We start from the raw sequence: 288,358 nt of genomic DNA, 5'->3' as shown, positions 1-288,358 counted from the left end.
TTTTATGCGAATATATCTGCTGAATATAACTCAGCAGAAGCAACAGGAAAAGCATCCGGCCAGTAAAACACATTCAGCTCCAGTCGGCTGCCCCGATCCACCCCGCAAGGGATTACGGAGTCATTAAATGACGAATTTGGAACAATAACATTTGCTTGTCTAGGTGGGTTTCAGTGTCTTTCAATTAAATACAAAAGCAATCCTCAACTTATGACCTTAACTGAGCTCAACATTTCTGTTGTTAAGTGAGACCTTTGTCACACTGGATTATATTTCCTGCTGCTGTTAAGCAAATCACTGCCATTGTCTAGTGCAGTGTTTCCCAACCTTGGCAACTTGAAGATATCTGGACTTCAACTCCCAGAATTCCCCAGCCAGCAAATGCTGGCTGGGGAATTCTGGGAGTTGAAGTCCAGATATCTTCAAGTTGCCAAGGTTGGGAAACACTGGTCCAGCGGGCAACCCAGTCGTTAAGGTGAATATGGCTTTCCCGTGGACTTTTGCTCATCCGAAGGTCACAAAAAGGATGACGGAATGCTACGACCATCGTAACTATGAATCCGTTGCCCTGGATCCGATTTTTGATAACGTGACCATGAGGAGTGATGTGATGGCCGTGATTGTGAAAAACTGACATAAGCAACTTTTTTTTAGGGACTGTGAATGGTCACTAAGTGACCGGTTATAAGACAAGGATTCTGTGTTAGAGGTTGTTTTTTTACAAAAAACATAAGAACTCCTGGAAGATGGCCGGCTCCTAGAAAAGGGTGTTTCAAACTCTTGTCAAGTTTAAGACAGGCAGACTTCAACTCCCAGAATTCCCTTCTTCCTCCTCCTCCTCTTTCCCGCTCCCCTCTTCTTTTTCCCTCACTAAACTTCTCCTCTCTACCCCTCCTCTCCTCCGTCGCCTCTTCTTTCTCTTCCCTCCTTCCCCTTCCTTCTCTTCCTCTCCTCCCCCACTTCCTCTCCCCTCCCTCTCCTCTTCCTCTCCTTCTCTTCTTCCTCTTCCATCTCCCATCCTCCTCTTCCTCTTCTCCCCATTCTCTCATTCTCTCCTCATCCTCTTCTTTCTCTTTCATCTCCTCTCCTCCTTTGTTTTTTTCTTCCTCTTCCCTCCATCTCCTCCCTCTTCTCCTCCCCTCTTCTTCTTCTCTCCTTCCCCCTCTTTCTCTTCCTGTCTTCCCCTACCTCCTCTTCTCCCCAAGCCCCCTCTCCTTCTCTTCTTTCCCCTCCACTTCCCTCCTCCTCTCCTCCTCCTCCTCTTCTATTTCCCCTCCTTCTCCTCTTATCTTCCTCTTCTCTCCATCCCTCACCTCTTCTTGCCCCTCCCCTCCTCTCATCTTTTCCGCTCACTATTCTTCTCCTTACCTTTCTTTCTCTTCCTCTCCTCCCCTCCTCTTCCTCCTCCTCCACTTCCTCTCCTTCCCTCTTCCTCTCCTTCTTCCTCTTCCATCTCCCATCCTCCTCTTCCTCTTCTCCCCATTCTCTTATTTTCTCCTCTTCCTTCTCTTCCATCCCTTCCACCTTTGTCCTTTTCTCTTCCCTCTATCCCTCTCCTCTTCCTGTCCTCCCCTCCTCCTTTCCTCTTCCTCCCACTCTTCTCTTTCTCTTCCTCCCCCTCCCCTCCTTCTCTTCTCTTCTTCCTCTTCCATCTCCCAACATCCTCTCCTCCTCCTCTCCTCCTCTTCCTTTTTCTTTCCTTTTTCCTCCATCCCCTTCTTCTCCTTCTTCTCTCCTCTCTTCCCTCTCTCTCCCTCCTCCTCTACCTGTATTCTTCCTTCTATCTAACCCCTCCTCTTCCTCCTCCCCCTCCTCCTTCCCACCCCCCCACCCCCTCCCAGAATTCCAGCTTCCAGGATTCCACGTCTAGCTGGAAAAGAACTCTGGAAATTGGAGTCCATGCACTTTAAAACTCGCAGCCTCTGAAAAATACTGTATTTTTTTTAAAAAAAATAGCGAACAAATGCAAACCATAGAAAAATTAAAAAACATTTTTTTAGCCAGGATGGATAAACGGATTCCGTGCTCCAGAATCCTTCAGGAGTTGGGCGGCATACAAATTTAATTAATAAATCATAAATAAATAAAGAGAAAGCTGGGAAGAGGCGTTTGAACTGGCTGTAGCCATCGGGAAACGGGACGAATGGCAGGAATCCCCCCCCCAATTCTAATTCCCCGCCCACAAGCTGTTTATCTTGGGCTGGACCTCAAAAGCTGGGACTCCTGTTTGCAATTTGAACTTTTTTCTATAATATGAATTGTCAGGCTGCTCCCCTTGTCCCGTTCACCTTTCATGCAACCCGGGAACCGATCGTCGACTGCCTCTTGGAAGGTTTTGGGGTTCATCCAATTGCCCAGCTGACCCTTGACCCCCGGGGCTGTGACGGGAATTGTGTCCCTCTGGTTCTCCGTCACGATAACCGTCCGGCTCTCCACCCTGGCAACATCCTTCGGGTCGGTTTTCGCTAGCCAGCTGCGGAAGGAAGGAAATCGAAGGATCGTGGGGGGATTTCACGGAGGGGTTTTTTTGGAAACGCGTCTAAGTACGGCAATCCAGATGTGCAGGACACCCTGACTCCCATCGTCCCCAGGAACTGGCCTTACCACTGCCACTACAGTTGGACGGACTTACCAGTTCTCATATTTCGTCAACGGTTTGATGACGCCTTCCGACTCTAGGAAGTTCAAGATTTTGGTGTTCTCTTTCTCCGTCCCGTCGCAAATGTGGAGGCTGTCCGGCTGGCAGAGTCGTACCCCTTGCTCAACAAACTCTTGAGCCCGTCCCGAGAGTTTGGCCAAGTCGCCGTGAAGCACCCGGGGCGCATGGGCCCAACGCACCGGCACCGCGGACCATCTCCGAAGCAAGAAGGCTCCGCGGCTAGAAAAAGAGGATTCGAATCCGATGAACAAAAGTCGGAAGGGACCTTGTAGGTCATCTAGTCCAACCCCACCCACCCCTCCAAGCAGGAGACGCCTACACTGGTTTTTGACAAACCGGGGTCCGATCTTTTTTTTTTTAATTAATTTTTGTTGATTATAAAAAATGAAAAACAAACAAGCATAACACATAGAACATAACAAAACACTGAGCATTTCCAAAGTGTGAACTGTAGGTGGTACACCTCGCAAAGGTAAAAACTTAATGCTGTGACTATAAAAAGTGATTTTCACGGATATATCAAGTTATTAATTTATTTTATTTTTATTTATTCTTTGTCCAATATACAATACATATGAAAGAGAATAGACATTAAATAATATATATAATGATAGAAAGTAAGAAAGAAGAGAAGTAGGAGGAAAGGAGAGAAAATGTATGATATATGAGATAAGGAAAGAAGATTGGACAGGGGATGATAGGCACATCAGTGCACTTATGTACGCCCCTTACTGGCCTCTTAGGAACCTGGAGAGGTCAATCGTGGAGAATCTTAGGGAGAAATGTTGGGGGCTGGGGGCTGACACCACTGAATCTGGCAATGAGTTCCACGCTTCGATAACTCGATTGTTAAAAGTCATATTTTTTACAGTCAAGTTTGGAGCAGTTGATGTTAATATATTGTAATTTATCACGAAATAGGGATAACATATATAAGTTAAGATTGACACAATTTTCATTTTCATTCTTATTTTGCTTATATTTGAAACTTATATAGTCAAATTTAAACGCCATGGAATTGTAATGATACCATCCGAAGATCTCTTATTGAAAGCCGCCAGGGATGAAACTCCCAGAACTTCCGAAAGAGAGTTAGTTAGAAGAAAGAGGCCACAAACCATCATCACACCCCCACACCCCCATAACTACAGGCAGTCCTCAGTTTTCAACACTATGTTTAGGTGGCTGGGGGAAAAAAGGACTTATGACCGTTTTTCACACATTACAAATGGGATCCCCAACAGACAACGGAGTTGAAGTCCAAATATCTTCAAGTTGCCAAAGTTGGGAAACACTGCTCTAGAGAACCCATTCTGTAAACTTCTGACAAGCCAACTTTAGGAGTTAACCCAGATTCACTTAACAACCATGCGGCTAGCTTCACGATGGCAGGGGTTCACTTACAACCATGGCAAGAAAGGTCATAAAATGGGGCAAAACTGCCTGGAACAAATATTTCAGTCAGTGCGAGGAAGTTTGGGTTCAATTGTGGTCATAAGTTGTAATAAGTCTGTGTGTGTGTGTTTGTGTGAAGACAAAATGGACAGACAGTCCTCGACTTTACCACGATCTGTTTAGTGACCGTTTGAAGTCACAACAGTGTTTGAAAAAAAAAAGAATTAGGGTGGCAGTCTCGCCGCGGTCCCGTGATGAAAACTCAGATTTGCTCAGCAACTGGCATGTACTTATTACTGTTGTGGTGTCCAGTGTATGTGTGTGTATGTGTGTGTGTGAGAGAGACAGAGAGAGAGAGAGGTTAATCCCCCTAACCAGCAACATCAACAAGGAAGCCAGGTTCCATTTCACAGCTGTGCAACACACTTAACAACCCTGGTGAGAAATGTGGTACACAACGGGCCACAAGATTCAACATAACCGCCATTTCACTTAGCAAGGGGAATTTGCAGCCCAAGGGCAGTCACAAATCGAGGACGATTATCTGATGAACCAAACAGCCATAATAGCGTACTACAACTCTCAAAAGTCCAAGCTCCTGAGCCGAGATTTCAGCAACGTTGTGTAAATTTTGCACAGACATTTGTGTGTGTGTGAACTTTGTACGTGCTCAGAGAGTGAGGCAACCTCTCTGAAACAGTTGTGTGTACAAATCCAGGCCGGGGGCTGCAAAAAGCCAGGTAGAAAGGAGGATTTAAAAAATAAATAAATCACAGCATGCTGAGATAAACAGCCTTTGATTCCATTTTAAATCCTGTTTAAATAAATTAACCCGGTTGAGGCAAAGACAGCCAGTGAATGTCGGCGCAGGGGAGAGCAGCCATATTTGCAAATACATTATTTAAAAACACTGTATGTGGACGCAAGGTATGAACACGGCCTTTTAATGGTCTAATTGGGCCGTCAAAGCAATATTCTTTCCTCAGAAAAACACACCATTTCAGCGTTCAGCTGTGAATTTTGGGAGTCACGTCTTAAAACACACTGGCTGGGGGATTCTGGGGATTGAAATTCATGGATCATAAAGCATGGGGAATTCTGGGAGTTGAAGGCCCTGCATTTTAAAGCATTCTGGCAGGGGAATTCTGGGAGTTGAAGTCCAAATACCTTCAAGTTGGCAAGGTTGGGAAACACTGCCTTAAAGCGTACTTGCTGGGGGATTCTGGGAGTTGAGGTCCATGCTTCTTAAACCATGCTGGCTGGGGAATTCTGGGAGTTAAAGTCTACGGATCTTAAAGCATGGGGATTTCTGGGAGTGGAAGTCCACGTATCTTAAAACACGCTCGCTGGGGGATTCTGGGAATTGAAATTCATGGATCTTAAAGCATGGGGAACTCTGGGAGTTGAAGGCCCTGCATCTTAAAGCATGCCGGCAGGGGAATTCTGGGAGTTGAAGTCCTGGAGAATCCTGGGAATTGTCCATGCATTTTAGAGCAAGTCCATCTATCTTAAAATTTCCCACAGTTGAAAATCCCCGCTTGGTTGATTGCATTGACAAGCGTTCGGTTTGCCAATCCAAGCGAGACGGCTCCCAAACCCCACTCTTCAAAACTGATTTTTCCACCTGCAAAATTGCCCGACTGAGCATTGCCGCGTTCTGCACACGCTCTATAAATGCACAGGCATGTTTAAGCATTGGCCCGCGTAGCCCTCACCTCCGGGCTGCGTCTCAACGCGATGGTGGTGGTGGGAGAATTAAACCTGAGAAAACTGGAGGTTGGAACTAGCTAAAAGTATCGCCCTAATTAAATGCGCCCAATCCAGAGATTTAATCTGTCTCTGGGGAGGCTTTAAGGAAGAAGAGAAAGTTGGCGATAAAAGTTTGGCAGATTTTTTTTCACCCACAACCCACAATTCTCACACAGTGGGAGGTGTGTAGGGAAGAGGGAGGAATCACCAACAGGTACCATGCGCCGTATAAAGTTTTTCACTCAGGTCTTTCGGCTGTTAAAACGGATGCTTGGCTGCATAGCTAGAGGTATAACAAGCAGGAAGAGGGAGATTATGATCCCGCTATATAGAGTGCTGGTGAGACCCCATTTGGAATACTGTGTTCAGTTCTGGAGACCTCACCTACAAAAAGATATTGACAAAATTGAATGGGTCCAAAGACGGGCTACAAGAATGGTGGAAGGTCTTAAGCATAAAACGTATCAGGAAAGAGTTAATGAACTCAATCTGTATAGTCTGGAGGACAGAAGGAAAAGGGGGGACATGATCGAAACATTTAAATATGTTAAAGGGTTAAATAAGGTCCAGGAGGGAAGTGTTTTTAATAGGGAAGTGAACACAAGAACAAGGGGACACAATCTGAAGTTAGTTGGCGGAAAGATCAAAAGCAACATGAGAAAATATTATTTTACTGAAAGAGTAGTAGATCCTTGGAACAAACTTCCAGCAGACGTGGTTGGTCAATCCACAGGAACTGAATGTAAACATGCCTGGGATAAACATATATCCATCCTAACATAAAATACAGGAAATAGTATAAGGGCAGACTAGATGGACCATGAGGTCTTTTTATGCCGTCAGTCTTCTATGTTTCTATGTTTCTATATATATTTTCTCCCCCCCCCACTGCCCTAAATAACTATCTTGGATTTGAAAATGAGGTGCATAAATCAATCCAATTAATAAATAAATAATAAATACATTATGCACGCCAGTGCAAACATACGCAGCCAAACTTGCTGCGCTGGCGGGCTCGTTCCCAGGAGGGCGTGCAATTCCCACACCCCGCTTCTCAAGGCTTGCTCACAAATCCGGGGTGCTTTCCTAGGTCGTCCTCGACGTACGACCACCATTTCGCCTCAGATATTCAGTTGCTGAGGGAAACCATGACACGAATTTTGCTCCCCCCAACGTACGTCCCAGTTTTCGTCCCTCCAGTTCTGAAGTGAAGCGCTTCCGTCGTTAACCCGGCCGTGAAATGAATCGGCCTTTCCTCACACCTCAGCTTTGCTCATCGTGAAAAAAGGGATCGCGTGACCACCGTTACATATGAGTCGGTTGCCAAGGGTCCGAATTTGGATCAGGTGACCGACCCCCACATGGGTATCCAGTGTGAAAAGCAAGTCACAAGTCAAGGGTTTTTTCCCCCCAGTCATGGTGTAATTTTGAATGGTCACTAACAGAACCGTATAAGTTGAGGACTACCTGTTTTTTTTAATTTTAATTTTTAATCTTATTTTCTGTTGTTCAGCTCTAGAACAACTCTGGATATTTTGAGACCCACCAGGGGGGCTGCAAGCTTCCTCCCTTCGGACCAGGGGTGGGTTCGGAGTGGTTTGGGCGCACCAGTAGCGACCCACTGGTGATGTCATGATGATGTCACCAACCAGGTTTGCTCAGTATCGGTCTGTGGGTGCCACCATCTTTATGGTGAGGGATGGCATACAAATCTAATAAATATTATTATTAATAATATTATTAATATTAATAATAATATTAATAATACAGTGTTCCCTCGATTTTCGCGGGTTCAAACTTCGCGAAAAGTCTATACCACGGTTTTTCAAAAATATTAATTAAAAAATACTTCACGGTTTCCCCCCCTAAACCACGGTTTTTCCCACCTGATGTCATATGTCATCGCCAAACTTTCGTCTGCCTTTAATAAATATTTTTCTAAATAAACTTTAATAAATAAGCATGGTGAGCAATAATCTAAATGGTTGCGAAAGGAATGGGAAATTGTAATTTAGGGGTTTAAAGTGTTAAGGGAAGGCTTGTGATACTGTTCATAGCCAAAAATAGTGTATTTACTTCCGCATCTCTACTTTGCGGAAATTCGACTTTTGCGGGCAGGCTCGGAACGCATCCCCCGTGAAAGTCGAGGGAACACTGTAATATAAATATAATAATAATATTAATAATATTAATATTAATAATAATATTAATATTTCAATTTTTTCCAATTTTTCTCTGCATTTTTTTTGCATTTTTCCCCCCAATTTTTTTTTTCTGAGCATGCGCAGAAACTGAGTTCTGTCGCCATCTTGGTTTTGCCTATTTTCCCCCTGACTTTTTTTTGCCACTGCATACAGCGTGGGAGGAAGCAAACGAGCAGCAAGGTAAGCAGGACCCACCCCTGCTCGGACACACGTGTGAACTCAAGTGTGCAAAAGCCCACACTGTTGTTAAACCCCAGTTGCTCAATTGAACCCCACACATTCCTCGACTTACAACCGGTTTTTTTAGTGACCATTAGAAGTTACAACGGCTCCTGAAAAACCCAACTTATGACCATTTGTCGCACTTATGACCGTTGCAGCGTTTCCCACCCTGGTCATGTGATCAAAATTCAGCCGCTTGGCTGCTGATTCCTATTTTCAATGGTCTCAGCGTCCTGGTGTCACGTTGAGTCTCCTTTTTGACTCATCAATGAGGGAAGCCAGATTCGGTTAACGACCAAGGGACACACTTAAGACATGCAGCGATTGACTTAATAACAGTGGCAGGAAAGGCTGCAAAAATGTGGTAAAAGCCCCTTTTACGACTATCTCGCTTTTAACAAGAAATTCCAGGCTTGGTTGTGATCGCCTTTTCATGAGCAAAGTCACTGGGGAAATCCTGATTTGCTTATCAACTGTGTCACTCACTGAACCACTGCTCACAAAGATCAGAAGCAACATGAGAAAATATTATTTCACTGAAAGAGTAGTGGATCCTTGGAACAAACTTCCAGCAGATAAATCCACAGTAACTGAATTTAAACATGCCTGGGATAAACATAGATCCATTGTAAGATAAAATACAGGAAATAGTATAAGGGCAGACTAGATGGACCATGAGGTCTTTTTCTGCCGTCAGACTTCTATGTTTCTATGTTTCTATGGTTCACTCAAAAACGGTGGTAGGAAAGGCTGCAAAACCTCACTTCCTGCAATGCCACACGAATCTTGGGCACCACCATTCTGGCCGTAGCATTTGGCGAGGGGCCAAGAAAACAGAGTCTAGAGCAAGGGGCAAACAGTACAGGGTGGACTTTCATCTCGGGCAAAACTTCTCTGTAAAAGCAAATCGCGATTTACACACACACACACACACATACATACACACAGGGAACCTGGCTGATTCTTGAGATCCAGGAACCTGTTGGTCCCGGTTTAACCGGAATTCCCAGGCACCCCCCTTGCCTTGGCACAATACCCCCCCCTTCCTCCATTTCTGACAGGTTGCCACTTTATGAAAAAGGAAGCTGGGATCTTGCCAATGTTGGCAATCACATATAATGCTGAAGGGAGGGTGGAGATCCATTCAGCCATCATTATAGTTGTGGCGGTGGTTATTATTATTATTATCTCTTTTTTCATTAAACATGAAACTCAGTCAACTGAAAATTTTAAAAAGTGTCACAAATATCTTTTGTGTATTATTATTATTATTAGAAACATAGAAGACTGACGGCAGAAAAAGACCTCATGGTCCATCTAGTCTGCCCTTATACTATTTCCTGTATTTTATCTTAGGATGGATCTATGTTTATCCCAGGCATGTTTAAATTCAATTCCTGTGGATTTACCAACCATGTCTGCTGGAAGTTTGTTCCAAGCATCTACTACTCTTTCAGTAAAATAATATTTTCTCATGTTGCTTTTGATCTTTCCCCCCAACTAACTTCAGATTGTGTCCCCTTGTTCTTGTGTTCACTTTTCTATTAAAAACACTTCCCTCCTGGACCTACTACTACTTGCAGCAGACGTGGTTGATAAATCCACAGTAACTGAATTTAAACATGCCTGGGATAAACATATATCCATTGTAAGATAAAATACAGGAAATAGTATAAGGGCAGACTAGATGGACCATGAGGTCTTTTTCTGCCGTCAGTCTTCTATGTTTCTATGTTTCTATTATTTCATTGAATATGAAACTCAGTCAACTGAACGTTTTAAAAAGTGTCACAAATTCCTTTTGTGCATTATTAGTATTATTATTATTATTATTATTATTATTATTATTATTATTTCATTGAACGTGAAACTCAGTCAACTGAATATTTTAAAAAGTGTCACAAATACCTTTTGTGCATCATTATTATTTTATTCACAAAACCCAGTAATACACAGCAAATGAGATTGATATGCTGGGTTTCGTCTCACAATATCACAAGACGAACACCTCCCAAGCGTCTAGGGCTGTGTGATGTATTTTCATATGATGCGCGCAGATCCAAGTACGGTGGCATTTTGCAACTGGCAGATCGTGATTTTTGTCAATGTTTATTGTTTTCAAATTCTGGTTGAGGTCTTTTGGCACAGCACCCAGTGTGCTGATTACTACTGGGACCACCTATACTGTTTTATGCCAGAGTCGTCGTAGTTCGATTTTAAGATCATGACATCTGCTATGTCTTTCTTCTTGTTTTTTATCAATTCAACTGTCACCTGGAATGGCAACATCAATGATCTACACTTTTTTTCTTTTCCACAATCATGAGGTCTGGTGTATTGTGTTTCAAATTATTATTATTATTATTATTATCATCATCATCATCATCATCATCATCATTATCATCACTATTTAGCAAGAGGATACACACAGAGGGCCAAAACGTAAGGCCAACAATCAAATCTCAAAATTTAACCTGGGGAAATTGAGAAATTGTGGGAAATTGGTTTGAACATTTTGTCCCGCTTTGACTTTTCTCGCTGCTTTTACTCAGCCTCCTCCATCCTTGTCAGGAGGTGGGAAAAGGGAATCACATGATCCTGGAATGATGTAACTCTCGTAAGAATGAGTCATTTGTCAATATCCAGATGGATGGATGGAAGGAAGGAAGGAAGGAAGGAAGGATTTTGATCATGGGAAGAGTGAAAAAACATTCATAAGTCACTTTTTTCAACACCGTTGCAACTTTGAATGGTCGCTAAACGAACCGTTGTAAACCGAGAACCGCTTGTAGATTTTGTCTGAGCGGCAGTTAGGCCACTTACAGGCAGCCCTCAATTTACAGCTGTTAGTTTGGCAACCATTCAAAGTTGCAACGGCACGGGAAGGAGCGACTTACGACGGTTTTCCACACTTAACAACCGTTGCAATATTCCCTCGTGGTTGTATGGTGAAAAACCTGAGCCAATTTAGGAGGGGTGGACTTCACCTCCCAGAACTCCTTTCTCCAGCAATTTGAGTAGCGTTCTGGACCAACTCCCAGAATTCCCTAGTCCTGCATGGAGGTTGGAAATCTGAGTCACTTTAAAAGGGACTTCAACTCCCAGAATTCCCAGCCAGGTACTGACTGGAGTATCCTGGGAATTGGAAGGCCACCCCTCTTAAAGCGACTCATATTTCTAATCTCCCCTTTTAAGCTCATCTTTCCTTTAAAAGTTGGTCCCCTTGAGAAATACTGAATTAGCAACTGGAAAGGACACCACCAGGAAATCCTATGGCTGTACATTATGCTCGAAGGCCGAAACATATGGCAGAAGACTGATGCACATCAATGGCCAATAGATGATGATGATGATTTTCTATTCATTAAACTTGAAACTCAGTCAACTGAATACCTTTTAAAAAGAGTCACAAATACCACTGACTGGTGCTAATGTTTGATATGGGTTGCTTCCAGAGTCCAAGGTATCAACCAAATATCTTTTTAAAATAATAATAATAATAATAATAATAATAATAATATTAATATGATGACTCTGGCATGAGCCAGTACAGGTGGTCCCAGTAATAATTGGCACATGGGAAGCTAATAATAATAATAATAATTTATTAGATTTGTATGCCCCCCCTCTCCAAAAGACCTCACCTGGCATTCGAAAACAATAAACATTGACAAAATCACGATCTGTCACTTGCAAAAGGCCCCCATACTTGGATCTGCGCGCACCGTATGAAAATACATCACAGTCCTAGACGCTTGGGAAGTCTCCAACTTGTGATATTGCGATAAGAAACCCAGCATATCTATCTCGTTTGCTGTGTGTTGCTGTTTTTGGCGAATAAAATCATCATCATTGATTAAGATGACAAATCTGTCCAAGCAGGACACCCCAAAAGCAATATTTCCTTTTCACATTTTGTTCGGGGATTAGGATAACCCACTAAATTTAAGCCTTAGCAGGGAGAAAGTCCAATTTGCAGGGCATTAACCCCGCCACTTTTCTTCTTCAACCCATTTTACAGCCTGGGAAACTGAGGCTCGATAGATAGATAGATAGATAGATAGATAGATAGATAGATAGATAGATAGATAGGTAGGTAGGTAGGTAGGTAGGTAGGTAGATTTCTGACAGTCTCAAAATGGGTGAAGAGTATGGTCGGGCAGTAGGGAAAGCAAGTAAGATGCTTGGCTGCATAGCTAGAGGTACAACAAGCAGGAAGAGGGAGATTGTGATCCCCTTATATAGAGCGCTGGTAAGACCACATTTGGAATAATACTGTGTTCAGTTCTGGAGACCTCACCTACAAAAAGATATTGACAAAATTGAACGCATCCAAAGACGGGCTACAAGAATGGTGGAAGGTCTTAAGCATAAAACGTATCAGGAAAGACTGAATGAACTCAATCTGTATAGTCTGGAAGACAGAAGGAAAAGGGGGGACATGATCGAAACATTTAAATATGTTAAAGGGTTAAATAGGGTTCAGGAGGGAAGTGTTTTTAATAGGAAAGTGAACACAAGAACAAGGGGACACAATCTGGAGTTGGTTGGGGGAAAGATCAAAAGCAACGTGAGAAAATATTATTTTACTGAAAGAGTAGTAGATCCTTGGAACAAACTTCCAGCAGACGTGGTTGGTAAATCCATAGTAACTGAATTTAAACATGCCTGGGATAAACATACTGTATATCCATTGTAAGATAAAATACAGGAAATAGTATAAGGCCAGACTAGATGGACCATGAGGTCTTTTTCTGCCGTCAGTCTTCTATGTTTCTAGATGATAGGTAGATAGACAGACAGACAGACACACACACAAATACTAACACCCTTCCTGTTCTCTGTTGCTCAACCTGGTTGGCTCTGGATATATATATGTGTTTCCCCCACCCCGTCCTTTTCTTTTAAAACAAATAGTTTTCCAAAGGTTGCACAACAATCTGCTTTTACTAGGAATTTCGTAGCCAAGTGTACTTCAGCTGCAGATGGCAATGTCCAAATTGTGTCATCGCACAGTGCATCTTGTGCGCAAACACTACACAGAGGGGTCGAGGTTGGCGGGGGGGGGTGTGTACAGGCCAAGGCTAGGTTTTAGGCACAAGCCTAAAGTCATCATTTCCAGGGTGCAATTTTCATGAAGTGGCAGGAAGGGAGGGAGGCCTTTCTGGGTTTGTCTCTCCCTCCCTCCCTCCCTCTTTCTCTCTCTCTCTCTGTTTCTGTGTTTGCATGCGTGGGTGTAAATGGAGAAGAAGGAAGTCAAAGTATCTTCCGGGATGGTTTTTTTGTATCCAAATTGGAGACATTGCAAAAGAAATTAAAAAGAAAGGAAAAAAAAGGAGGAAAGCTAACATGACTTTAGGAATGGATTTGTGGGTGAAAGGTTACGAATGAAGCGAGAGGGGGGCTAGTCCCTTGTGAGGAGAGGATGATGACGTGGTGGAGAAGAAAACCGTTGTAACCAACCCAGCGGGCATTTCCAAAGAAATTTTTTTTTAAAAAAAAGAACCCAACCAGACAGATGTTCAGGCAAAGAGAACCAGAGCAATCTAGTTTATCACTTAGGAGGGGGGGGGGGAGGAAGAGGAGAGCTGGGCAAGTGAGAAGTGAGGGTGGGGGTGAGGAAGAGGATGCTCCCCTGCCCTGAAATGAGGCTGGAGGCAAAGCAGGGAGGAAGAGAGCTTGCAGAAGTTCTGGATCCTGCTGGACATCCTGTTGCGCCCATTTCACAGGCAGCCAACTTGAGGCTGCAATAAAGAGAAGGGAGGGAGAGAGGGAGGGAGGGAGGAAGAGAGAGGGACCAAGGGGAAGGGAGGGAGGGAGAAGGGAGAAAAAGAGGGAGAGAGGGAAGGAAGCAAGGAATGGGAGGGAAAGAGGGAAAAGGGATGGAGAAGAAGGGAAGAGAAGGAAGGAGGAAGGAAGGGGATGAAAGAAGGAAAAGAAGGAGGGAGCGAGGAAAACAGAGCGGGAGGGAAGGTAGCAAGGACAGAAAAGAGGGAGGGAGGAACAGGAAGAGTAGAAGGAAAGGACAGGTGGAAAAAAGGAAAAAAGGGAGGGAGGGAAGAAAGGAAAGGGAATGAAAGAGGAAAAGAGTGAAGGAGAAAAAGAGAAGAAGGGAAAGAAGGAAGGAAAAGAGAGAAGGAAGAAAAAGAGGGAAGGAAGGAGTGGGATGAACGAAGGAAAAGAAGGAGAGAAAGAGAGAAACCGTGGGAGGGAAGGTAGGAATAGAGGGGCAGAAGGAAGGGAGGAAGGAAGGAAAAGAGAGAAGGAAGAAAAAGAGGGAGGGAAGAAAGGAAGGAGGGGGATGAAAGAAGGAAAAGAAGGAGAGAAAGAGAGAAACCATGGGAGGGAAGGTAGGAATAGAGGGGGAGAAGGAAGGAAGGAAAAGAGAGAAGCATGGAAAGGGGAGGGAGAAAAACAGAGAGGAGGGAAGGAAGGAAGGAAAAGAGGTAGAAGGAAAGAGGGAGGAAGGAGGGAGGAAGAGAAGGGGTGAAGGAGGGAAAATGGGGGAGGGAGGGAGATAGAGCACTGGAGGGAAGAAAAGAAAAGAGGGAGAGAAGAAGGGAGGGACGAAAGAAGGAAGAGAGGAAAGGAAGGAGGAAGAGAAGGTGAAGGAAAAAAGGGAGAGAAGAAGGGAGGGAGGAAGAGAAGGGGGGAAGGAGGGAAAAGAGGGAGGGAGACAGAGAGCTGGTGGGAAGGAAGAAATAGAGGGAGAGAAGAAGGGAGGGAGGAAGGAAAATAGAGAAGGGAGAAAGGAAGGAGGGAAGGAAAGAAGGAGGGAAGGAAGGAAAAGAGGGAGAGAAGAAGGGACTGAGGGATGAGAGAAGGGAGAAAGGAAAGAAGGGGTGAAGGAAGGAAAAGAGGGGAAGGCATTCACAGCACTCAACACCCCCCTCCCATCCGAACCGGGCAGAGCTCCACTTAGCCCTGCCCAGAGGACGGGAGGGGGGTGTCAAGGGGGAGATGGGCGAAGTGGGGGAGGCCCCCCAAGGCCGCTTAGCTCACCCCACCATCCGCGTGTAGGGCGCCGGCATGGTTCCCAACCTCCGTTCGGCAGCAGCAGCAGCCCGCGGGGGTTCCGGGGCTCCGGGTTAAGAAGGGCGAGGGAGGCGCGGAGGCAGCCCGGGCGAAGGAGCCCGCCTCGCCCGTCTCATAGGCTGTCCCGGCCAGGCCCCTTGCCCGCCCCGTCGGCCGCGTCGGCACTTGGGCAAAACCCCGCCCGGCTCGGCCTCCGCCGCCTCTGCCTAGATCCGGCATTGGGGACCTCTGGCCACGTGCAGAGCGCCCCGGGAGCCTCGCCTTTCCCCAGCCGCCGCCCCGTCTCCGCGCCCGCCATAGGGCTCGGGCTTTCCACGCTTCGCTTAGCGACCGCGGGAAGCACACACCGCCGCTGGAGGAAAAAGGGTTTTTTCCACACTTAGGACCTACTGTTGAGACATACTTATACGGCTGACCCTTATTTAGGATAGGACATATTTGGCATCATTTTTCCCACACTTATGACTGACCCAACTTACAACCACTCATTCCATGACTGTTCAAAGTGTTTTTAAAAAGTGACGACAATCTCACTTGGCAATGGCTATTTATTTGGGGGCTCAATTGTTGTCGTAAGTCGAGGACTGCCTATAATTCCCATTGGACTGGAAAGTTGGGGGACACCCGATGATTCATTTCACGACTCCATCGAAGTGCCAGTCCAGATGGTCATGAGTGGAGAAATCTTGGCGATACGCACCCAAATAAATATTCAAATTCAGAAAATTTGCTCAAGAAGATCAGGTCAAAGATTTCCCCTCTGTGGTCTGCCTGAATAGAAATATAGAAAATTGACGGCAGTAAAAGACCTGGTCCATCTAGTCTGCCCTTATTCTATTTCCTGTATTTTGTCTTAGGATGGATATATGTTTATCCCAGGCATGTTTAAATCCAGTGACTGTGTATTTACCAACCATGTCTGCTGGAAGTTTGTTACAAGCATCTACTACTCTTTCAGTAAAATAATATTTTCTCATGTTACTTCTGATCTTTCCCCCAACTCACCTCAGATTGTGCCCCCTTGTTCTTATGTTCACTTTCCTATTGAAAACACTTCCCTCCTGAACCTTATTTAACCGTTTAACGTATTTAAATGTTTCGATCATGTCCCCCCTTTCCCTTCTGTCTTCCAGACTGAGTTCATGAAGTCTTTCCTGATACGTTTTATGCTTCAGACCTTCCACCATTCTTGTAGCCCATCTTTGGACCCCTTCAATTTTGTCAATATCTTTTTATAGGTGAGGTCTCCAGAAATGAACACGGTATTCCAAATGGGGTCTCACCAGCGCTCTATACAGCGGGATTACCAGGTTCGCCTGGTGCACCAGTTGCAGCCCTATTTGGACAGGGAGTCATTGCTCACAGTCGCTCATGCTCTCATCACCTCAAGGTTCGATTACTGCAACGCTCTCTACATGGGGCTACCTTTGAAAAGTGTTCGGAAACTTCAGATCGTGCAGAACGCGGTCGCGAGAGCCATCGTGGGGCTTTCCAGATTCGCCCACGTTTCTACAACACTCCATGGCCTGCACTGCTGCCGATCAGTTTCCGGTCACAATTCAAAGTGTTGGTTATGACCTTTAAAGCCCTATATGGCATTGGACCAGAATACCTCTGTAACTGCCTGCTACCGCACGAATCTCAGCGACCGATAAGGTCCCACAGGGTTGGCCTTCTCCAGGTCCTGTCGACTAAACAATGTCGTTTGGCGGGCCCCAGGGGAAGAGCCTTCTCTGTGGCGGCCCCGGCCCTCTGGAATCAACTCCCCCCCAGAGATTACAACTGCCCCCACCCTCCTTGTCTTTCGTAAACTACTCAAGGCCAGGCATGGGGGAGTTGAGATACCTTTCCCCCAGACTCTTTATATTTTATGTTTGGTATGTATGTGTTGTTTGGTTTTTAAATATTTTTTAATATTAGATTTGTTTCGCTATAATATTGTTTTTTATTATTGTTGTGAGCTGCCCCGAGTCTTCGGAGAGGGGCGGCATACAAATCTAATAATTTATTATTATTATTATTATTATTATTATTATTATTATTATTATTATCATCATCATCATCATCATCATCATCATCATCACAGTCTCCCTCTTCCTGCTTGTTATACCTCTAACTATGCAGCCAATAAGATGACAAAAGGGGCGAGCAACCCTCCCGTTTCTTCTACGAGGATAGACTGGTGATAGACTGTTCCTGTCCATGGAAGCTCTATGGAGGCTAAGCACCGACGTGCAGAAATGCATTTTCACGCTAAATCTTTTTTTGGAAATGATTTCCAAAGTCACTTAAGGCAAGATTCCGAGGAAAGATTGTTTTTTTTTAAAACTGCAATACGAAAACCTGTCCCTGTCCCATTGACCAGGTTCTCCATGACAAAATAAGAGGAGAGAGAGAGATAACTGTGATCCCCTTTGATCTCCTGGTTCAACAATCCCAAAGTACAGCAAACAAGCGTCTTCCGAACGAGGAGATTCGGCATTTCCAAACAAGCTCGGTCCAGAAAACACAGTCAGAGGCCCCGGATGGCCGACGTGACGGAAATGGGCAAAGTCTACATTTCTGGCCCTGTTTGTGGAACTTTGCAAAACAGGCAGAGGCCTGAAGCTCAGGGGTAAATCCCAGGGTGTTTACTTGCAAAACGTCCTTGGGTTGACCACCGCGAAATGGCTGATTAAGTTACAGGGGTGAGCAAAATTGGGAGCCTCCCCAAATTGGTTTGCTTGAGAAGGGCAGCGATTGTTGGGGGGAAAAAACCCCAATCCAATAAAATAAAATAAAAAATAAAATAAAATAAAAACATTGCGAAGAGAGGCAACTGGACTTTCTGGGGGGGTTTTGAAGATTTTTTTTTTGGAAGATGGAACTGGAAAAGGTGCAAAAAAGGGCAACAAGAATGATCAAGGAAATGGAGCCCCTCCCTTATGAAACCAGGTTGCAACGCCTTGGTCTCTTCAGCCTTGAAAGACGGCGTTGAAGGGGTGACTTGGTTGAAGTGTATAAAATCATGCACGGGATAGAAAAGGTGGATAGAGAAAAAATATTTTCTCTATCACACAATACTAGGACGAGGGGGCCCTCCCTAAAGCTCATAGGTAAGAAGGTGAGGACAAATCAAGGGAAATATTTCTTCACCCAGAGGGTCCTTGGTTGATGGAATTCCCTTCCAGAAGAGGTTGTGACAGCTGTCAGCCGGGATAGCTTCAAGGCAGGATTAGACAGATTCATGGATGCCAAATATATCATAGGTGGTTATTGAAACGGATGTCCATGTGCCGCCTCTATGTTGGTTGAGGCAGGCAGGGTTCCCTTAGGTCCCATTTGTTGGGGGTCAAGGGAAAGGGAGGGTTTTGCCTTCTCTTTCTGCTCAAGATCCCCATGGACAATTGGGTGGCCACTGTGTGACACACAATGCTGGACGATGGGCTTTGGCCTGATTCAGCAGGACTCTTCTTATGTTCTTATGTTGAAGATGTGGGTATCTACATCAGTGATGGCGAACCTTTTTTCCCTCAAGTGCCAAAAGAGCATTCGTGCACACTTTTGTGCATGTGTGAGTGCCCATAGACATAATTCAATGCCTGGGGAGGGCGAAAACAGCTTCCCCCACCCCCGGGGGCCCTCTGGAGGCCGGAAACAGCCTGTCTCCCAACTTCTGGTGGGCCCAGTAGGCTCATGTTTTGCCCTCTCCAGGCTCCAAAGCTTCTCTGGAGCCGGCAAAGGGTATAAACGCCCTCCCCCATCCCCCCAGAGGCTCTCTTGAAGCCAAAAACGCCCTCACAGGGCATCTGTGTGAGCCAAAATAATCTGGCCAGCATATACATGCACGTTGCAGCTGAGCTAGGGCTTGTGTGCCGGCAGATATGGCTCCCTGTGCCACCTGTGGCACCCATGCCATAGGTTCAGCATCACTGCCCTACACTTACCTGCATCCCAAACAGAGATGCGTGGGGACTCCTGCTATGGGCAGGGCAGGGTGGGCAGGGCCAGGCAGGAGTGAAATTTGGAGGGTCTCCAAAGAATCTTAGCTAGAGGTTCTTCCCAAACCTGCAGCAGCCAAACCCTAGTTGAGGTCCCCTGTATACGCAGTGCAAAGCGGTGAGCTATCTGCAGATCTGTAAGTTGGGGGAACAAAATAGCCACTTCATAACCACGTGGCGCAACTGAGGAGAATAAACCCATCAAGGACTCGATTCAACAGTCCATTCTGCGTTTAAAAGACAAAGCCCGCTTTTTTGAGGATAGCAAAGTCCACATTCTGGACAGATAGGAGCGCTGGTTTGAAAGAGGGGTCAAAGAGGCCAGCTACGTCAACATTGAACCCCTCTCTTTTAGCAGAGAGGGAAGGAATACAACCTCATCTACCTCCAGTCTCCAACACAGTCCTTTCAACAGTTCCAAGAAGGCTCCACACCCACTCGCACCACTCAGGTGGCCTCCAGGTGACCTCAACGACCTGCTAAAAGGATGCAAATGACCAGCTGCCTGCAAAGAGTAGAAATCTTTCCGTTCTTCAACACCCACTCAGAGCTGGAGAAGCTTCTTGGATGAGAAGCGAAACATCTTCAAAGAAAAATCAAAAGATCCAGTTGTCTCTTGTCAAAGGCACCTTTGGGACATCGGGAAGAGAAGCCCCAGGAAAACCTATGACGTCATGGCAAACCTATGGCACATGTGCTACAGGTGGCATGGGGAGCCATATCGGAGGGCACGCAAGATTTTCCCATGTTTCAGTTCCATGTACATGTGCTGGTCAGCTGATTTTCGGCCTTGGGAAAGGCCGTTTTTGTCTTCCGGATGCTTCCCTGAAGCTTCCCTGGAGCAGCCTGATGTAAAAACATTCCCTAATGGACAAACCGGAAATTTAGACAAACACACTTCCGTTTTGCCCATGGTGCTGTTTTTTGCACTCTTGAGGGTTCAGCGAAGCTTCCCTGAACCCTCAAAAGTACAAAAAACAGCACAACGGCAATCCGGAAGTACGTTGTCCTGAACTTCCAGTTTGCCCGTTTTGGCATTTTTTTTCACGTACCAGGCTTCAGAAAGGTCTGTGCACATGCGGGGAGTTGGGCGCAGCGCAGGTGGATGTGTGTTGGGGGACGGAAGGGGTTTGGGCACATGTATGTGTGTTAGCACATCCACACCCAGCGATTGACTATGAGCCGGAACGTTAAATTGCACTCGCCGCTGCGGCTTGTAAGTTCTTTTGCGACCAGCGCGATTTTGCTGCTGCCCCTGTGGAGATAGCAAAATTGCGCCCTTGTTTCGGCGAGGTTAGACCCGCGGCTCCGTGTGCAATTTTACTACCTCCACAGGGGCAGCAGCAAAATCGCACTGGTCCAACAAGAACTTACGAGCCGCGGCAGTGAGTACAATTTAGCGTTCTGGCTCATAGGCCACCACTGACCACACCCCTCCCTTTCGCCAAAGGTTCGCCATCACTGACCTATGAGAATTTGGCATGGTCCCAATCTCACATGGCGTAAAGGAAAGGAAAACTTTTTTCTCCTTTCCTCATGAGGGTTAGCAACTGGTACGCTAGTTGCGGAGCTATCTGTACAGGGACTCACTGCTCACAGTCACTCATGCCCTCATCACCTCGAGGTTCGACTACTGCAATGCTCTCTACATGGGGCTACCTTTGAAGAATGTTCGGAAACTACAGATCGTGCAGAATGCGGCTGCGAGAGCAATCATGGGCTTCCCTAAGTATGCCCATGTCACACCAACACTCCGCAGTCTACATTGGTTGCCGATCAGTTTCCGGTCACAATTCAAAGTGTTGGTTATGACCTATAAAGCCCTAAATGGCATCGGACCAGAATATCCCCGAGACCGCCTTCTGGTGCACGAATCCCAGTGACCGGTTAGGTCCCACAGAGTTGGCCTTCTCTGGGTCCCGTCGACTAAACAATGTCAGCTGGTGGCACCCAGGGGAAGAGCCTTCTCTGTGGTGGCCCCAACCCTCTGGAACCAGCTCCCCTCGGAGATTAGGATAGCCCCCACCCTCCTTGTCTTTTGTAAACTCCTTAAAACCCACCTCTGCCATCAGGCATGGGGGAACTGAGATATCTTCCCCAGGCCTATATAGTTTATGTATGGTATGTTGTGTGTATATTTTTTTAAATTATGGGTTTTTAGTTTTTTAAATATTAGATTTGTATTGTACATTGTTTTCTACTATTGTTATGAGCTGCCCCGAGTCTACGGAGAGGGGCGGCATATAAATTTAATAAATAAATAAATAAATAAATAATAATAATAATAATAATAATAATAATAATAATAATAATAACTTTAGCAAGGTTAAAAATTGTCGGACTTCAATTCCCACAATTGCATTGGCTATCTTTTTTTAATTTTTAACCAGTGTTGGGTGTCCTTCAGCTATGTGGGTCATCTCTTAGAACATACACGCCTACAGAAATCTATTTTTATTGTTTATTTTTTCCTATTATCTAGAATTGTCTATTTTTTTTTAGCTTCGCCGTTTGGATACTCGACAATCTTTTGCAATTTTGTTCCCAAGCTATTCCATGTCCTTTTGAACAAGGGGCGGGAAGGGGAAATAAAGATGTGTGTAAAAAGAAATGAAGAAAGGGCTTGATTGCCCGTAGATTCACACAAAAACAACGATAAGGGGAACACTAAAGTGATTTAGATAAAAGGAACATCTGAACCGGTGCAGAATCCTGGGCCTAGAAAGCCTAGAACTAAGACGCCTTAAACAAGATCTAAGTATTGCCCACAAGATCATATGCTGCAACGTCCTCCCTGTCGGCGACTACTTCAGCTTCAACCACAACAACACAAGAGCACACAACTGATTTAAACTTAATATTAACCGCTCCAAACTTGACTGTAAAAAATATGACTTCAGTAACCGAGTTGTCGAAGCGTGGAACTCATTACCGGACTCCATAGTGTCATCCCCAAACCCCCAGCACTTTACTCTTAGATTATCTACGGTTAACCTATCCAGATTCCTAAGAGGTCAGTAAGGGGCGAGTACAAGTGCACTAGAGTGCCTTCCGTCCCCTGTCCCATTGCTCTCCTATATCTCCTATACTTTTCTTCTATTCCTATATCTCTTCTTCTATTCTTTCATTGATATGTTCTATTCCTATACCTTCTTTTCTATTATTTCTTAGATATATTCTACTATGAGTATCTCCTCTATAACCTTCATCATGTATTTTACTATGTGTATATAGATATATACCCACTAAAACCCTCATTGTGTATTGGACAAAATAAATAAATAAATAAAAAGTAAATTTTGTCCCATTTTACGACTTTCCTGTGGCAACAGTCATGTGTATGAAAAACAGTCATAAGTCTCCTTTTTCCAGTCCCATTCATAGTTCCCTCTAAGCTGAGCAGTGAGCAATTGCTCACTTAAAAATCATCATCAACTCAGAGTTTTCCAAACCTGCCCAGAAGCCGAGAGGGAAATTTTATTATTATTTCTGTGTCGCCCAGTCCCGAAGGGACTATCGCTCAGACACTATACTTTTCCGCCCACCCCAAAAAAATTTTAGAGAGAACACTGGTCCCATTGTAACTAAATGAAAGTCACTAAACGAATCGCTGTAAATCAAAGACTACTCCTGTAACTTACTACCATCTAAAGTACCATGTAAATGTAGATTGTGTGTAGTGCAGCTTCCGGCCACAAGGTGGCAATGTTATCCTGCAGAACTAAACAAGTTCACCAAGGATGTTAATGTTTTTAAAGCTGTGTTCTTAAGGCGTTGCTATTTTTGTGCAGGACTACAGTGGCCATGCTGTCTGTGCATTATGGCATCTGTAGTCCAACCCATCTACAAAGCAACCAATTGGAGAAGGCTCAGTTAACCTCAGTCGGAGTCTTCTTTTTGCTCGTCTTCATGGGGAAAGCCACATCCATCCTTCTCAAAATACCCATGTGAGGCTGGAGGATTCTGGGAGTCAAAGTCTTCTACGTTCCCAGGTTTGGAGAGTCCTGATCTAGACAAGGGGATAGAACGGGAAACTCATCAAATTCTGTAAGGTGGGAGGATGGGGAATTATTATTATTATTATTCATTGGATTTGAAAGCCGCCCCTCTCCGTAGACAACAATGATAAAAACAGCATGTAACACTCCAAATTAATAAAACAATTAAAAACCCTTATTATAAAACCCAACATACACACAAACATACCATGCATAACTTGTAATGGCCTAGGGGGAAGGAATATCTCAACTCCCCCATGCCTGGCGGCATAAGAGGAGTCTTGAGTAGTTTACGAAAGACAGGGAGGGTGGGGGCAATTCTAACTTCCGGGGGGAGTTGGTTCCAGAGGGCCGGGGCCGCCACAGAGAAGGCTCTTCCCCTGGGGCCCGCCAAATGACATTGTTTAGTTAGTCGATGGGACCCGGAGAAGGCCAACTCTGTGCCGCACGAATCTCAGCGACTGGTTAGGTCCCACAGAGTTGGCCTTCTCCGGGTCCCGTCGACGAAACAATGTCTGGCGGGACCCAGGGGAAGAGCCTTCTCTGTGGCAGCCCCGGCCCTCTGGAATCAACTCCCCCCGGAGATTAGGATTGCCCCCACCCTCCTTGCCTTTTGCAACTCCTTAAAACCCACCTCTGTTGTCAGGCATGGGGGAATTGATTCCCCTGGACTGTTCCATTTTATGCATTGTTTGTATGAGATGTATGATTGTTCTTATATTAATGGGTTTTAAATTGCTTTATCTATTGGATTTGTACTGTTTTTATTGCTGTGAGCCGCCCCGAGTCTTTGGAGTGGGGCTGCATACAAATCTAATTATTATTATTATTATTATTATTATTATTATTATTATTATTAATAATAATAACAACAACAACAACAACAACAACAACATTACAACCTCGCCTGCTCTTTGAGTGTTTAGTTTAATGAAGAGAGAAGGACCTGGGGTGACATGATAGCATCATTCTAACATTTGAGGGGCTGCGCCAAAAGAATAGGGGGTCCAATTATTCCTCAATGCAGGACAAGAAGCAATGGAGGGAAACCGATCAAAGAAGGGAAGCAACCTGGAATTAAGGAGAAACTTCCTAACAGAGCGGAAAAATTCACCAGTGGAACAGCTCACCACCAGAAGTTGTGGGGTTATCCATCACAGGAGGTTTTTAAGAAGAGATTGGACAAACATTTGTCTGAAATGATCTGGGGTCACCTGCTTAAAAACATAGAAACATAGAAGAGTCTTCGGAGAGGGGCGACATACAAATCTAATAAATTATTATTATTATTATTAAGATTGACGGCAGAAAAAGACCTCCTGGTCCATCTAGTCTGCCCTTATACTATTTCCTGTATTTTGTCTTAGGATGGATCTATGTTTATCCCAAGCATGTTTAAATTCAGATACTGTGGGTTGACCAACTACGTCTGCTGGAAGTTTGTTCCAAGCATCGACTACTCTTTCAGTCAAGTAATATTTTCTCATGTTGCTTTTGATCTTTCCCCCAACTAAGCTCAGATTGTGTCCCCTTGTTCTTGGATTCACTTTCCTATTAAAAACACTTCCCTCCTGAACCTTATTTAACCCTTTAACATATTTAAATGTTTCGATCATGTCCCCCCTTTTCCTTCTGTCCTCCAGACTATACAGATGGAGTTCATGAAGTCTTTCCTGATACGTTTTATGCTTAAGACCTTCCACCATTCTTGTAGCCCGTCTTTGGACCCCTTCAATTTTATCAATATCTGCTTGAGCAGGGGGTCAGACTAGAAGACCTCCAAGCTCCCTTGCAACTTAATGATTCTGTGTTTTAAAGTTGCTGAGGTGGCTAAACACCCCCCCCCCCCCATGCCGGCTGGGGAATTCTGGGAGTTGAAGTCCAGCAGTCTGAAAGTTGCTGAGTGAGAAAAACCCACCAACCGAAGGCATACAGCCGTTTCTTCTCAGTTTCTCTGTTCTCCGGAGTTTGACCCTCCATTTTCTCTTATTTTCTTTGTATGGCTGAGCTCTCCATGTGTTGTGGTTAGCTCTGGCCCTGCTCCTGCCCCAAGGACTGTGGATGTGGGGGAGACATCCACATGCTGCAGGCCTGTTTTGCCCCTGGTGGAATCTGCTGATGAAGGCTCCTCTGACCAAGAAGACATGAGTGACAGGGAGGAGGAGAGTGGGGCAGACAGCTCAGAAGGAGATCAACTATCTAGCTCCTCCTTGGATTCAGAACAAGAGTTAATGATACAGCCACACATGCGGAGAGCGATGCATAGGCAGCAACAACTGAGAGATTATTATCAAAGAAAATGAGGCCACCTGTGGTTGGGTGGGGTTGTGGTCATTAGGGAGGCTGCTATAAATAGCAGCCTGTGGGTTTGGCCATTGTGGAGGATTATCTGATCGTTGTGTTTTGTGCCTGCTTTACTGACTTTGACCTTTTGTGTGCTGATTTTCCCCTGCTTTGAAACTAAACCAGAGCAAAGTGTGTTTCACTTTATGAAAGAAGAAGGACTGTGAATTGCCTCACAGCTGCAAGCTAAGTATCACAGAACTGATAAGGGACTTGTATCAATTACCAATTTGTTTGGAGACGAGTGCTCTTTGCTATACAAAAAGAGGGCTTAGTTTAAGTGAATTTTCATTATAAAGACCATTGTTTTGAATTTTCAAATGTGTGTGTGTCTGAAATTTGTACCTGTGAATTTTCGGGAGGAGTCTACCAGAGAGCCCAACAGAACACCATGAAGACATTGATTTAATTCAGCATTGGAGAGAGAGAGAGAGAAAAAGTTTTCCTGAAAAAAGCATTTGATTCACCAACACACGCAGACATAAGTTTCTTAGTTCAGAAGTTCTGGCTTCCCTCTTGCTTCGAATCCTTGAAGTCATCCAGCCCAACCCGCAGATGATACAGAGAGAAAGTAGCTTGAGTCACCTTCTGAACACATCAGCATGTTCAGAAAGCGTGTTTTGTCTCAATGTCACCGGGCACCATTTGAATTCTCCGTTATAACCCCCAAATCCCACCTGTGTCTTTGCACAATTGTTATTATGATTTTTTTTTTAAAAAAAATCTCCCGAAGAACATGACTTTACCCAACCAGGTGCAAATTTGCCAGGCAGCATTTTTTTTTAAAATTGATTTTTTAAAAATTACGTGGATTTACCACCCTGGAGTCTGGAATACTGGAGAAAGAAGGAGAAAGAAATATTTGATTAGAGGAGAAACCGAGAAGGGCAGGGACCCTTGAGGTCATCCAGCCCAACCCCTGCACAGAGCAGAAATCTAAATGAAAGTATCCGAGAACGGAAGGCCGCCTGGCTTCTCTTTGGACACCACCAAACTTCCTCCTTCAATCTCAGTGTCATTTGCCTTCAAACTGCCTTCACTTTTTCAATTTATTTCTCTAACGTGCCGTGGAATGGGTTTTCCTATTGTTTAATTCTTTTGTTTTGTTTTCATATAGTCTGAAAAACTGGAGTGATAGAAGATTTGATCGGTTTCCCAAACTTGGCAATTTTTAAAAGGGTTGGATTCCAACTCCCAGAATTCCCCAGCCAGCCTATACTGTCCGGGGCAGGGGTAGGCAAAGTTGGCTCTTCTATGACTTGTGGACTTCAACTCCCAGAGTTCCTGAGCCAATCATGCTAGCTCAGGAACTCTTGGAGTTGAAGTACACATGTCATAGAAGAGCCAGCTTTGTTTACTCCTGCTCTAGGGGATTCTGGGAGTTGAAGTCCACTCGTCTTAAAAGTGTCCAAGGTTGAAAGCAAGGGTGGGATTCAAAAACGTTAGCACCCAGTTCTCTGGCTGGTTGCTGGGTGGGCGTGGCCATGTTGGGTGTGGCCATGCCCACCCAACATGGTCACCTGCTCGATATCCTGCACTATGGCTAGAGGGGCCATTTTAATTTTTTTATTTTTTTATTTATTCTTTGTCCAATATACAATACATATGGAAGAGAATAGACATTGAGTAGTATATATAAAGATATAAAGTAAAAAAGAAGAGAAGTAGATGGGAGGGAGAGAATATATATGATACTGTATATGAGAAAAGGAAAGATAATTGGACAGGGGACGATAGGCACACCAGTGCACTTATGTACGCCCCTTACTGGCCTCTTAGGAACCTGGAGAGGTCAATCATGGAGAGTCTAAGGGAGAAATGTTGGGGGTTAGGGGTTGACACTATTGAGTACAGTAATGAGTTCCACGCTTCAACAACTCGATTGTTAAAGTCATATTTTTTACAGTCAAGTTTGGAGCGGTTAATATTAAGTTTGAATCTGTTGCGTGCTCTTGTGTTGTTGCCGTTGAAGCTGAAGTAGTCGTTGACCGGAAGGACGTTGCAGCATATGATCTTGTGGGCAATACTTAAATCGTGTTTTAGGCACCGCAGTTCTAAGCTTTCAAGGCCCAGGATAGTTAATTTTCGTAGGATATTCTGTTTCGAGTGGAGGAGTGAAGGGCTCTTCTGGTGAAATATCTTTGGACGTTTTCGAGAGTGTTGATGTCAGAGATGTGGTGTGGGTTCCAGACAGATGAAAATGACCTCCTCCGGGCTCTGGAGGGCGGATTCAAACATTTTAGCAACTGGTTCTCTTCCTGGTTGCTGTGTGTATGTGGTCATGGTGGGTGCGGCCTACTTGGCCTCCTGCACCCTGGTGGAGAGGTGGATTTTATTCTTATCCAAGCTCCGGAGGCTTTCCTCGAATCTCCGAGAGGGCAAAAACGGCCTCCCTTGGGCTCCGGAGGCAGGAAACAAGCCCATGTCCAGACTTCCAGAATTTTGGGGAGGGCAAAAACATCCTCTCCCAGGTTCCGTGCGCCCTCCAGAGGCAGAGTTCTGGAACTTCTGGGAGGGTAAAAAGGACCTCTCCCAGGCTCCATTGGCCCTCCGGAGAATGGAGACGGGCTTGTTTCCGGACTTCCGGAGCTTCTGAGAGGCCCATTTTTTACCCTCCCAGAGCCTCTGCCCAGACCCTGCATTTAACCGGCATCCAAAAGGGGCCACGTGGAGACTCCTGCGAGGGGCAAGGCGGGCAGGGCCAGCCTGTCCTTGCAAATACCAGTTCGGTGAACCAGATATAAAATAAGCCTTTGGTTCACCTGAATTGGTCTGAACTGGTAGAATCCCTCCCCTGGTTATAAAAGAGGAGGCTACCTTACAATTTTCTACAATTTTGTTTCTGTGCTTCATGAATTTGTATCCATTGGCTTCTTGTTTATTTATTTATTATATATTTATTTATTTATTAGATTTTTATGCTGACCTTCTCCTGAGACTCAGGGTGGCTTACAATATTTGAGGTGCTTTAGAGAATATATGGACCCTCTCTTCTTTGGGGTGGCCCCCTCAAATTTTGGAATACTTTTATGATGTCATCACTCCAGTGATAGTGGGCAATAGGGTTGATATTCCTGGAGGGGTCTGTAATTTGGTAAATGATTTAGCTTTACTAGATAAATGGTCAAAGCAATGGAAACTGCAGTTTAATGTTTCCAAATGTAAAATAATGCACTTGGGAAAAGGAACCCTAAATCTGAGTATTGCATTGGCAGTTCTGTGTTAGCAAAAACTTCAGAAGAGAAGGATTTAGGGGTAGTGATTTCTGACAGTCTCAAAATGGGTGAGCAGTGTGGTCGGGCGATAGGAAAAGCAAGTAGGATGCTTGGCTGCGTAGCTAGAGGTTTAACAAGCAGGAAGAAGGAGATTGTGATTATGCTATATAGACCCCATTTGGAATACTGTGTTCACTTCAGTTCTGGAAACGGGCTACAAGAATGGTGGAAGGTCTCAAGCATAAAACGTATCAGGAAAGACTTCATGAACTCCATCTGTATAATCTGGAGGACAGAAGGGAAAGGGGGGATATCATCAAAACATTTAAATATGTTCAAGGGTTAAATAAGGTTCAGGAGGGGTTTTTAATAGGAAAGTGAACCCAAGAACAAGGGGACACAATCTGAGGTTAGTTGGGGGAAAGATCAAAAGCAACATGAGAAAATATTATTTTACTGAAAGAGTAGTAGATCCTTGGAACAAACTTCCAGCAGATTTGGTTGGTAAATCCACAATAACTGAATTTAAACATGCCTGGGATAAACATATATCCATTGTAAGATAAAATACAGGAAATAGTATAAGGGCAGACTAGATGGATCATGAGGCCTTTTTCTGCCATCAATCTTCTATGTTTCTATGTTTCTATGGCATGGGTACCACAGGTGGCTCACAGAGCCCTATCTGCTGGCACACAAGTTGTTGCCCTAGCTCAGCTCCAACGTGCATTTGTGTGCCAGCCATCTGATTTTTGGCTCTCACAGAAGCCCTGGGATGGTGGTTTTGGCTTCCAGAGAGCCTCCGAGGGGATGGGGCAGGGCGTTTTTACCCCAGCTCCAGGGAAAACATTGGAGGGCAAAACACGACCCTGCTGGGCCCACCAGAAGTTGGGAACCAACCATTTCCAGCCTCCAGAGGGCTTCCAGGGCACGGGGGAAGCTGTTTTCGCCCTCTGCAGGCATGTGCGATAGTGCGCACCCATGATCTTTCGGCACCTGAGGAAAAAAAAGTTCACCATCACTGCCTCTGTCCTTCTCTTTATTAGACTGGACATACACATTTCCTGTTTTCCATCCAGGTACTGAAGAAAAACAACACAGGCACAGACAGAGGGCATTGACCTCAGCCTTAAGGCCACCCGTTCGAATCCTCCTCAGCAAACGTCCCCCCCCCCCCCCCCCGGCTGCAGCCCTTGAACGGATTCCCATTCGGCTTTCTCCTCTGCGATGGCAAGTTCCTCATTTCGGCTTGCTGAGTTGTGCAAGCCTCTGGTTTCTTCTCTTATCCGGTGAGGTCAACCGAGTCTCTGGAGGAGACATCACGAGGGGGTCAGCTGAGCTGACTGGACACCCTCACCCCCCACCTCCTGAAACCCAGCTGCCTCCTTCTGCAAAAAAACAAAAAAACCACAAAAAACCCAGATGGTGAACCACAGATTTCTGGAAAGTGCCTACGGCTGGCAAACAGCATTATCTATCTATCTATCTATCTATCTATCTATCTATCTATCTATCTATCTATCTATCTATCTATCTATCTATCTATCTATCATCTATCTAACATCTATCTATCTATCTATCTATCTATCATCTATCTATCTATCTATCTATCTATCTATCTATCTATCTAGCATCTATCTATCTATCTATCTATCTATCTATCTATCTATCATCTATCTATCATCTATCTATCATCTATCTATCTATCTATCTATCATCTATCTATCTATCTATCTATCTATCTATCTATCTATCTATCTATCTATCTATCTATCTATCTATCTATCTCACAGATAGGCAAAGTTGGCTCTTCTATGACATGTGGACTTCAATTCCCAGAATACCTCAGCCAATCATGCTAATTCATGAATTCTGGGAGTTGAAGTTCACATGTCATAGAAGAGCCAACTTTGCCTACTTCTGATCTATCCTATTCTGCCTGCCTGTCTATGTATCTATGTATCTATCTATCTATGTATCTATCTATGTATCTATGTATCTATGTATCTATCTATCTATCTATCTATCTATCTATCTATCTATCTATCTATCTATCTATCTATCTATCTATCTATCTATCTATCTATCTATCTATCTATCTAACATCTATCTATCTATCTAACATCTATCTATCTATCTATCTATCATCTATCTATCTATCTATCTATCTATCTATCTATCTATTTATCTATCTATCTATCTATCTATCTAGCATCTATCTATCTATCTATCATCTATCTATCTATCTATCTATCTATCTATCTATCTATCTATCATCTATCTATCTATCTATCTATCTATCTATCTATCTATCTATCTAGCATCTATCTATCTATCTATCTATCTATCTATCATCTATCTATCTATCTATCTATCTATCTATCTATCTATCTATCTATCTAGCATCTATCTATCTATCTATCTATCTATCATCTATCTATCATCTATCTATCATCTATCTATCTATCTATCATCTATCTATCTATCTATCTATCTATCTATCTATCTATCTATCTATCTATCTATCTATCTCACAGATAGGCAAAGTTGGCTCTTCTATGACATGTGGACTTCAATTCCCAGAATACCTCAGCCAATCATGCTAATTCATGAATTCTGGGAGTTGAAGTTCACATGTCATAGAAGAGCCAACTTTGCCTACTTCTGATCTATCCTATTCTGCCTGCCTGTCTATGTATCTATGTATCTATCTATGTATCTATCTATGTATCTATCTATGTATCTATCTATGTATCTATCTATGTATCTATCTATGTATCTATCTATGTATCTATGTATCTATCTATCTATCTATCTATCTATCTATCTATCTATCTATCTATCTATCTATCTATCTATCTAACATCTATCTATCTATCTAACATCTATCTATCTATCTATCTATCTATCATCTATCTATCTATCTATCTATCTATCTATCTATCTATCTATCTATCTAGCATCTATCTATCTATCTATCTATCATCTATCTATCTATCTATCTATCTATCTATCTATCTATCTATCTATCTATCTAGCATCTATCTATCTATCTATCTATCTATCATCTATCTATCTATCTATCTATCATCTATCTATCTATCTATCTATCTATCTATCTATCTATCTATCATCTATCTGATTTATTTGATTTATAGGCCACCCTTCTTCTCACAGACTCAGGGCGACTTACAAGAATAAAATATAGGCAAAGATAAAAATAGTATAATGCAGTTAAAAAGTTAAGAGAAATAAAAATAAGACCCCATATAAAAACAATAAGTCATTTCTCATTCATACTTCTGGCCAGAGCGGAAACTATCACTCACGGCCCTAGGCCTGACAGCATAAATGTGTTTTTAACACCTTTTGGAAGGCGAGGATAGTCGGGGTGGTATGAAACTCTAGGGTGAGTGGGTTCCAGAAGACCGGGGCAACAACAGAGAAGGCTCTTCCCCATGGACCTGCGAGTCAGCATTGTTTGGTTGACAGGATGCAAAGAAGGCCGACTTTCTGCAACCTAACTGGTCGCTGGGACATGAGGCAGAAGATGGTCCCATAAATTGCCCCTTTGATATATCAAAGGTATATTACAGGCAGACTTACAGGCAGACTGCCCAGGTTCAAACCCCGGTAAAGGGTATGACTAGCTGATGAGAGCTAAGTAGTTTGAAATAGATCTATACTAGTCTCCTTTTATTTTTATTATCAGCAAAATATATTACATATATAGGTATCCCAGCGACCAGTTAGGTCCCACAGAGTGGGCCTTCTGTGGGTCCCGTCAACTAAACAATGTCGGTTGGCGGGCCCCAGGGGGAGAGCCTTCTCTGTGGTGGCCCCGACTCTCTGGAATCAACTCCCCCCAGAGATTAGAACTGCCCCTACTCTCCCTGCCTTTCGTAAACTCCTTAAAACCCACCTTTGTCATCAGGCATGGGGGAACTGAATCACCTCCCCCGGGCATGTTCAATTTATGCATGGTATGTTTGTGTGTATGTTTGTTTAGAAATACTGTATGGGGTTTTTAAAATATTTAAAATATTTTAAATTATATTTAGATTTGTCATGAGTTGTTGTATCCTGCTGTGAGCCGCCCCGAGTCTGCGGAGAGGGGTGGCATACAAATCTAAATAATAAATAAATAAATAAATAAATAAATAAATAAATAAATAAATAAATAAATAAATATGTGTGTGTGTGTATGTATGTATATGTTTTCGTAGATTTTCACGGGTACAGGTATGAAGATCTTGGTATATTCAGGTTTCTTCCCGTGTAAGTTTCAGATAGATAGATAGATAGATAGATAGATAGATAGATAGATAGATAGATAGATAGATAGATAGATAGAGAGAGAGAGAGAGAGAGAGAGAGAGATAGAGATATAAAGATATAGAAATATATATAGATCTATCCTAATATATCTATCCCTATCTATATATGGATCTATCCTAGTCTCCCTTAATTTTCAAATTCAGCAAAAATGTTTTGGCTGATTTTGAAAAATAAGGGAGACTAGGATAGATCTATTTCGGCCTTATTTTGGCCTCATCAGCTAGCCATACCCTCACTGGGACTTGAACCTGCAACCTTTGCCTTGTAAGGCAGAGAATTAACCTCTAGGCTACAGTAATCCAATCCCTTCAGCTATATATATACACACATATATATACACACATACATATATACATACCTATACACACACACACACACACACTACTAGTACTACTACTAATAATAACAACAACAATAACAACAGAATCGGAAGGGACCTTGGAAGTCTTCTAGTCCAACCCTGTGCTTAGGTAGGAAACCCTACGCCAAGGACAGGCAAAGTTGGCTCGTCTATGGCTTCTGGACTTCAACTCCCAGAATTCCTGAACCAATCATGCTAGCTCAGGACTTCTGGGAGTTGACATCCACATGTCATAGAAGAGCCAACTTTGCTTATCCCTGCCCTGTATCAGTTCAGACAAATGGTTATCCAGCATCTTCTTTAAAATGTCCAGGGTTGGGGCATTCACAACTTCTGGAGGCAAGCTGTTCCATGGGTTAATTGTTCTAACTCTCAGCTTCCACCCATTGCTTCTTGTTCCACCTTCAGGTGCTTTGGGGAATAGCTTGACTCCTTCTTCTTTGTGGGAGCCCCCGAGATATTGGAACACTGCCATCATGTCTCCCCTGGTTCTTCTCCTCATTAAACTAGCCATGCCCAGTTCCTGCAACCGTTCTTCATATGTTTCAGCCTCCAGTCCACTAATCATCTTTGTTGCTCTTCTCTGGATTCTTTCTAGAGTCTCAACATCCTTTTTGCATCGTGGCGACCAAGACTGAATTCCCTATTCCAAGTGGGGCCTTATCAGGGCCTTATAAAGTGTATTGACACTTGACGTGACCTTGATTCCGTCCCTCTGTTAATGCAGCCTAGAACTGTGTTGGCTTTTTTGGCAGCTGTTGCACATGGCTGGCTCATATTTAAGTGGTTGTCCACTAGGACTCCAAGATCCCTATATACAGTATATATACTGCTCAAAAAAATAAAGGGAACCCTCAAAGAACACATCCTAGATCTGAATGAATGAAATATTCTCATTGAGTACTTTATTCTGTACAAAGTTGAATGTGCTGACAACAGAATGGAGTTGATTGTCAATCAGTGTTGCTTACTAAGTGGACAGTTTGATTTCACCGAAGTTTGATTTACATGGAGTTATATTGTGTTCCTTAAGTGCTCCCTTTATTATTTTTTTTGAGCAGTGTATTTGATGTAGCCCACTTGCCTACACTAAAAGGACTACTGTGGAGTCTGGAGTGGGGTGAACATTATTGTGTACATTATTGACGGAGCGTAACCTTGAGAGATGGGAGGAATAGTTATGGGATGGACCAGAACTTCTCCATCTTAGTAATGTTAAGGCAGGTGGACTTCAAGTTCCAGAATCCCTCAGCCAATATGGGAGAAAAGGCGGAGAGAAGCCTTCATGGGGCCTCTCTAGGAATCTCCTGGGAGGAAACAGGGCCAGAAAAGGCGGGTGAAGCCTCTGTGGGGCCTCTCTAGGAATCTCCTGGGAGGAAACAAGGCCGGAAAAGGTGGGGAGAAGCCTCTGTGGGGCCTCTCTAGGAATCTCCTGGGAGGAAACAGGGCCTCCACCCTCCCTGTGGTTTCCCCAATCACACACATTATTTGCTTTTACGTTGATTCCTATGGGGAAAATTGCTTCCTCTTATAAACTTTTCTACTTAAGAACCTGATCACAGAACGAATTAAGTTTGTAAGTAGAGGGACCACTGTACCTTCGATTTTTCTTGGCTAAGTGTAAAAAACCTTTCTATTCTCCGCATGAAATTTTATTTTGTCCGCAAGAGACCACGGTTTGAGCCTGTCCAGATCCATTTGGATCCTGCAATCTAGAGGTGAGTTTCTGCTGATTTGGACCGATTCTATGGAACTGGTAGCAGGAATTTTACCCCGTTCGCTGAATCGACAGTGCTAACTGGCTGGTTCTGTCGGTGGCCGCCATCTTGTTTATCGCTTCTGTGCATGCGCAGAAGCTGGGTATTTTTAGCACTATGCCTGTGTGCATGCCTGCACGAAGCGCATACACGCCTGTGCAGTGTGCGCCACAAACTGGCAACAAAGTAAGTCAGAAGCCACCCTTGCCGCAATCCATTTGGGTAGGTGAGAAACAGCACAACAGCAATTGTCCGCTTCTTCAAAAGACATTAATATTGAAGATTCAGGGCAGATGTTAGCAGTGATGGGAGCTCAATCATTTTATCAAGGGGCTGCCTCGAGTCTACGGAGAGGGGCGGCACACAAATCTAATTAATAATAATAATAATAATAATAATAATAATAATAATAGTAATAGTAATAATAATAATAATAATAATAATAATAATAATAATAATAATAATATATCTCAATTAACAAAGACAGATTTGTGGATAGCAATTCCAGGTTGGTCAATTACATTGCCATTTTTCCTCCCTGAACTTAAATTGACTTAAAAAACCCCAAATGCTTTCCCATTTTTAAGGGTTCCCGATTTCCCTTTTCGGCTTCCAAATGAATGTCTGGAACATTTTTTGGGGTGCTCAAGCATGCACGTTCCTCTCCTCCACTGCCCCCTCCATGACCCCCAAACCAACAGAGAGTTCCAGATGGTTCCTCTCTGCTTTAAAACTTGAGTTGCGACACAGGGACAGCCCATGTGTCCAAAGCCACTTTATGCTGAGTCAGGGAAGAAAACATTTGATGGGGTGCTGAGTCACTTTTCGGTCTGGATGCAACCTGTTTTTGGCACGTTGGTTCCTCTCTGGGAAGATTGAAACTGCTTTCTTCACTAAACAGGAATATATATATATATATATATTTGTTAGTGCCTGTGTCATGCTTCTCCGCCCGGGCACTAAAATAGAAACAACTGAGAACATTGGAAAAATAATAATAATAATTGAGATTATCTCACCCTTTTAATCATCTCTTAAGAGTGGGCACCCCACTATTTTTATATCTTTGTTAATCAATTTCAAGGATTGAAGTTGCTGAATGGACAATCCTGAGCTTTGCTGAACCGTAAAAGGAAAGAAACCCTCAATTTTTATTTCCTGCATCTCTTTAAAGGCCCCATTTGACTATTTTGGACTGGGAGTCATTGCTCACAGTCACTCATGCCCTCATCACCTTGAGGCTCGACTACTGTAACACTCTCTACATGGGGCTACCTTTGAAAAGTGTTCGGAAACTTCAGATCGTGCAGAATGCAGCTGCGAGAGCAATCATGGGCTTCTCTAAGTATGCCCATATTACTCCAACACTCCGCAGTCTGCATTGGTTGCCGATCAGTTTCCGGTCACAATTCAAAGTGTTGGTTATGACCTATAAAGCTCTTCATGGCACCGGACCAGAATATCTCCGGGACCGCCTTCTGCCGCACGAATCCCAGCGACCGGTTAGGTCCCACAGAGTGGGCCTTCTCCGGGTCCCGTCAACTAAACAATGTCGTCTGGCGGGACCCAGGGGAAGAGCCTTCTCTGTGGGGCCCCCGATCCTCTGGAACCAGCTCCCCCCTGAGATTAGGTTTGCCCCCACCCTCCCTGCCTTTCGTAAACTTCTTAAGACCCACCTCTGCCGTCAGGCATGGGGGAACTAAAGCACCTCCCCCTTGCCCATGTTGTTTTGTTGATTGATTGACTGTGTGCCTGTTTTTTATATATATTGGGATTGTTTTATGAAATTACTAATTTTAAATTGTAATTAGATTGGTGGGCATTGGATTTGTTATTAAGTACTGTTTTTTATTATTGTTGTGAGCCGCCCCGAGTTTGCGGAGAGGGGCGGCATATAAATCCAATAAATCTAATCTAATCTAATCTAATTTTATCTATTTGTAACCCACCCAAATTATTATTATGTAAACACAATATATTCAATTATCTTTCCTCTTTCTATTTTCCCCACCATGACAATTCTGAAAGATGGGTTGAGATGAGACTGAGGAAATGGTCCAAAGCCCCCCAGTTTTCATTCCTGAGGCGAGACTAGAACTCACTGTCTCCTGGTGATTGGTCCAAAGTCACCCAATCAACTTTCCCACCTAAGGCGGGACTAGAACTCTCCATCTCCTGGTGATTGGCCCAAAGTCATACTGCGGCTTTTCTGGCTAAGATGGATCTAGAACTCCCCATTGGGTAATTGGCCCAAAGTCACCCAACCAGGTTTCTTGCTTAAGGTGGGACTAGAATTCTCCATCTCCTGGTGATTGGCCCAAATGTAATTTAATTTATTATTAAATTTTATTTCATTTCAATTTAATTTATTAAATTTATAAGCCACCCAACTCTTTATGGATATTTCCTGGTGATTGGCTCAAACTCACCCAGTCAGTTTTCCTGCCTAAGGTGGGGCTAGAACTCACTGTCTCCCATTTTCTAGCCTAGTGCTTTAATCTCTACACAAAACTGCCTTTCCATTATTTGTCTGTCTGTCTCATCTCATCTATCTATCTATCCATCCATCCATCCATCCATCCATCCATCCATCCATCCATCCATCCATCTATCTATCTATCTATCTATCTATCTATCTGTCGGGCTCTCTGGTAGAATCCTCCCAAAAATTCACAGGTAAAAATTTCAGACACACACACGTTTGAAAATTCAAAACAATGCTCTTTATAATGAAAATTCACTTAAACCAAGCCCTCTTTTGGGATAGCAAAGAGCACTGGTCTCCAAACAAACTGGTATGTTGTACAAGTCCCTTATCAATTCTGTGATACTTAGCTTGCAGCTGTGAGGCAATTCACAGCCCTTCTTCTTTCACAAAGTGAAACACACTTTGCCCTGGTTTAGTTTCAAAGCGGGGAAAAATCAGCACACAAAAGGTCAAAGTCAGTAAAGCAGGCACAAAACACCATCAGATAATCCTCCACAATGGCCAAACCCACAGGCTGCTATTTATAGCAGCCTCACTAATGACCACAGCCGCACCCAACCACAGGTGGCCTCATTTTCTTTGATAATAATCTCTCAGTTGTTGCTGCCTATGCATCGCTCTCCGCATGCGTGGCTGTATCATTAACTCTTGTTCCGAATCCAAGGAGGAGCTAGATAATTGATCTCCTTCTGAGCTGTCTGCCACACTCTCCTCCTCCCTGTCACTCATGTCTTCTTGGTCAGAGGAGCCTTCATCAGCAGATTCCACCAGGGGCAAACCAGGCCTGCAGCATGTGGATGTCTCCCCCACATCCACAGTCCTTGGGGCAGGAGCTGGGCCAGAGCTAACCACAACACCATCTCTCTCTCTCTCTCTCTCTCTCTCTCTCTCTCTCTCCCTACCTACCTACCTACCTATCAATCTATCTATCAATCAATCAATCAATCTATCTATCTATCTGATTTCTGTGCCGCCCTTCTCCTGAGACTCACGAGACTCATTCTCTGTGAACAGTAGAAAACCAGAGCAAATGTGATATCATTTCTGGGGTTCAAAGTGGAAAACGGGGTGCATGTTTTCATTTTGCGTGTGTGTGTGTGTGTGTGGGTTCACCATGAGGTCAGATTTCTCAGCTGTGAGTCGCCTGCAGTTACCTTTCCAGCGGTAGCCCTTTTAGCCTTGAAATTGGCTTTTTCCAGAACTGATAAGACGGTGGAGGGGGGGAGGCATCCTTGGTGGGATCCAAGATCTTCAAACGTGATTCATAGCTTGCGTGGGCAAAATCTGCTGGAACCTGGTTGCTAAATCATCCAGTTTGCAAGAGTTCATAAAGTTTTTGACACCTCGGTCAGTTTGCTAACCTGCTGTAATACTAAATCCAAGGTGAAATTCAGGATGTTATGTTGTATTGTGTTGTGTTGTGTTGTGCTGTGCTGTGCTGTGCTGTACTGTGCTGTGCTGTGCTGTGCTATGCTATACTATACTATGTTCAGGGCTGGACTGCTAACCAGAATGCTAAATTGGGCTTGCCACCGTGGCTCATGAGGACTAGCGGGACAAGCACGATTTTGCTTCTGTACCTGTATAGGTAGCAAAATTGTGCATGGTGCACCCGTATTTTGGCATGCGCGGAAGCACAAAAAAACTCACCGAAACATGGGCGCACCTGCATCTCCATGCACAATTTTGCTACCTACACATGAGCTGAGGTGGCGCAGCAGGTAGAGTGCTGTATTGCAGGCTATTCTCCAAAGCACCTGAAGGCTGGACAAGAAGCAGTGGCTGGAAACTAAACAAGGAGAGAAGCAACCTGGAATTGAGAAAAAAAAATTCTGACAGTTAGAACAATTAGTCAGTGGAACTACTTGCCACCAGACATTGTGAAGGCTCCATCTCTGTAGGCTTTTAAGCAGATGTTGGATAACCATCTGTCTGAAGTAGTAAAGGGTTTCCTGCCTAAGCAGGGGATTGGACTAGAAGATCTCCAAGGTCCCTTCCAACTCTGTTATTATTATTGTTGTTGTTATTGTTCTATGTATCTATGTATGTATCTATGTATGTATCTATGTATGTATCTATGTATCTATGTATCTCTCTCTCTCTCTCTATCTATCTATCTATCTATCTATCTATCTATCTATCTATCTATCTATCTATCTATCTATCATCTATCTGATTTATATGCTTTCCCTCGCCGAGAACATAACCTCCAAAAGTTATGTTATGTTATGTTATGTTGTGTTGTGTTACTGTTATGTTACTGTTATGTTACATTAATAATATGTTAAGTTTATATTATGTTTATATTATGGTATGTTATGTTATATTAAATTTGTTATGTTTATGTTATGCTGTGCTTTGTTTTGTTATGTATGTTATGTTAATGTTATGTTAAGTTTATGTCATGTCATGTGAATATGAATGTGAATGTTATATGTTAATGTCATGTTAATATTAATGTTAATGTCGTGTTATATGTTAATGTCATGTCATGAGTGGTGGGCTGCTGCTGATTTGGACCGATTTGCCAAAAACAGTGGCAGAAATTTACCCCCATTCTCCGAACTGGCAGCGATGGCCGTCTGGCCACACTCTCAAGCTGGTCCTCCAGTCATGCAGCTTGAAAGAGGCTGGCAAAAAAACCCTGGACAACCTCCAGACATCTAGAAAACAGGTCAAGCTACTCCTGTAAGTAAAAATTATTTTTCTCAGACACCGATTGGCTAGCGGGAGGGTCAAGTCCCACCTTCTGCTCTTGATCTGGCCAATGGGGAAGGTTCCTTAGCCACTAGTCGGCAAAGGCTGGATAAACCAGTGAAGCGTTTCTCAACCTTAGCTCTTTTAAGACAGGTGGACTTCAACTCCCAGAATTCCCCAACTAGCCTTGCTGGCTGGGGAACTGTGGGAGTTGAAGTCCTTGCATCCTGTGGGAGTTGGGAATTTTCCCATCTTAAAGGGCCCAAGGATAAGAAACACCCCCACCGCCTAGCAGGCAGATGTGGGCACTCCATTCCTCAAGTGACATTTAACACCTTTAATTCCCTAGATGTCCAGCAGGGGGTGATGATATGCATTGTGTCTCCTTGCTGCCCTCTAGTGGCTATAGAGAATATCTCAGCCTCATTTTTGGCACTTTCAATTCAATCACTACTTTACCCATTTGGCTGGTGGAGGAGGGAGCAATTACTTTTTCTGTGTGGTTCCCCCCCCCTTGTTTTTAAAACTGCTTAATAAAAATATATATATATTTTAAAATTACTTTTTGAATCTCCCCGTATGTTTTACCATGCTAGACCACGCTTCATTTTTGCCTCCATCCGCCCACAGCTGTCCCATGTAGACATGCTCAGGAAGCAAAATCTCACAAGGGGACGTGCGAGAGAGAGAGAGAGATTTGGGGAAATTTTTGCTTCCTGCGCATGTGCAAAAGCCAAAAAAAAAAGGCAAAACATTGCTCCTGCACAACCCCTCGTGAGATTTTGCTTTCTGAGCATGCACAGAAACAAAAAAATCGCTGAAATCTTCTGTGTGGGCACGTTTTCTCGTGAAATTTCGCTTCCTGCTCATGCGCAGGAGCAAAAAAAAAATCACCGAAATCGTGCAGGCGTCTGTGTCCCCTCACAAGATTTTGTTTCCTGTGCATGAGCAGGAGCAAAATATTTGCCAAATCTCTCTCGCACACGTGTCTCTTTGGGAGATTTTGCTCCCTGTTCCCCTGCAGAAAATCGCCAAAATCTCACGCACCGTCCATTACCGTATGGGTAGCAACCCGCTGCTGTACCCCCCCACCCCACGCCTGCCTTTCACATGCCAAGACGGAGCGGAGGTGGAGCAACACCTGATAAAGGGCCATTAAAAATATCTGAGCCGGTTATAAGCCGATTAAAGCATAATTGTCACTTGGAGCAAAGGATCAGGGGTAGGGAAATAAAAAAAGGAGGGGGGGGGGTGAGAGGCGTCTCAACATGACCCCCACCCCATCCTTGACCAGATGGCCAGGAGTTGCAGTCCTGGCTCTCTGTCTCTTGGATCCTCCCCTCCTTCCCCGGGGACCTTACCCAAAATTAACACCTGGCCCTGCCAAGTGCCCAAATCCCTTCTGTCTTCTTGTCTAATCTGGGAGCAAGTGACACCTCTAATGAGCTTTGAACCCAAGCCGATTTACTCTCTGTTCTTTCTCTCCTACCGCCCCCGCCCCCCCCCATTTCTGATCCCTGTCGCAAACAAACAGGTAGATTAAGGGCAGGAGGGGAGAGGCTTTTAATGAGATCTGTGTGTCTGGGGGAAGGATGTGGGTTCGATTTCTCTTGCGGGACAGGCCAATGTCTCCAAAGGCAGCGGTGAAAGGCTCTCAGCGTTTGACCGCTTGTGCGCTATCGACAACACTGGTAGTCGGAGGGCCGGTTGTGAAGGGAGCATTTATTTATTTAATTTTTATTTTTTATTTATTTTGTCCAATACACAATGAGGGATTTAGTGGGTATATATATCTATATACACATAGTAAAATACATGATGAAGGTTATAGAGAAGATACTCATAGTAAAATATGTTGTGATTCAGCCTGAGGCTGCTCAGGGACCAGCTGTGTCTCTGCTGGCTCCATGCCCGGAGGAAGAGGACAGCGAAGAGGAGGGGGCTGAACAGTCGGACGGGGGAGAGGAAAGTCAGGAATGGGACGAAGGAGAACAGCATGAGAGCCCCGGGGTGGGGGGGGCTCTCCCCAGCCAGTAGCTTGGAGTCATTAGGTGATGACGCACAAGCCGTCATTGACATGCGACAGAGACGTTCAGATCAAAGAAAGGAGCAATTAAAGAAGTATTATCAGCACTGAATTAGGAACAGCTGGGCTTGGGTGTGGTCCTCCTTAGCAGGGTTTAAAAGGCAGGCAAGCCCTTGAAGCCATGTGGAGTGTTATCAATTGGAGTTACGGTGTCCTGCTTTGTTCTCGACGTCTCTGTTCCTGGCTTGTGGCCCAGCAGTTTGGAAGACCCGTGGGAGGTGTAGGTCTGCTATCTTCAGCCTCGTCTTGGCAGCAAGAAATCCTGTATTGGTGCATGGACTTTTGCCTTCGTGGATATATCTGAAGATACAGCGTTTTCCTGTTTGTAAGGACATTTTCTGTTACCTGTGTTTTTCTTGAATTTTATAAACTGCCTTTGCCTTTTACCGGTGTGTCCGGCTTCTCTTTTTGGGTTGGTCTTGGCTTCTGGAGTGACCCAGACAGAACAAAAATATATCTAAGAAAGAATAGAAGAGAAGATATAGTAATAGAACATATCCATGAAAGAATAGAAGAGATATAGGAATAGAAGAAAGGTATAGGAGATATAGGAGAGCAATAGGACAGGGGACGGAAGGCACTCTAGTGCACTTCTACTCGCCCCTTACTGACCTGTTAGGAATCTGGATAGGGCTGCTACAGGAGCGCCCCCAGAGCGCCGGTCCAGTAGTGGCCCACCGAATGCGCAATTCACGCACAACAGCTCAGTGTCGCTAGGCGCGTCACCCTCTTTCTTTTTTTGGCGGGCTTTTTAGCTCTCTGAGCAGGCCTAGAAGGAGAATTGCCCCTCCGTGCATGCGTGGGAGCAAAATTGCACCAGGGGAGAAATGTTGCGATGTGCCCGGTTGGTAAGTAAGAGGAACCTCCCCTGGAGCACGAGGCTCCGCCCACCCACCCGGACACCGCCTCTGTGCATGAGGGTAAAAGAACCTAAATGGCGGCATTCGGATGGGTGGGCGGAGCCTCGTGCTCCCTTCGCAACTGGCTCTCCGATGGCTGATAGGCACGAGCGAACCTGGAGCATTTCAACCCGGGGGTATTAATTTAAATAATAATAATAATAATAATAATAATAATAATAATAATAATAATAATAATTTATTAGATTTGTATGCCGTCCCTCTCCGAGGACTCGGAGCGGCTCACAACAGGACAATACACAATATACAAATCCAATGGTTAAAAAAATAGTTAAAAACCCTTATAAAAATAATCATACAACTCAAATAAACCATACATAAAATATAGTAGCTAAGGGGTATGACTGGCAAGGAGTGTGGGGGCAGTCCTGATCTCCGGGGGGAGTTGGTTCCAGGGGGCTGGGGCCGCCACAGATAAGGCTCTTCCCCTGGGGCCCGCCAGATGGCATTGCTTAGTCGATGGGATCCAGAGAAGGCCAACTCTGTGGGATTTAATCGGTCGCTGGGATTCGTGCGGCAGAAGGCGGTCCCAGAGGTATTCTGGTCCGATGCCATGTAGGGTTTTGTCGTTTGACCACCAGATCTGCGAAAAAGAGAGTTTGGGGGGGGATTTACGTGTGTCAAAATCAGGTCTCTCCATGGGTTTAGGATTGTGATGGTGAACGTATGGCATGTGTGCCGGAAGTGGCACGCGGAGAACTGTCTCCGGGCACGTTATTCATCCAGCTTCCGGCGTGTGTGTATGGAAGCACCAGAAACTGGAAGACCAGCTATGGGCTTGCTGGGAAGATGATCTTACAGTTTCTGGCGCACACATGCGCGCCAGCCAGTTGGTCTTTGCAGAGAAACCGGAAGACCAGGTGGCTGGCGCTCTTCCGGTTTTCAGCATGCATGCGCGCAGGTCCATTTCGGCATTCAGTGCCGAAAAGGTTCGCCAACAATTGGCCCAGGAGAAAGATCAGGCAAAGTTGGCTCTTCTATGACTTCTGGACTTCAACTCCCAGAATTCCTGAGCCAATCATGCTAGCTCGTGAATTCTGGGAGTTGAAGTCCACGGGTCATAGAAGAGCCAACTTTGCCTACCCCTGGCCTAGGATGATGGGAGGTGGTTGGCTGGGCAGGGAGAGGCCTGGGACCTAGAGTCCGTGCGGATGGTCCCGAAACAGTCTACAGACCGAAGGGCTGTTTAAAGTGAAACAATCATTAGGAAGTGAGCCATTTTCTGATGATCTTGTTGTCTTTGCCAATCTGTGCATGGCGCCATCTTTTCCCCCTAATTTTTGCCAATTTTTTTTTTGCTTTCTGAGCATGCACAGAGAGAAAATCATCCTCCTGTGCATGTATGGAAGCAAATATGCAGCACATCCGGTAGGAAGGTAAGCGGAACCTGCCCCTGTCTACTCCACAAACCCCACTTCCTTCTGATGATGTTCCCTAGTTTGGTAGTGAAATGTCTCCAAGCTCAGAGAGCACCAAGGATCCCACTGTCCTTTTCCTCCTCCTCCTCCTCCTCCTCCTCCTCCTCCTCCTCCTCCTCCTCCTCCTCCTCCTCCTCCTCCTCCTCCTCCTCCTCCTCCTCCCCCTCCTCATCTTCCTTCTTCAAAGGACACCTGAGAACCACATCTGGGGCTTGCAGATCTTGAAATGGCCATGAGAGGACAGTAGAGAGCATTTTTTCTGTCTTTTTCAAGACATCTAGTGTTTGTTCAAGAGCTTGCAGATCAAATGGGAAAATCCTAGGGCGGTGATGGCAAACTTGTTTTGGGACTGAGTGCTAAAACTGGAACACGCATATGGAGCCCCGGAAACACAAGGATCGGCGGGCTGGCGCATGCATGCCTGGTTTTTGGCCATTTGGTGATTTTTAGACTCTGATGATGTGAACAGGGGATAGTGAAAGCTTAGCAAAAAATGTTTTTAAAGTTCTGGAGATTGTGATTGGAGTTTTGGAGATTGTGTCATTATAATATACATATAAATAAAATATACGTATACATATACATAATATAGCATTATTGTGTCTCCTGCTTGAGCAGGGGGTTGGACTAGAAGACCTCCAAAGACCCTTCCAGCTCTATTCCTATTTGAGTTTTTTCCCCCTGATTTTTTTTAAAAAACTCTTTCTGCCAACAGGGAGGGTGTGATAGTAAGGTCCATTTGCACAAACACACACCCTCGCCTCGATTCCTCTACCACCTTCCAGCTTTCACTGGGTGGAGATATAGGATTGGTTGGCAATGATGTCAAAAGGAGGAAGGGAAATGGCTGGAAAAAAAAACTTTGACCCAAAGCTTTGCTCCTTGGGACTTACTTCTGAGTAAACACGGAGACCTTATAAAAATAAAATAATAAAAAGAAAAACCACAGGCAAATCGGTCTCCTCCTCGCCCTGAGAGATCCGAAGTCCTTTCCAAGTTCCCTTTAATTGCTTTCTTATCTCCTTCTCTCCCTCCACTCCTCTCTCTTTCTCAGTCTCCTCTCTTTTTCTCTCTCTCTCTCTCTGTTTTAATTTATTCCCGGACAGAGATTGGAAGTTCAATAAGGATTATTATTATTATTTATTAGGTTCTCCGAAGATTCAGGGCGGCTCACAACAGTAATAAAAACAATATAGCAGTGGAACAAATCTAATATTAAAAAGATATAAAACCCTATCATTATTTAAAAAAACCAAACAGCACATTCATACCAAACATTTATTTATTTATTTTAACATAAAACAAAGTATAAAAAAGCCTGGGGGAAAGGTGTCTCAACTCCCCCATGCCTGGCGGTATAAGTGAGTCTTGAGTAGTTTACTCAAGGGTGGGGGCAGTTCTAATCTCCGGGGGGAGTTGGTTCCAGAGGGCCGGGGCCGTCACAGAGAAGGCTCTTCCCCTGGGGCCTGCCAAATGACATTGTTTAGTTGACGGGACCCGGAGAAGGCCAACTCTGTGGGACCTTATCAGTCGCTGGAATTCGTGTGGTAGCAGGCGGTTCCGGAGGTACTCTGGTCCAATGCCATGTAGGGCTTGCGGTGATGGTGAGAGACTCAATCAAACAGAAACAGATATATAATTTACCCCGGAATGCATGCCCCTAGGAATAAAGATGAAAAAATACCCCTCCAAAATACAATATTTAATCACCCACATAATGACGGCAGCACGAATATCCTTTGCACAATTCTGGAAAAACAAAGAGATCCCGCCAGAAAATAACATCATAGATAAAAATTTATAGATGTGCTGGAATGGATAGGATGACCGTGGAGATTAAGGGAACTAGCAACTTAGAGTATTGTGAGGTCTGCAAAAATTGGTACGATTGGATGGGTAACCAAATTAAAGATATGGTATGCCCATGTTACACCAACACTCTGCAGTCTGCATTGGTTGCCAATCAATTTCCGGTCACAATTCAAAGTGTTGGTTATGCCCTATAAAGCCCTTCATGGCACCGGACCAGAATATCTCCGGGACCACCTTCTGTCGCACGAATCCCAGCGACCAGTTAGGTCCCACAGAGTTGGCCTTCTCCGGGTCCCATCAACTAAACAATGTCTGGTGGGACCCAGGGGAAGAGCCTTCTCTGTGGCGGCCCCGACCCTCTGGAACCAACTCCCCCCAGAGATCAGAATTGCCCCCACCCTCCTTGCCTTTCGTAAACTCCTTAAAATCCACCTCTGCCGTCAGGCATGGGGGAACTGAGATAACTTCCCCAGGCCTATACTGTTTATGTATGGTATGTTGTGTGCATGTTTTTTAAATTATGGGTTTTTAGCTTTCTAATTATTGAATTTCTATTATATATTGTTTTCTGTTGCTGTGAGCCGTCCCGAGTCTGCGAAGAGGGGCGGCATACAAATTTAACAAATATATAAATAAATAAAGACAGGAATAAAATGTGAAAACATGTATCAAAAGGAATATTGAAATGTGCGATATAATATATGTATCTATAAAGAGGTGGTATAAGAAATGTAACACATACAAGAAATCGGATTTAAATCATTGAAATGTTGTTGTTTTTCTTTTTAAAAATTTGGAAAACTCAATAAACATTATTTTTTTAAAAAAAAAACATAAGCAGAGCTGGAAGGGAGCTTCGAGGTCTTCTAGTCCAACCCTCTCTACCCAGGGTTGAAATTCCGTGGCAAGCTGCAGCCAGTAGGGGGCAATATGGCATCCTGGAAGTGAAAATACCAGCTGGCTGGTGGGCGCTCGTGCGCTAGAGTCTGTGTGAGATTCGGCTTTTGCGCGTGCACTGAAAGCAAAATTTTGTGTGAGGACGCACAAAATTTTGGCATGAGTGGAAGCAAAAATATCGGCGAAAATCACAAAATCTCACTCACACGCACGTCCTCACAGAAGATTTGGCTTCTTGTGCATGCGCATAAGCCGAATCAGATGCTGACATATGCGCGCCTTCCCACCAGATGAGTGCATGCCCACGCTGGTCACCAGGAATGTTCTGGTAACTCCAGTGACAGGAGCCCTTCACTGGTGAAATTCACAATTGCAGCTGGTATGGGGAAATACGGCATCCCGGTAGCAAAAATGGAGCTTCGCGCACATTTCCAGCTGACCAGTGTGCGTGCACGCTCGTCGGTGCAAGATTCGGGTACTGCGCATGTGCTGGAAGTGAATTCTCATGTGAGGATATGCGTGTGAGTGAGATTTTGGCGATTTTCACCCATTTTTTTTTGCTTCTGCACATGTGTGAAAGCAAAAATAGAGGCGAAAGTCACAAAAATTTCACTCATGTATGTCCTCACGCAAGATTTGGTTTCCGGTCCATGCGCAGAAGATGAATCTTGTACCGACACATACCTGCCCGCCTGGTGGATGTCCACACACCTGCGCCAGTCACCGGGAACATTCCGGTAACCCTGGCGACAGGGAGCCCTTCATTGGCGCAAAGGCTTCTGTGCATGAGCCAAAGGGTCATTTCCAGATGTTTTACACATCGTGATGGGCAAACGCGCACTTCTGTCATGATTCAACCTCTTCTTAAAACTTCGATTACTATAAAATCTGGGAAAAGTTCTATGAATGGTTGGAAACTAAAAATAATTGAGAAGTATTTTCTTTTACTTACTTTTTAAGAAATACATGATGATTTAATTTTAATCTAATAAAGACCCAGATGACGAAATAAGAACTGGTGGCAGCACTGGATAAGGAGTTAACACAGAGATGAAAGGATTAAATTAGATATTGAGTTAAGATCAGTGTTCCCTCTAATTTTTTTTTGGGGTGGGCGGAAAAGTATAGTGTCTGAGCGGCAGTCCCTTTGGGACTGGACGGCACAGAAATATTAAATAAATAAATAAATAAACAAATAAACAAATAAACAAACAAACAAACAAACAAACAAATAAAAAACCCACCCTGTTTTGCCTCAGATAATTTCAAAATAAAATATTGTACTGTGTGTCTATAACAGTGAGCTCATAATAAGGCAACTCTATCAATATCAAAATGCCACTTAAATAGTTGAGCTAGTTTCAAACTAGATTTTGATTTTCTTTCTCTCTTCCTTACTCCCATTCTTTTTCTTTCTCTTTTCCTTCCTCTCTTTTTTCTATCTGTTTCTCTCTCTTCCTCTCTTCATCTCTCTCTCCTTCTCTCTCACTCTTTCCCTCTCGGCTTCTGGGCAGGTTTGGAAAACTCTGAGTTGATGATGATTTTTAAGTGAGCGATTGCTCACTGCTCAGCTTAGAGGGAACTATGGTTAAGATGTTAAGATGTTTATGTTTTATTATAAATAGAAAAAGGGAATATAAGGGACTGGATTTCATAATATTGTTATCTGTAGATGACATATATCTCATGTATGGTTAATTTTCATTAACTTAGCAAAGAAGAGGATAAAAAGTACATATTGAAAGTATCATTAGCGTTTTTTTTTCTCTGAATGTTTAACATATCAAAGAAATATCATTAATTATTATTTTAAGCATTGATTCTGTGTTTTTTTATTGCTCATGTTGTTTTCTTTTATGTTGGAAGAAAAATGAAGAAAAATTTTATACCCAATATCTTCTTAAAACTTCCAGTGTTGGAGCCTTCATAACTTCTGGAGGCAAGCAGTTCCACTGGTCAATTGTCAGAAAATTTCTCCTTAATTCCAGGTTGCTTCTCTCCTTGATTAGTTTCAATCAGAATATAGTGGGAAAGGACCTTGGAGGAGACTTATAGCATTTTAGACAAGGGTCTGTCCAGTCTTTTCTTTAAAACCTCCAGTGATTGAAGCAACTTCTGGCAGCAAGGAGTTCCATTGGTTAATTGTTCTCACTGTCAGGATATTTCTTCATAGTTCTAGGTTGTTTGTCCCCTTGATTGGTTGTCACCTGTTGCTTCTTGTTCTATCTTCAGACGCTTTGGAGAATAGTTGGACCCCCAGCCATTTTGGGGAACAGCCCCCCAAATATTGGAAGGCTGCTGGACCAGCTATTCCACTGAACAATTGTTCATACTGTCAGGGAAATTTCTCCTTAATTCTAGGTCACTTCCCTCCTTGACTAAGCTGGGAAAATCCAGAAATTTTACGTAGGGTGGAAAAAGTAATAATAATTCTTTGGAGAGAGAATAAGAAAGAGAGAGGCTAAAATCTCACCTACTTTGGAGTCAGCCACCATTTGAGGCTTAAATCTGTGAAGGAGGAGGAGAAGAAGAGAAAGGAGGAGGAAGGAAGAGGAAGAACAAGAAGAGGAGGAAGGGGAAGAGGGAGAGAAGAAGGAGAAGGGAGTAGAAGAAGAGGAGGAGGAAGGAGAAGGAGAGGAGGAAGAGGAGAAGAAGAGGAGGAGGAAGGAGAAGGAGAAGAGGAAGAGGAGAAGGAGAGGAGGAGGGGAGGAAGGGAGCGAGGGACGGGAGGAGAAGAAGAAGGAGAAGAAAGAGGAAGAGGAAGAAGAAGGAGGAAGAGGAGGAGGAGGAGAAGAAGAAGAAGAAGAAGAAGAAGAAGAAGAAGAAGAAGAAGAAGAAGAAACAGTCGTTAGCTCTTTTGACAAAGTGTGTGCGAAGTGGATCCACACTTGTGTCAATTAGCAACCAAAAAGTGTTGCGTTCATACCATCCGCGGAAGCGCTAAGCAAACTGAGAAAATGTAACCCCGCTATGGAGAAGACAGCTGCCTGACTGATGAAATAATTAAACCAACCAACCAACAAATGTGAGCCTTTTTCCTGGCGACTCCTAAACCTTTAGCCTGCCTGCCTGGGGATGATGGAATTTGTAGTCCAATTCCTTTCTGGGGGCGCCTGTGACATCCATCCATACATCCCCAGCCTCTGTTTTTTTTAAAAAACAAAACCTGCGCGGTCGCTTTCTGGATAATTCCCCCTCTTTGCCTCTTTCTAGCTTTTCAATTCTCACGCGGTCCGGTCTGTTTCCAGCACTTCTCTGGATGGTGACGATGGATTGTGAGTGACAGCCGCCGACAGTCAGAAACATGTGAGCCATTCTCCGTCATGGCTTTCTGGATGGTTCTCTGAATCCGTCCCATTAAAACGACCGGTTAAGTGTGCCAGACAGATTCGGAGCCTCCGAGGGAGGGGGTCCCCAAGCAGCCATCCATCCCACCCCTGCCGGATTATCCCCCAACCAACCTTCCATCAGGAGAATCCAAGCTGGCAAAGGTCTTTGTTGCACCTTAAGAACCAACAATTGATGTTTTTAAAAGCACTTAAATATCCAAATGTATGATGTAGCTAGTCCTTGGCTTACGTCTCCATGCCTTGTTACTAACCAAGTCTACGGAGAAGGGTGGCATACAAATCTAATAAATAATAATCATAATAAATAATAATAAGACATTGCCTGATTTTGCCACCTCCCTTGCCATGGCTATTTAGCGAATCCCAGCCCCCCGGTCATTAAGTGAATCATGCTTCCCACCCCCAATTGGCTTTGCAGGTTCGACAGTCATGAAAGGGGATTGTGTGACACCATCATAAACAGCAGGCATTGGTCTGAATTTTTGGGGAGGCTGTGACTGTGAAAATTGGTCCTAAGACGTGTTTTTTTGGGGCTGTCCGTTGTAACTTCAAGCGGTCACTAAATGCATGGTTGTAAGCCTCTGTGTTTTGCCAGCCACAGTGACCAGAGAATCAGTTCAGGGGCATGGACAGCCATCCATTGCTTACAGTTTGGCAGGCAGGTAGGAAATTCCACTACCAGTTTGGCGAGTAAGTGGGAATTTCCGCTACCAGTTCAGTGAGCAAGTGAAAATTTCCGCTACCAGTTCAGACGAACCAACAGCAACCCAACCTCTGATTGTTCCCCTTCGGCACCAGCGGACTGGGTTTTGGCAGCCATGATTCTCAAACTTTGTGGGGGAGACATTGAGGATGGAGGAGGGGGCATGAAATATTAAGCCCCTCCCAGATCCCCCCCATTTTTCAACCCTGGTCAGTTCTGGTCACCACACTGGTCACCACACTTCAAAAAAGACATCGAAACTCTGGAGAAGGTGCAGAAAAGAGCAACCATAATGATCAGGGGACTAGAAACCAAGACTTACGAAGAGAGACTGCGGGAACTGGGCATGGATAGCCTAGAGAAAAGGAGGGCCAGAGCGGACATGATAGCAGTCTACAGGTATACGAGGGGATGTCACAGAGAGGAGGGGGTCACTTTATTCTCCAGGGCACCGGAGGGCCGGACAAGGAACAACCTGGAAATAAGGAAGAACTTCCTGATGGTCAGAACGATCAACCAGTGGAACAACCTACCAGCGGACATTGTGAACGCCAATACTCTGGACATTTTAAAGAGGAAATTGGACTGCCATTTGGCTGGGATGCTTTAGGATTCCTGCTCAGGCAGGGGGTTGGACTTGATGACCCGCATGGTCCCTTCCAACTCTAACAATAAATAAATAAATAAAATAAAATAAAATAAACCCCAATCAAGGCCCAAATGGAAGCCTTGCCCAAATTTGGACTGGATTCTGGTTCTCCCTTTGCAGGGTGGAAAGTTATTAAGCATGGCATTCAGTATCTCAATAGGCCCCTCAGATTTGGATTTTTTGAGGGGGGGGGAGTGTCACACAAGCAATGGTTGAAGTTCTTCGCTGCTCCAAGTTGGAGAATCCTTGTCTGTGGGAGCCCTGGGGGATGAGACGGCTCTGAGCTTGGTGGTTTTCTCTTGCAAACGTTTCATGACCAATCTAGGTAACGTCATGTCTTTGTTTATTGATGATGTTGCCTAGTTGGCTAATGAAACATTTGCAACGAAACCACCAAGCTAAGGGAGCAATAAGGACCCCACCGTCTTTTTTCCTTCCTTCCTTCCTTCCTTCCTTCCTTCCTTCCTTCCTTCCTTCCTTCCTTCCTTCCTTCCTTCCTTCCTTCTGTTGTGATTCCGTCTGAGGCCCCTCAGGGAACGGCTGATCCTCTGCCGGCTTCCTGCTCAGAGGGGGAGGATGAGGAACAGGAGGTTCAGGCAGACGGGGAGGAGGAATCTCAGGCTGAGGGAGAGGGAGGACAGCCAGAGTCCCCCGAGAGGGAGCTCTCCCCAGCAAGCAGCCTGGATTCCTTAGATGAAAATGCACAAGCAATAATCGATCTCCGGCAGAGAAGAGCAACACAACGAAGGGGACAATTAGCCAGGTACTTTCAGCACTAAAGAGGCAACAGCTGGGTTTGGGTGTGGTGCTCTCTGGAAAGGCTGAAAAGGCAGACCCACCCTTCCTGGCTTGTGGAGTATTATCTTTGGGAGTCCTGGGACCTGGCTATGATCTTTGGCGTCTTTGAATTCTGGTTTGTGACTTTGAATACTGAAACCTTGGGGGGAAAAGGTGTGGGTCTTATTCTCTACAGTGGTGGGTGTGCCAGCAAGAAGTCTGCTGTATTGTCTGGCCATCAGGACTCTGCTGTGAAGTCTCATAGCCTGCCTGTTGGGAAGAACAGGTTTTTCTCTGTGTTTATTTTTCAAACTATAAAGTGCTTTTGCTTTTACCAGCGTGTCTGGCTGCTTTTTCCAGTTGGTGTTGAAGTCTGGGGGCACCCAGACAGAACACCTTCCTTCCTTCCTTCCTAGATTCGCCCACGTTTCTGCAATACTCCGTGGCCTGCATTGGCTGCCGATCAGTTTCCGGTCACAATTCAAAGTGTTGGTCATGACCTTTAAAGCCCTACATGGCATTGGACCAGAGTACCCCCGAAACCGCCTTCTACCGCACGAATCCCAGTGATCGATAAGGTCCCACAGAGTTGGCCTTCTCCGGGTCCCGTCGAGTAAACAATGTCATTTGGCGGGCCCCAGGGGAAGAGCCTTTTCTGTGGCGGCACCGGCCCTCTGGAATCAACTCCCCCCGGAGATTAGAACTGCCCCCACCCTCCTTGTCTTTCGTAAGCTACTCAAGACCCACCTATACCACCAGGCATAGGGGAACTGAGACACCTTCTCCAGACTTTTATACTTTATGTTTGGTATGTATGTGTTGTTTGGTTTTAAATGATAGGGTTTTATATGTCTTTTTCTCTTTTAATATTAGATTTGTTCCACTGTAACATTGTTTTATTATTGTTGTGAGCTGCCCTGAGTCTTCGGAGAGGGGCAGCATACAAATCTAATAAATCATTATCATTATCGTTATCGTTATCATTATCATTATTATGTTAACCCACCTGAAAGTAATAGAAATACTTTCTATTACTTTCAGGTGGGTTAACATAATAATAATAATAATAATAATAATAATAATAATAATGTATTAAAAATATTAAATATTAAAAATCAATAAAAATATTTTGGGGAAAAAAGTTTAACCCCCCAGCCCCTCAAGTCCCACCACGGATCCAGGGGAAGAGAAACCCCTTCCACCACCACCACCACCGCTATATCTGCCCCAACGCTCCCAGTGCCAGATCCCATTAAAAACAAACAAACATGTCTTTCCCACCTTGTTAATCCGTCTGTTTATTTGCTAGGATCAAGGTTTTACCAACGCTCCCCAGCTTCAGCTGAGCCGGGAATCCATTAAACGCAGTCTTAGAAGTTCCAGATCTGGATTAAAGCGAGTCAGATATGGGTCATTGGGGTCGGGAGGCATGGGGGGGAGAGAAAGGGGGGGGGGGAAACGGGTAAGAAAGCCGGGCCAGTTAATTAAGCCGAGAATATACCTTAAAGTGATTAATCAAGCCGGGGTTTTATTTAATAAAGACATCTGGTTCACGGCTGTTTAATAAGAGCCAATTCGCAGCCGAACAGAACAGAATAAAATAGACTAGGTATATGAATTGGAATGGAATGGAATAGGAAATATGGAGATTAATATAGAATAAAATATATAAAAGGAATAGACTAGAACAGAACAGAATAGAATAGAATTATTTTATTGGCCAACTGTGATTGGACACACAAGGAATTTGTCATTGGTGCATATGCTCTCAACGTACATAAAAGAAAAAGATACATTTGTCAAGAATCATAGAAACATAGAAACATAGAAGTCTGACGGCAGAAAAAGACCTCATGGTCCATCTAGTCTGCCCTTATACTATTTCCTGTATTTTATCTTAGGATGGATATAGGTTTATCCCAGGCATGTTTCAATTCAGTTACTGTGGATTTATCAACCACGTCTGCTGGAAGTTTGTTCCAAGGATCTACTACTCTTTCAGTAAAATAATATTTTCTCACGTTGCTTTTGATCTTTCCCCCAACTAACTTCAGATTGTGTCCCCTTGTTCTTGTGTTCACTTTCCTATTAAAAACACTTCCCTCCTGGACCTTATTTAACCCTTTAACCTACTTTAACATATAATCATGTGGTACAACACTTAATGATTGTCATAGGGGTCAAATAAGCAATCAGGAAACAATCAATATGAATAAAAATTGTAAGGATGCAACCAACAAACTTAAAGTCATGCAGTCCTAAGTGGGAAGGAAAAGGTGATAGGGATGATGAGAAAAAACTAGTAGTAATAGTAGTGCAGACTTGGTAAATAGTTTGACAGTGTTGAGGGAATTATTTGTTTAGCAGAGTGATGGCGCTTTGGAAAAAAGTGTTTTTGCGTCTTGTTGTCTTGGTGTCAGTGCTCTGTAGTGACGTTTTGAGGATAGGAGTTGAAACAGTTTGTGTCCAGGATGCGAGGGGTCAATCAATATTTTCTCAGTCCTCTTTTTGACTCATGCAGTATACAAGTCCTCAGTGGAAGGCAGGTTGGCAGCAATTGTTTTTTTCTGCAGTTCTGATTCTCCTCTGAAGTCTGTGTCGGTCTTGTTGGGTTGCAGCACCAAACCAGACAGTTATAGAGGTGCAGATGACAGACTCAATGATTACTCTGCAGAACGCTGGCAAGTGATCATTTTAGACACGAGGGTTTTCCCATTTGGGATTTAATTATAGGGGTCAGCTCCCCCCCCCGGAGATCCGCACTGCCCCCACCCTCTTGGCCTTCCGAAAGAGTTTAAAAGAGGGGCAGCACAAGTCCACGGAGAGGGAAGGCATACAAGTCAAATAAATAAATAAGTAAGTAAGTAAGTAAGTAAGTAAGTAAGTAAGTAAGTAAGTAAGTAAGTAAGTAAGTAAGTAAGTAAGTAAATAAATAAATAAATAAATAAATAAATAAATAAATAAATAACATATCTTTGCCGCTAGGCCTTGGGACATTAGACCTTAAAGTACACATTAGACAAAGACCCTGCTGTATAGAGGCGTTGGTGAGACCACATTTGGTATCCTTTGTTGAATTCTGGAGGTCTCACCTACAAAAAGATATTGACAAAATTGAACGGGTCCAAAGATGGGCTACAAGAATGGTGGAAGGTCTTAAGCATAAAACGTATCAGGAAAGACTTCATGAACTCCATCTGTATAGTCTGGAGGACAGAAGGAAAAGGGGGGACATGATCAAAACATTTAAATATGTGAAAGGGTTAAATAAGGTTCAGGAGGGAAGTGTTTTTAATAGGAAAGTGAACACAAGAACAAGGGGGCACAATCTGAGGTTAGTTGGGGGAAAGATCAGAAGCCACGTGAGAAAATATTATTTTACTGAAAGAGTAGTATATCCTTGGAATAAACTTCCAGCAGACGTGGTGGGTAAATCCACAGTTAACTGAATTTAAACATGCCTGGGATAAAGACTAGATGGACTATGAGGTCTTTTTCTGTCATCAACCTTCTATGTTTCCCCCTGACCAACAAGTGTTGATAGTGTGATTATTGAACGAATGCAAATCAATGTTTTAAAGTTAGAACTTTTAAGAATTTTTTAAAGTATATTAATGGGAGAAACTGTATTGTTATGTTTTTGGTATGTGCTGTGAGCCGCCCCGAGTCCTCGGAGAGGGGCGCTGTACAAGTCCAAATAAATAAATAAATAAATAAATAGATAGATAGATAGATAAAGAAAGAAAGAAAGAAAGAAAGAAAGAAAGAAAGAAAGAAAGAAAGAAAGAAAGAAAATAATTAGCATTGGAAACAGGCAAGGCTCAGCTTGGGCATGGGATGGAGAGTTCGGAGTGTGTGTGTGTATTTGCTTGACCTGTTGAACAATCGGCTAGCATGGTTGTACTTCGGCCTGGTTCCTGAGTTTTATGGGACAGGGAAAGTGGGGGGAAATTGGATATAGTCCACCTCGGCTGATTTAATCCAACCCCACCCCACTGCAAATCCCACCCCCCTCTCCCATTGCTGGATTAAAGAGCAGCAGCACAGGCTGAAATTCAACAGGCTAAGCGTTGCACTTGCAACATTTTCTCTCTCTCTTGCTCACTAGCCAGGTCAAGCAAAGCTATTTTGTTTTTACAAAAATACAGGCAGTCCTCGTTTGACGACCGAAAGGCCCGTCGCTGAGCAAGACGGGCCGTTCACAGTCCCATTTTGCCCCTGTCACTAAATGAATCACCCACGGTTGTTAAGCTAGTCGAAGAGTCTGTCGGGAGCAGAGCAGCATATAAATCCAAATAATAAATAAAAACAACTGCCCCGAGTCTGGGGAGAAGGGCAGCATAGAATTCGAATAAATAAATAGAATAAATACATAAATTAATAATAATAAATAGTTGCACGGTCATTGAAACTAATCCAGCCACCACACAAACTTTGATTGCACAAAAGATTGCAAAAAAAACCAGAAAAGGGGTGGGTGGGTATCAAAGGATCCCTAAAATTTCGCAACCAGCGTAAGTACATGCCAGTTGCCCAGTGTCTGAATTACAATCAGGAGGAACATTACGGCGGTCGTAACATTTTAAAACTGGGTCCTAAGTCATATTTCTCCCCCCCCACTCCCCCCCAATTTGCTGGAAAGCTCTTTTAAAAAAAAACAAAAACCCTTGCATTTAACTCCGTCTCCATCCCAGAGCCACCTGCTACGTTTCGGCCTAACTTCCTGGGAACTCTGCTTAGCCAAGCAGCTAGTCCTCAAGAAAAAATTGTAGTTTGGGGAAAAGATAGAGCTGTTGGGGTTTTCCCCCCACCTGCAGAGTGGATTTTTCTTGCTTTTTCCCCCCCTCTCGTTCAGGGGGCTTAACAACACGGCCGGGTCAGGTGGGGGAGGTCACGCCCGGGTGGTGGTGGGAGCGAACGGTGGTGTGAGGGCTGATGACAGGCCGATGTCCAACTGAATAGGCGAAGAATCCCTTGTCAGGATGGGTTAGCAACGCTGAGCTGTCCCTTTGTGGCCGTGTGGGGCTGGGTATTAGCAGAGGGGCAGGCTGGCCTGGGCACCATGGCAACCCTCCGGACGGCCTGGGGTCCAAACCAGGGACATCGTTTCTGCCCCACAGAACCCATTTTTTTCCAGTCGGGGGTGTCGGCCTGCTCTGGCTTTTTTTTGCAAGGCAGCGGGTGCGAGTTCAGCTTCACCTCTCGGCACGCACCGGGATTCGAACCCATCTCTGCCCTGCACGCATGCTGCAAATGGGCTCTGGGTTTTCCTGTCATCTGGTCCTCACCGGGCACCGAATTGCCTGTCTCTGTTTTTTGACAGCGTTAAGAAATGTCTATCGTTTTGGTTTCTGCTCTTCTGGGCATGGACAGAGTGCTTTTTGGCCTACCCAAAGCAGCCTGTCTGATCATGGCTGATTTTGAGCATGTCTAAAGTGCCCCCTTTTTTTGGTTTTGTTTTTTTTGGGGGGGGCATGCAAAGAGTGCAGGAATTGGCTGTTCCTAAGATAGATAGATAACTTCTGAGCATGTCTAGACTGCCTTTTTCTTAACCTCAAACGATCTGGCTTCTGAGCCCACCCAAAGTGGTTTTTCCTTCTTCTTCCTCTTCCATTCATCCCGAAAGCTAATTCTGAGCATACACAGAGTGCCGTTCCCTGCAGGGGAATTTGGCTGTTGCTAAGACAGACTAATAATCTCTGAGCATGTTTCAAGTGCTTTTTTCCCCTCACGCTTAAGAACCCTAACTTCTGAACCTATCCAAAATGGTTATTTTTCCTTCCACTTCACTTTCAAAAAACCTTTTCACTCACTCTCTCTCAGCATATCTATCTATCTAATCCTATCTATCCCTCTATCTCCCTATCTCTCTATCTAATCCTATCTATATATCCATCCATCCATCCATCCATCCATCCATCCATCCAATCATGCATCCAATTATCCATCCATCCATCCATCCATCCATATACTGTGTATATACAGTATATATATATATATATATATGTATGTATCACATGTTTTTTGCTGAATTTGAAAATTAAGGGAGACTTGGATAGATCTATTTCGGCCTTATTTTGGCCTCATCAGCTAGCCATACCCTGACTGGGACTTGAACCTGCAACCTTTGCCTTGTAAGGCAGAGAATTAACCTTGTAAGGCAGAGAATTAATATATATATATATATGCCTTGGGTATGGCAAAAAGAACTCTGTGCATGCCCAGATATAATTAGCAACAGCCAATTATATATATACAAGGAGTCCTTGATTTATGACCCTGATTCAGGCCCAAATTTTGGTTGCTAAGTGAAACATTCGCGAAGCCTTGGGGTTTTTTTTTACGACTTTTCTCAGCGTATCACGGCAGCCATTACATTCAGTTACGCGGTCGTTAAGCGAATCCGGCTTCCTGAAGGGCTTTGCTTGTCGGAAGAATCCAAAAAAGAGGAATTTAGAATTCGACCCACCTGGGGACAAATCGACGGTCGTAAATGCGAGTCAGCAGCCGAGTGTTCCTAATATAGCTCCCAGGAACCACGGGAGGAGGCGATCAGGGCTGCCCCGTTGACGTCGCTAAATGAGCTGTCATGAAGTTGAGGACTGCCTGCGTTCGGCCGAGGCTGCAAAATGGGGTGGGGGTGGGGGTGTTAGTGTGTTTTGCCAGCCAACTCCCCCTAACTTTGTGCATGCTCAGAAATACAGCCGCACATACATCGCCCTGATGGCACGACCTCATTGATTCCAGGCGATGCCCCCTTGATTCCAAGCCAGAATTGGGGAGGCGGAGAGGAAATTCAAGGTGGGGGAGGGCTAATCCAAAGCGGGACGGGAGTGCTTCCATGCATTGGAAGAGGGGGCAGGTTTGGGGGTGAAGCATGTGATTCCGCCCCAAAAAAGAGGAACTGGGAGCAGGGAGCAAGTTTTAGTGAAAGGGGAATGAGAGGAAATCTCGGCCACGCCCCCTTCTCAATCCCGCCTTTCCCATTGGCTCGGCTGCTAATACATGCGGGTGAGGTCAGCCGGCCGGAGTTTAAAGGGAAGCCCGGGTGCTGCGCTGTGTTCTTTGGGATCCTAACACCTCCCCGAAGCGGCTGGCAGGATAAGGCGGAGCAGGTCCGGACCGGACGCTGTGCAAGAAACGTTAAGACCCATGGACGACCAAGCAAGCAGGTGGGGGCTCTTCCTTCTTCCCCCCCCCAAAAGACCTGGTGGTTTGCAAAGGATCGCCTTGCGTCCCCCCCTCTCCCCGAGGTTCCCTTTGCAAAGGTTCTCCCCGTCCTGTGGAATCTGGGTGTGTGTGTGGGGGGGGGTGGTGTTGCAAAGGATTGTCTTGCGTTTGCCCGGATTCCCTTTGCCAAGGATCGCGTTGCGTTTCCACAGATCTGGGTGGTGGTTGGGTTTTTGTTTTTTGTTTGCAAAGGATCCCCCTGCGTCTCCTCTGACTTGGGGCGGGGTGGGATTTAAAAAGGATCGCTTTGCGTTTGCCCGGGTCTGCCGGTTTTTGCAAAGGATACCCCTGCGTGCGTTTTCCCCGTATCTGGTGGGGGGATTTGAAAACGACCGCCTTGCGTTTCCCTGGATAATCTACGCCAAGGATCCCTTTGCGTTTCCCCGGATCTGGTGGATTTGCGAAGGATCGCCTTGTGTTTCCTCCCTTTGCCAAAGATCGCTTTGCGTTTCCCGAGTTATGGGCTTTGGGGGGGAGGTTTGCAAAGGATCCCCCTGCGTTTTCCCTGACTGCCTTCGCCAAGGATCGCTTTGAGTTTCTGTTGTTGTTATTATTGCTTGCAGAGGTTCCCACTGCGTTTGCCCCGGTCCCGAGTTGTTGTTATTGTTGGGGGTTGTTTTTGCAAAGGATCGCCTTGCGTTTTGCTGGCTTTCTGCTCTCTCCGGGGAGGAACTTTGCCTCCCTGTCCGCTTTCATTTCTTCTTTTCTCTCCGCGATCTCGGGCCGGAATCGCGGGTGAGGTCCGGAGAAAAAGCGGCTTTTTCCTGCGGAGGATGCGCGCAAGCTGCTGCCCGGCATCCAGAAGGGTGGAGGAGAGGAGAGAAGCACCTGTGAATTGCGGGGTTGAAATTGTGAGTGGGGGGATTGAGGTCCGGCCGAGGAGAAGACGAGTCGGTTTTGCCTGATTTTGGCCCAAATTTCTTCCTCGTTTTTTTTTAATTTCTCAATTTCTCAATTTCACAACTTGAAGAGAGGGAAAGACTTCAACTCCCAGAATTCCCCCATGCTGGCTGGCTGGGGGAGGAATTCTGGGATTTGAAGTCTTCCGCCTTTTAAAAAAAAATTGTGAAACTTTATTTCAGTATACAGTATTAGATGCTGAAGGAGTAGTAGTAGTGGTGGGGTTTCCTTCCTTTATCAGACCCCCTCCTCTTCAAGGATGCCAGTAAGACACCCAGGAATTTAGTCCCAGGGGACCCCATGAGGTCATCTAGTCCAGACCCCTACTCAAGCAGGAGAACTTATACAATCAGACCAGTTTCTTCTTTTTAAATAAATGGTCCACCCTTAACCTAGCCAGGAAAAAAGACTCCTAACTAAATCTGCACTTCTATTTCTACTAGTTTTTCTCATCATTTCCTATCACCCATTTCCTCCCACTTAGGACTGTATGACTGTAACTTGTTGCTTGTATCCTAATATTTTTTATTAATATTGCTTCTTCATTGCTTATTTGACCCCTATGACAATCATTCAGTCTTGTACCACATGATTCTTGACAAATGTCTCTTTTTCTTTTATGTACACTGAGAGCATCTGCACCAAGACAAATTCTTTGTGTGTCCAATCACACTTGGCCAATAAAAATTCTATTCTAGTCTTCGGAGAGGGGCGGCATACAAATCTAATAAATAATAATAATAATAATGAGAAATAATCCGTATTTTCTATTTCAGCTCAGCTAGGATAGGAAATTCTGGCTGGATTCCACACCACGAATCCCCAACGATTCAGGATGAAATGCTAAAATCCATTTTAACAAGCTTTCCAAAACCTTTTCCCCCCTGCAGGTAGCTTAATCTGACTTTGGGATAGGCATTGCTGGGCTGCAGAAGCTCGGCAGAGAGAGAGAGAGAGAGAGAGAGGTTGGGGAATTCGATTGCAGGGGTTCGGACTTTAATCTGAGTGATTAGATGTGAATAAAGTGCAAGGCAGTGATTTATTTAATTAATTAATTATTATTTTTTGCACTAGACTAAGGCAACGGGTTAGGAGCCTCCTTGCTGCATAGCCTTGTCAATCAGGACCGGTGAGGGTATGACACAAACTATGGTTTAAACCCAGATTGCAGGCACATCACCGCAAAAATTTCATGTGTTCATTTGGGTAGTGAAGTTGGGTGGCGTACACATTTAGTGAATGATTTCAAATAAAGGAAACTTCCAGTGGGTGACACTGAAATAAATTGTTGAGAGAGAAATATATATGACGGTCTTGGTATATTCGGGTTTCTTCCCGTGTAGGATTCAGAAATTTCTGGCGACGTTTCGACGAGGTCCCATTCGTCATCTTCAGGCTGGTGCTTCTGTCCTTGTTCTAGGGCGAACACACTACAGAATAAGGACAGAAGCACCAGCCTGAAGATGAGTGGGACCTCGTCAAAACGTCGCCAGAAATTTCTGAATCCTACACGGGAAGAAACCCGAATATACCAAGACCGTCATACTTGTACCCGTGAAAATCTACGAAAAAAGATATATATATATATATATATCTTTCTCAACAATTTATTTCTTGGAGTTTCCGTCCAAGAATATTATATTGTGAATATTATTTATTTATTTATTTATTTATTTATTTATTTATTTATTTATTTATTTATTTATTTATTTATTTATTTATTTATTTATTTATTTATTTATTTATTTATTTATTTATTTATTTATTTATTTATTTATTTATTTATTTATTTATTCGACTTCTTTGCCGCCCAATCCCGAAGGACTCAGGGTGGCTTACAAAAATAATATAAATACAAATACAAATAAATATAATATTAATATGATATAAATATTATAACAATATTTATTATGAGATGCAAAAAATTAATCCCCCCCAGGTTCTTGATTCACAAACAGCCACAAAATCTTTGTGTGAGTGAGACATTTCTTAATAGCAATAGCATTTAGACTTATTATTATTATTAATTATTATTATTATTATTTATTAGATTTGTATGCCACCCCTCTCCGCAGACTTGGGGCAGCTCACAACAGTGATAAAAACAACACATGGTAACAAATCTAATAATTAAAATCTAAAATAACAATTTAACATTAAAAAGTCTAAAAAGAAAAAAAAAAACCAATATATAAAATACATACACACAGTCATATCATGCACAAAACTACATAGGCAAGGGGGGGATATACAGCTTCATAGTGCTTTTATAGCCCTCTCCAAGCGGTTTACAGAATCAGCATATTTGCCCCCCAACAATATGAGTCCTCATTTGACCCACCTCGGAAGGATGGAAGGCTGAGTCAACCTTGAGCTGGTGGTGAGATTTGAACTGCTGAACTACCGCTAGAAGTAGCCTGCAGTGCTGCACTCTAACCACTGCACCACCCCGACTCCTAACTATGCAAGTTTCCTCCCCCACCACCCTCGGGTCTCCTTTTACGCCCTCTCGGCATGGTGCTTAAGTAAACCAAGTGCAGCTGCTAAGCTTAGTAACAAATCCAGCTTCTCCATTTGCCTTTTCTGATCAAAAGGAGGGACCTTGGGACACAGCGACGGTCATAAGTAGGAACCCAATTGGCCAAGCGTCTGAATTTGGATTGCATGATCCGTGAGGAGGCTACCAAGGGCGTAAAGGGTGAAGCATGGGTCGTCGGTCCCTGCGTTCAGGGAGCGTTGTGACTTTGAATGGCCACTCCACTGAGTTGTGGTGCATAAGCCGAGGACTAGCTATAATTTGGGGCAAAAGATGATTTATTTGCCGATTTATTTCCTGGCAAATGTTATCATAACATTCTCCGTACCAAATAATACAGGGAGGGGTGGTGTTGTTTCCCGTGGAAAACTTATACGCACAATATTATTCAGCGCCCTGAGCAAGTGGTCTATATACCGTATTTTTCAGACCCCGAGGCACTCTTTGACACACCCCCTCAAAAAAATTGGGTGGAAATATCTGTGCGTCTTGTAGACCAAATACTGCCCTGTTTTTGGCCTCTTGAAACACCCTCTCATATCCCATGCATCCCTTTTCCGCCCAAAACTGGCCCGTTTTGGGTGAAAATGGGATGTGTGAAGGGTTTTGGGAGGAGTACAGAGTGTTCCTGGGGGCCGAGGAGGGTAAAAATGGGATGCATGGGAGGGGTTTGGGAGGGCAAAAAGGGGATGCGTGAAGGGTTTTGGGAGGAGTACAGAGTGTTCCTGGGGGCCGGGGAGGGTAAAAATGGGATGCTTGGGAGGGGTTTGGGAGGGGCAAAAAGGGGATGCGTGAAGGGTTTTGGGAGGCCTACAGAGGGTTCCTGGGGGCTGGAGGGGAAAACGGGACATCTGGGAGGGGTTTGGGAGGGCAAAAACGGGACTCGCAGAGGGTTCAGGAGGCTGCAGAGGGCAAAAATGGGATGCATGAAGGGTTTTGGGAGGCCTACAGAGGGTTCCTGGGAGCTTGGGAAGGCAAAAACGGGATGTGTGGGAGGGGGTTTGCGAAGGCAAAAACGGGATGTGCTGAGAGTTAGGGAGGCCTTTTGAGTGCTCCTGGAGGCCAGAGAGGGCAAAAACAGGACACGCAAAGTGTTTTGGGAAGCCTGCAGAGTGCTTCCGGGGACCGGGGAGAACAAACACCAGATGCGCGGAGTCCAAAAAATGATTTTCCCCCCTCATGTCTTATAGTCCGACAAATACGGGTATATTAGACACAAAGAATATTGGTTGGTTATTTTTCTCTGCCCCCCCCCCCACGTCCCTGAATTAATCCATTAATCCAGATCTCTTCGCCCAGGTGTGACCCGCACGTACGCAGACCCGCCCGGCACCCAAAGGTGAAACCATTTTATCTCCTTTTCCTTCTTGCAGAATGAGTGTCTTACCTGCCAGTCCCATCGCTCTGGATTACCTGGATGACTTCGACCTGCTGAAGTTCGAAGTGAAGCAGGAGAGGCCCCGGCCGGGGAGCAGTTCGTCCGTCAGTTCCACCCCGTGCAGCTCCGTGCCGCCCTCGCCCACCTTCGACAAGGTGGCCGACCCCAAATCCTCTTTGGAAGAGCTGTATTGGATGGCGACCCTACACCAATCTTTGGCGGCGGCGGCCGGCACCGGTCCAGAGACCCAGATGGTGCCTGGGTTGGATGAAGCCGTGGAAGCCTTTTTGGGGGTGCCCACGGCAGAAGGGGGTCTTCGAAACAGCGTGACCCCTCAGCTGCAAGGGTTTCTGGGGTCGGTGGAGAGCTTTGGTGCAGAGCAACAACAGGTAAATTTGCAAAAAAAAATTAAAGAAAGACATCAAATATTATTATTATTATTATTAGTAGTAGTAGTAATATTAATATTGTTAATATTAATATTAATATTGTTATAATGATTATTAATTAGATTTGTATGCCGCTCCTTTCCGAAGACTCGGAGCGGCTCAAACAACAAAACAGTACAGATACAATGATTAAAAAACAATTTAAACCCCTTAATATAAAAAACAGTCATACATCACAGACAGCCATACATAAAACAGAAACGGCCCAGGGGAATCAATTTCCCCGTGCCTGACGGCAGAAGTGAGTTGTAAGGAGTTTGCGAAAGACGAGGGTGGGGGCAATCCTAATCTCCGGGGGGGGGAGTTGATTCCAGAGGCTCGGGGCCGCCACTGAGAAGGCTCTTCCCTGGGGTCCCGCCAGATGACATTGTTTCAAATATTGAAAGCAGCCAGTCCTCAATTTATGGTTTGAGCCCCCCCGAAAATGTCTGCTGCTCAATCGAGAAAATTAAGTGGGGTTTCATCTGATTTTACGACCGTCCGTGCCTCAGTGGTTAAATGAATCCGGTTCCCTCATTTGCTTTGCCAGTCAAAGATGGTCGCAAAAGGGGATCTTGTGACCCAGGGATAAATGCGACCATCGTAAATATGAGCCGGTTGCCAGGTGCCCGAGTTTGGATCACCTGAACGTGGGGAACGCTGCAAAAGTTGTAAGTGTAGGGAAATGGGCACGCCTGTCGTAAAACGGGGACTCCTTGTACAGGGGAATAAGAGTTTGTGGGGAAATAGGAGGAGAAGGAATTCGAGCGGGGTTTAATTAACCTTGGCAAATGGGGATTTAAAAAAAAATCAATTAAATTTATTCATTAATTAATCATTAAGAGCCTCAGCATAGGCAAAGAGCCACAGGGACCTTCTGGAAGGCATAGCTTTGGAGCATGCGCAGAGTGCTTTCACCTGGCTCCATAGGGCAGAAGCAGTGATCATATTCTACCGGTTCGCCTCAGTTCAGGCGAAATGGTAGCAGCTCCTTAAGGCTCCACCCACCTGCTCAGACATCATCGTGGATGCTCTGCGCATATGCAGAAGGGCCAGGTGGGCGCTCCCATGTCCGAACCAGTAGCCAAGGTAAATGAATACCACTACCGGTCAGAACCAAGAATGAAATGCTCCTGGTTTACTCGGGCCTGTCAGTCATTGGAGAGCCAGTTGCGAAGGGAGCGTGAGGCTCCACCCACCTGCCCAGATGGCGCCATTTTGGTTCTTTGTGCATGAATAAAGCCCAGAGGCGGATTGTTCTTACCTGCTGCTACCGGTGCGCTGCGCATTCTCGGTGTGCAGGAAGCAAAAACACGCCAAAATCTTGCCAGGGGACGTTCGTGTGCGCTTCCCCTCACAAGATTTTGCCTCTGCGCATGCAAAGGAGGCAAAAAAAGACCAAAAATTAAAGAAAAAAGATGGCGGTGCCTGAAAGACTGGCACTGGAGTGGTCGCACGCCAGTTGTGCAATGTGGCAGCCGCTACTGGAGCACAGCTGCCTACCGTGTGGGTAGTAGCCCACCACAGATAGAAACCTGTGCATGCGCAGAAGGTGAAAGAACCCAAATGGCGGCCTCTGGACAGGTGGGCGGAGCCTCATGCTCCCTTCGCGACCGGCTCTCCGACGACTGACAGGTACGAGTGAACGGGAGCTTTCCACCCTTGTTTAGAAGGCTCATAAATCTGTCGTATAAGAAATGAGCATTTTTAGACCTGTGAATTTACCTCACAATCTCTGAGAGGAGAATCAATGTTTCAAGGGGAATAAAAATACAGTGTTCCCTCGATTTTCGCGGGGGATGCGTTCCGAGACCGCCCGCGAAAGTCGAATTTCCGCGAAGTAGAGATGCGGAAGTAAATACACAATTTTTGGCTATGAAAAGTATCCCAAGCCTTCCCTTAACACTTTAAACCCCTAAATTACAATTTCCCATTCCCTGAGCAACCATTTAGATTATTACTCACCATGTTTATTTATTAAAGTTTATTTAAAAAAATGTTTTTTAAAGGCAGATGAAAGTTTGGCAATGACATATGACATCATTGGGTGGGAAAAACCGTGGTACAGAGAAAAAAACCGTGAAGTATTTTTTAATTAATATTTTTGAAAAACCGTGGTATAGACGTTTCGCGAAGTTTGAACCCGCGAAAATCGAGGGAACACTGTATTCTTTTTAAAAAAAATAAATAATTTTTATTAGTTTAATACATTAAAGCAAAAAACAAACAAGAAACTAAAGGGTTGTCAACGGTACTGTTGACTGCTAAAACTGCAACCTTTCAAAATTTGTTGTATATATTTGTACATCTTAATTATTTTTACACATTTCACAATTTATCAGATATTCATCGATCAAGAAAAAAAAAATTCTTTTTTTAGCTATATCTCTTATCTGAAATATAATATTTTTCCTATTTGGAGTGAGTTCTTTGTGTTTTTGGATTTGTTTATTTCATTTCCTTTACTTTTCACTGTATTTGAATCGTTTTACTCATTTGATCCAACGCGCTGTAGAAGACCATTTTATCTCTGTTTTGGATTTCATAAATATTTCATAATATTCTTAATTTCTCAGGACTGGAAGGCAATAGACCAGGGTGCCAGCATTAAAATAACGTTACATGTTGGGGGCCAACCCGGATAAGACGGAGTGGCTGTGGGTCCTGCCTCCCAAGGACAATCCCATCTGTCCGTCCATCACCCTGGGGGGGGGATTATTGCCCCCCTCAGAGAGGGTCCGCAACTTGGGCGTCCTCCTCGATCCACAGCTCACATTAGAAAACCATCTCTCAGCTGTGGCGAGGGGGACGTTTGCCCAGGTTCGCCTGGTGCACCAGTTGTGGCCCTATCTGGACCGGGAGTCATTGCTCACAGTCACTCATGCCCTCATCACCTCGAGGTTCGACTACTGTAATGCTCTCTACATGGGGCTACCTTTGAAAAGTGTTCAGAAACTTCAGATCGTGCAGAATGCAGCTGCGAGAGCAGTCATGGGCTTCCCTAGGTATGCCCATGTTACACCATCACTCCGCAGTCTGCATTGGCTGCCGATCAGTTTCCGGTCACAATTCAAAGTGTTGGTTATGACCTTTAAAGCCCTTCATGGCATCGGACCAGAATATCTCCGAGACCGCCTCCTGTCGCACGAATCCCAGCGACCGATTAGGTCCCACAGAGTGAGCCTTCTCTGGGTCCCGTCAACGAAACAATGTCGGTTGGCGGGCCCCAGGGGAAGAGCCTTCTCTGTGGCGGCACCGGCCCTCTGGAACCAACTCCCCCCGGAGATTAGAACTGCCCCTACTCTTCCTGCCTTCCGTAAACTCCTTAAAACCCACCTTTGCCGTCAGGCATGGGGGAACTGAAACATCTCCCCCCTGGGCATGTTTAATTTATATATGGTATGCTTGTGTGTATGTCTGTTAGTATATGGGGTCTTTCTTAAATCTTTAAATATTTTAAATTGTCAGATTATTTATGATTTGTTTCCACGTGTTGTGAGCCGCCCCGAGTCTTCGGAGAGGGGCGGCATACAAATCTAAGTAATAAATAAATAAATAAATAAATAAATAAACCCAGTTTTCTGGGTTTGTATAACACAAATCCAGTAGCCAGGATGGCATATTTTTTTCATTTTTTTAGAATAAGAAGATATTGAGACTTTGGGAAAAGGGCAAAGAAGATCAAATAAGATGGTCATAGGCCCAGAGACAAAAACACAAGAAGAACGGCTACAGGATTTGTGCCTGGCTAGTCTAAAGAAAAGAAGAATTAGGGGCGACGTGATAGCAGAATTCCAGTATTTGAGGGGAAGAAGGGGGTCAAATTATTTTCCAAAATATCGGAGAGTGGGACAAGAAATAAAGGTTGGAAATTAATCAAAAGAGAGAAGCAACTGGGAATTAAGGAGACATGTCCTAACGGTGAGATCAATTAGCAGTGGAACAGCTTGCCACTGGAAATTGTGGGTGCTCCTTCACTGGATGTTTTTAAGAAGAGACTGGACAGTCCCTTGTCTGAAATGGTGCAGGCTGTTATGGCGAACCTATGGCACATTTTTATTATTTTATTTATTGATTTAATATTTTTATGCCGCCTTTCTCCTTAGACTCAGGGCAGCTTACAACATAGAAACATAGAAGTCTGACGGCAGAAAAAGACCTCCTGGTCCATCTAGTCTGCCCTTATACTATTTTCTGTATTTTATCTTAGGATGGATATATGTTTATCCCAGGCATGTTTCAATTCAGTTACTGTGGATTTATCTACCACGTCTGCTGGAAGTTTGTTCCAAGGATCTACTACTCTTTCAGTCAAATAATATTTTCTCATGTTGCTTCTGATCTTTCCCCCAACTAACTTCAGATTGTGTCCCCTTGTTCTTGTGTCCACTTTCCTATTAAAAACACTTCCCTCCTGGACCTTATTTAACCCTTTAACATATTTAAGTGTTTCGATCATGTCCCCCCTTTCCCTTCTGTCCTCCAGACTATACAGATGGAGTTCATGAAGTCTTTCCTGATACGTTTTATGCTTAAGACCTTCCACCATTCTTGTAGCCCGTCTTTGGACCCGTTCAATTTTGTCAATATCTTTTTGTAGGTGAGGTCTCCAGAACTGAACACAGTATTCCAAATGTGGTCTCACCAGCATTCTATATAGCGGGATCATAATCTCCCTCTTCCTGCTAGCAACATGTTAGCAATAGCACTTTTTTAACAGAGCCAGCCTATTGCCCCCACAATCCGGGCCCTCATTTTACCCACCTTGGAAAGATGGAAGGCTGAGTCAACCTTGAGCCGGTGGTGAGATTTGAACTGCTGACCTGCAGATCTACTGTCAGCTTTAGTGGCCTGCAGTACTGCACTCTACCCACTGCGCCACCTCGGCTCTTAGGTGGCACCTGCCAGCTAATCTTTCATGGGCCACAGCCCCGGATATACAAAGACTAGCTCGGTGCCGAAAAGATTTGCCGTCGCTGGTGTAGGCTTGAGCCAGGGTTGGTCTAGAAGACCTCCAAGGTCCCTTCCTGCTCTATTCTGTTCAAAATAATAATTTGATTCAGAGTGCACTAAGGTCAGTACCCAAGGCAGGTATGGCCTCACTCAGGTACATGGAAGACTACAACTGCCATCTGTGTGGGGAATTGTAGTCCAAACGCATCCGGATGGTCCAGATATTTATTTATTCATTCATTCGTTCATTCATTCATTCATTTATTAGATTTGTATGCCGCCCCTCTCCGCAGACTCGGGGCGGCTAACAACAATAGTGAAACAACATATAACAAATCTAATATTTAAAATAATTTTTAAAAACCCTAATTTAAAAAACCAAACATACACACAAACATACCATGCGTAAATTGTATAGGCCTAGGGGAAAGGGCATATCTCATTTCCCCCATGCCTGACGACAGAGGTGGGTTTTAAGGAGCTTGCGAAAGGCAAGGAGGGTGGGGGCAATTCTGATCTCTGGGGGGAGTTGGTTCCAGAGGGTCGGGGCCGCCACAGAGAAGGCTCTTCCCCTCGGTCCCGCCAAATGACATTGTTTAGTCGACGGGACCCAGAGAAGGCCAACTCTATGGGACCTAATTGGTTGCTGGGATTCATGCGGCAGAAGGCGGTCCCGGAGATATTCTGGTCCAATGCCATGAAGGGCTTTATAGGTCATAACCAACACTTTGAATTGTGACCAGAAACTGATCTGCAGCCAGTGCAGACTGTGGGATGTCCTTGACTTATGGCTATTTGTTTAGTGACGATTCAGAGTTATAATGGCCCTGGGGAAAAAAAGGGGGATTTTATGACCATTTTTCACACTTATAGTAATCAATCAAAATTTGGCAGCTTGGACACTGACTCACATTTATGACGGCCGCAGTGTTCCAGGGGTGAGGGTGGGTCACATGATCCCTTTTTGCGATCCTTTCTGATCCAGTAAGGGAGCCAGATTCACTAAATAATGGTGGCAAGAAAGGTGACACAATGAGGTAAAATTCGGCTGAGGTAAAACAAATGTTTCACTTAGCGACAGAAATGCTGGCCTTAATCATGGTCGTAAAGGGAGGATGACTTGTATCTGAATTGTGGTTACGCGTAGGGCTATCCAAAGCTGAGCCTTGGTTGTCCGTCAGCCATTTTCCATCCTCTAGTAGTGTGGTAACGATGAAACTTTATCATCCTTTGCTCGCGAAATGCGGCTTTTTTTCTGATACGCTTTCCTCCTTTCCAGCTCCCCCGGCTCTCTGACCGCTTCTCTGATGCCCAGCTGGTCTCCATGTCAGTCCGAGACCTCAACCGGCAACTCCGTGGGTTCGGCAAGGACGAGGTGCAGCGGCTGAAGCAGAAACGGCGAACCCTCAAGAACCGCGGCTACGCTCAGTCCTGCCGCTTTAAACGGGTCCAGCAGCGGCACATCCTGGAGGCTGAAAAATCTCAGCTGGCTCAACAACTTGAGTCCCTGCGGGTGGAAGTGGCCCGCTTGGTCCATGAACGGGACATCTACAAAGCCCGCTGTCAAAAGCTGCTGAGCGAGGGGGCCGGGGGGCATTGTGGGGAGGGGGCAAAGCCCCCCGTAGCTCAGCCTCCCTCCATGGTGCAGTTTTTTTTATGAGCCTGCCTTGGACTTCCGTTTCCATCAAACTTTGGGAGCTGTGCGGGAAGTAACCTTGCCGAGAAGTTGCTTCTCCTCTTTAATCCACCAGAGGGGGATGTTGAGCCCAATTCCCTCCCAGGTAGTTCCTTTTCCCAACCACCAGATGGCGTGAAAGAGTGTCACACCCATCTAGGCTGCTCTACATGCAGAAATAGCTTTGGGGATTGCAAGCGGGCAGGCTGTTCCTCTCAAAGGCTCCTGGGTATTGTAGTTTTGCTAGGGTGCTGCCCGGTGGTCCCTCTCTCCCCCCGACCCAGGAACTACAGCCGCCAGGGTTCCCTGCGGCCTGATTCCTCGCTGTAATGATGTCTACAGTACAAATAAGGCTGGTCCTCTTGGGCGTGTTGAGAAATGCACTTGGTGATCATTCTGTTTCCAACAGAAGGAAAGAAATAAAATAAAAGCCAAAAATGCTGCCTCCGGTCTCTTCCGGGGAACCAAAACTGGGCCAAAGAGTGAAAAAGCAGATTTTTAAAAAATTAGCAAACCCTTTTGCCCCAGTTTTGGGTTCAAAATTTGCAAATGGAGAGAGTTTGCAAACGAAAACAGGGATCCGCAAATTTTCTGAGCAATTTTGAGGCCATATTGGAGCCCGGAAGTTGCTAGGGAGGGAGGGAGGGAGCGACTTGCCCTTTCTCAAAATGGCTGCCAACTTGGTGAAGCCAGGCACAACATGATTGGTGGGTCCAGGAGCTCAAAATAAACGGCATTGGGCTGTCCAGAACATGCATTACATTTTCTCATTTGGGTGTGAGAGTGGTGTGTGTGGGAAAATAAATCTGTGAAGCCTCTCCAGCCACATTTGAAGAGGGCAACTCCCAGAATCCCTCACTTAGGATCCTAGAATTCCAAGCGGGGAGCTAAGAATTCTGGGAGTTGTGGTCTTCACCCAGGCTCTGGAGGGAGGCCGAACTGACAGCGACGCTGGAATTGGAAGATGTTGTCCTGGGCCTCTGGGGGATTTTGGCCAGTTTTGCGGAGGAATAACAAAAGTGTGTGAAAAGTACAACTTTGCGATGTTTTGTGTTGCAAAAAAGGAGACATAATGGTCACTCTTTAGATCCTGTCAATAAAAAACAGAGTACTTTTACAAATGGCCCTTCGTGTGCTTTCGTTTACTTCGGCAACATCTCCGGATCAAACATGGGTCCTCTTAGCCATCTGGTCCCCCCCCCCCCAAATTTCAATTGCTAAGCAAGATAGTTGAGTGAGATTTGCCCCATTTTACGACCTTTCATTGCCACAGTTCAGTTAATTGCTGTGGTAGTTAAGTGAGTAACAACCACTTGTTAAGTGAATTTGACTTAGCCCACAAGAAGGTCGCAAAAAGGGGATCACATCAGCTGAGATGAATTGTTCCTGTTTCGGCCTAGTTTTTAGAACCAGTAGTAGTGGTGGCGGGAGGCATACGTGCGCGAACGGTTAAAGAAGAACGCTAGTGCATGTCGGGTGGGATTCAAAAATTTTATCAACCGGTTCTCTGTCCAATTGCTGCGGGGCGTGGCCTACTCAACCTCCTGCACCACGGTGGGGGAGAGCACATTTTTACCCTCCCCAGGCTACAGAGGATTTCCTTGAGCTTCCGGGAGGATGAAAAGGGCCTCCCCTGGAGGCTGGAAACTGATCCATTTCCGGTATGTCCAATAGGCCCATTGTTCGCCCTCCCCAAGCTCCGGAAGCTTTCTCAAGTCTCGAGGAGGGTGGAAACTGCCTCCCCCAGGCTCTAGCGGCCGGACACTGGTCCATGTCCAGTACTTCCTGTAGGCCCATTTTTCACCCTCCTTAGCTCCGGAGACTTTCCTCGAACCTCTAAGGGGAATGAAAACTGCCTCTCATCGGCTCTGGAGGCCATAAACTAGTCCATTTCCAGTAGGCCCATTTTTCATCCTCCCCAGGCTCCGGACACTTTCTTTGACTCTCCATGAGGGTGAAAACTGCCTCCCCTGGGTTTTGGACACCAGAAACTGGTTCATTTCCGGTACTTCCAGTAGGCCCATTTTTTTGCCCTCCCAGAGCCGCCTCGCAGGGAGACTCCTGGAATGGGTGGGATGAGAGCAGTCAGGCAGTCTTTGCCCTACTACCAGTTCGACAAACCAGATGTAAACTTAGCATTCGGTCAGCCCTAACCGGCTGAAATCCACCCATGGATCATGGGACACCCCCCTCCGAAAGTTACAACGACATAAATATTTTTGTGTCTTATCTTTTTTTAAAAATAAATTAATAATGACCGGTATATATTTTTTAAAAAGCTGTCCTCTATTTTACAACCTTTTGTATCACGGTTGTTAAGTGAACCACTGGGGTTATTAAGAGTGTAACAGGGTTGTTAAGTGAATCTCGGGGGCGGGGTTTGGACTAGATGACCTATAAGGTCCCTTCCAATTCTAATAATAAATAAATAAATCTGGGGCTCAATTGTGGTCATGTTGCTAACTCAACAACTGCAGTGATTTGCTGAATAATTGTGTCCCCTCAAAAAAGGTCATAGAATGAGGCAAAACTCATTTAACAACTGTCTTCCTTAGCGACAGAAATTTCGAGCTTCCTTGAGATCATAAGGATTGAGTCTATTTTTAATTTCTTTTTTAACAACTGTCATTTAACAACTGTCTTCCTTAGTGACAGAAATTTTGAGCTTCCTTGAGATCATAAGGATTGAGTCTATTTTTAATTTGTTTTTTTCCTTCTTTCAGTTAAACTTTGGGATGTTTCCAGCTTGCTGGAAAGAAGCAGAGAGCGGCCTTCCGCTAAATATGGATTTTTAAAAAATCCTTTTCTAACCAAAAAACCCCCCAAAGCATAATTGTAAGCAATTGTGCTGGGTTTTGCGGAGTGAAATGAGCACATTTTAAATCTTCATATAGTCAAAAGTTTTGGCTCGCAGATCCTGTCTGGGCTGGAAGTACTGCCTTTTTATTGCGGTTTATTTCTTTATAAACAATTTATTTGGCCGCCTACCGCACAACAGAAAGAGGATAGAAGGTTGAAGTCACTGACTGAGACAAATGTTTCGTTAAAATCCAACAAGTGAAAACCCGGAAAATGGAACAATTGATCCAGCTCTGAAAAATACACATCTGTATTCATTAGAAACAGGAACCCCCAGCCCAACAAATTAACAGCTTAAAAAAAAAATTAGGCCTTTCCTTCCGATTTGGAGGGCAATCACTCAGAAATAATAATAATAATAAGTATTGTGGTTGGCTCTGGCCCAGCTCCTGCCCCAGGGAATGTGGAGGTGGATGCAGGGGAAACTTCAACATGTCACAGGCCTGTGTTATTGCCGACAGAGTCAGTTCAGAGTTTAGTTTCCTCGGACGAAGAAGAAGGTGGGAGTGACTTGGAAGAGGGGGGCTTGGCACACAGCCCAGGCAGTCAATCTCCATTATCTTCCATTGATTCGGATGAAGACGTCTTGGGCCCACGCAAGCGCAGAATTATGCGTAGAAGAGACCAAGTAAGGACATATTACAGGAGATAAGAGAGTCCACCTGTGTTTGGGTGGGGCTCCAGTAATTAGGGCTGCTGCTATAAATAGCAGCGTGTGGGTGGGTTTGGCCGTTGTGGAAGAGTATCTGATTGCAGTTCTTCAGGAATTGTGTGTTGCTGTTTTCTGGACTTTGTTGATTTTTCACGCCTTTGAAACCAAAGCAGAGCAACGTGTGTGTGTGTGTGTGTGTCACTTCGTTGAAAGAAGAAGGAGTGTGAAGTTTCTTCACAGCTGCTAGCTAAGTACTTAATGACTGCTTAAGGGAAATTGTACAGATTACCCGGTTGTTTTGGGAAGAGTGCTCTTTGCAATACAAAAAGAGTGCTTTGTTTATTTTGCATTTTGTGATAAAGAACATTGTTTTGAATTTTCAAACGTGTGTGTGTCTGAAATTTGTACCCTTGAATTTTTGGGGGGCTCCTACCAGAGAGCCCATCAGAACAAATAATAATAATAATAACAATAATAACAATAATAACAATAATAACAATAATAACAATAATAACAATAATAACAATAATAACAATAATAATAATAATAATAATAATAATAATAATAATAACTGGGTGACAAATTCTGCACCAGGTGGAAGATACAACAGGATCCAACCTAGCAGAGAACTTTGTACCCCAAAAGTAGAAAAGGGAACAAGGAAATCAGCCATATCGAACATAATTCTCATTAAGAGAGATGAAATGATAGAAGATGTTGAAGCTACATGAACCCTGGGGGCAAGTGATCATGCAATACTGGAATTCAACATTATGCAAACACAAGAAGTAGAACAAAATCAAACTAGAGTCTTGGACTTTCAAGAGAGCTGATTTCAATAAACTCAGAGAGAACTTGGGAAAGTTTCCATGGATGAGAATCCTCAAGGGGAAAACAACTCAAGAAGCTTGGGAAATTTTGAAAAGTGAGATTATAAAAGCCCAGTCTAGCACAATACCAAAGGAAAAAGGATGCTGCACTAGGAGGAGACTCTGCGATGGGGGAATCGGACTTCTGATCGGCTCCAGAATTGAACGGGGGGCTTCCGGTTCTGGTTTTTTGAGTGTTTAAGGTGGCTGACCCCGATCCAGAGGATGCAATAATGATAATCTCAGGGAGTCCTCAACCTACAACCATTCCTTTAACAACCGATCAAAAATTCAAGGGCCCGGAAAAAAACGAAGATGACTGTTTCCCATACATCAGTCGTAGCATGCGGATGGTCACATGATCCAAATTCGGACACTTGGAAACCGAGTGTCCCTGGGATCATTTGATCTTTGTTTGTGACAATGACTGAAGTTGGCTTCATTTAACAACCGTGCGATTCTTTTAAAAACCTGCAGTGATTCGCTTAATGACAACGGCAACACGGTTGTAAAATGCGGCAACGCTTCTTTACCGCCTGCCTTGTTTAGCATTTTTAGACTCAATTGTGGTTGTAACTTGAGGTTCTACCTGTATTTTAAGAGTCCAAACCAGGCGCGGGTTGCCACTCCTGCAGCTCCTGGTGTGCTGTGTGCGCAGGTTCACTTCTATGTGTGCGGGTGCATAGTGAGATTTTGCTTCTGCACATGCACAGGAAGCAAAATCTCAGGAGGGGACTTGCGCACGAGAGAGATTTTGGTGATTTTGTTGCTTCTGCGCATGTGCAGAAGGGGAAAAACAATCCCTGAAATCTTGCCCATGTGCATGTAGCTCCGGAGAGGGGCGGCATACAAATCTAATAAATAATATCTAATCTAATAAACAAATCTAATAAATAAATAATAAATAATAATAATGTCTCCTCGCAAGACTACTTTCTTTTTTTTATAATATTTTTATTGTTTTTCAAGACAAACATAACAAACACAACACATAACATAAAACATTTGCTCCACTCAGAATAGAAGTCTTCATTGTACAAAAGAAATAAAGGAAACTTATTATTATTTAGATCAATACAGAGAATTATAAAAATGCCTATTACAATTCGCTAATTAAAAACAGGTCTAGTGAAATATTGAACTATTTATATTTTCAAAAAAGAAAAAGGGCTGATTATAGGTTGAATCAAATCAAAGGAATATATTTTATTGTAAAATAAATTTAACTTTTTAACTTAATATTTCAACATATATATATATATATATATATATATATACACATACATATATACATACATACATACATACATACATACATACATACATACATACATACAAATATATGTCAATTTTTTTTTGCTGGAATTTTTTAAAATTAAGGGAGACTAGGATGGTCCCATTTCGGCCTTGTTCTGGCCTCATCAGCTAGCCACACCCTTCCTTACTGGGATTTGATTCAGTGGACTCTGCCTTGTAAGTGACACACACACACACACACACACACACACACATATGTATATATATATATATATATATATATATATATATATATATATATATGTCACATATTTTATTTTTTTGCTGAAATTTGAAAATTAAGGGAAATTAGGATAGATCTATTTCGGCCTTATTTTGGCCTCATCAGCTAGCCATACCCACTGGGACTTGAACCTGCAACCTTTGCCTTGTAAGGCAGAGAATTATCCTCTAGGCTACAGTATCCAAACCCTTCAGCTCTGCACCAGGGAAGGGTTGCATATTTTGTGTCGAATCATCCTGGTGTATTGAAGGAACATCACAGCTCCTTATTTATATATACCATCTGCCAAATATTATAAAATTCCGATTCTTCTTGGTTGTTTAGCCCATGTGCAGAAGCAAAATCTCACTGGGACACGCAAAAGTGAACCTCCATGCACAGCCCAACTTTTGCTACCCGTACCTCTTCCTTATCTGTACTGGTAGCAACCCGTTACTGATCCAAACTGTAGGCCCGCCGATCTCGCCAGCGTCTTAAAATGTTGTTTATTCCTTTTCCCGAGACTTAGACAATCTCTAAGACTTTTGCCTTTTGCACTAGCAATCTGACCTGGCTAAAATCCAGAAAAATAGGACTTAAATGGGATTTAAGAGCACTACATGATCAAAGTTCACCTGCCGTGAACCTACGCCCGACCTTGGACGAGGCACAAGAGATAGATCTGGGGTTGTTGTTTTTTTAAATTTTTTATTTATTTTTTATCAGTGTAATGGAATATTATTACAATCTGAGATGCCCGAGGGAGGGACCAGATAAGGATTGCAAAATCACAAAATGTTCTCAGGGATGAATCATCTCTTCGGTTAACCCGCGGAGACGCAAAGTCCAAAGTTGGCCGAACTATTGAAAGAAATGGTTCTCTCTATTCTTTGGAATAAAATGGCTTTAAGCCAGTGCTTCTCAATTATTTTATGTTTACACCTCCCCCCCCCACCCCAGGAAGAAATGTAAAATAATGCACTTGGGGAAAAGGAATCATCAATCTGAGTATTGTATGGGCAGTTCTGTGTTAGCAAAAACTTCAGAAGAGAAGGATTTAGGGGTAGTGATTTCTGACAGTCTCAAAATGGGTGAACCGCGCGGTCAGGCGGTAGGGAAAGCAAGTAGGATGCTTGGCTGCACAGCTAGAGGTATAACAAGCAGGAAGAGGGACATTGTGATCCCGCTGTATAGAGAGCCCTGGTGAGACCCCATTTGGAATACTGTGTCCAGTTCGGGAGACCTCACCTACAAAAATAGGTGGATAAAATTGAACGGGTCCAAAGACGGGCTACAAAAATGGTAGAAGGTCTCAAGCATAAAATTTATCAGGAAAGACTTCATGAACTCAATCTGTATAGTCTGGAGGACAGAAGGAAAAGGGGGGACATGATGGAAACATTTAAATATGTTAAAGGGTTAAATAAGGTTCAGGAGGGAAGTGTTTTTAATAGGAAAGTGAACACAAGAACAAGGGGACACAATCTGAAGTTAGTTGGGGGAAAGATCAAAAGCAACATGAGAAAATATTATTTTACTGAAAGAGTAGTAGATCCTTGGAACAAACTTCCGGCAGACGTGGTGGGTAAATGCACAGTAACTGAATTTAAACATGCCTGGGATAAACATATATCCATCCTAAGATAAAATGAAGAAAATAGTATAAGGGCAGACTAGATGGACCATGAGGTCTTTTTCTGCCGTCAGACTTCTATGTTTCTATGCATGCGCTTTGCTTTTGATAAGCCAAGTCAAGGAGGCAGCCCGATTCATTTTGAACCGCATTGCTCAACACACTGCAGTGATTCACTTAACAACGAAAGGGGTGAGACGGGGGCAAAACCTCGCTTCCCAAATGTCAGGGGGAACAGAAATGTGGGGCTCCCTTTGCCGTCGTAAGTTTATCCTCTCAAAGAAACCCCGTTTAGCATAAATTTGAATAGTGGCTTTTGTCTTTATTTATTTTTAAATACTATTTTTATTGAGCATTTTTAAAGTTGAAAACAAACATTTGTACAGTTTCCTTCTTTACAACCATTTTGCATCGCTAAAACAGTTTATGTGTTACGATATTTTCCTCCTCAATTTTTATTTCTATTCATTCCTATTAGATATACAGTGGGACCTCTACCTACAAACGCCTCTACTTACGAACTTTTCTAGATAAGAACCGGGTGTTCAATATTTTTTTTGCCTCTTCTCAATAACCATTTTCCACTTACAAATACAAGCCTCCAAAACTGTAACTGGAAAAGGCAGGGAGAAGCCTCCGTGGGGCCTCTCTAGGAATTTCCTGGGAGGAAACAGGGCCGGAAAAGGCAGGGAGAAGCCTCTGTGGGTTTCTCTAGAAATCTCCTGGGAGAAAACAAGGCCAGAAAAGGCGGGGAGAAGCCTCCGTGGGGCCTCTCTAGCAATCTCCTGGGAGGAAACAGGACCGGAAAAGGCAGGGAGAAGCCTCCGTGGGGCCTCTCTAGGAATCTCCTGGGAGGAAACAAGGCCAGAAAAGGCAGGGAGAAGCCTCTGTGGGCTTCTCTAGAAATCTCCTGGGAGGAAACAAGGCCAGAAAAGGCGGGGAGAAGCCTCCGTGGGGCCTCTTTAGCAATCTCCTGGGAGGAAACAGGACCGGAAAAGGCAGGGAGAAGCCTCCGTGGGGCCTCTCTAGGAATCTCCTGGGAGGAAACAGGGCCTCAACCCTCCCTGTGGTTTCCCCAATAGCACACATTATTTGCTTTTACATTCATTCCTATGGGAAAAATTTCTTCTTCTTACAAACTTTTCTACTTAAGAACCTGGTTATGGAATGAATTAAGTTCTTAAGTAAAGGTACCACTGTATATATTCTTACAGTTCTGTTTATATACATTGTATAATAGTGTATTCTATTTCTACCATATCTTCTATTTTCCTTATGATTGCTTATGTTTGATACCATTTAATAACTTCTTTGTCATTTCTTTCTTTCTTTCTTTCTTTCTTTTTTTCTTCCTTTTATCTCTGTTCTCTAACCACTTATATTATTTCCCCTATACTTTGTAGTATTCTGTTCCCTCTTGTTCTTGTTTCATTTAGGTGCACTCTAAGATCTTTCTAATCATATTTTCTTCTGATGGTATGTATCTATTTTTTCAGTTTTGAGCAAATATTATTATTGCAGCTTTTATCACATGTATTATTAAACACTGTATTTCTTTTTCCTTTTTGTAGGTTTCAGGTAATATTCCTAATAAAAAATATTTCTGGTCTCATTTCTATTTTTTTCTTTGGGCGATCTCTTCTAACTGCATTTTAATTTTATTCCAATATTTTTTTTGCTCTTGAGCAGGCCAACCATATGTTCCTTGGGTTTGATTGTATTGCCACCAATTTGACTTTGTATTTGGGAACAGGTTTTTGTCTTTAAAGTCAACACAAGGTGGCACCAACATACAAGGGAATCACTTAACAAGCTATTTTCCTTCCAGGCAAAGGGACTCAAAAAAAGACATTTATTTGATATCTTCTTTCTTTGAGTGTAAAGGCTTGAAAGATTACTGAAAAAAACCAGGAAAGCTCTTTCTTTTTCTCTATTCCAGGTGCCCAAACGTTTCTCGGTTTGCTGAGGAAGACGTGAGCAAAATAATGACAGGTGTAACATCTATATCAGTGATTTTCAAACTTTTTTGAGCTGCGGCACATTTTTTACATTTACGAAACCCTGGGGCACATTGAGCGGGGCGAGGGGGGGGGCTAAAAAAAGTTTGGACAAAAAAATTCTCTCTTTCTCTCTTCCTCCCTTTCGCTCCCTTTCGCTCTATTTCTCTCTCCCTCTTTCTCTCCCTTCCTTCCTCTTTCTTTCTCTCTCTCCATCCCTCTTTTTTTCTCTTCCTTCCTTCCTCTCTTTTTTGGTCTCTTTCTCTCTCCTTCCCTACCTCCCTCTATGTCTTTCTCTCTCTCTCCTTCCCTCCCACTTTTCTCTCTCTCTCTCTTTCTTTCTTTCTCTTTCTTTCTCTCTCTCTCTTTCTCTCTCTCTTTCTTTCTCTCTCTCTCTCTTGTTCTCTTTCTCTCTCTCTCGCTCGCTCTTTCTCTCTCTTTCTTTCTCTCTCTCTCTCTCTCGCTTTCTTTCTCTCTCTGAGCTTCGCGGCACACCTGACCATGTCTCATGGCACACTAGTGTGCCGCGGCACAATGGTTGAAAAACACTGATCTATATAATATAATAGTAGGTATACAAAAACACATGTGTATTGGAATACAATGTTGTGTCACAATTTCAAAGCAATCAGTGAAGAAGGTTCTGTTTTAAGCACCTGTAGGTTTTTACCTATCACAGGTGTGGCATATATATAATATAGGAATATAAAAACACTTGTGTATTCGAATGCAATCTTGGGTCAAAATTTCAAAGCAATCGGTGAAAAGCTTTTGGAGATTTAAGATTTTGAATAAATGAACATTTATATTTTTATTTATGTAGATTATAATTACCCCATCTTTATTATTTTATAAATAACTTATGTGAGCCTAGGCAAGGCTTCCTCCTCCTATTTTCTGTAAAACAACAACCCTGTGAGGTGAGTTGGGCTGAGAGAAGTCTGCCGGCTGGCTTTGTGCCTAAGGCAGGGCTAGAATTCCCCGTCTCCTGGTGATTGGCCCAAAGCACCGGTAATAATAATTAATAATAATTTATTAGATTTGTATGCTGCCCCTCTCCGAAGACTCAGAGCGGCTCACAACCGTAATACAAAACACAAATCCAATGTTAAAAGCAAAAACAGTTTTAAAACACTTAATTTAGCAGAAATGAAGCTGCGCGGCAACTCCAGGTGACTGGAGCATGGGCGCGCATATCGGAATGAGATTTGGCTTCTGTACATGTGCAGGAAGCGAAATCTCATGAGAGGACAGGTGCGCCTGAGAGATTTCGGAGATTTTTGGCAAATTTTTGCTTCCGTGCATGTGCAGAACCAGCAACCGGTCAGGTCCCACAGAGTCAGCCTTCTCCAGGTCCCTTCAACTAGACCAGTGTTTCCCAACTTTGGCAAATTGAAGATATCTGGACTTCAACTTCCAGAATTCCCCAGCCAGCATTTGCTGGCTGGGGAATTCTGGGAGTTGAAGTCCAAATATCTTCAAGTTGCCAAGGTTGGGAAACACTGAACTAGACAATGTTGTCTGGCAGGGCCTAGGGGAAGAGCCTTCTCTGTATGGGGCCCAGCCCTTTGGAATCTGCCCCCCCCCCCACGGAGAATCGCACTGCCCCCACACTTCTTGCCTTCCACAAGAGTCTTAAGATTCATTTATGCTGCCAGGCTTGGGGCGATTAGATCTCAGCCGCCTGACTGAAGATTGTAGGTATGTCTGTTTCTGAATGGGAATGAATGATTTTTATGTCTGTCTGTCTGTCTGTCTGTCTGTCTGTCTGTCTGTCTGTCTGTCTGTCTGTCTGTCTGTCTGTCTGTCTGTCTGTCTGTCTGTCTGTCTATCTATCTATCTATCTATCTATCTATCTATCTATCTATCTATCTATCTATCTATCTATCTATCTATCTATTTATTAAATTTGTATGCCGTCCCTCTCCGTAGACTCGGGGCGGCTAACAACAGTAATAAAACAGTATAAACAAATCTAATATTTAAGTTAATTTAAAAAGAAACCCCAATTTAAGAAACCAATCATTCATACAGACATACCATGCATAAAGTTTTTATAAGACTAGGGGGAAGGGAATGTCTCAATTCCCCCATGCCTGACGACAGAGGTGGGTTTTAAGGAGCTTACGAAAGGCAAGGAGGATGGGTACAACTCTGATATCTGGGGGGACTTGGTTCCAGAAGGCCGGGGCCGCCACAGAGAAGGCTCTTCCCCTGGGTCCCGCCATATTGCTATTAGGGTTTTTAGTTTAATCAGTTAAATTCATTTTATTTAGTGGCGGTAAGTTGGAACCTCCGCCTGGTCTCACCCCAGGTACACAGTTCAAGAGAGAGACCATCCCAGGATTGTGGCCAGGCTCCAGAGATATGACTGGAAGGCAGCCCCCTCTCTCTCAGCCATAAGGCTGATACGGCCATCTTCTTCTATCCATATCCGTAAGGCTGATACAGCCAGCTTGTTTGGACAAATGCATCTGGGTGTGGCTGATGGGACTGGGAGTTATTAGATGATCCACAGGGGACGGGTGCCATTATGGCGATACATTGAATTTTGATAGAGTACCTACATAAAAGCGTTTTATCGATTTAATTTATTTTAAACCTCACCCACTGCAGGGAAAACTGTAGCTGAAATGTACATCGGGGGAGGGGGGATAAGAAACATAGAAACATAGAAGACTGACGGCAGAAAAAGACCTCATGGTCCATCTAGTCTGCCCTTATACTATTTCCTATATTTTATCTTAGAATGGATATATGTTTATCCCAGGCATGTTTAAATTCAGTTCCTGTGGATTTACCAACCACGTCTGCTGGAAGTTTGTTCCAAGCATCTACTACTCTTTCAGTCAAATAATATTTTCTCACGTTGCTTTTGATCTTTTCCCCAACTAACCTCAGATTGTGTCCCCTTGTTCTTGTGTTCACTTTCCTATTAAAAACACTTCCCTCCTGGACCTTATTTAACCCTTTAACATATTTAAATGTTTCGATCATGTCCCCCCTTTTCTTTCTGTCCTCCAGACTATACAGATTGAGTTCATTAAGTCTTTCCTGATACGTTTTATGCTTAAGACCTTCCACCATTCTTGTAGCCCGTCTTTGGACCCCTTCAATTTTGTCAATATCTTTTTGTAGGTGAGGTCTCCAGAACTGAACACAGTATTATTCCAAATGTGGTCTCAGCAGCGCTCTATATAGCGGAATCATAATCTCCCTCTTCCTGCTTGCATCTATTACATCTATCTGTCTGTCTGTCTGTCTTTCTTTCTTTCTTTCTTTTTTCCTTCCTTCCTTTCTCTTTTTCTCTTTCTTCTCTCTCTTTCTTCTCTCTCTCTCTCCTTCCCTCCCTCCCTCCCTCCTTTCTTCCTTTTCTTCTGAAACCATCTGCTTGCAGCTTGGGTGTTATTATTTGGTTGCGTCAAGCATGACAATAGACAGTAGCATCTCTCTAAGAACCCTGCTGCGTAAATATGCCCTCAGATCCTCCAAGGGTGGGTGGGCGGCTGGCACAAGAAAGCTCCCCCCCCCGCTGTCAACCCTGATGACAGGAGATCCTTGCAATTAAACCCCCAAAACGATAACTCCTGAATGGGGTTAGGATGACTTCTATTTCTCTCACACATCCAAGCCAGGCCAGGCACCTTCAAATCTCTATTATTATTATTATTATTATTATTATTATTATTATTATTATTATTATTATGTCAGTACAACACAGGAAACGAGATCGCTATGCTGGATTTCGTATTTCATCACCAGTCGGGCGCTTCCCAAGCACCTAGAACTGCGTGATGTAGCGGCGAATTATGTTTGCAGATCCCAGTAAAGAGGCCTTTTGCAATTGACAGATGGAGATTTTGTCAATTCCGATGGTTTTCAAATGTCCGCTGAGATCCTTTAGCACTGCACCCAGCATGCCAAGTACCACTGGGACCACTTTCACGGGCTTATGCCAGAGTCGTTGCAGCTCGATTTTTAGATCTTCGTATTTCACTCATTTCTCTAGCTGCTTCTCCTCAATTCTGCTGTCTCCTGGGATTGCGATGCCGATGATCCATACTTTCTTTTTCTCCACGATCACAATGTCTGGTGTGTTATGCTTCAGAGTTCGGTCAGTCTGAAGTCAGAAGTCCCACAGTAGTTTTGCTTGCTCATTTTCAACCACTTTTTCGGGCTTATGATCCCATCAGTTCTTTGCCACTGGTAAATGGTAGTTCCGGCACAAGTTCCAGTGGATCATCTGTGCCACAGCATCGTGTCTATGCTTGTAGTCAGTCTGTGCGATCTTTTTGCAGCAGCTGAGTATGTGATCGATTGTTTCATCTGTTTCTTTACAGAGTCAGATTATTATTATTATTATTATTATTATTATTATTATTATTATTATTATTATTATTATTATTATTACTACTACTATTACTATTATTTAACGCTGGCTTCCACATATGTGTTGGCATGGCTGATGCAGAATGCATCGATTTTCCTATTTTTCCCTTTGCACAAACTTAGCTTCCTTTAGCCATAAAGATTTTAAAGCAATAGCCTCGTGCAAAGCCTCAAGTCAAAAAAGAGGGCTGTGAAGATATTTACTGACTTCTCACATCCTGGACATAAACTGTTTCAACTCCTCCCCTCAAAACATTGCTACAGAACACTGCACGCAGTCTTGTTGTGACAACCTGACACAAGAACTCCCCCACCCCAAATGCCATTACTCTGCTAAACAAATAATTCCCTCATCATGACTGTCAAACTACAGTGCTCCCTTGATTTTTGCGGGTTCGAACTTCGCGAATAGCCTATACCACGGTTTTTCAAAAATATTAATTAAAAAATACTTTGCGGGTTTTCCCCCTATACCACGGTTTTTCCCACCCGATGACGTCATATGTCATCGCCAAACTTTTGTCTCCATTTAATAAATTTTTTAAAAAATAAACTTTAATCAATAAACATGGTGAGTAATAATCTGAATGGTTGGGAAGGGAATGGGAAATTGCAATTTAGGGGTTTAAAGTGTGAAGGGAAGGCTTGGGATACTGTTCATAGCCAAAAATAGTGTATTTACTTCCGCATCTCTACTTTGCGGAAATTCGACTTTTGCGGGCGGTCTCGGAACGCATCCCCCACGAAAAGCGAGGGAACACTGTATTACAATTTCCACCAGTTTTTTCTCATCATTCCTATCACCCATTTCCTCCCACTTATGACCGTATGACTGGTAACTTGTTGCTTGTATCCTTAAGATTTTTATTAATATCGATTGTTTCCTGATGCTTGTTTGACCACTATGACAAAGTGTCGTACCTCATGATTCTTGATAAATGTCTCTTTTCTTTTATATACACTAAGAGCATCTGCACCAAAGACAAATTCCTTGTGTGCCTGATCACACTCGGCCTATTCTATTCTACTCTACTCTATTCAAACCAAGTGAACTGCATTCACAGGACATCTAATTCACTGTGTGTGTGTATGTGTGTTGTACCACATAACAATTAGTTAAATAGGATGAGAGTACGGGCTGTCTATCACCACCAGCCTGCAACCGGGGTTAACATTAACCAAGCTTAGAGATTGCAGCCACCATGCTTTGCCCGACCTGGGTCAACTGTACTGTGTGAATGTGCCCGAAGGAGAAGGATGAACGCTTCTCATTCTCCGAATGGATCATTGCATTAAGGGACAAGGCTGGATACAAACCCACAAATTTCGAAATAGGTTTCCCCAAAAGACATCACAGATGAGTGCTTGGCTCATGATTATTTCAGGGTTCAAAAAGATATAACACAGGGTCTTATTTTCAGGAAAACACAGATAACGGATAAGTTACTTTGCAACTAGGTTTCAGGTTTATAGAAGAAGGAAGATTATTGTCATTTAATCATAACAATACATTTTAATCCCATCAAACGGCCGCACCTGCCTGTCTGAGGTCCTTGTGAAGATCTGGAGAAGGGAATAAAAATGCCAAATCCAGTTTGAACATCTGGCTGAGTCTCTGATAAGGAGGAGGAGGAGGAGGAAGGAGGAGAAGGAAGAGAAGAAGGAAAAGGAGAAGAAAAAGGAGAAGGAGAAGAAGGAGAAGAAGGAGGAGGAGGAGGAAAAGGAGGAGGAGAAGGAAAAGAAAGAGGAGGAGGAAAGGAAGAAGGGGGAGGAGGAAGAAGGAGAAAACAGAGCAGAAGGGTAGGAGGAAGAAGAGAGGAAGAGGAGGGAGAGGAGAGGAGAAGAAAAAGTAGAAGGAGGAGGAGAGGAAGAAGAGGAGGAGGAGGAGGAAAAAGGAGAAGATAGAGGAGGAAAGGAGAAAGAAGAGAGGAAGAGGAGAGTGAGAAGGGGAGAAGAAAAAGGAGGAGGAGGAGGAGGGGGATGAAAGAGAAGGTGGAGGAGAATAGGAGGAAGAACAGAGGAAGATGAGGGAGGGGAAAGGATAGGAAAAGAGGAAGAAGGTGGGAGCAGAAGGGCAGGAGGACAAAAAGAAGAGAGGAGGAGAAGGAGTGGGTGGGAGTGGTGAGGAAGAAGAAGAAAAAGGGGAGGGGAGGAGAAGGAAGAAGAAGAGGAAGAGCGGGGAATAAAAGAATTATTGATGCTGATAAAGAACACTCTGAATCGTTCAAGAAGCCGGCATTCTAATTATTATTATTTTTTTAAATCGAAATGTGCTCTAGGTGGAGCTAGCTGAGTTTCCAAGTTGAAAAAAAACAGCATCTGAATTTCCCCAGGAATAATCTTAAGTGATTCGAAGCAGCCTTCCTGCCAAACTTTCGATAACCGGGTTCCAAAATTATAACGCAAGGAATGATTCTGCACCAGGGGAACGTTTAGCTGATTGCTTTTCAGCCGGACTCGTTGTTCCTTCCCATATCTGTAAAATGGGTACAGGATGTCCTGGTTTTTTTTGTTTGTTTGCCTTCCTCCGTTTAAGTTTCGTTTGACTGCTTTGACATCTAAAATATGAGTCCCACTGGGATTGGGCGGCATATAAATCAATGAAATGAAATGAAATGAATTAGATTAGATTAGATTAGATTAGATAATTAAATTAAATTAGAAAATAAAATAAAATAAAATAAAAAAATAAAATAAAATAAAATAAAATAAAATAAAATAAAATAAAATAATAAAATAAATAATAAAATAGAATAGAATAGAATAGAATAGAATTGAAATGAATTGAAATGAATTGAATTGAATTGAATCGAATCGAATTGAATCGAATCAAATCGAATTAGCAAGTTGTCATATAGTGAACACAATTGGGAAGGGCGGTCATTAAGCAAAGCAGTTGCTAAACAAAACGGCGGCTGCCTATCAGATCTTCTTCCTTCGGCTTGGCTTGGCCTGGTACGCCTGCGAACGTCATAAATGTGAGAATTAGTCATATGTTTACGTTTTCATTCCTTCTGCATCTGTAAGTGGTCGCTAAAGGAGGATGGCCTGTTTAAGCGCACTCAATAATCTTCATCACACCACGCAGAATAGCCACTAGCTCCTCTAAATAATGTCATAGCTATTCATTGACTGACAACCACGATTTATCTTGCTAACCGAAACCTTCAGTGAGGTGTGCCTCATTTTACGACCGTTCTTGCCACAGCTATTAAGAGAATCGCTGCAGTTCTTAAGTTAGGAAGTGAATCAGGCTCCCCCGTTGACTTATAAGTGTTTGTTTAACAACTGCTCGAAGTTACAACACTGTCATAAAACATGACCAATGACCATTTTTCACATTTATGACTGTTTTGGCATCCCCGTCTTGCGACCGGCAGACAAGCGACGCCATTGGGGATAGCCCGATTCACTTAACAACCATGTGACTAACATAATACAGGGCAGTCCTCAACTTAAAAAACACCTCAGAGCCCAGACTTTAGATTGCTAAGTGAGAGATTGAATTCTCCCCCATTTTACTGGCTTTCTTGGCTCCAGTGGGTTAAGTGAATCCTTGCCGTTGTTAAATGAGTCATGTGGTCATTAAGCGAATCTGGCTTCCACATGGACTTTGCTTGCCCAATGGTCGTAAAAGAGGATCACGGGAGCCACCCTGCGACCATCATAAATAGGAAGCGAGCATCCGATCGGAAATTAAGTGGAGATTACAAATGGAAATTGTGGTCGTTAAATGTGAAAAAAATTCTCGTTAAAACTTTTTCTTTTTTTAAAATTATTATTATTATTATTATTATTATTATTATTATTATTATTATTATTATTATTATTTATTAGATTTGTATGCCGCCCTTCTCCGCAGACTCGGGGCAGCTCATAACAGTGACAAAAACAATATATATTGACAAATCTAAGAATTAAAATCTAGGATAACAATTACACATTTAAAAATCTAAAAGCAAGGAACCCCAATACAAAAACATACATACAGTCATATCATGCACTAGAACTACATAGGCAGCGGGAGATATCTCAGTTCCCCCACGCTTGATGACAGAGGTGGGTTTTAAGTAGTTTACGAAAGGCGAGGAGGGTGGGGGCAATTCTAATCTCTGGGGGGAGTTGGTTCAAGAGGGCCGGGGCCGCCACAGAGAAGGCTCTTCCCCTGGGCCCCGCCAAACAACATTGCTTTGTTGACGGGACCCGGAGAAGGCCCACTCTGTGGGACCTAACCGGTCGTGGGATTCGTGCGGCAGAAGGCGGTCTCGTAGATACTCGTAGAACTTGGAATGAAAAGAACTGCTGTTAAATTGAGGACTGCCTCTAAAGAACCACGGCAAGGAAAGTCGTAAAGATCAGACGTCTCGCTTAGTGACGGAGATTGTGGTTGTAAGTCGAGGACGAGCGGGGTTTCTCTTCATCTTCAGCAACGCCCCCCAGGGGACTGTAATTGAGAGACGGAAATTTTGCTTACAAAACGGGGCCGGCAGCCAAAGCTGGCCTGTTGCCGCTTGCCAATAGTTCCATTTTGCTTCTCTTAATGGCCTCCATGTAATTAATCCTGCCCATTTCCCCCCCGGAGCGCCCCACTGCTCCTTCCCTCCCCCCTCCAAAAGGCCTTGAAGCCCTGCCCCCTCCCCCTCAGCCCCCTTTTTGAGGGGCTTCGTGCTTTTCATTTTTTGCCTCCAGGGTGTGCGTGTTTTTTTTAAATCAGAATTTTACTGTGGAAAGGGTCCTACGAAGTCATCTAATCCAACCCGCCCCCAACTGCCTCAGCTCAGGCAGGAAATCCAATATATAATTTCTCCCCTCCCCCCCCCGCCTGTCCCAAATTCTCATTTTACCTCAGCTCAAAGATGGCTGCAATGAGGGGGGGTTGGGGTTGGGGGGAACAGAGTTTTAGGCTCCGCCATATTGATCGGTTTTTTTAGCAGGCCTGGAAAAAAGATCTTCCCACTGAGGAGAAAAGGATGAGGAGAGGGGGGAGGGGAGGGAAGGGAAGGGAGGATCGTGAAACGCCTTGAGGGCTCGGAGAGCAAAATCTAATAGCCCCTTCTTCTTTCCTTCTTCTTCTTTTCCCGCTCTCTATTTCTCTCCCTCCCTCCCCTCCATCTTTCTTTTTCTTCCTTCCTTCTCATTTTATGTCCATCTCCCCATCCCTCTATTATTCTTCCTTCCTCCTCCTTCCTTTTCTCCTTCCTTCCTTTCCTCCCTCCTTTCTTCTTCCTTCCCTTTCTTTCTTTCATTACTTTTCCTTCTTTCCTTTCCTCAGTCCTTCATTCTTTCCCTTTCACTCTCTCCCTTCCTCTCTTCCTTTCATTCTATCTCCCTTCCTTCCTTCTTTCTTTCCTTCCTTCTTTCCTTCCTTTTTTCCTTCCCTCCCTCCTTCCTTCTTTTCAATCCTGGAGTTCCATAGGATTGGGCGGCATTGAAGACAAATAATTAAATGTCCTTCCTTCAGTTCTTCTTTCTTTTCCTTTCACTCTCTCCCTCCCTCTCTTCCTTTCATTCTATCTCCCTTCCTTCCCTCCCTCCCTCCTTTTCAATCCCTAAGTCCCACAGGATTGGGCGGCATTGAAGACAAATAAATTAAATTCAATTTCCTTCCTTCAGTTCTTTCTTTTCCTTTCACTCTCTCCCTCCCTCTCTTCCTTTCATTCTATCTCCCTTCCTTCCTTCCTTCCCTCCCTCCCTCCTTCCTTCTTTTCAATCCCTGAGTCCCACAAGATTGGGCAGCACTGAAGACAAATAAATTAAATTAAATTTCCTTCCTTCAGTTCTTCTTTCTTTTCCTTTCACTCTCTCCCTCCCTCTCTTCCTTTCATTCTATCTCCCTTCCTTCCTTCCTTCCCTCCCTCCCTCCTTCCTTCTTTTCAATCCCTGAGTCCCACAGGATTGGGCGGCACTGAAGACAAATAAATTAAATTAAATTTCCTTCCTTCAGTTCTTCTTTCTTTTCCTTTCACTCTCTCCCTCCCTCTCTTCCTTTCATTCTATCTCCCTTCCTTCCTTCCTTCCTTCCTTCCCTCCCTCCCTCATTCCTTCCTTCTTTTCAATCCCTGAGTCCCACAGGATTGGGCGGCACTGAAGACAAATAAATTAAATTAAATTTCCTTCCTCCAGTTCTTTTTTCTTTTCCTTTCTGTCTTTCCTTCCTTCTCTTCTTTCCATTCTACCCTTTTGCAATTTTTCTGACGAGCAAAATCGACATGGAAACCAGGCAGGTTCACTTAACCGTGTGACTAATTTAAGAACAGGAATCATACTCTTAACAAATGTGGCAAGAAAAGTCGTAAAGTGGGGAAGTTCGCGAAACAAGTTTCTCATCTAACAATGGGAAATTTTGGACTCAATTGTGATCGTAGCTTGAGGACCTCCTGCAACAGCAATGCTGGCTGATAGGCAGCTGAGACACAGAGGTCAATTCCAGAATTGCAGAATGCACCATGCAAGCAAGAATAGAATTAGAATAGAATAGAATAGAATAGAATAGAATTAGAATGGAATGGAATGGAATGGAATGGAATAGAAATAGAAATAGAATTAGAATAGAATAGAATAGAATACTGTAGAATAAAATAGAATAGAATAGAATAGAATTAGAATTAGTATAGAATAGAATAACAGAATAGAATAGAATTAGAATGGAATGAAATGGAATAGAATGGAATAGAATAGAATAAAATAGAATAGAATAGAAGAATAGAATAGAAGAATAGAATAGAATTACAATAGAATGGAATTAGAATTAGAATAGAATAACAGAATAGAATAGAATTAGAATGGAATAGAATAGAAGAAGAGAATAGAAGAGAATAGAATTAGAATAGAATAGAATAGAAAATATGGAATGGAATAAAATAGAATAGAAGAATAGAATAGAATAGAATTAGAATAGAATTAGAATTAGAATTAGAATAGAATAATAGAATAGAATAGAATTAGAATGGAATAGAATAGAAGAAGAGAATAGAAGAGAATAGAATAGAATTAGAATAGAATAGAATAGAATAGAAAATGTGGAATGGAATAGGATAGAAAATATGGATTGGGATGGAATGGAATGGGATAGGATAGAGTTGGAAGGCACCTTGGAGGTCTTTTCAGCAGTCCAAACCCTCTTCATGCAGGAGACCTTATATCAGTGATGGCGAACGTATGGCTTGGGTGCCACAGGTGGCACGTGGAGCCATATCTGCTGGCAAGCGAGCAGTTGCCCTAGCTCAGCTCCAGTGTGCACACGTGTGCTGGCCAGCTGATTTTTGGCTCACACAGAGGCTCTGGGAGGGGGTTTTTGGGTTCCAGAGAGCCTCCAGAGGAATGGGGGAGAACGTTTTTACCCTCCCCCAGCTCCAGGGAAGCCTTTGGAGCCTGGAGAGAGTGAAACGCAAACCTATTGGGCCCACCAGAAGTTGGGAAACAGGCTGTTTTCGACCTCCTGGGGGCCTCCTGGGGGACGGGAAAGCTGTTTTTGCCCTCCTCAGGCATTGAATTATGGGTGTGGGCACTCGCGCATTCACAATAGCGTGCACAGACGCTCTTTTGGCACCTGAGGGAAAAAAGGTTCACTATCACTGCCCTGTGCCATTCCAGACAAATGGTTGTCCAAACCTTTCCTAAAGACTTCCACTATTGGAGCACCCACAACTTCTGGTGGAAAGCTGTTCCACTGGTTCATTGTTCTGACTGTCAGGAAATTTCTCCTTAGTTCTAAGTTGCTTTTCGCCTTGTTTAGTTTCCACCCATTGCTTCTTGTTCTACCCTCAGGTGCTTTGGAGAATAGCTTGACTCCCTCTTCTTTGTGGCAACCCTTGAGATACTGGAACACTGCTATCATGTCTCCCCTGGTCCTTTTCATTAAACTAGTCATGCCCTGTTATTTTATTTATTTATTTTATTTTATTTTATTTATTTATTTTGTCCAATACACAATGAGGGTTTTAGTGGGTGTGTATATATATATATATATATATATATATATGTATATGTATATGTATATGTATATGTATATGTATATGTATATGTATATGTATATGTATATGTATATGTATATGTATATGTATATGTATATGTATATGTATATGTATATGTATATGTATATGTATATGTATATGTATATGTATATGTATATACATACATACATACACACATAGTAAAATACATGATGAAGGTTATAGAGGAGATACTCACAGTAAAATATATAAGAAAGAATAGAAAAGAAGATATAGTAATAGAACATATCAATGAAAGAATAGAAGAAGAGACATACGAATAGAAGAAAGGTATAGGAGATATAGGAGAGCAATAGGACAGGGGATGGAAGGCACTCTAGTGCACTTGTACTCGCCCCTTACTGACCTCTTAGGAATCTGGATAGGTCAACCATATTGGTGGTTTGGGGATGACACTATGGATTCCGGTAATGAGTTCCACGCTTGGACAACTCGGTTACTGAAGTCATATTTTTTACAGTCAAGTTTGGAGCGGTTAATATTAAGTTCAAATCTGTTGTGTGCTCTTGTGTTGTTGTGGTTGAAGCTGGAGTAGTAGCCGACAGGCAGGACATTGCAGCATATGATCTTGTGGGCAATACTTAGATCATGTTTAAGGCGTCTTAGTTCTAAGCTTTCTAGGCCCAGGATTTAAAGTCTAGTCTCGTAGGGGATTCTATTTCGAGTGGAGGATTGAAGGGCTCTTCTGGTGAAGTATCTTTGGACATTTTCAAGGGTGTTGATGTCTGAGATGTGATATGGGTTTCAAACGGATGAGTTGTATTCGAGGATGGTTCTGGCAAAAGTTTTGTAAGCTCTGGTAAGTAGTGTGAAATTGCCAGAGCAGAAGCTACGTAGGATTAGGTTTACAACTCTTGAAGCCTCCTTGGCTATGTTGTTGCAGTGGGCTTTGGCACTTAAATCTTTTGTTGTTAGTATAGAATAGAATAGAATAGAATTTTTATTGGCCAAGTGTGATTGGACACACAAGGAATTTGTCTTGGTGCATATGCTTTCAACGTCCATAAAATAAGATATACATTTGTCAAGAATCATGTGGTACAACACTTAATGATTGTCATAGGGGTCAAATAAGCAATGAAGAAGCAATATTAATAAAAATCTTAGGATATAAGCAACAAGTTACAGTCATACAGTCAACATGGGAGGAAATGGGTGACAGGAATGATGAGAAAAACTAGTAGAATAGAAGTGCAGATTTAGTAGAAAGTCTGACAGTGTTGAGGGAATTATTTGTTTAGTAGAGTGATGGCGTTCGGAAAAAACCTGTTCTTGTGTCTAGTTGTCTTAGTGTGCAGTGCTCTGTAGCAACGTTTTGAGGGTAGTAGTTGAAACAATTTGTGTCCAGGATGTGAGGGGTCAGTAAATATTTTCCCCGCCCTCTTTTTGACTCGTGCAGTATACAAGTCCTCAATGGAAGGCAGGTTGGCAGCAATTGTTTTTTCTGCAGTTCTGATTCTCCTCTGAAGTCTGTGTCGGTCCTGTTGGGTTGCAGCACCAAACCAGACAGTTATAGAGGTGCAGATGACAGACTCAATGATTCCTCTGTAGAACTGGATCAGCAGCTCCTTGGGCAGTTTGAGCTTCCTGAGCTGACGCAGAAAAAACATTCTTTGTTGTGCTTTTTTGATGATGTTTTTGATGTTAGATGACCATTTTAGGTCTTGAGATATGATAGAACCTAGAAATTTGAAGCTCTCTACTGTTGATACTGTGTTGTCTAGTATTGTGAGAGGTGGAAGGGTGGAAGGGTTTCTCATAAAGTCTACCACCATTTCTACGGTTTTGAGTGTGTTCAGTATACCAAGGACTTTAACCGAGTGGGGATTATCTGTGATAATTTGATTATTCAGTTCGTATTTGGAGTTCTTCATATGTTTTAGCCTCCAGCTCCCTAATCATCTTGGTTGCCTTTCTCTGAAAAAAGTGCAGAAGTCAACAATTTTCAGAGGTTGCAAAAAAATAAATAAAGAGGCCATCTTTCTATTGTGCTGGGGACAGTATTCTTCTCTCGGGAGGGACCCAAACCTCTTGCCTTGCTTTTCAATTTTCCACTGCTGTGTAAACCTTACTAACAATAGCTTGCTGCTGGACACGCACTCTGCTTCATTCCTCTCCCCCCCCTCCCCGATGTAAGCATTATGGAGCTGATCAATATTATTTATGAACTGCCGAGAGGAGGCAGCCGTTGCTGAATGGATGAAGAGGCCCATCAGTGCTAAATGTTTTAATGTACCAAGCCCGAGGACTCGCCTGAGTGCATGGGCCCAAAAAGCCAATGCAATCCTAGGCTGCACTAATAGAGGCATAAAATCAAGATTACGTTTGAATAGTTAGAAGTTGGAAGGGACCTTGGAGGTCTTCTAGTCCAGTGTTTCCCAACCTTGGCAACTTGAAGATATTTGGACTTCAACTTCCAGAATTCCCCAGCCAGCGAATGCTGGCTGGGGAATGCTGGGAGTTGAAGTCCAGATATCTTCAAGTTGCCAAGGTTGGGAAACACTGTTCTAGTCCAACTCCCTGCTTGATATACCATTTCAGACAAATTATTTGTCCAATCCTTCAACAACAACAACAACAACAACAACAGACCTATAAAGCCCTTCATGGCATCGGACTAGAATATCTCCGGGACCGCCTTCTGCCGCACGAATCCCAGCGACCAGTTAGGTCCCACAGAGTTGGCCTTCTCCGGCTCCCGTCGACTAAACAATGTCGTTTGGCGGGACCCAGGAGAAGAGCCTTCTCTGTGGCGGCCCCGACCCTCTGGAACCAGCTCCACCCAGATATCAGAGTTGCCCCCACCCTCCTTGCCTTTCGCAAGCTCCTTAAAAGCCACCTCTGTCGTCAGGCATGGGGGAATTGAATTTTTTTTCCCCTTCCCCCTAGGCTTATAGAATTTATACATGGTATGCTTGTTTGTATGATTGGTCTTTTAAATTGGGGTTTTTAGATTATTTTTTAATATTAGATTTGTTACATTGTCTTTTTTATTGTTGTTAGCCGCCCCGAGTCTTCGGAGAGGGGCAGCATACAAATCTAATAAATAGATAGATAGATAGATAGATAGATAGACAGACAGACAGACAGACAGACAGACAGACAGACAGACAGACAGACAGACAGACAGACAGACAGACAGACAGACAAACAAACAAACAAACAAACAAACAAGAGTTGGAAGGGACCTTGGAGGTCTTCTAGTCCAACCCCCTGCTTAGGCAGGAAACCCTACACTACTTCAGACAGATGGTTTATCCAACATCTCCTTTAAAACTTCCAGTGTTGGAGCATTCACAACTTCTGGAGGCAAGCCCTTCCACGGATTAATTGTTTTCACAGTCAGGAATTTTTTCCTTAGTTCTAAGTTGCTTCTCTCCTGGTTTAGTTTCCACCCATTGCTTCTTGTTCTACCCTCAGGTGATTTGGAGAACTCCCTCTTCTTTGTGGCAACCCCTGAGATACTGAAAGGCTGCTATCATGTCTCCCCTGGTCCTTCTTTTCATTAAACTAGACATATCCAATTCCTGCAACTGTTCTTCATATGTTTTAGCCTCCAGTCCCCTAATTATCTTTGTTGCTATTCTCTGCACTCTTTCCAGAATCTCAAACTGCTTTTCTGGTGACACTAGATGCAATCTTCCAAGCGTCTTACTAAGGCTTTGCAAAGCGATACTTCATTTTTTCCCTTCCTTCCTTCTTCTCCTTCCATTTCTTCCTTCTTCTTTCCTTTTCCTTTCTTCTTTCTCCTTCATGACTGTGTATGACTCCTCGTACGACTCGGTTTTTTATACATGTATTTTAATTTAGTTTAAATTTTAACGTTAGATTTCTATTGTATTGTATTACTGTCTTGTTGTGAGCCACCCCGAGTCTTCGGAGAGGGACGGCATACAAATCTAATAAATTCAATTCAATTCTATTCATTTTCTTTCCTTCCTTCCTTCCCTCCCACCTTCCTTCCCTCCCTCCCTCCTCTTCTTCCCTCCCTCTTTCCCTGCCTCCTTCTTTCCTTCCCTCCCTCCCATCCTTTTTCCCTCCTTCATTCCCTCGCTCCCTCGCTTCCATGCTCCCTCCCTCCTTCCTTTCAATCTTCTTTCCTTCCCCCCCTATCAAACCAAAATGATGAGTGATAGCCATCGAGGAAACCTATCTCCGGGAAGAGCTGTGCGATCCACTTCTGGGATTCTCCTGGCACAGCCACAATTCCAAAGAGGACGACAACCACACCACACACACACACACACTCCGCCTGCCCGTCCTGTTGGCTCTGCCTCCCAAGACATCTGTCGGATAAGCAACTTCTCCCCATCAAAGAAGTCAGCAAAGCAATTTGTGCCAAAAGTGGAGAACTCCTCCCTAATGGCCATGGGGATTTTTTTTCTTTCTGCTGAGCTGGCTGGTGGTCTGAAGCACTCAGCAGGAACAGTTCAAGATGGCCCAGGTTGGCTGGGACCCCAGGAGGGGGCTGGGGAGCGCGGAACAGGATTGGCCAAGCAGAACAGGACCAACTGGTTATGGAAAAGGTGGGTGATGGGCCCGGATCGTGTCCATGGAAAGATTAAAGTGGGGTTTATCAGTGCTGGCAAAATTAAAATGCCTGGACTTCAACTCCCAGAATTCCGTAGTTAGCACGGGCATTAGAAATCCCAGCAATTTTAAGATGCCTGGACTTCAACTCCCAGAATTCCCTAGTTAGCACCAGCGTTAGAAATCCGGGCAATTTTAAGATGGGTGGACTTCAACTCCCAGAATTCCTTAGTTTCTAAGCCTAGGATTTCAAGTCTGATTGCATAAGGCGTTCTGTTGCGAGAAGAGGAGTGGAGGGCTCTTCTCGTAAACTATCTCTGGATACTTTACGTGAATGGGCCAAGTGAGTTTGAACGGAGTTTGAATGGAGTTTGTCGGGGAGAACAGTGGCCTTTCCTCCGCACAGTTGCTCTACCCACCATGCCTTGCTCTTCTCAGCTCTCGCGCCCGTGTCTTTCCCTGTGCCAACAAATGCAGCTGGATTAATAGAGCTTCTGAACACATGCCATAAATGAAATGCCAGGGGACACCGCAAAGGGAAGGCAAGAAACCACAGGAAACAATCTGGAAGGAAGGAAACCTGGCAAAATGACCCGAATTGGCTAAAATTTTCACCGGCTGGAGGGGCTGGGAGTGGGAGGCACTGTTCTACGTTGGTTCTCTTCCTACCTCTCCGGTCGGTCACAGTCGGTGTTAGTGGGGGGTCAGAGGTCTTGTAGGTGCCTCCCTTGTGGGGTTGCTCAGGGGTCGGTCCTCTCCCCCCCTGCTGTTTAATATCTACAGGAAACTGCTGGGTGAGATCATCCGAGGGCATCGGGATGAGTTACCATCCATGTGCTGATGATACCCAGCTGTACACCTCCACCAGTGTCCACTCAGTGAAGCAATGGAAGTGATGTGCCGGTGTCTGGAGGCTGTTGGGGTCTGGATGGGTGTTAACAGGCTCAGACTCAACCCTGACAAGACGGAGTGGCTGTAGATCTTGCCTCCAAAGGACACTTCCATCTGTCCATCCATTACTTGGGGAGGGATGGAACCCCCTCAGAGAGGGTTTGCAACTTGAGCATCCTTCTCAATCCACAGCTGACTTTGGAACATCATCTTTCAGCTGTGGCGAGGGGGGGCGTTTGCCCAGGTTCGCATGGAGATGAGTGCTCTTGGCTATCCCAAAAGAGGGCTTGGTTTAAGTGAATTTTCATTTTAAAGAACATTGTTTTGAATTTTCAAAGGTGTGTGTGTCTGAAATTTGTACCTGTGAATTTTTGGGAGGATTCTACCAGAGAGCCTGACAGAACACCACCCATGGCACACCCATGGCACACCAAGGTTCACCATCACACCCATAGATGGTCATTAAATGAATCCATGATCATTAAGCAAACCTGGATGCCCCCGTTGACTTTGCTGGCCGGAAAGATCACGAAACCGGTGATTATACAACCCCGGGGACATGGATTATGTTCATTTATCTGTTAATGCTGTGAGGGTTGTAAGTGTAAGGATTGGTCGTAAGTGTGAGTACTGGTCATAACAGTGAGGACCAGTCATAAGTGCGAGGACCGGTCATAAGTGTGAGGACCTTTTCCTAGTCATTTTTTCCAGTACCGTTGCAACTTCAAAACAGAACCAGACGTGTAACTGAACGGTCGTAAGTCAAGGACTCTGCTTGGGGGGGAAAAAACGTTCGGATTGTCCGTTAAGGAGCCCAAGTAAGAGTCAAGAATCTCAGGACGATTTCACTGTGTTATTAAAGTATGTGGGGGTCAGCGGCAACAAGCTATTTGGGTATGGGGGGGTTCACGCTAAGATCAGGGAGGGCAGAGAAGGGGGGCCTTTGCGGGGAGGGGTGCCCGATGCCCGTGGTGCCAGCTGACGTCCTGAGTCATTTTTGGAGACCTGGAGCCGCAGAGGATGGAGGCAGCTTCCTGTTCATTTGATCTCTTTTTCCCCCACCAGGGGTTTGAAGGTGGGCTTCCGAAGGGACTGGAGGCTGGAAGACATAGGTGTGAGGACAGAGAAACAGGCACCTGGGGGGGGAGAGAGGGAGGGAGAGAGAGAGAGGGAGAGAAGTGGAGGGAGAGAGGAAGGGAGAGAGAGGGAAGGAGAGTGGGAGAGAGGGAGAGAGAGGGAGGAAACGAGAGGGAGGGAGGGAGAGGAGAGAGGGAGGGAGTGGGAGAGAGAGGGAAAGGGAGGGGAAGGGGAGAGAATAGGGGGAGAGGGAGAGAGGGAGGGTCAGAGGGAATGGGAAGAAGAGAAGGAAAGAAAGAGAGGGAAAGAAAGAGGGAGGGAGAGGGGGAGAGGAGAGAGGGAAAGGGAGGGAAGGGGAGAGAATAGGGGGGAGAAGGATAGAGGGAGGGTAGAGCACGGAAGAGAGAGAGGGAGGGAGTGGGAGAGAGAGGGAAAGGGAGGGAAAGGGAGAGAATAGGGGGAGAGGGAGAGAGGGAGGGTCAGAGGGAATGGGAAGAAGAGAAGGAAAGAGAGGGGAAAGAAAGGGAGGGAGAGAGGGGAGCGAGGGAGGGGAGAGAAGAGAAATAATGAGTGGGTGGGAGAGGGGGAGGGACAATGGGAGAGAGGGGGGAGAGGGAAGAAGTGGGAGAGAGAGGAAGAAGGAGAGGGAAAGAGGGAGGGAGTGGCAGAGAGAGGGAAAGGGAGAGAGAGAGAGAAATAGGGGGAGGGAGAAGGAGAGAGGAGGGAAAGAGGGAGGGAGGAATGGTAGAGAGGGGTAGAGAGAGAGGGAGAGGGAGAAGAAAGAGAGAGGAAGAAAAAGAGGGGAGAGGAAGGAGCGAGAGAGAAAATGATACACAATAGTCATTTGAAAGTTTGCCATTCCACACAATCCACTCATCCTCTATCTCCGTTCTTCCAGTTGATGGAAAGCTGTACAGATGACCTCTGGTGTCACCAAGAGCCTTCTGTCTTTGGACTGACCCACACGCCTGCTTACCCTCACGTCTGCCAGTTTGCACAACCCCTCTACTAACCCATGCCCGTAGGTTTTGGGGTTTTTTTGCACCTGTGGGAAAGCTGTATAGATGCCTTCCGGGAGCCCCCAAGACTCCCCTGTTTGGCATTGCACCCCCACCCCACCCTGTGGCTGTTGCCCTCCTGAACCTAACTGAGGATTGTGGGTGGTTTCCACCCTCCCCCGCGGTTTCTCAGCAAAACCCTAACAAAGCTGGCTAGAAAGAGAGGGCGACAGACCGGATGGCGGTGCCAGGCAAGCCAAGGGAAGGGAGAACTACAACTCCCAGCATTCCGGGCTGTGCCGCTCAGAATGCTGGGAGCTGAAGTCTCTATCATTCTAAGGGGCAGACGTAGGACCCTAAGGCCTCTATTTCTTGCTAATTCTCACCTATTTTTTATATTTTATATTTTTTCCTCGCCCCTCGCTCCCACCAAGCCCAAAAGCAGCCTCTTGACCGGAAGTTCTCATCCTAGAGGTGCTGTGGCCTAGAGGTGGGTTGTTTGCCTCACAATCAGGAGGTCGTGAGTTCAATCCTAGGTAGAGGGAGATGTCGAGCCTGGCAGGGGGTTGGACTAGATGACCTGCAAGGTCCCTTCCAACTCTATTAATCTGTTGCTAAGCCTTGGCCACTTGAAGTCCAGCCATCTCTGAGTCGCCATTTCGAGCGACGTTGCTTTTTTGGTACTCACATTCAGGTGCTGGAGAGTTCATGCCCACAGGGGGGGTTGAGTGCTTTTGGGGGGCGGAGGGGTCTCACTGGGGCAACGGAGAGGAGGATTTCTGTGTGCCGGGTGGGATCCCTTTGCTCCCGTAATATTCCACCACCTGTCTGGGGACTTCAGCCAAAACGGTCTTGGCCAGAGCATTGTGGCCGGACTGGGAAGAAAAGAGAAAGGAGAGGAGGGAGGGAGGACGAGAGAGAGGAATGAATGAATGAAGAAAGGAAGGAAGGAAGGAAGGGAAGGAGAGAAGGAAGGGAAGGAAGGAAGGAAGGAAAAGAGACAGAATGAAAGGGAGAAAGAAAGAGAGAAAAAAAGCAAGAAAGGAGGAAGGAAGGAAAGGAGGGAAGGAAGGAAGATGAGAAGGAAGGAAAAGAGACAGAATGAAAGGAAGAGAGGGGAGAGAGAAAGAGAGGAAGCAAGAAAGGAGGAAGGAAGAAAGGAGGGAAGGAAAAGAAAGAAGGAAAAGAGAATGAAAGGAATGGAGGGAGAAAGGAAAGAAAAGAAGGAAGGAAGGAAGGAAGGAAAAGTGACAAGGAAAAAGAAGCGAGGGAGGAAGAAAAGTAGAAAAAAGGAAAGAAATATAAAAGAGGAGGGAAGCAAAGGAGCGTGGAGAAAGGAACAAAGGTGATAGAGAGAAGGGAGGGAGGGAAACAAGGAGAAGGGAGGGAGGAAGAAAGGAAGTAAAAAAAAGAAAGGAAAGAAATATAAAGGAGGGAAGGAGGGAGGATAGAAGAGGGAAGGTAGAGGAAAGGAAGGAACGAGGTTGATAAAGAGAAGGGAAGAAAAAAGGAATGGAGCAAGGAACAGTGGCAGAGAGAAGGAAGGAAAGAGCAAACGAAGGTGACAGACAGAAGAGAAGAAAGAGAATGAATGAGGCAGCGGAAGGAAAGAAAGAAAGACAAATTGAGAATGAAGGACTGCACAGGCCGAAATTCAAGCTCACAGAACCTGCAATGGCCTTTAACCCCTCTTTGTCCCGCCTTCCCTCACCTTCTTAAACTCCCTGACGGGCACAAACTGCACGATGTCCCTCACGGCCCGGCCTTCCTCCGTCTCCAGCATCCCGCGGTCCCCGTTCAGCTCCCGCATGTCGGAGAAATCGGCGTTGCCGATGCCCACGATGATGATGGAGAGAGGCAGGCGGGAAGCTCGCACGACGGCATCGCAGGCCTCGGGCATGTCGCTCACCACCCCGTCGGTCAAGATGAGCAGCACGCGGTACTTCTGCAGGGGGAAAAAGAGGGCCAGAGGAGGGTCTCAGGGCCTCAAGGGGGCACGCGGGATGAGACCCTTGGGGGTCCTCTCAGATGGTCTCTCCCCTGCCCCCTTACCGTGGGCATCCCGCTTTTCTCCTCTTCGGCCGCAGGTCCTGCCACTTTGTTGATGATGGGGGCCACGTTGGTGGGGCCATACAGCTCGATCTGGGGCAGGCAGCGCTTGTATGCTTCGATCACCCCAAGAATCTCTGCCAGGGAAGGAAAGAAATTCGATTCCCCACCCACCCGATATGGACGTGGTTAACTTCCTCCCTCCCTTCTTCCTCCCCCCACACTCTATTCCTTTTTTATCCCTTTCCTTTCCTTCTTTTCTTTCCTCCCTCCTCCTCCCTCAATGTTTTATCTTTTTAAAAAATCTGCTTTTCCTTCCTTCCTTCCCCCACTTCTTTTCCTTTTTTCATCCATTTCTTTCTTTCCTTTCCTCCCTCCCTTCCTCCTCCCTCTCTCCTTAATATTTCCTTTTTAAAAATTCTGCTTTTCCTTCCTTCCTTCCTTCATTCCTCCCTCCCTCCTTTCTCCCTCCCTTCTTCCTTTCCCCTCTCTATTCCATTTTTATCCCTTTCCTTCTTTCCTTTCCTCCCTCTTTAATGTTTTATCTTTTTTAAAAAATCTGCTTTTCCTTCCTTCCTTCCCCCACTTTTTTTCCTTTTTTCATCCATTTCTTTCTTTCCTTTCCTCCCTCCCTCCCTTCCTCCTCCCTCTCTCCTTAATATTTCCTTTTTAAAAATTCTGCTTTTCCTTCCTTCCTTCCTTCATTCCTCCCTCCCTCCTTTCTCCCTCCCTTCTTCCTTTCCCCTCTCTATTCCATTTTTATCCCTTTCCTTCTTTCCTTTCCTCCCTCTTTAATGTTTTATCTTTTTAAAAAATCTCCTTTTCCTTCTTTTCTTCCCTTTCCTCTCTATTCCTTTTTCATCTTTCCTTTCCCTTTCCTTCTTTCTCTCTCCCTCCCGTCTCCCTCCCTCTTTAATGTTTTATCTTTTTAAAAATTCTCCTTTTCCTTCTTTCCTTTCCTTTCCTCTCTATTCCTTTTTCATCTTTCCTTTCCCTTTCCTTCTTTCTCTCTCCCTCCCGTCTCCCTCCCTCCTTAATGTTTCAGTTTTTTAAAAATCCCCTTCCTTTCTCCCTCCCTCCCTCTTTCCCCCAATTCCACCAAGTGACTTTTGCCTTGCTCAATTTTTTTCAATCCCCCAAATCAAATCAGCAGCTGGCACAAGAACATGGATTTCCACCCCCAAAAATCACAACCCTTCCTACTTTCACATTCAGGGTTGTCCGGATCGAAGTTGATGGCGAAGTCGTGAGTCACCTGTCCCAAAAAATAGGAGTGATGATCCGAACTCAGAGCACAAAAAAAGAACGATTTGACTTCCTCGGATCTCAAGACACGTACCTCGAAATCGGGAGGGATTCGCGCTCCGAAGCCAAAGGCCGGGAACCGTTTGAACCGTTTATCACTGGAAGAGAAAACGCTGTTTAGTTTTTCCATCCGGACAGGGGACAGTTCTGACCCAGCCTTATCAGAAGCAAAAAGCAAACATGATGAGCAAAACCTTCAGAAATACAAACTGTTGTCTCCTACGACCACCACTTCCCTTCCCTTCTATTTATTCCCTGTTGTGGTCAGCTCTGGCCCAGCTCCTGCCCCAAGGACTGTGGATGTGGGGGAGACATCCACATGCTGCGGGTCTGTTTTGCCCCCGGTGGAATCTGCTGATGAAGGCTCCTCTGACCAAGAAGTCATGAGTGACAGGGAGGAGGAGAGTGGGGCAGACAGCTCAGAAGGAGATCAATTATCTAGCTCCTCCTTGGATTCGGAACAAGAGTTAATGATACAGCCACGCATGCGGAGAGCGATGCATAGGCAGCAACAACTGAGGGATTATTATCAAAGAAAATGAGGCCACCTGTGGTTGGGTGGGGCTGTGGTCATTAGTGAGGCTGCTATAAAGAGCAGCCTGTGGGTTTGGCCATTGTGGAGGATTATCTGATCGTTGTGTTTCGTGACTGCTTTACTGACTTTGACCTTTTGTGTGCTGATTTTTCCCCGCTTTGAAACTAAACCAGAGCCAAGTGTGTTTCACTTTGTGGAAGAAGAAGGACTGTGAATTGTCTCACAGCTGCAAGCTAAGTATTACAGAACTGATAAGGGACTTGTACAAATGACCAGTTTGTTTGGAGACCAGTGCTCTTTGCTATACCAAAAGAGGGCTTGGTTTAAGTGAATTTTCATTATAAAGGACATTGCTTTGAATTTTCAAACGTATGTGTGTCTGAAATTTGTACTTGTGAATTTTTGGGAGGGGTCTACCAGAGAGCCCGACAGAACATTCCCCAGCCAGGGACGGGCTGTTCAGCATCCACATGCTTCCCGAGTCGACTCCTTGTCCTCCGTTGTTCTCCTCCTAACAGCTCTGTACATAGGTGCATCTGGAACAGGCCCCAGAAGTTCTTCCTCCCCACTTATCTCAGAGTCCACAGGCCAAGGTTCTGCTCCAAACTACTCATTGTCCAAGTCTGCTACCAGCTCCGTTCAGGGGTTGGCTGCTGGGGGTTCACAGGAGTTTGGGAGAACCTCTAGCTAACATTCTATGGAGAGGGGCATGGCCATCTGCACAGTGAAATGGAGTTCCTGCATTCTTGCAGGGGAATATCTGAATCCCCGTCGCTCGGGGGCGCCGATTCTTTTGAATCGGCCTAAAGCCTCCTTGAAGGGGAGGCAAAGTAGTGGACTTGAAAGACAATCCATTTTGAGGTCAGCATACCTCACAGATAGCCTGCCTGGAGCCTCCACCAGCGGCGGTGCGAAGCGGATTTGGTCACCATAGCCGTGGTTATGTATCAGAGAGAATTACAGTGATACCTTGTCTTACAAACTTAATTGGTTCCGGGACGAGGTTCTTAAGGTGAAAAGTTTGTAAGACGAAACAATGTTTCCCATAGGAATCAATGGAAAAGCGATTAATGCGTGCAAGCCCAAAACTCACCCCTTTTGCCAGCCAAAGCGCCCGTTTTTGCGCTGCTGGGATTCCCCTGAGGCTCCCCTCAATAGGAAACTCCACCTCCTGACTTCTGTGTTTTTGTGATGCTGCAGGGGAATCCCAGCAAGGGGAATCCCAGTATCGCAAAAACGAGCGCTTCGCTGGCAACGGAAGTCCGGAGAGAGCATCAGTGAAACCGCAGAATCGCAAAAACACCAAAGTGTTTGGAACCCCACCTCCGGACCTCTGTGTTTTTGTGATGCTGTGATTTCACTGAGGCTCCCCTCGCTGGGAAACCCCACCTCCGGACTTCCGTTGCCAGCGAAGCGCCCGTTTTTGCGCTGCTGGGATTTCCCTGCAGCATCACAAAAACACGGAAGTCCAGAGGTGGTGTTTCCCATGGAGGGGAGCCTCAGGGGAATCCCAGCAGTGCAAAAATGGGTGCTTCGCTGGCAACAGAGGTCTGGAGGCAGGGCATCCCAGTGGCGGCGGCTCGGGTTTGTAAGGTGAAAATAGTTTGTAAGAAGAGGCAAAAAAATCTTAAACCCCGGGTTTGTATCTCGAATTTGTATGACGAGGCGTTTGTAAGACGAGGTATCTCTTTACAGAGAAAGTTTGTAGCTAAAGTTTGTAGCTTTCTGTGTACTTTGGAAAACTCCCAAATCCCACTCCTGGATCGGCCCATTTTCAGCTTCCAAGGGGCCTCTGGACCCTGGGTAGGCCGTTTTTGTCCTCCCGGAGGCTCGACAAAAACTTCTGGAGCTCAGGGAGGGCAAAAACACCCCCGCAGCCATGGTACAGGAAGCCAACTAGGTCACGCCCCCCCATGGCCATGCCCACCCAGCAACCAGAAAGAGAACTCCATGCTGAAATTTTTGAATCCCAACCCTCCCTCTGCTGACACTTGGTGGGCCACAACTTGGACAGGGGAACTCTGGGAATCATAGTTTCAATATTCCAGGTGCAAACTGTACCTGTCATAATCCTGGCAGATCTCGCCCACGGATGACAAAGTTTTCAGGTATTCGTTGGGCTCCCGGGGGTTGATGAAGTGGAGGGAATGTTCACTTCTGGGGTCACCATTGGAGGCTGTGAAGTCAATGGCTACCTGGGCGAGGGGGAGAGAGAGAGAGACAGAAAGAGAGAGAGAGGAAACCAATGGTGAAGCCTAGTGGTTAGAGCATCAGATTTGTAAAACCACAAGTATGGAATTTACTGAAGTCTCATTTAAGCTCCCAAACTCTGTTTCTAAAGATGCTCAAAGGAGACGCTGGAGGAATTATTGTTATGAATTGTTATGACGGTTAAATATGAGACAGCTAACACAATACTTGGCTATATTAACAGAACTAGCAAATCAAAATTGTGTTGTAGAAACTTAGCACCCACCCCTCTTCTAGAAGATGCTACTCTGTTCCGTTCCGTTCTGTTCTGTGTGTTCTGTCCCATTCCATATTTTCTATTCTATTCTGTTCTATTAACAATTAACCAGTGGAATAGCTTGCCTCAAGAAGTAGTGAATACGCTAACACTAGAAATTTTTAAAAAGATGTTGGATAACCATTAGTCTGTAGTAGTGCAGGATCTCCTACCTAAGCAGTGGGTTGGACTAGAAGACCTCTAAGGTCCCTTACGTCTGTTCTATTCTATTCTGTTCTGTTCTGTTCCATTTTACACTACATACAGGTAGTAATCAATAAATTAAAAATAGACAATATGTCCCAACTACCTTTCCTTTCCACGTCACCCTTGGACTATTAAATACTACAGTTATAAGATTATCCAAATAAGAATATTGAATACAAAATAATTACATATAGACAAATATTTGGAATGTATATACAACAATATGCATAAACTGCTGTATAAAAATACTGTTTACCCCATCCCCCTCCTACGTCTCTTTTTTGTATTCCCATCCCCCCTTTCCCTGGTTTTTTATATAACCTAATAAAGTATATTTTAATAAAAATAGACAATATGTCAACCTTCGCTTATGCTGCTGCATCTGCGCTTGGTTGTCAATAGTTACGGGGGGGGTGTTTAGAGATAAGGGGTAGTGGGGGGGGAATGCAGGATGCCCTATGAAGTGAGATAAGTTCCATTTTCCCTGGTACCAGGAGGAGACCGTTAGAAGAACATTCCACAAATGTGACCTGTGATGACGATGAATCCACCTGATGGTTATGGACAATGGGGACTGGGCATTTTCCCAAGGGGGGTGGGTGGGAAAAGGGGTTTTGATATGTGCTCCCATTGCACCCTTTTCTTCAGACTTTGCTTTTACTTCTATGCTTCTAGTTCTGATTTTGATAAACTCACTTTTGAACTTTTGTAAAAAGGACTCTGAGTTTTATTTATCTTATAGTCTGACCGGGCAGCTTGACACAATAAATCGCCTGCCTTATAGTTCCCTCCTTTCTCTTCATTCTTAAAAACTTACCGTGAAGGAGATCTGTAAACCACCCATGATGTAGTCCAGAAATGTGTGGACTTTCTCCATCTGCAGAGAAACAAGGACGTGAAGCCTTACCCGTTTGAGAATGTTTTAAAAATAATTCCGCTTAAGGGTCGGTCTTATCTAAACCAGGCCTGAGACATTATGAGGGCTAAAAAGCTCACCTTGCACTGAGTGAGGACGACATAGCCCGAATTTTTGTAATTTTTCTTCTTTTCTTGATATTTGTGGTTAATACAATCCCACTTCACCTGCCAAGAAAAAAATAAATAAATTGGATTATAAGGCAGATTCTGGCTTCTGCTATTCCAAGGTCTGGGCTAAGATTTGTTTCAACTAATCCAAGCATTAAGAAGGATTCTTAATTTAGGGTTTTGGGGGAAAATATATCAATTCCTAAAGGTCGATTTCCCCCACAATATAAATTGCTGACAGTATGCAGGTATTCCTCGACTTTCAGCTGTTATTAAACAAATGTCCTTCCTCTCTTCCCTCCTTACTTCCTCTCTGTTTCTTTTTCTCTTTTTTCTCTCCCTCCCATTCTTCCTCCTCATTTTTCCCTTCCTCTCTTTCTCTTTTTCTCCCTTCTTTCCTACCCCTTCCTTCTTCTCTTCCTCTTTTTCTTCCTTTTCTCCCTCCCTTCCTCCCTCTCTTGCAGCCTCTCTCCCTCTTTTTCTCCCTTACACCCATCCTTCCTCTCTTTTTTCTCCTTCCTTCCCTCCCTTCCCCTCCCTCCTTTCTCATTCTCTTTTCCTCTGTCTCCTCCCTCCCTCCTCCCTCTCCCCCTTTTCTCCATCCCTCCTTCTTCTCTTCATCTTTTTATTCCTTTTCTCCCTCCCTTCCTCCTCCCTCCCTCCCCTCCTTCCTCTCTTTCTCTTTTTTCTTTTTTCCCTTCCATCCCTTACTTCCTCTTTCCCCCTTTCTCTTTTTCTTTCTTTCCTCCCTTCTCCCTTCCCCTTTCCTTCTCTCTCCCTTCTTCTCCCCTCCCTCCCTTTCTCATTCTCTTTCTTCTTTCTCCCTCTCCTTCTTTCTTCTTTCCTTCCTCCCCCTCCCTCTTTTTCTCCCTTCCTCCCCTCCTTCCTCTCCCCCTTTTCTCCATCCCTCCTTCTTCTTTTCTTCTTTTTCTTCCTTTTCTTCCTCCCTCCCCTCCTTCCTCTCTTTCTCTTTTTTCTTCTTTTCCCTCCATCCCTTACTTCCTCTTTCTCTCTTTCCCCCTTTCTTTTTCTTTCTTTCCTCCCTTCTCCCTTTTCCCTTCTTTCTCGCTCCCTTCTTCTCCCTTCCCTCCCTCCCTCTCTCTTTTTCTCCCTTCCTCACCTCCTTCCTCTCTTTATCTTTCTTCCTTCCTTCCTTCTTTTTCTCCCTCCTCTTTTTTTCATTCCCTCCCTTCTCCTCCCCCCTCTCTCTTCCTTACTTCCCTCCCTCTCTCCCAATTCCCATTACCTCTTCTCCCGAGGCCGCCTGCAGCATCTCTTGAAAACTTGTGCTAAATTCCCCGATATAATCGTGCTTCCCGCTGGAATCGTGATCGTAAACCACACACTAGGAGGGAAAAAAACCAGAAGAGTGACAGAGCCAGAAAAACAGAATTGGCTCTGCCTCTGAAAGGAACCCCCTTCCAAATCCAATTAAAAGCCAGATCCCCCCCCCCCTTCCAGGACCAGAGAAATAAAACAGATGGAAGATTGGTTCTGCTTACCAAATCACTTCGTTGGTTTTTCCTAATCGTTCATTGTCATTTAAGATTATTTTCAAATCCAATGCAGTTTTTCCCTCCCAACTTGCCAAGATTAATCCTGGTTATTTGAGTTTCTTTTCAGATCTAACACAGTTTTTTTCCACCAACTTGGCAAGTTTAAGCTGGATGGACTTCAACTCCCAGAATTCCCTAGTCAGGATAGATATGCCGGCTGAGGAATTCTGGGAGTTGAAGTCCACGTGGCTTAAACTTGCCTGGTGGACTTAAAGCACCAGGATTAAATTTGTCAAGTTGGGAAAAACATGGATTTAAATGCTTTTATGGATATCTAGAACGAAACAATTTTTTCCCCCACAACTGGCTTTCATGCTAAAAATCGATATTTTTCACTCAGTTCATCCCCCTTCCTTAATATTCTTTATTTTTCTCTTTCTCTTTCCCATTGTGGTAAATCCACAGTCACTGAATTTAAACATGCCTGGGATAAACATAGATCCATTCTAAGATAAAATATAGGAAATAGTATAAGGGCAGACTAGATGGACCAGGAGGTCTTTTTCTGCCGTCAGACTTCTATGTTTCTACGTTTTTTTAAAATACAGCTCGGAAGAAACTTACTCGTATAGGCTTGTCAGGATCACAACTGCACAACGATTGCAAAGAGATTCGGAAAGGTTGCCACCTAGGGCTCAGGTTGTTCTTCACCACCTGATAGACAAAGCAGAGTGGGAAGGGACCTTGTAGGTCATCTAGTGTCCAACCCCACCCCAAACGTCAGGAGAGGGAGATTTACAAAACCTACCTACATGTATATATGCATGTACTGCTATGTATGTATGATCTACCTACCTACCTATCTACCTATCTACCTATCTACCTACTGAACCTTCCTACCTATATCTATGTATGTATGCACGTATGTATATATGAATGTATTGCTATGTATGTATGCTCTACTTACCTATCTACCTACTGTACCTACCTACCTATATCTAAGTATGTATGCACGTATGTATATATGAATGTATTGCTATGTATGTATGCTCTACTTATCTAGCTACCTAGCTACCTGCCTATATCTATGTATGTATGTACGTTATATGCATGTACTGCTATGTATGATCTACCTACCTACCTTCCTACCTATCTACCTACCTATATCTATGCATGCATGCATGTATGTATGTATATACCAATATGTATGTATGTATACATGTATCTACCTACCTACCTACCTATATGTATGTATGTATGTACTTGCATGTATGCATGTATGTACCTACCTACCTGCCTATATCTATGTATGTATGCATGTATGTATATATTTATGTACTGCTGTGTATGTATGATCTACTTACCTACCTACCGACCGACCTATCTACCTACCTATATCTATGCATGCATGCCTGTATGTATGTATATACCAATATGTATGTATGTATACATGTATGTACGTATCTACCTACCCACCTACCTACCTATATGTATGTATGTACCTGCATGTATGCATGTATGTACGTACCTACTTGCCTATATCTATGTATGTATGCATGTATGCATATATGCATGTACTGCTATGTATGATATACCTACCTACCTACCTATCTTCCTATATCTATGCATGCATGCATGCATGTATGTATATACCAATATGCATGTATGTATACATGTATGTACGTATCTATCTACCCACCTACCTACCTATATCTATGTATGTATGTATGCATGTATGTACCTACCTACGTACCTATCCTCTTTTTTTTAAAAAAAACCTCCCGTCAAATTCTTTGGAGGGGCCTTGTAATATCCTCACCTCTGTCCTCCAAACCAGGTTCTCCAACTCTCCGATGCCAACTTTATATATTTCCAGGAAAGGATCAGATTTGCTGAAAAAATCCTGGAAAAGAGAATATCAGGGGAGCCACATCACAACAATCCAGATGTTATATTACACCACCTGTTCTCACCACGGCACACCAGAGGTCCTTTAAGGCCCTACGACACACATTTGCAACCTTTCTAAGGGCGGTCCTCGACTTACGACCATGACTGACCCCTGTTTTGTTGCTAAAAGAGACAGCCAGCTTTGCCCTGTTTCCTGATCTTCACACCGCTGTGAAGTGCACAATCACTGCGGTTGTGAAATTAGTCACACCGTCGTTAAGTGAATCCACCTTCCTGGTCGACGTTTGCTCGTCAGAAGGTCGCAAAAGGGGACCTCTGTCATAAATATGAGTCTATTGATTCTGCGATCGTGGAGCTGTGGCAAACAGTCCTAAGTCGCTTTTCCCAGTGCGTCGTAACTTTGAACGGTCGCTAACTGAATAAGTCAAGGATTGACCATGGATTCCCAGCGTAGGAATAAACCTTAAAGTCTTCCATAGCTGGTAAAAGAGTACGGCTAGTTCTCAACCTACAACAGTTCGTTTAGTGACGGTTTGAATTTACAACGGCGCGGGGAGGGGGAAAAAAGAACTCACGACCGTTTTTCAGACTTACGACCCTTGCGGCATCCCCATGGCCACGTGACGAAAGTTCGGAAGCTTGGCTGCTGACTCCTGTTTATGATAGTTTGCAGCGTTTCAGGCAGTGAAGGGTCGCTTGTCTTCGGCGCTACCAGTGCACCTTCTGAGGCCGTTGTGGGTGTGTGCGCATCATGTGCGTGCGCCTGTCAGTGTGAGATTTGCCTTCTGCGCATGCTTAGCAAGCAAAATCTTATTTATTTATTTATTATATTTATTTATTTATTTATTTATTATATTTATTTATTATATTTATTTATTATATTTATTTATACAGTGGAACCCCAACATAAGAGCTGCTCTACTTAAGAGCAACTCGAGATAAGAGCTGGGAGGGGAGAGATATTTTTGTTCTACTTACAAGCCCAAATTCGAGATACAAGCGCCAAGGAGCTGTCTCCTGAAGCCAAACGCTAACTTCCGCGTTCGGCTTCAGGAGACAGCTGCGAAGCGGCGCGCGTGTTTTAAAAGGTTGCAGCCGGCCTGGGGGGCTCGGGGGGGTGCTTGCAGCTTTCTTTCTTGCTCTTTTTCTTTCTCTCTTTTACCTTCCCTTCCTCTATTTCTTCTTTTCTTTCTCCTTCCCACCTTCTTCCCTCCCTCCCTCCCTTCACTCATTCCTCTCTTACTCTCCCCTTTCATAAGTTTCCTTGCTTCCTTCCTCTGTTCCTGTCCCTTCCCCCTTTCTTTCTTTCTTTCTTTCTTTCTTTCTTTCTTTCTTTCTTTCTTTCTTTCTTTCTTTCTTGCTTTCTTTCTTTCTTGCTTTCTTTCTTGCTCTTTTTCTTTCTCTCTTTTACCTTCCCTTCCTCTATTTCTTCTTTTCTTTTTCCTTCCCACCTTCTTCCCTCCCTCCCTCCCTTCACTCATTCCTCTCTTACTCTCCCCTTTCATAAGTTTCCTTGCTTCCTTCCTCTGTTCCTGTCCCTTCCCTCTTTCCTTCCTTCCTTCCCACCCTCCGTCCATTCATTCACCCATTCCTCTCTTGATCGCTTAAAGCCGGTCCCTGGTGCAAAAAGGGTTGGGGACCTCTGTCCTACAGGATTGGGTGGCAGAGAAGTTGAACATATGTAAATTTAAAAGTTTAAGAAAGTTTACAAGTTAAGTGAAAGAAACTTCATTATTCATTTATATGTACATGTACATTTCTTCATTAAAAACATGTCTTTCTGCATAATTTAGACTAACTTTGTGAGTTTTTTGAGGGCTGGAACCAATTAAAATTATTTACATTAATTCCTATGGGGAAAAGTCGTTCGAGATAAGAGCTGCTCGACTTAAGAGCCCAGGTCCGGAACGAATTAAACTCGTATCTCGAGGTACCACTGTATTTATATTTATATTTATATTTATATTTATATTTATATTTATATTTATATTTATATTTATATTTATATTTATATTTATATTTATATTTATATTTATATTTATATTTATATTTATATTTATATTTATATTTATATTTATATTTATATTTATATTTATATTTATATTTATATTTATATTTATATTTATATTTATATTTATATTTATATTTATATTTATATTTATATTTATATTTATATTTATATTTAATTACTAGTTTTTCTCATCATTCCTATTATCCTTCCCCCCCCCCCACTTAGGACTGTATGACTTGTTGCTTGTATCCTAAGATTTTTATTAATATTGATTGTTTCTTCATTGCTTATTTGACCCCTATGACAATCATTAAGTGTTGGACCACATGATTCTTGACAAATGTATCTTTTTCTTTTATGTACATTGAGAGCATCTGCACCAAAGACAAATTCCTTGTGTGTCCAATCACACTCGGCCAATAAAATTCTATTCTATTCTATTCTATTCTCTATTCTATTCTCTATTCTATTCTATTCTATTCTTTATATTCTATTCTATTCTATTCTTTATATTCTATTCTATTCTATTCTATTCTATTCTATTCTATTCTATTCTATTCTATTCTATCTATCTATCTATCTATCTATCTATCTATCTATCTATCTATCTATCTATCTATCTATCGATCCAATTTTTATGCCACCCTTCTCCTTAGACTCAGGGTGGCTTACATCATGTTAGCAATAGCACTCTTTTAACAGAGTCAGCATATTTTGCCCCCACAACCCAGGTCCTCATTTTACCCACCTCGAAAGGACGGAAGCCTGAGTCAACCTTGAGCCGGTGATGAGATTTGAACCGCTGACCTGCAGATCTAGCAGTCAGCTTCAGAGGCCTGCAGTACTGCATCCTACCTGCTGCGCCACCCCGGCTCATATAAATTTTATGTGGGGTCACGCGCATGAGCGAGATTTCGGTGATTTTTGCGGGATATTTTTGCTTCCGCGCATGCACAGAAGCGAAAAATTCGCTGGAAATCGCCAAAACCTCGCTCACCTGAGCATCTTCACACGAGATTCTGCTTGATGTGCAGAAGCCAAATCACATCATGGGGGCACATGTGCGCGTCCCGGAATTTCCTACCAGGACACAGTACCTGATCACCCTGACTGCTGTACCCCTTGTGCAATCTTCCAACAAACCAAGTCGATGCGGAAGCCCGATTCGCTTAACGACCCTTTGACTCGCGTCCTCGAAGAAGGGACATCAAATGGAGCCACGCTCGCTGAACGAACATCTCACTCAGCTCCGTTTTGGTGGCTAAAATCAAGGACTGCTTGTATTTTATTTATTCCCTCTTTGGTCCTTCTCTGACCCCGGCCTTAAGGTAAGCAAAATATTTAGCCGTTCTCCTCCTGATTTTTTGACGGGAGGATTCTCAGGGACACGGGAGAAGAAAAAGAGAGAGAGAGAACAGAAAGCAAGATTCACGCGGGGCTGGAAAACAATTTCCACCCAGCGGTCCACAAAGAATTGCATTTTAAGTCCTGCGGAGAGCAGGTTTTCTCCAAATGAGCTCATTCCCCCTGGGAAATCCGCAGAAGAGGGGGAAAAAAACACAAATTAAATGGGGCATCCAGAAACTGACGTAGCTGCATCGCACCAGCAGCTCTCACAACCTTGCGAAACGAAGAAAAGATGGCGGGAGGGACAACGGCGGCGCAAAAATGACAGTCGAGGAAATTGACAGCCTCTCCGACAGCGAGAAAGCAGCGGGCTGCGTCTGCCGACTCCTAACTGATAATCTTGTTTAATGGGATCAAAACCGTGTCGTGTTTTATTCCTCCCCTCCCCAACCTAGGCCACTTTAAGAGGGGCGGACTTCAACTCCCAGCTTCCCCTCAGTCTTGACTGAGGAATTCTGGGAGTTGAAGTCCACCCCTCATAATAAAGCAGTCCAGGTTGAAAAAGACTGAACTGGAATGCTTCTGAGTATGGGCAATGTTTTAGCAAGATTGATGAACCATTTTAAGAGGTGTGTGTGGGTTTCAACACCCAGAATCCCCTAGACTTGACTGAGGAATTCTGGGAATTGAAGTCCACCCCTCATAAAGCTGAAAAACACTGAAGAATTATGGGAGTCGAAGTCCACCCATTGCAAAACAGCCAAGGGTGAGAAAGATTGCTCTAAAGGACAATTTACAATTTGTGGGATCTACAAGAAAGTAGATCGGTTTGTGAAAAACGGAATCGTGCCAAAAAGATGCCATGCGTTTTTATGTAACCTCAAATATATATTATTTGCAAAACAGAGAGAAGTGAAGCATATTGCAATTTGGAGGGAATCCTTAAGAGAATAAATTCATATCAGAGGGAAAAAATTGCATGCCGGAATGGAAAGATTCACAGAAATTATTTTATATAACCAAAACAGATCCAGCTACGAGACCAGCATCAAGGATCATTTTAATGTAATCTAAACAGATTATACAAATTGAGTGCTTCCAGGATGATTTTGACAAAATTGAACGGGTCCAAAGACGGGCCAGAAGAATGGTGGAAGGTCTTAAGCATAAAACGTATCAGGAAAGACTTCATGAACTCAATCTGTATAGTCTGGAGCAGTGTTTCCCAACCTTGGCAACTTGAAGATATCTGGACTTCAACTCCCAGAATTCCCCAGCCAGCATTTGCTGGCTGTGGAATTCTGGGAGTTGAAGTCCAAATATCTTCAAGTTGCCAAGGTTGGGAAACACTGGTCTGGAGGACAGAAGGGAAAGGGGGGGACATGATCGAAACATTTAAATATCTTAAAGGGTTAAATAAGGTTCAGGAGGGAAGTGTTTTTAATAGGAAAGTGAACACAAGAGCAAGGGGACACAATCTGAGGTTAGTTGGTGGAAAGATCAAAAGCAATGTGAGAAAATATTATTTTACTGAAAGAGTAGTAGATGCTTGGAACAAACTTCCAGCAGACGTGGTTGGTAAATCCACACTCACTGAATTTAAACATGCCTGGGATAAACATATAGCCATCCTAAGATAAAATACAGGAAATAGTATAAGGGCAGACTAGATGGACCATGAGGTCTTTTTCTGCCGTCAGTCTTCTATGTTTCTGTGTTTCTATGATTTGGAGACTGGAGGTTAAAACATATGAAGAACGGTTGCAGGAACTGGGCACCGCTACTTTAAGGACCAGGGGAGACATGAGAGCAGTGTTCCAGCATCTCAAGGGTTGCCCCAAAGAAGAAGGAGTCAAGCTATTCTCCAAAGCACCTGAGGGTAGGACAAGAAGCAATGGGTGGAAACTAAACAAGGAGAGAAGCAATTTAGAACTAAGGATAAATTTTCTGACAGTTAGAACAATTAACCAGTGGAACATCTTGCCTCTAGAAGTTGTGAATGCTCCAACACTGGAAGGTTTTAAGCAAATTTTGAATAACCATTTGTCTGAAGTAGTGTAGGGTCTTCTGCCCAAGCAGGGGTTGGACTCTGGGGTCCCTTCCAACTGTTTTATTCTGTTAATTTATTCTCCCTCATTTGAAAAAAAAAAGCTATGATTCATGAGGCAACATCTGATTTAAAATGGCAACAGATTCCAAGGTTGCACAGCTCTCTTCCCAGCCAAAGAGTCCTGTGATACTTGTTATTGTTATTGTTAATTGGATTTGTATGCCATCCCTCTCCGTGGACTCGGGGCGGCTCACAACAAACATGGAATACATAATTGTTGTGGTTCCGTCTGAGGCCCCTCCGGGAACGGCTGACCTTCTGTCGGTTTCCAGCTCAGAGGGAGAGGCTGAGGAACAGGAGGTGCAGACAGACGAGGAGGAATCCCAGGCTGAAGAAGAGGGAGGACAGCCAGAGTCCCACCAGGGGGAGCTCTCCTCAGCAAGCAGCCTGGATTCCTTAGAGGAAAGTGCACAAGCCATAATTGATCTGCGACAACGGAGAGCTAATCAGAGACGGAGTCAATTGGCTAAATACTTTCAGCATTAAAGTGGCAGCAGCTGGGTTTGGGTGTGGTGCTCTTGGGAAAGGCTAAAAGGCAGACCCACCCTTCCTGGCTTGTGGAGTTTTATCTTTGAGAGTCGTGGGACCTGACTGTGAACTTTGGTGTCTTGGAATCCTGGTTTGTGCCTTTGACTATTGAAACCTTGGGGGGGGGGGGGTGCCAGCAAGAAGCTTGCTGTATTGTCTGGACATCAGGACCCTGCTGTACTGTATTATATCCTGTCTGTTGAGAAGAACAGGTTTTCCTCTGTGCTTATTTTTTCCAGTTATAAAATACTTTTGGCTTTTACCAGAGTGTCTGGCTGTTTTTTCCAGTTGGTGTTGAGGTCTGGGGGAACCCAGACAGAACACATAATAAAACAATTTGATCCAATTAATAACAGTTAAAAGGCTAAAAACAAACTTGTTTGTTTGTTTGTTTATATTTCTATGCTGCCCTTCTCTGGAGACTCATGGTGGCTTACAACAGGGTAAATACAAGATATATAAGAAATCTAACATTTAAATAATAAAAACATCAAGTCTTAAAGTGACGTTAAAAATCCAACTAATCCTTTTCCTGTGACATCTACTTTCTGGGTTTTTTTTTTTCCTTTTCCTTACCTTGTCATCCAATTCTTGGCCACAAAATTCAAGTTGTACGAATTCGTTGGTGCGGGAGACCTCTTCAGCTTCGATCTGCCAGTAAAAATGACCCAAAAGTACATTTCAAGAGAGGAGGAAAGACGCCAAGATAACCCGCCTACCGTTTTCTTCAAACCCATACAGGCAGTTTTCAACTTACAACCACAATTTGGAGCTGAATTTGTGTTAGGGAATTATTATTAAGTAAGTCACGTCAGAAGTTTTGGCCGTTTTGCTGTGCAAATCATTGCAGTTGTTAAGCGAATTCAATAAGTGAGGCAAGCTTTCCGCCACAGTCATAAGTTCATGCCAGTTGCCAAGTGTTCGAATTTTGATCCAGTGCGATCACAGGGAAGTTAAAATGGTCATAAGTATAAGGACTAGTGATGGGCGAACCGAACCCGCACAATTCGGGTCCGTACCGAATTTTGCGGTGTTCGGTATGCCGAACCCAATTTTTTTTCAAACTTCGGGCAAAGTTCGGGGTCGTGTTTGGTGTATGGAGCTTTGACATCACTAGCAGGTGGCTAAGGACGCCAAGGTGATCACTTCCTGGATTCCATGGAATCCAGGAAGTGATGTTAAAGCTCCGCCCCGGAATCTCTTCGTGGGAGGGATTTCCCGTTCGGGTTGGGTTCGGGTTCGGCCGAATTTTGCGTAAAGTTCATCCAAACTTGCCGAACCCGAACACCGTTGGGTTCGCCCATCACTAATAAGGACCGATTTGTAAGCTTCTTCCTTTTTTTTCCAATTCCATGGTCACTTTGAATAGTTGCAAAATGAAGGCTGGAAAATTGAAGATTAGCTGTATTCTCATTAAGCTTTCTCAATATTTGATTTTGCTAAACAACTTAATATATTCTGAGCTATTACTCATTTGAACTAGGCACATCACATTTTTATTTATTTATTTGTTTGTTTGTTTTGTCAAATACGTATTGGTGGTATACAAAGATATAACAATGTTTATATACATGATACCAGGAAGAGAGAAACATTAGGACAGGGGACGGAAGGCATGCTGGTGCACTTATGCACGCCCCTTACTGACCTCTTAATGCAGTGGTTCCCAAACTTGGCAACTTTAAGACTTGTGGACTTCAAATCCCAGAATTCTCCAGCCAGCTATGGTATGCTATTCTATGTATAGCTATGCTATGCTGGCTGGAGAATTCTGGGAGTTGAAGTCCACAAGTCTTAAAGTTGTCAAGTTTGGGAAGCATTGTCTTAGTGGATAGTCTAAGGCAGTGTCTCCCAACCTTGTCAACTTGAATATATTTGGACTTCAACTCCCAGAATTCCCCAGCCAGCAAATGCTGGCTGGGGAATTCTGGGAGTTGAAGTCCAGATATCTTCAAGTTGCCAAGGTTGGGAAACACTGGTCTAAGGGTAAGGTTTTAGGGGTTAGGTGATGATACTACAGAGTCTGGTAGTGAGTTCCATGCATCAGCTACTTGGTTACTAAAGTCATATTTCCCGCAGTCGAGTTTAGAGTTGAGTTTACTTTAAGTTTGTATCTGTTGTGTGCTCATGTGTTGTTGTGGTTGAAGTTGAAGTAGTCAATGACAGGAAGGATGTCATTTCTCCCATCTGAAATCTGTGGGGCTACAATTCCTGCACACCATGGGTTGACGGTCATTAGGTAAGATCAGAGAAGAGTCTAGCTTGGAGGTCTTCACTTGGAGGTCAACTTTAAAACTCGTGGACCTCAGTTGAAGTCCACAAGTCACATGCTTGGGGACCCCTGGTCTATCTCAAATCTCTATTTTTTTCCGTGAAGCACAACGCCAAAGCGACCTCACAAGGTTTTGGTGCAGCTAAAATATAACGGGGTGGAATACAAACCACCTCTGGAAAGGTAGGTTGGAAACGCTTGCAAAATTACGAGAAGAATCTGTTCTCCCTTTTCCAAAATTCCAGAATAGAGAACTCTTGTAAGTAAGCTAAGCTGCACACCCGGAGGTAAAGAAAGCTAAACGTTGATTTCCAGAGTTTGACACTGGTGGGGACCAAGGACAGTTTCACCTAGCTGTTATGGGATTTATGGTCCCAAGACACCATCTTGGCTTTCAATTACAAATAAATTTTCGCTCATGGTTCTAGACTACATGACTATCCAGATTGTGTTTCTGATCAGATCACGCTGTTTCCATCACTCCTACAGTTCCCTGCATTAGGCCGTGTCCCCTGTCTTTTCCTCACTCCCCCTCCCCTCTGGATTATCCTTGGTTTCCTCCTGCTCTTCTCTAAAATTCAGTTTGTTTCCCATTTCTCTTCTCACCAGCCCATTCCCCTGGATTTATTTACCGTGATGGTTGAATTCTCCAAAGTCTCTCCATTTGGCAACCCCAGCTCCTTGGTGACCTTGGTTTGGGAGACAATCTGGAGATGAAAAGATAAAAGTTGGTGTTTGGAGGGATACATAGATGAATGGATTATTAGAAAGATAGGGAAATGGTGATGATTGATGATGGAGGAGGGATAGATAGATAGATAGATAGATAGATAGATAGATGGATGGATGGATGGATGGATTATTACAAAGATAGGAAAATGATGATGATTGATGATGGAGGGATAGATAGATAGATAGATGATAGGTAGATAGATAGATAGATAGATAGAAAGAAAGATAGATAGATAGATGATAGGTAGGTAGGTAGGTAGGTAGATAGATAGATAGATAGATAGATACAGTAGATAGATAGATAGATAGATAGATAGGATAGAGAGATGGATGGATAGATGATTAGAAAGATAGGAAAAAAGGTGATGATTGATGATGGAGGGATAGATGATAGATAGATGATAGATAGATAGATAGATAGATGATAGGTAAATAGATAGATAGATAGATAGATAGATAGATAGATAGATGATAGGTAGATAGATAGATAGATAGATAGATAGATAGATAGATAGATACAGTAGATAGATAGATAGATAGATAGATAGATAGATAGATAGATAGATAGATAGGATAGAGAGATGGATGGATGGATGATTAGAAAGATAGGAAAAAGGTGATGATTGATGATGGAGGGATAGATAGATAGATAGATGATAGGTAGATAGATAGATAGATAGATAGATAGATAGATGATAGGTAGGTAGGTAGATAGACAGATAGATAGATAGATACAGTAGATAGATAGATAGATAGATAGATAGATAGATAGATAGATAGATAGATAGATAGATAGATGGATGATAGGTAGATAGATGGATGGATGGATGGATGGATGGAGAGAGAGAGATGGGTGAATGGATGGATGGATGGATGGATGGAGAGATTGATAGATGGATAGACAGATAATGGAATGATTGAAATAACAGATAATGGATGATACATGATGGTAAATAGAAAGAAAGAGAGATAATACATAAATAAAAGATTGATGAGAGATAGACAGACAAGTAGTAGACAGATCGAGAGAGAGAGGGAGATTAGAGAATAGCTAGAGAGAAAGAGAGAGGGGGAAAGTGAGAAGGATGAACAGACAGACAGATCGTCCCAGGCAGATTCCCCTCCTACCTGCCCCAGGGAGCATTCAATGATGCCAATCAGCATCCCAGACTCACAGCCCAGATCGGCATCACTTTCTCCATCAGCATCAAAGACCTGGAATTTCAAATTCTGCATTTCCTCGAAGAAGTAATCCAGGGCGAAAACGTGAGCGAAAACGGGGTTCCGGGAGCCGTGCAAGACCTCCGAGCGCCCCACCTGGGGAGGGAAGGAAAGGTGGGTTGCCAGGAAGGAGGTATGAAGGGACCTTGTAGGTCATCTAGTCCAACCCCTCACTCAAGCAGGAGACCCTACACTAGTGATGGTGAACCTTTTTTTGCCTCTGGTGCCGAAAGAGCATGTGGGCGTGCTATCGCATATGTGTGAGTGCCCACACCCACAATTCAATACCTGGGGAAGGTGAGAACAGCTTCCCCCACCCCCTGGAGACCCTCTGAAGGCTGTAAATGGCCTGTTTTACAAGTTCTGGTGGGCCCAGTAGGCTCGTGTTTTTATTTTTTATTTTTATTTGCTTATTGTGTCCAATACACAAATACATATAGAAGAGAATAGACATGAGGTAATACAGTATATATAAAGAAAAATATAAAATAGAGGAGAAAATATATGAAAGGAAGAAAATATATATGATAGATGAGATAAAGGAAAGACAATTGGACAGGGGACGAAAGGCAAACAGGTGCACTTATGTACGCCCCTTACTGACCTCTTAGGAACCTGGAGAGGTCAATCATGGAGAGTCTAAGGGAGAAATGTTGGGGGTTAGGGGTTGACACAATTGAGTCCGGTAATGAGTTCCACGTTTCAACAACTTGATTGTTAAAGTCATATTTTTTACAATCAAGTTTGGAGCGGTTAATATTAAGTTTGAATCTGTTGCGTGCTCTTGTGCTGTTGCGGTTGAAGCTGAAGTAGTCATTGACTGGTAGGACGTTGCAGCATATGATCTTGTGGGCAATACTTAAATCGTGTTTTAGGCGTCGTAGTTCTAAGCTTTCTAGACCCAGGATTGTTAGTCTATTTTCGTAGGGTATTCTGTTTTGAGTGGAGGAGTGAAGAGCTCTTCTGGTGAAATATTTTTGGACGTTTTCAAGGGTGTTGATGTCCGAGATGTGGTATGGGTTCCAGACAGATGAGCTGTATTCTAGGATGGGTCTGGAAAAAGTTTTGTAGGCTCTTGTGAGTAGTGAGTAGTTCTGCCGGAGCAGAATCTACGTAGGATCAGGTGAACAACTCTAGAAGCCTTTTTGGCGATATAGTTGCAGTGGGCTTTGGCACTTAGGTCATTTGATATTAGTATTCCAAGGTCTTTTACTGAGTGGGGGTTGGCTGTGAGTATTTGTTTATTCAGTTTATATATGAGGTTTGGATTCTTTTTGCCGATGTGGAGGGTAGAGCATTTGTTGGTTGATATTTGAAGTTGCCAGGTGTTAGACCAATCTGAGACAAAGTTGAGGTCTTTGTGCCCTCCCCAGGCTCCAAAGGCTTCCCTGGAGCCAGGGGAAGGTAAAAATGCCTCCCCCGATCCCCAGGAGGCTCCCTGGAAGCCAAAAATGCCCTCCCAGAGCCTCTCTGTGAGTCAAAAACCAGATGGCTGGCACACACATGCATGTTGGAGCTGAGCTAGCACAACGGCTCGCGTGGCGGCAGATATGGCTCCATTTATCTATCTATGTGGCCCCCATGCCATAAGTTCGTCATCACTGCCCTACACCATTTCTGAAAGATGGCAGTCCAGTCTCTCCTTGAAAGCTTCCAGGGATGAAGCTCCCATAACTTCCGAAGGCAACTTCTGTTCCATGGGTGGATCGTCCTCACTGTCAGAAAATTTCTCCTTATTTCCAGGTTGTGCATAAGTGCAACAGTGTGCCTTCCGTCCCCTGTCCAATTGTCTCTCCTTTATCTCCTTTATCTTTTCTTCTTTTCAAATATCTTCTCCTCTATTTTTATATCTTTTCTTCTATCCTTTTCTTTATATATATTACTACTTGTCTATCCTCTTCAATGTGCATTGGACAAAATAACTAAATAAAATAAATAAATGAATTGTATCTCCTTGATCAATTTCCATCCATCCATCCATCCATCCATCCATCCATCCATCCTTCGTTCCTTCATTTGCTTGCTATATTTATATGCTGCCCAATTCCCAGAGGACTCTGGGCAGCTTGCAACAAGCGAAAAACAATTCTTAAAAGCGATATTTACAAAAAGCATTTATTTAAAAAAACCCTACTACTGTATAACATACATACGCTCATCATTCTTCATTCATGGCCGGATCTAGGTAGTATCTCATTCGATCGATGGCCTCAGGCTTGCCAGAAGAGCCAGGTCGTTACAGCTTTGGGTATGGCTAGCTGATGAGGCCAAAATAAGGCCGAAATAGATCTATCCCAGTCTCCCTTACACACACACATATATATCTCACATGTCTTTTTGCTGAATTTGAAAATTAAAGGAGACTAGGATAGATCTATTTCGGCCTTATTTTGGCCTCATCAGCTAGTCATACCCACTGGGACTTGAACCTGCAACCTTTGCCTTGTAAGGCAGAGAATGATCCTCTAGGCTACAGTATCCAATCCCTTCAGATATACATACATATACATGTACATGTACATGTACATGTACATGTACATATACATATACATATACATATACATATATATATGTGTGTGTGTGTGTGTGTATCAAATGTTTTTAGCTGAGACCTGAGCTGCCTTCCTTCTATAAATACTGGTGGCTGGGTGTGGTTTGATAGCTCAGCAATTGCCTGCTGTGTAGAAACTTCCTGGTGAGTCAGTGGGGTAACATCTGGGGTCGTTGATGTAGCTGAAGTATGCTGATTAGTTAATGGTTGTTGATTAGGCGTGATATCCTGAGTAGTTGGAGCTTGCAGGCTACTTGATTGTTTTGCAATATCAACGACCCCAGATGTTACCCCACTAACTCACCAGGAAGTTTCTACACAGCAGGCAATTGCTGAGCTATCAAACCACACCCAGCCACCAGTATTTATAGAAGGAAGGCAGCTTAGGTCTCGCAGTGTTCGCCTTAGAACAAGGACAGAAACACCAGCCTGAAGATGATGAGTGGGACCTCATCGAAACGTCGCCAGAAATTTCCAAATCCTACACGGGAAGAAACCCAAACATACCAAGACCGTCATACCTGTACCCGTGAAAATCTACGAAAACAAATATATATATAAATTCATAGATTTTCACGGGTATATGTATGTAGATTATTCTGAGTTCAGGTTTTGCCCCGTGTAATATTTTGAGTGTCTGGTGACGTTTCGACAAGGTCCCACTTGTCATCTTCAGGCTGGTGTTTCTGTCCTTGTTCTAGGGTGAACAAGGACAGAAACACCAGCCTGAAGATGACGAGTGGGACCTCGTCGAAACGTCACCAGAAATTTCTAAATTCTACACGGGAAGAAACCCGAATATACCCAGACCGTCATAATTGTACCCGTGAAAATCTACAAAAACATATATATGTTTTCATAGATTTTCATGGGTACAGGTATGATGGTCTAGAACAAGGACAGAAGCACCAGCCTGAAGATGACAAGTGGGACCTCAACGAAACGTCGCCAGAAATTTCTAAATCCATGGGAAGAAACCCAAATATACCAAGACCGTCATACACACACATATATATATACCTCACTCCACTGTCCATCGCTGAGCAGCTGGATAATCAGACATGGATCAGGTTTAATGTTGGCTTCTCTGTCCGGCAAGCTCCAGCAGGAGACCCGAAGTTCGACTCGGGATGCCCCCAAGGCCACCGGCTGGGAATCGGCGCCTTCAGACATGACAGAACCTAAGAAGAGAAGGAGATAAATAGGAGAAAAATAGATGGAGGGAAGTGGAAGATCTCCTCGCGGGGCGATGGAAGAGCAAAGAGAAGAGGCCTACTGGCTGTGGATGATGGGAAGTGCGATCCTGCAGCTTTAGAAGATGCCTGCTTGGGAACAATTAGGAAGTCCGCCCGTTTCAAGAGGAGTGGATTTCAAGCATGGGTGGCTGGGAGAATCTGAGTTGAAATCCACCCCATGGTTTTCATTGCGTTAAAGGGAAAGCGAAGGGCTTACTTGGTGCCTGGGAACATTTCCTTCCTTCCTTCCTTCCTTCCTTCCTTCCTCCCTCCCCTCCCTCCCTCCCTCCCTCCTTAGAAACATAGAAACATAGAAGATTGAGGGCAGAAAAAGACCTCATGGTCCATTTAGTCTGCCCTTATACTATTTCCTGGATGGACATATGTTTATCCCAGGCATGTTTAAATTCAGTTACTGTGGATTTACCAACCACATCTGCTGGAAGTTTGTTCCAAGCATCTACTACTTTTTCAGTAAAACATTATTTTCTCACGTTGCTTCTGATCTTTCCCCCAATTGTTTGTTTGTTTGTTCGTTTGTTCGTTTATTTATTTATTTATTTATTAGATTTGTATGCCGCCCCTCTCCAAGGAATCGGAGCGGCTTCCAACAATTAATCTCAGATTGTGTCCCCTTGTTCTTGGGTTCACTTTCCCATTAAAAAACACTTCCCCTCCTGAACCTTATTTAACCTTTTAACTTATTTAAATGTTTCCATCATGTCCCCCCTTTCCCTTCTGTCCTCCAGACTATACCGATGGAGTTCATGAAGTCTTTTCTTCCTTCTCTCCCTCCACCTCTTTCCTCCCTCCCTCCTCCCTGTCCTCCCCCCTCCCTCCATTCTTCCTTTGTTCCTTCCTCTTTTTTTTTGTTTCTTTCCTTCCATCTCCTAACTGAGAGGATTTGGGGACTGAAATCCAGAGGCCAGAAATAGGAATGGGGATGGAAGGGAGGTAGGAGAGAAGGAAGTAGAAAGGAAAAAGAAAGGAAGAAAAGAAGGAGGAAAAAGGGAAGAAGAAAGAAAGAAAAGAATGGAGAGAGAGAAGGGAAGGGAAGAAAAACAAAGGAAAGGGAAGAAGGAAAAGAGGAAAGAGGAAAGGAAAATAGACAGAAGGAAAGGAGGGGAAAGGAAAGGAAGTGAAAGGAAAGGAAGGGAAAGGGAGGAGAGGAAAGGAATAGAAAAGAAAGGGAAAAAAAGAAAGGAAAGAAAGAAGAAAGGAAAGGAAAAAGGAACTGATGATCCAACTGTTTGGAAGGATAAACCCAGTGTAGCATTCCCACCGATGCGGGTCGACCACCAGCCTCTCTGAGCCAGGGACCGAGCGATGGACGTGGGAGCCGTTTTCCTGGCAGGCCATGTGGGCGTTCCTGGGCCTCCTGCTCTGCGCGACCTTCCTCTCAGCTCAGGCAACGGGACGGGAACGCGTGGGAGGCCAGCTGGCATTTCCAAATTGGCACCTGGAGACCGCAGAGTGCTGAGTCAGCTGCCCAGCTGTTGATTTATTACATGGGGAGGCATTGGAGGAGGGGGGTGTCGGCAGCCACAGGGGATGCGAGTCCGGTCAATTCCAGGATGTTCCCGCAGCCAGCGAAAAAATTAAAAAATTGTTTAAAGATGCAGTTTTCCAATCTGGAACAGCAGGCGGTTAAAGATTTCAAGGGACCCAATGCTCCTTACGAACTTGATTAAAATTTCCAGTGGTGGATTTTAACCCAGTTAAGATGTCAAGGGATTTTGTACTGCAAATATCGGGATGTTACGCATTCTCACAGCAGGGAGAATTAGTTTAGCACAATATTGGAAACCAGGAGGTGCACCAACCGAAATCATAACAATTAAAAAAGATTTTTGGACAACATGACCTTAGAATTGAAAGAGAACAAAGATATACTATGAAACTTGGAATTTACTTTATGATTGGCTTGAAAAAAGAAAACAAAGTAAACATATTGATGATTAACTTTGTATAAATTGAAGATTGAAGTATGTAAACTGCTAAAAAAATAAAAAATAAAAGGAACATCCAAATAACACATCCTATCTGAATAAATGAAATAATGTACAGTGATACCTCTACCTAAGAACGCCTCTACTTAAGAACTTTTCTAGATAAGAACCGGGTGTTCAAGATTTTTTTGCCTCTTCTTAAAAACCACTTTCTACTTAAGAACCCGAGCCTGGAAAAATTTCCCAGGAAATTTAAGAGCGGCATGAAGGCCCGGCCATTTTCCTGCCATTCCCCCTTTAATCCCGGCCACCTCGGGCTTTTCTGGGTTTCCAGAGGAGCCTTTCGGTGGTGCTTAGGGAGGCTTTGGCAGCCCAGAGTGAATGGAGCATTTTCCTTTCTCTGGGCGCTTGGAGAGGGAATAAACCACTTCGCTGTGGTGACTCCCTCACACTGCCTCCCATACACCCGGCACAAGGTTGCCTCCCAGAGGGTCTGGGAGCGGAAAGGCAAAAGGGGGCCGGATCAACTCGGCTTCAGCCAAACCGAGGAGTCACTACAGTGAAGGAAAGGCGCTGGCTACAAAGCGAGCGAGGAAGAGGAAAGGGGAGCCCTTCAGCATGGGAAGGAAGAGGAAGCAGGTAGCAGCAGCAGCAGTTGCTGCCTTTCGGTCAAAGGAGAGGGAGGTTCCCCCCTCTCGCCCGCCTGGGTTTCTCTCTCTGGCACAGTGCATGGGAGGCAGCCTCGCGTCGGGTGAATGGGAGGCACGTGCTTCTCCTTGCCACCTTAGAGTCCCTCTTTTTTTTTTAAAGCCTTAAAGTTTTGGATTTTTTTGATTCCCCTCAACTTCTTCCTTCAGCAGCAACTCTCCTCCTCTTCTTCCTCCTCCTCTTCCTCCCACCCAAATTCCGAACTTTTATTTCTTTCCTAATGGGTTTGCACGCATTATTTGCTTTTACATTGATTCCTATGGGAAAAATTGCTTCTACTTACAAACTTTTCTACTTAAGAACCTGGTCACGGAACAAATTAAGTTCTTAAGTAGAGGAACCACTGTATTCTCATTGAATACTTGGAGTTATATTCTGTTGTTTAAGTGTGCCCTTTATTATTTTAAGCAGTATATATATCATGTTATACTATGCTATATAATATAGAGAATATAGAATATCTGATAATACATTTAAAGGTAAAAAGATTATAGAACTACATAAAAATAGTAAACAAGCACAAATTATTCGTCGATACAAATATCACAAAATCCTCCTAGAGATATAACGGTATGTATGTACTTGTTTTGTTCTATTTTGTTTTGTCTAATGTTTGGTTTGTATGTCTTTTTTAAATATATGTAAATTAATAAAAAATATTTTTTTTAAAGATTTCCAAGGATATAACATGGTCAGTCTGAAACTGGTTAAGATTTCCAAAGATGGTTCATGGTCAGTCTGAACCAGTTTAAGATTTCCAAGGATGTAACATGGTCAGTATGAACTTGGTTAATATTTCAAGGGATGTAACATGGTTAGTCCTAACCCAGTTAAGTTTTCCAGGATTGTAACAAGGTCAGTATGACTCCAGTTAAGATTTCTGAGGCTGTAAAATGGCCAATTGGAACCTGGTTTCCAGGGGTGTAACATGGTTGGTCTGCACCCAGTTAAGATTTCCAGGGGTGTAACATGGTCAGTCTAAAACCCGGTTAAGATTTCCAGGGACGTAAAATGCTCAACCTAAACCCAGTTAAGATTTCCCAGGCTGTGGATGAGAAAAGAGACTCTGTAAACCAAACACTACTCCTCAAGGAGTGATCTACTAAGGGTTCTTCAACTTTGGTAGCAAAACGGACCCTCCATGTTTCATGGCAGTATACCTTGGGACACCAGCATGCTGGGAGGCAGGTGACAGAATGCAAAAAAACCAGCAAAAGAAGCAACCTCGTCTTCCTCATCTCTGATTTATGAGCCTCATGGCTGCATCTTCGCTCGAAATAGGACGCTGGAGTAAATTTACTCTGGGTCTGCTCCAGCGCCGACTCAGCAACAACCGGATGGAGATCAAAATGCATTTGTAGACGCTCCAATTTTTTTCTCTGGGAATGCCGGAGAAATAAACAGCAAATCAAGGCTCCAGGCCACTCGGGCTGGGTTTCTGAGGGATGGGGTGAAGTCTTGCCAGGGTGGGTTCTGCCGCCATTTTGATTTTTTTGGCCTACTCCGCAGATGGACAGGAAGCCGCAAAGAATTTGTTTTTCCTCAGCATTTGTCACAAGAAGGGGTTTTTTGGGGGGAGGAAGGAGAACACCCACAATTTGTGTGTGTGTGTGTAATTACACACCCCCAGAAGAGCTCACAATGTACCACATGGGGCTGACAGAAACAGAGACTAAAATCAACACCGAGGATTCAAACAGAGATTGATGTCCTGTATAATTTTAAAAAAAATATTATTCTGTCCTGGGTTCGCATGATGCTGACAGGAGTTGAGGATAAATCCTGAGCCCCTGCTCTCCCATAAATAAATGCAATTAGTCCTTAACTTACAACTATAACGGAAGCCCCCAAATCCTGTTACTAAGCGAGACGGTTGTCAGAGCGGATTTCGCCCTTTCTTCTCACGGTTGTTAAGCGAATACCTGCCATTTGGTAAGTTAGGAACTTAACTGGTCCTACGACCGTTGTAAATATGAGTCAGTGGCGAATTTGTGTGACTGTGGGGAGGTGGCGACGGTTGTTAAGTGGGAAAGCCGGTCATCGGTCCCTTTTTTTCAGGGCTGTCATGAATGGAGGACAGAAAAGGGCTCTCTCAACTGAATCACTAATTAGTCCTTGCAATGGTTCGTTTAGTGTCCGTTCAAAGTAACAACGGCACTGAAGAAAGCGACTTATGACCGTTTCTCACTCAAAATGAAAATGCTTGGAAACTGTCTCACATATTCGACCGTCACCGCTTCCCAGGGATCCCGTGATTTCTTTTTTTTTTGCGACCTTCTGTGAGGGAAAACCGATTCACATAACAACCCTGTGACTAACTTAACAAGGGCAATGATTCACTTAACAATAAATTCTAAGCTCTGCTGTGGTCATTAAATTGAGAACCTCTTGTGCCTTCAAAGCTAGTTATATAGAAGGATATTTAAGATGATTAAGTTATTGATCATCTTAATTAATGCCCAAGCATTACATTCTTTATGATGGAGGTCGGCTGCAGCCAGCCTTTGGGAAATAGGGCCAGGAGGTCACAAAAGTCAAAATGTCCACCCTAAGATTGCAGTGGAAATTTCCTAGCGTTGATCGACTTTATTTATTTATTTATTATTTATTACTTAGATTTGTATGCCGCCCCTCTCCGAAGACTCGGAGTTTATTGTTGCTGCAATCTTATTACAACTACTACTAATAATAGTAATAGTAGTAATAGTAGTAATAGTAGTAATAGTAGTAGTAATAGTAGTAATAGTAGTAATAGTAGTAATAATAGTAATAATAATAGTAATAGTAATAGGACGACTCTGGCATAAACCAATACAGGTGGTAACAGTAGTAATTGACACATGGGTACTGTGCCAAAAGACCTCAGACGACATTTGAAAATAATAAATATTGACAAAATCACAATCTGTCAGTTGCAAAGGCCACCGTACTTGGACCTGCACACATCATATGAAAATACATCACACAATCCCAGATGGTTGGGAAGTGTTCGACATGTGCTAGAATGATATGAAATCCAGCATATAAATCTCATTTGCTGTGTATTACTGTTTTTTGTGAATAATAATAATAATAATAATAATAATAATAATAATAATAATAAATAAATTATTATTATTATTAATAACAACAACAACAACAACAATAATAATAATAATAATGTCTTTTATTCATTAAACATGAAATTCAGTCAACTGAACATTTGAATAATGTCACAAATACCAGTGACTGGTGTTAATGGTTGATACGAATTGTTATTGTTGTTGTTGTTATTTCAACAATACAACACAATATATTAATAATATATAATGATCGGCATACATAATTCGCCACTACATCACAAAGTCCTAGGTGCTCGGGAAGCGCCTGACTGGTGATGAAATATGAAATCCAGCGTAGTAATCTCGTTTGCTATGTTGTATTAACAACAACAACAACAACAACAACATATTATTATTATTATTATTATTATTATTATTATTATTATTATTATTATTATTACTACTACTACTACTACCACCATATTTGGAAGACACCCTGAAATATTCCCCCAAAGGAATGGATGTGGTTTGTGATGATCGGTCAGTGAATTGCAAAAAGTAACATAAATTGACTTTATTTTGGGGGGAAAAAGCAGAAATCTAAGCAAGAAACCCAGAACAACCTAATTTTCCCTCTGTCGAGTGTGCAAAAAGGGTGTGTATTCCGTGGCATTTCAATAGCCACTTCTGAATCCAACCTGAATGCCAGGACTGATGTTCTTGGATGTCAGGTAATCTGGAGAGCAAAATGCAATTTAATTTGAGAAAAGAGGGTTGTTTTTTTTTAAAGGTAAGAAACACACCTAACAGCACCACTTTCTTTTAAAAGGCAGGATTAAGAAATAAAAAATAAAAAACACCCATAAGGAGCAGATTAAGTGGTAGTTTTCCACTGTGCAATTTTGAGAGAATTACAAAATCCATCAGGCAGCAAGGAGGGAAGTGGCTCATTGGAACTCTTTCAGTTCAGATGTTGCTAAGAATTCTCTTGGATTTCGGGCTGGGGGGGCAGGGGGCAAACCAACCCGGATCCTCTACTACGGGAATAATATTATTAATAAAGCCAAATCCATAACACGAAACCCATGGTCTTTAAAAGAAATACCCAATGGAAAGTAGGCCAATTTAAAAACAAAACAACCCCCCCTCCCAAAAAAATTACAGATGTGTAGGGGGAAGAAAACCCCACAGATTGAAAGGTACCTTAGAGACCATTTAGACTAACCCCAGCCCCATCCCACCCAGTACAAAAGCTCATCTAGATTCACTCCTTATGTGGTGCAAATGACCCCCTAGGCTCAACTCATGCCTACTGCTCAAAATGGGTGAGCAGTGTGGTCGGGCAGTAGGGAAAGCAAGTAGGATGCTTGGCTGCATAGCTAGAGGTATAACAAGCAGGAAGAGGGAGATTGTGATCCCGCTATATAGAGTGCTGGTGAGATCACATTTCGAATAATACTGTGTCCAGTTCTGGAGGTCTCACCTACAAAAAGATATTGACAAAATTGAAGGGGTCCAAAGACGGGCTACAAGCGTGGTGGAAGGTCTTAAGCATAAAACTTATCAGGAAAGACTTCATGAACTCAATCTGTATAGTCTGGAGGACAGAAGGGAAAGGGGGGACATGATGGAAACATTTAAATATGTCAAAGGGTTAAATAAGGTTCAGGAGGGAAGTGGTTTTAATAGGAAAGCGAACATAAGACAAAGGGGCACAATCTGAGTTTAGCTGGGGGAAAGATCAGAAGCAACGTGAGAAAATAATGTTTTACTGAAAGAGTAGTAGATGCTAGGAACAAACCTCCAGCAGACGTGGTGGGTAAATCCACAGGAACTGAATTTAAACACGCCTAGGATAAACATATAACCATGAGCTCCCAACTCTCCGCCGGGACAATTGTTTGCAATATTCGGCACATTTTCACTGAAAAAACTCAAGCGACTTATCAGCGCGATTGGAATGCAATGTGTTTAAGTGACGCCTTAATATGTATTTGGCTTCATGCTGTCTGCTGCCAACATTTTTAGACACAGTCAACATGCATGTCTTTCCTCGTCTCCCACCATAGTCACAGTGAAGCCAAGAGCTACATACGTTTCGTCACATTCCCTCGTCTTAGTTTTTGGGAAACTTACGTTAGTCTCATTATCCCCGTCTCTCTCCTCCTTTCTTTTCATCCCTGTTAAAACAATTTCCCATGGTGTCTCTTAAGCGTTTGTTATATGTACTTCATATCTCCTACTCTGTGTTGTGTGTTATTGTTTGGTGCAAAAAAACTCTACTTCCTGCGGCAAAAAAAAGCATATTCCTCGGGGTTATGCGCCCCGGTGGCACCGCTCCATGTCCTCTCCCGGAGAGGCCCATCCCACTATTTGAGAAACACTGAGAAACACTGATCTAGACTAACCTCCTATCTATACCTCTGGGACTGCCTTCTGCCGCACGAATCCCAGCGGCCAATCAGGTCCCACAGAGTTGGCCTTCTTCGGGTCCCGTCGACTAAACAATGCCGTTTGGCGGGACCCAGGGGAAGAGCCTTCTCTGTGGCGGCCCCAGCTCTCTGGAATCAACTCCCCCCGGAGATTCGAATTACCCCTACTCTTCCCGTCTTCCGCAATATGTTGAAGACCTATCTATGTCGCCAGGCATGGGGGGGATAACTATCTTGTCCCCCCAGCACCACCTTTTTTCTGACTGTAATACATGAGAATGGTGTGATTGTGCAGTAATGATCGTTTTTTAATATTTATGGGTTTTAAATTGTTTTTAACTTATATTGGATTTGTACTTTGTATATTGTATGGCTGTTTTTGTGAGCCGCCCCGAGTCTTCGGAGAGGGGCGGCACACAAATCTAATAAACTTAAAACTAGTTCAAAAGCTCATTCTTGACTAACCCCTTAGCTAGTTCAAAAGACCATTCTAGATTAACCCCCTTGCCTAGTGCAAAAATCTGAAAAACTGAAAAAACTGATTGTTTGGTGCAGAGTAAAAACAGTTGCTGTCCAGCTGAGGCCTGGCCAAACGTCCACATTTTTAATTAATTTATGGTAAAAAAAAAAATCTAATCATTTTCCAAAAAGAAAAAATAAGATGCCAGCTGAACAGCTCTTGAAAAATAACTCCTTAGGTTTGTGAATTGCCTTAGTTAGGTCTTTTATTCCCTTTCCGTAAGTCAACTGCAAATTCTGCAGAGGGTGCGAGAGCTTGTAGTAAAATTATAGTAATTGTGGAAATCGGTTGCTTTTCCCCCAGCTGGTCCTCAACTTACGACCGCAATTGAGCCCTAAATTTTAGTTGTTCAGCAAAGGAGCTGCAAAGTGACTTTTGCCCTGTCTTACCACCTTCCTTCCACAGTTGTTAAATGAACAGTGGTTAAGTTACGTGCATGGTTGTTAAGTGAATCACTGGAGTTGTTACCTTACTCCCATGGTCATTAAGCAAATCTGGCTCCTCCCATTGACTTTGGTCGCAGAAAGGGGACCGCGTGACCGCGACCGTCATAAATGTGAGTCAGCTGGCCAGCATCTGCATTTCGATCACGTGACTGGCTGTCTAATGGTTGTAAGTGTGAAAAACGGTCCCGAGTTGTGTTTTTCAAAGCTGTCGTAACTTCGAATAGTCACTAAACGAATTGTTGTAAGTCAAGGACTGTTTGTATAGCTTGACACCCCACTCCTTTGCCGGGCATTTTGAGAAGAATGTCCCTAGATAATGAATACCTAAATAAAAATAATTCTCAATACCTACTTTTGTGCGTTCGGATAAAATAAACCCCACAACTTTCTTTCACAAGTTCACAAAGAGTTCTACGGAGCCGCAAAGCTCACAAACATACAGACCACACAAATGTTATTTTAGCAAAGTCTCTCTCTCTTTCCTTTTCGTACTTGCGAAAATTTTAATTGCTGTGCTGTATATTAAGCGAAGGGAGCCGAGGACAAATTTGGAATTGCAAATGTGTAATGAATCGACAATCAGTCTCTCAAGATCACAACGGGGGGAAAAGCCCTCCCCCCCATAGAGAAAGTTGTGCAAAAAGAGGTTAGCGGAATTGTGTGCTTTGCCACTAAATGCCCCCCCAAGCAGAGGGACCTCCCGAAATAAACAAAAAATAAGCAAGACGCAGCCCTCCACCAGATGTGGGTTCCTCCTGGTTCACATCAGTTCTGTAGAACCAGTAGCAAACCACTGGTGATGTCACAGGAGCTGGTTCTGTCCATGCTGGTCGGTGGCTGCCACCATCTTTTTTCAGATTTTTTTTTGGGGTGTGTGTGTAATTTTTTACTGATTTTTTTCCTTCTGCCAAGCTTCAAGCATCAGCATCAGACCCAGCAACCAGTTAGGTCCCACAGAGTTGGCCTTCTCCGGGTCCCGTTGACTAAACAATGTCGTCTGGCGAGACACAGGGGAAGGGGCCTTCTCTGTGGTGGCCCCAACCCTCTGGAACCAGCTCCCCCTGGAGATTAGGATCGCCCCCACCCTCCTTGCCTTTCGTAAACTCCTTAAAACCCACCTCTGCCATCAGGCATAGGGGGAATTGAGACATCTCCCCTGGCCTATATAGTTTATGCATGGTATGTTTGTGTGTATGTCTTGTTTTTAATAAGGGTTTTTTACATATTTTAATTATTAGATTTGTTATATTGTTTTTACTATTGTTGTGAGCCCCCCCTACTCTACGGAGAGGGGTGGCATACAAATCTAATAAATAATAGTAATAATAATAATAATAATAATAATAATAATAATAATAATAACTGGCTATGCATTTTTTTGCAAATTTTTGGCACTTTGCATGCCTATGCGTCCATGTGGCGTGCAATGGACACGCAACCACATTTACACAGGAGGAAGCGAACCAGTGGCGAGATAAGTTAGAGCCCAAACTCTGCCCTCACTGCGAAAGGAAACAGGCGGAAAAAAACGTGAGTGCAACACAACAGCGGGAAGGAACGCAAACTGTGTGGGGGCGTTGTCACACAGCGCAACGGTCAAACCCCGACCGTTTGGAAAGCCACGAAGCAGGACACGTTTGGAACCGTGTCCATAAGAGGAAGCATCCTTTTGAATGGTCCAAAAAACCCCAACCCACCCCAGCCCACTACCACCTCAAAACCCAGTAACTCACAAACATGTACAGATTGCAATCGACAATTGCACACTTGCTTCTTGTGCACTTCAATGTAGCAAATGTTGATTTACTAACATCCCGGGGCACAAATCCCATTTCTCCACCCCCTGTCCATAACCATAAAGAGTGGGGCTTCCATGTGTTGAGGAAATCTATCTGATAGTCAGACTAAGCCAAAGGAAGGGCTGTGTGTGTTTGTGTGTATGTGTGTGTTGTGCAGCTCTTTATTCCTAGAAGAGAAAAAAATGGAGGGTAAATGAAGAAACACCCCCTCCCCGGAAAAAAAACGGCAAGAGGTCCCTGTCCAAAGGATTCCCAGCAGCACCCCTGAAATCCGGAAACAGGAGTTTCGAGGAACAAAATTGCATAGCCTCTTAAAAAAAAGGAAAAAAAACAGCACAAGGTTCTCCCCATTGCATAACCTGGTTATGCAACATCCCTCCAGGTAACCCCAACCCCAAGGGGGGCAAGAGATTGGTTCTTTTCAGCTTCGCTGCAGCCTTCGAGCCCCTTTCTCAAGACACACTGCTCCTGAACCAGGAGGTTCTGTTTTGCCAGGTCTAATTTAACCCAGGCTGGCTGGGGCAAAGGGTTCCAGCACCACCCCTTCCCACCAAAGGAAAGACAGCCGCTTGGCTGCTAGAAGTTTCTCTCCCCCGCCCCAAACCAGGAGGTTGCAAATCCCCAGGAGAGAGAAGGCATATGGGTAAGGGAGTCCTCCCGCTGGGAGCAGGGTGATGGGAGATGGAGAGAGAGAGAGACCAAACCGGGGTTTCCAAACCAACTTCTCAAAAATCCGAGGAAGAAATTTGATAGTGCCGACTCCGGCTGGGGACCATGGGGCTTGTGATCCACCCCGATAGAAGGGGAACCTGGGAAAAGGGAGGTAAGGACGCGGCACCGGACCGGTCCGGTTCCGGTCCGGTGAAGAGAGAACCACGCGCGTCCTGAATGGCAACGCCCCGCGCAGCGTCCGAATCCCAAAACGCGCACAACGGCGGTCGTGGGAAAGCGGCCAAAACTCGGGAAAGCGGCGGGCGGGGAGGACGGGTTTGACCCTCTCAAAGCCGGGCTCGGGGATGTCTAAATGGGTGCCCCTCCCAAGGCGACCCCCTCCCTCAAACTGGGGGAACCACAAATTCCATCTTCTGCACAAGGGGAACGGGCAATCTCGGAAAAGCGGGTCTGGTTGGCGGGTGTTGAGCGTCCTAAAATTTTCCCCCGTCCCCGCAAGGGAGAGGAGGAGGAGAAAGGAGGGAGCCCCATCGCAGAAATCCATCTCCCCCAAATCGGGGGATCACAAAGCCCATCTTCCGCTAGCGTGGGGAAAGCGGCCAAACTCGGAAAAGCGGCGTTTTCAGGGCTGGGGGTGGGTGTTTGAGAACCAAGAAATAGCCCGTCCTCGGGGTGACCCCCACCCCAGTCCCCGCGAGGAAACCTCCCCAACTCGGGGACCACAAAGCCCATCTGCCCCGGCCCCTGTGCGTGGACAACCATCTCCCTCCCAGCCCCTTTAAGGATACAGCGGGCGGGAGAGCATCCTTCCAGCCAGGCCCGCAAGGTGTGGTACCCAAGAGGGACTTACCTGGGACTCAGAACGGAGGGGTCGGGGATGATGGGCTTTGGAAAAGCCTTCCCAGCCTTGGCTCCTGTTGGTCTTGGGGTTCGGGGTCCGCGGCCTGTTGGGGGAAGAGACAACAGCCCCCTCCCCGCCCCGAAATCCCGACCGCTGGGTGGGCAACTCAGGCGTCCCGCGCGTTTCTCCTCTTCCTCCTCCTCGCAAGGATGCTCTGAGTAGCGGTCGGGTCTTCTCTCTTCTCATTCTGCACCCCACCCCTCCCCTCCGCCCCCCTCCCCTCCGGCCCCCCGCCCCCAATCCGAGGCTCCGCCCCCTCGCCAGACTCCGCAGTGCACGAGGGAGGAGGGAGGGAGGAAGAGAGGGAGGAGGGAGGGAGGAGGGAGGGAAGAGTCTCTCCCCCTTCCTCCCCAATCCCGTGATGAGCCCCCCCCCCCAAAGAAAGGGAAGGAGGCTTTCTGCACGGGAGGTGGCTGAGGGGGAAGGATGGGGGTCTGCTTTGCCCTTCAAGCTTTCTTTCTTTCCTTCTTTCTTTCTCTCTTCCTTCCCTCCCTTATCCCTCTTCTGTTCCTCTTTCTTCGCTCTTGTTTTGTTCCTTTATTTCATTCCTTCCTTTCTTCCCTTCTTCCTTCCCCTTCCTTCCTCCCCTTCTTCCTTCCTCCTCTATTTCTTTATTTCCTCCTTCTTTCCTTCCCTTCTTCCTTCCCCTTCCTTCCTCCCTCCCCTTCTTCCTTCCTCCTCTATTTCTTTATTTCCTCCTTTCTTTCCTTTCCTTTTCCTTCCCTTCCTCCCTTCTTCTATCCCTTTTTTCCTACTTTTCCTCCTTCCCCTTCCTTTCTTCCTTCCTCTACTGTTCCTTTGTTTCCTACTTTTCTTCCTTCCCTTCTTTTTTCCTCTTCTGTTCCTTTATTCCTCCCTCCCCTCCTCTTCTCAGTGCCCCACTACTCCCAGGATGAAAAAATTAACTGCACCCACTGTCTTGGCTTTCAGATTTCCCTGATATTTGGAGCCAGCATTGGAATCACACTAGAGAAATATTAAAAAGTTTTTTTAAAATGGTGTGTCCGTGTGCACACAATCACATACACACAAAAACAAAAATTCAAAAAGAGCTTTTAAATTGAACTTTGCAGAAAATTGACTTTGTTTTTTTTTTAAATCCATTTTTAAAGTGTTTTTCAACCCACTGCAACTTTAAGAGGGGCTGACTTCAACTCCCAAAATTCTGGGAGTTGGAAGTCTGCAGGTTTAAATTTCCTGAAATGTTTTGGTGTTTTTAAAAGTCTACATGGAGATAATTCAATTGTGTTCAGCCTCAATACGATTGTGCTGAGAGCAATGTAGATCCTGTATATTAATTTAGGGATTGATTTCCTTAAGGTGAGTGTGTCTTATATTCCAAATGTAGCTTTTTCGAAGCTTTTTCCCCCCAGCCCTAATGAACTTCCTGGCTTGCAGGATTTTTTCATTGTTACTCCCTTCAAAGAAGTTTTGTTTCCAGTCCTAAATGTTTGCAGGCTTCGCTTTCATCTCGCTACTTCCTCCTAAAAAGGTTTTTTCAGCCCTAACAAGCTGCCTAACGACCTTTCTGGCTTGCAGGTTTTTTCATTGCTACTCCCTCCAAAAAAGGGTTTTTTTTTTCAGCCCTAACCAGGGGATAAAATAATACGCTGAAGCTGACCAGACTAAGGATGCTGAATACTTCCTTCATGGCATCGGACCAGAATATCTCCGGGACCGCCTTCTGCCGCATGAATCCCAGAGACCGATATCCCACAGAGTGGGCCTTCTCCGGGTCCCGTCGACTAAACAATGTCATCTGGCGGGTCCCAGGGGAAGAACCTTCTCTGTGGCGGCCCCAACTCTCTGGAACCAGCTCCCCCCAGAGATTAGAACTGCCCCCACCCTCCTTGCCTTCCGTAAACTCCTTAAAACTCACCTCTGTTGTCAGGCATGGGGGAATTGAGGCATTCCCCCTCCCTCCCCCGGGCCTATATAATTTATGTATGGTGTGACTGTGTGTATGTCTGGTTTAATAATGGGGTTTTTAAATGATTTTTTAAATTTATTAGATTTGTTATGAATTGTCTTATTGTATGCTGTGAGCCGCCCCGAGTCTGCGGAGAGGGGTGGCATACAAATCTAGTAAGTAAGTAAGTAAGTAAGTAAGTAAGTAAGTAAGTAAGTAAGTAAGTAAGTAAATAAATAAATAAATGCCGCCCCTCTCCGAGTCTGCGGAGAGGGGCGGCATACAAATCCAATAAATAATAATAATAATAAATAAATAAATAATTGGTACCGAATTTTTTGGACTATAAGTGGCACCTTTTTCCTCCCTAAAAGAGGCTGAAAATTCAAGTGCATCTTATACTCTGAAAGTAGCTTTAAAAAAAAAATCTTTTCTCCCCAACCCTAACTAGGTACTAACAATCTTCCCAGCTCTTACCTTGCAAGCTCTTTCATTGTTACTCTTTGCGAAAAATGTTTTCTAAGCCTTAAGTCTTTGCAGGCTTTTTTTCATTGCTCTACTTGCTCTGGATGTTTCTTTCCAGCCCTAAACAGGCGCTAATGATTTTCCCAGCTCTTCCTGGCTTGCAAGCTCTTTCATTGTTACTCTCTCCAAATAAGGTTTTTTAAAAGCCCTAACCAGGGGATAAAATAATGTGCTGAAACTGACCACACTAAGTATGCTAGCCAGATGAATATCTTATAAGCAGATTCTTTCCCTATTTTCCTCCCAAAAAACTAAGGTTTGTCTAATATTCTGAAAAATACAGTAATACCCGTCTCATTTTTGGGGAAACACGGTAAGAAGAATTGGTAAATTAGCAGGAGGAATTGCAACATTTCAGACATTCTAGTTGAATTTGGGCTCATAAGACAGAGTGGCTGTGGGTGTGGGTTTTGCCTCCCAAGAACAATCCCATCTGTCCGTCCATCACCCTGGGGGGGGGGGAATTATTGACCCCCTCAGAGAGGGTCCGCAACTTGGGCATCCTCCTCGATCCACAGCTCACATTAGAAAAACATCTCTCAGCTGTGGCGAGGGGGGCGTTTGCCCAGGTTCGCCTGGTGCACCAGTTGCGGCCCTATCTGGACTGGGACTCATTGCTCACAGTCACTCATGCCCTCATGACCTCGAGGTTCGACTACTGTAATGCTCTCTACATGGGGCTACCTCTGAAAAGTGTTCGGAAACCTCAGATCGTGCAGAATGCAGCTGCGAGAGCAGTCATGGGCTTACCTAGGTATGCCCATGTTTCACCATCACTCCGCAGTCTGCATTGGCTGCCGATCAGTTTCCGGTCACAATTCAAAGTGTTGGTTATGACCTTTAAAGCCCTTCATGGCATTGGACCAGAATATCTCCGAGACCGCCTCCTGCCGCACGAATCCCAGCGACCGATTAGGTCCCACAGAGTGGGCCTTCTCCGGGTCCCGTCAACTAAACAATGTCGGTTGGCGGGCCCCAGGGGAAGAGCCTTCTCTGTGGCGGCACCGGCCCTCTGGAACCAACTCCCCCCGGAGATTAGAACTGCCCCTACTCTTCCTGCCTTCCGTAAACTCCTTAAAACCCACCTTTGCCGTCAGGCATGGGGGAACTGAAACATCTTCCCCTGGGCATGTTTAATTTATATATGGTATGCTTGTGTGTATGTCTGTTAGTATATGGGGTCTTTTTTAAATCTTTAATATTTTAAATTGTCAGATTATTTATGATTTGTTTCCACGTGTTGTGAGTCGCCCCGAGTCTTCGGAGAGGGGCGGCATACAAATCTAAGTAATAAATAAATAAATAAATAAATAAATATTGTGTGTGCGTGGTTTTTTTTAATGCTTCTTCTGGGACCAGCCAGATATTTAAATATTCCACCGTATTTTGCAGGTCAGCCCGGCTCAATTAATCTCTCTTAATCCTGTTTATCCAAATTGTCCCATTCATTCAAAGGGCAGCAAGCATCCTTTTTTGCATCCTCCCAAATCCCCAGAGCCCAAGATCCTGGGATTCCCACAAAATGAGAGACCGAATTCTTGTGGGAATTTTCTACCAGGGAAAAAAAAATGCACGCACAGCAGGTGAGAACGGCTGAGAGCCACAGCATTATTCCCCCCTTAGTTATTTTTATTTTGGGAGAAGTAGGTTTTGCTCATTCCTCATTTAATGACCGACCCTGGGAATGGCATAGGTGGTCCCCGACTCATGGCCACGAGGGAGCCCAAAATTGATGTTGCTAAGTGGGACATAGTGTTAAATGAGCTTTGACTCAGTTTACGACCTTTCTTGCCTCGGTTGTTAAGTGAATCCCTGCGATGGATTCAGGGAGTAACGCGGTTGTTAAGTAAATCTGGGATTCCCTATGGACTTTGCTGGCCAGAAGGTTGCAAGACAGGATGACATGACCCTGGGACACTCCGTCATAAATTCATTATCAGGAAAGACTTCATGAACTCCATTTATATAGTCTGGGAGGACAGAAGGGAAAGGGGGGACAGGATCGAAACATTTAAATATGTTAAAGGGCTAAATAAGGTCCAGGAGGGAAATAAGGTCCAGGAGGGAAGTGTTTTTAATAGGAAAGTGAACACAAGAACAAGGGGGCACAATCTGAAGTTAGTTGGGGGAAAGATCAGAAGCAATGTGAGAAAATATTATACTAAAAGAGTAGTAGATGCTTGGAACAAACTTCCAGCAGACGTGGTTAGTAAATCCACAGTCACTGAATTGAAACATGCCTGGGATAAACATATATCCATCCTAAGATAAAATACAGGAAATAGTATAATAAGGGCAGACTAGATGGACCGTGAGGTCTTTTTCTGCCGTCAGTCTTCTGTGTTCCAATCTTCTATGTAAATATGAGCCAGTTGTCACGTCAGCACCCCAAATAGCATCTGAGAAATAAATCAGATGCCAGTCCAATCCAGCATCTGAATTTTGATTGTGTGGCCATGAGAATGCTACAACGGTCTTAAGAGTAAACAATGGCTGTAAGTCACATTTTTCATGGCTGTTGTACAGTAGCTTCAAACAGTCACTAAATGAACTGTTGTAAGTCAAGGATTACCTGTATTTCTATCCTATTGAAGGATCGTATTCATAACTTATCAGGGATCCTGGAAATCCTATTACTAACCTCCTCAGGGATCTGGGAATCATGTTCCTAACCTCCTGAAGGATCTGGGAACCATACCCCTAACCTAAGGAGGGATCTATGGTAGGAATCTTATCCCTGAGGGGTCTGGAAATCATATTACTAACCTACTGAGGGATCTGGGAATGTTACCCCTAACCTAAGTAGGGATCTAGGAATCTTATCCCTGAGGGGTCTGGAAATCATATTACTAACCTACTGAGGGATCTGGGAATCCTATTCCTAATCTCTTTAGGCATCTAACCTAAGCAGGGATCTGTGAATCGTATCCCTAACACAGTGATTTTCAACCTTTTTTGAGCCGCGGCACATTTTTTACATTTACAAAACCATGGGGCACATTGAGGGGGGGGGTGTTTAAAAAAAGTTTGGATAAAAAATTATCTCTTCCTTTCGCTCTATTTCTCCCTCCCTCTTTCTCTCCCTCCCTCTTTTTTCCCTCTCTCTCTCCATCCCTCTTTCTTTCTCTCTTCCTTCTTTCCTCTTTTTTGCTCTATTTCTCTCTCCCTCCCTACCTCCCTCTATGTCTTTCTCTCTCCCACCTTCCCTCCCTCTCTTTCTCTCTCTCTCTCTTGCTTTCTTTCTTGCTCTCTCTAGCTCTCTCTTGCTTTCTTTCTCTCTTATTATCTTTCTCTCTCTCTTGTTTTCTCTCTCTCTTATTATCTTTCTCTCTCTTGCTTTCTTTCTCTGTCTTTCTTTCTCTCATTTTCTTTCTCTCTCTCTTGCTTTCTCTCTCTTTCTCTTTCTTTCTTTCTCTCTTGTTTTCTTTCTCTCTCTGAGCTTCGTGGCACACCTGACCATGTCTCGCGGCACACCAGTGTGCCACGGCACACTGGTTGAAAAACACTGCCCTAACATACTGAGGGATCTGGGAATCAGGTTCCTAACCTATTGAAGGATCTGGGAATCTTATCCCTGAGGGATCTGGAAATCATGTTCCTAATCTCCTGAGGGATCTGGGAATTGTGCTCCTAACCCATTGAAGGATCCGAGAAACGGATTCCTAACCCACTGAGAGAATCTGGGGACCGTATTCCTAACCTACCAGGGAATCCATTGGATCCCCACACCATCCGGAGCCGTAAGCCAGAGCTGCAGAGGGAAAAACCTGGGTTTGTTTTCATGAAGACACGCTTGGCGTTTTGCCCCCCCCCCTCCTCAGGGCGTCCCTGGCGGGGGGGCTGGCGGGGGCGGTAGGACAGCTGCCTCTACGCAGGCCGGCACCCCACTGGCATGCGCCACACGGGGCCTGGCCCGCCATTTCACGCCGAGCAGCTGCCGCGGCTTTTTTGAAAAAGGGTGGATCATCTCCCGTGGCTCAAATTATGGCCTTGCTAGCCGATCTTTTATGCGGCAAGGAAGCCCCCCCCCGGCTTTGCCATCAGCAGGAGTGGAGAGGAGGAATCGAATGCAGGGCCAGGAGGGTGTGTGTGTGTGTGTGACATTTGGCAGTGGCTGCTGGGTTTGGGGGTGGGTGTCTTCCACTTCTTTATCCAGCTCCGTTTCTGGATTGGGGGGGGGGGGAGGGAAGAACCTTCCAGAAAGTTTTCCTCTCGGCAGCTGTTTTCAACGACGGAGCTCCGTCAGGTTTTCAGTCAGGAGAGGCTGTTTCTGAGCATATGCAGAAAGCTCTTCCTTCCCCGGTGAGGAACTGCAGCTCTCCCTCAGGACGGCTCAGGATCGCGAACTATTCGGATTTTTTCCCCCTCAGATGCAACTGACACGTTCCGAGCCATGAATAAATACAGGCTTACACACAGCTCATTCAGGGACCGCTCAGAGTTACAACGGCCCTGAAGAAAAGTGGCTTGGGGGCGTTGTTTCACTCTTCTCGACCATCGCAGGCAGCACCCCCGTTGGTCATGTGACCAAAATTCAAATGCTGAGCAAACTACTCATTTATGAAGGAGTGTGTGTGTGTGTGTGTGTGTGAGAGAGATAGAGGGAGAGGGAGGGAGGGAGAGAGAGATTGGGATTGTCTTTTTGTGACCTTCAGACAAGCAAAGTCAATGGGGAAGCCAGATTCATTTAACAGCTGTGTTCCTCACTTAACAAACACAGTGATTCACTTAACAACCATGGCCCTAACTTAAAGACTGCGGACATTCACTGAAGAACTGTGGCAAGAAAGGTTGAAGGAAGGAAGTAGGGAGAGAGGGAGGGGAGGGAGGGGGGGGAGAGGGAGGGGGGGAGAGGGAGGAAGAAAGGAGGTAAGGAAGGGAGTGAGAGAGAGGGAAGAAGAAGAGGGAGGGGAGAACAAAGGAAAGGGAAGAAAATGAGACTGAGGGAGGCAAGAAGAAAGGAAGGAAAAAGAAGGAAATTAAATTGCTGGAAAGCAGAGATTTTTAGGGAGAAGAAAACAAGAATGGGAAAAGTCAGAATAAATCCTTAGCTTGATATTCTCAGCCAGATCTTTGCACTGCTGCCATCTGCTGGCTGATTAGGAATATCACAGGTCGGTTTATTCATCTCTCCCTTCCTTCCCTTCCTTCCCTTCCTTCTCTCATTTCTCTGTCTCCTTCTCTCTCTCTCTCTCTCACCCACACACCCACACACATTTTAAAAAATCTTTTTTCCTTGATGAAGTGTCCATCATCTGAAAGCTTCCTTCTCAATCCAGATGGGGGAAAAATATTTTCCAAGATATTTGATGTGGATGTTAACACAGTGGAAAGTTCTTAAGTGATTTTTTGCCCATTATTTATTTATTATTTATTTATTTATTGGATTTCTATGCCGCCCCTCTCCAAAGACTCGGGGTGGCTTACAACATATAAAAACCCCCAGTAAGTCACAATGAAAATCAATCCAATTAAATTAAAAATTGCATAACCATTTAAAATTCCTAGCTATATTAAAATCAATCGCACCCATTCGTACAATAACCATACAATCATTTGTTGGCCAGGGGCTAAGATTTAATCGGCCCAAGCCTGGTGACATAAATGAGTCTTCAGACTCTTATGAAAGGCGAGGAGGGTGGAGGCAGTATATTTCTCTGGGGGAAGCTGATTCCAGAGGGCTGGGGCCCCCACAGAGAAGGCTCTTCCCCTAGGCCTCACCAACCGGCATTGCCTGGAGAAGGCCAACTTTGTGGGACCTAAACGGTTACTGGGACTCACGCAGCTGGAGGCAGTCCCAGAGGTAATCTGGTCCGATGCCATGTAAGGCTTTATAGGTCATAACCAACACTTTGAATTGTGTCCGGAAACCGATCAGCAGCCAATGCTGACCGCGGAGTGCTGAAGAAACATGGACATACCTTGGCAGGCCGACAGCTTGCGCGGCTGCGTTCTGCACAATTTGTAGTTTCCGAACGCTCTTCAAAAGTAGCCCCATGTAGAGTGCACTGCAGTAGTCGAACCTCGAGGTGATGAGGGCATGAGTGACTGTGAGCAGTGAGTCCCGCAGATAGGGCCGCAACTGGTGCACCAGGCAAATCCGAGAAAATGCCCCCCTTGCCACAACCGACAGATGATGTTCCAAGTCAGCTGTGGATCGAGGAGAACACCCAAGTTGCGGACCATCTCTGAGGGGGTCAAAAGCTTCCCCCCCCACCACCAGGGCGATGGATGGACAGATGGAAGCATCCTTGGGAGGCAGAACCCACAGCCACTCCGTCTTGTCGGGGTTGAGCGTGAGCCTGTTAACACCCATCCAGCCACAACAGTCTCTAGACACCGGCACATCACTTCCACTGCTTCACTGAGTGGATACAGGGTGGAGATGTATAGCTCAGTATCATCAGCATACTGATCACAACTCATCCCATGTCCTTGGATGATCTCATCCAACAGTTTTGTGTGTATATTAAACAGCAGGGGGAGAGGACTGACCTAGGAGTCGACCTCTGACCCCCCCACTAACACCGACTGTAACCGGTCAGAGAGGTAGGAGGAGAACCACTGTAGAACGGTGCCTCCCACTCCCAGCCCCACAAGCCAGCGCAGAAGGATACCATGGTCGATGGTATCGAAAGCCACTGACAAGTCAAGGAGCACCAGGATATAAGATAAACCCCTATCCTGGGCCCGCCAGAGATCATCCATCAGTGCAACCAAAGCAGTTTCTGTGCTGTAGCTGGGCATGAATCTTGACTGTTGAGGGCCCCGAAAATCGGCTTCATCCAAGGACCGCTGGAGCTGGAGTGACAGCACCTTCTCAACAACTTTCCCCATAAAGGGAAGAATGGAGACTGGATGATAGTTATTAAAAACAGCTGGGTCCAGGGAAGGCTTCTTGAGGAGGGAGCACACGAGTGCGTCCTTGTAGGCAGCCGGGAAGGACCCCCCCCCCAATGAAGCATTAGTAATCTCCAGGACCCAGCTCTGTGTCACCTCCCTGCTGGCCAAGACCAGCCAGGAGAGACACAGGTCCAGTAAACAGGTGGCGGAACTCACCTATTTGTACAGTTATTGAATACATTATATGATCTTTCTTGTCAGAGGTCCTTCCTTCTTTTCTTCTCTCCCTCCATTTTCTTCCCTTTTCCTTCTTTCCCTCCTTTCTTCATTTCCTCCCCCTCTCCTCCTCTTCCTTCCCTCAGTTTGCCCCTTTCTTTTCCTTCCCTCCTTCCATTTTCTTACCTTTCTTTTCCTTTCCCTTCCTTCCTTTCCTTCCCTCTCATTTTCTTCCTTCCCTATCTCTCTCCTCCCTTCTCTCCTTCCTTCCTTCCCTCCTTCCTTCCTTCCCTATCTCCCTCCTCCATTCTTTCCTTCCTTTCTCTCTTTCCTATCTCTCCTTCCTTCCTTCCTTCCCTCCTTCCTTCCTTTCTCTCTTTCCTATCTCTCCTTCCTTCCTTCCCTCCTTCCTTCCTTCCCTATCTCCCTCCTCCATTCTTTCCTTCCTTCTCCCTCCCTCCTTCCTTTCTTCTGGCCATAGTTATTAAGTGAATCATCACAACACTTAGGATGTTAGGAACAGGTTGCTAAGTGAATCTGGCTTCCCTCAGGTGGTCGCAAAAGTGGGGACACAAGACCCTGGAACACTGAAACAGTCATAAATACCAGTCAGTTGCCAACTGGTTAAATTTTGGTCATGCGTCCGTAGGGATTTTACAATGGTCGTGAAGTGTGAAAAACGGTCATGTCGCATTTTCCCCCAGGAAAGTTGTAACTTGGAAGGCAACGGTCATAAGTCAAGGACAATCTGTATCATTCTACAACCTCCAAGCTAGGCGAGCATCGCCCCAGAAATGTGACGGCGGGAGGCAGAATTTTCCCTAGCAGAAAAACAGCCCAAGAATTCGAGATCTTTTTCTATTAAACGTCCATATATAATTTATTCCGGTTCTCTTTTTTATTTTATACAGGCTGAAAATAAACGGTGGAGGGAACAAGGGTGGCGGGCGGTGGGGTGAGGACAGGTTTGAAATCAGGGACCACCAGGGTGGGAGGGCAGTGGCGGGAGACACAGGATGGGGAGGAGAAGGAGATCGGGATTCAGAGGAGAGAGGGAGAAATTTGGGGAATGGGCTAGACAAGTGGAAAAGGAGAATTATTTCGTGGGTTTGTGTTTTTCGCAATCGCCCTGGTTAAAAACAAATTCGGGGTGGTTGGGTGGGACGAGAATCTCTCTTTCCCCCAAGGAATGAGAGGGGTGGGCTTTTTGACCAAAAGTCAGAGAAGAAAGAGGCACAAATGGAAGGAAAGAACGAATGAAAGAATCCCACTTTGGGAGCCGGGAGACCTCTTGTTTTTTTTTGGGGGGGGGGGGGCTTGGATCAGATCCTCCCCATGGTTCACCCCTCCCCCTCTCGGTCTTCCCGTCAGACGGTGGGAAGTTTTCAGAAATTCATCTCGATATCTTCCCCCCCCCCAAGAAGAGGGGTGGGTGGGTATTTCGTCATCATTCTGCCCCAGTTCTGCGATCTCCTACGGAAAAGACAAAAAATAAATGATCAAAGGAGAGAAATATCAGAGAAATTCCCCACCGCCATCCCAGGGAGGGTCATTTTTCTCTCCCCGAAGGTCATTATACCTACCCCCATGCCGGTCTGCTGGAAAGAGATGATGAAGAGGAGGAGGAGGAAGAGCGGGGCGAGATTTCCAGCCAGGCGGGTCGAGTAGAGGGGGAGGAGGAGGTGGGTCAGGCAGGGGAAGGTCACTGGTACCTGGGTGGAAAATTGAGGTGGGGGGGGGAAGGGGGAAGAGAGATGGAGTTAGCCAGAAAAGGGAAGGGGGCAAAACTGGGTTCGAAGGGAGGGTCACGACACCAAACGCTCGCCTCTTCAGTCGCTGTGGGATTCTCCGCGTGAGCCACCAGCTTCCCTGGCGAGCCTCGTCTTTCCGACTTTCCCGGGGAATAAGTTATACAAAGTTTTTACGAAGTTTCGCAAAAGTTTCGCAGAGATTCACGAATATTTGCAACGCGCAAAGGCATGCAGGCAGTCCTCAAGATAACAACCGCCACAAAGCTCCAAATTTCTATTGCAAAGCGAATTATTTATTTATTTATTTATTATTATTATTTATTATTTATTGGATTTGTATGCCGCCCTTCTCCGCAGACTCGGGGCGGCTAACAACAATGATAAAAAACAACATGTAACAATCCAATTTAATAAAACAACTAAAAGCCCTTATTATAAAAACCAAACATACACACAAACATACCATGCATAACTTGTAATGGCCTAGGGGAAGGAATATCCTAACTCCCCCATGCCTGGCGACAAAGGTGGGTCTTGAGTAATTTGTGAAAGACAAGGAGGGTGGGGGCCGTTCTAATCTCTGGGGGAAGCTGGTTCCAGAGTAGGCTCTTCCCTTGGGGCCCGCCAAACGACATTGTTTGGTCGACGGGACCCGGAGAAGGCCAACTCTGTGGGACCTTATCGGCCGCTGGGATTCGTGCGGTAGCAAGCGGTTCCAGAGGTACTCTGGCCCAATGCCATGTAGGGCTTTAAAGGCCATTACCAACACTTTGAATTGTGACCAGAAACTGATCGACAGCCAGTGCAGGCCACGGAGTGTTGCAGAAACGTGGGCGAATCTAGGAAGCCCCACGATGGCTCTCGTGGCCGCATTTTGCACGATCTGAAGTTTCCGAACACTTTTCAAAGGTAGCCCCATGTAGAGAGCTTTTCAATCAATGGCCTTTCTCAGCTCGGTTGTTAAGTGAATTGCTGCGGTTGTTATGTTAGCAACCTCGTTTAGCGAATCGAGCTTCCCCACTGACTTTGCTTAATGGACAGTCTCAAAGAGGGGATAGTGTTACACACACACACCTCCCAAACATGGCAACTGTCATAAATACATGCCAGTGGCTGAGCGTTTGAATTTTGATTATGTGACCACGGGGTATGATTCAACAGTCATTAAGTTTGAACCGAGGTCATCAATCCCTTTTTTTCAGGGCTGTTTTTGTGACCTTGAACAGTCACTAAAAGGATGGTTGTACAAGGAGGACTACCTGAACAAGGAACAGCATGCACTGAGGGGTTTTCCTTCACCAGCAAACCCGTACCAACCGTTCCAGTTCAACTCAGGTTTTTTCCTGCAAAAATCTTTTTGTTGGTTGCTAAAGATGACACCTACACGTGAAAGTTCAATTACAAGCTGCCCAGAGTCCTTTGGGAGTGGGTGGCATACAAATTTAATTAATAAATGAATTAATAAATAAATTTAACTGCTTTATTGCTGAACCCCCATGTGCAGGAATCTTCCCCAGCTACTTACTTACTTACTTGCTTACTTACTTACTTACTTACTTACTTACTTACTTACTTACTTTTATTGATTGATTGATTGATTGATTGATTGATTGATTGGATTTGTATGCCGACCCTCTCCGTAGACTCGGGGCGGCTAACAACAGTGATAAAAAACAGCATGCAACAATCCAATCCAATACTAAAATAACTAAAAAACCCTTATTATAAAACCAAACATACATACAAACATACCATGCGTAAATTGTAAAGGCCTAGGGGGAAATAATATCTCAGTACCCCCATGCCTGACAGCAGAGGTGGGTTTTAAGAAGCTTATGAAAGGCAAGGAGGGTGGGGGCAATTCTAATCTCTGGGGGGAGTTGGTTCCAAAGAGTCGGGGCCGCCACAGAGAAGGCTCTTCCCCTGGGTCCCGCCAAATGACATTGTTTAGTTGACGGGACCCGGAGAAGGCCAACTCTGTGGGACCTAACTGGTCGCTGGGATTCGTGCGGCAGAAGGCGGTCCCTGAGATATTCTGGTCTGATGCCACGAAGGGCTTTATAGGTCATAACCAACACTTTGAATTGTGACCGGAAACTGATCGGCAACCAATGCAGACTGCGGAGTGTTGGAGTAACATGGGCATATTTGGGGAAGCCCATGACTTGCTGAGAGGCTGGTGATGGTTCCCGGGGGGGGGGGGTGCAAGCCCCCCCAGACCAGCAACTGGTGCCTTCTTTTTTCCTGCCTCTCCAAGGCAGATCTGATCAGGTTCCAGTTGGATCCAGGTTGCCAAACAGCTGGTATTCGGGACTTCCCATGGAGCGTGGGAAAGTCCATACTACTGCAATGTTGGCCACATCCCTTCACACCCATGAATCTTCCCAACTAACCACAAAATGAATTTAGTTCATTTGCAGCTACATAGAGATACTAGGCCAGTGAAGGCAAAGCTTTTCAGTACCAAGTGCCCAAACTGGAACACACGTGCATGCGTGTGCGCACTGGACCACCGGAAACCCGGTGAGAGGTGGGGTGGCGCAGCAAGTAGAGTGCTATACTGCAGGCCACTGAAGCTGACTGTAGATCAGTAGGTCAGCGGTTCAAATCTCATTTCCGGCTCAAGGTTGACTCAGCCTTCCATCCGTCCGAAGTGGGTAAAATGAGGACCCGGATTGTGGGGGCCATAGGCTGGCTCTGTTAAAAAGTGCTATTGCTAACATGTTGTAAGCCACCCTGAGTCTAAGGAGAAGGACGGCATAAAAATCGAATGAATGAATGAATGAATGAATGAATGAATGAATGAATGAATGAATAAATAAATAAATAAATAAAACCCCGAAGACCAGCTGTCTGGTATACGTACATGCTCCAGCTAGCTGATCTTCGGGTTTCCAACACGTATGCCAGCCAGCTGGTTTTCACGCGCACTGGAGCACCAGAAACCCAAAGACCAGCATGCCTGGGGTTTTGGCCATTTTTGGCCTGTTTGGGGCATTTTCAAGCCAGTTTCAAGCTGTTTTTCGAGCCGAAAACAGCCTGAAAATGGGGGAATTTGAGGGGGAATTTTTAATCATTTTCAGACTGTTTTCCAGCACTCCGGTGGCTACGAAAACCAGTGGCCTATGAGCATATGTGCACCTATGCCAGAAACCAAAAGAGCAGCTGGTGATGGTACCACCAGTGGGTTCTAAACAGTGAAGGCCTGCCATCTTCGGCACTACCGGTGCACCCTCTGAGGCCCGTCGACCTGAGATTTGGCTTCTGTGCATGCGCAGCAAGAGAAATCCCACGCGAGGATGCACATGTGAGCGAGATTTTCGCTGATATTTTTGTTCCCGCATATGCGCAGAAGCAAAAAGTTGGCGAAAATTGCCGAAATCTCACTTCCGTGTGAGATTTGGCTTACTGTGCATGTGCAGAAGCCAAATCTCGTGCGTCTGTGCGCGCACGTCAGCTGTGCACACATCCTGAAAATTGCTACCGGAACATAGCACCTTGCTATTCCGGTAGTAGGCCATCAGTGGCTCTAAAAGTGTACGAGTCTACGGAGAGGCATACAAATCTAATAAATTATTATTATTATTATTATTATTATTATTATTATTATTATTATTATTATTATTATTATTACTACTACTACTATTACTACTACTATTATTATTATTATTATTATTATTATTATTATTATTATTATTATTACTACTACTACTATTACTACTACTATTATTATTATTATTATTATTATTATTATTATTATTATTATTATTATTATTTGTGCTGTCCCCAGAGACAGAGATAGTTGGACTGTATTTAAGTATGTCTCTTTAAGATATTGTATAAGGGGAAATGTAATGAAATTGCACTCTGGATAATATAGTTCTACATGTGACCCCATTTGTGTATTCCTATTGGCTCTGACTCGGGATGAGGGGTAATTGAAGAGAACATTCCAGAGGGATGGTCCACCTAGAGCCGGGGTCAATTCAACCTCTTTTTACCTGCACAATGGGAAAGATTATACTGCAGAAGAATCGCATCATAACTGTGAGTTATTGTGAGAATTCGTGTAATAAAATGATCTGTGATATTTCATTGTGCTGAGTTATCTGATTGGGAAAAGTTGAGCTTGTACCAGAACATTATTATTATTATTATTATTATTATTATTATTATTATTATTATTATTATTATTATTAAACCACTTTACTACCAGTTCATGTACATGCTTGCGTCACTTCTTTGCATGCGCAGAAGCTTCCAGAGTGGGTGGGCAGAGTCTCCTGCCACTGGCGCTACCAGTTCTTAGAACAGTGCTGAACCGGGAGCAACTCACATCTGCCCACAGAGGGGACTGATTCCTCTTTTGACTCTGCCCCCAGTTTTCCGTCACTTCTTCCCTATAGCTTCACTCCTCCTTTCTCCAAAGGTTCCCCTCACCACCCTGCACCTTCTGGATTGCACGAGCGTGGCAATGCCAGCCCTGCCTTACCTCCAGATCCCGGGTTCCGTCCCCGATCGGACTCCAACTTGTCGCAGGACTGTGCCCGCCGTGTTCTCTTTGGTTTGAGAGGCGCCATCTTCCGTCCCACCTCAGGTTCCCCTGGAATGGAAAGGGGAGCATCAGAGAGTCCTGAGCCCCAGAGAGAACTTGTTTGTTAAAGTGACACCCTCTGGGATGTTGCAAGAAAAGAAAAATCCAAGGGCCACTAGAGGGCAGCAGAGCATTCATAATTTTTCCTTAGTGGCTCTTTGCTGCCTCCTGCTGGAAAGCTTTAAATAAGTGCCTAATAAATAATATGTGTGGTCCTCGACTTACAACAGTTCGTTTTAGTGACCATTCAAAGTTACAATGGCCATGAAAAATGTGACATTACCATTTTTCACAGTTATTATCTTTGCAGCCTCGCGACCCTGTGATAAAATTAAGTTGCTTGGCAACTGGCACATATTTATGACAGCCTGCAGTGTTCCGGAGTTATGAGATCCTCTTATGCGACTTTCTCACAAGCAACGTCAATGGGGGAAGCCCGATTCACTTAACAAAAGTGTCACTAATCTAACAAGCACAATGACTCGCTTAACAACTGTGGCGGGAAAGGTTGTAAAAATGGGGCAAAGTTCACTTAACAATGGTCTCACTTAGCGATGGAAATTTCACAGTCGAGGACTAACTGGGGCACAGAGAAAAATGCTACTACAGTGTTTCCTCGATTTTCGCGGGGGATATGTTCTGACACCGCCCGCGAAAGTCGAATTTCCGCAAGTAGAGATGCGGAAGTAAATACAACATTTTGGCTATGGACAGTATCACAAGCCATCACTTAACACTTTAAACCCCTAAATTACCCTTTCCCCCTCCCTTAACAGCCATTTACTCACCATTATTACTGGTACTCGCCATTGAATAAGACACTTAGTGATCCTGATATTTATAAACATAATTATTTATTAACAATAATTAATTTTTTGTTATTTATTTGCAAAAATTATTAGTTTGGCGATGACGTATGATGTCATCGGGTGGAAAAAACCGTGGTATAGAAAAAAACCCGCGAAGTATTTTTTAATTAATATTTTTTTAAAAACCGTGGTATAGGCTATCCGCGAAGTTTGAACCCGTGAAAATCGAGGGAACACTGTGTTCCAATTTCCGCTTTTTGGAAATCTTCTATCGATCAGTCCAGGATCTGAGCCATATAAATCGAGACTTTGTTGGCGTTTATTTACCCTCGTCTTCCTGCTCCTTGGGTCTACGCCGGGGTTGAGCAATGGGAGGAAAGGTGCAGGAATCTTCTAGAACGGCTCCGCTGCCTTCTTCGTTGCTGCGGCTTCTCTCTGGTTGGCTGGGGGTCTTCCGGCCCCTGGGGAGGGCGACCGGCTTGGGAGGACGTGGCATGGAAGAGAGATCCCTGAATTGCTGAGAAGTGGAAGTGGAAGATATGGACATAGGAAAGGACAAAAAAAAAAAAAATCTCTCAGCCGTTCAGCAAAAAAACTTCCGGCTGCTACTGGACTACAATTCCCAGCAAACCCAGCCAGCATGGAATGCTGGGAATGGTAGTTTTAAATCTCCAGTTTTAAGACTCCGCCTGCTACCGCACGAATCCCAGTGACCGATAAGGTCCCACAGAGTTGGCCTTCCCCGGGTCCCGTCGACTAAACAATGTCATTTGGCGGGCCCCAGGGGAAGAGCTTTCTCTGTGGCGGCCCCGGCCCTCTGGAACCAACTCACCCCGGAGATTAGAATTGCCCCCACCCTCCCTGTCTTTCGTAAACTACTCAAGACTCATTTATACAGCCAGGCATGGGGGAGTTGAGATATTCCTTCCCCCTAGGCCATTACAAGTTATGCATGGTATGTTTGTGTGTATGTTTGGTTTTATAATAAGGGTTTTTAGTTGTTTTATTATTGGATTGTCACATGCTGTTTTTATCGTTGTTGTTAGCCGCCCTGAGTCTACGGAGAGGGGCGGCATAAAAATCCAATAAATTATTATTGTTGTTGTTGTTGTTGTTGTTGTTGTTATTATTACAGTATTATTATTATTATTATTATTATTATTATTATTATTATTATTATTATTATTATTATTATTATTGGGTTGCTAGCTGGTATGGGCCACACTGCATACTGGTAGTGAAAATGGAACTGCCTGCAGAGCCCCACGTTAGTGGCGTTTGCGCGCATGCACCCCAGTGAGATTTTCCTTCTGCGCATGTGCAGAAGCCAAATCTCGCTCCGGTGCGCTTGCCGGCCTGCCGGTCATACAGAGCTGTATGCGCAGCTCCATTTTCGCTACCGGAACGCCGTCCCTCCCCCAATCCAGGTAGGAACTTAATAATGGATGGATCTTCCAGTCTCAATTGCGGCCCTTCATCCCCCCACCACAAATTCCCAGCCCCCAAATAATTCTTTTCTTGAATTTAAAAAAAATACCTGTTGTTTTGCACCAGCTGGTGCCATCAATCGTTCCTTCTCGGAATTTGATGTGCCCCGCATCACATCCCTCTCATCAGCCCCCATGTGTTTTTCTTCAAGGGGATGCTCTCTCAGGGGGTCTTTGCCCCCACATTCCCGGGTGGTGCTTTCTTCAGCTGCAGATTTGGGAGGAGAAGAACAAAGAAATCAGATAAGTTTATTTATTTTATTTTATTTTATTTATTTATTTATTGGATTTATATGCTCCCCCTCTCCCTAGACTCGGGGCGGCTAACAACAGTAATAAAAACAGCATATAAAAATCCAATACTAAAACAGTTAAAACCCTTATTATAAAACCAAACATATATACAGACATACCATGCATAAAATTGTAAAGGCCTAGGGGGAAAGAGTATCTCAGTTCCCCCATGCCTGGCGGCAGAGGTGGGTTTTAAGAAGCTTACGAAAGGCAAGGAGGGTGGGGGCAATTCTATGTTTCTATGTTTCTATGTTTTTTTTAAATTATTATTATTATTATTATTATTATTATTATTATTATTATTATCTGAATTTTGATCATCTGACCTTGGGGATCCTACAAAGGTTGTAACTGTGAAAAACGGTCCTTTTCCTGAGGGCTGTTGTAACTTTGAATGGTCACTGTTCGAATAGAACTTCTGTAAGTCGAGGAGTACCTGCAAAGTAGGTACTTAAGTAGGTACTTGGGCTGTGCCATTCCTTTGAAAGGAAGAAACCATCATTGATGGATTATTAAAGCAGCCGCATCATTTACCAGGCTCCAAAGATAATTTTTTCCCTATAAGCTAGGGGTCGGCAACCTTACAAAACTCAAAGACCCACAAAGGACCTAACTGGAAGTCCCCCCTATTCAATTCTGGAGCTGGTCAGAAGTCCGGTTCCCCTCTCACCATAGAGCAGTGGTGGCAAACCTATGGCACCGGTGCCACAGGTGGCATGCAGAGCCTTATCTGCCGGCACGTGAGCCATTATTATTATTATTATTATTATTATTATTATTATTATTATTATTATTTATTATTCATTAGATTTGTATGCCGCCCCTCTCTGAAGACTCGGGACGGCTCGCAACAAGTAATACATGAGATACAAATCCAATATTAAAAACAATTTTAAAAACCTTCATACAATCCAAACAAACCATACATAAAATGGAATAGCTGGGGGAATATCAGTTTCCCCAGGCCTGGCAACATAGGTGGGTTTTTAGGAGTTTACGAAAGGCAAGGAGGGTCCTAATCTCCGGGGGAGTTGATTCCAGAGGGTGGGGGCTGCCACAGAGAAGGGTCCCATCAGACAACATTGTTTTGTCGACGGACCCGGAGAAGGCCAACTCTGTGGGACCTTATCGGACACTGGGATTCGTGCGGCAGAAGGCGGTCCTGGAGGTAGTCTAGTCCGATGCCATGTAGGGCTTTATAGGTCATAACCAACACTTTGAATTGTGACCGGAAACTGATCGGCAGCCAATGAAGGCCGCAGAGTGTTGATGAGACATGGGCAAATCTGGGAAAGCCCATGATTGCTCTCGCGGATGCATTCTGCACGATCTGAAGTTTCCGAACACTTTTCAAAGGTAGTCCCATGTAGAGAGCGTAGCAGTAGTCGAACCTCGTTGCTCTAGCTCAGCTCCAGCACGCATATGCGCACCGGCTAACTGATTTTCAGCTTATGCAGAGGCTCTGGGAGGGCATTTTCGGCTTCCAGGGGGCCTCTGGGACAATGGGGAGGAGCATTTTTGCCCTCCCCAGGCTCCAGGGTGAAAAACGGGGTGAAAAATGGGCCTACTGGGCCCACCAGAGGTTGCAAAAGAGGCTTTCTGGCATACAGAAGGCCTCTGGGAGGGCAGGGGAGGCAATTTTCACCCTCCCCAGGCATTGAATTATGAGTGTGGGCACTCGCGCAGGCATGTTAGTGTGTGCACATAGGCTTTCGGCACCATAGGGAAAAAAGGTTCGCCAATCCTGCCATAGAGTCTCCCTCGTAGAGCAACATCCTTTTTCCTCTACCTGACCTAACCAAAAGCCCTATCAAATGTGGTGTTTTAAATTTTTCCTCTTTTTTTTGCTACTATTTTGTATGAGATGTTAAATTTGTTAAAATTTAGAATTATTGCATTATTATTATTATTATTATTATTATTATTATTATTATTATTAAGAAGGAAATGGGAAAGGTTTGATGTTTTCTAATTATTCGGTTTATAATTAAAGTAAATATATGGCATACAAGAAAAAGGATGTTTGAAACTAAGAAATGATTATATGAACTAATAATTGTTATTTATTTGTTGACAAATTCTTCTTAATTGAGCTATTATTGTTATTTCTATATAAGTATAGATATTTATATTTGTATAATTTATATATATATATATATATGTGTGTGTGTGTGTGTGTGTGTGTGTGTGTGTGTATAACTTCGCTGATACGATTATCCGTAAATTACAATAAGATAAGCTGCAAAGAGGCAGCAGGGGTAGAGAGGTGGGACGGAAATACATGTTGTATTGTCCTACAACAAACAATCTATAATTGTATGCACAAACTAAGAATACAACGATCTGTTTATGTGTGTTTTTAAATATGTATACTGTATAATCCAATAAAAATGTATTATTAAAAAAAAAAGTTAATTGGTTGAATTTAACATGGGCTTGGAGTAAAAAAAAAATTAAAAAATTTGAATTAGTAAATATATATCACCAAGAGGAAGATGAAAAAAGTTTGAAATTTGTTTGTTCTTATTTGTTTTTAGTTTTTATGAATAGATAGGTTATGTAAGAGTGTTTAGTCTTTAGAAAAATGTACAGAGAGGAAGGGGGCACTACGACTTAGCCATTTTAAAGACACCGACACCGACTTCAAACGTTGGCTGAAACTTGTGCAGTTCCAGGAATGTCTACCCACCGATATCCCAGCTGGCTTCTGCCCGCCGAATGGTGGCAAAGCTGGGCTTGGCACTCTGCAGGGGAGGGGTAGGCCTCCATCCTCTTTGCCCTGTGTGGATTTAACAACAAGAAGAAAAACAAAAATCAAATAATATCACACACTGTCCAAGGTATCGGGAGACTGGGAGTTCTAGTCCTGTCTTAGGCATGAAAGCCGTCTGGGTGATACTGAGCCAATGAGCAGGAGACTGGGAGTTCTAGTCCTCTTTTATGCATAAAAGTCCACTGGGTGACAGTGAGCTCTACCCTGTGCCCCCCAAAATAAGGCATTCCCTGACAATAAGTCCAAACAGACTTTTGAGTGAATGGCAGGAAGGCCAAGGGCTTATTTCAGGGTTCAAAAAAAATATAAGACAGGGTCTTATTTTCAGGGAAACACGGAAGTTCTACCTTATGCATGAAGCAAACTGGGTGATTTGAGGCCAAATATCAAGAGACAGTAAGTTTTAATCTAGTTCAGCCTTAGGCATAAAAGCTCATTGTGTGACTTAGGGCCAATCACCAGGTGACACTGAGTTCTAGTCCTGCCTTAACTGGACTGGACGATTTGGGGCCCATCATGAGGAGATGGTGAGTTCCAGTCCAGTTTTATCTTAGGCATAAAGCCCACTGGGTGACTGTAGGCCAATCACCAGGTGACAGTGAGTTCTAGTCCCGCCTTAGCCATGAAAGTCAGTTGGGTGATGGTAGGCCAATCATGAGAGACAGTAAGCTCTAGTCCCGCTTTAACCATGAAAATCAGCTGGGTGACTGTAGGCCAATCACCAGGCGACAGTGAGTTCTAGTCCTGCCTTAGCCATGAAAGTCAGTTGGGTGATTGTAGGCCAATCATGAGAGACAGTGAATTCTAATCCCGCCTTAGCCATGAAAGTCAGTTGGGTGATTGTAGGCCAATCACCAGGCGTCAGTGAGTTCTAGTCCCGCCTTAGCCATGAAAGTCAGTTGGGTGATTGTAGGCCAATCACCAGGCGTCAGTGAGTTCTAGTGTCGCCTTAGCCATGAAAGTCAGTTGGGTGATTGTAGGCCAATCACCAGGCGTCAGTGAGTTCTAGTCCCGCCTTAGCCATGAAAGTCAGTTGGATGACAGTAGGCCAATCATGAGAGACAGTGAATTCTAATCCCGCCTTAGCCATGAAAGTCAGTTGGGTGATTGTAGGTCAATCACCAGGCGTCAGTGAGTTCTAGTCCCGCCTTAGCCATGAAAGTCAGTTGGGTGATTGTAGGCCAATCACCAGGCGTCAGTGAGTTCTAGTCCCCGCCTTAGCCATGAATGTCAGCTGGGTGACTTTGGTGCAGTCCCTCTCTCTAAGGCCAACCTACCTTGCAGGGTGGTGGTTGTGGGGAAAACAGGCACATAAAGTCAAAAAGGCAAGAAAAATAAATAGAACATTATTTTTTTTAATATTCTTTGACATTCCCAATTTTCAGCCGCAGCCCCCGTGCTTCGAAAGAGCATCCTCGGGCCGCGCGATGCCCCCAGGCTCATATTCGTAAAGGGAGAGGGGGAAAGGAGCGGAAAAGATTGGATAATTCTGCCTACCCATGTCATCTGAAGACCGCCTTCTTTGCTGCTGCTCCCGCAAACTCCCCGTCCTTTGCTCCATTTCCACACTCTACCCAAGGGGAAAAAAATGCTGATTGAGGCAGGTGCCACAGACAAGAATAACCAAACGATGGAAAGGACCTTGAAGATCATCTAGTCCAGTGATGGCGAACCTTTTTTCCCCCTCGGGTACCGAAAGAGCGTGCGCGCGTGCTATTGCCCATGTGCAAGTGCCCACACCCATAATTCAATGCCTGCAGAGGGTGAAAACAGCTGGATGAAAACAGAGGGTGAAAACAATGGCTGGAAACGGCCTGTTTCCCAACTTCTGGTGGGCCCAGTAGGCTCGTGTTTCGCCCTCCCCAGGCTCCAAAAGCTTCCCTGGAGCTGGGGAAGAGTAAAAATGCTCTCTGGAAGCCAAAAATGCCCTGGCTAGCACACACATGCACTTGATGCTGAGCTAGAGCAATGACTTGTGCCATAGGTTCCCCATCACTGTTCTAGTCCAACCCTCTGTTCCCGTGATGGACTGTTACCTCCAGTTTAGCATCCAAACTCCAACCTTTAGCCCGTTCCATTCCCGGCAGCGCTACTCCTTGGACACGTGACGGCTGTAGCAGCTCGGTCTTCCAGGGGTCCGTCGGTGCCCTCTCTGAATCTGGGGTGCAAATCTTGTTTTGGGAGGAAAGGAAATTGCCCTTAGTGTATAATTCATCAGAATAGAGCTGGAATGGACCTTGGAAGTCAAACAGGGGGCCCTGGGACCATTTCAGACAAATATTTTTTTCTTAAAATCCCCCACCTACAACTTCTGGTGTTAAGCTGTTCCACTGGTTAATTGTTCTCACTGCTAGGAAGTTTTCTCCGTTAATTTCCAGTTTTACTCCATTGTTTCTCATCCTGCTTTGCAAAACAATTCAACCCCTTCTTCTTTATGGCAGCACCTCAAATGGAATTCTGCCATCATGTGTGTACCCCCCCCCCCCAAATTCTTCTTCCCTCTAAACTGGCCAGTATCGGGTTGCTACTGGTACAAATAAGGACGACACACCGAAATCTCTCTCTCACACATCCAGTAATGGGCAGCCATGATTTTTACTGCCACCCTGTGGGTGGGGCTTATTTTGTGGGTGGGGCTTATTTTGTGGGTGGGGCTTATTTTGTGGGTGGGGCTTATTTTGTGGGTGGGGCTTATTTTGTGGGTGGGGCTTAACGGTCATGTGACTAGGTGGGAGTGGCTTGAATGATCATCATCATTCAAGTGAACTGTTAAGTCCTCGACTTACAACCTTACCAGTGTCGCTCGCGTTTCCTGCACTCTCCTTCCTGGGTCGCCCCCTGCCTCAGGCTGGGTAGATAGGCAAACGGGTGCTGCCAGAAGCATAAATGTTGCCAGCGCCAGTTCCACCCACGCCTTCTGCTTGCACCTCAGGTGAGAGGTGGCCGCGTGAGGCTGGAGGGGAGCTGGGCAGGAGAGAGGGAAGCTCGTCCAAGGCCAGGAAGGAGGAAAGAGGAAAAAAGCAAGGAGCGCAGACGCAGCAGCAGCAGGGGAAAAAAGGAGAGTTGAGCTGAGACCAGTAATGCAGGAAGTGACAACTGGAGCTGCACACACATCTTCATTTCCACCGGTGGAACTGCGTTCCACCCTGTCTTGCCTGCTGCCCACCCCTGCACACATCCCCTCACAACCCAGGAAGGAGAGCGCGTGAAACGTGAAGCAAATTGTCACCCCAGCAAGTGACACTGGAAAGGTTGTAAGTTGAGGACTTAACAGTTCACTTGAACGATGATGATCATTCAAGCCATTCCCACTTGGTCACATGGCTGGCAAGCCCCTCCTGCCCAGTCACATGACCATTAAGCCACACCCACAAAATAAGCCACACCCACAGTGTAGCAGTAAAAATTTTGGCTGTCCATTACTGGATGTGTGCGAGAGAGATTTCGGCAATTTTTTTTTACTTCCGCACATGCACAGAAGCAAAAAATTGCCAAAATCACAAGAGATTTTCGCAATTTATTTTTGCTTCCATGCATGTGCAGAAACAAAAAAAAATCATAGAAATCTCTCTCATGCACACACATCCCCTCGCAAGATTTTGCTTCTGCACATGAAACAAAAAAATGGAAGAAAAAAGATGAAGGCGCCCATAGGATTGGCACCGGAGCAGATTGTGCAAATTGTGCAATCTGGCGGCCACTAACAGTGCACAGTTGCCTACCTCACTGGTAGCAACACATTATTGGTTACATCCCATTTAATAATAATAATAATAATAATAATAATAATAATAATAATAATAATAATAATTTATTATATTTGTATGCCGCCCCTCTCTGAAGACGCAGGGCAGCTCACAACAGTAATAAAAACAGTATACAATGGAACAAATCTAATAATAAAAATTATATAAAAACCCTAACTGTTAAAAACCATTCCATACATACATACCAAACATAAAATTTAAGAAAGCCTGGGGGAGATGTCTTGATTCCCCCATGCCTGGCGATATAGGTGGGTCTTGAATAACTTGCGAAAGACAAGGAGGGTGGGCGCTGTTCTAATCTCCGGGGGGAGTTGATTCCAGAGGGCCGGGGCTGCCACAGAGAAGGCTCTTCCCCTGGGGCCCGCCAAACGGCATTGTTTGGTCGACGGGACCCGGAGAAGGCCAACTCTGTGGGACCTTATCAGCTGCTGGGATTCGTGCGATAGAAGGCGGTTCCGGAGGTATTCTGGTCCAATGCCATGAAGGGCTTTAAAGGTCATTACCAACACTTTGAATTGTGACCGGAAACTGATCAGCAGCCAGTGTAGGCCACAGAGCGTTGTAGAAACGTGGGCGAATCTAGGAAGCCCCACGATGGCTCTCGCGGCCGCATTCTGCATGATCTGAAGTTTCCGAACACTCTTCAAAGGTAGCCCCACGTAGAGAGCGTTGCAGTAATCGAACCTTGAGGTGATAAGGGCATGAGCGACTGTGAGCAATGACTCCCTGTCCAAATAGGGCCGCAACTGGTGCACCAGGCGGACCTGGGCAAACGCCACGCCCCCCCCCAAAAGTAAATTTCCTGACCTGTTTCGAATGGCGCGGGAGGCCTTTTAACCTGCTCCCAGGCACTCCCATGATCGCCATTCCTGGAAGGGGCATGGATCCCCCTGTGATATCCTGGTCCAATTTCCATTCTTTCTCATGGGCAACGGCGTACACTGGAGCTTTCTGTTCCTCCCCACTCAGGGGAGGCGGGGGAGGGTTGGGGCACAGGTCATTGGGGTCCCGCTCTCCCTTGATGCTGCGGTATCGGCGAAAATGGAAGAGCCCCTTTTTCCTCTTCCGTTGGAGCGGTGGGAGGGAATCAGAGAGGCCTGGCTGTACCGCGTAGCTCTCCGAGATCCGAGGATAGCTGCGCAGGAGAGAAACGGCGGAACTGAGATGGCGGGAAGCGGGAGAAAGAGGTCTAATAAGACTATCAAGTACATCATTTTACATCTACGTCTACGGAGAGGGGCAGCATACAAATCTAATAAATAAATAAATAAATATTATAATAGCAGCAATGTTCGAGACAAAGGAACACACCCTCAGAACAACATCAGTAATAATAATAATAATAATAATAATAATAATAATAATAATAATAATATACTACAACAACAACAGCAATAACAGAGTTGGAAGGGACCTTGGAGGTCTTCTAGTCCAACCCCCTGCTTAGACAGAAAACCCCACACTACTTCAGACAGATGGTTATCCAACATCTTAAAAACTTCCAATGTTGGAGCATTCACAACTTCTGGAGGCAAGCTATTCCGCTGATTAATAGTTCTAATTGTCAGGAAATTTCTCATTCGTTCTAAGTTACTTCTCTTCTAGTTTAGTTTTCACCCATTGCTTCTTGTTCTATCCTCAGGTGCTATGGAGAATAGGTTGACTCCTTCTTCTTTGTGGCAACCCCTGAGATATTGGAACATTGCTATCATGTCTCCTCTGGGCTTTCTTTTCATTAAACTAGCCATGCCCAATTCCTGCAACCGTTCATCGTATGTTATAGCCTCCAGTCCCCTAATCATTTTTGTTGCTCTTCTCTGCACTCGTTCTAGAGTCCCAATATCCTTTTTGCATCGTGGTGAGCAGAACTGAATGCAGTATTCCAAGTGTGGCCTTACCAAACCCTTATAAAGTGGTATTAACGTGTGATTTTGATTCTATTCCTCTCTTAATGGGGCCTAGAATTGTGTTGGATTTTTTTTGGCAACCACTGCACACGGCTGGCTGATATTTAATAATAATCAAAATAATATATGTTTGTGCTGAAACGGGCAAACTAACAATTGAGCTAGGGAAATGAGAAGGAAAATATAAGTGGTATTTTACTCCCGTTCAACTCGCATACTTTCAGCAGAATGTCAGGGGTAATTGTTGGCACGGGTGTCAAGATAAAAGAGTGTTTATCCATATGTTTTGGGAATGCCCGATAGTGCAGGAATTTTGGCAAAAAGTGAAAGAGGATATCAATAGAATGCTAAATATACAATGGACAATCATTAAGGAAATGGCAGTACTAGTTAAAAGCAATGCGATGGGAGAATTTAGAGAAATAAAACAAGCAGCAATAGAAAGCGCTCAGGCAGTAATAGTTTTGGGTTGGAAGGATGCGACAAAATGGACAATGCAAAATTGGTATAGGTACATGGTGGACCATATTCAATTTGAAATTATGGATAAAAGGATAAATTTGGATAATGAAACTGAATTGAGACAACTGATGGGACGGTGGGGCAAGGTAAGACGATATATGAGGAGCAGAATCCGAGACCAAGCTACAAGAAATAAATTGGAATCACTCTATAATATGTAAATAGATATATTGCTCTTGGGTCAAGTGGATTATATAAGAAACACCCCCGATTTGGTGGTGGGGAATGTGTGTGTGTCTGGGTGGTGGGCACATTTCACTATGCACTGTTTTATGTTGTGTGTATATTAAACTTGTTAAAAATTAATAAAAATAATTTTTTTTAAAAGGCAAACGAACAATTGAACTGAAAGGCAGAATGAATTCAGAGTATTGTTCAATATGGAAGAAATGGTACGAATGGATTGAGTGTAGAAAATGAGAAAAAAGAGGTAAAATATAAGAGGAAGTAAAATATATATTTGAAAAATATGGAATATATGGATTTCAATGAAAAGAGGTGTACCCTAGGAGTATGTCACATCTTTTTACCCCAATAGAGCGTGCAAACTTGGGTGCATCTTATACAGTGAATGTAGCCCTACCAACCCACCTACCTTTTAGCCTCTGCCTCCCAACAATTTACCTCCTTGCAGCAAACAGAACAGAGCCTGTTTTAGCGAAGCAACTCATTATCAGCTTCCTGACCTTCAGCTGACTGAGGCTGCAGGCAAGCGCTACACGGCTGACTTCTATTTAAATTGTCATCCACTAGGGCTGCAAGGTTCCCCCTCACAGTTACTGCTTCTGAGCCAGATCTTGCCTACTCTGTATTTATCATTATCTTATTGTAATGACCCCATCGTCCCTTACAGGGTGGAGTCTGTACATGTTGAGGACCATATTGTATTATTGATTAAACGCTTATTTAAACTTTTCCAGCAGGAGGCAGCCAAGAGCTGCAGAGAAAGAAAATATGAAAGCTTTGCTGCCCTCTAGTGGCCTCTGGAAAATTTTTTAAAAAAAATTACAACCCAAAGAGTTAGTTAGTTTAGTTAGTTTAGTTAGCTTAGTTAGTTAGTTAGTTAGTTAGTTAGTTAGTTAGTTAGTTAGTTAGTTAGTTAGTTAGTTAGTGTTGAAAGGGACCGTCAGGTCACCAAGTCCAACCCGCTGCCCAAGCAGAAAATCCTATAGCACCCCAGCCAAATGGCAGTCCAATCTCCTCTTGAAAATGTCCACACTTGGGGAGTTCACAAACATGTTACAAAACCTGTAAAACAACAGGTTTTCTCAAGGACTCATTGTCTTCTTTTAACGACACGATCATTCCTTGCAGGGTGGAGTCTGGACATGTTGAGGACCATGTCGTATTATTGATTAAACGTTTATTTAAACTTTTCCAGCAGGAGGCAGCAAAGAGCGGCAGATAAAGAAAATATGAAAGCTTTGCTGCCCTCTAGTGGCCTCTTGAATTTTTAAAAAAATTTACAACCCAGAGTTTGTTTGTTTGTTTGTGTTGAAAGGGACCGTCAGGTCATCAAGTCCAACCCCCTGCCCAAGCAGGAAATCCTATAGCACCCCAGCCAAATGGCAGTCCAATCTCCTCTTGAAAATGTCCAGAGTTGGGGAGTTCACAAACATGTTACAAGACCTGTAAAACAACAGGTTTTCTCAAGGACTCATTGTCTTCTTTTAACAACACGATCATCCCTTGCAGGGTGGAATCAGAGCAACTGAATGGGACTAGCAGAGTGTCGGATGCTAATCTAGAGTTTTGTTCAACAGACATAATCTCATTGTGGCCAGAGAGAGAAATACCTGCCTCTACCTAGCATCAAAGTTCCCTCTCGCCATTCCGGTGACTGAGACAGGTAACGCCTCTACCTGTGCGTTTGGGTTTGTTTTTTTACTTGCCTAATGGAGCGACGTCAACCCCGCCCTACGTAGAACCTTCCCTCGGCTCACCTGATGGTGTTGCTCAGAACTCTCTGGTTAAAAAACTCCTCGAGACCCTCATCCAGCCTGACCCCCAAACCGTTGTCCTGTTCTCTGGATTCCAGGGAACGAAAAATTCGGTTCTGAAAGAGAAGAAAAGCACCTGGATCTGTTCGATTCTTTCACATAGATCTGGTCGTGACAGCTGTCAGCCTGGATAGCTTCAAGGCAGGATTAGACAGATTCATGGATGCCAAGTGTTATCATAGGTGGCTATTTAAACGGATGTCCATGTGCTGCCCCTATGCTGGTTGAGGCAGGCAGGGTTCCCTTGGGTCCCATTTGCTGGGGGTCCAGGGAAAGGGAGGGTCTTGCCTTCTCTTTCTGCTCAAGATCCCCATGGACAATTGGGACACAGAATGCTGGGCTCGATGGGCTTTGGCCTGATTCAGCAGGGTTCTTCTTAGGTTCTTAGGTTCTAGGAGTGTCAAGTTTTTGAGGGCCACAACCGGGTTGTGTTTGAGTTTGGGGGGGGGAGCATGGCCAGCATGATGTCATACAGGCAGCATGTGTAACCATATCCCCTGCGATCCAAGGAAAAAACCCTCTCCAAAGAAACACCAAGCAAATTGTCACCCCAGCGAGCAACACTGGTAAGGTTGTAAGTTGAGGACTTAGCAGTTTACTTGAACGATGATGATCGTTCAAGCCACTCCCACCTGGTCACATAGCCAGCAAGCCCCTCCTACTCAGTCACATGACCATTAAGCCCCACCCACAAAATAAGCCCCACCCACAGTGTGGCAGTAAAAAATTTGGCTGCCCATTACTGTTTCAGAGGGTTTGTCGTGTTCTGACCCAGAACAGCAACGGTGAGAACATGGCCAGGGAAAGAGGAAAGAGACCTTTTGGACGAGCTACTCACGCTGGAGCGGAACCGAGTCGAGCGAGGTGGCCGGGGTCTGCTGCACGTCCGGTGTTCAAGCCGACTCCCTTCCGTGGGCAGCTCGAAAAGCCCATCGAAGGAGGCGCTGTGCGAATAGGAATACGGCGCATGGCCGACCCGAGAGATCCACCGGAGCGGGGAGTTCATATTAGCGGCTGTGAGGTCACTGTCCTGCTCCGATCCACCTACAATGGAAGAGAAGTTGTTGTTAAGTTGTCACAGTCGTATGGCAAGGCACCGCCAGGCTGGATTCCACTTTATGATGGTCGTTCCTTGAATCACACTGAAAGAATATGCAATAGGCAGTTTTTGTTGTTTTCTACCCCCGAAAAAAATCTTTTTGCAGGTTATTTGGTTCAAAATAAAGTTGAAATCTCCTTTTCATTGCCTGGATATAAGAAGTCCTCTACTTATGACTGCAATGGAGCCCCCAAGCGAAACGTTGCTAAGTGAAACGTGTGTTGAGTTTTGTCCCAGTTTTATGACTGTTGTTAAGTGAATCACAGTACATACATACCTTTATATCTCTAGGGGGATTTTGCGATATTTGTATCGACGAATAATTTGTGCTTGTTTACTAGTTTTACATAGTTCTATAATCTTTTCACCTTTAATTGTATTATTATCAGATATTCTATATTCTCATAGAAACATAGAAGACTGACGGCAGAAAAAGACCTCATGGTCCATCTAGTCTGCCCTTATACTATTTCCTGTATTTTATCTTACAATGGATATATGTTTATCCCAGGCATGTTTAAATTCAGTTACTGTGGATTTAACAACCACGTCTGCTGGAAGTTTGTTCCAAGGATCTACTACTCTTTCAGTAAAATCATATTTTCTCACGTTGCTTTTGATCTTTCCCCCAACGAACTTCAGATTGTGTCCCCTTGTTCTTGTGTTCACTTTCCTATTAAAAACACTTCCCTCCTGAACCTTATTTAACCCTTTAACATATTTAAATGTTTCGATCCTGTCCCCCCTTTTCCTTCTGTCCTCCAGACTATACAGATTGAGTTCTCTATATTATATAGCATAGTATAACATGATATATATACTGTTTAAAATAATAAAGGGCACACTTAAATAACAGAATATAACTCCAAGTATTCAATGAGAATACAGTGGTACCTCTACTTAAGAACTTAATTTGTTCTGTGAGCAGGTTCGTAAGTAGAAAAGTTTGTAATTAGAAGCAATTTTTCCCATAGGAATCAATGTAAAAGCAAATAATGTGTGCAAAACCATTAGGAAAGAAATAAAAGCTCGGAATTTGGATGGGAGGAGGAGGAGGAAGAAGAGGAGGAGGACAGTCGCTGCTGAAGAAAGGTGGGGGGAATAAAAAAAATCCAAAACTTTAAGGCTTAAAAAAATAAAAGAGGGACTCTAAGGTGGCAAGGAGGAGCACGCGCCTCCCATACACCCGGTGCGAGGCTGCCTCCCATACACTGCGCCAGAGAGAGAAACCCAGGGGAAATGGCAGGAAACTGGCCGGGCCTTCGTGCTGCTCTCAAATTTCCTGGGAAATTTTTCCAGGCTCGGGTTCTTAAGTAGAAAATGGTTCTTAAAAAGAGGCAAAAAAATCTTGAACATCCGGTTCTTCGTTCCTTCCTTCCTTCCTTTCCTTTCCTTTCCTTTCCTTTCCTTTCCTTTCCTTTCCTTTCATTTCTTACTTACTTACTTACTTACTTATTGGATTTGTATTTATTTATTTATTTATTTATTTATTTAGATTTGTATGCCGCCCCTCTCCACAGACTCGGGGCGGCTCACAGCATAACATAACAGTTTGTTATGTTATGTTTCTCCATAGACTCGGGGCAGCTAACAACAGTGGTAAAAACAACATGTGACAATCCAATACTTAAACAGCTAAAAAACCTTATTATAAAACCAATCATACATACAAACATACCATGCATCTAGAAACGTTCTTAAGTAGAGGCATTCTTAGGTAGAGGTACCACTGTAGTTGTAACATTAGTCAATCTATTGTTAAGTGAATTTGGCTTCCCCGCTGCTTGTCAAAAAGTGGCAATAAGGGATCACGTGATCCTGGGGCCATCATAAATAGGAAAGTGTTGTCATAAGTGCGAAAAACCGGTCCAAAGTCCCTTTTTTTTCAGTACCGTTGTAAGTTCGTTTGCTAAGCAAATTGTCACAAGAGGAGGACTACCTGTATGGATTTAAGAATAATGGCTGCAAAGATCGTTGTTGCACTCACTAATAAAGGCAGAAGCGGGCCGGATCCTGCGGCAGTTTTTTTGCCTTTTGATAGCCATGGTATCCTGCAAGAGAGAACATAGAGGTATAGAGTTGAAAGGAACCTCAGAGGTTATCTATCTGTCTGTCTGTCTGTCTGTCTGTCTGTCTGTCTGTCTGTCTATCTATCTCTATCTCTTTGTCTGTTTGTCTGTCTGTCTATCAATCTTTCATATCTATCTATCTATCTATCTATCTATCTATCTATCTATCTATCTATCTATCTATCATCTCTGTCTGTCTGTCTGTCTGTCTGTCTGTCTGTCTGTCTATCTAATCTACCTACCTACCTAATCTCTCTCTCTAATCTATCTGTCTGTCTGTCTGTCTGTCTGTCTGTCTATCTATCTATCTATCTATCTATCTATCTAATCTATCATCTCTCTCTCTCTCTCTCTCTCTCTCTCTCTCTAATCTACTTACCTACCTAATCTCTCTCTCTCTCTCTAATCTATCTATCTATCTATCTATCTATCTATCTATCTATCTATCTATCTATCTATCTATCTATCTATCTATGCATCTATCTATCTATCTATCTATCTATCTATCTATCTATCTAATCTCTCTCTCTATATATATATCAAATCTCTCTATCTATCTATCTATCTATCTATCTATCTCTCTCTCTCTCTCTCTCTCTATCTATCTATCTATCTAATCTCTATCTATCTATCTATCTATCTATCTATCTATCTATCTAATCTCTCTCTCTCTCTCTATCTATCTATCTAATCTCTCTCTCTCTCTCTCTATCTAATCTCTATCTATCTATCTAATCTCTATCTATCTATCTAATCTCTATCTATCTATCTATCTATCTATCTATCTATCTATCTATCTATCTAATATCTATCTATCTATCTATCTATCTATCTATCTATCTATCTATCTATCTAATCTACCTACCTACCTACCTAATCTATAAAAAATGGCATAATGGGCAAACTGGAAGTTTTGAAAAACAGACTTCCGGTTTGCCCGTTGAGCCGTTTTTTGCACTCCGGAAGCTTCAGGGAAGCCTGGGGAGGGTGGGGAAAAAAAGGTAGAAAATCCAAAAGTGCGTATTTGGTGTGGACTACACAGGCGAGTGCAGCATGCATCTGAGATGCACCACGCATGCGTGGGTTAACCAATTTGTGGCGATCCACAGAGGACCTCACCAGTGGTCATGCTGTCACTCAAAATCTACACAAGGCAAGGTATTTGCAAAATTAAGGGTTTTTCGCCTGAATCAGTCCGGAATCACTTACGATGTTGGAATCGAGTTCGTGGTCAGTGAAATCTTTCGAGGTCTGGAGTTGCGGTTTCCCCAGATGTTCGGGATGGATGAGGTTGTCCTGATTCTCCGAAAGCCGGTGAAGATGGGTGATGTGCTGAGCCTGGAATTGGAAACAGGAGGGAGGGAAGACGGAAGCGGTCCGTTATCCCAATACCGGGATATCATGTTGCCCTGTACCAGCTGCAACCCACTACTGGTCATTAATTATTATCATTATTATTATTATTATTATTATTATTATTATTATTATTATTATTATTATTAATTAGATTTGTATGCCTCCCCTCTCCGTAGACTCGGGGCGGCTCACAACACAATAAAACAGTTCATAACAAATCTAATAATTTACAATTTAAAATATTTTTAAAACCCCCATTATTTATTTATTCGATTTTTATGCTGCCCTTCTCCTTAGACTCAAGGCAGCTTACAACATGTTAGCAATAGCACTTTTGAACAGAGCCAGCCTATGGCCCCCACAATCCGGGTCCTCATTTGACCCACCTCGGAAGGATGGAAGGCTGAGTCAACCTTGAGCCGGTGATGAGATTTGAACCGCTGACCTCCAGATCTATAGTCAGCTTCAGTGGCCTGCAGTACAGCACTCTACCTGCTGCGCCACCCCGGCTCTTAAGCAGACATACATACAAACATACCATATATAAATTGTATAGGCCCGGGGGAGATATCTCAGTTCCCCCATGCCTGACGACAAAGGTGGGTTTTGAGGAGTTAACGAAAGGCAAGGAGGGTTGGGGCAGTTCTAATCTCTGGGTGGAGCTGGTTCCAGAGAGTCGGGGCCGCCACAGAGAAGGCTTTTCCCCTGGGGCCCGCCAAATGACATTGTTTAGTTGACGGGACCTGGAGAAGGCCCACTCTGTGTATGAAAGTATGAAAACTGGTCACAACTCCCTTTTTCAAAGGGTTGTTGTAATTTCGGACAGACGGCCACTCCACAAACGTTTGAATGTCAAAACCCACCTGCATCGAGGGCTTCTACTGCCAATTCTGGGACTTCCTGGTGTCTCCCATCCAATTGCCAGCCAAGTCCTCCTCATGCTCTGGAGGGTTTCCTCAAGACTCCAGGAGGGTGGAAACAGCCTCCCCTGGGCTCCAGAGGCCAAAAACAGGCCTGTTTCCGGAGTTCCAGTAGACCTGGTTTTCGCCCTCCCAAAGCCTCCAGAGCCTTCAGTAGCGGGTTCCTACCGGTACAGATGGGGACGCCACATCGGTAGTAAAAGTTGAGCTACACACACAGCTTTGGGTCTCCGGGATATGCATGCACGTCCAAGCAACATTATGCTTCTGTGCATGCGCATGAAGCAAAATTGCGTGAGGGGATGCGCACATGAGAGGGATTTCAGAGATATTTTTTGCTTCTATGCATGTACGAAAGCAAAAAATCGCCAAAATCTCATGCATAAGCGCATCTCCTCATGAGATTTTGCTTCCTGTGCATGCGCGCATAAGAGGGATTTCAGTGATTTTTTTATTCTACCATGCACAGAAGCAAAAAAATAACCAAAAGCTCATGCATAAGCGCATCCCTCATGAGATTTTGCTTCCTGTGCATGCGCACATGAGATTTTGCTTCCTGTGCAGGTGCGCATAAGAGGGATTTTGGTGATTTTTCAATTCTGCCATGCACGGAAGCAAAAAAATAACCAAAATCTCATGCATGAGCACATCCCCTCATGGGATTTTGGTTCCTGCGCATGCGCGCATAAGAGGGATTTCAGTGATTTTTTAATTCTACCATGCACAGAAGCAAAAAATCACCAAAATCTCATGCATGAGTGCATCCCCTCATGGGATTTTGTTTCCTGCGCATGCGCAGAAGCGAAATCTCGCTCAGACGCATACACATACCAGAGACCTAAAGATGCGCGCACAGTGCAACAGTAGCAGCATTAACAACCACCCCCACCTGCTGCAATTACCTCGCATGGAGAGCAGGGGAGGGGCAGGCAGGGTCATCCACTCCTTGCAACTACCAGTCCGAAGAACCGGGTGTAAATTTGAACGTCCGGTTCACCCGAACCGGTCCGAAATGGCTGAATCCCAGCCCTGATTGGGATCCTAGAGATCGTCCTTACTTACCAGGTTCTTGTGAGCGTAATACAACTCCTCCAGAAGTTCCTCCACGATGGTGTTGGTGAGATACGTCACGACCGAGAGCTTCACTTCACTGGAGAAGAATCCAGGGTTGAAGAACATCAGGGTGATGAATAACAAAATCAGAGAATAATCCACAGGGTTGGAAGGGACCTTGAAGGTCGCCTAGTCCAGTGATGGGCGAACCTATGGCATGGGTGAGCCTTATCTTCTGGCCTGTGGGCACTTTATTTATTATTTATTTATTTATTAGATTTGTATGCCGCCCCTTTCCGTGGACTCGGGGCGGCTCACAACACAATAAAACAATTCATAACAAATCTAATAATATACAATTTAAAATTTAAAATAGTTAAAAAAAACCATTTTTAAGCAGACATACCTACAAACATACCATACATAAATTATATAGGCCCGGGGGAGATGTTTCAATTCCCCCATGCCTGACAACAAAGGTGGGTTTTGAGAAGTTTACGAAAGGCAAGGAGGGTAGGGGCAGTTCTAATCACTGGAGGGAGCTGGTTCCAGAGAGTCGGGGCCGCCACAGAGAAGGCTCTTCCACTGGGGCCCGCCAACCGACATTGTTTAGTTGATGGGACCCGGAGAAGGCCGACTCTGTGGGACCTAATCGGTCGCTGGGATTCGTGCAGCAGAAGACAGTCTTGGTGATATTCTGGTCTGATGCCATGAAGGGCACTTGCCCTAGCTCAGCTCCAATGTGCATGTGTGTGTTGGCCAGCTGGTTTCTGGCTCTCACAGAGGCTCTGGGAGGGCGTTTTTGGCTTCCAGAGAGCCTCCAGGAGGATGGGGGAGGGAAGCCTTTGGAGCCTGGGGAGGGTGAAACACGAGCCTACTGGGCCCACCAGAACCTGGGAAACAGGCCGTTTCCAGCCTCCAGAGGGCCTATGGGGGGTGGGGGAAGCTGTTTTCGCCCTCCCCAGGCATTAAATTATGGGTGCGGGCACTCACACATGCACAATAGTGCACACATATGCTCTTTCATCACCCAAGGAAAAAAAGGTTCACCATCACTGGTCCAGTCCAACACATCACCACCCCCAAGCAAGAAACCCTACTATTACGTACAAAATGGCTGTCCAGTTTCTTTTTTAAGAGGAGGGGCAGGAAGAGGCAGAGAGGATGAGGAAGAGGAGAACAGGAGGTAGTGAAGTAGGAACAGGAGGAGGAGAAGGAGGAATAATAGAATAATAGAGTTGAAAGGGACCTTGGAGGTCTTCTAGTCTTCTAGAAGACTGACGGCAGAAAAAGACCTCATGGTCCATCTAGTCTGCCCTTATACTATTTCCTGTATTTTATCTTAGGATGGATCTATGTTTATCCCAGGCATATTTCAATTCAGTTACTGTGGATTTACCAGCCACGTCTGCTGGAAGTTTGTTCCAGTGAAATAATATTTTCTCACGTTGCTTCTGATCTTTCCCCCAACTAACTTCAGATTGTGCCCCCTTGTTCTTGTGTTCACTTTCCTATTAAAAACACTTCCCTCCTGGACCTTATTTAACCCTTTAACATATTTAAATGTTTCGATCATGTCCCTCCTTTTCCTTCTGTCCTCCAGACTATACAGATTGAGTTCATTAAGATGACCTACAAGGTCCCTTCCAACTCTAATAATAATCTAATCTAATTGTCCCCCCCCCATTTAAAAAAAATCTGCACCCCAATTCTTACTTGAGCTTATTCTGAATATCCTGACCAGCCTGTTCCAGCAAAGCCCCTCGGATAAAGTTTCGGGGCACAGTGATATGTTCCGAAACAGCTGCCCACATTTTGTGATGTTCTTCTGCAGCCTGGACAGCTTGTGGACACAAGTCCTGGGTTAGAGCCACCATGGATTCCAAGATCATCTGGCAGAGAGAGAGAGAGAGAGAGAGAGAAAGAGAGAAACCAGGAATCAAGGCTTATCCTTGAGTTCTTCACAACCACCCAAGACGCACTGGTCTCGGACACTCTAATTCCCACGACCTACAACCTGAGATGTCCCACCAGCAGGACTTGCCACCATCAATAGTGTGAAAAGATGATTGTGATATTTTCTTCACCTGTAATTCCTTCTCGACGGCTTTCGCCACTTCGTTGGCCATGGACTCCAGGCGGTGCTGAACTGGACCATCGCTGGCCACCAGGTGCCCAAGTTCATACAGGCTGGGAAAGAGCTGGAGGAAAGAGATGAGGAGGAAGAGGAGGAAGTAAAGCATCTTTAAGAAGGATAGACTTCCACTCCAAGAAGTCTCAAGCCAGCTCAGTTGGTTGAGGAATTCTTAAAGTTCATCCTTCATAAACTGGGTCCATCTTTCTTAAAACTGAAGTCCACCCTAAAACTTTGTCCACTTTTCTTAAACTTGAAGTTCACTCTACTTAAACTTGAACCTCCTTGTGGAATGGAATTTGTAAAATTACACTATCTGCAGCTTATAAAGAAAATTTTTATAAATTATTTTACAGATGGCACCTCTCTCCCTCAAGACTTGCCAAAATATATCCAAAAATGAAAGCAACCTGATGGAAGTGTAATAAAGAGATTGGTACTTTCTGCCACATGTGGTGGACCTGCCCTAAAGTTAAACCCCTATGGAAAAACCTACACAGGTGGCTGTTGAAAATCACGCAGGAAGAGATTGAATTTACCCCTGAAGGTATAGAAACATAGAAACATAGAAGACTGACGGCAGAAAAAGACCTCATGGTCCATCTAGTCTGCCCTTACACTATTTCCTGTATTTTATCTTAGGATGGATACATGTTTATCCCAGGCATGTTTCAATTCAGTTACTGTGGATTTACCAATCATGTCTGCTGGAAGTTTGTTCCAAGGATCTACTACTCTTTCAGTGAAATAATATTTTCTCATGTTGCTTTTGAGCTTTCCCCCAACTAACTTCAGATTGTGTCCCCTTGTTCTTGTGTCCACTTTCCTATTAAAAACACTTCCCTCCTGGACCTTATTTAACCCTTTAACATATTTAAATGTTTCGATCATGTCCCCCCTTTTCCTTCTGTCCTCCAGACTATACAGATTGAGTCCATTAAGCCTTTCCTGATACGTTTTATGCTTAAGACCTTCCACCATTCCAAGTATGCTACTTGGAATTTGGAACAAAAAATATCCCAAACAGATACTTCACCTAGTGACACATATTACAATAGCAGCTAGAATAACTTATGCTCAAACATGGAAAAACCAACATGTCCCATCAGAAAGCCAAATCATTGATAAAAATATATAGAGGCATAGAGATGGACGAAATGATGAGTGATATTAAGGGAACAAAAGACAATGAATCCAACAAGAATCCATTTGTACCAAAAGTGGTACAAATGGATTCAAAACAGAAACAAGATAGAACGACATAAAACATTAGAATACATAACAAATAGAATGCATAACAAAAAGGAACACAAATAGAAATGCTCAGATCAACTGGCATTTTTACTTATTCACTTTTTTTTCACCCAGTTCATTATAAATACATGTAGTATTCATTAACTTCTCTTTCTATTTTTTTCATATTGAAATGATTGTATTTTATAGTGAATAGTAAATATAAATTGTATTTGAAATGGGACACGGTCTGTAAAAAAACTATTGAGATGCTTTTTCTTTTGTGCTGTTGAAAACTATAAATAAATAATAATTAAAAATAACCTTGAACCTCCACCCTTCTTAAACAAACTCCACAAATTTGAAATCCACCCTTCTTAAACTTGATCTCTATAAATTTGAAGTCCACCTCTTAAACTTCATCCACCCCTCGTAAACGTGAAATCCACCTTTCTTAAACTTGAACTCTAAAAAATTGAAGTCTCTCCCTCTTAAACTTCATCCACCCGTCTTAAACTTAAGTTCTGTCCTTCTTAAACTTGAAGTCCACCCGTCTTAAACTTGCTACATCCTTTTTGTTAAGGAGTGTGCAGAATAACCCTTGAGTTATCAAGGACATGCACAGAGGGAAACCTGGGATTCCAGCAGATATCTAGGAGATATGAGTAATTATTCAGTCATACAAGACAGTTTACAGTAAAGTGTATAAAATAGTGTTTACTTTAGAAATAGCACAGTCAAGTTAAACAGTCCGGTCATACACATTCAAACCAGTCAATATTTCTTAATATAATAATCTTATTACAAGCCCGTCTTTGTCTTACATATCAGACATACAGTACAAATACATCAAACTAACACAGAGCTTACTACATCAGTTCCAGTGAATCAGCAGAAAGAACAGCGAGAACAGACAGAGAGAATCATGCTTTTTTGGCTCCCTCTTATGGCAATTTGCAACACTACCTCTTAAAGGTATAGTACTTCAATATATACAAACATTCATTGTTAGCTTGTTTATATACTGCTCAAAAAAAAAGAGAAGGGAACACTCAAAGAACACATCCTAGATCTGAATGAATGAAATATTCTCATTGAATACTTTGTTCTGTGCAAAGTCTGATGTGCACAACAGCATGTGAAATTGGTTGTCAATCAGTGTTGCTTCCTAAGTGGACAGTTTGATTTCACAGAAGTTTGATTTACTTGGAGTTATATTCTGTTGTTTAAGGGTTCCCTTTATTTTTTTGAGCAGTGTATATTGCAAACCCAACTGTTTTGTACACAGTACTAACACTTCTTGAACCCTTCTTAAACTTGAACTCCATTCTTCTTAAACTTGAAGTCCCCCCTTATTAAAGTAGTCAAGAAACACTGCTTAAGAGGAACCAGGTTTTAAGGATGATATAACCATTCTCCTTAATGGCCACCCTGATGTTGGAAAACCTAAAATACCAGTTGGGTGGAGGGAGACCTACCTCTGTGGCTGGTAAGAGTCAGGACCAACTTGATGGTATTTAATAATCAGCCCATCAATCAATCCACCAACCAAATAATTTCCCTCCACCCTATTCATGGGATCTTAGAACAGATGACAACTACGAATTCTGGGACTTGGAAGTCCGACACCCCTGAAGACACTAGATCCCAGAATAACGGATTTGACTCGCTGCTCAAGTGGGAGACCCTATCCCATTTCAGACAAACGGCTATCCAATCTCTTCCTAAAACTGGACATATAGGGTGCGTTCAAAAAGTAATGCAATTATTATTTTCAAAGTAATTTATTGAACAGATTTGCACAAACATTTAAAATTCTTCAAAGTACTGTCCTTGGGCCTCTACATATTTTTTCCAGCGACTCTGCCATGACCAGTATGTGCCCTAGAAGGCGTCTTCGGGGGCCTCTCGCAAGGTCTTCGCCACGGCTGATTGGATCTCTTCTATGGACGAAAAACACGCCTTGCCACAATGCACTATGAGTTCACAAGTTCCTGGCCAAACACCAGGTGCCAGCGCTGCCCCACCCCCTCTATAGTCTTGATGTCGCCCCAGCAGACTTCTTTTTGTTCCCAGCCCTGAAAGGAACTCGTTTTTCATCCATAGAAGAGATCCAATCAGCCGTGACGAAGACCTTGCGAGAGGTCCCCGAAGACGCCTTCAAGGGAGTGTACCGGTCATGGCAGAGTCACTGGAAAAAAATGTGTAGAGGCCCAAGGTCAGTACTTTGAAGAATTTTAAGTGTTTGTGCAAATCTGTTCAATAAATTACTTTAAAAAAAGTAATTGCATTACTTTTGGAGCGTACCCTGTAAGTGCGAGGGCCAGGGTTTAGTGTCCTTGAATGGTCACTAAATGATTGGTTATAAGTTGAGGGCTATCCAGGTAAGCAGTAGTCCTTACCCAGTGAAGGCCTGCCGTCTTCGGCGCTACCAGTGTGCCCTTCAAGGCCACTACGGGCATGCACTTGCCTATCGGCGCAAGATTTGCCTTCTGTGCATGCACAGCAAGTAAACTCTCATGTGAGGACGTGCGTGTGATTGAGATTTCGGTGATTTTTGCCAATATTTTTGCTTCTGCACATGCGCATAAGCAAAAAATTGGTGAAAATCTCGCTCGGCGAGCATCTTCACATAAGATTTCCCTTGCTGCGGATGCGCAGAAGCCAAATCTTGCACGGGGATGCGCATGTGCACATCGGGGACGCGGATCCTGAGAATCGCTACCGGAACGTAGCACCTTACTGTTCCGGTGGTAGGCTATCACTGTCCTTACCGCTCTTGAATTCTTGGCTTCTTTCATCAACTTCTGAGCATAAAAGACTTCTTCCTGGACAGAATCGGCCGAGCACGTTCTCAGGACCCGTAGTTCCTCCTGAACTCGCACGCAAAGCCGAGTCATCATCTATGGGATGGGGGGGAAGGGGAAGGGAATGTTAACCCAGACCCCCATTAAAACCCTCCAATGCTTCCCTCTCACCCCACCACCACCAATCAGAGAACCTGGTGACATTCAGGCCACCTCGAGTCCCATCAGATCTTGCGGTGGTTCCCCTTGGTCACGTCCGCAAGGCCTCCCCCCCCCCCTCTCCCAGGATGTTAAGGATGGACGGGAGAAGAGCGTCCAGGGAGATGGGAACGTTTACTTGCTCGGCGCTATGGGTGACGATTCCTTGATGGAGGCGGAAAGCTTGATCCTGGGAGATCTTGGAAGAGTGATTATTCCGTAGGAGACACCACTGGATCTGAGGAGGGTCGAGAAGACAGAGATAGCGGTGGAGACAGAACAGTGCAATTGCAGAAAGTTGTTCCAGGGACAAATTTGTTTAGCGGGTTCTGCTCCCGTTCTACGAACTTTCTCGCCACGTTGTTGTTAAATTTATTTATTTATTTATTTTATTTATTGGATTTGTATGCCGCCCCTCTCCGTAGACTCAGGGCGGCTAACAACAGTAATAAAAAAAACCAGCATGTAAATCCAATACTAAAACAACTAAAAAACCCTTATTGTAAACCAAACTTCCATACAAACAAACATACCATACATGAATTTTAAAGGCTAAGGGGGAAAGAATATTTCAGTTCCCCCATGCCTGATGGCAGAGGTGGGGTTTAAGGAGCTTATGAAAGGTGAGGAGGGTGGGGGCAATTCTAATCTCCAGGGTGGAGTTGGTTCCAGAGGGCCGGGGCCACCACAGAGGACTAGCTGTTACTAGAACTCGGACCACACATTTCCTGAATAGTTTTTATCCCAGAGCTGTATTCGCACTTAACAATGAACTAAAGGGTCACCATCAGTGAACTGTTGGACAATATTACTTGGTTTGTCATGTAGATGGTGGAGTGGTTCAGGGTGGGGAATTTGTAGTGGGTGGGACATTTATTCTATTTTTTATTCTATTTTTTATTCTATTTTTAAATTTACCTATTTTGATTTTATGTATGGTGGGACTGGTCTCTGGAGGTCACACGACTTTCGTTGCCAATGACAAGTCTACGGAGAGGGGCGGCATACAAATCTAATTAATAATAATAATAATAATAATAATAATAATAATAATAATAATAATAATAATTTGTTGTTTTTGACAATGACAATAAAATAATATTATTATTATTATTATTATTATTATTATTATTATTATTATTATTATTATTATTATTATTATACACTGGGAAGGAACCTATCCAACCCCACTACTCAGGCAGGAGACCCTGCACCATTTCAGACAAATGGCTCTCCAATCTCTTTCTAAAAACCTCCAGTGTTGGAGCACCCACAAAGTCTGGTGGCAAGCCATTCCACTGGTTAATTAATGAATGCCAGATTGGTGGGAGGTAGCTCACCTTTTGCCAAATCTCGTCGGTCCGGTCGGGGGCATTGCGGTACGCCGTGGTGATGTCGCTCAAGGGCAAAGCCATAAACTTGAGTGTGTAGTTGCTGAAAAAGAACACAATTTGGAAAAAAAAATGTTTTTAAGCAGGGCCAGGTGGCAATGGAGGTGCCAAAAACGTACACCTGATTCTGGGCTTATGACCATTGCTAAACTCCAAAATTTCCTGTGGCTAAGCGAGGCAGTGGTTGACAGCAATAGCATTTCAACTTATTTACTGCTTTGTGGTGCTTCTTGAAGCTCTCAGGGCTCATTTTACCACCTCGAACAACAGAAGGCTGAGTCAACCTCGAGGCTGGTGAGGATCGAACTGCTGGCAGTCGGCAGAATTTGCCTGCAGTACTGTATTCTAACCACTGTGTCACCATGGCCCTTCCTTCCTTCCTTCCTTCCTTCCTTCCTTCCTCCCTTCCTCCTCTCCCTCCCTCCCTCCCTCCCTCCCTCCCTTCCTTCCTTCCTTCCTTCCTATGACTTTCCTTCTCCCTCTACCTTCCTCCCTTGGTTCTCTTCACCCATCTTCCTCTCTCCTTTCTTCCATCCTCCCTCCCTCCATCTTTCTCCCTCCCTCCCCCTTCCTTCTCCCTCCATCTTCCTTCCTTCCTCCCTCTTCCTCCCTTTCATCTCCCTTCCTTCCCTCCCTCCTTCTTTTGCTCAAATCGGTATTAAAAAAATGTTTTTAAAAAGTTAAAAAAAAAGGGGGCTTCTTTTAAAAAACCTTTTAAAGCATTTTTTTACAACTGGTTCCAGCGTATAGGTAGTAAAAATGTTTTAAAAAATTTAAAAATATTCTGACAATCAACTGTGTGAGAACCTTTTTTAAAAACTTTTTAAAAAGTATTTTTACTACCAGTTCCGGTGAATAGATAGTTTTAAAAATGCTTTAATTTTTTTAAAGGTTCTGATGATCGCAGGCACAGCTGATTATCATAGCTGATCGTCGGAACTATTTTCAAACTTTTTTTAAAAAGCATTTTTAAAACTACCAGTTTAGGAGAGCAGGTAGTTTAAAAAATTCTTTAAAAAATGTTTTTTTTAAAGTTGACCACACCCGCCCAATCACATAGAATAGAATGGATACAATTTTTTTATTGGCCAAGTTTGATTCAACACAGAAGGAATCTGTCTTTGGTGCATATGCTTTCAGCGTTCATAAAAAGTTCACGTCCACGTCTGGTTCAGCTGGTCCCAGATTCTGAGGACCAGGAGACAGAGGAATACTGGCATCGCAGGGCAGAGTTCTTGCCATCTGAGTTTGAGACTGAGAATGAAGGGGAACTGGAGACTGGGGAACCACCAGAGACTGTAGAGCCCCCAGTTAAGGTAGTGTCTGACTCAGAGGACAATGGGGACTTCGAGGACCCTCTCTTAGATGCGAGGGTCAGAAGGATGAGAGCCAGGCATGAATATCTTTCAAGAAGGAGGTCTAGGCATTGATTAGATCTAGGGGACATTTAGCCACACCCTGTCAAAATATATATCGGGAAGGCTGATGGGAGAAGAGGTATGGCAAGCAACATTCATCATGAAGACAGAGCTTCGAAAGACTGGTTTTGATGCCCTGGATTTTGATTCCTGCTTTTCCAGAAACTGATTAAGACCCAAACAGTGAGTGAAGTGATAAATACCAGACATACTTCATTAGGGAAGATTTATGCCTCTAGCTGGCTGGCATCCCGGACTCTTACCTATGTTCTTTAGACTAAGGTGACCAGATGTCCCACTTTTTACCAATTTGTCCCGCGTCGTTTTAAAAAAGTCCCGATTTTTTTTGAAAGACATATGTTGGTTGAGTGAAAAACATATGTTGATTGACTCCCTGGATTCGATTGCTTTGGAGGCGCAATGCTCCTCGGTTGCCGTGCGATCACGTGGCATCACCGTGGGTCCCTTTGTGCATGCCCAACAGCAAGAGAGCAAGAGACCGGGAGCGCTCCTATCCGGCGTTCCAGTATAAGAAGAAAGCAGAACCGGCAAGCAATTTTGCCCTCTCCTTCTCTTACTGCTGCTTCTACTGCAATAAAAGGGCCGGAAAAGTCTGTAGAGATTTTCCAGTCGTCCGTCTCACACGCACACACACAAACCGCCCACCCGTGTATTGATGTCCCGCTTCCCCGAATTTATAATCTGGTCACCTTACTTTAGACGGGAACGCTGTCAGCCTAAAATGCCTTACAATCCACCTATTTCTTGCTGGACTTTGTATAAATAATAATACTTTTTGCCTCTATCTGTTGCAGTATAGCATAAAATATGTTGGAATAGGATTGTATTATAATTATATATATCTGGACCTCTAGCATGAAAATGCTCTGCTTATTATAATCCAGGACAGGAGGGCACTAAACTTGCCTAGTCTGCATTCCTGGCAAACAGGGAAACTAAAGGGCTCAATAAACATCCCACTAATAAACAAAGTTTACATCACTCCGGACAGATACGATCAAAGGGGGAGATTTACATTGCCTGAAGCATACACAGGACGAGAGGGTGATTAAGGAAGATTAGTTGAGATAAGGCAGAAGGCTTCAGAGAAATTAGGTGTGAGAAACATCTGCTCTGAGGAAGTGTTTCTAGGAAATTGTTTTGTGATATCTGTGGGAATAGGAAGAACTCAAAGGTATGTTTGAAGTTATGTTATTGGATGTATCACTTGACATGTATGTGTAATTATCCCCATTTCCTTATGTTCCCAAATAAAAAGAGGTACATGGCTCTATAACCGTGTCACTTCACCCAGAGAGAGAATGTGTCCAAGTTTTCTTTCTAGGATTCGGGTTCGTGAGTGACCCCACACGGCTGGGTTGCACTTAGCCCCTTTTGAGGACATTGTCTTCACTAGAGACTTTGACAGCATCCACATCGATCAACATTTCTAGCTTTCCGGCCAGACAGAACAGGAACCAGACAATATAAATTGTAAGGATACAAGCAACAAAGTTATATGACACCCCCCAAAAGCCATGCCCACCACAGTACCGGTATTTGAATTTCATCCCTGCCTCCAACCAAGGGTTCGCTTCTTGTCTCCAGTGGCTCGAAACCACCGTTCAGAGAAGCTTCAACCTTCTCTCTCCAGGAGGACATCCCTATCCACTCACTTCTCCAAGGCCCGGGCGACGTCCTGGAAGCCTTGGGCGGTGGTCCCATTCTTGTCCCAGGAAATGCTCCTAGAAAGGAGGAAGTTTAGAGTTAGGTCTCTCCCCAGAGATGCACCTGTTGGGTCTTCTCCAGACGGGGGGTTGCCGCTCCTGCTGCTCCCAATGTGCTGTGTGCACAACTGCGCAGCTCCGGGGCGCACACACGCTCGTCCGAGCAAAGATTTTGCTTCTGCGCATGAGCAGGAATCAAACTCCTGTGAGAGGACGCGCCCGTGTGTGAGATTTCGGTGATTTTTTTGCTCCCGCACATGTCCCCTCGCGAGATTTTGATTCCTGCACCTGCACAGAAGTAAAATCTCACTCATGCGCGCATATAACAGAGACGCGGAGTTGTGCATGCAGCTCTGTTTTCGCTAGTGGCATGATGGCGTTGACCGTATCAGTAGGAACCCGCTACTGGTTTTTTTGCAGCCAGACTTCACCTTTGGAGCTGCTGTTGTCATCAGATGTGTCTTTCAGGCACGTACATATAATTTACATAATTTACCTACCGGTTTGCCCAGCACCGAAAATGTGGGCTCGGCCTTCAGTGCATGCGCCTGGCCTCAAATAGGACAGCGTAGAGCCGGGGTTTCCGCTACCAGTTCTCCCGAACTGGGGGAGCCCATGTTAACAACGTCAGCCAATGAATAGGCATAGCAACTAAGTCAGCCAATGGGAGCTAAACACATCTGACTCTGTGCAGAGAATTGAAACTGGAAACTGAAGCTTAAGGATGGGCGTGGCTCAGTCTTCACTCTCCTCTCTGTACTTGTCTGCTCTGCTGAAATGAAACTGACTCTCCTGCTTGGGTTTACCTGAAGAAGAACTCTGCTAATAGTATTGTCAATTCATGATACTATGTTTATAAGGAAGTTAATGAATCCAGTTACCTGCGTGTGCTTCCGGGTTTTGATTTTTGCAACAAACTCTAATAGAGACAGAGTTGGAAATCAGGGAAGGCGGCAGGAGGAGCCCCATCTTGCTCCTTGCCCCCCAAAATAATAAGACCTCCTCAAAAATAAGAGCTTATTTCGGAGTTTTAAAAAAAAAATAAGACAGAGTCCGAACTGGTCTGAACCGCCTGAATGCCACGTCTGACTTCGGGCCTACTTACCTGAGCGTGCTGTTGATCTGAAGAGCCTTGGATAACATCTTGGCGCCGAGATCTTCCATGTTGTTCCCACTCAGGTCCACTTTGGTCAAGCAAGTGTTGCTGCCCAGAGCATTGATTAAGATACTGCAACGGGTTTTCAGCCGGGAATCGGCCACTGAAAAGGACTGTAAAGACTTTGGGGAGGGGGAGAGAAGGGAGGAGGAGAGAAAGAAAGGAGGGGGTTTGGTGTGTTAGCCTAGAGGTGGCGCTCTCGCCTCACAATCAGGAGGCTGTGAGTTCAATCCCAGGTAGAGGCTGATATTTCTCTCCCTCTAGGCGCAATGAGAATATATCTGATGAATTAAACTCCACATTGGCAACAGAAAAGGCATTCGACTAATAAAACACTCCACTCCATTCAGTTGCCCCGACTCCAGTTGCGGCCCTGTTTGGACCGGGAGTCACTGCTCACAGTCACTCATGCCCTTGTCCCCTCGAGGCTCGACTACTGTAACACTCTCTACATGGGGCTACCTTTGAAAAGTGTTCGGAAACTTCAGATCGTGCAGAATGCAGCTGCGAGAGCTATCATGGGCTTCCCAAGGTATGCCCATGTTTCACCAACACTCCGCAGTCTGCATTGGCTGCCGATCAATTTCCGGTCACAATTCAAAGTGTTGGTTATGACCTATAAAGCCCTTCATGGCATCGGACCAGAATATCTCCGAGACCGCCTTCTTCCGCACGAATCCCAGCGACCGGTTAGGTCCCACAGAGTGGGCCTTCTCCGGGTCCCGTCGACTAAACAATGTCGTCTGGCGGGACCCAGGGGAAGAGCCTTCTCTGTGGCGGCTCCGACCCTCTGGAACCAGCTCCCCCCAGAGATTAGAATTGCCCCCACCCTCCTTGCCTTTCGTAAACTCCTTAAAACCCACCTTTGCCGTCAGGCATGGGGGAACTGAAACATCTCCCCCTTGCCCATGTAGTTTTGGTGTATAATTGATTGTGTGCTTGTTTTTTATATACTGGGGTTTCTTTTTTGGACTTTTTAACCTAAAACTGTAATTTAGATTGCTAAATATTTGATTTGTTACTATGTATTGTTTTTTACCATTGTTGTGAGCCGCCCTGAGTCTGCGGAGAGGGGCGGCATATAAATCCAATAAATCTAAATCTAATCTAATCTCCCTCATTAAACAACAAACAATTCATAAGCCCCGTAAATAATACTTATAACAGTTCTACCGCTTCGGACCGGCCAAAAACTTACACACTCTTCTTCTTGGATAAATTGCACTAACTTCTGGAGAATTTCTTCCAGGATTCTGAAGTAAAAAAAAAGATTAAGAAATGGCTCCTGTCAACATTACATCACCCTCCATATCCCCACCCTCTTCCTCCTCCTCCTTACGTTCAAAACTGGAAAGGAATTGCACTCATTCCAAGGCAGTCCTTAACTTATGACCACAATTGAACCCGACATTTCTGTGGCTAAGTGAGACAGTTGTTAAGTGGGTTTTGCCCTGTGTTATGACCTGTCTTGCCGCAGTTGTTAAGTGAATCACTACAGTTGTTAAGTAATAACATGGTTGTTAAGTGAATCAGACTTCCCTATTGGCTTGGCTTGTCAGAAGGTCACAAAAGGGGATCACATGATCCCCCCGGGACACTGCAACCGGTGAAGCGTCTGAATTTTGATCACGTAACTGTGGGGATGCTGCGAATGGTCGTAAGTGTGACAAACAGACATAAGTCACTTTTCTCAGTGCCATTGTAACTTCGAATGGTCACTAAGTGAATGCTTGTAAGTCGAGGGCTACCTACATAAGGTAGTCCTCGACTTACAACCACATCTGAGCCCAAAATTTCTATCACTACTGGAGAAATTTGCTAAATGAACCATGCTCCATTTTGCAACCAATCACTGAATCCCTGCAGTTGTTAAGCAAATAAGACCGATGTTAAGTGAATCTGGCTTCCCCATTGCAAAAGGGGGTCATATGACCCCTGGACACTGTGACAGTCATAAATATGAGTCAGTCCAAGCATCTGAATACCGCAATGGTACTAAGTGTGAAAAATGGACGTAAGTCACTTTACTCAGTGCCGTTGTCATTTTGAACGGTCATTAAGCGAACTGTTGTAAGTTGAGGATGGCCTGTAGCTAGGTCTGCCTGTTTGAGTGATATATCAGTGATTCTCAACCACAGCGACTTTTAAGATTTGTGGACTTCAATTCCCAGAATTATTATTAATAATAATAATAATAATAATAATAATAATAATAATAATAATTTATTAGATTTGTATGCCACCCCTCTCCGAAGACTCGGGGCGTCTCACAACAATAATAAAAAACAATATTATAGCGAAGCAAATCTAATATTTAAAAAGAAGCATATAACAGTGATCCCCCGATCATTGCGAGGGTTCCGTTCCAGGACCCCCCGCAACGAGCGGGTTTTCGCGAAGTAGCGCTGCGGAAGTAAAAACACCATCTGCGCATGTGCAGATGGTGTTTTTACTTCCGCAGCGCTAGCGAGGAGCCGAAGATTGGGGGCGGCGCGGCTGTTTTAAAACGTCGCCGCCGGCATGGGGGGCTTGCCAGCACCCCCCGGACCCCCAACCCGGGTTTGCTGGGCTGCTAGGAAGCTGCCCATGCCGGCGGCGACGTTTTAAAACAGCCGCGCGGCTTTCCAATGAGTCCCGAAGACAAACGTCAAACTTCCGCGTTTGTCTTCGGGACTCATTGGAAAGCCGCGCGGGTGTTTTAAAACGTCGCCGCCGACATGGGGGGCTCGCTAGCACCCCCCCGAACCCCCAATTCGGGTTTGGGGGGGTGCTAGCGAGCCCCCCATGTCGGCGGCGACGTTTTAAAACACCCGCGCGCCTTCCCAATGAGTCCTGAAGACAAACGTCAAACTTCCGCGTTTGTCTTCGGGACTCATTGGAAAGCCGCGCGGGTGTTTTAAAACGTCGCCGCCAACATGGGGGGCTCGCTAGTACCCCCCCGAACCCCCAACCCGGGTTTGGGGGGGTGCTAGCAAGCCCCCCATGTCGGCGGCGACGTTTTAAAACACCCGCGCGCCTTCCCAACTGAGCCCTCAAGCCAAACGAACCTGGGTGGCCGGGCGAGCAGCGAGCGAAGGGCGGGTGGCCGGGCGAAGGGCGGGCGAGCGGCGAACGGCGGGCGAGCGGGTGCTGGGGGGGGCTTCTCGCCCTCCCGCCAGCAAGAGGGGGAAGACCCAGGGAAGCCGCCCAGCAGCTGATCTGCCCAGCGCCATCTACGCATGCGTGGCCATAGAAAAAAAGGGCGCGCATGCGCAGATGGTGTTTTGACTTCCGGGTTGAAAAATCGCAAATTAGCCTGTTCGCAATAGTCGGGAACGCAATAACCGGGGGATCACTGTAAAACCCTATCATATTTAAAAACCAAACAGCACATACATAACAAACATAAAATATAAAGAGCCTGGGGGAAAGGTGTCTCAATGTGAATTTCGTCCCATTTTATAATAATAATAATTATTATTATTACTATTATTATTTATTAGATTTGTATGCCGCCCCTCTCCGGAGAGTCGGAGCGGCTTATAACCTTTCTCACCACAGTAATTAAGAGAATCGGTGTGGTTGTTAAATTGGGAACCCAGTTGTTAAGTGAATCTGGGTTGCCCCGTTAATTTGGCTTGTCTGAAGGTCTCAAAAGGGGGTTCCCACGGACCCAGGGACACCGCACAACCATCTTAAATGTGAGTTCAGTTGCTAAGCAAGGCTGGGAGTTGAAGTCCGCCTGTCTTTAAAGTTGTTGAGATTGAGAAATAAACTCTTTTAATAGTTGCTTTATTACAAATTAAATCATGGCCCAGCCCAGGGGTGGGAGGCCAGAAACAGGCCCATTTCCGACTTCCAGGAGGCACGTTTTTCGCCCTCCCCAGCCTTGGAGGCTTTCCTCGAGCTTCTAGGAAGGCGAAAATGGCTTCCCCCAGGCTCCAGAGGCCAGAAACAGGCCCACTACCGGACTAGTGGGAGGCCCATTTTTGCCCTCCCAAGGCTCCAGAGGCTTTTTTCGAGCCTCTGGAAGGACAAAAACAGCCTCCCTTCAACTCTGGAACCCAGAAACGGGCCCATTTCTGGACTTCCAGGAGGCCTGTTTTTCACCCTCCCTGGCGCTGAAGGATTTCTTTGAGCCTCTGGGAAGGCAAAAACAGCCTCCCCCAGGCTCTGAAGGCCCTCTGGAGGCTGGAAACGGGCCCGTTTCCACACTTCTGAGAGGCCCATTTTTCACCGTCCCAGAGCCTCCATGTGATACCTGCACTTGCCTGGCATCCAAAACGGGCGGCGTGGAGAGTCCTGGGAAGGGAGGGGCATGGTGGGTGGGGCCAGCTATCCTTGGAACTACCGGTTCAAAAACCAGATGTAAAATTTGCACCCTGTTCGCCTGAACCGGTCTGAACCAGCTGAATCCCTCCCTGGCCCAGCCAAAAAGCTTAGGTACAGAAAAATGGCGCCTGTTTCCCTCCGAAAAAATACTCACCGGGATTTGACATTAAAATTCTTTCCAAGCCAGAGGTGTCTCAAAGATTTGTTCTTACTCAACGCCGGGAGCAAAGTGATCAAATCTGCATCGAAGCCTGTTGGGATTATAAAAGAACAACCAATTATGTCTATTTCTTTACACGGGTAATCCCCGGGTTACTAACAATTCACTTAGTGACCGTTCAAAGTTACGACGGCATTGAAACAAAAGGGACTTAGTGCCGTTTTTCACACTTAGGACCAGGGCAGCATTTCCCCCTGGTCACGGGATTCAACTTGGCAAATGACTCATATTTATGACGGTCGCAGAGACCCCGGGTCATCTGTCTTTTGCATCCTACTGACCAGCCAAGTCGATGGAGAAAGCCAGATTCACTTAACAACCATGTTACTCATTTAAGAACTGCAGTGATTCACTTAACAACCAGGGCAAGGAAAGTCGTAAATGTGAGGCAAACTCATTTAACAAGTGTTTCACTTAGCAACGCAAGTGTTGGGCTCAGTTGTGGTTGTAACTCGAGGAATATCTGTCATTTATTTCTATTTCACGGTAGTCCCCGACTTACAACCGCAACAGAGGCCCGCATTTTTGTTGTTTTTACAAGCTTCCTTGCTGCTGTTGTTAAACAAATTGTTGCAATTCGTTAAATTAGTAACCTCATTGTTAAGTGAATCTGGCTTCCCTTCACCACAGTGGCCAGAAAGATGGCAAAACTGCTCAAAACTCACTTGGCATGGGTCCCGCTTAGCCACAGCAAACTCGGGCTCGGTTACGGTCGTAAATCGAAGACTGACTGCAATTTCCCTGCAAAGGGGTCTCAGATTCTCCCCTTTTCCCCCCTCAGAACTTCATTTTTCATTTCATTTTTTTAGCGATATTAGATTAGATTTAGATTAGATTTATTGGATTTATATGCCGCCCCTCTCCGCAGACTCGGGGCGGCTCACAACAATGGCAAAAACAGTACATAGTAACAAATCTAATATTTAACAATCTGAATTACAGTTTTAGGTTAAAAAAGTCATAAAAGTAACCCCAATATATATAAAAAAACAAGCACACAATCAATCATACACCAAAACAACATGGGCAAGGGGGAGATGTTTCAATTCCCCCATGCCTGACGGCAGAGGTGGGTTTTAAGGAGTTTACGAAAGGCGAGGAGGGTGGGGGCAGTCCTAATCTCTGGGGGGAGCTGGTTCCAGAGGGTCGGAGCCACCACAGAGAAGGCTCTTCCCCTGGGTCCCGCCAGACGACATTGTTTAGTCGACGGGACCCGGAGATATTAATAGGGTTTTTTAGATATGTACATTGTATATTGGCTGATAAGTTGTGAACCGTCCCCAATTCGTTTAAAAACCAATCGCCCACATTCATCCTGTCCTATGCCCCTGCTAGGGTGTCTCTGGAAGTATTCGTGCACCAAAGAGGAGTTTCGAGTCTCACCGTTATCTGAAATATCGAGACCGCTCAAGGCGTTTATCCCAGGCATCTGTTCCTGGAGGACTTGAGCTCCTGGAGAACGGAGCTAACACAGAGAGGAGAAAAAAAAATGGCATTTATTTATATACCACATGGCACATTCACGTCCTATTTCAGCAAAAAAAGGAACACTAAAATACAAAACATAGAATATAAAATCAGAGACCTTAACAGAAACATTGCAGATGGATATCTAAATCTAAATCTAATGTCCAGTCAACGAAGCAGTGGATGTGATGTGCCGGTGCCTGTTGTGGTTGGCTCTGGCCCAGCTTCTGCCCCAGGGAATGGGGAGGTGGACGCAGGGGAAACTTCAACATGTCACAGGCCTGTGTTATTGCCGACAGAGTCAGTTCAGAGTTTAGTTTCCTCGGACGAAGAAGAAGGTGGGAGTGACTCAGCAGAGGGGGGCTTGGCACACAGCCCAGGCAGTCCATCTCCATTATCTTCCATTGATTCGAATGAAGACGTCTTGGACCCACGCAAGCGCAGAATTATGCGTAGAAGAGACCAAGTAAGGACATATTACAGGAGATAAGAGAGGCCACCTGTGTTTGGGTGGGGCTCCAGTAATTAGGGCTGCTGCTATAAATAGCAGTGTGTGGGTTTGGCCGTTGTGGAAGAGTATCTGATTGCAGTTCTTCAGGAATCGTGTGTTGCTGTTTTCTGGACTTTGTTGATTTTTCACGTCTTTGAAACCAAAGCAGAGCAACGTGTGTGTGTGTGTCTCACTTTGTTGGAAGAAGAAGGGGTGTGAAGTTTCTTCACAGCTGCTAGCTAAGTACTTAATGACTGCTTAAGGAAAATTGTACAGACTGCCCAGTTGTTTTGGGAAGTGTGCTCTTTGCAATACAAAAAGAGTGCTTAGTTTATTTTGCATTTTGTGATAAAGAACATTTTTATTTTATTTATTTATTTATTTATTTATTTATTTATTTATCCATCCGTCCAATACACAAAACACATCAAGAGGAATGGGCATAAAGTATTACATAAAAGGAAAAGATATGAAAATGGAAGAGAAGCTATATGAAAGGGAGAAAAGATATATGACATATGGGATAAGGGGAGACAAATTGGACAGGGGACGAAAGGCACACTAGTGCACTTATGCACGCCCCTTACTGACCTCTTAGGAACCTGGAGAGGTCAATTGTGGATAGTCTAAGGGTGAAATGTTGGGGGTTAGGGGTTGACACTACTGAGTCAGGTAATGAGTTCCACGCTTCGACAACTCGATTGCTAAAGTCATATTTTTTACTGTCGAGCCTGGAGCGATTAAGATTGAGTTTGAATTTGTCGCGTGCTCTTGTGTTGTTGCGGTTGAAGCTGAAGTAGTCATTGACAGGCAGGACGCTGCAGCATATGAATTTGTGGGCAATACTTAGTTCGTGTTTTAGGCGTCGTAGTTCTAAGCTCTCTAGGCCTAGGATTGAAAGTCTGTTTTCGTAGGGCATTCAGTTTTGGATTTTCAAACGTGTGTGTGTCTGAAATTTGTACCCTTGAATTTTTGGGAGACTCCTACCAGAGAGCCCGGCGGAACACAATCGACCTCTCCCCTTTTCTAAGGGTTCTGTAAGGGGCGTGCATAAGCGCACCTTCGTGCCTACCATCCCTGCCCTACTGCCTTTTTATCTTTCTATCACTACTTTCTACTTGTGTTAATACATACTATAATACTATACTTGTTCGACAAATAAATAAATAATTACATTTCATCCCCGTATCCCAATTTTACCTCACATCCGCTCAAATCCAGATGCAGGTCGCTGAGGTGGGTGTTGGAAGACAAACCTTGCATGAGAGACCTGTGTGAAGGTTGCAAACACGGATTATTGCTTTTCAATGTTTTGGCAAATATATTTCCCCCAGGTCTTTTTCAACCTTTGAAGAAGGAAGTTTAATTTAACAGGGTGGCCTATCAAACCACCTAATATTTAAATTCTAATATAAATATATTTATAAAGTATAATATACATTTATCTTCTAATATTTATAAACGAAATGAAGTTAGGAGGCTAAACCCCGCACAAACAAAATATGTACAAAATCAGGAATGAGGTGAAATTGTTAGCTTGTTAGTGCCCCTGTTGTCGCAACAAACACTCACAACACATGTGGAAAGAACATGCATTTGAGAGAGTTGGGTTTAGTGGTTAAGGTACAACTCTATAAAACAGGAGATGTGAGTTTTAGTTCCAAAGCCATCTGGGTGACTTTGGGCCAATCACCAGGAGATGGTGAATTCTAGTCCCGACTTAGGTATGAAGTGTGAAATTTGGGCCAATCACCAGGAGACGGTGAGTTCTAGTCCTGCCTTAGGTATGAAAGCCACCTGGGTGACTTTGGGCCAATCACCAGGAGACGGTGAGTTCTAGTCCCACCTTAATTATAAAAAGCCGGCTGATTGACTCTCTTCCCCACCCCCAACTCTCTGCCCACCCACCTCTCAAGGTCCTTGGCTCCTTTTGTCACAGTGACATTGCACATGAGACAATCACCCACCCCAGGCACAGCCCAACGTGGGCACCGAGAGCCGCGAGACTCACCGCAAGGCTTCTACGGGAACCTTGATGCCGGACAGGTTCACACAGTTGAGAGAATAGGCACTGCAGAAGAACTGCTTCAAAGAGGGTGGGAATTCTTTGCCCTTCCTGGGGGGTGGGGGTGGGGGCGAGAGGATTCCGCTTATTATTTTAGCCAGACAAACACACACACACACACCTCTATTTGCAGATGTTAAAAAACAATTATTATCCTTACCGGTGGGGAAAGGTGTTTCGCGAAAGATTGAGGTAGCAGAGACGAGGGCAGCAGCCATGCAGCAACGCGCTAAAAAGCTACAAGAAATTTTAAAAAAAACAAAAACAAACTATACCGCACAGCCAGGTGTGAACCGTGATCCTGCTTACAAAAGCCCAGGAGACCATTCAAAGTTGGCAACCCGCAATGTCACAAGTCAGGGGTGTCAAACTCGATTTCATCAAAACCTAACATCAAAGACGTCATCTGGAAAGCGCAACAAAGAAATTTCTTCCTGCGCCAACTCAGGAAGCTCAAACTGCCCAAGGAGCTGCTGATACAGTTCTACAGAGGAATCATTGAGTCTGTCATCTGCACCTCTATAACTGTCTGGTTCGGTTCTGCAACCCAACAAGACCAACATAGACTTCAGAGGAGAATCAGAATTGCAAAAATAAAAACCCAGTTGCTGCCAACCTGCCTTCCATTAAGGACCTGTATACTGCACGAGTCGAAAAGAGGGCTGTGAGAATATTGATTGACCCCTTGCATCCTGGACATAAACTGTTTCAACTCCCACCCTCAAAACATCGCTATGGAGCAACGCACACCAAGACAACTAGACACAAGGGCAGTTTTTTCCCAAACGCCATCACTCTGCTAAACAAGTAATTCTCTCACTACTGTCAAGCTATTCACTAAGTCTGTACTACTACTATTACTACTAGTTTTTTTCATCATCCCTATCACCCATCTCCTCCCACTTAGCACTGTAGCACTATAACTTGTTCCTTGTATCCTTAATACAGTGATACCTCGTCTTATGAACCCCTCGTCATACGAACTTTTTGAGATACGAACCCAGGGTTCAAGATTCTTTTGCCTCTTCTTCCGAACTATTTTCACCTTACGAACCCGCTGCCATCGCTGGGATGCCCCGCCTCTGGACTTCCATTGCCAGGCAAAGGCTCCCCTCGTTGAGAAACCTCACCTCCAGACCTTCCGTTGCCAGCGAAGCACCCATTTTTGCGCTGCTGGGATTCCCCTGAGGCTCCCCTCCATGGGAAACCCCACCTCCAGACTTCTGCGTTTTTGTGATGCTGCAGGGGAATCCCAGCATCACAAAAATGGGGGCTTCGCTGGCAACGGAAGTCCGGAGGTAGGGTTTCCCAGCGAGGGGAGCCTCAGAGAAATCGCAGCATTGCAAAAACACCAAAATCTGGAGGTGGGGTTTCCCATGGAGGGGAGCCTCAGGGGAATCCCAGCAGCGCAAAAACGGGCGCTTTGGCTGGCAAAAGGGGTGAATTTTGGGCTTGCATGCATTAATCGCTTTCCCATTGATTCCTATGGGAAACATCGTTTCATCTTACAAACTTTTCACCTTACGAACCTCGTCCCGGAACCAATTAAGTTCGTAAGACAAGGTATCACTGTATTTTTATTAATATTGTTTCCTGATTGCTTATTTGACCCCTATGGTAATCATTAAGTGTTGTACCTCAAGATTCTTGACAAATGTATGTAAACTGAGAACATATGCACCAAAAAAAAATCCCTTGTGTGTCCAATCACACTTGGCCAATAAAGAATTATATTCTATTCACTGAGCGCCACTTTATGGTTGTGTTTGACCTTGGGAGGGGCCGGGGGGGTGGGCACATAGCCCTCTCAACGTCAGTCGTGTTGGGGAGGTGCCCGAACACTCTTCCAATGAAAATGGGCTTTCCAAGCTCAGCTTTTGGCTGCCACAGGCTTCTGCAACCCTCTGCCAGTGAAAATGGAGCTTGAGGGGGGGGCATGCGAGGTCTCCTCCGGGCCCCGTTTTTGGCTATGACAACCTCCTGGGAGCTCCCTTTCTGCTGGCCTGAGCCCTTTGCCAGCAAAAACGGTTTTCGGCTGCAAAAAAGCCTCCTGCACTCCTGCAACCCTCTGCCAGCGAAAACGGAACTCGGGAGGTCTGCTCCATTTTCGCCAGTGGAGGCATCGCGGACCAGCCTTTCGCTGTTTCTAGAGTGGCCCTGTGGACCAGATTTAAGCACCCCACGGGCTGGATCTGTCCCCCGGGGCTCGAGTTTGATACCCTGGCCATATGTATTGTGGTCACCAACTTTTCTGGCTGGGCAGATTGTTCTTGTGTGAGTGGCAGGTGCCTGTCAATTCCATTGGTCCAAGAATGGTGCCGCCTTACATGCACACTCGCCTGTGACTGTGGTGTAGTCGGTTACAAATGGGCTGCAGGCCGGAAAAAGGACCACAGGCCGTGGAATGGGTCCCCCACCACCACTATAGCCAACCCCTCCCCAGATCGGTTCTCTGAAATCCTTACTGCGTCTACCGCACAATCAGTGGAGGATACGTCCAGGTGAATCAGTGCATTCGGCTGTGCCAGAAAGGAGTAGAAACTCTGTCGGAAAACAAAGAAGAAAACGCATAATAACCAAACCAGGATATACAGGCAGATGTACAAACGGTGTATTTACTGAGCTTTCGGTGTTAGAAAACAGCAAAAAAGGGGAAATAAATTATTGTTTTTTCATTTTATTACGGTCATGCAATCAAAATTCAGATGGTTTAATACTAGAAAAAATTAAACACTGCGCAGAAATGACCAAACTATCTTTGGAAATTAGAAATAGTGATGAATCTTTATTCTATAACTGCTGGGACCCCTTTTACAGCTGGTTAGAAAAAAAGAACAATTCGCCCAACAACTGTTAAAAATTCTTTATATATAAAGATAAATATCTGGTGTTTAAATTATTTCAATGGATGAATGAGATACAGATATATGTAAAAATTAAACTTATCTATTCAAAATCTCTCTGCTTTGCTACACTCACTTCCTTTTATTTATTTATAATTCACATTATTAGTTCTATTGTAATGGGCTACAGAGAATATTTATAGTTTATATTATCAATACAGATCTGCCGTACACTCGCCCACCTTTTATTGTTTATTGTTAAATGTACATTGTGTTACAATTTACTGTATAATTTTTGTTTCTTCCTTTATTTTTATTTTTTTTCCCATTTTTTTTCTTTTCCTTTCTTCTTTCTTTCTACATGTCCATATTGTTACTTGTACTGTTATTGTTTTACTGTGTTTACCCTTGTAAATAAAAAATTATAATAAAATAATTTTTTAAAAAATTATATAAAAAAAAATTCAGAGGATGGGCGCCCGACTCCGCTGATGTTGCAGCGTCTCAAATAGAATATAAATATAAATAGAATATAAATAGAAATTTCTATTACTAAGTGTTGTAACCTGCCAGCAGTCCGTGTAGCTGGTAGCGGATCGCATCGAGGCCAATGAGATAATGCACAATAATTTATAATAATAATAATAATAATAATAATAATAATAATAATAATAATAATAATTTATTAGATTTGTATGCCACCCCTCTCCGAGGACTCAGAGTGGCTCACAACAAGCAATACATATACAAATCGAATATTAATTTTTTTTTAAAAAAACCTTTATAAAAAAAACAATCATACAGTCCAGACAAACCATACATAAATCGGAACAGCTAGGGGTATGTCAATTTCTCCATGCCTGGCGACATAGTTGGGTTTTCAGGAGTTTGCGAAAGGCAAGGAGGGTGGGGGCAGTCCTGATCTCCAGGAGGAGTAGATTCCACAGGGCCGGGGCTGCCACACAGAAGGCTCTTCCCCTGGGTCCCACTAGACAACATTGTTTTGTCAACAGGACCCGGAGAAGGCCAATTCTGTGGACCTAATCGGTCACTGGGATTCATGCGGCAGAAGGCAGTCCCGGAGGTATTCTGGTCCAATGTAAAAGCTTTATAGGTCATAACCAACACTGAATTGTGACCGGAAACTGATCGGCCACAACCAGCAACCAGGACATTGCAGCATATGATCTTGTGGGCAATACTTAGATCATGTTTAAGGCGTCATAGTTCTAAGCTTTCAAGACCCAGGATTGTAAGTCTAGTTTCGTAGGGTATTCAGTTTCGAGTGGAGGAATAAAGGGCTCTTCTTGTGAAGTATCTTTGAACATTTTCAAGGGCTTTTAATGTCTGAGATGCAATGTCCTATCTATCAAAGACTACTTCAGCTTCAACCACAACAACACAAGAGCACACTGTAAAAAATACGACTTTAGTAAGCGAAGAACTCATTACTGGACTCTGTAGTGTCATCCCCTAGCCTCCAACACTTTACTCTTAGACTGTCCACAGTTGACCTCTCCAGATTCCTAAGAGGTCAGTAAGGGGCGTACATAAGCGCACTAGAGTGCCTTCCGTCCCCTGTTCTATAGTCTCTCCTATATCTCCTATATCTCTATAAGCTTCATTGTGTATTATTGTGTATTGGACAAAATGAATGAATGAATGAATGAACGAACGAACGAACGAACGAACAAACAAACAAACAAACAAACAAACAAACACATATATACACAAATAAATAAATTAATTAATACACACACACACACACACACAAATAAATAAATAAATATAAGGAGGAGGATGAAGAAAGGTAGGTTGAGGAGCAGGAGGAGGAAGAGAAGGAAGAAAGGAGGAGGAGGAAGAAAAAAGGGAGAAGGAGGAGGAGGAAGAGGAGGAAGAAAGGAGGAGGAGGAAGAAGAAAGGGAGAAGAAGAGGAGAGGAAGATGAGGAAGAAAGGAGGAGGATGAAGAAGAAGAAAGGGAGAAGAAGGAGGAGGAAGAGGAGGAAGAAAGGAGGAGGAGGAGGAAGAAGAAAGGGAGAAGAAGGAGGAGGAAGAGGAGGAAAGAAAGGAGGAGGAGGAAGAAGAAAGGAAGAAGAAAGGAAGAAGAAGGAGGATGAAGAGGAAGAAGAAGAAAGGGAGAAGAAGGAGGAGGAAGAGGAGGAAAGAAAGGAGGAGGAGGAAGAAGAAAGGAAGAAGAAAGGAAGAAGAAGGAGGATGAAGAGGAAGAAGAAGAAAGGGAGAAGAAGAGGAGGCGAAGAGGAGGAAAGAAAGGTGGAGGAGGAGGAAGAAGAAAGGGAGAAGAAGAGGAGAGGAAGAGGAGGAAGAAAGGAGGAGGATGAAGAAGAAAGGGAGAAGAAGGAGGAGGAAGAGGAGGAAGAAAGGAGGAGGAGGAGGAGGAAGAAGAAGAAAGGGAGAAGAAGGAGGAGGAAGGGGAGGAAGAAAGGAGGAGGAGGAGGAGGAGGAAGAAAGGGAGAAGAAGGAGGAGGAAGAGGAGGAAAGAAAGGAGGAGGAGGAAGAAGAAAGGATGAAGAAGAAAGGAAGAAGGAGGAGGAAGAGGAAGAAGAAGAAAGGGAGAAGAAGAGAAGGCGAAGAGGAGGAAGAAAGGAGGAGGAGGAGGAAGAAAGGAAGAAGAAGAAAGGAAGAAGGAGGAGGAAGAGGAGGAAGAAGAAAGGGAGAAGAAGAGGAGAGGAAGAGGAGGAAGAAAGGAGGAGGATGAAGAAGAAGAAAGGGAGAAGAAGAGGAGGAAAGAAAGGAGGAGGAGGAGGAAGAAGAAAGGGAGAAGAGGAGGAGGGGAAGAGGAGGAAGAAAGGAGGAGTAGGGAGGAGGAATAACAGAATATCAGGATTCGAAGCGACCTTGGAGGTCTTGTAATCCAACCTCCTCCTCTGGCAGGAGACCCTGTATACTATTTCAGACCAACAGATGAGAATGCCGATCACTCACATTTGCCTCGTCAGTGCCCAGGAGGCCGGGATTTTTGCTTAAGTCAAGATGGCGGAGAGAACTGGTGAAGGCTGGGTTGGCACTGAAGGTCTGGCACAAAACGGCAAGTCCTGAGCAAGGAAGCAGAGAGCCACGTCAACGCCCACAATCGGGATGTGTATACTTCAACTCCCAGAATTCCCTGTACTAGGTACCTATGCTGACTGAGGAATGCTGGGAGTTGAAGTCCAGTAGACATTCTGGAAAACGAAGGCCTCACTAATTTGGAGTAGGCCGAGTTAGCCTAAAGCAGTATTTATTGGAAGCTTAGAGATGCGTGGACTTCAACTACCAGAATTCCCTGCACTAGGTACCTATGCTGACTGAGGAATGCTGGGAGTTGAAGTCCAGTAGGCATTCTGGGAAACAAAGGCCCCACTAATCTGGAGTAGGCCCAGTTAGCCTGAAGCAGTATTTCTCAACCCTGGAAGCTTGAAGATGCGTGGACTTCAACTCCCAGAATTCCCTGGCCAATATGGGAATTCTGGGAGTCGAAATTTACCCATTGTCAAGTTGCCACGGTTGAGAAATGTTGGTCTGGGATATAATATTGGTTGAACTCCCCAAATTTGTCAGCCATTAATCCATGTTTTATACATTTATATTTCGTGCCCTTGTTCTATGTTTAACCATTAGCCACTCAGTCATCCATATATAAATTTATAATTAAAAGTAGCCAATTCCTTCTTCCTGCCTCCTTATCTTCTTTCCTTCTGCTCTTCCCATACTTCCTTTGTTCCTGCTTTACTCTTCCTTTCCTTCTCTACTTCTTTCCTCCTTCATCTTTCTTTTGCCCTCCCTCCTTCCTTCTTTCCTCCTTTTCTTCTCTCCTTCCTCCCTCTCCTTTCCTTTCTCCTTTCTTTCCTTCTTCCTTCCTTCCCTCCCTCCCTTCCTCTTTCCTCCCTCCATTCACTCTGCTTTTTTTCCTCCCTCCCTCTCCTCCCTCCCACCCCCCTTCCTCCCTTTCCTCCCTCCCTCTTCCTTTTTCCTTTCCTTCTTTCCTTTTTCCATCCCTCTTTCCTTAGTCCCCCTTCCTTACTTTCCTTCTCTCTCCCTCTTCTTCTTTCCTTTCTCCCTTCTTTCTTTCCTTCTTCCTTCCTTCCTCCTTTCCTTCCTCCATCCTCCCTTACTTTTTTCCTTCCTTCCTCTGTCCTCCCTCCCACCCACCCTCTTTCCTTCCTTTCTTCCCTCCCTCCCTTCTCTCCCTCTTTCCCTTCCTTCCTCTCTTCCTTTCTCCCTCACTCCTTCCTTCTTCCCTCTTCCTTCCTTCCTCCTTCTCTCCTTTCCCCCTCCCCACCCTCTTTCCTTCCTTCCTTCCTTCCTTCCCTCCCTCCCCTTTTTTCCTTTCCTTCCTCCATTTTTTTCTCCCTCCCTTCCTTTCTTCCTACCCTCCTTCCCTCCCTCTTTCAGCTATCTAAAGGAAGGGAAAGGCAGCCTCTCTATTCAAAGACCCTTTTCCAAAGCAGCCCCCCCCCCCACAGCTCCCACCTCAACCCCCTCCCTCTCCCCATTAGTGCCCTGGGTAGGTACCTTTAGCAGTGATGCCGGTCTTGGAAAGGCAAAGTTTGCTAAGGCCTTTGGGGAAACACAGGAGCTGCTGACTCAGGGCACCCAGGCCTGTGCAGAGGGGAGAGAAGAAAGGGGTCAAGGTCACCTTCTCTCCCCCTCCCCCCCAAGGACAACCCTCCCCGTTTCAAAGCAAGCTTAGCTTGTCCCACAGTCTCCTGCAGGGTCCAGGTTTTGCAGACTTTGCTGGATCATCTACCTTCAACCCAACCCCTGCCCTCCAGTTGTGGTGGGATGCAAACTGCCACTTCAGGATCCTGGGAACCAAAGCCCCTCCCCTTCCCCAACTTGTGGGGATCCCTGAGGTAGGGACAGGGTGGGGTTCAGCCTCTTTGGACTGATTTGGGCGAAGGATTTGCTAATTTTACATCTGCTTCGCCGAACGGGTAGTTACAAAGACTGACCTCTACAGCATGGGGGAGGCCATTTTCGGCCTCCCGGAGGCTCGAGAAAATCCTCCAGAGCCTGGAGAGGAGAAACACCTCCCCACCCCCATGGGGCCAGGAGGCCACAACCATCCTGCCTGTCCCCTCCTAGGAGCCTTGACACAGTCTGTTTTGGATGCCAGATAAGCACAGGGCCAGTGCAGAGGCTCTGAGAGGGTGGGAAATGGGCCTCCCGGTGGCCCTGGATGTTCCAGAGCCCAAAGAGAGGCCATTTTTGGCCTCCCGGAGGCTCAAAAAAATCCTCTAGAGCCTGGGGAGGGGAAACCAACCTCCCTGTGGTGCAGGAGGCCACACCCACCATCCTCTCCCCCCCCCTGAGTCTCCACGCAGCCCATTTTGGATGCCAGGGCCGGCACGGAGGCCCTGGAAGGGCAAAAAAAACAGGCCTCCTGGAATTTCCAGGAGCCCATTTCTGACCTCCGGAGGGCCTCTAGAACCTGGGGGAAGCCATTTTCGGCCTCCTGGAAGTCCAAAGATATTCTCCAGAGCCTGGGGAGGGAAAAACTCTCCCAGCCACCCCGTGGTGCAGGAGGAAAGTATGCCAGTCCCACCAGGCCCCTCCCCTCCCAGGAACCTCCACATGGCCCATTTTGGATGCCAGATAAGTGTGGGGCCCACACGGAGGCTCTGAGAGGATGAAAAAATGGACCTCGAAGAAGTTCCAGAAGTCTGGAAACGGGCCTTTTTTTGGCCTCCGGAGGGCCTCTTGAACCCAGGGAAGCCGTTTTTGGCCTCCTAGAAGCTCAAGGAAATCCTCCAGGGCCTGGGGAAGGCAAAAAGCGCCCTCCACGTGATACAGGAGGCCGAGTAGGCCACGCCCACCATGGCCACGTCCACCCAGCCACCGGACAGAGAACGGGTTGATAAAATTTTTTAGAATGTTGAGCTCCGTCAATCACCTTTGTCCTCCAGTGGGTTGTGCGAGAGCGTCAAGAGATGGAGGGCGGTGCTGGGGTTTTCCGCCAAAACGTTGGCAAGTTTAATGGCAAAATCCCTGCAGGCCAAAGAGAAGGAAAGCGGATCAGGTGGGAATCTTAACCATTGGTGAAGGGATAAAGAAGCAAGCGATAAGAATGGAGAAAGACAAGGCAATGGGGGTGTCAATGTCAGGGATGGGGCTCACGTTTTTAACCCTGCGTTGTCCAGCACGAGTTCTTCCAGGTGATGCGATTTGCTCACCGTGTGCAAAATCTGCTCGGCTACCTCGGAGCCCTGAAAGGGAAAAAAGAAAGGGATGGGGGAAGGAGGAGGACTTGAGCTGGCCCGGATGACTGGAAGTCCTGCCAAACATTTGAGCAGAGTTCTTGTCCACCCACCCGTCCATTTATTTTTCCATCTATCCTTTCCATCCATCCTGGCATCTATCTATTTGTCTGTCAATCCATTCTTCTATTCATCCATCCATTTTCCCATTCATCCCTTCATTCATCCTTGTATCCATCAACCCTCTCACCCATCTATCCATTACTCCATCATCTACTCATCCATTATTCTCACCCAGCTATCTATCCATTCATTTCCATCGATCTGTCTATCTGTTCATTAATTTTTCCATCTATCCTGGCATTTATCCATTTGTTTGCCCATCTGTTTCCCTTGCCATCTATCCATTTTTCCATTCATCCCTTCATTCATCTATGCATCCATCCACCCTCTCATCCATCCATCCATCATCTACTTTTCCATTCACTGATTCTTCTCACCCAATACATCTATCATCTACTCATCCATTCATTCATTCTTCCCATCCATCCATCTATCCATCTGTCCATTTCCATCTATCCCTTTATTCATCCTTGCATCCATTGTTGTGAGCCGCTCAAGTCTTCGGAGAGGGGCGGCATACAAATCTAATAAATAATAATAATAATAATAATAATAATAATAATAATAATAATAATAATAATTATTATTATTATTATTATTATTATTATTATTATTATTATTATTATCGAGCTGCAACGACTCTGGCATAAGCCAGTGAAAGTGGTCCCAGTGGTACTTGGCACGCTGGGCGCAGGGCCAAAGGATCTCAGCAGACATTTGAAAACCATCAGAATTGACAAAATCTCCATCTGTCAATTGCAAAAGGCCGCTTTACTGGGATCGGCAGACATAATTCGCCGCTACATCATGCAGTCCTAGGTGCTTGGGAAGCGCCCAACTGGTGATGAAATACGAAATCCAGCATAGTGATCTCGTTTGCTGTGTTGTATTGACATAATAATAATAATAATAATAATAATAATAATAATAATAATAATAATAATAATAATCCATCTATCCACCAACCCATCCCTCACCCATCTACAGCCGCTCTGAGTGTTCAGAGAGGGGCTGCATAAAAATCTAATAAAATACTATTATTATTATTATTATTATTATTATTATTATTATTATTATTATTACTCATCCATCCATCTGTTGGTCTATCCATCCATCCATCCATCCTCCATTCATCCACCTATCCATCCATCCATCCATCCATTCTTCCCACCATCTTGTAAGTTGAGGACTACCTGTTATGGACAGAAGGTGACCTGTTAAGAAAGAACTCAAGAGCAGTGGTAGGAATGGTAGGAACTTACCAGCCGCAAATCCTTGCAGTAAAGTTTGGTAAACCACTGGTTGTAAGCCAAAGCTGCCACAATCAAAGCAAGGTCTCTGGGATGAGAAGAAAAACGGAAATGAAGGTGTTTGGTGGGGGAGAAACTTGGAGGAGGATAAGCCACCGATGGTTCATCTCAAAAAAGTTGTCTTTCAAAACTCACCCTTGATTTCTAGAGCAGTGTTTCTCGTTTTTGTCCCTTTAAACTGCATGGATGTCAACTCCCAGAATTTTGGCTGGGAAATTCTGGGAGCTTGAAAATCCAAACAGCTTATAAGTGACAGAGATTGAGAAATACAGTGGTACCTCAAGATACGAACCCCTCGTCTTACGAACAACTCAAGATACGAACCCGGGGTTCAGAAAAAATTTGCCTCTTCTTACGAACTTTTTCCGTGTTACGAACGCCAAACCCGAACTTCCGGGTTTGGCGTTCGGAGGCTGCTGGGAAGCCGCGCGGCTGTTTTAAAAGGTGACAGCCGGGCTGGGGGGCTTTCCAGCAGCCTCTGAACGCCAAACGCTGAAGCCCCCCAGCCCGGCTGTTACCTTTTTAAACAGCCGCGCGGCTTCCCAGCCGTCTCCCGAAGCCGAACGCCAAACCCAAACTTCCGCGTTTGGCGTTCGGAGGCTGCTGGGAAGCCCCCCAGCCCAGCTGTTACCTTTTAAAACACCCGCGCGGTTTCCCAGCCGTCTCCCAAAGCCGAACGCCAAACCCAAACTTCCGCGTTTGGCGTTCGGAGGCTACTGGGAAGCCCCCCAGCCCGGCTGTCACCTTTTTAAACAGCCGCGCGGCTTTCCAGCAGCCTCCGAACGCCAAATGCGGAAGTTTGGGTTTGGCATTCGGCTTCGGGAGACGGCTGGGAAGCCGCGCGGTTGTTTTAAAAGGTCACAGCCGGGCGGCAGCGGTTTTTTTTGCGGGGTTTTTTTTTTGGTTGCACGGATTAATTGACTTTACATTGTTTCCTATGGGAAACAATGTTTCATTTTACGAACCTTTCGTCTTACGAACCTCCCCCTGGAACCAATTAGGTTCGTAAGACGAGGTATGACTGTACTATCCTAGAGGATTTGGAGTCCCTGAGAAAAGAACAAAATTTAGCAACTGATCCTCAGCTGGATGGGCGTCAATAATGAGCCGCTCCCATAATGGTTGGGATTGCTACTCCAATAGTGGAAATGCAGAGCGCATGCATCCGCATGTGCCCCCAGAGTTCCACATGAGATTTTGCTTCTGCACATGCGCAACAAGAGAAATATTACCCGAGAATGCTCGCAGGCATGAAATTTTGGTGATTTACTGCTTTTTTTTTTGCTTCCTGGCATCACGGAAGCAAAGTAATCGGTGAAAATCAACAAAATCTTGTGCATGCAAGCGTCCTCACGTGAGATTTCACTTCTGCGCACATGCACAAAAGCTGAACCTTGCGCTGGGCGTATTTGTTCCTGCCAGGGCCAGACTGGTAGCGCCGGTGATGGGCGGCCCCTCACTGTTGGATGTGATAATAGGGGGCGTGGCCTACTTGGCCTCCTGCATCACAGTGGGGGGGGGCATTTTTGTCCTCCCCAGTTTCCGGGCGCTTTCCTCGAGCCTCCAGGTGGCCGAAAATGGCCTCCCCCTGGCTCCGGAGGTCCTTCGGACACAGACTTCAGAGGAGAATCAGAACTGCAGAAGAAACAATGGCTGCCAACCTGCCTTCCATTGAGGGCCTGTAGACTGTTGGGGTTAACGACTCTACTACATGCTTGCACTGTCTTGTAAACACATCTCTATGGTCAGGTCGCAATTAACTGACCAGATGACCAAAAGGGGCAGGCATTCTACAGGGTATATAAACCTCTAAAGAGTGGATGCCCTCCCCCCTTCTCTTCTACCTCTTCTACCTTCTTCTTCTGAACTCCTGTGTGCTCCATTGTCCTTGGCTGAGGACACATGTATGAGATGAAATCCAAAGCCATCCTCACCCATGGGACCATCCAGAAGTTATTAATATGGACTGGAATATAAACCTATCTGCCTGCAATCTATCAATTGCATGAATCAACATAATTGTAAGGAAAGATTGTATTTTTCATCCTTATGAAGGAGTGGTCATCCATTGCTAACAAATGGGATTCTGAACCACGTGTTATTTCTTGCCATGCTAACTCCGCTGCAAATTAAGCCAGCTGAACTCTGCTTATACAAATAATATTAATAATAATCAAAATACCCAACATACACTGCATGAGTCAAAAAGAGGGCGGGGAAAATATTTACTGACCCCTCGCATCCTGGACACAAAATGTTTCAACTCCTACCCTCCTACCTGTCGCTACAGAGCACTGCACACCAAGACAACTAGACACAAGAACAGTTTTTTTCCGAACGCCATCACTCTACTAAACAAATAATTCCCTCAACACTGTCAGACTTTTTACTAAATCTGCACTTCTATTTCTAGTAGTTTTTCTCATCGTTCCTATCATCCTTTTCCTCCCACTTAGGACTGTATGACTGTAACTTGTTGCTTGTATCCTAAGATTTTTTTAAATATTGATTGTTTCTTCATCGTTTATTTGACCCCTATAATCATTAAGTGTTGTACCACGTGATTCTTGACAAATCTATATTTTCTTTTATGTACGTTGAGAGCATCTGCACCAAGACAAATTCCTTGTGTGTCCAATCACACTTGGCCAATAAAAATTCTATTCTATTCTACTCTATTTCTGGACTTCCAGAACTTCCAGGAAGCCCATTCCCCCCCCCCACCACCAGCCTTTCTGTTGTCCCTGCAATTACCTAGCATCCAAAATTGGCCACATGGAGATTCTTGGGGGGGGGGGAGGGGGAGAGAAGGGGAGGGAATGGGTGGAGCCAGCCAGTCCTTGCAACTACTGTTTCGGTGAACCTGATGCAAAATTAGCATCCGTTTCGCCGGAACCGGTCCAAACCGGCTGAATCCCACCCCTGGGGAGGGGAGGCCCCTGACTGATGGTGGGCTCCAAAGGTGGCTTCTTACCGGCTTTCCAAGTGCGAGAAATCCAACAGGTTGAACTCCCGGTTGTCTTCGGAATGATAAATCGTGTCCACATCCTGGAAGCAGTCGGGAAGGCCAGAGATAAGAAAACAGTCCCATTATTTTTCACAATTTCAACGGACTCCTCCCAAGACCTCCATCCCCTCCAACCAACCATCACGGCCTGTGGAAAGGACCTTGGGAGTCGGAGGGAGGGCTGCCGAGTATAGAATGGATAGATAAGAGGCGGCTGAGCCCTTGGGAGAAACGGGACCGGAGGAAAATTATTGGAGAGGGGAGGGAAGAAGAGGAAAGGGGCAAGAGGAGAAGAAGAGAAGGGGAAAGGGGAGGACAGGAAAGAAAAGAAAAGGAGGGAAGGAGAGAGGGGAAGGAGAGGAGAGGAGAGACGGAAGGAAGGAGGGGGAAGGAAGGGAGGAAAGAAGGGATGGGAGGGGGAGAGAAAGAAGGGGAAGGGGATGGGAAGGAAAGGAGGGACAGAGGGAAGGGAGGGAGGGGGAGGGGAGGGATGAGTGGGAAGGGGAGGAGAGAAGGGAGGGAGGAAAAAGGGAAGGGAGGAAAAAGGGAAGGGAGGGAGGAATGGGGAGGAAAGGAAGGAAGAAGGGAGGGAAGGGAGGGGTGGGATGGGGAGGGGAGGAGAGAAGGGAGGGAGGAAAAAGGGAAGGGAGGGAGGAAGGGAAGGAGGGAGGGAAGGAAGGGATAGAGTGGGGAGGAGGGAAGGAAGGAGGGAAGGGAGAAAGGAAGGAGGAGGGTGGGTGGGAAGGGGACAGAAGGAGGGATGGAAGGGAGGAGCAGAGAAGGGAAGGAGGGAGGGGAGAAGGAAGGGATGGAAGGGAGGGAAAGAGAGAGGAAAGAAGGAAGGAATGATATTTTGACGAAGGGGACGAACCATGCCTCCCTCTTCTTGCCTGGTCAACTCACCCACTGAACTTCCTCCCGGCAAGACTGTCCATTGTAATCGCAAAGGGCAGCATATGTTTCGGAGAAACCTCCTGAGGATGAGCCAAAAAGAGAGACAGAAAAAGAGAGAGAGTTGCATTCCCTCTCAACTGCCTTTCTGGACAAGCTGAAGATGCCTCTTGCACTCGCAACCTTCTTACAAGAGTTCCTCTTTCATTCTTAACCCAATCCTGGCATCCAGACCAGGAGTGTCAAACTCAATTTCATAGAGCTCCACATCAGGGTTGTGTTTTGACCTCGGTGTGGGCTGGGGGGGGGGGGGGATGGCAAGGGTGGGAATTGCCAGGATGGGGACGGCCAGCTCGATGTCCTGCAATCCTCAGCCAGTGAAAACAGAGCCCGGGAAGGCTGTGTGCAGCCCTGCCTGGCTCCATCTCCGGCTGTGACGTCCTCCTGCACTCCTCCTGGGCATTGTTTTTGGCTGTGATGTCCTCCTTCACCCCTCCCAGGCTCCCTTTTTGGCTGTGATGTCCACCTGCAGCCTTCCCGGGTGCCGTTTTCAGCCGCTGCCTCCTCCTGCAGCCCTCCTGGGCTCTGTTTTTGGCTGCAACGTCCTCCTGCAACCTTCCCGAGCTCCATTTTCACTGTCAGAGGCACCATGGGCTGGTCCCTTGCAGTTTCCAAGGTGGCCCTGTGGGCCAAATCTAAGCACCCTGGACGTCTTGAGTTTGACATCCCTGATCTAGACAATCTAGCGCAGTGATAGCGAACCTTTTCTTCCTCGAGTGCCGAAAGAACATGTGTGTACGCTATCGCTCATGAACGAGTGCCAACACCCATAATTCAATGCCTGGGGAGGGTGAAAACAGCTTCCCCCACCCCCCGGAGGCCCTCTGGGGGCAGGAAACAGCCCGTTTCCCAACTTCTGGTCAGCCCTGTAGGCTTGTGTTTTGCCCTCCCCAGGCTCCAAAGGCCTCCCTGAAACCAGGGGAGGGTAAAAATGCCCTCCCCCATCCCTCCGGAGGCACTCTGAAAGGCAAAAATGCCCCCCCGAGCCTCTGTGCGAGCCAAAAATCAGCTGGCCGGCACAGACATGCACGTTGGAGCTGAGCTAGGACAACGGCTTGCATGCCAGCAGATATGGCTCCGAGTGCTACCTCTGGCACCTGTGCCATAGGTTCGCCATCACTGATCTAGTGTCCCAGGACACATTTATATTTATAGTCTTTAGCCTAAATCAGGGGCCTGCAACCCATGGCTCCGGAGCTGCCTGTGGCTCTTACATCCCTCTGCTGCAGCTCGCTGTTTCTCAAAGTGTGTGTCACAACTGCCAATGTGTGACACCAGCCAGCACATGATTTATTGAGCTTTTTGACCAGAGGTGGATTCCTCCCAGTTTGGACCAATTCGCCCAAACCGGTAGCGACCCACGTTACGATGACGTCACAGAATCAGTTCGATCGGTGCTAGTTCATGGGCTCTACCATCTTTTTTAGGGGAGGATTTTTTTAAAAAAAATTATTCTGAGCATGTACAGAAGCCATGTTTCTGCCCTTCGCATGTGCCATCTTGTCTTTGGCTTTTGGGGGGAACCGGCAGTGAGATAAGTTAGAACCCACCCCTGTTTTCGAACCATCTTTTTTTTTCCATCGTTCAAAATGTTTTTTGTTGCCTGCAGAAATAAAAATTGTGTTTTCTCTGCAGCAGATCATTGATTTCACAAATGCAACACACTATAGGGTTTTTTTTATATACGTAGCATAAAGTTGTTTTTTTTAAAGATATATGCAGTGTTATCTTCATTTTATATGTCAAAAGGTGTTTTGTGGCTCCCGGTGTTTTCTTTTCTGTGTGTGAACCAGGTCCCAATGGCTCTTTGAGTGTTTAAGGTTGCTGACCCCTGGCCTAAAACATTATAAAACGTTTAGAAGGAGCCACAACAACTAGCAAATCATGACTTTTAAAATGGATTTTATTTTTATTTTTTTTCGTCCGGCTTCCTCGAAACGAAACCTCAGCCTCCCCAGGCGATGTACCTTTGATAAGGAGAGATGACAGAAATCTGATTTATACGCTTCTTAAAGCCTCAGTGGCTACAAGCGCTTAAAAGCAGAATTACGTGGCTAAGTGGACGTGGCCGGATCCAGCAAAGCAATTTGTAGCTTTTTATAAGAACGCTTCCGGGATTCAGGTCAGTGGGCTAAGTGGAAAATATACCAGAACTGTAATTAAAATTTCATACAATTTGCTTCGCAAGGAAGATAGCGGTGCCCGGACACCGCTGGAGTAGCGGGGCTGAAAAACCCAAGCCAGACTCTGAGTGTCGACCGCCCGTCTCTCACCGCAAATGCTGTGAATGGTGGAATTCGAACTTTCTGAATTGGGGGACACATCCCGCGACGTCTCTGGCGTTTCCACGTTCCCGTGACGGATCAGGCAGCTGGAATGGAGTAAGGGGCGGATGGGGGGGAGAGAAAGGAATTTATATCAGAGTCTGGATTTCAATCACAGAACCACAAGGACTTTGCAGTGGTCACTAAGTGCCCAAAACAGTCACAACTCACTCTTTTCTGTGCCATTGCAATTTTGAACAGTCACTCGATGAATTTTAGCTGTACCAGCCCAAACCAAAAACACAGGCACTGTTTGGTCATTTTTTCAAGCATTCTTGCTGTTCTCGCTTACTTACACGGAAGCTGGGTTCGGGAAAATTTTGGCTAAAGCAGAGTTGACATGTCTGGTCATCTGTCCGGCACTTTCTGGAGTCGGAAATTTCAGGTTATAATTGGCCTTTTCTGTTTCCACCAGGATCTGAATGCCAGATCAGAATGAATGAATGAATGAAGGAAGGAAGGAAGGAAGGAAAGAAAGAAAGAAAAGAAGAAGGAAGGAGGGAGGAAGGGAGGAAGGAAGGGAGAAAGGAAGGAAGGAAGGAAAGAGGGTGGGAGGGAGCAAGGAGGGAGAGAGGGATGAAGAAAGCAGGAAGAGAGAGGAAGGAGGAAGGAAAAAGGGAGGGAGGGAAGGAAGGAAGGAAGAAGGGAGAAAGGAAAAAGGAAGATGGAGGAAGAAGATAATGAAATCAAGGAAGAGGGAAGGAAGGTGGGAGGAAGGAAGGAAGGAAGGAAGGAAGGAAGGAAGGAAGGAAGGAAAGGAAGGAAGGAAGTTTTAAAGATCAATCCCCAAGCCAATAAATTAAAACCAATTTTATTTTATCTTTTAGCAAACTAAGCAGTTCCTTACCTGGTTGTGATTCAAGGGGTTTAATGCTCGGATCTCCAAGACGTTGAATGAGCTTTCGGGCTACGCAAGAGAAGGAAAAAGTTTAGTTTGGATTTCTACAGGCATAAAAAATGTACATTTTATTCAAGTCAAATGCCATCTCAAGCATGTGACCCTGTGTTTTTTTCCTTGACAACAATACAGGATTTTTTTTTGCTGAGGCCTATGTGATTAAAAAAAACAAAAAAACAGCCGCAATGTTGGCATTTCAAATCTCCATTCAATGTTTAAGAATTCTGTTCTGTCCTATTCCATTAATATTCCATTCCATTGTTTCCTTACTCTATTCTATTCTATTCTATTCTATTCTATTCACATTCTTTCCCTATTCCATTCCATTCCATTCTACTCAATCTATTTTCTATTTCATTCCATTCTTTCTTTATTCTATTCCATTCCATTCCACTCCATTCCGTTCTATCTATATTATATTCCATTCCATTCTATTCTATATCTATATCTATATTCTGTTCAATTCCATATTTTCTATTCTATTGTACATCTATATTCTATTCAATCCCATTCCATATTTTCAATTCAATTCAATCCAATCTATATTCTATTCCATTCTATCTATATTCTATTCCATTCCATTCTTTCCTTAATCTATTCTATTCCCATTCTATCCTTATTCTATTCTACTCCATTCTATCTATATTCTATTCCATTCCATTCTTTCTTATTCTCTTCTCTTCCATTCTTTCCCTATTCCATTCCATTCTATTCCATTCCACTCCACCCCACTCCATTCTATCCTTTCCTAATTCTATTACATTCTCTATTACAGTGATGGCGAACCTTTTCAAAAATCCGAGGAGCTGGCCAGAGGCCATGTGTGCGCCGGAAAATGGACGACTCCAGTTGAACCCCAAATTTTTGCTGCTAAGCGAAGTATTGGCTTTCGCCCCATTTTACGACCTTTCTTGTCACAGTTGTAAAGTGAATCTCTTAAGTGGTTAAGTCAGTCATGCAGTTGTTAAGTGACCCTTGCTTCCCCATGGGTTGTCAGAATGTCACAAAAGGGGATCACGTGACCCCAGGACACCACGACCGCCAAGAGGTTAAATTTTGATCCCAACTTTGTTGTTAAGTGTGAAAAATCGTCATGTTACTTTTTTTCCCCCAGTGCTGTTGTAACTTTGAATGAACTGTTGTAAGTTGAGGACTGCCTATAACATGAGGATGGGACACCACTAGGAAATCCTGGTGGAGTAAACTAGACTGGGACTCACAATCAGGAGGAATCTTGCCCCTAAAATGAAGAGGGATGTGTTTGTTGTGAAGTCATCAGGAACAGAGTTTGTTAGCTTTAGCTAATTTGAATTCTTTGGATAAAGCCGTGGTTCTCAACCTTTCTAAGGCCACGATTCCTTAATACAGTTCCTCGTGTTGTGGTGACCCCCAACCATAAGTCTAGCACCAATTCTTCCAACAGAGCTTTGAGCTGATTGGCAGGAAGGTCAGAGAGGCGCCCCCACTGTAAACGCCTGTTTGGTCGGATTGTAAAAATATGTTCCAAGATGCCAGAATAGAAGCTTTAGTTCATAATACCAGAAGAAATTTGTCTTTTCCCAAGGTCTCAGGTGACCCCCATGAAATGGTCATTTGACCCCCCCAAAGGGGTCCCGACCCCAAGGTTGAGAACCACTGGGATAAAGGGAAAGGAGACCACCAGAAATTCCTAAATTTCCACTTAGAAATTACTGGAAGAAAACATGAATTGCCAGAAAGGAAAGAGACTCTTTGCTTTAGATCAATGTTCCTCAATAACCTTTTTTTTTTTTTTTCAAATGTTTATGCTACAAACAGCTGCGAGAGCAATCGTGGGCTTTCCCAAATATGCCCATGTTACACCAAAACTCCGCAGTCTGCATTGGTTGCCGATCAGTTTCCGATCAAAATTCAAAGTGTTGGTTATGACCTATAAAGCCCTTCATGGCACTGGACCAGATTATGTCAGGGACCGCCTTCTGCTGCACGAATCCCAGCGACCAGTTAGGTCCCACAGAGTGGATCTTCTCCGGGTCCTTTCAACTAAACGATGTTGCTTGGCGGGACCCAGGGGAAGAACCTTCTCTGTGGCAGCCCCGGCCCTCTGGAACATCTCCCCCCAGAGATTAGAATTGCCCCCATCCTCCTTGCCTTTCGTAAGCAACTTAAAACCCACCTCTTCCGTCAGGCATGGAGGAACTGAGATCCTCTTTCCCCCCTAGGCCTTTAAAATTCTATGCATGGTATGTTTGTATGTATGTTTGGTTTTTATATTAATGGGTTTTTAATCGTTTTTAGCATCAGATTATTATTGTACACTGTTTTATTGTTGCTGTTAGCCACCCCGAGTCTCTGGAGAGGGGCGGCATACAAATCCAATAAATAAATAAATAAAATAAAATAAATAAACTTTTTAAGACATGAGGACTTCCACTCCCAGAATCCCCAGCTTTGGTGACTGAGGATTTCTGGGAGTTGAAGTCCGGCCATCTTAAATTTGTTGAGGTTCAGAAACACCATATTAAATGGACCTATTCTTTATTTCGTTCCACTCACTTTGGCAGGCATCTTCATTCCAAACAGATAAATACGCCAGGTGGTAAGAACCTGTCAAGAAAAATAATAATATGTCAAGCCGGCTGCAGAAGTTGGTGATAAATTAAGAGCTGGCCACATTATCTATGAAAGGAGGGGCGAATTTCAGGAGGCAACTACAAAGCATTTTTTAATATGCCTACATGGCATCGGGCCAGAATACCTGCGGGACCGCCTTATTTATTTATTTATTCATTCATTCATTCATTCATTCATTTATTAGATTTGTATGCCGCCCCTTTCCGTGGACTTGGGGCGGTTCACAACACAATAAAACAATTCATAACAAATCTAATAATATACAATTTAAAATTTAAAATAGTTAAAAAAAACCATTTTTAAGCAGACATACCTACAAACATACCATACATAAATTATATAGGCCCGGGGGAGATATCTGCCGCATGAATCCCAGCGACGGGTGGGGTCCCACAGAGTCGGCTTTCTCCAGGTTCCGTCAACTAGATAATGTCGTTTGGTGGGACCTAGGAGAGAGCCTTCTCTGTGGGGGCCCCAGCCCTCTGGAATCCGCTCCCCCCCAGAGATTCACACTGCCCCCACCCTCCTCGCCTTCGGTAAGAGTCTTAAGACTCATTTATGCCGCCAGGCTTGGGGCTATTAGATTCTTGCCCCCTGGCCAATGAATGTAGAAACATAGAAGATTGACAGCAGAAAAAGACCTCATGGTCCATCTAGTCTGCCCTTATACTATGTCCTGTAATTTATCTTAGGATGGATATATGTTTATCCCAGGCATGTTTAAATTCAGTCACTGTGGATTTATCGACCACGTCTGCTGGAAGTTTGTTCCAAGCATCTACTACTCTTTCAGTAAAATAATATTTTCTCATGTTGCTTTTGATCTTTCCCCCAACTAACTTCAGATTGTGTCCCCTTGTTCTTGGGTTCACTTTCCTGTTAAAAACACTTCCCTCCTGGACCTTATTTAACCCTTTGACATATTTAAATGTGTCGATCATGTCCCCCCTTTTCCTTCTGTCCTCCAGACTATACAGATGGAGTTCATGAAGTCTTTCCTGATACGTTTTATGCTTAAGACCTTCCACCATTCTTGTAGCCTGTCTTTGGATCCGTTCAATTTTGTTAATATCTTTTTGTAGGTGAGGTCACCTGTGTTGAGAGAATGCTGAATGAATGGAATGACTGTTTTTTATGGATTTGGGGTGTGTGTTAGATTTTAAATTATTAATTGGATCAAAGATACTGTATAATGTTTATTATGTGGTGTGAGCCGCCCCGAATCCTTGGAGAGGGGCGACATAGGAGTCCAATCAATCAATCAATCAATCAATCAATATTGCATTCCACCAGGGCAGAAGTGAAGATTGCATTCCATGCTGGTCTCAATCCGAATGGCTAACATGGCAAGTGATTTTAATTATATTGATAAAATTATATAATCACAATAATGTAGTAGAAAAAAGCTAAAACCGGTGAATCTGAGAGCACAAAATGGCTTTTCTGAAATTGTGGTGGGGTTCTTTTTGTTCCTTTAAAGTTTGGCGTTGCTTTTTGGTCCATGCTCTCTGCCTCAAGGTCACTCTGGTTGGGGATCAGTGGTGCGTCGCGGCAGGTTCGCAAGGGTTCTCATGTACCGAAAATTTCAACCCACTCACTGAGCTGGGGGCAATGGCCCTCTGTCTAGGTCCCCGAACCAATTGTCCATTTGTTGCAGCTGACAAAAAACCCTCTGTACGACGCAAATTCATCGCAACATGGACCGGTAGGGAAGATAAGCTTTTTAGTGACTTTTAAATGATTAGATTTGTTATACATTGTTTTATTGTTGTTGTGAGCCGCCCCGAGTCTACAGAGAGGGACGGCATACAAATCTAATTAATAATAATAATAATAATAATAATAATAATAATAATAATAATAATAGTAAAGACATGATGCTGTGGCACAGATGATCCACTGGAACTTGTGCCAGAACTACCATTTACCAGTGGCAAAGAACTGGTGGGATCATAAGCCCAAAAAAGTGGTCAAAAATGAGCAAGCAAAACTACTGTGGGACTTCCGACTTCAGACTGACCGAATTCTGAAGCATAACACACCAGACATCCTGATTGTGGAGAAAAAGAAAGTATGGATCATCGACAGCGCAATCCCAGGAGAAAGCAGAATTGAGGAGAAGCAGCTAGAGAAATTAGTGAAATACGAAGATCTAAAAATTGAGCTGCAACGACTCTGGCATAAGCCAGTGAAAGTGGTCCCAGTGGTACTTGGCACACTGGGCGCAGTGCCAAAGGATCTCAGTGGACATTTGAAAACCATCGGAATTGACAAAATCTCCATCTGTCAATTGCCAAAGTCCGCTTTACTGGGATCGGCAAACATAATTCGCCGCTACATCACGCAGTCCTAGGTGCTTGGGAAGCGCCCGACTGGTGATGAAATACGAAATCCAGCATAGTGATCTCGTTTGCTGTGTTGTACTGACTTAATAATAATAATGATAATAAACGGAACGCGCTCCTGCTGGCGATGATGGGTATTGTTGGCAGTGATGGGCTGCTCGACTTATCTCCTGCCGGAGCATCCTCGGGGGCTGTCACATGCACACGCATCGGCATGAGATTTGTTTTGGTGTGAGTGTGAGATTTGGGCTATTTTCACCGATATTTTTGTTTTCATCTATGCGCAGAAGCAAAAGTCTACGGAGAGGGGCAGCATGCAAATCTAATTAATAATAATAACAATAATAATAATAATAATAATAAATAAATAAATAAAAATTTGGCAAAAATTGCCGAAATCTTGTCTTGCACACGTCCTTGCATAAAAAGCCAAATATCGCGCAGGGGTGTGTCACCGGTGTGCAGCTGCACACACATCCCAGAATTTTCTACCGGAGCCCTGTACCTAGGCGCACCGCCTGCGGCCATCCCTGGTTGTCGACCTTCGGAAGACACTCAACCAGCCACGGTGCTGGTGTAAGAATTCCTCCTCTGGTTTCGAAGGGAATATTGGAAGGCAGAACCGCGAAAGGCATTTGTGAGTCTGTTGTTTTTATGTGAGCCAGCGAGGGAGGAGGGGGGAAAAAAAAGACAAATTGACTAATCAGGAAATCAGAGGGGGGAGCGGGTGTGAGCCATTAAAAGTGCAAAGAGAGCGAGAAAGGATGAGGCGCCTTTGCCCATTTGCAAGGGAGAAGCCTTGAATTATTGATGGCTTAAGATTTCTCGCTTAGCAACGGGGGCTTGGGAGGCACTGAGGTGGGCTGGAGATAATATAACAACTGGCACAATTGCTCCCTAGCCGTGGTTGTTAAAAAAAAAAAAGAAATCAGGAGTCTGGTGGCAGCTTTTACGACTCACCCTTTTTATTTAAAGAAAAGCTTCCCAATGCATCCGTGGAAATGATCAGGAGCTCGTGAAATTTGCTTTTTTAAAAAATAAAACGAGCGGGTCGGAAAAGACGCTCCCGGACGCTTGAATTATTATTTTTGGCGACCGCAAAGTTTATTTTATTTATTTATTTATTTTATTTATTTTGTCAAACAATTATAGAGTGGTAATTTGTACAAATAAAACATTAGATAAGTAATGATAAAAAGTAACAAAAGAAGACAATAGGACAGGGACGGTAGCCACAGTGGCGCGCTTATGCACGCCTCACTCTTAAGAGTTAAGCAGGGGGGTCAAACTCAAGGTCCACGTACAAATCCGGCCCACAGGGTGGTTAGATATGACCCGCAAGGCCCCCCTGGAAACAGCAAAGGTGCCTCTGCCAGGGAAAATGGAGTTCGGGGACCACATGCGGTCCTCCTGAACTCTGTTTTCGGCTGTGACGCCCTCCTGCAGTGCTTTGCCAGTGAAAATGGAGCTTGGGGAGGACACGTGTGGATGTCAAGACCTCCGTTTTCAGCCATGACAGTCTGCTGCAATCCTCTGCTAATGAAAACGGAGGGCCGCCCACCAAGCTCTGATTTAAACTGTGATGGCCTCCTGAAGCCCTGTGTCGGCTAAAAGTTCGAGGAGGCCTCACAAACTCTGTTTTTGACCACAATGGCCTCCTACAGCTGTTTAGCAGCAAAAATGAAGCTCACTGGGGCCTTCGTTTTCACTGGCAGAGGGCTGCAGGAAACAGTTATGGGTGAAAATGGAGGTCGTGAGGCCCCTGCATTGGCTGCCAATCAGTTTTCGGTCACAATTCAAAGTGTTGGTTATGACCTATAAAGCCCTACATGGCATTGGACCAATATACCTCTGGGACTGCCTGCTGCTGCACAAATCCCAGCAACCGATTTGGTTCCACAGAGTTGGCCTTCTCCAGGTCCCGTCGACAAAACAATACCATCTGGCGGGACCCAGGGGAAGAGCCTTCTTTGTGGCGGCCCTCTGAAATCAGTCCTCCTCGGAGATTAGGACTGCCCCCACCCTCCTTGCCTTTCGCAAACCTTTGAAAACTCATCTATGTCACCAGGCATGGAGGAATTGATATATCCTTAGCTGTCTTGACTTTATGTATGGTGTGTTTGGTTTGTATGATTGTTTTTAATAGGGGTTTTTAAAAGTGTTTTAACATTGGATTTGTATATGATGTTTTACTTGTTATGAGCCGCTCCCAGTCCTCGGAGAGGGGCGGCATACAAATCTAGTAAATTATTATTATTATGTCAATACAACTCAGCAAACAAGATCACTATGCTGGATTTCGTATTTCATCACGTCGGGCGCTTCCCAAGCACCTAGGACTGTGTGATGTAGCGGCGAATTATGTGTGCCGATCCCAGTAAAGCGGCCTTTTGCAATTGACAGATGGAGATTTTGTCTATTATTATTATTGTTGTTGTTGTTATTGTTGTTGTTCTGGTTTTAGCAATTACATACAACTCTTATTAAATGCATCATTTCATGAATAAAGAAACTCCATTTATTTCTCTGCTCTCCTGTAATTCAACACATTCCATACATGCAGTTGGTCCGTTATCTCTCTTAGTTGCATTCCTCACATTCCTCCTCCTGCTCCACTTAACAAGATTTATTTTCCTAACAGCATGACTTTGAAAAACAGCAGAACTGACAGTTAACAACACAGAACTACTGTTGCTTACTTTAACGTGGCAAAAACACATCCATTTTTCCCTTCGGCAACGTTGAAACTCCATCCTTCTTTGCCACTGACTCCCTGACGTGCCAAATACATCACTGCAGTATTTAACCCATTCCTCTCCTTAATATCTTCTTCCAGACCTCTGTTCTCTACGTTTTTGAATCCTTCTGAATTTAGGGTTAACCCAGCGAGCATCTGATTCTCCCTCGCTAGATCCTGAACTCATAGCCCCATCCTGTGGCTGGCCTCCCACCTGTTCTACAACCTGCAACCCTGGGCCCCCCACTAATTCATAAACGCTATCTGAATCCAAGTCCTCAATATCTTCATCATCCTCCAACTGATCAGGAGTATGTACAACAATTATTAATTATGTATGCCCCCCCCTCCAAACTCTGTTTTCGCTGGCAGAGGGCTGTAGGAAGCCATCGTGGTTGAAAAACAGAGCTTGGAAGCCCATTCTCTCTGGCAGAGCTCTCGTGCCACCGGTGATCCTGACACTAGTGACCATGGCCCCTGGCCATGCTGGTCAAGCTGGCCCTCACCACACCGGACTCCTGAAGTGAAACACAGCCCTGATGCGGCCCTTAATGAAATAGACTCTGATGCTTGGTTCTTAAGCATTGTGAAATCCGTCTGCCTTTGCTGACCCCTTTTTAGTGTTCTGCTCCGCCATAGGATAGGTCCAACATGCAAAAAAAATGGCGGCTTTTTTTTGCAGCGTGAAAACAGGTACAGTGGTACCTCGGTTCTCAACCACAATTCGTTCCAGAAGTGTGGTTGAGAACCGATTTGGTCGAGTACCGAATTAATTTATCCCATAGGAAATAATGGAAATGGATTTAATTGGTTCCCAGCCCCTGTTGACTCACTGGGAACCAATTAAATCTATTTTCTTTATTTCCTATGGGATAAAAAATCTGAGGAGCTCTATAAAAAATCTGAGGAGCTCACAATTCAAAGTGTTGGTTATGACCTTTAAAGCCCTTCATGGCATTGGACCAGAATATCTCCGAGACCACCTACTGCCGCACGAATCCCAGCGACCGATTAGGTCCCACAGAGTGGGCCTTCTCCGGGTCCCGTCAACTAAACAATGTCGGTTGGCGGGCCCCAGGGGAAGAGCCTTCTCTGTGGCGGCACCGGCCCTCTGGAACCAACTCCCCCCGGAGATTAGGATTGCCCCTACTCTTCCTGCCTTCCGTAAACTCCTTAAAACCCACCTTTGTCGTCAGGCATGGGGGAATTGAAACATCTCCCCCTGGGCATGTTTAATTTATATATGGTATGCGTGTGTGTATGTCTGTTAGTATATGGGGTCTTTTAAATCTTTAAACATTTTAAAATTGTTAGATTATTCTGATTTGTTGTTACATGTTGTGAGCCGCCCCGAGTCTTCGGAGAGGGGCGGCATACAAATCGAATAAATAAATAAATAAATAAATAAAATAAGCGCTCCAAGCTGCAGGAAGGGTGGGGGCGGCTGCAATCCCGGCAGCTTCGGGGGGCTCCTTTCCTTAGTGCTTTGTCTTGTTACCTGTAGGCAGCTGCACCAACTTTCTCCTTCCCGGCGGCAGCAACGGCGGCAGCTTCCCTTCGAGTAGCAACCGCGCCGGGAACGTCACTTAATGAAGGGAAGCTGCTGGAGCGGCAGCAACTGCTGAGATGGCTCCGGCGGCTTCCCTTCATCACATGACGTTCCCGGCGCTGTTGCTACTGGAAGGGAAGCCACCGCCATTGCCGCCGCCGGGAAGGAGAAAGTTGGTGCAGCTGCCTACAGGTACTGTAACAAGACAAAGCACTGAGAAAAGGAGCCCCCCGAAGCTGCCAGGATTGCAGCCGCCCCCGGCAGTAACATTTCGGATAATGAACAAAATTTTCTGTGGCTGTTCGGTATCCAAATTTTTGTTCGGATACCGAAGGAAATTTTTGCTGAAAATTTTGTTCGGTATCTGAAATGTACGACAACCAAGGCATTTGAGAACCGAGGTACCACTGTATTTGCAAACTTCCACAGTAACTGCACTTCACTCTCTGTAGCTAAGAAATTCCCCTTCAAAGTTTTAACCTGCTGTTCTGTTCGAAAAAAGTTCCTAGTGATATGTTCGGGTCACATACGACCCGGACCGAAAACACTTCATTTGAAGTGCTTATGTTTGGTCAATTTGAAAACTTTTTTCACTTGGAAAGTAGTCTGAACATTTCTGCACACAATGATATGAAAATTGAAATGAAAAAATTAATCCTTATTGGTTTATTTTGCACATAAATGTGCCGCCCCCCCCGTTTTTGTGATTTTTTTTCAATTTATGGATAGTTTTGCTTGCAAAATGCATTCTATTTTACTAAAGTTGGTGTGGGATTGGTAGCTTGAACATTACTGCACACAATGATATGAAAATTGAACTGAAAAAATTAATCCTTATTGGTTTATTTTGCACATAAATGTGCCTCCCCCCCGTTTTTGTGAAATAGTCTTTAATTTATGGATAGTTTTGCTAGCAGAATGCATTCTATTTTGCTAAAGTTGGTGTGGGATTTGTAGCTTGAACATTTCTGAACATAATGATATGAAAATTGAACTGGAAAAATTGATGCATATTGGTTTATTTTGCATATAAATTTATTTCAATTTATATAAAAATTATGCTGTTAATTTCAAACTTACATACTTTTTTTTAGTAAAATGGATTTCTTTCATAAAATTAGTTATCTGGCTACAATGTGGTTGATTTTCAAAAGGATATTCCAAATATTTATAGACAAATATGTATAAACAGTGACAATAATGGCACACAGCAAGGCCGGGGGGTGTGGCCCTTTTGTGGCAAAAATAAACCAATAAGAACCATTTTTTTCAGTTCATTTATATTTTTCTCATGTTCAGAAATGTTCAATTTAGTATATCAAACCTTTTGGGGGAAAATTCCTTAGGGATTTGTAGCCTTAAAAAAAATAAATTGACACGAAATTCAGAAAGGATGGGGGGAGGGGCTTTTTGATCAAAATAAAAATATAAGTCTCAATTTTTCCAGTTCAATTTTCATATCATTATGTTCATAAATGTTCAAACTAGTTTTCCAGTTGAAAAAGTTTTCAAAAAGATTAAATTCAAGTACCTAAAAAAATATTTTTGGTCCTGTCATATACGAACAGAAACAGATTTGAAGTTATGATTTTTTTTTGCCCAGAAAACAATTAGCCACCACCCCAAAAATATTTTTTGATGACCAGCATTGTTAAATTGAGTAAATGAATGCCTAAGATTTTAAAGAATATTTCGGATTTGGAGCATAAAAAAATAAAAAGTGAAAATGATTGCAAGCAGCCGAGGGGGGGGGGAGGCCTTATTTCTGATGTTAAAAAACCAGTAAGAATCATTTTTTTCAGTTCCTTTATATTTTTCTTATATTCAGAAATGTTCAAGCTACCAATCCCACACCAACTCCAGTAAAATAGAATGGATTTTGCAAGCAAAACTATCCATAAATTGAAAAAAAATCACAAAAACGGGGGGGGCGGCACATTTATGTGCAAAATAAACCAATAAGGATTAATTTTTTCATTTCAATTTTCATATCATTGTGTGCAGAAATGTTCAGACTACTTTCCAAGTGAAAAAAGTTTTCAAATTGACCAAACATAAGCACTTCAAATGAAGTGTTTTCGGTCCGGGTCGTATGTGACCCGAACATAACATTAGGAACTTTTTTTGCTCAGCAAAAACTAAGCCCCCCACCCCCCCAAAAAAATTCTCATAGAGAGAACCCCTGAAATGATGAAAAGTCATGAAATTTCAAGTTTCAGATATGCAGGGAAAATTTTTTACAGGGACTCAAACTTGGCTTCGGGTCGCATACGACCCGAACAGAACAGCAGGGTTTTAAAGTGCCCGCTTAAGTCAAATTTAATTCAAGTAGCCAAATTCGGCAGCAGCTCTTTCATACAGTTTGTCCTTGACTTAAGACCACAATTGAGCCCAATTGCTAAGCGAGAAGTCTGTTAAGTGAGTTTGGACCCGTTTCACGATCCTTCTCTCTTTTCACAGTGGAGGAGCGAATGATTGCAGTTGTTCAATTAGTAACACAATTGCTTCAACCGTGTTCAATTAGTAACACAATTGCTTCAATTGTGTTCAATTAGTAACACAACGCTCCGCATATTGGCTTTGCTTGTCAGGAGATCGCAAAAGTGTAGACCTGGGATAGGGCAACCGTCGTAACGATGAATCCATTGCCAAGCATCTGAATTTTGAACAGGGGACCCCAGTTCTTTTTGATCGGGTGACCCTGGCTGCAATGGTTGTTACGTGTGAAAATCGGTCAAGTTGCTTTTTCGGTGTGATTTCGCACAGTCACTAAATGAACTAAATGATGAGGACTAGCAGCATCATTTGGTTGTTTCTGTTTCCAAAAACACCACTCTAAAAGCTGCAAGCTAGCAGGTGTCGTAGTTTCACCTTAGGGCGGAGAAAAACTCTATCGGTTGACTTAACAGCCTGAACCTCTGGGGGGTCTGCTAGTATGGGCAGATCCCCCTACGCTAGGGGATTCTGGGAAGGGAAGAGAAAGGAGAAGGAATTCTGGGAAGGATGAAGATTCTCCCAAGGAATTCTGGGAAGGGAGAAGGGTGAAGATTCTCCCAGGGAATTTTATGGAGGGCAAAATTTTCCCAGGGAATTCTGGGAACTGAGAAGGGCAGATACTCCCAGGGGATTCTGGGAAAGAAAAAAAAGGGCGCAGATCCTTCTAGGGGATTCCGGGAAAGGAGAAAACGGGGGGCAGATCCTCCCATGGGATTCTGGGAAGGGAAAACAAAGGGAAGACAAAGGGATTCTGGGAAGGGAGGAGGAAGGAGACAGATCCTCCCAGAGGATTATGGGAAAGGAAGAGATGGGGGTAAAACTCACCAGCACCCGGTCTTCATTTTTCTTGGGTTTAGTTTCGAGCTTCACCCTCACCAGGAGATGGACGGCAGGCCGGTTGAGAACTTTCCGGATGCTTTCTGCGAAGGAGAATGGCAAAATTAGAACGGGAAGGAAGGACTTCCTCGGCCAATCCCCTCAGTAGATTTGGGATCCACTTCCAAGGATGTGTTCTCCACCCATCTGCAATCCCCGGATTAAAAATGCAACAGATAACAGGATAATAGAATTGGGAGGGCCTCCGGAGGTCATCTAGTCCAACCCGCTATTCAAGCGGAAGAAAAATAGTCATTAACAGTCTTTTTTCAGTGCCATTGTAATTTTGAATGGTCATCAAGCCAATTGTTTCAAGTCAAGGGCTGTTGGATTTATTTATTTATTTATTTATTTATTTATTTATTTATTTATTTATTTATTTATTTATTTATATTTGTATGCCGCCCCTCTCCGCAGACTTGGATACCTGGAACTTGATGATATTACTAATATTATTGTATTGTATTGTATTGCATTGTAGTGTAGTATACTGTATTATTCTATTCTATCCTATCCCATTCTATCCTATTATTGCATTCTATTCTATTGTTCTATTGTATTGTATTGTAGTGTATTAATCTATTCTATTCTATCCTATCCTATTATTGTATTATATTCTATTGTTCTATTCTATTGTATTATTGTAGTGTAGTGTAGTGTATAATTCTAATTCTATTCTATTCTATTCTATCCTATCCCATTATTGTATTCTATTGTGTTGTTCTATTGTATTGTATTATTGCATTGCATTACATTGTATTGTAGTGTAGTGTAGTGTAGTGTATAATTCTAATTTTATTCTATTCTATCCCAATCTATCCTATTCTATTATTGTATTCTATTGTATTATTCTATTGTATTGTATTATTGCATTGCATTGTAGTGTAGTGTATTGTATTATTCTATTCTATTGTATCCCATTCTGTTATTGTATTCTATTGTATTGTTCTATTGTATTGTATTATTGTACTATATTGTATTATATTGGAATTGGAATTGAAATTTTTTATATTTAAACAATGCTGCACTTCAAAGGTTAGATGGCCTAGAAGAGGGCTCCCCAATCTTGGGGACCTCAGGGACCACCACATCCATAATTTTAAGTTCCGCAGACTACTAATAAGAATTTTTTTAAAAAAAGATAAATAAATTTGTAAAATAATGATCAGAGAGCTGCCATTTTATTAATATGAAATGCATCTATTTAGGTTAACAAAATTATAAATGCTTATTTAATCATAACAAAATCTTTAAAGGTTGTTTAAATGTAACAAAATTATTAAAGGTAGTTTAATTATCACAGCTTATTTGACACTGGTTTGCTAATGTTGTTGGGAAACAGTTTCATATTCCAGAGCTATAACTGTAGTCCTTTCCTTCCCTTCCCTCCTTTCTTTTCTTATTCTTCCTTTCCTCTTCTTTTCTTTTCCTTTCTTCTTCTTTCTTTCCTCTTCTTCTTTTCTTTTCCTTTCTTCTTCCTTTCCTTTCATCTTCTTTTCCTTGACTTCTTCTGTTCTTTTCCTTTCTTCTTCTTTTCTTTCCCCTTTTCATTTCCTTTCCTCTTCTTCTTCTTCCTTTTCTTTTCTTCCTTTCCTTTCCTTCTTCTTTTCCTTTCCTCTTCTTCTTTTCTTTTCCTTTCCTCTTCCTTTCCTCTTCTTCTTTTCTTTTCCTTCTTCCTTTCCTTTCCATTTCATTCCTATCCTTTTCCTTTTCTTTCCTCTTATTTTCTTTTCCTTTCCTCTTCTTCCTTTCCTTTCTTCTTCTTCCTTTCCTTTCCTCTTTTCTTTTCCTTTCCTTTCCTCTTCTCTTTTCCTTTCTTCTTCTTCCTTTCCTTTCCTCTTCTATTTTCCTTTCCTCTTCTTCCTTTCCTTTTCTCTTCTCTTTTCCTTTCCTCTTCTTCTTTTCCGTTCCTTTCCTCTTTTTCTTTTCTTTTCCTTTCCTCTTCTTCTTTTCTTTTCCTTTCCTCTTCTTCTTTTTCCTTTCTTCTTCCTTTCCTTTCCTCTTCTTTTCCTTTCCTCTTCTTCTTTTCCTTTCCTCTTCTTCTTTTCTTTTCCTTTCCTCTTCTTCCTTTTCTTTCCTCTTCTTCTTTTCTTTCCTTTCCTCTTCTTCCTTTTCTTTGCTTTCCTCTTCTTTTCTTTTCTTCTTCTTTTCTTTTCCTTTCTTCTTCTTCCTTTCCTTTCCTCTTCTATTTTCCTTTCCTCTTCTTCCTTTCCTTTCTTCTTCTTCTTTTCCTTTCCTTTCCTCTTCTTTTTCCTTTCTTCCTTTCCTTTCCTCTTCTTCTTTTCCTTTCCTTTCCTCTTCTATTTTCCTTTCCTCTTCTTCCTTTCCTTTCTTCTTTTCCTTTCCTTTCCTCTTTTCTTTTTTCCTTTCCTCTTCTTCTTTTTCCTTTCTTCTTCCTTTCCTTTCCTCTCCTCTTCTTCTTTCCTCTCCTTCTTTTCTTTTCTTCTTCTTCTTTTTTTCCTTTCCTTTCCTCTTCTTCCTTTACTTTCTTTTTTCCTGAACTGGATTAATTGTTCTCAACCATATCTGGCCCAGGGGGACCACCAAAAATTTTCTTGCAGACCACCAGTGCTCCACAGACTACAGGTTGGTGACCTGTGGCCTAGAAGACGCTGATACTTGAACATAGATTTTCTTTGACATTTATATATTTTATTGTGTTTACTAACCTAGATGAAACGTTAATATATATTGCTTGTCCACACGTTATATGTCATATATTAAATACATAATAATAATAAGAGGCTTTGGTGGATATCAACTGACCCACTATCTCCCTCTGGACAACTTCTTAGTTTCAGCGTTCAGCCTAACGAAGTTGTTCTCCATTCTCACCCCTCGGGTCAAACTGAAACCCACAAACATCCTGAGCTTCGTGTGTGACGAGTGCGAGGCAATGGAGCCCCTGGCTCGGCGCGCAGGGCAGTGGACCGCGACATTAGAGATGACAGTCGCGGTCAGGAAGATGGATTGATCTTGACAGTCAAGGCAGAAGCAGCCCAGGAGGAGGAGAAGGAATCTTCGGAGATTTGATCAAGTTGCTTGACCAAATGCTATCTGAGAACAGATTATGGACAATAGGTGTCTCAAGTAATTGAGACAAGTTTGACAACTAGGACGGGAGGGAATAGAAGTGGATCAAAATTGAGGCGAAGTAATGGCGAAGAGCCTGTGGATGGCAAAAAGCGGGCCCAATAGTAGGCCCGTTGGGCCCTTTTTCACCCTCAATAAGCTTAAGAGGCTTTCCTGAAGTGGAGAGGGCAAAAACTTCCCAATGAAACCTGGGGAAGGCGAAAAATGGTCTAATGGGCCTACCAGAAGTTTGTTTCCAAATTTCCAGTAGGCCCGTTGGGCCATTTTTCACCCTCAACAGGCTCAAAATGCTTTCCTGAAGCCTGGAAAGGGCAAAAACAGCCCAATGAAGTCTGGGGAAGGCAAAAAATGGTCCAAAGAGCCTACCGGAAATTTGTTTCCAAACTTCCAGTAGGCCCATTGGGTGCATTTTTCACCATCCACAAGCTCCTGAGGCTTTCTTGAAGCCTGGGGAGGGTGAAAATGGCCTCCCCCTGCTCTCCGGAAGGCCAAAAATCAGCTAGCCAGTGTGCACATGCATGCTGGAGCTGACATAGGGTGATGCTTCGCGTGGCCTCATATATGGCTCTGCGTGCCACCCGTTCATCACGGTTCTAGCCCTTTAAATACTTAAATAAATAAAACATAATTTAAAAAATAAAAAAAATAAGGGAAGTCTACCTAATACAGGTGGTCCTCGATTTATGACTACAATTAAGCCCAACGTTTCTGTTGCTAAGCTAGACAGTCGAGTTTTGATCCATTTTGCCACCTTTCTTAGCACCGTGATTCAGTGAGATCACTGCAATTATTAAGTGAGTTGCAAAGTTGTTAAGCAAACCCGGCTCCCCAAACACACACACAAACTGACTTTGCTTGTCAAATAGTCACAAAATGGGATCGCATGTGAATCCAGGACACTGCGACTGTCTGCAGTCTGCATTGGTTGCCGATCAGTTTCCGGTCACAATTCAAAGTGTTGGTTATGACCTTTAAAGCCCTACATGGCATTGGACCAGAGCACCTCCGGAACCGCTTGCTACCGCATGAATCCCAGCAACTGATAAGGTCCCACAGAGTTGGCCTTCTCCAGGTCCCGTGGACTAAACAATGTCGTTTGGCGGGCCCCAGGGGAAGAGCCTTCTCTGTGGCGGCCCTGGCCCTCTGGAACCAACTCCCCACGGAGATTAGAACTTCCCCCACCCTCCCTGTCTTTCGTAAACTACTCAAGACTCACTTATACCGCCAGGCATGGGGGAGTTGAGACACCTTTCCCCCCAGGCTCTTTTATACTTTGATTTATGTTTGGTATGAATGTGTTGTTTGGTTTTTTAAATAATGATAGGGTTTTATATGTTTTTAATATTAGATTTGTTCTACTATAATATTGTTTTTATTATTGTTGTGAGCCACCCTGAGTCTACGGAGAGGGGTGGCATACAAATCTAATAAATTATTATTATTATTATTATTATTATTATTATTATTATTATCTATTACTGCTGTGAGCCGCCCCGAGTCTATGGAGAGGGGCGGCATACAAATCTAATAAATAATAATAATTGTTATTATTTTCTATTACTGCTGTGAGCCGCCCCGAGTCTACGGAGAGAGGCGACATACAAATCTAATAAATAAATAAATAAATAAATAAATAAATTAATTAATTAATTTGGGTGCCCAAGCATCTGAATTTTGATCATGTGACCAAAATGGGGACGGTGCAATGGTCATATGTGTGAAAAACTGTCTTAAGTCACTTTTTTTCGGTGCCCTTATAACTTGGAACAGCCACTAAAACAAATGGTCGTAAGTCGAGGACTGTCTGCATTAGGCCTCGCACACCAGTTTGTTCTTGCTGATGGTTTGCTCCCGAATAACGTTGATCCCTGGGCTGCATAATCTTCAAAGCAAGATTTATCTATTTTTTTTCCCGCTCCTGCTTTTCACTTTCTTTCGCTTGTTATTTCAAAAGCCTTTTCCTGTGCTTGCATAACGTTGCTTAACCTGAAAGAAAAGTGCAGGTTTGATCTCAGAAGGGTATTTTGGACAAAGAGAATGCAAGCCCACATCAGTTAGACAGAAAAATGACTGGAGGCAGTTCCTTGTGATTCAGCCATTTAAACCTAGTTTTCTCTGCTCTATTTCTCTGTAGAGAGAAAGGGACGCAAAAGGAATTAAATGCAATATGGCAGCATTTTGTGATGGGACAGAAAAAAGATAAAAAATTGAGGTTTGGGGGTGGTGGGTGGAAATCTGAGTCACCTCGAGAAGGACGGCATAGAAATCAAATGAATGAATGAATGAATGACTAAATAAATAAACCATGGAATGCAGAAGAGAAAAGGCATTTGACTGGATTGAAAGGGTTGCTGCACAGGTAATGTTCATCTCACGCCTACAATTGAGCACCAAATTTATGCTGTTCAGTGAAACATTTGTTGAGTGAGTTTTGGCTCCATTTTACACAGCCTTCCTTGGCATAGTTGCGAAATGAATCACTTCAAATATTAAATTAGTAACCTGGCTTCCCCCGTAGACTTTGCTTGTAAAAAGTCGCTCCAGAGTGTCTGTGACCGTCATAAATAGGAGTGAGTTGCCAGGCACCCAAATTTTGTTCCTATTCCATTCCATATTTTCTATTCTATCCTATTCTATCCTATTCTATTTTACCCTACTCTATTCTATTTTCTATTCCACTCCCTTATATTATGTTATGCTACCCTACTCCTCTCTACTCCACTCCATTCCATTCCATTCCATTCCATTCCACTCCTCTATTCTATTCTATTCTATTCTATTCCATCCCATTCTATTCCACCCCTCTATTCATCTACTACATTACATTATTCTACTCTACTCTACTCTACTCCTCTATTCTATTCTATTCTATTCTACTCTATTCTACTCTACTGCTTTACATTATTCTACTCCACTCCATCCTCCCCTCTATTCTATTCTTCTATTCTATTCTATTACTTTCTATTCTATTCTATTCTATTCTACTCTACTGTGTTACATTATTCTACTCCACTCCACTCCTCTTTTCTATTCCATTCCATTCCATTCCATTCCACTTCTCTATTCTATTCTATTCTATTCTACTCTACTCTACTCTACTGTGTTACATTATTCTACTCCACTCCACTACTCCACTACATCCCACTTCTCTATTGTATTCTTTTCTACTCTACTCTACTCTATTCTATTTTACTACCTTACATTATTCTACTGTACTCCACTCCTCTATTCTATTCTACTCTATTCTACTCTACTCTACTCTACTCCTCTATTCTATTCTACTCTACTCTACTCTATTCCACTCTACTCCATTCCACTTCACTCTATTATTCTACTCTATTCTACTATACTTCACATTTCTGGTTATTGTGGGGGTGGAGAAGGACTTCTGGTTGGCTCCAGAATTGAACAGGGGGCTTCCGGTTAGGACCTTTGTGTGTCTCTGAGTGTTTAAGGTTGCCAACTCCTGGTACATGTAGTATACCAAGTTTAAAGAAACCGGGGCTCGTTGGGACAGATAAGATCTGCCCCACTGAACCCTAATTTCTTTAACCCTGGCTTACTGCTTAAACCACCAATTCCAAAGTTGGCAACCTCTCTGCTCCTTCCTCCTTTTTTTCAGCGTGTGTGTGTGTCACTGCACACTGCCAAAGAGTAGAAAACAGACAGAGGCAAACTTCCCTCCAGACAAATTCGGTGCCCACTGACCATTAACCCATGTGTGTAATTTTCTTGGCAACAATAGAAAAATGATTTAGCTATGGTCAGAGAGCAGCTAATGGCAGCCAGTCCTGTGGAACAAGGAAAATAACCAAGATTTTTTTTTTTAATGCTATTTTATAATTTTTCCATGACAAATACCTGGGGATTTGGGTCCTCCACTAAGAGATTCAAATCCATCTTGTTGTTCTAATAATTTAACATACTTAGTTTGGGACACTCAATTGTTTTTTTTAACCATTTTAACTGTACCATGACAGCAATTCTGCTTACTGATATTATTTAGAAAACAGAATAATAAAACAGAGTCACGGAATCATAGAGTTAGAAACAACCTTGGAAGTCTTCTAAGTCAATGAAATTCAACGTAGAGAAAAGTCAATTCTTGCATTTAGGTGAGAAAAACCAAAAAATACACATACAGACTGGGTGAAACCAGGCTTATATAGAACGCTGGTGAGACCCCATTTGGAATACTGTGTTCAGTTCTGGAGACCTCACCTACAAAAAGATATTGACAAAATTGAACGGGTCCAAAGACGGGCTACAAGGATGGTGGAAGGTCTTAAGCATAAAACGTATCAGGAAAGACTTCATGAACTCAATCTGTATAGTCTGGAGGACAGAAGGAAAAGGGGGGACATGATCGAAACATTTAAATATGTTCAAGGGTTAAGTAAGGTCCAGGAGGGAAGTGTTTTTAATAGGAAAGTGAACACAAGAACAAGGGGACACAATCTGAAGTTAGTTGGGGGAAAGATCAAAAGCAACGTGAGAAAATATTATTTCACTGAAAGAGTAGTAGATCCTTGGAACAAACTTCCAGCAGACGTGGTTGGTAAATCCACAGTAACTGAATTTAAACATGCCTGGGATAAACATATATCCATTGTAAGATAAAATACAGGAAATAGTATAAGGGCAGACTAGATGGACCATGAGGTCTTTTTCTGCCGTCAGTCTTCTATGTTTCTATGTTAATAGTGGTCACTGTGAGAGGGATCTTGGACCAACCAGCTAAATATGAGCCAGCCATTGTACGGCGGCAGCCAAAAGAAGCCAATGTAATCCTCAATTGCATTAAGAGGGATTCAAATCAAGATCAAGAGAGGTATAACATCACTCTATAAAGCACTATAAAGACCACACCTGGAGTATATCATCCAGTTTTGATCACTAGAAAAACAGATTTTGAGACTATAGAAAAAGTGCAGAGAAGAGCAACCGTAGATGATGGTTAGCAGCTTGGAGGCTAAAACAGACTATGAGCTGTTGCAGGAACGGGGCACGGCTAGACTAGGGAAGAGAAAGACAGGGGAGACAGGATATCAGTCTTCCAACATTTGAGGGGCTGTCACAGAGTGGAAGAAGTCAAGCCATTTTCCAAAACACTGGAAGGCCAGAATAATAATGGATGGAAACTGACCAAGGAGAGATTCAACCTGGAAATAAGGATAGATTTCCGGACCGTGAGAGCAATCCACCCATGGGACGGAAGTTGGCTTTGGAAGTTGTGGGAGCTTCATCTCTGGAGACTTTCAAGAAGATATTGGACTGCCATATGTCAGAAATGCTTGGGGAGGGGGTTGGAGGGGGCTGGAATAGATGACCTACAAGGTCCCTTCCAACTATTGTTATTCTTTTCAGAACCAAACACAGTCTTCCTCATTGGCGGGATATATCCTGTGGACGAAACATGGGAGGGGAAAATCATGGCCCGAGTCTTCGGAGAGGGGCGGCATACAAATCTAATATATTATTATTATTATTATTATTATTATTATTATTATTATTATTATTATTATTATGCATGGGATAGAAAAGGTGGATAGAGAAAAAAAAATTCTGTATCATACAATACTAGGACAAGGAGGCCCTCCCTAAAGCTCATAGGTAAGAGAGGACAAATCAAGGGAAATATTTCTTCACCCAGAGGGTCCTTGATTGATGGAATTCCCTTCCAGAAGAGGTCGTGACAGCTGTCAGTCTGGATAGCTTCAAGGCAGGATTAGACAGATTCATGGATGCCAAGTGTATCATAGGTGGTTATTGAAACGGATGTCCAAGTGCTGCCTCTATGTTGGTTGAGGCAGGCAGGGTTCCCTTGGGTCCCATTTGTTGGGGGTCAGGGGAAAGGGAGGGTTTTGCCTTCTCTTTCTGCTCAAGATCCCCATGGACAATTGGGGGGCCACTGTGTGACACAGAATGCTGGACTCCATGGGCTTTGGCCTGATTCAGCAGGGCTCTTCTTAGGTTCTTATGTTCTCTCTCTCTTCCTCCCTCCCTCCTCTCTTTCTCTCTCTCTCTCTCTATCCCTCCTTTCCTTAGAAAACCCAAGAGCCTGCATGGCTGCATTTAAAGAACATTCAAGACGACGGAAGCAAAATCTTGTTTGCACAATGCATAATTTATGGCTTCTGGCCACCAGCTAGAGAGATCAATTGCAGTCTTAAATGGCTTGAAAAAGTAATGAAACAGAAGGGAGGGGGGAAAGAAATGGGGGAGGGAAAACCAAAGGCAGGGATTCAGAAGCATCAGGTAGAAGACGTTTAAAAGCTCCAACGCAGAGCCCCTTAAATCCAATTGTTCAAAATTAACCCATTCTCCCAGGCTTTTTTTAAAGCTATCTCAGTTAGGACCCACCTCCCTAAGTCAGCCCGTTGTTCAGTGAATTTTCCCTCATTTAGATATAGATGAACAGTCGGAAGGCACTTGGGAGGTCATCTAGATCAACCCACCTTCACTTAGACCAGCCATGCCCAGTTCCTGCAACGTTTCTTTGTATGTTTGAGCCTCCAGTCTCCTAATCTTCCTGGTTGCTCTTCTCTGCACTCTTTCTAGAGTCTCAACATCTTTTTTTATCGTGTGGTGATCAAAACTAGGTGCGGTACTCTAGGCGTGGTCTTACTAAGGCTTTGTAGAGTGGTATTAGTACCTCCCTTGATCTTGGTGGTATCCTTCTGTTAATGCAACTTAAGGATGGTGATAGATTTTGTTGGCACAGTGCTGACTCATATTTAACTGGTTGTCCACTAAGATTCCAAGATCCCTCCCACAGTGACCGCTATTAGGCCAGGTTTCACCCTATCTATATGTGGGGGTTTTCTTGCCTAATTGTAGGACTTGACTTTTTCTCTACATTGAATTTCATCTTCTAAAATAAGGTCCAGGGTTCGAGTTTGGCAAGATCCATTTGGATCTTGAGCCTTATCCTCTAGGGCAGTGGTTAGCAACCCATGGCTCTGGAGCCACATGTGGCTTTTCCAGACCTCTGCTGTGGCTCTCTATAGCTGGTCGGCTCCACAATTGATAGGGTTTTCAGTTAGGTCTCAGGGGGAGGGAAAGTTGGCTCATCTATGACTTGTGGACTTCAACTTCCAGAATTCTAAGCTAATCTCTATCATCTGTCTGTCTGTCTATCTGTCTCTCTGTCTGTCTGTCTATCCATCTATCTATCTATCCGTCCATCCAGCTACATCCATCTATCCTCTATTTTTTATTTATTTTTATTTATTGATTTTGTCCAATACACAATGAGGGTTTTAGTGGGTATACACATAGTAAAATACATGATGAAGGTTATAAAGGATGCACTCATAGTAAAATATATCTAAGAAAGAATAGAAGTTATAGGAATAGAACATATCAATGAAAGAATAGAAGAAGAGATATAGGAATAGAAGAAAGGTATAGGAGATATAGGAGAGCAATAGGACAGGGGACGGAAGGCACTCTAGTGCACTTGTACTCGCCCCTTACTGACCTCTTAGGAATCTGGATAGGTCAACCGTAGATAGTCTAAGGGTAAAGTGTTGGGGGTTTGGGGATGACACTATGGAGTTCGGTAATGAGTTCCACGCTTCAACAACTCGGTTACTAAAGTCATATTTTTTACAGTCAAGTTTGGAGCGGTTAATATTAAGTTTAAATCTGTTGTGTGTGCTCTTGTGTTGTTGTGGTTGAAACTGAAGTAGTCGCCGACAGGCAGGACATTGCAGCATATGATCTTGTGGGCAATGCTTAGATCTTGTTTAAGGCGTCTTAGTTCTAGGCTTTCTAGGCCCAGGATTGAAAGTCTAGTCTCATAGGATATTCTGTTTCGAGTGGAGGAGTGAAGGGCTCTTCTGGTGAAGTATCTTTGGACATTTTCAAGGGTATTGATGTCTGAGATGCGATATGGGTTCCAAACAGATGAGCTGTCTGGCAAATGGGTCTGGCAAATGTTTTGTAAGCTCTGGTAAGTGGTGTGAGGTTGCCAGAGCAGAAGCTACGTAGGATTAGGTTTACAACTCTTGAAGCCTTCTTGGCTATGTTGTTGCAGTGGGCTTTGGCACTTAAATCTTTTGTTATTAGTATACCGAGGTCTTTGTCTGTCGGTCGGTCTGTCTACATCTCCATCATGTACCTATCACCTATCTATCTATCTATCTATCTATCTATCTATCTATCTATCTATCTATCTATCTATCTATCTACCTATGTGAGATCATCTGATGGCACGGAGTGAGATATCATAAATATGCTGATGATACTCTGATATACATCTCCATCCCATGTCAATTCAGTGAAGTGGTGGAGCTTCGACTGCATCATCACCATCGTCCTTTTGACTTTTTTGACCACATCCTTCAGACACCTCTTCTTCCAAGACCCTCAAACCCTGTTCCCTGCTCGCATGTTCCACCAAGCCACTCTTTAACCACCATTAGAAGCCCCTCCTGGCTGGTTTTGCCCAACCCACAAGGCTACGACAGCGCGACGGCTGGGTCGGCACCCCCTTAAGCAAGAAGCAAGGATGTACATGGCAGCTTAGCACAAAGGTAGGCAAAGTTGCCTCTTCTATGACTTGTGGACTTCAACTCCCAGAATTCCTGAGCCAGACACGCTAGCTCAGGAATTCTGGGAGTTGAGGTCCACATGTACATAGAAGAGCCAACTTTGCCTATCCCTGGGTTAGGACAATTAGAGGAAAAAAAGGATGCTATGCTAGGAGGAGACTCAATGGTGGGGGAACTGGACTTCCGGTCAACTCCAGAATGGAATGGAGGGCTTCTGGTTCAGATCTTTGTGGCTCTTTCAGTGTTGATTGATTGATTGATTGATTGATTGATTGATTGATTGATTGATTCATTGATTCATTCATTCATTCAATTTTTTATGTCGCCCTTCCCCTTAGACTCAGGGCGGCTTACAACATGTTAGCAATAGCACTTTTTTTAAACAGAGCTAGGCTATTGCCCCCACAATCCGGGTCCTCATTTTACCCACCTTGGAAGGATGGAAGGCTGAGTCAACCTTGAGCCGGTGATGAGATTTGAACCGATGACCTACAGATCTAGAGTCAGCTTCAGTGGCCTGCAGTACAGCACTCTACCCACTGCACCACCTCGGCTCATTTTTAAGGTTTATTATTATTATTTATTAGATTTGTATGCCGCCCCTCTCCGAAGACTCGGTTTAAGGTTGCTGACCTCTGATCTAGGGTCTATATATGCTATTCCTGCCAGCTTAGTATCGTCCACAAATTTTCCCTTGCCAGGTTATACAGGGTGAGCCTCGACATATGACCCCAACATTTCTGTGGCTAAGTCAGACGTTTGCGAAGTGAGCTCAGCTCCATTTCACAACTTCCCCTGGCTGCGTTTGTTAAGTGTGTTAATTTGTTAAGAAGATTTTTTTTTAAAAAAAGAAGAAATACACAAGGGGTGAGAACCTATTAAACAGGTTTGCCAGTTTGGAGAAAGAGGAGGATAAAGTTTGAACCGGCATGAATTTTGGGGGAGTTTTATGCGAGAATAAAGTTAGACTGGACACATGGGGGGGGGGAGGAGGAGGAGATAGAGAGTGAAAACAGAAAGTGTCTAATTTTCTCTACCTCGAAGGAAGTTTTTAATGAAAGACAGGGAAAAGCCTGGGAAAAATGTGAAGTATAGGAAGATCTGACCATAAGAAGGGAACAGCCATTGGCCTATTGTGAAAAAGGAACATCTAGGAAAGTTTTTTTTAGTCAGGCACGAAAGAAGGAAAGCAAAATAATATGGAACACAAGAAGAGAATTAGGCTAGTTGGATGCATACTTTGTAAAGCCCCTCTCCAAAAGCAGATTAAAACAAAGGCATGGTCAGTCAGAGAGAAAGAATTGAGGACTGAATGGCAGAGGGAGAAGGAAGAAAAGAAGGAAGGAAGGAAGGAAGGAAGGAGAGAGGAAAGGAGGGAAGGGGGAGAGAGGAGGGGGAAGGGAGAGGAAAGAAAGGAATGGAGGAGGGAAGGGAGGAAAAGAGAGAGAAGAAATAATGAAATGGAAGAAAGGAGGGAAAGAGGGAGGGAGGAGAAAGAAAGGGGAGGAGAAAAGAAAGGAGGGAAGGAAGGAGAAAGAGGCAGTAGAAAGAGTGGAAGAAGGGAAGGGAGGGAGGGAGGGAAAAATGGAATGGGAGAAAGAAGGAAAGGAGGGAGAGAGGGAATGGAATGAAGGAAAGTGGGAGGGAGGGAAGGAGAAAGGAGATGGGAAGGGGAAGGAAGGAGGGAAAGAAGGGAGGAAGGGAAGGAGGGAGGGAGGAAGTGAGAAAGTGAGGGAAGGAGAGAAGAAAGGAGGGAAGGAAGGAGAGAGTCGAGGGAGGAAAGGAAGGAAGAAGGGAAGGAAAAATGGAATGGAAGGAAGGAGGGAGGGAAGTAAGAAAGAAAGGAGAGAGAGAGGGAAGGAAGGAAGGCAAAGGAAGAATGGATAGAAGGAGGTAGAGAACGAGAGGAAGATTTCATCTCAATAGTGCTTGTAAGTCAAGGAAGATGGTGAGGCTGTAGGTAGGTGGGATCATGGCAGCTACCCCTTTACCGGCTTTGACTTTGCAATTTCCTTTCTGCCCTGCCCATCGCACGTTGCAGAATGGGGCAAGCAAGGGTGGCTACACCACTTCCTCTCCTCCGCTGACAGACACCCCTAATGGCCTCGCCAGCCCCACCCTTCCTTCGCACGCTTGCCTGGGTGCCTGCATTTTGTACTGGTAGCAGAAAAACAAGGAACAGAGAATAAAACAGATTAACAAGAGTCGGAGGGGACCTTGGAGGTCCTCTAGTCCCACCCCTTACTCAAGCAGGAGACCCAACACCCATTTCAGACATGTGGGTTGTCCAATCTCCTTATTAAAAAACTTCCAGTGACGAAGCACCCACAACTTCCAGTGGCAACATGGGAGGTAGCAACTTCAGCCACTTGAGATGGTGGACTTCAACTTCCAGAATTCTCCCGCCAACATGGGAGGTAGCAACCTCAGTAACTTATGATGGGTGGACTTCAACTCCCAGAATTCCACAGCCAACATGGGAGATAGCAACTTCAGCCACTTGAGATGGTGTACTTCAACTCCCAGAATTCCACAGTCAACAGGGAACCTCAGCCACTTATGATGGGTGGACTTCAACTCCCAGAATTCCTGTTCCACTGACAAATTGTTAAGAAATTTCTCCTTAATTCCAAGTTGCTTCTATTCTAAATGAGTTTTCAACTGTTGCTCCTTCTGCTGTCCTCAGGTGCTTTGGAAAAATAGGTGGACAGCTGCCCTGTTGCTGGTCCCCTAAGTCCTTCTATTTCTTAAACTAGAGATAGTGAATTCCAGAAATGGTTCTTATTTATTTATTTGTTTTGTCAAGTACCTATTGGTGGTATACAAAGATATAATAATATTTATATATATGATACTAGTAAAAGAGAAACATTAGGACAGGGGACGGAAGGCACTCTGGTGCACTTATGCACGCCCCTTACTGACCTCTTCGGAATTGGGAGAGATCAACAGTGGACAGTCTAAGGATAAGTTTTTGTGGTTAGGTGATGATACTACAGAGTCTGGTAGTGAGTTCCATGCATCAACCTCTCAGTTACTAAAGTCGTATTTCCTGCAGTCAAATTTAGAGCGGTTTACTTTAGGTTTGTATCTGTTGTGTGCTTCTGTGTTGTTGTGGTTGAAGCTGAAGTAGTCGCTGGCAGGAAGGACGTTGTAGCAGATGATTTTATAGGCGATGCTTAGGTCGTGTTTAAGGCGATGTAGTTCTAAGCTTTCTAAACCTAGGATTGTAAGTCTAGTTGCGTAGGGTATTCTGTTGCAAGTAGAGGAGTGGAGGGCTCTTCTAGTTTATGTCCGAAATACGGTGTGGGTTCCAGATAGATGAGCTGTATTCAAGGATGGGTCTGGCAAAAGTTTTGTATGCTCTAGTTAGTAGTGTGAAATTACTGGAGCAGAAGCTACATAGGGTTAAGTTAACAATTCTTGAAGCCTTTTTGGCGATGTTGTTGCAGTGATCTCTGGCACTTAGGTCATTTGATATGAGTATTCCAAGTTCCTTTATGGAGTGAGGGTTGTTTGTAAGTTCTTGTTTATTCAGCTTGTATTTAGTGTTCAGATTCGTTTTGCCAATGTGTAGGACAGAGCATTTTCTGGTTGAGATTTGGAGTTGCCAGATGTTAGACCATTCAGACACAAAGTCAAGGTCTTTTCGGAGAGTAGCTGTTATTGGTGGTGTTGAAAATTTTGACATCATCAGCGAAGAGAACACAGTTGCTTGTAATTTGTTTATTTGTTTATTGTTAGAGTTGAAAGGGACCATGCAGGTCATCAAGTCCAACCCCCTGCCTGAGCAGGAATCCTAAAGTACCCCAGCCAAGTGGCAGTCCAATCTCCTCTTGAAAGTGTCCAGAGTAGGGGAGTTCACAACCTCCCCAGGCAGGTTGTTCCAATGGTTGATTGCTCTGACCGTCAGGAAGTTCTTCCTTACTTCTAGGTTGAATCTCTCCTTGGTCAGCTTCCAGCCATTGTTCCTCGTTCGGCCCTCTGGTGCTCTGGAGAATAGAGTGCCCCCCTCCTCTCTGTGGCAACCCCTCACATACCTATATACAGCTATGATGTCCACTCTGGCCCTCCTTTTCTCAAGGCTATCCATGCCCAGTTCCCGCAATCTCTCCTCGTAAGTCTTGGTTTCAAGTCCCCTAATCATTTTGGTTGCTCTTTTCTGCACCTTTGATTGCAAAGTCATTTATATAGAGTATGAAGAGTGTTGGTCCAAGTGCGCTGCCTTGGGGTATGCCGCTCCGAACTGGAACAGGATTAGATATGGCGCTCCCTATTTTGACAACTTACTGTTTGATAGGAACACAGTTATCCAAACATGGAGGGATCCTAAGATGCCTTTAGAGGTAGTTTGCCATGAACCACTGAGTCGAATGCTTTACAGAAGTCAATGCAAATTGCACCTATTCATTTGCCCTGATCCAGATGTGAAGTCCATATGTTTTTACAGTGAAGGAGTTGCAGGTTGCAAGATAATTTCCCCCCGAAACCAAATTGTTTGTTAGGGAATAGGTTGTTCGTTCCTAGGTGGGGGTAATTGATTGGCTTATGACTGATTCCACGACTTTGCATGTGACACAGCATAGTGAGATTTGTCTGTAATTTTCAGCTAGACTGGGATCTCCTTTTTTGAAGATGGGGATGACTGTTGCTTGCGACCATAGATTTGGTAATGAGCTGGTCCTGAATGATTTTTCGAAGATTATGCTAAGTGGTTCAGCTATGGAGGTGGAAATGTTTTAGCCTCCAATCACGTAACTCTGCCGCCAGGCATGGGGGAATTGAGATGCTCTTTCCCCCTGGGCCTTTACAATTTCATGTGTGGTATGTCTGTATGTATGTTTGGTTTTTTATATTAATGGGTTTTTTAATCATTTTTAGTATTTATTGGATTATTATTGTACATTGTTTTATTACTGTTGTTAGCCACCCTGAGTCTCCGGAGAGGGGCGGCATACAAATCCAATAACTAAATAAATAAAATAAATAAACTACTTTTGTTGCTCTTCTTCTGCGCTCTTTCTAAAATCTCAACATTTTATTTTTTTTAATATTATGCCAACCCAAACTGGATGCAATTTTCCAAGTGTGGCCTTATCAAGCACTATTAACACGACACAGCGACAGCACGCAAAGAAAATATGCACAAAATGTTTTACACGTGGCAGATGTCACTGGAAAGAATAGCTAAAATGTTTTAAAAGATAAATCTATGGAAATGTTGGACATGCCAACAAGTACCGGGTTAGAATAGAATAGGATAGGATAGGATAGGATAGGATAGAATTTTATTGGCCAAGTGTAATTTGTCTTGGTGCATGTGCTTTCAGTGTACATAAAAGAAAATATAAATTAATCAAGAATCATAAGGTACAACATTTAATGATAGTCCGGGTACATTTTTTTTCATATGTGGTGGACATTTGCTGAAGCCTAAGTGTATTGGAGTTCAATTCAAATATGGATAGAAAAAAATATTGAAGCCATGTATAGAGTTGAAACCAGAGATATTCCTGTTAGGTATTTTACCGGAGAACTTTAATTTTAAAAATGCATATTTAGCATTTAGCCTTATACACCGCTTCATAGTGCTTTTACAGCTCTCTTTACGCGGTTTACAGAATCAGCCTCTTGCCCCCAACAATCTGGGTTCTCATTTTCCCACCTTGGAAAGATGGAAGGCTGAGTCAACTTTGAGTCAGTGGTGAGATTTGAACTGCTGAACTACGAGTACTACTGTAAACTAGTATTGTACAACTACCAATTAGCTGAAGTAGCCTGCAGTGCTGCACTCTAACCACTGCGCCACCCCAGCTCTCATAGATGGATGGATGGATGGATGGATAGATAGATAGATAGATAGATAGATAGATAGATAGATAGAGATAGAGAGACAGACAGACAGACAGACAGACAGACAGACATAGATATATAGATATATAATCATTCATGATATATTTAATTATTCACATAATTACTGCAGCTAGAATTGCATCTGTGCAAAAATGGAAATCAACAAATGCCCCTACTGAAGGGGAGGTAATTAAAAAAAATTGGAAATGAATAGAGTGACAATAAAAATTAAAGACTGAGTATTATAAAGTATGGGGGAAATTTGATGATTGGATAGAGAATGAATTTTAAGGTATGATGATTTATCATGATTTAATTTATATTGAACATCAATTTATAACAATTTATATTTTGTATAGAAGATAAGCAACACTGATTAAGGAAAATAGAAAATTGAAGATGGTAGATCCAGGTGACAAAATTATGTAGTTGAGGAGGCAGTATTAAGATAGTAGTTTAATTTACCTAGGAAAACATAAGATATGTGCATAGATATGGATATGGGGAGGGGGATAAGTTTTTAAGAGATGCATTGTCAATTAAATGGATTTAGGGATATAAATTACCTGCCTGTTAACTCTAAGATGGAATATAATTAGACACATTCAGGGAAGGATTAAGAGGGGGGAAAGGAAGTAGAGAAGGAAGGAAAGAAGGGGAGAGGAAGGAAGTAGGAAAGTAGGAGAAAAGGAAAAAGAAGGTAGAGGGAAGAAAGGGAGGTAGAGGGACGGGAGTGATATAATATAATGGGTGAAATAAGACGGGTAATAACAGTATAAAAGGTGCAAATTAGGATACCGATTTAAGGTATACTGAATATCAATTTATAACAATTTATATTTTGTTATGAATTACGGATGTACATGTGGAGAAAAAAATAAAAAACGATCGTGTGTGTGTGTATATATATTTGTTTTCGTAGATTTTCACGGGTACAGGTATTCGAGTTTCTTCCCGTGTAGGATTTAGAAATTTCTGGCGACGTTTGGACGAGGTCCCACTCATCTTCGGGCTGGTGCTTCTGTCCTTGTTCTGTAGTGTGTTCGCCCTAGAACAAGGACAGAAGCACCAGCCTGAAGATGACGAGGGGGACCTCGTCGAAACGTCGCCAGAAATTTCTAAATCCTATATGGGAAGATCTACGAAAACACACACACACACACACATATATATATATGTTTTCGTAGATTTTCATGGGTACAGGTATATAGGTCTTGGCATATTCGGGTTTCGTCCCATGCTGGTTTCAGAGATTCCTGGCGACTTTTCAATGAGGAAAGCTGAAAAGATGAGATCCTGTGGCCTAGAAGTTAATTCTCCACCTTACAAGGAAGAGGCTGCAGGCTCAAATCACAGTGAGGGTATGGCTAGCTGATAAGGCCATAATAAGGCTGAAATAGATCTATACTAGTCTCCCTTCATTTTCAAATTCAGCAAAATATGTTACATACATACATACATACATACATACATACATACATACATAAAAGCAAAAAGTCCAGGTATCAATAAACGACTATAAAATTAGTGTAATCGAAGACATTAAAATAAGGATGTCACTTGATGATCGAGTTGCCGATCTTGAGTTTTGTGTGTGTGTGTGTTTGTTTGATTTTAACTTTCCTATTTTTTTCCCATGTGACTATCAAAAACAGCGTTTCTCAAGCTTATGGTCATTTAAAGAAGAGTGGACTTCAACTCCCAGAATTCCCCAGGCAGCCATGTGCCTGGGGGATTCTGGGAGTTGAAGTCCAGCCATCTTAAGTGGCTGAAGTTACTATCTCCCATGCTGCCTGGGGGGATTCTGGGAGTTGAAGTCCACCCACCCAAATTGTGGCAGACACCAATGAGCCAGCCCAGCCGGGAATTATGGATCCTGTTATTCAGGACCAAGATGGAGCACCATATCTCTTCCCTCTTCAATACCTGTGCAGTGTGTAGGCCAATATATTTTGCCATGGACATTTCTCCTTGCCAAAGGATATAATGAAACATACAAACCCCGAGAGACCCAACCTTAGACAGCTCCACCATCATCCACAGCCTAACCAGGAAGGAACAAACCTTCCATTTGAAAAAAACAACAACCAGGGACACCCTCCCTCCATTTCTTTAACCGCCAATGGAGCAACAGACCATCATTGAGGGTCTGAACTAGAAAAATCTGAGTTATTTCCACCACAGTTTAAAACCCTGAAGCTTCCAGGACTGAAACATGGTTTGGCCAAAGCCATGTCAGGTTAAGAATCACACCATATTGTGTGAATGCAATTCACCTCTGGATGCCCATGAAGAGAGGGAATAATTAAATACTCTGGAGGGGGGGGGATATAAATTGGGAATTGGGACTAAATTGGGAATTTATTCCTGGAGGAAAAAAGTGGGGATTTTTTTTTCTTTGGTGGGGTGGGAGAACAGTTTTTCAAGTAGGCAAGAAGAAGATTTGGGCATTCGTGTCCTTTTATTTATTGAAGTGATCTGCCATTCCTCAGGTAGCAACAGATTCTTTTGGGGATGATTTATCAGTGTGGGCCCCCCCTGACAGGAAAATCTGTGCCCATCCCATTGGAGCAGAGGGTCTCTTGCTTTTGGGGTGGGGGTGGGGGTGTATGTGGGGTTTTTTTTGCCCTTGCCCCTCCCCACCCGGATGGAAACATGACCCGGGCTGATTAAAGAGGGAGAGAGAGAGAAAGAGAAACAGAGAGAGTGAGAGAGCGAGAGAGATGAAATGTGGTTACTAGTCCTTATGATTTTCAGGAATTCGAGACTAGGGTTTCGGGACGGGGGGACGGACGGACGGCTAACATGTGGGATTGAGAGAGGGGGGTGGAAGGCACACGGAATCCATTCAAAATAGGGACCCCACTCAAAATAAGGGGAAGGGGACTTTGGGGTGGGTGGGCGTCGAGGAGGAAAGCCAGGCAGTGTGTGTGGGGGGGGAGGGGGGATGATAGGGGGGTGGGGGGGAAGAAGCGGGGGGGGGGGGTTGCTTTCCCGTGACAGATTCCGGCTGTAGAAGACGCTGCCCGGACGGGGGAAAAAAAATCAGACAGTCTATAGGGAGGAGAGGAGGGGGAGGGAACCAGAGACCCTTCCTCACCAGGAACGAAAGAAGGATGGAAAGAAAGAAGAAGGAAAGAAGGACCATTATCCCCCCACCCACACATACACACACCCTCATTCCCGCTGGTGGAAGGGGGGGGTCTCCTTGTAGGAGGGGAAGGGTCTTTGAGGTGGGTGAGTGCCGGGGGGGGTCTCCTCTGCCCAAGACCACCTTGCTTGGGGGTCGATGCGAACCAGCGGGGCAGGGATGATGCTGCGGGCGAGGGGATGCTCCCCTCCTCGCCCCTCCCTCCCTCCTCTCCCACCCACCCACCCACCACACCCTTGGAACGGGTGGGTGGGTGGGGGTCCCCTACCTTGCAGCTCGCGAGCAACCTCCCACCCGGCGCGGGCCCATCTCAGCTGCGGCAGGAGGCCGGCACATGCCTGGGCTGCCGGGGCGGCGGTGGGGAGCCACGGAGACTGCGCACTCGCCTCCTCTCTCTATTTCTCTCTCGCCCCCCCCCCCCCACCATCCCTCCCCTCCCTTGGGTGGGAGGCGAGCAGACGCCCCCCCTTCCTCTCACCCAGCCAGAATCCCCCCATCCCTCAATCTCTCCCCCCCCTCTCTTGAAACCCACCCCCAAATTAGGAGGGAAGCCCCCCTTTGAGGAAAGCCATGCCCCCCCTCTCAAGAGAAAGGGGCGCTCTGGGATCCCTCCCCACACCCGGCTGACACCACATCACACACCCCTCAGCTCTTCCATTGTGCCTTTAGGGGGGGGTGCCAGAGGGGTGTTGAATGGGGCAGAGATGGTTAAAAGGGTGGGTGGGTGTCGTTTTCTTCTCCCTGCCCCTCAAGAAATCCAGAATTAAGATTATTGGATTTGGGGTGTGGGTGTCCTCCTTTCTCCACCCCCCCACCGCGTGCGCGCACACAAACATACACACATACATGAGAGAGGTGCGTGCTCAGATTTGGGGGACCCTTTCTCATTATCCTGCAGACCCTCCCCGGCCGCAGCCCCAAAATTGGCTCTCGGAGACTGGAGTCTGTGCCCAGCGACACACCTCATAGGAAATTCTCCCCTGGGCGACCGAGATGGAAAGTGAATTGTAGTTGTCGCTTAGAGCAGTGTTTCCCAACCTTGGCAACTTGGAGATATCTGGACTTCAACTCCCAGAATTCGCTGGCTGGGGAATTCTGGGAGTTGAAGTCCAGATATCTTCAAGTTGACAAGGTTGGGAAACAGTGGCTTAGAGGCAGAAACACCAGCCACCACTCCATCCATCTGATTTTCCACAGACAACTCACAAGCAAAGCTGGCTTAACAGCTTTGGAAATCTCAGTTTGTTTGGGTCAACAGGTGGCTTTCCTGCCAAGACCTATCAAACTGAAACCAGACCCAGGCCTGTTGGGTACCCTTGACAGGTGGGACACAAATTCATCAGGCAGGAAATAAATCAAATTGCACTACAATTTATTATTATTATTATTATTATTATTATTATTATTATTATTATTATTATTATTATTATGTCAGTACAACACAGCAAACGAGATCACTAGGCTGGATTTCGTATTTCATCACCAGTCGGGCGCTTCCCAAGCACCTAGGACTGCGTGATGTAGCAGCGAATTATGTTTCCGATCCCAGTAAAGCAGCCTTTTGCAATTGACAGATGGAGATTTTGTCAATTCCGATGGTTTTCAAATGTCCACTGAGATCCTTTGGTACTGCGCCCAGCGTGCCAAGTACCACTGGGACCACTTTCACGGGCTTATGCCAGAGTCGTTGCAGCTCGATTATTATTACTATTATTATTATTATTATTATTATTATTATTATTATTATTATTATTATTATTATTATTATGTCAGGACAACACAGCAAACGAGATCACTTTGCTGGATTTCATATTTCATCACCAGTCGGGCGCTTCCCAAGCACCTAGGACTGCGTGATGTAGGGGCGAATTATGTTTGCCCATCCCAGTAAAGCGGCCTTTTGCAATTGACAGATGGAGATTTTGTCAATTCTGATCGTTTTGAAATATCTGCTGAGATCCTTTGGTACTGCGCCCAGCGTACCAAGTACCACTGGGATCACTTTCACGGGCTTATGCCAGAGTCGTTGCAGCTCGATTATTATTATTATTATTATTATTATTATTATTATTATTATTATTATTATTATTATTATTAATTTATTGTGATTTATAAGCCAGGGGGTTACTAAGTTGAAGGGTGCAAACGCTGCCCTTCATTTTATTTTTTTATTTTTAAAAAAAATAACGACTAAAATTACTTGCAGATCAGAATTATCAAAATCAGCCTTATATGATTAAAATTACTTGCAGATCAAAAACCCTCCTTTCTGGGGGTTCAAAAGGAGCACACCGAAGATGCTGGCTTTAATTTTTTTTTCATAAAAAGGAATGCAAAGCCACATCACAAGAAACCAAACCAACAATGAGGGTTTAACCAGGATCTCATGACTCAACCGCGAGCTTGGAAGCCAAACCAGGATATCACCACGTCAGCCATTTTAAAATGCATGGACTACAACTCCCAGAATTCCCCCAGCCTCAAACTTTAGGAAAGGTGAAATTGCTCACATCCTTATTAGACGACAGAAATTCTTATTAAATTCTTAAAGGATTAAACCAATTCTTATTAGAGGATTTTTTTAAAAAAATTCTTAGGTCGTCAGCATGTTGGTGACTGACATTTGAGTAGTTTTAGGGGTGGGTTAATACAGATTGTCCTCAATTTACGACCACATTTGAGCAAAAAAAATTCCATTGCTAAGTGAGAGTTTTATTTAAATGAGTTTGCGGTCCCATTTTACAGTCTTTCTTGTCAACGTTGTTAACTGAATCACTGCAGTCTTAGTCACATGGTTTGTTAAGTGAATGGGGCTTCCCCCTTGATTTTGCTTGGCCGAAGGTTAGGGGATCCTGCGGCCGTCATAAATACAGGTCAAGCTGCCAAGCATCTGAATTGTAATCCAGGTGACCACAGGGATGCTGTGATGATCGTTACGTGTAAAAACACTTTTCGCAGTGGCCTTGTAACTTCAAACGGTCGCTAAGTGAATGGTTGTAAGTCGAGGACTAGCTGTAAGGAGGAAAAACACAGGAGAATGGTAGATAGGATGTTAGCCCAATATTGCTGGTCATTGCCTTTTAAAAAAAAAAAATCCATTTATTTATTTATTTATTTTGCCAGACACCGAATAGACATGGAATGGAATACAGTGATACCTCGTCTTACAAACCCCTCATCATACAAACTTTTGAGTTACAAACCCGGGGTTTAAGATTTTTTTGCCTCTTCTTCCAAACTATTTTCACCTTACAAACCCAAGCTGCCGCCACTAGGATGCCCCGCCTGGGATTCCCCTGAGGCTCCCCTCCATGGGAAACACCATCTCCGGACTTCCGTGTTTTTGCGATGCTGCAGGGGAATTCCAGCAGTGCAAAAACGGGTGCTTCGCTGGCAACGGAAGTCTGGAGGTGGGGTTTCCCAGCGAGGGGAGCCTCAGAGAAATCGCAGCATCACAAAAACACGGAAGTCCGGAGGTGGGGTTTCCCAGGGATACCCCTGCAGCATCACAAAAACATGGAAGTCTGGAGGTGGGGTTTCCCATGGAGGGGAGACTCAGGGTAATCCCAGCAACGCAAAAACGGGCTCTTCGGCTGGCAAAAGAGATGAGTTTTGGGCTTGCACGCATTAATCGCTTTTCCATTGATTCCTATGGGAAACATTGTTTCGTCTTACAAATTTTTCATCTTTCAAACCTCATCCCGGAACCAATTAAATTCTTAAGACGAGGTATCACTGTATATAGAAAAGAAAATATAGAATAGAATAAAATAAATAATATAGAAATAGAATAGAGTATATGGAAGGGAAGGGAATGGGATAGAATAGAATAGAATAGAATAGAATTTTATTGGCCAAGTGTGATTGGACCCAAGGAATTTGTCTTTGGTAAATATGCTCTGTCAGGAGTGGGCTACTGTCCGAACGGGGGGGGGGGCGCAGTGGGGTAGCGAAAATAGAGCTCCACCCCAGAGCACCCAATTTGCACTGAAAGATGTTGAAAGAAAATGCATAATAATAATAATAATAATAATAATAATAATAATAATAATAATAATAATAATGTATTAGATTTGTATGCTGCCCCTCTCCGAAGACTCGCCCACAGAGTGGTAGTAAAAATTTTGGTAGCCCTTCACTGCTGTCAGTGTACATAGAAGAAAACTTTATCAAGAATCATAAGACAATAATACTCCAGGTACAAACAAGCAATCCAATCATATTAGGAACCAGTCAATATAAACCGTAAGTATGCAAGCAACCAAGTTACGAGTCATTTTTGGGAGGAGATGGGTGATGGGAACAATGAGAAGAATAATAGTCTGGAGGACAGAAGGGAAAGGGGGGACGTGATCGAAACATTTAAATATATTAAAGGGTTAAATAAGGTCCAGGAGGGAAGTGTTTTTAATAGGAAAGTGAACACAAGAACAAGGGGACACAATCTGAAGTTAGTTGGGGGAAAGATCAGAAGCAACATGAGAAAATATTATTTAACTGAAAGAGTAGTAGATCCTTCGAACAAACTTCCAGCAGATGTGGTTGGTAAATCCACAGTAACTGAATTTAAACATGCCTGGGATAAACATATATCCATCCTAAGATAAAATACAGAAAATAGTATAAGGGCAGACTAGATGGACCAGGAGGTCTTTTTCTGCCGTCAGACTTCTATGTTTCTATGTTTCTAATAGCAGTGCAGACTTAGTAAAAGGTTTGATAGTGTTGAGGGAATTATTTGTTTAGCAGAGTGATGGCGTTCGGGGGGAAAAACTGTTCTTGTGTCTAGTTGTCTTGGTGTGCAGGGCTCTGTAGCGTTGTTTTGAGGGTAGGAATCGAAACAGTTTTTGACTCACGCAATATACAAGTCCTCAATGGAAGGCAGGTTGGCAGCAATTGTTTTTTCTACAGTTTTAATAACCCTCTGATGTCTGTGTCAGCCTTGTTGGGTTGCCGAACCAAACCAGACAGTGATAGAGGTTCAGACGACAAACTCAATAATCGGTCTGTAGAACTGTGGTTTGATATTGCAGAAGTTCAGAAGAGCCAATAGAAAACCAGTAAAAAAGAAAGAAGGAGGAAGCTTAGAAAAAGCTGCCCAATCCACTTCCTCATCCGTTGCCTCCCAAAATTGCTCCTCCAAACAATTTCATGGTTAACAGCAAACTTTTTAACAAAAGTTGAAGACAAATTCCCCCATTTTTTTTTTTTAACAAAAACAAAAGTCAGATTCGGGAAATGATGCAATAAACGTTAGAAAGTTGAAGGTTAAAAATAGTTCCAAGTGATGCCTTGCTTAGTGACTGTTTGAAGTCACAGCAGCATTGGTAAAAAAAGGGACTGAGGACCTTACGACCATTTGCATTCGAAAACTGGACAGCTGACTCAGATTTATGACCGTTGCAATGTCCTGGAGTCATGTCACATGATTTTACAATCTTTGGACAAGCAATGTTCAAGGGGGGGGGGGGAGCCAGATTCACTTAACAACCATGTGGCTAATTTTAACAACTGCGGTGGTTCACTTAACAAATGTAGGCAAGAAAAGTCATAAAATTGGGGGGGGGGCCCTCACTTAACAACGTTCTAGTTTAGTGAAGTGTTAAGTGAATAGAAACATAGAAGACTGACGGCAGAAAAAGACCTCATGATCCATCTAGTCTGCCCTTATGCTATTTTTTGTATTTTATCTTAGGATGGATATATGTTTATCCCAGGCATGTTTAAATTCAGTTACTGTGGATCTATCACATCTGCTGGAAGTTTGTTCCAAGGATCTACTACTCTTTCAGTAAAATAATATTTTCTCACGTTGCTTTTGATCTTTCCCCCAACTAACTTCAGATTGTGCCCCCTTGTTCTTGTGTTCACTTTCCTATTAAAAACACTTCCCTCCTGGACCTTATTTAACCCTTTAACATATTTCAATGTTTCGATCATGTCCCCCCTTTTCCTTCTGTCCTCCAGACTATACAGATGGAGTTCAGGAAGTCTTTCCTGATACGTTTTATGCTTAAGACCTTCCACCATTCTTGTAGCCCGTCTTTGGACCTGTTCAATCACCGCAGTTGTTAAAATTTGGGGATCCATTGTGGTTGTAAGTGTGAGGACTTACTGCAATGCCTTTGGACGGTATAACCAATATTTATTGAACCTCTGGAGGCTGAAACATCCATCAACCGGAGGGATTTTTGATCTGGATTTGAATGTAGAGGCGGGAAGGAGTGGATTGGATGACCTCACTGGATCCCTTTCTGGGATTGTACAATTCCATGGCAACTTTGGAGAAGGAGGGGCTGACATGATCTCACCCTTTACACCCCCTCTGGGAGAGTTTAGAGGGGAACGAAAACCAGGATTCAACCCATTTTTTAAAACCACATTGATATATTTTTAACAAAAATTACTTCATAAACGGAAATGGGAGTTTGCCAATTTTGGAGGAAGATTACAAAATCAGAATTTTATTTTTTTTTTAAAAAAATGGTTTCAATGAAGGCCCCTAGGATTGAAGAGAGACTTAATGCAAGATTTAAATCTTGGATTTGCAAGCCATGGATCAAGTTCCCGTTGTGAATTTTTTAAAAAACAATACTTTGCACATGCTCATGGGACGCCGCCTTTTCTGGGAAGCTCAAAAGCCAGAAATGTGCCAGGAAGGGATAGGTGTGTGTGCTTCAAATGGGGGTTGAGGACGAAAGTCTGGATTGCTACAGCTTCCCCTACCTCACCCCATTTGTGTGTTGCGAATAGTTCAGTTGTTTCTCACTCTGCCTGGTTTTGCACTTGACTTCCTGTTATTGGGTTTGGTTGCCCTTTTTTTTCTTAGCCAGCCACTTCCTTTCCATCTGTAAGTGAATTCTACGCTTCTGAAGAGAGACCCCCTCCCATTTTTTAGTCCTCAGCTTATGACCACAACTGAGCCTAAAATATCCATTGCTAAGGAAGACGTGGCCTCATTTTACCAGGTTTCTGGCCACTGTTGTTAAGTGAATTGCTGCAGTTAAATAAGTAATGAGTTCCCTTCTCCCTACCTCTCCCTTTCTTCCTCCCTACCTTTTCTTTCCTTCCTTTTTTCTTTTCCATTTTTTCCTTCTTCCTTCTTTCCACCTTTCTTACACCCACCCTTCCTCCATTTTTCTCTTGTTCATTTCTTATTTCTTTTTATCCTTCTTTCTGTCCCTCTTTTCCTTTCTTTCCTTCCATTCTTTTGTTCTTGCTTCCTTCTACCTTTCCTTTATTCCATTTTTCTTTTCTGACCTCTTTCTACATTACTTTTATTTCCTCCCTTCTTCCCATTTTTCTTTCATTTCTTCTTTCCTTCTAACTCACCTTCTTTCCTTCCTTCGTCTATCTTCTATTTTCCTTTTTCTTCCTTTGTTTCCTTCTTTTTACTTCCTCCCTCCCTCTTTCTTGCTTTCATTTTTCTTTCTTACTTCCATTTCTTCCTCCCTCACATTTCCTTCCTTCCTACTTCTCTCTTCCTTCCATTTTTCATTCCTTTCTACCTCCTTCCTTCCTCCCTGCCCCTTCCATTTTTTCCCTTCCTTTTATTTTTTTGTTTCCTTCCTTCCTTCTCCCATTTTTCATTTCTTTTTCTTTCTACCTCTCCCTCCTTCCTCCCTCTATCTTCCTTCTTGTTCTTCTTCTTTCTGTCTACTTCCTTCCTTCTTCCCTCTTCCTTCCATTTTTTCTCTTTCCCTTCTACCTCTCCTTCCTGCCTTCTTCCCTCTCCCTTCCTTCTGTTTTTCATTTCTTTCTTCCTTTCTACCTCTCCATCCTTCCTTCCCTTTTTCCTTCCTTCCATCCTCCCTCTCTTCCATTTTCCTTCTCTCCCACACTTTGCCATCCAATACTCATTTCCTTCTCTTCCCTCACACAAGAAGGCTACCCAGCCTTGTATGTATGTTTGTTTATTTTTATTTATTTTATTTATTTATTTATTTTGTCCAATACACAATGAGGGTTTTAGTGGGTATATATATGGGACCATCCTAGTCTCCCTTAATTTTAAAATTCCAGCTAAAAACATTTGTTACAATATATATATATATATATATATATATATATATATATATATATATATGTCACATGTTTAAGCTGAATTTGAAAATTAAGGGACACTAGGATAGATCTATTTCGGCCTTATTTTGGCCTCATCAGCTAGCCATACCCACTGGGACTTGAACCTGCAACCTTTGCCTTGTAAGGCAGAGAATTATCCTCTAGGCTACAGTATCCAATCCCTTCAGCTCTGTACCATGGAAGGGTTACATTTTGTGTCGAATCACCCTGGTATATTGAAGGAACATCACAGCTCCTTTTTTGCCTCTTGGCCCAACCCAGGGCCATTTCCAAGGCAGTTAATTTAATTTTATTGATAGCCGACAATTCTATCTGTATGTGTCACATGTTTAAGCTGAATTTGAAAATTAAGGGAGACTAGGATAGATCTATTTCGGCCTTATTTTGGCCTCATCAGCTAGCCATACCCACTGGGACTTGAACCTGCAACCTTTGCCTTGTAAGGCAGAGAATTATCCTCTAGGCTACAGTATCCAATCCCTTCAGCTCTGTACCAGGGAAGGGTTACATTTTGTGTCGAATCACCCTGGTATATTGAAGGAACATCACAGCTCCTTTTTTGCCTCTTGGCCCAACCCAGGGCCATTTCCAAGGCAGTTAATTTAATTTTATTGATAGCCGACAATTCTATCTGTATGTGTCTGTATATCTATCTGTATATATATATATACACACACACACACACACACATGATGAAGGCTATAGAGGAGATACTTATAGTAAAATATGTCTAAGAAAGAATAGAAAAGAAGATATAGTAATAAAACATATCAATGAAAGAATAGAAGAAGAGACAAAGGAATAGAAGAAAGGTATAGGAGATATAGGAGAGCAATAGGACAGGGGATGGAAGGCACTCTAGTGCACTTCTACTCGCCCCTTACTGACCTCTTATGAATCTGGATAGGTCAACCGTAGATAATCTAAGGGTAAAGTGTTGGGGGTTTGGGGATGACACTACGGAGTCCGGTAATGAGTTCCACGCTTCGACAACTCGCTTACTGAAGTCATATTTTTTACAGTCAAGTTTGGAGCGGTTAATATTAAGTTTAAATCTGTTGTGTGCTCGTGTTGTTGTGGTTGAAGCTGAAGTATTCGCTGACAGACAGGACGTTGCAGCATATGATCTTGTGGGCAATACTGAGATCTTGTTTAAGGCGTCTTAGTTCTAAACTTTCCAGGCCCAGGATTGAAAGTCTAGTCTCGTAGGGTATTCTGTTTCGAGTGGAGGAGTGAAGGGCTCTTCTGGTGAAGTATCTTTGGACATTTTCAAGGGTGTTAATGTCTGAGATGTGATATGGGTTCCAAACAGATGAGCTGTATTCGAGGATGGGTCTGGCAAAGGTTTTGTAAGCTCTGGTAAGCAGTGTGAGATTGCCAGAGCAGAAGCTAGGTAGGATGTTTGTGTGAGTTCGGTTAAAAAATAAAGATCTTTAAAAGGGGGGGAAGGGAAAGAAGGCTGACCAGACTCATATACTGTACTCTAATACCGCCCCCCCCCCCCCCCGCCCTCGCAAGTTTTCTGGGGCGGCGCGGAGTCCGAACTGGAACTCCCTCAGGGAGGCAACAAGCAATCTCCACTCCGAGGCTCTCGCCCCCCTCCCCGCCAGCAGCCTCCCAGACGTCGTCGAGATCGCGCGGGCGGAACTCTCGCGTTGCTGGCCGCCTCCTCCTCCGCATGGTGCAGCCGCCGTCTCGCCCACCAGAGGGCGCGCGTCTCCCCCCCCCGCCCACTTTTTTCCGCTGCCCTGCAAAGCTCAGATTCGGGTTGCAAAAGGCGATCGGCGCACTTGCCAGGCGGAGCTGCGCGGGATCCAAAGGGGGCGCGGGGGAAGGAAGGCTCTGCCTACCATGCAAAGAGCGCTGCTCTCCGGCCGCCCTGCCTGGAGCCGCTTTGCGAGGATGAGCAGCGCCCCGGCCGTTCGCTCCTTGGCCGAGAAGGTGGCCCTGGTGACGGCCTCCACCGAAGGGTAAGCAAAGAAGGAGAAACTTTGCGAAGCTTGGGAAGACTGCAACTCCCAGAATGCAGCGGACTCGGGTCGCCTGCGACAACCCCCCCACCCCTTTCTAAGGGCATGCTGGGAGTTGTGGTTCTCCCCCCCCCCCAAAGCTGCACCAAGTTCTGGAGGAAGCCATTATGGGAACTTTGGGCGCCCAAAATGGAAGAGAGATGGCCAAATTTTGGGAAGACACTTAGCACTCGCCCAGAGGCACTCTCGCCAGCTGAGACTGTGTTCCTTTAACAGTCCCCTGCTTGAAATTAATCTTTGGGGTGCCCTTGAAGGAGAGATGAGGGTGGTTCTGCTGAAGATGTGACTTTTTGAGATTTCCTTCCTTCCTTCCTTCCTTCCTTCCTTCCTTCCTTCCTTCCTTCCTTCCTTCCTTCCCTTCTCAACATTCCCATCTCCTTAGAAACATAGAAGTCTGACAGCAGAAAAAGACCTCATGGTCCATCTAGTCTGCCCTTATACTATTTTCTGTATTTTATCTTAGGATGGATATATGTTTATCCCAGGCATGTTTCAATTCAGTGACTGTGGATTTATCCACCACATCTGCTGGAAGTTTGTTCCAAGGATCTACGACTCAGTAAAATAATATTTTCTCACGTTGCTTTTGATCTTTCCCCCAACTAACCTCAGATTGTGTCCCCTTGTTCTTGTGTTCACTTTCCTATTAAAAATACTTCCCTCCTGGACCTTACTTAACCCTTTAACATATTTAAATGTTTCGATCATGTCCCCCCTTTTCCTTCTGTCCTCCAGACTATACAGATTGAGTTCATGAAGTCTTTCCTGATACGTTTTATGCTTAAGACCTTCCACCATTCTTGTAGCCCGTCTTTGGACCTGTTCAATTTTGTCAATATCTTTTTGTAGGTGAGGTCTCCAGAACTGAACACAGTATTCCAAATGTGGTCTCACCAGTGCTCTATATAGTGGGATCATAATCTCCCTCTTCCTGCTTGTTATACCTCTAGCTATGCAGCCAAGCATCCTACTTGTTTTTTCTACCGCCTGACTGCACTGCTCACCCATTTTGAGACTGTCAGAAATCACTACCCCTAAATCCTTCTCTTCTGAAGTTTTTGCTAACACAGAACTGCCAATGCAATACTCAGATTGAGGATTCCTTTTCCTCAAGTGCATTATTTTACATTTGGAAACATTAAACTGCAGTTTCCATGGCGTTGACCATTTATCTAGTAAAGCTAAATCATTTACCATATTACAGACGCCTCCAGGAATATCAACCCTATTGCACACTTTAGATCTCCTTCCCATCTCCTTCCTTCCTTCCTTCTCTTTTTTTGCTCATTCTCCTCTCTCCCTCTCTCCTTAACTGCAATCCCTGAATTTTTGACTGAGAGTTTATATGGCTCCAGAGGACTGGATTAAAATCTTTCCCTGAATTCTCTGTTTGTTTTTTTTGAAAATAAGTATTTTGTCATCCTTTACAGGCCTCCCGCAAACAGGACTTTGGAAAGAAGGCAAAAGTTCAAAAAGCTTGAGAGTGAATACTTGAGGTTTGAACCTAAAGAGGCTGTTCAACCTTGACATAATCTTCTCAGCTTTGAACAGGGGTGTAAAATCTAAATTCAGTGTGACAGGATTTGCCTTGGAGAAAACATGCAGCGGATTATAATCTATTACCTATTATGTTATTTTAGTATTTTTCAACCCCAGCAACTTTAAGAAACTATGGACTGAATTAATTCATTCATTTTTTTCTTTCTTTCTTTTGTTCTTTCTATCTCTCTCTCTCTCCTTCCTTTTCCCCTCCTACCCTTCCTTTCTGTCTTCCTTACTTTGCTCCTCTCTTCTTCCTTCTCTCCCTTCTCCCTTCTCTCTCTTTTCTTTCCTTCCTTCTCTCTTTTCTTTCATTCCTTCTCTCTTTTCTTTCCTTCTCTCTCTCCTTCCTTTTCCCCTCCTATCCTTCCTTTCTGTCTTCCTTACGTTGCTCCTCTCTCTTCTTTCTTCTCTTCCTTCTTCCTTCTCTCTTTTCTTTCATTCCTTCTCTCTTTTCTTTCCTTCTCTCTCTCCTTCCTTTTCCCCTCCTACCCTTCCTTTCTGTCTTCCTTACTTTGCTCCTCTCTTCTTCCTTCTCTCCCTTCTCCCTTCTCTCTCTTTTCTTTCCTTCCTTCTCTCTTTTCTTTCATTCCTTCTCTCTTTTCTTTCCTTCTCTCTCTCCTTCCTTTTCCCCTCCTATCCTTCCTTTCTGTCTTCCTTACGTTGCTCCTCTCTCTTCTTTCTTCTCTTCCTTCTTCCTTCTCTCTTTTCTTTCATTCCTTCTCTCTTTTCTTTCCTTCTCTCTCTCCTTCCTTTTCCCCTCCTACCCTTCCTTTCTGTCTTCCTTACTTTGCTCCTCTCTTCTTCCTTCTCTCCCTTCTCCCTTCTCTCTCTTTTCTTTCCTTCCTTCTCTCTTTTCTTTCATTCCTTCTCTCTTTTCTTTCCTTCTCTCTCTCCTTCCTTTTCCCCTCCTATCCTTCCTTTCTGTCTTCCTTACGTTGCTCCTCTCTCTTCTTTCTTCTCTTCCTTCTTCCTTCTCTCTTTTCTTTCATTCCTTCTCTCTTTTCTTTCCTTCTCTCTTTCCTTCCTTTTCCCCTCCTATCCTTCCTTTCTGTCTTCCTTACTTTGCTCCTCTCTCTTCTTCCTTCTCTTCTTTCTTTCCTTCTCTCTCTTTTCTTTCCTTTTCTCTTTCCTTTTCCTCCTCCTCTTCTCTTTCTTTCCTTCCTTATCTCTTTCTTTTCTTTCTTACCTTTTCTTTCCCTTTCCTTTTCTCTCTCTCTCTTTTCTTTCCTTCCTTCTTTCCTTCTTGTTTGTATCCCACCTTTTATTATTTTAGTCAAGTAACTCAAGGTCGCTAGTTTCTTCCCAGAGCTCGCAATCACCTGCAACTTAATGAATTCCTGCTTTTGCAACAACCTGTTTTGTGACCCAATTAAACTGAAGAAATATTCTATTTTACTTCGTGGCCTGCTCTGTGAGGGAAGCAAAAATAACTCCTTTTTTAATGCTCCTTCGGTCAAGCCTGGCCTTGAAACCAGATCCACTCCTTTCTTTCTTAATCTCCCTTTTTTTAAAAAAATATTATAAATCCCACTTCAGACTATGATATTGAAATCCTTTAAAAACACCTCATTATTTCACTCTGTTGTAATTTTTGACAGGTGTGTTAAGTTATCAGTCTGGCTGACCTGTGTTGGAGGAAGCTCTTCTCAGGGGTCTAATTTCAGAACTGAGTGACTGAAAATCAAGTTATACATACCATATATAGGCATTCCTCACTTAACAACTCTCATAACTTCAATGATTGTTAAGTGAGGACTCCCTGCTGCACGAATCCCAGTGATCAGTTAGGTACCACAGAGTTGGCCTTCTCTAGGTCCCGTCAACTAAACAACGTCGTTTGGCGGGACCCAGGGGAAGAGCCTTCTCTGTGGCGGCCCCGGCCCTCTGGAACCAACTCCCCCGAGAGATCAGCATTGCCCCCACCCTCCTTGCCTTTCGTAAGCTCCTTAAAACCCACCTCTGCCGCCAGGCATGGGGGAATTGAGATACTCTTTCCCCCCTAGGCTGTTACAATTTTATGCATGGTATGTCTGTATGTATGTTTGGTTTTTATAATAATGGGTTTTTAATTGTTTTTAGTATTGGATTATTATTATATGCTGTCTTATTATTCCTGTTAGCCACCCCGAGTCTCCGGAGAGGGGCGGCATACAAAGCCAATAAATAAATAAATAAACTTACAACAGTTTGTTTAGTAACCATTCACAGGTACAGCGGCACTAAAAAAAAAGAAATTTGTTACTTTTGTTCACAGTTAAGGCCTTTCCAGTGTGGTTACATGATCAAAATTTGGATGCTTGGCAATCAGTTCGTATTTATGACGGTCGCAGTATCCCGGGATCATGGGATTTCTTTTTGAGACCTTCTGCCAATGGAGGAAGCTGAATTCACTTAATGGCCATGTGACTAATTTAACAAGAAAGGTCGTAAAATGCGGCAAAGCTCACTTGGCAATGGAAATGTTGGGCTCCGTTGCAGTCGTAAGTCGAGGACTATATCATTTACCCTTGGTATAGACAAGCAAGATTCCCTTAATTAACCCTGTAACTACCTTTTTTTTGGGGGGGGGGGGATAAAATTTTTCTTTATTTTTCTTTCAACATACCATAAAACAACATGAACAATAAAAAAAACACAGAATCAATGCATAAAATAATAATAATAATATTTTTTAGATATGTTAAGCATTCAGAGAAAGAAAAAAACACTAATAATACTTTGAATATGTACTTTTTATCCTCTTCTTTGCTAAGTTTCCGGTCACAATTCAAAGTGTTGGTTATGACCTATAAAGCGCTTCATGGCACCGGACCAGATTATCTCTGGGACCCCCTTCTGCCGCACGAATCCCAGCAACCAGTTAGGTCCTACAGAGTGGGCCTTCTCCAGGTCCCGTCAACAAAACAATGTCGTTTGGCGGGACCCAGGGGAAGAGCCTTCTCTGTGGTGGCCCCGGCCCTCTGGAACCAACTCCCCCCAGAGATTAGAATAGCCCCCACCCTCCTTGCCTTTCGTAAGCTCCTTAAAACCCACCTCTGCCATCAGGCATAGGGGAACTGAGATATTCTTTCCCCCTAGGCCTTTACAATTTATGCATGGTATGTTTGTATGTATGATTGGTTTTATAATAAAGGGTTTTAGCTATTTTAGTATTGGATTGTCGCATGTTGTTTTTACCAGTGTTGTCAGCCGCCCCAAGTCTACAAATCCAATAAATAAAAATAAATAAATAAGTTAATTAAAATTAACCACACATGAGATATATTTCATCTACAAATAACAATATTATAAAATCTAGTCCCTTATATTCTTAGTCCTTATTTCATCATCTAGGTCTTTAAAAGATTAAAATTAAATCATCATGTATTTCTTAAAAAGTAAGTAAAAGAAAATACTTCTCAATTGTTTTTAGTTTCCAACCATTCAAAAAACTTTCCCCAAATCTTATAGCAATCACACTCCTCTTTATCTTTAAGTTTTAAAGTAAGCCTATTCATTTCAGCACAATCTAAAATCTTACGTAATATTTCTCTTTCGTCTGGAATTTTATTCAGCTTCCTGTAACTAACTTAACAACACGAGCGATTCACTTAACAACGGTGACAAAGGTTGCAAACTGAGATAAAACTCACTTTACAACTGTCTTGCTCAGCTATGGAAATTTTGGGCTCAATGATGGTCTTACATCGAGGACTATATGTACCTGTTTCATCTGCAGAATGGTGCCAAGAATTGCACAAAAAGGACTCCCGCTGGATACTTGACTTGTGACCACACCTGAGCCCAAAATTCCTGTCGTTAAGCGAGATGTTTGCAAAGCAAATTTTACCTCACTTTACGACTTTTCTTGCCACTGTTGTTAACTGAATCCCTGCAGTTTTCAAGTTAGTAGCAAGGTTGTTAAGTGAATCGGGTTATTTCCCCTTCACTTTGCTTGTCGGAAGGTAGCAAAAGGGACCCCGGAACACTGCAACCGTCATAAATATGAATCAATTGCCAAGTGTCTGTATTTTAATCTTGGGGCCATGGGGATACTGCCACTGTCGTAAATGTGAAAAATGCTCGTAAGTCATTTTTTTCAGCGCTATTATTTGAATGGTCACTAAGTGAATCACTGCAGTTCTTGAATTTTGACACGGTTTTAAGTGAATCCGGGCTTCTTCTCTGACTTGGTCGCCAAAGGGAGATCACATAACCCTGCGACTGTCATAAAATGAGTCAGTTGCCAAGCTCCGAATTTGAATCGTGAGCATGATGGTCGCAAGTGTGAAAAAAACGATCCTAAGTCACTTTTATCAGCATCTTGGTAATGGTCACTAAATTAACAGCTGTAAATCGGGGCATGTTTCTGTCTTGGCAGAATTGGCTTAGCCATCGCACGCCGGCTGGCACAAGATGGGGCACACGTAGTGGTCAGTAGCCGGAAACAAGCCAACGTCGACCGAACGGTAGCCGAACTGCAGGCCGAGAATCTCAGCGTGTCCGGGTTGGTGTGCCATGTAGGGAAAGCAGATGACCGACGGCGCCTAGTGGACACGGTAAGCGCTCCCCCTCCTCCTCCATGGTGTTATCTCGCCCCATTGTTTCACTACCATCAGTCCTTGACTTACGACCACAATCGCAAGTCCTGTCACTAAGCGAATTTCGCCTCGTTCATTCTATCGCCTTTCTTCCCAGTCATTCTTAAGCAAATCGCCACCATTCTTCAAATTAGTTCCAGGTTGTTTAAGCAAATCCGTCTTCCCGCCTCGTAAGAAGGTCACAAAAAAGAGACCCCGCGGCATCGTGCAGCCGTCATAAGTACGAACCAGTTGCCAAGCAGTTGGAATTTTGATCGCAAGGGCATTGCCACAGTTGTTAAGTGTGAAAAATGGTCGTAAGTCACTTTTTTTCACTGCTGTTATAACTTCGAACGGTCACTAAATCATCATCGTCTTTCAAACACCCCATAATCCCTTGCAGGGTGAAGTCTGGGCAATTGAATGGAGATAACAAAGTGTTTACTGGCCTGATACCTTTCCTGTTGCCAATGTGGAGTTTTGTTTGGCAGATATATTCTCATTGTACCCAGAGGGAGAAATTGTCATCATGTGGAGTTAGAGGCTTTGGCCTGCCGCAGCGTAAGGGGAATTGGGAGGGGTAGTTAAAAGAGAGAAAAGTTAATAGCCACAACAAATTTATTTATTTTTTATTTATTTATTTTATTAAATTTGTATGCCGCCCCTCTCCGTAGACTTGGGGCAGCTCACAGCAGTGATAGAAACAATGTACAATACAAATCTAATAATACAAAGTTAAAAACCCATAATTTAAAAACCATGCACACAACACACCATACATAAATTATATAGGCCTGGGGAAGATATTTCAATTCCCCCATGCCTGGCGGCAGAGGTGGGTTTTGAGAAGTTTACAAAAGGCAAGGAGGGTGGAAGCAATTCTGATCTCTGGGGGGAGTTGGTTCCAGAGGGCCGGGGCCACCACAGAGAAGGCTCTTCCCCTGGGTCCTGCCAAATGACATTGTTTAGTCGACGGGACCCGGAGAAAGCCAACTCTGTGGGACCTAACTGGTCGCTGGGATTCGTGCGGCAGAAGGCGGTCCCTGAGATAATCTGGTCCGGTGCCATGAAGGGCTTTATAGGTCATAACCAACACTTTGAATTGTGACCGGAAACTGACCGGCAACAGTGCAAACTGCAGAGTGCTGATGTAACATGGGCATACCTGGGGAAGCCCATGATAGCTCTCACAGCTGCATTCTGCACAATCTGAAGTTTACGAACACTCTTCAAAGGTAGCCCCATGTAGAGAGCGTTACAGTAGTCGAGCCTTGAGGTGATGAGGGCATGAGTGACTGTGAGCAGTGACTCCCGGTCCAGATAGGGCCACAACTGGTGCACCAGGCGAACCTGGGCAAACGCCCCCCTCACCACAGCTGAAAGATGTGATTCCTTTCTCAGAGTCCAAGGTTTTGACCAAACAAAAGAGGAAGTCGGTGAATCCCAGCACTCGGACTGGTCCTCATGATGTACTTGTGGGTGTGGGGAGGTGAGATGAAGCTTAACCTGGGTGGAGTACTGGAGAGAAGTTAGTATCAGAATGTCCGAAATGTAACCAACCTGGCTCTGCTAATAAATCGAACCTTCTGTGAGAGAACTGTAGTGGAATCTGATTTATTTCTCAGATGCTATTTGGGGCGTTGGCAGAAATACCATATTTTTCAGAGTATAAGACACACCGAAGTATAAGACACACCCTAGTTTTTGTGAAACTGCTTATCAGGTATTAATCAGGCTAGCGTCCTTGGTCTGGTCAGCTCCAGCACATTATTTATCCCCTGGTTAAGGGCTTAAAAATAATTTTATTCTGAGAGAGTAACAATGAAAGAGCTTGCAAGCCAGCAAGAGCTGTGAACATCATTAGAACCTGGAAGGAAACTGCCGGAGCAAGTAGAGCAATGGAAAAAACCCTGCAAAGACTTAGGGCTTGGAAAACATTCTTCTTTGCAGAGAGTAGCAATGAAAGAGTTTGCAAGTAGGTAAGAGCTGGGAACATTGTTGACACCTGGTTAGGGCTGGAAAGAAACATTTGGAGCAAGTTAGACCAATGGGAGGAAAAACCTGCAAAGACTTAGAGCTTGGAAAACATTCCTCACAGAGAGTAACAATGAAAGAGCTTGGCTACATTAATAGCACCTGTTTAGGGCCGGAAAGAAATATCTGGAGCAAGTAAAGCAATGGGGGCAAAATCAAAGACAAGGTTTGGAATTCATTCTTGGCAGACAGTAACAAGAAAGCTTGCAAGCCGCTAAAAGCTGGGAACATCGTTGGCACCTGGTTAGGGCTGGAAAGACGCTTACTCAGGGCAGGTTAGAGCAATGAAAAAACCCCTGCAAAGACTTGGGGCTTGGAAAACATTCTTCTTTGCAGAGAGTAACAACAAAAGAGCTTGCAAGCCGGTAAAAGCTGGGAACATCATTAGCACCTGGTTAGGGCTGGAAAGAAGTTTACTCAGTGCACCTTAGAGCAATGAAAAAACCCCTGGAAAGACTTAGGGCTTGGAAAACATTCCTCACAGAGAGTAACAATGAAAGAGCTTGGCTACATTAAATAGCACCTGTTTAGGGCGGGAAAGAAATATCTGGAGCAAGTAAAGCAATGGGGGCAAAATCAAAGACAAGGTTTGGAATTCATTCTTGGCAGACAGTAACAATGAAAGCTTGCAAGCTGGTAAAGGCTGGGAACATTGTTACCATCTGGTTAGGGCTGGAAAGAAGTTTACTCAGTGCACCTTACAGCAATGAAAAAAACCCTGGAAAGACTTAGGGCTTGGAAAACATTCTTTGCAGAGAGAAACAACGAAAGAGCCTGCAAAGTAAGAGCTGGGAAGATTATTAGCAGATAGTTAGGGCTGGGGGGGAAATCTACATCCAGAGTATAAGACACACCCAAATTATCAGCCTCTTTTAGGGAGGAAAAATGTGTCTTATACACCGAAAAATATGGTCTCTGCCTCTACCTGGGATTGAACTCACAGCCTCTGGATTGTGAGACCAGAGCTCTGCCTCTAGGCCACTGCACCAGTCCTTTGAACGGATGCTAAACGAATAGTTATAAATTGAGGAAGAGATGAACAAAGTTCCTCTGTGTTTTCAACCTTTTCAGAAATAATTATCTTGGAGGGGGAAATTTCTCTGGAATTTCTTCCCAAATTCGGGATTTCCAAGGGAATATTTTTTGCAGCTTTATCGAAGCACCTTTGTTTAGGCTGTGTGTGTGTACGTGTGTGTATGTGTGTTTGCAGTGGAAAAAAACCAGAGGCTGGGTGGATATTTTCCCCCAGGCAAGTTTCTTGCAATCGAAATTCTCTGACGTTGTTGTGGTTTCTATGGTGCCAAGCTCAACGTTGCCACATAGTCAGAGAACTGGGAATCTGTTTTCCCAGTTTGGGTTCCCAACTGGGCCAGGCTGGGCTGAAAAAAAAGGTTTCTCCAAAGGGGGAAAAAAATAAATCTTTTTTTAAAAAAAATAATCTTTATTAAACTTTTACACTATAAACAACACAGAAAACCAGCCAAGAAACAAACACTAACTTATATTACAAACAGAAACATTGAATAAGTAATCACTTTTACAACTTTGTCAAGGCATTAGTTACACATTTGAAGCTGTTTCTACAATTGATAATTCTCTTATTATACTGTCAGTGCCTATAATTCTTATTTAGTCATTATAGATAGAAAAAGCATGAACAATTTATGGGTTTATCTTAATTCATCATTATCTTTATAGCCAGATTTTTAAATTTGGATTTTGCTTTAACCAGTTATACATTTAGTTCCATTTAATAATAATTAATAATAATAATAATAATTTATTAGATTTGTATGCCGCCCCGCTCCGAAGACTCCGAAGACACTGCTCACAACAACGATAAAAACAATATTATAATGGCACAAATCTAATATTAAAAAACTAAAAACCCTATCATAATTAAAAACCAAACAGCACATACGTACCAAACATAAATTATAAGAAGCCTGGGGGAAAGATGTCTCAAATCCCCCATGCCTGGCGGCATAGGTGGGTCATAAGCAGTTTACGGAAGACAAGGAGGGTGGGAGCAGTTCTAATCTCCAGCTGGAATTTATTCCAGAGGGCTGGGGCCGCCACAGAGAAGGCTCTTCCCCTGGGGCCCGCCAGACGACATTGTTTAGTCGACGGGACCCGGAGAAGGCCAACTCTGTGGGACCTTATTGGCCGCTGGCATTCGTGCGTTAGCAGGCGGTTCCGGAGGTACTCTGGTCCAATGCCATATAGGGCTTTAAAGGTCATAACCAACAGTTTGAATTGTGACCGGAAACTGATCGGCAGCCAATGCAGGCCACGGAGTGTTGTAGATACGTGGGCGAATCTGGGAAGCCCCACGATGGCTCTCGCGGCCGCGTTCTGCACGATCTGGAGTTTCCGAACACTTTTCAAAGGTAGCCCCATGTAGAGAGCGTTGCAGTAATCGAACCTCGAGGTGATAAGGGCGTGAGTGACTGTGAGCAATGACTCCCGGTCCAAATAGGGCCGCAACTGGTGCACCAGGCAGATCTGGGCAAACGCGGTCATAAAATTCCGTGCTCTTGTTTCTGCGTATCTCCATCATCAACGTACACATCTCAGAAGATTCTAATATCTTTTCTAATCACCATAGAAGGTGTGGGTATATTGTCTGATTTCTAGGGTGGGGCATATGCTATCCTGGCCGCTGTGATTATGTGTAAAATTAGATATCTTTCTTCTTTTGAATATTATGTTCGAAATATACGTAAGAACATTTCGGCTTTGAATCCATTACTTTCTGTAAAATTTCCTCCAACCACCTTCTAGTTTTATTCCAAAAAGTTCTAACTTTTGGACATGTCCACCATAAGTGGTAGTAAGTTCCTTGTTCTCTTTTACATTTCCAACATTTTGGGGAATGTCATTGGAAAAAACTTATTTTCTCTGAATTTCAGGACTTTTTCACTTCTCCTTGGTGGTTTTAAGATCCTAAAATTGAAATTTTGCTTTTCTTTTTTTTCAGAAAGGGCTGGCTGGCTTCACTCTTTTGCTTGGAATATCTCCAGGAGGTCCTCGACGTACAACCACATTTGAGCTCAAAATTTGCCAAGTTGCCAAGCGAGACATTTGTGAAGCGAATTTGACCCTGTGTTACGACTTTTTTTGCCACTGTTTTAACTGAACCCTGGCAGTGTTTAAGTTAGTAACAAGGTTATTAAATGAATCGGGATAGTGCAAGGGGCGTAAATGTGAAAATGGTCGTAAGTCACTTTTTTCAGTGCCGTGATAACTTCAAATGGTCACTAAGTGAATCACTGCAGTTTGCAGTTGCCAAGAATTTAATCACATGGCCTTGGTCAGAAGTGTGAAAACCAGTCCTACGTCACTTTTTTCTGTTCTTTTATAACTTCAAACAGTCGCTAAACGAATTGTCGTATGTCGAGGGCCGCCTGTAGCTATTTTGTGTCACAGGAAGCGAATTGGATTGAGATGCACATAGCTTTATACAGTATTGCATTTGTTTTATTAAAAAGTTGCAAAAAAATTGAATTTGTATTCTGGCAACTTTTATGAGGGAAAAAAATTAACTCCTGGATTTCTCTAGCAAACAAGGCAAAGATGGCTCGAGGAATTCTGGGAATTGAAATTCTCCCTTCTTAAAGTCCTCAAAATTAAAGTCTTCAAAATTGAGAAATGTTGCATTACAAGCTGGGATTAACTTTTTAAATGGCGGTGTTTAATTCTCCGCTCTCTCTTTTTTTTTTCCCCGTAGGCCGTTGAGCGCTACGGGGGAATCGATATTTTGGTCAGCAATGCAGCCGTTAACCCATTCTTTGGAAGCATGTTGGACGCCACGGAGGAAGTTTGGGACAAGGTGAGAACTTGCGAAAGGGTGCAAGAGGAGAAAAAAAAAGATGGGCTTTGTAGTCCGAACGACGCACCTGAAAGGCATGGCCAAACTTGTTGGAAGAACTTTAGTCAGACCCGCTCGCTAGGCCAAACGTCTGCAAAAAATGGATTGGGAAAACGGTTGGGGATAAAATATTGCTTTTACAGGTGGTCCTCTGTTAATGACAGTTCACTTAGCGACTCACACACACAAACACGCAGCAAAAACACAGACATATACAAACACACCAGATTTACGTTTCATGTCTAAGGTCAGTTGCGACGTTACTTGAACCCAGGGAACTGTGAATTATTACAAGTTTCCAGTCTTTTTTTTCAGCCAGTTTCCCTGAAAAATTGACAAGCTTTGCGATGATGGTACTTGTTTTACGACGTCCGTGTCTGTTTTGCGACGGCTGCGTACATTTTTTTATGGTGAGGGCATACAAATCTAATAAATAAATAAATAAATGAAATATGCTTTTTTTCAACTACCGTGACGGCTTTACAACAGCCATGAGGAATGAAAGAAAAGGGGTTAAAATCGAGTCAGCAAAATCGGGCGGGTGTCTTGTCTTACAGCTGTAAAGGAGAGACAACAGATTCTCATGTGTGTTACGGTCGTAAGTCCAAGTCTGCCTGTTAGTTAGTTAGTTAGTTAGTTAGTTAGTTAGTTAGTTAGTTAGTTAGCTATTTATTTATTTGTTTGTTTGTTTGTTTATTTATTTATTTATTAGATTTGTATGCCGCCCCTCTCCGAACACTCGGGGCGGCTAACAACAATATAAAAAGACAATGTAAACAAATCTAATATTAAAAGACAATCTAAAAAACCCCAATTTTAAAAACCACTCATACATACAAGCATACCATGTATAAATTCTATAAGCCTAAGGGGAAGGGAAATTTCAATTCCCCCATGCCTGACGAACAGAGGTGGGTTTGAAGGAGCTTGCGAAAGGCAAGGAGAGTGGGGGCAACCCTGATATCTGGGGGGAGTTGGTTCCAGAGGGCCAGGGCCGCCACAGAGAAGGCTCTTCTCCTGGGTCCCGCCAAACGACATTGCTTAATAATAATGTTGGGAGCCGCACTGAGTCCTCGGAGAAGGGTGGAATAAAAGTCCAATTAATAAAAAAATTAAATGAAATTAAAATTTGTTTCAGATCTTGGATATCAACGTAAAGGCGACAGCGTTATTAGCCAACCTGGTGGTCCCTCATATGCAGAAAAGGGGGTGAGTATGTCATGGCAGCACTCACATTTTGTTGTTTTTCTTCCTCTTAATTTAAGCATAGGCAGTCCTCGACTTACAACCGTTCATTTAGTGACCGTTCCAAGCTACGAGGCCACTGAAAAAAAGTGACTTATTTTTTGCACTTACGGCTGTCACAGCATCCTCGTGATCACGTGATCAACATTCAGACCCTGGGCAACTGATTCACACTTATGATGGTTGCAGAGTCCAGTGGTGCTCCCGTTGTCCAGCTGGTTTTTGGCCATTTTGAAAAATTGAGAAATATTAAATATGAAGAACGGTTGCAGGGTTAGTTTAATGAAAAGAAGGACCATGATCTGGATGTAGAAGTAAATAGTGAGGTAGCAAAGTTTGCTGACGACACTAAATTGTTTCGAGTAGTGAAAAGTGAAACTGATTGTCGGGAGCTCCAGAAGGATCTCTCGAAATTGAGTGAGTGGGCAACGAAGTGGCAAATGCATTTTAACCTAAACAAGTGCAAAGTTATGCATATCGGGGCAAAGAACCCCAATTATAGCTACCAACTGATGGGGATCAAGCTTTCCAAGACAACCCAATACAGGGATCTTGGGGTTTTGGTGGACAGCTCAATGAAGGTGTCAACCCAGTGCGCAGCAGCAGTAAAAAAAGCAAATTCCATGCTTGGCCTGATTAGGAAGGGAATCAAAAATAAGTCAGCAAGTGTTGTATTGCCTCTGTACAAATTGATGGTGAGACCACACTTGGAGTCCTGTGTACAGTTCTGGTCACCTCACCTCAAGAAGGATATAATAGAACTTGAAAAGGTGCAAAAAAGGGCAATAAGAGTGATCAAGGAAATGGAGCCCCTCCCTTAGGAATCCAGGTTGCAACGCCTTGGTCTCTTCATCCTTGAAAGGCGGCGTTTAAGGGGTGACTTGATCGAAGGGTATAAAATCATGCATGGGATAGAAAAGGTGGATAGAGAAAAATTATTTTCTCTGTCACACAATGGTAGGGCCAGGGGTCATTCCCTAAAGCTCCTGGGAAAGAAAGGAAGGACAAATCAAGGGAAATATTTCTTCACCCAGAGGGTCTTTGGTTGATGGGATTCACTTCCAGAAGAGGTCGTGACAGCTGTCAGCCTTGATAGCTTCAAGGCAGGATTAGATAGATTCATGGATGCCAAGCATATAGATAGTTACTGAAACGGATGTCCAAGTGCCAACTCTATGTTGGTTGAGGCAGGCAGGATTCCTTTGAGTACCACTTGTTGGGGGTCAGGGGAAAGGGAGGGTCTTGCCTTCTCTTTCTGCTCAAGATCCTCATGGACAATTGATGGGCCACTGTGGGACACAGAATGCTGGACTCGGTGGGCTTTGGCCTGATTCAGCAGGGTTCTTCTTATGATCTTATGTTCTTAGTGTCTGTCTTGCTTAGCGATGATGGGAAGAAGGAGATTATGATCCCGCTATATAGAGTGCTGGTGAGACCCCATTTGGAGTACTGTGTTCAGTTCTGGAGACCTCACCTACAAAAAGATATGGACAAAATTGAACGGGTCCAAAGACGGGCTACAAGAATGGTGGAAGGTCTTAAGCATAAAACGTATCAGGAAAGACTTCATGAACTCCATCTGTATAGTCTGGAGGACAGAAGGAAAAGGGGGGACAGGATCGAAACATTTAAATATGTCAAAGGGTTAAATAAGGTCCAGGAGGGAAGTGGTGAGACATGAGATTTCACCGATTTTTGGCGATTTCTTTGCTTCTGCGCATGCACACAAGCAAACCCCCCCCCCGCCAAAATTAGCAAAATCTTGTGTGCGAGCATCCTCACACTTGTGCATGTGTACAAGCCAAATCTCCCACGTTGGGGCACGCGGAGATGTGTGCGCATCTCAATTTCTGCTACCGGAACCAACTCCCAATCCCAGCCATACCAGGTGCAACCCCCTACTGATTACATCATAGGTTTACATAGTTTTGATTTTTCATAGATGGTTTCCCATTGTTTCACAGTCCTTTCTCTTTTTCCTAGTCCAGTTGTACCATCTGTTCCATATTTCACCGTATCCTGAATTATTTAATCCTACAAGCTCCATAGTCAGCCCGTCCATCTCAGCACATCTGTAAATTTTGTCTATAAGTATGTTTTCTGCTGGGATTGAGTTGTTTTTCCAATATTGCGCATATGCTATCCTCATTATAATGTGTATTGTTAAAATATTATATCGATGCCGTTTCTTCATTATTCTTCAGTAAAAAGAATTCAGGAATAAATTCCATTTCCATGTTTTGTTCTTTTGCTTAAAAAAAATAAAGAATACTCTTGATTGTGATAAATCACTGGCTTTGTGAAGGAAGGTGGGTCCATTTTTCAAGAGGGGTAGAATTTGCACTTAGAGCCTGAGAAACGCAGCAAATTCTTGGTATTTGTAGCCAAAATGATCTCCCTCCCCCTCAAAAAAGGAAGATTTATTTATTTATTCATTCATTCATTTATCTATTTCTTCCTTCCTTCCTTCCTTCCTTCCTTCCTTTCTTTCTTCCTTCCTTCCTTCCTTCCTTCCTTCCTTCCTTCCTTCCTTCCTTCCTTCCTTTCTTTCTTTCTTTCTTTCTTTCTTTCTTTCTTTCTTTCTTGGAAGGGACCATGCGGGTCATCAAGTCCAACCCCCTGCCTAAGCAGGAACCCTATAGCATCCCAGCCAAATGGCAGTCCAATTTCCTCTTTAAAATGTCCAGAGTATTGGAGTTCACAATGTCCGCTGGTAAGTTGTTCCACTGGTTGATCGTTCTGACCGTCAGGAAGTTCTTCCTTATCTTCATGTTGAATCTCTCCTTGGTCAGCTTCCAGCCGTTGTTCCTCGTCCGGCCCTCCGGTGCCTTGGAGAATAAAGTGACCCCCTCCTCTCTGTGGCAACCCCTCGTATACCTGTAGACTGCTATCATGTCCGCTCTGGCCCTCCTTTTCTCTAGGCTATCCATGCCCAATTCCCGCAGTCTCTCTTCGTAAGTCTTGGTTTCTAGACCCCTGATCATTTTGGTTGCTCTTTTCTGCACCTTCTCCAGAGTTTCAATGTCTCTTTTGAAGTGTGGTGACCAGAACTGAACACAGTACTCCAGGTGTGGTCTTCTTTCTTGCTTCAAATTTTGATTTCATTTCACATTTAGATTCTTAAATGCATCTTTCAGTAAATTAGGGAAGTATTCCAGAATCCTACTGATTGGCCTTGACAGCCCTGCGAAGTACATTGGGAGAGAGAAATGGGGACTGAATCTAAGTGTATAAAGAAATACGAGAGGGGGAAAAAAAGAGGTAGGGGAAAATTTCTGCCTCTCTCAATTCCTTGCTTTGTTCCAGAAGCGGATCCATCGTCATTGTATCGTCTGTTGCCGGATATCTGCCATTTCCAGTGAGTTCAACAGATAATTTTCAATCAATTTTGCGTCTTTCGTGCCATCTCTAAAAAAATGAGGTGGGCGAAGCCAAAGATTTCTTTCTCATTGAACCTGAATTGGAGCCAGCCGCGTTAAGACACCTGCGAAAAAGGCAGATGCAATTACTTGGCTGCATCTTAGGAAGTTGGTTTTTCCAAATTAGGAGAAATAAATTGTTCCCTTTTAATTCGGTCCTGGGCCTCCCAGTTTAACGTGGGAGGATTCAGAGACGTTAGATTTGGGAAGGGTAAATAACTTGGAGCACTTTTAAATATGATGGATGATGAGAGAAAGAGAGAGAGAGAGAGAGAGATGGATGGACAGGCAGATGGATATAAAGAGAGAGAGAGAAAGAAAGAGGGAATGGATAGATGAGTAGATGGATAATGGATGGATGGTTGACTGGATGGATGGATGGATAGATGATAGATACAGATGCAGATAGATATGATGGATAGATAGATTTAAATACGATACTAATATACATAATTACATAGAAAGATAGAATGGATAGATGGATAAAGAGAGATGGATAGATAGCTGGATATAAATAGGTAAGTTAGTTATAATAGATAGATGATAGGTTGATAGATAGATAGATAGATAGATAGATAGATAGATAGATAGATAGATAGATAGATAGGGAAGGAGGAAGGGAGAGATGGATGGATGGAGAGAGATAGTTTAGGTAGGTGGGTGAATAAATAGGTAAGATAGATTAGATAGATAGATAGATAGATAGATAGATAGATAGATAGATAGATAGATAGATAGATAGATAGAAGGGAGGGAGAGATGGGTGGAGAGAGAGAGATAGTTTAGGTAGGTGGGTGAATAAATAGGTAAGATAGTTATAATGGATAGATAGACAGACAGATAGATAGGGGGAGAGAGGAAGAGATGGATGGAGAGAGAGAGATAGTTTAGGTTTGTGGGTGAATGGATGGATGGGTTGATAGATGGATGCATAATACATAGATATGGATACAGATAGATATAATATATGATGGATGGATGGATATAAATGAGGCAGATTGATATAATTACACAGATACATACCAGTAGATAAATGGATGATAGATAGACAGAAAAATAGATAGATATGGATACAGATATATATATATAGACATAATGGATGGATAGATATAAATAAGGTAGATTGATATGTGTGTATAATTACACAGATACATAGATAAATTTATAGATGAATATAGACATATATTAGAATATAGAATTTATAGATGAATATGTATATAGAATATACATAGATATGGGTGGTTACAAATAGATAAGATAGTTACAATAGATAGATAAACACAAATAGATCGCTAGACAAACAGAAATAGATAAACAGAGAAAGGGATGCATGAGATGGACGGACAGATGAATGATAGATAGACAGAGACACAGATAAATATAATAGTTGACGGATGGATGGGTAGATGGATAATTAGATGATAGATATGATTGAATAGATGACAGAGGGATAGAAAGATGGAGTCAGAGAGTGAAGAGAAAGGAAAGGCAAACTGATTCAAAGAGAAATACCCTGTTTTGCTTTGAGATCAGTCTTGGGGCAACCAGGAAGGTCCCAAAAAGCCCAGCGGTGCCCTAACTCTATTCCTTCACCTCTTCTCTCCTAGAGCCTTGGGCCTTACAACGTCAGCAAGACAGCTCTCCTGGGCTTGACACGCAACCTGGCCAACGAACTGGCCCCTCACAACATCCGTGTCAACTGCCTGGCGCCCGGCCTCATCCGCACGAAGTTCAGCAAGCCCGTGAGTACCTTTAAAGGCGGGAAAGAGATTTCTTTTGGCTCCATTTTACGATCTTTCCTGCCGCGGTACGTTCTGTTTTACAACCTTTCCAGCTGTCGTTCAAATTAGGGATACGGTTGCTAAGTGAATCCTGTTGACTTTGCTTGTCAGATGGTCGCAAAAGGGGGGATCACATGACTCCAGGACACAGTAACCGTCATAAATAGGTGGGAAACTTTGAACCGTCACTAAACAGACGGTTGTAAGTGGAGGACGGCCTGTAATTCCAAACAGAGACTCGCTACACCCTAAAATTAAAAAAGAGACCATCAAATAATATATGACAGGTAGAATTTGTGATCTAGCCATAAAGAATAAATTAGAATCACTCTTTGATATGTAAATTGAACGCAGATTCCAGCTTAGAAGAATATTAAAGATGTTAGTACAGACCCTCCAGTTGGTGGTGGGGTATATATGTATGTTGTCAGGTGATGGGTGCACCTTCACAGGACACTGTTTTTATGTTGCATGTATGTAATCTGTATGTTTTAACATTTAAAATTAATTTTAAAAATTAAAAAAAAAATAATCTCACACCTGTTCTTTCTCTAGTTTTGGCAGGACAAAAATACTGAAAGCAACATATTGGAAACCATGCGGATAAAGAGGTAATTTGGGATAACTCAGAGTTTTGCAATTTAAAAAAGCCTCTGTGATCTGATTCTGTAAATTTCCAACAAACATCAGCTTTTTTTTTTTTTTGGAAGAATGGTGAAACCTTAAAATTGACACCTATCACTCACTTTGGCAAAGGGAAAAACTCCATAGCTAGCTATTCATTTTAAAATTTATTTTCTTTTAAATTCTTTTGTCTAGACCAGTGTTTCCCAACCTTGGCAACTTGAAGATATTTGGACTTCGACTCCCAGAATTCCCCAGCCAGTGAATGCTGGTTGGGGAATTCTGGGAATTGAAGTCCAAATATCGTCAAGTTGCCAAGGTTGGGAAACACTGGTCTAGACATGTAGAATTACATAATTCAATTTAATTTGCATTTATAGTTAAGTTATATTTTAATTTTCTTCTTTATAATTGTATTTTAAGTAAATTATGCCGGCACTTAACTTAAATTGATAATTATATTTATTTATATTTTTAATGCCATTAAGAATTTTCGTAATGGTATGTGTTTATAATTGAATTACAATTTAATTTAGCTGATACTTAGAATTATGCTGATATTTCGAAGTACTTTGCAGTTTCATTTGACTTAAATATATAATGATATTGATGCTTATAACTACATTATATTTTCATTTAAGTCAGATTTATAATTATATTTATATTGATAACAATTATAATTTAACATGATTATCTTCATATTTATGGTGATATAATTTAATTTAACTTACATTTATAATTATTCTAATACTTATAATTAATACATCAGTTAATTTAAGATCTACACACTATACACCCTGTTTCCCCCAAAATAAGGCATCCCCTGAGATAATAAGCCCAATGGACTTTTGAGTTCATGTCAGTAAGGCCTAGCACTTATTTCAGGGTTCAAAAAAAATATAAGACAGGTCTTATTTTCAGGGGAACACGGTAAATTAACCTTGACTTAGGGCTACAATTGAGCCCCAAATTTGTGTTTCTAAGCAAGACATTTGTGAAGTGGGCTTTGCCCCACTTTATGGCTTTTCTTGCTGCAGTTGTTAAGTGAATCACTGTGGCTCTTAAGTTAGTAACCTGGTCGTTAAGTGAATCTGGCTTCCCCTGTTGTCTTTGCTTCTCAGAAGGGCGCAAAATATGACTGCTACCATCGTACGTACAAGTCTGTTGCCAAGGACCTAAATTTTGATTGCGGGTCCTTGGAGTTACTGTAACGTTTGTTACGTGTAGGGGGAAAAACTTCATAAGTGACATTTTTTTCAGTGATGTGCTTGTTATAAGTCAAAGACTATGTACAGTATTTGTATATCTAAATCTAGACAGACTGATTGACAGACCTTGGTTTTTTTTCAGTGGCGTTTAGAATCAAAATCACTTGAAGTATTACGCTGTTACTGGGAAATAAGACAGCGTCTTATATTAATTTTTGCTGCCAAAGATGTGTTACGTCTTATTTTCAGGGATGTCTTTTTATTTTTCAATGAAGAATAATTCACATTTAGTGCTGAACAAAGAAAGTGAACATTTGTTATATACTGTACAGTAGTTGTCATCACAAACCAACATAATCAGACAAACTGTGAATCCTATCAAGAATTTCTTACTACTACCATACCATTATTTCTATGTACAACAATTATACTTTCTTCAAATATATAATAAAAATAATAATAATAATAATAATAATAATAATAATAATAATAATAATAATAATAATAATATAATATAATCATCATCATCATCATAGAAACATAGAAGACTGACGGCAGAAAAAGACCTCATGATCCATCTATTCTGCCCTTATACTATTTTCTGTATTTTATCTTAGGATGGATATATGTTTATCCCAGGCATCTTTAAATTCCGTTACTGTGGATTTACCAACCATGTCTGCTGGAAGTTTGTTCCAAGGATCTACTACTCTTTCAGTGAAATAATATTTTCTCACGTTGCTTTTGATCTTTCCGCCAACTAACTTCAGATTGTGTCCCCTTGTTCTTGTGTTCACTTTCCTATTAAAAACACTTCCCTCCTGGACCTTATTTAACCCTTTAACATATTTAAATGTTTCAATCATGTCCCCCCTTTTCCTTCTGTCCTCCAGACTATACAGATTGAGTCCATGAAGTCTTTCCTGATACGTTTTATGCTTAAGACCTTCCACCATTCTTGTAGCCCGTCTTTGGACCCATTCAATTTTGTCAATATCTTTTTGTAGGTGAGGTCTCCAGAACTGGACACAGTATTCCAAATGTGGTCTCACCAGCACTCTATATAGCGGGATCATAATCTCCCTCTTCCTGCTTGTTATACCTCTAGCTATGCAGCCAAGCATCCTACTTGCTTTCCCTACCGCCTGACTGCACTGTTGAGACTGTCAGAAATCACTACCCCTAAATCCTTCTCTTCTGAAGTTTTTGCTAACACAGAACTGCCAATGCAATACTCAGATTGAGGATTCCTTTTCCCCAAGTGCATTATTTTACATTTGGAAACATTAAACTGCAGTTTCCATTGCTTTGACCATTTATCTAGTAAAGCTAAATCATTTACCATATTACAGACCCCTCCAGGAATATCAACCCTATTGCACACTTTAGAGTCATCGGCAAATAGGCAAACCTTCCCTACCAAACAATAATAATAATAATAATAATAATAATAATAATAATAATAATGTATTACACTTTTATGCCGCCCCTCTACGAAGACTCGGGGCAGCATACATTTATATACATATATATATATATACAGTAATACTCATGATACGAACTTAATTGGTGCAAGGAGGAGGTTCGTAAGTCGAAAGGTTCGTAAGACGAAACATTGTTTCCCATAGGAAACAATGTAAAGTCAATTAATCCGTGCAACCAAAAAAAACCCCGCAAAAAAAACGGCGTTCCGCGACTGCTGGGAAGCCGCGCGGCTGTTTTAAAAGGTGACAGCCGGCCTGGGGGGCTTCCCAGCAACCTCCCGAACCCGGAAGTTCGGCAAAAGTTCGGGGTTCGGGGGGGTGTTGGGAAGCCCCCCAGGCCGGCTGTGACCTTTTAAAACAGCTGCTCAGCTTCCCAGCTGTCTCCCGAAGCCGAACGCCAAAGCCGAACTTCCGCGTTCAGCTTCGGGAGACAGCTGGGAAGCGGCGCGGCTGTTTTAAGAGGTCACAGCCGGCCTGGGGGGCTTCCCAGCACCACCCCAAACCCGGAAGTTCGGCAAAAGTTTGGGGTTCGGGGGGGTGCTGGGAAGCCCCCCAGGCCGGCTGTGACCTTTTAAAACAGCCGCTCAGCTTACCAGATGTCTCCCGAAGCCGAACGCCAAAGCCGAACTTCCGCGTTCAGCTTCGGGAGACAGCTGGGAAGCGGCGTGGCTGTTTTAAAAGGTCACAGCCGGCCTGGGGGGCTTCCCAGCAACCTCCCGAACCAAACCCGGGGTTCAGAAAAATTTTGCCTCTTCTTACGAATGTTTTTCGAGTTACGAACCGGCGTTCGGGAGGCTTCTGGGAAGCCTCGCCGCCCGGTTGTCACCTTTTAAAACAGCCGCGTGGCTTCCCAGCAGTCTCCGAACGCCGGTTCGTAACTCGAAAAAAGTTCGTAAGAAGAGGCAAAAATTTTCTGAACCCCGGGTTCGTATCACGAGTTGTTCGTAAGACGAGGGGTTCGTATCTTGAGGTACCACTGTATATGTTCTGTTCAGGAATGCTGAGAAACGAAATGTCTCTTATGTCTTACTTCCGGGCGATGTCTTACATTAGGCAATTCTACGAAACCTCCCTATGTCTTATTTTTGGGGGTGACTAATTTTCTGGGAAACAGGGTAGTACCGCTTTATAAAGCCTTAGTAAAGCCACACTTGGACCCCTTCATCCGGTTTTGCTCACCAAATCACAAACAAGATGATGGATAAATAGTAGATGGATGAAGAGAGGGAGAGAAGAGGGATGATAAAATTGCTCTTCTGTTTGCAGAAATAAAAATGCCCTTTCCTGCAGCCACTTAGCCTGGCCTCCCCCTCCCTCCCTATGACACGATTCACAACTGCACATCCCTTGCTTAAAACACTCCCCAATAGACCTCCAGGTGGGGTTCACTGACCAAATCACTACAGAGGACCAGTCCAGAACGATACCATGGAAACCGTCCTCCCCCACCCCCCTCCACCTTCCTAAGAAACTATGCTCATATTTCTGGGTACATAACAGCAAACATCTGATTGGTTTGTCATCCAAAGAAGCCTTTGCTTATTTCGATTATGGGTTTATTGAGTTCAGTTATGGCGCTGCCCGACTCCGGAGTAATTCTGGCAGCATCAAACGGCTAGCTTGACAAGCCGTCGTAAGTCTGAGTCTCTGATGTCTGCTTTAGGGACTCTTGTAAAAATGCAATCCGAGAAAAAAGGCCAACAAACCCTCCTGAAAGGACATGGAGAAGCCAAAGGAGATATTTCTCTCTTTTTTCCCCACCCCTATCCGGTGAAGTTTACAAGAAAAAATATAATAACACAGGTATACAAGAATGGTGGAGGGTCTTAAGCATAAAACATATCAGGAAAGTCTTAATGAACTCAATCTGTATAGTCTGGAGGACAGAAGGAAAAGGGGGGACATGATCGAAACATTTAAATATATTAAAGGGTTAAATAAGGTCCAGGAGGGAAGTGTTTTTAATATGAAAGTGAACACAAGAACAAGGGGACACAATCTGAAGTTAGTTGGGGGAAAGATCAAAAGCAACGTGAGAAAATATTATTTGACTGAAAGAGTAGCAGATCCTTGGAACAAACTTCCAGCAGATGTGGTAGATAAATCCACAGTAACTGAATTTAAACATGCCTGGGATAAACATATATCCATCCTAAGATAAAATACAGAAAATAGTACAAGGGCAGACTAGATGGACCATGAGGTCTTTTTCTGCTGTACAAAAAAATGTTTTTTTATAATCATTGCTGTTGACCTTGTACTTTACTGAATTATTTTTTGTATAATTTCCATGGAGGTATATACCAGTGATGGCGAACCTATGGCATGGATGCCACAGGTGGCACGCGGAGCCATATCTGCTGGCACACGAACTGCTACCCTAGCTCCGCTCCAATGTGCATGTGTGTGCCAGCCAGCTGATTTTTGGCTCACACAGAGGCTCTGGGAGGGCGTTTTTGGCTTCCAGAGAGTCTCCGGGGGAATGGGGCAGGGCGTTTTTACCTTCTCCCTATTCCAAGGAAGCCTTTGGAGCCTGGGGAGGGCAAAACACAAGCCTACTGGGCCCACCAGAAGTTGGGAAACAGGCCATTTTCATCATCCAGGGGGGCAGGGGAAGCTGTTTTTGACCTCCCCAGGCATTGAATTATGGGTGTGGGCATTGGCACATGTGCAATAGCGCACGCACACTCTTCCGGTACCCGAGCAAGGAAAGGTTTGCCATCACTGGTATCGGTAATATACTGGCAACATTAAGAAAAGAAGTAATTACCACATACATTGAAAATGTAGAAATCGCCTAACAAAAATGCTTTTATATCAGAAATTTTATGTGATAGAGGAAAGATAAGCATGTTTTTGGAATCAGCACATCAAACTCCATAAAACAGACATTTATTTATTTATTTATTTATTATTTGGATTTGTATGCCGCCCCTCTCCGAAGACTCGGGGCGGCTCACAACAAGTGTAAAACAAATCATAAATAATTCAATTAATTAAAATATTTAAAGATTTAAAAAACCCCATATACTAACAGACACACACACAGGCATACCATGTATAAATTAAATGTGCCCAGGGGGAGATGTTTAGTTCCCCCATATTACCTTTGCTGATGATTTTTGTGTGTGTTGACCAGTATAATAATAATAATAACAACAACAATAACGAGACCCTGGAGGTTTTTTAGTCCAACCCTCTGCTTTGGAAGGAAACCCTACACCACTTCAGAAAAAAACGTTATCCAACATCTTCTTTAAAACTTCCAGTGTTGGAGCATTCACGACTTCTGGTGGCAAGCTGTTCCACTGATTAATTGTTCTCACTGTCAGGAAATTTCTCCATAGTTCTAAGTTGCTTCTCTCCTTGTTTAGTTTCCACCCATTGCTTCTTGTCCTGCCCTCAGGTGCTTTGCAGAATAGCTTGACTCCCTCTTCTTTGTGGCATCCCCTGAGATGCTGGAACACTGCTATCATGTCTTCCCTGGTCCTTCTTTTCATTAAACCAGACATACCCAGATTCCAGGAAATTGAAGGAAATATGCTCCTTCTAACATGCAGGCCATGTGAAGATTTTTTAAATTTTAAAAAAAATGTTCTCCAGGAGATTGATGGAAACCCTGAATAATGGGTTTCTTGAAGATCAACCACCTTAGACACCATGTTACTTGCAAGTTAGTGCAGATACCTCCAAATGTTTTCTTGAAGACCATCTACGGTAGATCCCATCTGACCTGCAAGTTGGAGTTAGATACTGTACTTCCAAATATTGCAAGGGGTCAGCTGCAGAAGGCCTCTGGTCTCCTTGTAGACATCTGGTCGACCCCCAATAGATGCAACTTTCTGAACCAGGATGAATGGGCATTTATGGATGTATGGATGTATGTATGTAGATTTGTATGCCGCCCCTCTCCGCAGACTCGGGGTGGCTAACAACAGTAAAAAGACAATATAAACAAATCTAATATTAAAAATAATTTTAAAACCCCCAATTTAAGGAACCAATCATACATACAGACATACCATGCATAAATTTTATAAGCCTAGGGGGAAGGAAATATCGCAATTCCCCCATGCCTGACAACAGAGGTGGGTTTTAAGAAGCTTACGAAAGGCAAGGAGGGTGGGGGCAATCCTAATTTTCGGGGGGAGTTGATTCCAGAGGGTCGGGGCCGCCACAGAGAAGGCTCTTCCCCTGGGACCCGCCAAATGACATTGTTTAGTCGACGGGACCCAGAGAAGGCCCACTCTGTGGGACCTAACTGGTCGCTGGGATTCGTGCGGCAGAAGGCGGTCCCGGAGATATTCTGGTCCAATGCCATGAAGGGCTTTATAGGTCATAACCAACACTTTGAATTGTGACCGGAAACCGATCGGCAACCAATGCAGACTGCGGAGTGTTGGTGTGACATGGGCATATTTAGGAAAGCCCATGATAGCTCTCGCAGCTGCATGAGTGAACCCACCAAGATAGTTCTTGGTTAGATGTTCTCTGGACCTACACATCCCTTAAGCTTCCACAAGCAAACCGATGTTTTTTGGATGAAGGAAACAGATCTTCGGGGCTCCTACAGGTCCTCTGACCACTAACCAGGCCGCCTTCCTCTTTCTCCTCCTCTTCCTCCCCCAGGATCGGTCTCCCATCAGACTGTTCGGGCATCGTGTCTTTCCTTTGCTCCGCCGACGCCGACTACATTAGCGGGGAGACGGTGGTGGTGGCTGGCGGTGCGCCAGCTCGTCTTTGACCAGAACATCCTGGTGGCGGTACCTTCCGGATTCAACTTACGACGATGGATAGATAATCACAATCAGGGGACCTCGGAAATCAGTTGTGGGGGTGATTGGGGAAAGGGAGGGGCGTCCCAGGAATGCCCAGCTTTAATGGTGGTTGGGTTGGGTTTCCGACCAACAAAACATGGACCTCCTGCTAACTAGGTTTGGTGGAGGGTGGGGGAGTGTCTCCCGTTGGATTTTTAGGTGGAAAAGGTTGTTGCACATGGCTGAGCTGGGAAGATGTTTTTCCACACGTGCGTACAAGGAGACACCACACACATACACAACCCCGGCACAAGCTCGCTCCAAGCTGTATTGAGTGAAAATGTGGACTAGCTTGATCCCGGTTTGTTTGAACTGCCTACCTCTTAGATATTGGGGAGGGGGATTTGTGGGGGCTTCCCTAATGCTTCCGGGTTTTTCCAGGAGAGGGTCTTCTGTTAGATGGGCTCTGAGATTGAGAAAAAAGCCCGAATCTCGGGAGGGGGTGGGGGTGTTTACAATTCTCGCCCTGCCCTTAGTGCCTTGTAATAATTCAAATAATAAACACAATTTTTGGAAATCGCACCTTGTTGTTGTGTCTGTTTGTCTCTTTTGGGGGGGGAGGGGTCTCCTGGGAAGGGAACCCCCAAAACCCCATTTTCTCCCCTCCCTCAAAAGGGGTTCCACCAGACGGAAAAACCCAAACAGAAACCACCTCTCCCCTCCTCCCCCCCTGCCCCCCCCCCCCACGATCCAGTACTGATACTCCCCCTTCTGCATTTTGGGGGTGGGCTGGTTGCCATACCCAAGGGAGACCACCCCCCCCCTTTCTGATCCCCCCATTTCCCCCTATCCCACCCCCAAGGGACTTTCCCTTCGGAATAATTCCGATCCTCTCATTTTTTTTTAAAAAAAAATTGTATCTTTCCTGATTCGATCTGCCTTGTGTGGGAGGGGGGCAACGGCAGGAAAATGCCCCCCCCAGTTCCTCCTGGTCCCCCCTTTCCCTCTTTCCCAGCCAGTTGCCTTTCCTAAGCCCCCTCCCATTTATTGTGTGCTGGGCTGGGGGGGGTGGAGAGAGAGAAAAAAACCGGTCCAAGGCGGGTGTGTGTTTTTAAATTATTATTTTGCAAAAAAAAACCACAAAACCCGGGGGGGGGAATCAGGTCTCTCTCTCTCTTCTCCCACCCCCCTCCATCAGGATCCTCTTTGCTTAGCGCCTTTGGTGGATTCTCTGCTGATTCAGCTGGCTTTAATTCCAGCTCTGCATCCTTCTCTCTCTCTCTCCATCCTTCTCTCTCTCTGTGTGTGTGTGTCTCTCTCCCATTCCAGCCATCCCTCTTTCCCCAACCCTCCCTCCCCCCAAACCGTGTCCCGTGCTTTTTCCTCCCGGTCCCTCCATCCTCCGCTTATTCGTCTGCCTCTCCGCCTGATCCCTTCTCCTTTTTTGCCCCCCCCTTCCCCGTTTCGCGTTTTTGGAGGGTCCCGCGAGCTTTCTTGTTTTTTTCCATACTCGCCCACCCGTCCAGGACTCCCCCCACCCCGCCGCCGCCTCCTGCTTCCTCAGTGGGGCTGTCTTTTTTCTTTCCCCCAGCCCCCACCCAGCGGTATTCCCAGCGGGAGATCCCCCTCCATCGATCTACTGGCTCTCGCCTTGGGTGTGTCTCCGAAGTGCATCTGTGCGTTTCCAGCAGATCTGGCGAGTAGGTTTTCTGTGGGTTTTTTTTTCCCTTTTCTGTTTTTCCCTTCCCTTCTTCGCCTTCCAGACTGTTTCCTGGGAACCCACACCTGGTAAGCGTGGAATTATTTTGGGAATATTTTCCGGACGTCGGAAGAGCTGTTGCTTTGGGCTTTTCCTGCATGCGGCGGTCGTTATATGAATCCCTCCCTCTCCATCCATCCCTCCTTCTCATCTATTTATCTATCTATTTATCTATCTACTGTATATATATCTGTCTGTCTGTCTTTTTCCAGCCCATCAAATGCACCGTGCACATCTAGGTTTGCAGGATTTTTCCCAGCATGTTTTTTAGGATCGTGGCTTATTTCATGCTTGCAAGACGATGGGCAATCGAGCGTTTATGAGTGAGCTCTTGGTGAAGATTGTCCCCCTTTTGCTGGCGAATGTGGGGCACGTTTGGTGTGGGGCGGGCTCTGCAGCTGACACTAATTCTTCCTGGGTGTGTAAAAAAAAGTGAGCCTCACAGAAAGGGGGTGCGTGCACAGTAGTTCCCCTCCCTAACCCTGCCTGGTGGTTAGGTAGGTAGGTAGTAGATAGATAGATAGATAGATAGATAGATAGATAGATAGATAGATAGATAGATAGATAGATAGATAGATAGATAGATAGATAGATAGCATGTGCACAGGTCTGGATTTTGTGTGTGCAACTGGGTTGTGCGTGCATGGGTGAGTGTGTAAACCTGCTGACTGGGCATGAATTCCTGCACGCTCGTTCTCTCTTTTGCAGCTAGTATGTGGGTTGATTTGGGGGGAAGCTTTGTTTTGTGTGTTTGTCTTTTTTTAAAAAACCAACAACACCCATTTCAAGAGTGCCTGATACATGCGTGTGGGTTTGTGTGTGCTCACGCGCATGTGTGATCTTCCTCAGGTGATGTCAATCCGCCTTGTGCGGTGGATGGCTTCGACGGGTGCTTGTTTACAAAAGTGCCTCTGTGCGTGTGTGTGTGTGTGTGTGTGTGTTTGTGTGTGTACAGGAGTGGGAGGAGGGGTTGTTGCACATCTGTCTCCCCTGAGGAGGCAACGCTTGTGAGTTGTTTTCAGTCTTGGCTCGTTAACCAACAGAGGTGTACCTTCTTATCCAATGCCTCTTAATTCTTCGCTTCTTTATTTCTCTCTCTTTCTCTCTCTCCCTTGCTCTCTTCGTTTTTTTGCAACATGCATGGATTTTTAATTTTAGTTCTATTAGCTATCATAGTATTTTGGTGTTTCTCAGGCTTGGCAACTTTAAGAACTGTGGACTTCAAATCCCAGAATTTATAAATTCTTTCTTTCTTTCTTTCTTTCTTTCTTTCTTTCATCTTCCTTCCTTCCCTCCCTCCCTCCCTCCCTCCATCCTTTCTTTTTTCTTTTCTTGTTTTTATTCCTCCTTCCCTTCCTTCCTCCCTCTCTCACTCTCTCCACTCTTTTTGCAACCAGCATGGGTTATAATTTTAGTTTTATTAGTAGCCATCATGGCATTACGGTATTTTACTGGCTCTCAGGCTTGATAACTTGAAGTACTGTTGACTTAAAATTCCATAATTCATTATTTCCCTTCCCTTTTCCCCTTTTCTTCTTTCCTTTCCTTTCTTCTCTTCTCTTTCTTTTTCTTTCCTTCTCTTTCTTTCTCACTTTTCCCTTCCTTCCTTCCTCCCTCCCTGCCTCCCTCCCCCCCTCCACTGTTTTTGCAATGTTCACTTGAGTATGTGCCTAATCTCTTATGTGTCTCAATGCAGGTTGTTCTCCACATTTTGTACCACCACCAACCCTACTGCCTCTCCACCACTCAGAAGAGATTGGCTGGTTGTGTGGGGATGGTCTAGATTGCTTCTGATGGGCCCTAGGGAGGAAAATCCCAGGATCCGCTTTTCTGCTTGATGCTATCGAGGTTTGCGGACCCTGAATTCCAGAACCTCCATTCACGGATGGCCTCCGTTGAGGACTTTGACGGTCCCTCAGCCCCACCATGAATGGAGTGTCACCATGCCTTCATGGTCACCTGCGGTTGGGGATCCGCCTTCTGGTTCTCTTCCGCCCATAAGTCACCACTGATCAACCGAGAGACCACCCTAAGCCTTCTCAACCAAAGAGTTCAGACCCAGACATTGTCTGTCCTGAACTTGGGACATGGAAAGTAGTCACCAAAACTTTGTCTCCTGCTGCTGAAGAAGCGGGAAGAAGACTCACCACAAATGAATTTCTTTTAAAAACTAGCATGTTTGGTCCTCGCCAAAGAAAGGCCAACTGGCTCCACAAAGCACTTAGATTATCTGCGGCGCCACCAGATTCCTCAACAGACCTCAGAAAACCCATATCTTCTGATATTCCAGGTGTCCAACTCATCTCCAATTCTCGGGACCTCCAACTAGACAACATGCAGTCTTGAGGAACATCTATAGATAACTCCTGGACCATTGCTTTTGTTTCTAGTTGGAAGACATTTTTTTGGGGGGGGGTTTCCTTAAATACTAGGAAGAGCAGTGAAGGTTCCACAGGCTTGCGCCCAGATTAAAAAAAAAATTCACACAAATTTTGCACTTTGATGCCTATGACTTTTTTGCAAACTTTAATATAATCCCACCTTCATTACCACTAAATGTTGGGCTCGCCCTACTACAGCTAGACCTCAGCGGCTGCCAAGAAGCCTTTGGCTTCCTCCTCGGCAACTCCCTGGGAGTTGATAACCCAACGGTAACAAAACAAGCCGGCATTAGCCAAATTGGAATTGCAGTTCAGCCGAAGCGGAGTCTCTGGGCCAGAACGGCTTGCCGTTGTCTGGCCGTCCAGAGGGAGACATGGAGGACTGAAGCCGTTCTCGGTGGAGCCGAGCCATGTAGAAACGAGTTTGACGGGCAGCAGAGATGCGTATGGGGACTCGGAGGTAACTGCAGCCCGATTGGCCGGGGAGAAACATTACATGAATGTCCAACGGAGGCAGATTTGAGTTTGATGATGGAGGCTGTTATGTGGGTGACTGGGAAGAGGGCCGGGCACATGGCTACGGGGTGTGCACAGGCCCAGGCGCCCAGGGAGAGTACAGCGGGCGTTGGAGTCACGGCTTCGAGTCTCTGGGTGTCTACACTTGGCCCAGTGGAAATACCTACCAGGGCTTCTGGAGTCAAGGCAAGCGCAGTGGCCTGGGCACAGAGCAGAAGAGCAAGTGGAGTTACAAGGGGGAGTGGTGCCATGGGCTGAAGGGCCACCTGGGCATCTGGGAAAGCCACTCGGGAGTCGTCTACGAAGGCATGTGGCGCGAAGGTCTTCAGGATGGCTATGGGATGGAGACCTACGCGGATGGAGGTGAGTCAGAAGAACAGGGTTGGGCAGCTGGGCTGTTGTTCCTTCCAGGTCTGGTGGGTCCTGACGTCATTTCTGTCTTCTGATTGTTCACGTGGCCCACTACGTTGTGTCCATGCCCAGTTCTCCTCTGTAAGTCTGTTGAGGCGCAGTTGGAGAAGAACCCGGGTTCTTTCCC

General features: G+C 44.1%; 6 protein-coding genes across 10 annotated transcripts in view; 3 read left to right on the top strand and 3 right to left on the bottom strand.

Annotated features, from left to right (window-relative positions):
- The window catches only part of PCK2 (phosphoenolpyruvate carboxykinase 2, mitochondrial), a 28,323-nt gene extending 12,943 nt beyond the window's left edge, over window positions 1-15,380 (bottom strand). Inside the window, exons 1-3 of the mRNA XM_070727618.1 lie at window positions 15,232-15,380; window positions 2,633-2,878; window positions 2,289-2,473 (exon numbers count right to left, since the gene is read on the bottom strand). Of these exons, the coding sequence (XP_070583719.1) occupies window positions 2,289-2,473; window positions 2,633-2,878; window positions 15,232-15,260 (460 nt within the window). The 5' untranslated portion in view covers window positions 15,261-15,380. The remainder of the gene's footprint in view (window positions 1-2,288; window positions 2,474-2,632; window positions 2,879-15,231) is intronic.
- A 44,733-nt stretch (window positions 15,381-60,113) lies between these two features.
- On the top strand, window positions 60,114-73,274 carry NRL (neural retina leucine zipper). The gene is made up of 3 exons (XM_070729568.1): window positions 60,114-60,225; window positions 65,093-65,486; window positions 71,758-73,274. The coding sequence occupies exons 1-3, from the start codon at window positions 60,206-60,208 to the stop codon at window positions 72,136-72,138; spliced, it is 795 nt and encodes a 264-aa protein (XP_070585669.1). The 5' UTR covers window positions 60,114-60,205; the 3' UTR covers window positions 72,139-73,274.
- Window positions 73,275-100,343: 27,069 nt separating this feature from the next.
- On the bottom strand, window positions 100,344-139,255 carry CPNE6 (copine 6). Of its 4 annotated transcripts, none has more exons than XM_070729128.1 (17): window positions 139,039-139,255; window positions 126,407-126,567; window positions 122,743-122,931; window positions 121,515-121,589; window positions 119,187-119,261; window positions 112,523-112,606; window positions 111,328-111,417; window positions 110,454-110,552; window positions 109,178-109,264; window positions 108,999-109,058; window positions 107,530-107,663; window positions 104,968-105,031; window positions 104,832-104,883; window positions 103,632-103,765; window positions 103,291-103,524; window positions 102,268-102,454; window positions 100,344-100,640 (listed from the first exon to the last, which is right to left on the bottom strand). In XM_070729128.1, exons 2-16 carry the CDS (start codon window positions 126,557-126,559, stop codon window positions 102,332-102,334), a joined length of 1,653 nt encoding a protein of 550 aa, XP_070585229.1. In that variant the 5' UTR covers window positions 126,560-126,567; window positions 139,039-139,255; the 3' UTR covers window positions 100,344-100,640; window positions 102,268-102,331. The 4 variants fall into 4 exon arrangements, with proteins under 4 accessions (XP_070585229.1, XP_070585227.1, XP_070585226.1 ...); XM_070729126.1 differs by lacking the exon at window positions 139,039-139,255 and adding an exon at window positions 127,904-128,165 and having other exon boundaries at window positions 100,344-100,603; XM_070729125.1 differs by lacking the exon at window positions 139,039-139,255 and adding an exon at window positions 127,904-128,164.
- Window positions 139,256-149,435: 10,180 nt separating this feature from the next.
- On the bottom strand, window positions 149,436-246,917 carry CARMIL3 (capping protein regulator and myosin 1 linker 3; the record flags this gene model as incomplete). The annotated part of the gene is made up of 41 exons (XM_070728722.1): window positions 149,436-150,055; window positions 150,166-150,294; window positions 154,826-154,966; window positions 156,064-156,253; window positions 157,274-157,431; window positions 160,207-160,296; window positions 161,788-161,860; window positions 162,327-162,461; window positions 164,865-165,192; window positions 168,430-168,542; window positions 169,325-169,530; window positions 171,573-171,636; window positions 172,864-172,992; window positions 174,993-175,080; window positions 176,700-176,875; window positions 177,071-177,184; window positions 181,125-181,253; window positions 181,495-181,593; window positions 182,696-182,789; window positions 185,841-185,909; window positions 186,997-187,169; window positions 188,246-188,300; window positions 191,513-191,609; window positions 192,962-193,043; window positions 194,736-194,805; window positions 195,547-195,651; window positions 195,761-195,837; window positions 198,066-198,143; window positions 201,388-201,497; window positions 202,957-203,043; window positions 204,338-204,432; window positions 204,562-204,650; window positions 206,027-206,102; window positions 209,049-209,122; window positions 209,985-210,055; window positions 212,306-212,403; window positions 212,653-212,774; window positions 213,204-213,263; window positions 215,790-215,840; window positions 225,820-225,914; window positions 246,794-246,917. Coding segments are annotated over 41 exons (4,440 nt in total), but the record flags the coding sequence as incomplete, so codon positions are not given.
- A 9,432-nt stretch (window positions 246,918-256,349) lies between these two features.
- On the top strand, window positions 256,350-283,746 carry LOC139154944 (dehydrogenase/reductase SDR family member 4-like). The gene is made up of 8 exons (XM_070730065.1): window positions 256,350-256,580; window positions 262,543-262,720; window positions 268,506-268,607; window positions 269,785-269,855; window positions 273,198-273,249; window positions 274,918-275,052; window positions 275,647-275,702; window positions 283,037-283,746. Exons 1-8 carry the CDS (start codon window positions 256,462-256,464, stop codon window positions 283,149-283,151), a joined length of 828 nt encoding a protein of 275 aa, XP_070586166.1. The 5' UTR covers window positions 256,350-256,461; the 3' UTR covers window positions 283,152-283,746.
- Window positions 283,747-284,861: 1,115 nt separating this feature from the next.
- Window positions 284,862-288,358, top strand: part of JPH4 (junctophilin 4) — a 40,386-nt gene continuing 36,889 nt past the window's right edge. The window contains exons 1-2 of one of the 2 annotated variants that reach the window (XM_070729769.1): window positions 284,862-284,952; window positions 286,620-288,183. In XM_070729769.1, coding sequence (XP_070585870.1) covers window positions 287,805-288,183 — 379 coding nt within the window. In that variant the 5' untranslated portion in view covers window positions 284,862-284,952; window positions 286,620-287,804. Of the gene's footprint in view, window positions 284,953-285,887; window positions 285,931-286,619; window positions 288,184-288,358 lie in introns of those variants that run through there. The other variant, XM_070729768.1, reaches the window with a different exon arrangement.

The sequence above is a fragment of the Erythrolamprus reginae genome, chromosome Z (genome assembly GCF_031021105.1).
Source record: "Erythrolamprus reginae isolate rEryReg1 chromosome Z, rEryReg1.hap1, whole genome shotgun sequence".
NCBI classification, from domain to species: Eukaryota; Metazoa; Chordata; class Lepidosauria; order Squamata; family Dipsadidae; genus Erythrolamprus; species Erythrolamprus reginae.
This window is presented reverse-complemented; position numbering and strand designations above follow the sequence as displayed.

Excerpts from the sequence above, each read along its gene's own strand:
- NRL (XM_070729568.1), top strand. The coding sequence starts at position 60,206 with ATGGACGACCAAGCAAGCAG. Across the intron at positions 60,226-65,092 it reads ATGGACGACCAAGCAAGCAG|AATGAGTGTCTTACCTGCCA; the intron begins GTGGGGGCTCTT and ends TCCTTCTTGCAG. Across the intron at positions 65,487-71,757 it reads TTGGTGCAGAGCAACAACAG|CTCCCCCGGCTCTCTGACCG; the intron begins GTAAATTTGCAA and ends CCTCCTTTCCAG.
- CPNE6 (XM_070729126.1), bottom strand. The coding sequence starts at position 128,066 with ATGCCAGCTGGCCTCCCACGCGTTCCCGTCCCGTTGCCTGAGCTGAGA. Across the intron at positions 111,418-112,522 it reads ACCTGGTTTGGAGGACAGAG|GTGGTGAAGAACAACCTGAG; the intron begins GTGAGGATATTA and ends TTTGTCTATCAG. Across the intron at positions 103,525-103,631 it reads AGAAAAGCGGGATGCCCACG|AAGTACCGCGTGCTGCTCAT; the intron begins GTAAGGGGGCAG and ends TTCCCCCTGCAG.
- LOC139154944 (XM_070730065.1), top strand. The coding sequence starts at position 256,462 with ATGCAAAGAGCGCTGCTCTCCGGCCGCCCTGCCTGGAGCCGCTTTGCG. Across the intron at positions 273,250-274,917 it reads CCGGATATCTGCCATTTCCA|AGCCTTGGGCCTTACAACGT; the intron begins GTGAGTTCAACA and ends CTTCTCTCCTAG. Across the intron at positions 275,703-283,036 it reads GAAACCATGCGGATAAAGAG|GATCGGTCTCCCATCAGACT; the intron begins GTAATTTGGGAT and ends TTCCTCCCCCAG.